The sequence below is a fragment of the Pristis pectinata genome, chromosome 17 (genome assembly GCF_009764475.1).
Source record: "Pristis pectinata isolate sPriPec2 chromosome 17, sPriPec2.1.pri, whole genome shotgun sequence".
NCBI classification, from domain to species: Eukaryota; Metazoa; Chordata; class Chondrichthyes; order Rhinopristiformes; family Pristidae; genus Pristis; species Pristis pectinata.
In genome coordinates this window covers 35,140,681-35,429,038 of record NC_067421.1, presented here as the reverse complement: position 1 = coordinate 35,429,038, position 288,358 = coordinate 35,140,681, and the positions used below count along the sequence as shown (strand labels likewise).

Genomic DNA, 288,358 nt, shown 5'->3' with positions numbered 1-288,358 from the left:
AAGAGGCTCACACCAAGTGTATGAAGCTTCCACTTGCAATTCTCTCTGATAGTAACTTGACAGAATCTATCAGCTCCCTTAACAAAGCATGGTTTTCTTCACCAGTACTGTTAAACAACATATACTGTTACAAACACCATACTGTTACAAAAAAACAAAACATAATAAAAGCAGGGATCTATTTTGGATATGCTTTGCAGGACCAAATCCAAACTCACAGCCATAAGTATCCATCTTAGAGCAGTGTTCAAAGCAATAAGGAATAAGGTCCACAAGATTATTGTATCCCACTACAATAACCAAGGAAGGAATATTCCTAAACATCTTTGAATATCTTTGGGATTCAGGATGACTACATTGCCTGCTGCCTTAGGAAAGCATCCAGCATAATCAAGGACCCCTCCCACCCTGGTCGTTCTCTCTTCACCCCTCTACCTTTGGGCAGAAGATACAAAAGCCTGAGAACACAAACCACCAGACTCAAGGACAGCATCTATCCCGCTGTTATCAGACTCTTAAATGGACCAAAGAGGGAGTATAGGTTGGAGACTGGGCTTACACACTGTGGTGTCAATTATCTGACACTAGGCTAACTGTTGGGGTGAATTCAGAAATCCCACACGCCTGAAACTTTTCTATTAACAATCTTGCAGTAATTTGCAAGACATCCTGACTGCAAATTCATGAGGCAGAGTTGTCTCTGTATTTGTGTGTCTGAGCAGATACAAATCCAATATTCAGATTAGTTAATTGCCATATGCATCAGGGTGTAATGAAATTCCTTGCTCGCATGAAGCTCACAGAGTAAACAGTGTACATGATAACAATAAATACACCAATAAATACAGTGATGAGCACAAAACAGCAGAATGGTGCGAAGATAGTAGTGCAGTCTGAGGTAGCCAACAAGAAATGCTGAAGTGACAATAATGGAATAACTGAGAGAGGTAAAATTAAGAGTCTGAAAACGTGGCAGCTCCACCGGGAAGGGGATGTAAAAGAGGTGATTGGTTCAGGAGTCTGACAGTAGTGGGGAAGAAGCTGTTCTTGATTCTGCATGTCCGGGCTTTCAAGCTGCTGTATCTTTCCCCCGAAAGTAGAAGAGAAAAAAAGGAATGGCCAGGGCGGCAGGCATCCTTGACGATTCTATTAGCCTTTGTGAAGCAATGGACCTCGAAGATGGATGTTTACAACAGGCCAATAATTACACCAGAAAGATGAGTCCAACTGGTCCCCTTGGATTTATGGAAACAAATTGATATCCATATTTACTTTCCTTACAAGTCCCAAAATTAAAGTGGTTTCACCTTGAAATGTGGTCCCTGCTCTATCAAATCCATTTACACAATGATGGATTGGAAGCAGCTGTCTCCAATCCCATTGTAAGGTCCATCCCTCATCCCCAGTACAACATCAAATACCAAAGGTAATCTTCATCAGAGACATTGAAAGGTCACAAAGTACCATGAGATCATTGCACCTACTTAAGTCAGTACATTCCTCCATTCAGTGGCAATCTTTGACTTGCTAAGCTCTGCTGACAACTGTAAGATTGAATATTTAGTTCTAGTAATGAACAGGTAAATTTTATGGAACTTACTCCTGCTCTTCAATATTGTTGTGAGTATCACTTCACTTGGTAGTGCTCTCCTGAGGCAGAAGATTGTTGCTTGGGTCTCCCCTCCAGAAGTTGGGGATGTAATCTACCTTGCTGATCCCGAGCAGCACTCCAGGTTTTCCACTGTTAGGGCACAGTGTAATCAGGCTGAGGTGTTAAAGCAGGCTGCTCTGTTCATGGGGGTGGGGAGAGGGGTGGTTGTGGTTTAACACCTCAGGGCAGGTGAGTGGACAACCATGTCAGGACAATGGCTGTGGTGCAGAGTTAACACAACAATTGACACTGGACTGCCGTATAAGTCACGGAAGCTCACACTTGCTATCTACACTCCAGATCCGCATACAATATGGAAACAGGCCCTTCGGCCCAACTTATCCATGCCGATTAAGATGCCCATCTAAGCTGGTCATATTTGCCCACGTTTGACCCATATCGCTCTAGTTCTTTCCTATCCATGCCCATATCCAAATATCTTTTAAACGTTATTGTACCTGCCTCAACTACTTTCTCTGGCATTTCATTCCATATACATACCACCCTCTGTGTGAAGAAGTTTCCCCTCAGGTTCCTATTAAATCTTTCCCATCTCACCTTTAACCTATAATTTATGTCTATAATCTATAATTTATGTATTAATTATGTTTAATTTATGTTTTTTTTCTTGTGAATGCTGCTAATATAATGTTATGTGCCTATGACACAAGAAATTCTGCAGATGCTGGAATCTGAAGCAACACACACCAAATGCTGGAGGAACTCAGCGGGTCGGGCAGCATCTATGGAGGGAAATGAACAGTCGATGTCTTGGGTCGAGACCCTTCATCAGGACTGGAAGGAAATTTTTGTATGTTTTTGTGTGTGTTGCTATGTGCCTTTTGCATTTTGTGTCTTACTGTGTGCCTGTGATGCTGTTGCAAGTAAGTTTTTCATTGCACCTGTGCATACATGTACTTGTGCACTTGACGGCACACTCAACCTTAAACGCGACTTTAAACTTTAAACCAATGTCTATTTGTTCTTTATTCCCCAACTTTGGGAAAAAGCCTGTGTGTATTCACCTTATCTATACCCCCCATGATTTTATACACCTCTGTAAGATCACCCCTAATTCTCCTACACTCCAATGAACAAGTCCTAGCCTGACCAACCTTTCCTTATTACCCAGTCCCTCGTGTCCTGGCAACATCCTTGTAAATATTTTCTGCACTCTTTCCAGCTTAATGGCATCTTTCCTATAGCAGAGTGACCAAAAGTGAACACAATACTCCAAGTGCGACCTCACCAACATCTTTACAACTGCAACGAGATATCCCAATTTAGCTGCCATAGCTCTAAACTCTGGCCTCCTAATCCTCTGCCTCTCCCTCTTTTACAATCCCTTTATAACCTCTCTCTCTGTGTCGTCCTTTGGTCCAATTGTCAGTTTTCATCTGATCACATTCCGGTGATTGAATAAAGCAAGCCACCCAAAGAGCACGTGACCAAAAATCTGGACCCAACTCCATACATTTTAAGGACCATAGAGCAAGGAAGAGAAATGGAAAGGTTTAGGGAGAGAACTCTGGAGACTACGCCATAGACTGAACAGATATCAGCTTATATTGGATTGATAACAATCGGGAATGATTGATAGACCAGCATTAGAGTGGATGAGGTTGTAGAGATAAGAGGTGTGAGATCATGGGGAGATTTGAAAATAAGGATGAAGATTTTAAAGTCCAGTGAGTACAAGTTATGCGGGGAAGGATACAGGTGTCAGAGCTTGGAATCATTGGAAGTGGACCTGAGAAATGACTTTGGTATCGCTAAACCTTGAGGCAGCAAGAATTGCTAGAACTCTTTGCTGAGTTAATAAAGATCAATGAAACATGGAAAAGTAACTTGGCCAGAAACTCTTGTTTGAGGCTTCTCTTCTTTCTAGCTCATGTTGATGTACAGACTAAATGTGTGGCTCACTCCTGAGGTCTGGCAACACTGTCCTAGATTGAATTCGACAACTGCCCACCCTATTATCATTACAAGGGGTACTTTGATGAAAAGTCACAACCAATTAGCATTAACCAGACAGTAAAAGGGAGAGATTTATTAACTCTGACCTTTGAACTCTGACATCAAGGTAAAAATCCAAATGGAATTTCTCTGTAGATTTTTGGGAGAAGTACAGTTGTTAGTTTATCAGCATCGCACAGCACAGAAGGAGACTGTTTGTGCCTTGAAATCGATCGATTTCGTTTTGAAATTAAATCAATTTCCATCATCCAAGGATATAGCAACATAGTGGTTCAGTTACTGAACTAAGATCAGAAGCCTCAACCAGTGATCCAGAGATGCAAGTTCAAATCCACCAAGGCAGCTGGGGAATTTAAATACAAGTAATTAAATAAATCAGGAGTTGGGGAAAAAAGCCAGAGTAAGTAGCAGTTACCATCAAACTACCAGGTGAAAATAAGGGTAAGAATGCTGCATTTCCAGGCATGGGGACAATGTAACTCAGCCGTTGCGGAGGCAATGAGTAAACAGGAGATGATGCTTGTGTAGTTTGTCTGCTGCAGAATACTTGCTGTGTGGATGTATTTTAACACCTGTCTGTAAATAAAGCAAATTTCAGCATGCGTCAGACCAAAATCAAAGTCTTGCCTAAAAATTCATCCCTGGTCGATTGCACTAAAGATACTTTATAGCCAAGGAGTGCATTGTACTGGGCCGCAAAAAATTCATTCTGTTCAATTCACTTCACCAAAGCCAAGGCAATGAATTTCAGAGGCAGCATATTCAATGTGCTGCTGTGTCTATACAGCATGTTTACAGCTCTGCAAGGGTAAATTTGTAAGCAAGTCTGCCCAAGGATTCACAGGAATTAGTAGTAGGAGTAGGGTCCTTGGCTCTTTGAGCCGTCTTTGCCCTTTACGCAGCAGATGAGCTGTGGCCAGGGCAGAGTCAATCTACCTAATTCTGTCTGGCTACTGGTGACTGCACTGAACAGCCTAACACCCATTGTATTGTATTCGTTCCATCAAACGTATGAATTAGGAGCAGGAGTAAGTCTCTCTGTATCTTTGCAACTTCATGGCTGGTCTGATTTCAACCTCAACTCTGCATTCCCATCTACCCAAAGAAACCTTTCACCCCCTTGCTTATTACTGATTCATAGAATCATAGAACAGTACAGCACCATACAGGCCCTTCGGCCCACAATGTTGTGCCGACCTCGCCTAAGACTATCTAAGCCCTTCCTCCCACATATCCCTCTATTTTAAATTCCTCCATATGCTTATCTAGCAATCTCTTGAATTTGACCAATGTACCTGCCTCCACCACCACCCCAGGCAGTGCATTCCATGCCCCAACCACTCTCTGGGTAAAAAGCCTCCCTCTGATATCTCCCTTGAACTTCCCACCCATTACTTTAAAGCCATGCCCTCTTGTATTAAGCATTGGTGCCCTCGGAAAGAGGTGCTGGCTGTCCACTCTATCTATTCCTCTTAATATTTTGTACACCTATTCATTTGTGTTAAATACCAGTCTGCCAGGAATTTTAGTTACAATACAAATGGACGTATTAAAATAACTTCCATGAAAATCTTCCAAAATTTCATTACCGAAGGAAATTAAACCCTCTACCCTCTAGTCTCTTACTGGGCATTGCAAAGGGCTAGAAATCTAATGGTAACAAAATCAATAAGTGTGTCACATTATGCAAATGTAATTAATTACATGATGAAACTATTCTATATTATCCAAATGAAGAATAAAGAAAGGTAAATGAGATCCAAGGGATTTTGTTCTGATCCAGACCCAACATTGATGTGAGAAAGAGGCCGCAATACATTTGGTTATCATACATTATTGCCTGACCATCTCTGGAGTGCTATTTCAACAGTACCATCTGGTAGAATTGCAAGCGCAAGACAACTACTTGGCTCCTTCAGCAATAAATATTTAAACAGTTGCTACTCCATTCCCTCTAGGGCAAAATAGAGAAATATCACACTGCTACAAAATGACTTTTTCCAGGCAGGTCTTGAACCAAAAAAATGTTGGGACAAGATACTGGAGGGTTCAACCTTCCAGGGACAAGTTAACCTTGGAGACTGATAGACTAGTAACTAATAACCAAGGCTTATTTGGCAAAATCATGTCAATCGTTTCTACCTTCAGTATCAATCGATTATGCTAATTGTAATATACACACATATTCTTAGTGTTAATTCTCATTGTTAACCTAGTTGTGGTCCGTTCAATGGACATTGTCAACAGAATAAATTCCTTCACAGTAAATGGTTCTTTAATGGCCAAGGATAAAATGCTGGTACAACATTGTGGGCCGAAGGGCATGTACTGTGCTGTAGTGTTCTATGATATTACGGAGGAACAGTGCAGCAGTTAGTGTATCTGTTGCCTCATAGCTCCAGAGTTCCGGGTTCCATCTGACTCCTTGTGGAGCTGGCATGTTCTCCCTTGGAACCACCCATCTTTCCTCTGAGTGCTCTGGTTTCCTCCCACATGCCAAAGGCATGCAGGTTGGTAGACTAATTGGCCTCTCTAAATTAACCCTCCAGTCCAGGTGAATGACCTGGAGGTGGTTGATGGAATTGCGGGGGGAATAGATTACAGGGCAAAAATAATGGAGGAATGGGATTTCCCTGTGACCTGGTGTAGACTCCATGGCCAATATGTCATAAGGAAACATGGAATATCAATATCATGACAAACTGGCCTTGTAACAGGGCTTGGAGTCGCCACAAGTTGAATCTGATAATAAAGAATCCCGTATTCTGGGTATGTGGTGACCTAGTTGGGAGCTGGCAAGAGATAAGTGAAGACATAGTGGGAAGTTATCATTAAAATAATTGGTAATTGGTTTATTATTGTTACCTGTACTGAGATACAGTGAAAAGCTTTTATTTGCATGTCATCCAGACAGAGCATTCCAAACATAAATACATCAAGGTAGTCGGAAAGGTAGTATGAAAAAAACAGAATATAGTGTTACAGTTGCAGAGAAAGTGCAGTGCAGGTAGAGAAATTAAGTTCAAGGGCCATGACGACGTAGATTGAGAGGTCAAGAATTTATCTTTATCATATAAGAGCTCCATTCAAGCATCTTATAAGATTTCTTTATTAGTCACATGTACATCGAAACACACAGTGAAATGCACCTTTTTGCATAGAGTGTTCTGGGGGCAGCCCCCAAGTGTCGCCACGCTTCCAGCGCCAACATAGCATGCCCACAACTTCCTAACATGTATGTCTTTGGAATGTGGGAGGAAACTGGAGCACAGCGGGATAGAAGATGTCCTTGACCCTGGTGGTGTGTGCTTTCAAGCTTTTGTATCTTCTGCCCGATGGGAGGGGGAGAAGAGAGAATGACTGGGGTGGGAGAGGTCTCTGCTTACGTTGGCTGCTTTCACAAGGCAGCAAAAAGTATCGATGGAGGGGAGACTGGTTTCTGTGACAGACTGGGCTGCGTCCATAACTCTCTGCAATTACTTGTGGTCTTGGGCAGAGCAGTTACCGAGCCAAGCTATGATGTATCCGGACAGGCTGATTCACCCCTTGCAGAGGCAGATGGGGTGGGGGGGGGGTGGAAATGAAGACAGGGGTTCTAAGCAAGAATCAGAGGAAGGCAAGAGGGTGAGAGCCTTGGAATTTTTCAAGGTAGACACTAACTGCTAACTCTTTGGCTTAATACCCTGATCAGTTCAAGAATAAAACAAACCAATCACAGCCAACTGTAGACATAGAACTGTCAAAGCCATGAGAGGCTGAGGGAATGAGAAAGAAAGAAAGAGTGAAAGAGACTGCCGCTTCTTTCACCTCTTCTTTAATGCTAGAAAGATAGAACATTTATTTTGAAAAAAGGGTGCAACTTTTACAAATGTTTTTCTGCCACTAAGGATAATCTCCTGGGTAAAACCAAACTACTGCAGAGTTTTTAGAAACAGTCATCTTTCCTTTTACATCGTCACAGAGATGCAGAGCACAGAAACAAGCCCTATAGCTCATCCAATCCATAATGATCATCATGCATTCATTTGCATTGATCCAACATTAATACATGGAATTAACCATACAAAACATGCAATCCAGCCATGCCAGAGTTTGTTCTCCACATCCCTTCATCTTACCCAATCAACACAATTCCTCCCTCCACTGATGTCATCACCAGACAAGCCTGATAGCAAAGGATCCCTTGGTCATTGATCTACACCAAGGGGTAACTTACAGCAGCCAAGTAACCTACCAGAACATCTTCAGCAGTCGGAGAATTTTGCACCGTGCTTTCAAAATTCAGATCCATTGACGTTACTGGTGCTAGATTTCAGACTGGAGTAGGACACACAGGTACTGGAGAGGCCAGATTTGTTTCCTCTGGAGAGGAGGAGATTAGGAGGGGACATGAGTGAGGTATATAAAACTATGAAGGGTATAGAAAGACTGCAGGAAACTTTTCCCCATATCAGACATGAATAAAACTAGAGTGCGTAGTCTTACGGTAAGGGGTAAGATTTAGAGGGGATCTGAGGGGGTCCATTTTCACTCTGAGGGTGGTGAGTACCTGGAACACACTGCCAGAGAGACTGGTGGATGCAGAGTCACTGACACCGTGTCTACAGGACCACTTAAATCATCTCGGCATCAAAGGCTATGGGCCAATTGCTGGAAGGTGGGATTAATACGGATGGGTGTCCACTGGTAGGTGTAGATGTGATCGGCCGAATGGCCTGTTTCTGTGCTGCATGACTCTAGACTGCAGCTGCCACTCCGTGTAGCAGACAGGAAATTCTTGTGCAGTCAAGCGGAAATGCTAATTTGGCCTTCCAGCAGTTTGTCAATCTGATGTGACAGACCATGCATTGCATAGCTCTGCATTCAAATGTGAGCTTCTTGGTACTGAGGCCTGAGTTCATGGAGGGTGAGGGGGGAGAAGAGAGTGCTGGCTGCAAGGTCCCTGTTGGGTATCATCTGAGTTGATTAGGGCATGTGATTATGGGAGGGATATCAGGTAAGTGGGAGGGATGGTGCTGAATGGCCGGTGCTGTGTTGGCTGGGACCAGGGTCAGACAAATCAGGTAATAATTGATAGACTTCCCTTAAAGGAAGTCCAGCAATGGTTTCTCACAGGAGTCAACATTGCTGCAGTGCTCCAAGAGGAGTGCTGCCCCAGGAAGGACAGTGAGGATAGGCAGCAATACCTCCGGCACAATTATTCTCAGCACTGGTGCCCCAAAAGGCTGCGTCCTCAGCCCTCTACTCTACTCCCTCTATAATCATGTCTACGTAGCCAGATTCTGATCTAACTCCATCTACAAGTTTGCAGATGATACCACCATAGTAGGCTGTATCTCAAATAACAATGAGTCTGGGTACAGGAAGGAGATAGAGAGCCTAGTGGCATGGTGTCATGACAACAACCTTTCCCTCAATGTCAGCAAAACAAAAGAGCTGGTCATTGACTTCAGGAAAGGGGGTGGTGTACATGCACCTGCCTACGTCAGCGGTGCTGAGGTCGAGAGGGTTGAGAGCTTCAACTTCCTCGGAGTGAACATCACCAATGGACTGTCCTGGTCCAACCACGTAGACGCCATGGCCAAGAAAGCTCACCAGTGCTTCTACTTCCTCAGGAGGCTAAAGAAATTGGATATGTCCCCTTTGACACTCACCGGCTTTTATCAATGCACCATAGAAAGCATCCTATCTGGATGCATCACAGCTTGGTATGGCAACTGCTCTGCCCAGGACCACAAGAAACTGCAAAGAGTTGTGGACACAGCCCAGTGTGTCATGGAAAGCAGCCTTTCCTCCATGGACTCTGTCTATACTTCTCGCTACCTTGGTGAAGTAGCCAGCACAATCAAAGACCACACCCACCCAGGTCATTCTCTCTTCACCCCTCTCCCATCAGGCAGAAGATACAGGTACCTGAGGGCACATACCACCAGGCTCAAGAACAGCTTCTATCCTACCGTGATAAGACTATTGAAAGGTTCCCTTATACGATGAGATGGACTCTTGACCTCACAATCTACCTTGTTTGACCTTGCACCTTATTGTCTACCTGCACTGCACTTCCTCTGTAGCTGTGACACTTTACTCTGTATTCTGTTATTGTTTTTATCCTGTACTACCTTAGTGCTCTCTGTAATGAATTGACCTGTACGATTGGTATGCAAAACAGGCTTTTCACTCTACCTCGGTACAAGTGACAATAATAAACCAATACATCATCCCATGCTGGAATCCTGTCAGGAGTGTGTGGTAGTGCCCAGTCAAATTTTGGGATTGTCTCAAGTCAACAGTAAAAAGTGATTATAACATGAAATCAAGTTCAGTTTCAGCCTCTCTCTCTCAATCCATCTGTAAAGCTCCCTCTCTCCCTGTGAGGAGACCTCCCTCCATTTATCCATCCTTCCTTCAGACTGACTTCTTTCTTCCATTCTTCCCACTCACAATTGTCCCTTCGTCCCCAACTCCCACAAGGTCACTTCCCAATTTCCCGACGGTCCCTAGCTCCTGTGACACTCCCTCTCTCCCTTCCTCCCACTTTGCTCCCTCCCGTCCTGCCATTTTAAAGAACTCCAGCCTAACCCTTTTGGCAAGGAAAAGGAGTTGAAGTTTATGCACGAAGGAAAGCCAAACAATAAATGTCAGCCAAGTGAGTGATGAGTTAAACACAACCTCACAAACAAACATTAATTTATGGGATAAACTCCCACTGATCAACAACTGTGGTGAAGGTCTACTAAAGAAAACAGATGGGACTGCCAGTTTCGATGGTGGAAGTGTTCAAGCTCAGTGGGAGGACAGGAGGAAAATAAAGCTAATGATTTGCGTGGGTCCTTAATGAAGATCTAAAGCAGCAAGCCAATCTGGCTCAGCTGAATGGTCTTTCCACAGTTCAAATTTATCTTCTTATTTACCCGATGAAACTGTCCAAAACTCTGATTATTTTGGCTTATTATCATGGTGCAGAGATGCACAGTTAACTGTAGGTTATTAGAGAGTGAACAATATTGAATTCAATGCCACTTTCTTGTTAGCAACTTGAGCCTCCAACAGTGGGGGCAAGGTGACAGAACACACTCTATGTTTGGTTTGATGAGTTGCCAAAATCCCATCGAGGATTAAGTTCTGTTGCTTTGTTAACTTCCGAGTTCTGAAATAAATGAAGTTACTCCACCAGTGTTCCTGGTAGTGTAACGTAAAAGACAAATAAATTCTCTTATTTGGTTTGCAGAGAGTGTAGGTGAAACACTAATACTGCAGTGGAAGTTCTCCATCAAAATGTGCACTCTACTCATGCAAAACAAATGTACACAGAAATAAACACAAATACTGAAATACTCCATCAGTTCAGCAGCTTTTGCAGAGAGAAACAAAACTGGTCAGGAAGTTCCATCAAAAATCTTTGAGAGTTTCCCCACAATCTCTGCCGATACTTCAGATTTCCAGAAACCACAGTATTTTCATTTATCATTATCTACCAATGATTACATATAACAACAAAGTGTTCTTAAAGGGCCAGAGAGTCAAAGAGAGATAAAGCAGCCCCTTTAAGAACACTTTTGAAGCACCCATCTTTATACTACTCCCACGCTAACCCATTTTATTCTCTCCACATTCCCATCAACTTCCAACACAAAGCTGCCCTCCCATTCTACCACTCACCCACACGTTAGGGGCAATTTACAGTGACCAATTAACTTCCCATTTTTGGAATATGGGAGGAAATCAGATCAGTCGGAGGAGACCCGTGTGGAGAACATGCAAACTCCACACTGACAGCAGCAGGTCAAGATTGAATTCAGGTCACTGGGACTGCAGGGTAGCAGCTCTACAAGTTGTGCCACTGTGGCCCCACCAATTATGTGCCATAGTTTATGTGTGACTCCATGAGGAACAATTAGGAAAATTAGAAGGAACCTTCATTCTTTAACATAAACCACGTCAATCCCTGATCACAGATGTGTAAACACAATATAACAATAAGCCACATAAGAAGATATTAGGACAGATGACCAAGCTCTCTATCAGAGAGATAGGTTTTGAGGAGAATTTTAAACATGGAGGAAAGAGGCAAAAGTAGTTTAAAGTGGGAATTCTGGAACCTAGCAACTGAAGGAATGGCCAATATTGGAATGGTTAAATGGACTAGTAGAATTTATAATCAGTGTTAATTTATTTGGTCAACTTTGGGAATATAGACTATGTAAATCCAAAGTCAGATTAAGAAATATATAGGAGAACTGTTCTGTTCCCAACCCAAAGCTCATGCTAAAATGGGACCAGTGCTACATATGTAGATATATGTACGCAGTGTACCACGTGGAGAATGAGTAGAGTTCCAGAGAGACTTGGGCAGGGGAGGTTGGCATCAAGGGTGGTGGACTGCCCAGGGGCGTATGTTCTCTGTTCTGGGCTGGTGGACAATGGGGTGGGGTGGCACAATTTATTCTGGAAGATAAGGTTATGCTGTTAGGGTTAAATGAAGTAGTGTTGCTGAAGGTTTTTTTGTGGGGGGGGGGTGTGGTGAGATGGCCTGGGAAAGGTGATGGTGGTGAAAGGGATTGGTAAGAAACCAGCTGACCATCATGACTTTCTTTTTGCTGTGTAATTCTACATCGTTCTTGAGCTCACATACAGGATTGGAAGAAAATGGAGTTCTGCATACTCCTGACTGGGAAGTTGAATCCATGACCAAGTCATCGGGCTTCTCAGAAGAATTTTAACACTCAGCTAGAATACAGATTACATTGGTCAATATCTGACCCTGCAAAAGATAGGAGGCAGCAGTTTGGGGAGGGCAGAGGAAATGGGGTTTAAGGAAAAAGACACCTAATGAGCTAATTAGTGCACTTCCTAATGACTGACCCCAAATACGAGGGTGCACCATTAAAATAATTGGAATGGCATAATGACAAATTGAAGGAATTAATTAAAGTAGTATTAATGTGCAAGCCCTCCTTACCTAATGGGACTTCACCACTTCATGGGTATTTAACTTTACATAGTGATGCGGTTGCTAAAGCTGTCATGGTTAATGAGATTGCAGGTTTGACTCAATTAAGACTTGCTGGCTATTCTCTTACTACAGAATGGAGTTATAAATCATTTATAAAGCATTTAGAACATTGACATTTGTAGGTTCTACTTGCATGGAATGGATCACACAGTCCTTAAACCATCTGCAATATTAAACACTCGTGGGCTGCCCCCAGAACACTCTGCGCAAAAGATGCATTTCACTGTGTGTTTCAACGTACATGTGACTAATAAAGATATTTATGTTATATTTTATCTTTGTATGGCTAATCGGAAAGGTTCCATCTTTTATAAATTGGTCCCCTTGTTCTTCACCGGCCAGCATCCCGAGATAGCAGCTGCATGTCACAACTCTCAGCAACCTTCTGCCAGGTGCTTCCAGTGAGGGATGACATTAATAGGCCCATTCCATGGGACAGATCTTACAATTCCACAAGGCCCACAGCATGATAAGATGATGCACAATTGTTTTAGCTTGCCCGAGAAAATTACCCCAATGGCAGACAGGCTTGTGTAGATAATTTGCATCAGGTAGCGATGTTTGGCAGTCACAGAGATGGCTAAGCAATCCAAAAGCCATCAAGAATTTCCACTTGAGTTAACATGATTACCCTCCTACTCTGTCATAATGACAAAACACCGTTTCTGTTGGTTACACTGTTTCTGTGTGGGAGATTAAAAGGATGCCTGTAAAATTTCTTTGCTAGCTTTTCTGTTACAAAGGGATGACTTCCATATTCCTATAACATCCATATACAGATAGTACCGGGTTGACTGTCTAATCCTACACTAATCTCATTTTATTCTCCATGTAAATAAAGATGCTGTCAGATTAGCCTGAAATCAAGCAGATTAGGCCATTGCTGCAGTCTATGTTGACAATAGACAGAGCACCTATCAGGGTGGTCCTGGAGATCAGAGGAATTCTTGCTGCCTATTGATGATCATTAGTCTTTGCTGTAAAGTCTCTCTCAATGACAAAGATGCAGCTTGTAAATAGACCCATTTATAGACTCAGGGTATTATGAAGTGCTTCCAAGTCACTGAAGTACTCCCAGAGCAAGGACGAGGTGTGCTGGGATGACCTCATGTTAAGAATAAACCTGGAAAGATATCTGAGAATTGGACTCTGACGCACTCTGAGATGCATAGCAAAGTTCAAAGTGGAGGTTGTTTTGTTACTTTTGAGAAACCAGGACAGGTGCTCCAGATAGTAAGAGGCTGGGGAGGGCCCATGAGGTGGATTGGATTTTGTCACTGTGTATAGAATTATTGCCTTGATACAGCACTGGGCAGGGGCAGCAACACTGCCCTGTGTTCCTTGCTGAGAGAGCTGGTTCCACTGTTTTTACCAATGTTTGGAAGTAAGGACTGTTGTCAGCATACTTTGATTTTCTTCAGACATTAAACACCTACTTGAACATGCAGATAGAACTTATTTTAAATCCTTGACAATGCCAACTTCCACTTACGAATAACCAGTATACACATCGAGTCATAGGGTCCTATAGCAATGGAAACAGACCCTTCAGCCCACTGAGTATCAAGCACCTACTTACACCAGCCCTACACTAATCCTCTTTTATTCTCCCCACATTCCCATCAATTCCCCCACATTCTACCACTTACTTACACACTTCAGGCAACTTAGAGCGGCCAGCTAACGTTTCCTCAGGATCTGGGAGGAAACCCACAGGGTCACCAAGGAGAGGGGTCTTAATGATGCTGAGGACAGTGTTGGTAAGGGTAATGTTCTAGAGTATGTAGATATCCAGAGAGAGGATATGTTGGAGCTGTTAGAAAATATTAGGACAGATAAATCCCCGAGGCCTGATGGAATATTCCTCAGACTGCTTCGGGAGGTGAGGGAGGAGATTGCTGAACCGTCGGCTAGGATCTTTAAGTCCTCGTTGTCCACGGGGATGGTACCGGAGGATTGGAGGGTGGCGAATGTTGTCCCCTTATTCAAAAAAGGTAGTAGGGATAGTCCAGGGAATTACAGACCAGTGAGCCTTACGTCTGTGGTGGGTAAGCTGTTAGAAAGGATTCTAAGAGATAGGATCTATGAGCATTTAGAGAATCATGGACTGATTAGGGACAGCCAGCATGGCTTTGTGAAGGGAAGGTCTTGCCTCACTAGCCTGATAGAGTTCTTTGAGGAGGTGACCAGGAAGATTGATGAGGGTAGTGTAGTAGATGTCATCTACATGGATTTTAGTAAGGCGTTTGACAAGGTTCTGCATGGTAAGCTTCTTCAGAAGGTCAGGGGCCAAGGGATCCAGGGAGGCTTGGCCGTGTGGATTCAGAATTGGCTTGCCTGTAGAAAGCAGAGGGTTGTGGTGGAGGGAGTGCATTCGGATTGGAGGGCTGTGACTAGTGGTGTCCGGCAGGGATCGGTTCTGGGACCTCTACTTTTTGTGATATTTATTAATGTCTTAGATGAGGGGGTGGAAGGGTGGGTTAGCAAGTTTGCAGATGACACAAAGATCAGTGGTGTTGTGGATAGTGTGGAGGGCTGTCGAAGTTTACAGAGGGATATTGATAGGATGCAGAGCTGGGCTGACAAGTGGCAGATGGAGTTCAATCCGGAGAAGTGTAAAGTGGTACTATTTGGAAGGACAAATTCCAAGGCGGAATACAAGGTAAATGGCAGGATTCTGGGCAGCGTAGAGGAGCAGAGGGATCTGGGGGTTCATATCCACAGATCACTGAAAGTTGCCACACAGGTGGATAGGGTAGTCAAGAAAGCTTATGGGATGTTAGCTTTCATAAATCGTGGGATCAAGTTTAAGAGCCGCAAAGTAATGATGCAGCTTTACAAAACTCTGGTTAGACCACACTTAGACTACTGTGTCCAGTTCTGGTCTCCTCATTATAGGAGGGATGTGGAGGTGTTGGAAAGGGTGCAGAGGAGATTTACCAGGATGCTGCCTGGATTAGAGAGTATGGATTATGAGGAGAGACTAAAGGAGCTAGGGCTTTACTCATTGGAGAGAAGGAGGATGAGGGGAGACATGATAGAGGTGTACAAAATATTAAGAGGAATAGACAGAGTGGACAGCCAGCGCCTCTCTTCCAGGGCACCAATGCTCAATACAAGAGGGCATGGCTTTAAGGTAATGGGTGGGAAGTTCAAGCGAGATGTCAGAGGGAGGTTTCTCACCCAGAGAGTGGTTGGGGCATGGAATGCGCTGCCTGGGGTGGTGGTGGAGGCTGATACATTGGTCAAGTTCAAGAGATTGTTAGATAAGCATATGGAGGAATTTAAGATAGAGGGATATATGGGAGGAAGGGGTTAGATAGTCTTAGGAGTGGTTTGAAGGTCAGCACAATACAGGCCCTTCGGCCCACCATGTTGTGCCGACCTTCAAACCACTCCTAAGACTGTCTAGCCCCTTCCTCCCACGTATCCCTCTATCTTAAATTCCTCCATAGACCATGCAAACTTCACATAGACAGTGCTGGAGGTCAGGGCTGATCCTGGGTCGCCGAAGTTGCAAAGCAGCAGCTCTATTAGCTGCATCACTATTTAAATGCAACAAAAACCTGCAATGGTGCTTCACAGAAGCATTAACAAATACATGAAAACACTGATGCTGACCCACATCAGGCGATATTAGAGCAGGCAAACAAAAGCTTGGTCACAAAGGCAGGTTACAAGGAGGAAAGAGAGGTAAAGATTCCGAGGGAGGGACTTCCAGAATTCGTGATCTTGGCTTCTGGGGGCATGAAGGAGCAATAAAGACCAGAATGTGCTGCCTGAGGAGGAGGTAGAGGGAGGAACTCTCAACATTTAAGAAGCATCCAGGCAAGCACTTGAATCGCCAAGGCATTGGAGGCTATGAACCAAATGTAGGTAGGTGGGACTAGTACAGATAAATACAATGCTCAATATGGGCATGGTGGCGAAGGGTCTGTTTCTGTGCTGTAAGACTCTATGATTCCATGACATGATTGCATTTAGAAGCCAGATCTGGAGGAGTACAGATAAGACAAGATAGGATTTCTTTATTAGTCACATGTACATTGAAACGCACAGTGAAATGCATCTTCTGCATAGAATGTGCAGGGGCAGCCCGCAAGTGTCATCACACTTTTCCGGCACCAACATATCATGCCCACAACTTCCTAACCCCGTACGTCTTTGGAATGTGGGAGGAAAGCGGAGCACCCGGAGGAAACCAGCGCAGTCACGGGGGATCCCCAGGAGATAAGTCTGCAGCTTGTCAGTGGTGCACCTATCAATGGTACACCCTCTCAGTGTCCCAGTGACATACCCAAGGACATCACAAGCGGCAAGAACATAGACTTCCTTTGTTGCTGAGGTGCACTGAGCAAGTATATTTCAAAGGCAATCAGATGAGAACAGGAAAGAGGAAGGAAAAGGAACATGATACTGAGAGCTTGGTGGAATATCTCAACTGCATGGTCTTCAACATCAACACAAAAAAATAGATTTGTTTTTCTGCAGGAGCAAACTGCCTTACTTATCTCTGCAGCTCAATGTAAAGTTTTCTTTGACTGAACAAAGAATAATTTCCCCTCCTGCTGTACATAAGAAACACAGCAAACATGACTGAAGGATGTCAGAGTGCCTATGAAGCATACACGGCTGCTCTGTGTATTGGCCTAGAGGAATCACTGTATCTCAAACACTCCTGCATGTTTCTTCAATATCCTCATTAGCAATCTAGCCAGAATTCTAAGTAGCTGAGAACAGAGGATACATTTCCACAGGAGAAGCAGGGAGTGACAGATGCGGAATCAAATCTGAAAGAATCAAGCACAGCCAAAACACAACTATTGATGAATTAATTATTTAGGAACAAGATACAAGCAGCACAGAACTCAATCTCCAACCATAAATGACTACATCATGTCATTTTTTTGTTGTGTATACGTAACGTTCCTTCCCTTGTAGGTTACAGCATTCGGAATTTGCAGTTTATGGGATTATTGTGTTGGTTTATGAGGAGCTGGTGTGATGGGCTGAATGGTCTCCTGTACTTCTAGAAGAAAGCAAAGAGCCTAATGCTCAGATGCATGGTATTTAAAGCATTCATTTACCCTGGGTTTGCATTTCCTGGCAGTCTAACACAGAGGTGGAGACTACATTTCTTTTGGTCTTTAAGAGCAGCTCATCCAATCCAAATCCGTAAGGAATTTGGAAGAAGCTTCTTCTTCAAGAGAATGCTAGAATGTGGTATTTTTTACCGCATGAATAACATAACAGCATTGCATTTTATAATGGGCAATTACCTTTGTCAGTCTAGGTCACCCATGGTCAGCAATCTGGTGTCACTCAAACCAGCTTAGTTCATTGGGTTGTGGGCGACTAAACCATTGTCCTCAGCTGACCAAGTGTGGGTGAGGAGGACACCAAAATAGCACCAAAGCGAGACCTATCAAAGGGAGGATCAGCTCCTGAGTTCTCCACAGATGCTGAGGAAATGGGCATCACATGCTCTCTATTCCCAATGAATCACCAATGATATGAATTAACTCAATTGACCATGCAGAGATAGACTGGGGGATTAGTTAAGCATGAGACCACTCGTCGAATATGTGAACAGGGATTAGATGAAGGAGGAGAGATAGAGGCTTGCATGGAGTATTGACCAGTTGGACTAAATGGTCTGCTTATGTTACAAATCCTAGATAATTTAATGGCAAAAGATATACTCAATCAATACACAGAGCATGAGTTAAGAAGGGAAGAGAGAATTGATGGGGGGCTGGCAGGAGAGATGAACAGAAATGGAGTAAGGGCTCCAGAGCAGTTTAAAAGAAGAATGTGCATTGTTCTATCCTTCAGTATGCATTGATCTTTGGCTTTAAGCAACGTTCCATCTACATTTATACTTTATAATCTGAAGGCAGAATTTCAAAGACTCATGTCTAGTATCAGCCTTGTAATGCAAAGAGGAACTAGCATTGAGGGAAGTTTTGAATTTTACAGAAAGAAAGATCAAAAGACAAGACAAAAAGAAACAAAGGAAAGAAGAAAGAAAGAAAGGAGAGAAAGTCCTGTATTTGTACAGAGGTTTGCACAACATCAAGTCATCTCAAAACACCATATGGCCTGAAGTCAGTTAAAAGGTGATTTGCACACAGCAAGCTCCCAGAAACCACATTGTGATAAAGGCCAGTAATTTGAGTCGGTGGTGTTGAGTGAAGGAGACGGCTCCTTAAAGAAGTGGTTGGTCTGTTTACATCACACTATTACTCTTTCTGGGATGTAGCTGTATAATGATAAAACAATAAGTTGCTGTGTAGTAGACACTACAGATCAAAGTATTTTATTGAATTGCTATGAAAATGATGATAAGATGAGAAATATAATTCCCTTGGTTGAATAGTGCTGTGGATTTCCTTTGATTAGATGAGTGGCACAGCCAGTCAAGCTACTGCCTCACTGTTCCAGCAACCTGGGTTTAATCCTGACCTCAGGTTCTATCTGTGTGGAGTTTTCACGTTCTCCCTGCAACTGTGTGTGTTTCCCCTCTGGGTGTTCCGGTTTCCTCTCACATCCCAAAGACGTGCAAGTTGGTAGGTTAATTGGCCACTGTAAGTTGCCCTTAGTGTGTAGATGAGTGGTAGAATCTGGGGGGGAGGGCGGTGGGGGAGGAGAGTTGATGAGAACATGGGAGAATGAAATGGGATTAGTGCAAGACCAGTGTTAAAGGGGTGCTGAGTGAACTCAGTAGGTCGGTTTCCATGTTGTATGGCTCTATAGTGCTTTACACAAGTAACTCCCAAGTCAATCAAGCTTGTTGACCACACCGCTGCAAATGACCAAGACTTGTGAATATAGTCTGTATGTAATTATTCTCTAATAAATCGCATTTTACTGCAGGAATGCCTTTACTTCTAATGGGAGAAGCTGCTGTAGTTTTTGTCTCTCTCTCTCTCATGCACACACACACACACACTATATATATATATAATATATATATATATTCTTGTTTTCTAAGTAAATTGACTTTGCTTGCAATATAAAGGACTGATTGCAACAATCAAACTGCTGGAAGAACTCACTGGGTTTACATTTCGACCTCAAACATCAACAATTCCTCTCCTCCCCCCACAGATGCTGCTCAACCCACTACGTTCCTCCAGCAGGTTGTTTGTTGCTCTAGCTTCCAGTGTCTGCAGCCTCTTGTTTCTCCCTAAAGAACTGTTTGTTGTGAGTCTTTTATGCCTCCCCACCTTCAACCCATTGTCTGACTGCGGTCAATAAATATTCTAAAAAGACAAGTGAGCTTTGAGAAACTAGAACCAGTTTGTAATAATTAACGTCTCTGTGCCTTTTTAGTATAACAGTGTTACTTATGCAATTCCAAATGTTTGGAGGATGTACTGGTGAAATAAACCAAGGAAGAGAAGAAATCCCTCAGCAATTGTTTTAGGTCAATGTCATCACTGCAACTGAAGCCCTTAAGAAAAAGGTGGAACTTTGAGTAATGAGGAACTGTTCTCATTTTATAATGCAAAGGTTAAATTCAGCTCTGCATCATAAAACAGCAATTAGTGCTACAATTCAAGTCTTGTGGGACTGAGCTTATTAGGATTGCGTAGAATGGAGGTCAAGCACAGACGGCTGTCACCCCTTGCTACAGTGGAGGGGCGAGATGGAACCAATCACTCCTCGGAGCTTCTCTCAAGCTGGGTGTCAGTGCTGCAAGCAGGAGTGTGGCTCCCACAAGCTGTCATTGTCACAGTTAATGATATTTTAGCCCACTGCAAACTCTGCATCAGGAAGCAGATAATTACCAGCAAAAACTGCCTGATGCAACTCATAGGCCACAAACTACCAAACCACTCACCAAAGACATTCTGACAGCCAATTAGGCAATGGATGCATGCTGAATAAAAGTTTCTGACTAGCTTGAGAAGGTGGCAAAGTTCCATATACAAAAGAAATTCAGTTGGTTATAGGCAATACAAGCAATTTGGAGCAAGTAAATTATTTATATACTGTCTAATTTTAAAATCCCAATTCCATTCCATTATTTATTTTCCAAATAAATATGTAAACCAGAAGTACATTCATCCTATTGGGCACAATCATAGTTGGAGAAATGACAACACAAGTTCAGACCAACCAGTTGTCCAGGTTCTGCCTTCTGCTTGTGCCAGCCAAGCATTCAGCCACATGTTTTGCTCATCCTGGTCTTCTGGATCTTGGCCGTGGGGTGTAGATATTGCAGGGGTTGGAGCAAAAGCAACATTTATTACCCATCTCTAATTGTGCCAGAGAAGTTGATTGTGAGCCACCTCAATGTATTGTTGCAATCCTTCTGGTCTAAGTGTTCCCACAATGATGTTGGGAGAGGACTTCCAGGGTTTGAATTCAACAGTAATGACATATCTCCAAGTCACAAAGGAGTGTGGCTTGGCGATTGGCAAGTGATGGTGTTCTCCTGTGTCTCCTGCCCTTGTCCTTCTCAGTGGTAATGATCACCCGTTTAGGAGATGCTGTTGGAGAATATCTGTGGTGCATTTTGTAGATGGCACACCCTACAGCCATGGTGGTAGAGGGAGCAAATGTTTAGGGTGACAAATGGGGATGACAATACAAGCAGGCTGCCTTGTCTTGGTTGGTGACCAGCTTTGAATGACTTTGGAGCTGTTGTCACATTCACATGGAGACGTCCATCAAGCCTGAGCAATGGTGGAAAGTCTCTGGGTGATAGGAGGTGAGTGGGCCACAAAATGATATCCATGCTCTTGTACTTATGTGCTTGGTTTAATCAAATTTCTGCTCTTTTGTGACTCTCCTAGGATATTAATGCTGTGGGATACCGCAACGTTGCAACATCCAAGGGAGGTGGTTGGAGCCTCTTGATGGGGAAGGTCATTACCAACCACTTATGTGACATAAATGTTACGTAACACTTACAGTCCTTACCATGTGCTTGCCCACGTCTTGCTGCACGCACGCATTTGCTGCTTCGTCATCTGAAGAGTTGCGAATGGAATTGAAAACTGCAATCGTCAACAAACAACCCCTGACAGAGGGAAGGTCAAATGAGGAAACGGAGGGTGGTTGGGCCTGGAACATTGCCTTGAAGAACACCTGGACAAGAACCTGGAGTCACTGAGGGGAGAGGCGGAGATTGTGAGGGACCCTAGCGGCAGCAACTAAAGAATTGTAACTTCCCAGGGGTGAAATTTAAATAAATGTTCAAATTGCAAAGCTTGCCTGCAATTTCTACTAAAGTTAAACACTTATTATTCTCAGCATTAAATTCCATCTGCCATTTGGCTTTGCGCATGCACAAATACTCTGTCCAATGGATTGCTCACACAGGATGCTCTGACTGATATTGTAGATGTGAATAACAGAGAAAAGAAATGATTAAATCTACTGAATAACGTGCAAGGGACAGAATACTTGAAGGGAGAATTAGGCATAAAAATTTATCTCAATTCAGTGGCAGTGATTGAATGGAATAACCTGTGGTTTCCTGCTGCAGCAAGGTAGGCTGCAATCTTGTGACACGCCTTCCCAAGCCCAGAATGAGATACTGACTCAGGCCAAGTCTCTGGGGAGGCATGTTCCATCAGATCAAGGAAGAAAATCAAGTTATATTCAGAGGAAAGCTCTGAATGTCATCCAGAAAAGAAAAGAAGAATTGAAAATCAGAACATTGCAGATGCTGTAAATCTGAAATAAGACCAGAAAATGCTGGAAACAGTCAGTAGGCCAAGCAGCATCTGTGGAAGGAGAAACACTTCAGGTCAAAGACACTTCATGTAGTGAAGGAACAGAACAAGCTTGGTCAGACTGGGTAGCACAGTTAGTTGAGCTGTCGTCTCAGTCGTCCTTCTTCTTTATTTATTGGTCGCATGTACATCGAAACACACAGTGAAATGCATCTTTTTGTGTCGAGTGTTCTGGCGCCACACTTCCGACACAAACCGCTACACTACCGTCCCCACCTCTGGTGCTATCTGTTCTCCCTGTGACTGTGTGGGAGTCTCCTGAGTGCTCCAGTTTTCTCCTACTTTTCAAAGGCATGCAGGTTGGGAGGTTAATTAGCCACTGTAAGTTACCCCTGGCATGTACTGTATGTGAGTGGAGAGTTGAGAAAATGTAGGCAATTATCGGTCACAAATAATTAGTGGGAAACAGGATTGCCCTCTGAATCAGCATGGACTTGATGGGCTGAAATGGCCTCCTTTCATGGCGTAAGGAAATAAGGCCTTGAGGACATCACACTTTCCCTTCTAAGGCAATATGTATCAAAGTACAGAGGAAAAGTATGATAGAAACTTCCACTTCAGGAGGCCATTCAACCCATCCTGACAATTCTGACTCTTCCAAGAGCCTATTTTTGGCTGCTATCCATTTATTTCAGTATCCATCCAACTCCCTTTTAAAAATATTTAACAACTTTATAGTTTGTACTATGTCCCAGCAACTCCAAACAGAAAGACAATTGTCTCCTCACCCCCCGCCTCAAAATCCTTTTCCAATGATCTTGAATCTTTAAGCTCCGGTTAATTACCCAATCACCAAAGATATTTTTTCTCTTTCACTGCTCTTATCAGAGCCTCTCTTCATTTTGAAAACTTGCAATAAATCATGTGTTAATCTTTTCTGTTCCCAGGAGGACGCTATCTTTTCCGAAATCTCTGTTCACTTTGCAAGTCCCTCTTCCCTGTACCTTTCTAAAGTCTTCACATCATTCCAAAAGTGTGGAGTGGGAGATTCCCATAATCTTCCCTGCGGTCCTGCCAATGATTACAAAGAAACAACAAGACCTCTTTGCTAGTACACTTTATTCCTGTTCATAAACCAAAATTGTTCTTTTTTCTCCCCCCCAGAAGCTAAAGAAGAAATATGTTTTGTATAAAGAAAAAGTAATGTTACTCCTTTGGAAGATGCCCACTTGGCCCAGATTAGCTCAATACAGTTGGCATGGACGAGTTGGGCCAAAGGGCCTGTTTCCATGCTATATGTCTCTATTAGCTGATTGAGAAGATGACTTTCTCCAGATGCTCTCCTTAGTTTCTCCTCCAAGGCATAGTCATTAAATTTCAATCCCTCTTTGAACACAATGGGCTTTGCTTTTATTTACTCAGTTTGGAGTACCAATGAAAGCTGGCACTTGGATTATTCTGCAATTAACGGATAGGATGTATCCTGCAGTCTTCAAGATTGCCAGGTACATACTTGGCCTGTAATGTCGTGCAGCTGGTATTGGAGCACAAGTCCTCAGTACTACAGCCAGGTTGTTGTTTGATCCCATAGCCTTTGTTACATCTGGCACCATCACCTTTTTCTGGAAATCAAGTTACCAAAGGCTGCATTTTAAGATGGTGGAGATGTGGGAAGAAGATGAGCAGAGCAACATATTTAATATTGGTTGTAAACAATCACTGGTGTTTTAAGGCTTTGCCACAAGAGGTGGCGGCACGGTAGTGTAGCAGTTAGTGTAACGCTATTACAGCGCCAGCGACCTGGGTTCAATTGCCGCCGCTGTCTGTAAGGAGTTTGTAAGTTCTCCCCGTGTCTGCGTGGGTTTCCTCCGGGTGCTCCGGTTTCCTCCCACATTCCAAAGACATACAGGTTAGGAAGTTGTGGGCATGCTATGCTGGCGCCGGAAGCGTGGCGACACTTGTGGGCTGCGCCTAGAAAATTCTATGCAAAGATGCATTTCACTGTGTGTTTCGATGTACATGTGACTAATAAAGAAATCTTATTTTATATTACTAACATCTCTTTGGTTTGTTGCAACGATGCTCTTGTGTGGAAAGATCCAGAGACGGTCTGCCCAGAGGTGAGCTTCTTGACACTTTAAGTTCTCCTTTATTTCAAAAAAAAGGTACACTTATTCACTGAATAACTCTTTGCGAGTAGCTTTGAAAAAGATACTGTAACAATATGAATCATCTACCAAGCACTTTCGGCTAAAGGTGGTTGAAAAAGATTGAAACTTTGTCTCAAGCACTCACAGACTTAAACACAAACAGAAAGTGCTGGGACTACTCAGCAGGTCAGGCAGCATCTGTGGAAGGAGAAATAGAATCAACATTTTAGGTCAAAGTCCCCTTGTCAGGGTAGCTCTATTGGAACAGCTTGGCTAAAGACAAAGTGTCCTCAATCCAAAACATTAACTGTTTCTCTCACCATAGATGCTGCCTGGTTGGCTGAGTATTTCCAACATTTCCCGTTTTTGTTTCAGATTTTCAGGTTTATCTGATTTGCACTCACGTGCCGTGCTTCACCGTAGCTGAAAATGGGAATATTCATGGAAGTGCCACCTCCTGTTAGTGTTTTATTACCCACCAGTGATGTTATGCAGTCCGCCCAGATTTATTCTTATTATGCTTTATTGCAGCATCATGGTACACGTGAGCAGCTTACTAGGTAAACCATTTCAGGGTGTTTAGAAATCAATCAAATTGCTGGATTCTGAAGAACTGGATGGTAGATCTCATTCCCCAATGATTAGTGAATCGGCAACACGATTAGGTTTTCACCACAATCCATTAGTTTCGTGACCATTCTCACTGTTAGTTGCTCTTTGTTTCACATATTTAGTTTAAATTCACTAGCTGTGATCGTGGGATTTGAACCTATGTCTATAGATTATTATTCCAAACCTCAGCAATATTGATTCAGCATCATAACTGCTATGTTGCCCTATCTGAAAGATAATCAATAAAATTTGTGGAAATGCATTTAATATAAAAAAAATTACAGACATATACTTCGCACAATTGTCTGATATGATTTGCAAGGTGACCTTGGAGAGAGCGCATCAGGGATAGGGAACATCACACCTAGGAAATTAGATTCACACATTTTTGCACTAGGGTACCTCATCAGATGAGCATTAATCCAGGCTCTGCTTTATACCGCTGATTTGAACAGCATGAATGTTCATCTGATCCAATGATTACTGCATTAACCACTTAGATACAAGAGCTGCAGCTGGCCCAACAAGGCATCAACCAACAGCTTTAGCTGTATTACTGCACGTCACACCCATGCATCAACTTTGGTCACAGCTCAAAGTCAAGAGAGTTCAAGCTCATCGTCGATGCACACGTTTCTGACTTCAAGTTTGATTTTATGATGCCCGCTACTAGCTTTTTTGAACAACTGTTCAAATTTCTTTCAATATTCTACTGAATGAAAGAACTTGTGTCTTGAAAACTAATTTCTACATGTAATCTTAATTTTAAATGAGAAAAGAAAATATCTAAATGTAATGCTGAGACTGAAGCTATTCACACTCATCACCCATAAAATAACAGAACCTTTCCATGGTCAGTTTTCTATTAAAATGGTTGGAACTAACTGAATGCGCACAGTCTTTTTCCCCAGGGTTGGGGAAATCAAGAACTCAAGGGCATAGGTTTAAGGTGAGAGGGCGGAGATTTAATAGGAAGCCGAGAGGCAACATTTTCCATCTAGAGGGTGGTCAGTATATGGAACGAGCTGCCAGAAGAAGTTGTTGAGGCAGGTATGTTAACAACAAGACACTTGGACGGATATGTGGATAGGAAAGGTTCAGAGGGATATGGGTCAAATGCAGGCAAATGGAACTAGCATAGATGGATGTCTTGGTTGACATGGACTACTTTGAGCAGAAGGGCCTGTTTGGTGCTGTATGACTGACTCTAATTGACCTTTTATAATGATCCTGGTCAGGTGACAGACCTCTCGGTGGCCGAGCGTTTCGGAGATAGTGAAGACAACTCCCTGACCTCTAGCATAGCTAGGGACAAGGATAGAAATAGACGATATGGGAAAGTTTTTAAATGGGGGGGGAAGGCTAATTACGACGGTATTAGTCAGGATCTTGGGAGCGTAAATTAAGAACTGATGTTCTTAGGGAAATGCATGGAAGAAATGTGGAGGCTGTTTAGGGAACGCTTGCACGGGGTTCTGGATAGGTTTGTCCCACTGACACAGGGAAAGGATGGTAGAGTAAAGGAAACATGGCTGACAAGAGAGATGAAACATTTAGTCAAGAGGAAGAAGGAAGCATACTTAAGGTTTAGGAAGCAAAAATCAGGCAGGGCTCTTGAGGATTATAAGATAGCCAGGAAGGAGCTTAAGAAGGGATTTGGGAGAGCTAGAAGGGGGACATGAGAAGGCCTTGGTGAGTAAGATTAAGGAAAACCACAAGCATTCTGCACATACATGAAGACCAGGAGGATGACTGGAGTGAGGGTAGGACCACTCATGGATAAAGGGGGAAACGTGCCTGGAGGCGGAAGAGGTAGGGGTGTTCTTAATGAATACTCTGCTTCAGTGTTCACAAGGGAGAGGGACTTTGACAAATGTGAGGTCAGCATAGAACAGGCTAATGTGCTGGAGCACGTTGAGGTTAAGAAGGAGGAAGTGTTGGAGCTTCTGAAAAACATTAGGATAGATAAGTCCCCGGAGCCAGATGCAATATACCCCAGGTTACTAAGGGAAATGAAGGAAGAGATTGCTGGGGCATTGACGATGATATTTGCGTCCTCCCTGGCCACAGGCGTGGTACCAAAGGATTGGAGGATGGCAAATGTTGTTCCTTTGTTCAAGGTAATAGGGATAATCCTGGGAATTATAGGCCAGCGAGTCTTACATCAGTGATGGGCAAGCTATTGGAGAGGATTCTTAGGGACAGGATTTATGAGCATTTGGAGAAACATGGTCTGATTAGGGATAGCCAACAGGGCTTTGTGAGGGGCAGGTTGTGCCTCACGAGCCTAATTGAGTTTTTCAAGGAGGTGACAAAACAAATTGATGAAGGTAGAGCAGTGGATGTGGTGTATATGGACTTCAAGGTATTTGACAAGGTTCCCCATGGTAGGCTCATCCAAAAAGTCATGAGGCATGGGATCCATGGAGACTTGGCTGTGTGGATTTGGAATTGGCTGCCCACAGAAGGCAGAGGGTGGTAGTAGATGGAGCGTATTCTGCCTGGAAGTTGGTGACTAGTGGTGTTCTGGAGGAATGTGTTCTGAAACCCCTGCTCTTTGTGATTTTTAGAAATGACTTGGATGAGGAAGTGGATGGATGGGTTGGTAAGTTTACATATGGCATGAATGTTGGAGATGTTGTGAATAGTGTAGAATGTTGTCATAGGTTACAACAGGATATAGACAGGCTGCTGCAGAGTTGGGTGGAGAAGTGGCAGATGGAGTTCAATCCAGAAAAGTGTGAAGTGATACACTTTGGAAGATCAAATCTGAGGGTGGAGTACAAGGTTAATGGCAGGATTCTTAGCAGTGTGGAGGAACAGAGGGATCTTGGGATCCAAGTCCATAGATCCCTCAAAGTTGCCGTACAAGTTGATAGGGTGGTTAAGAAGGTGTATGCTGGCCTTCATTAGTTGGGGGATTGAGTTCAAGGTAATACTACAGCTCTATAAAACTCTGGTTAGACTGGCTTAGAGTATTGTGTTCAGTTTTGGTTACCTCATTATAGGAAGGATGTGGAAGCTTTAGAGAGGGCGCAGAGGAGATTTACCAGGATGCTGCCTGGATTAGAGAACATGTCTTATGAGGAAAGGTTGAGTAAGCTAGGGCTTTTCTCTTTTGAGTGATGCAGGATGAGAGGCAACTTGATAGAGGTGTACAAGATTATGAGAGGCAGAAATAGGGTGGACAGCCAGCACCTTTTCCTCAGGGTGGCAATGGCCAATACCAGAGGACATCAGTTTCAGGTCAGAGGAGGAAAGTTTAGGGGAGCTGTCAGAGGTAGGAGTTTTACACAGTGTGGTGGGTGCCTGGAAATCACTGCTGGGGGGTGGTGGTAGAGGCTGATACAATAGGGACATTTAATAGACTCTTAGATAGGCACATGGATGTAAGAAAAATAGAGGGTTATGGGCTGTGTAGGAGGGAAGGGTGAGATTGATCATGGAGTAGGTTTATGTAGGTCATCACATCATGGGCTGAAGGGCCTGTACATTCTATAATAATTAGTCAACTGCACTCAATTGGTCAGAGGTTGAGATAGGGGGCAAGATTACATTGGATTAAGCCCACACTGCACACATGACCAACAGGCTTTGTGAAGGACACAGATCGCTGAACAGACAGAAGAGGCCCCAGTGAGAAGTGTGGGAACATGAATGAAGAATAAGTTTCCATGTTTAAGGTACTGGACCAGTAGCCCGAGCTCTTGACCATTGCTCCAAAGACATGAGTTTGAAACTGAATGTGGCAGCAATAAAATTTAAATTCAAGTAATTAAATCCATCTGGAACAATGTGCTAATGTTAGCAGTGGGTGCCCATGAAACTCAGTTTATTGCAAATACCCAATCTGGTTCACTAATGTCCTTCAAGAAATGAAATCTGTCATCCCTACATAATCCAGGCTAGAAGCAACTCCAGGCTCTCCAGTGTGGTTGGATTTTAGCCACCTTCACACTTCAGGGCAATTAGTAAAGGACAACAAGTACTGGCATTATAGCAACATCCACATCCTGTGGGTGGATGAACTTAAAAGCAAAGATATCAATGCCAAGGTTCTGAATAGTAGCTTTACTTTATTGTCTGCATGTACAGAAGGGGTGGAAGGATAGGTAGGAGTAGTCCACATAATCTAGAGCATGTATGTGCCAATGCCAGGCTTGGTTTACATGGTTACCCAATTGATCCTGTAACTTTGATGAGAGGCTGCAGCAATTGGTCAGAGCATGCAGTTCATGAAAGCCCAATGAGTTAGAATCATAATGACTACAGTATAGAAGGAGGCCATTCAATCCATTGAGCTCCTACTGGCTCCCTATCACATCAATATAGTTGGTCTCATTCCCCAACTCATTCTGCAGAGTCTTGGATTTTTTTTGGTTTGAGTTTCCACCAGTTCCCTTTTGAAAGAGTTTTGTTTACAAGGATATTTGATGCCATTCTCATAAACACTATGTTCTGGGCTGTAAATTTAATATTTTTATGGAGATTACATTGTAAATTAAAATCACCAATGAAACTTTGCTGTCTTATTTTGATGCTACATAGTAAATGGTATGTTTCAGTTTTCAATATTTGTTTTCTTATTTTATTGGATAATAGTTGTAAAGATGTGTTATTTTGTTGGGATTAGCTATTTTGCCTGCAATTACAGAATAAATTTAAAATAACATTTTGTATCACAAGAAATAGATGTGTTTTCCTTATTCAATTAGCTTAAATACCATTGAGGCGTATTCAAAAGTTTCATTTTAAGCCCACATTTCTGGACCCGTCTTGTTTGCTGGATGAGAAACAGACATTCTGATCAATGGTTCCATTTGACTTGGCATGAAACCATAGCAATTAAACAAATCTCGCTCTGTGCAAAGAAGGTCCCTTTATTTCAGTGGCCAGATTAAGATTTAGCAGAATTCCAAGTTTTCTTTTAAAGGAGACAAGTGTCTGCCTATTCACAGTCTGTTTCTACCTCCACCACTTCTCTGCAAAGGAGTGCAATAGAACACTAGTTGGAATGAGTGCAGCTACAACAGTACTCAAGAAGCCCCGCACCATCCAGGTCAGAGCAGCTCAGTTGTTAGCTGCTTGGTTACCGCAGACTTTGTACTCAGCTCTTAGAATTATTGTAAAGCTTCGAGCACATCACACTACATTTCTAAAGGTGAATAAGTTCAGACTTCAGTCACGAGGGTGGAGGGTTTTGAAATGAACTGCCTCAAGGCTGATAACATCAATAATTTCAAGAGAGAATTGCAGAAAAAAAACATTGAGAGAAAATTAAATGAAGGCACGACAATTGTAGCTCCTTCAAACACCTACACCATTGCTGAGTGCAATATCTACAGGGTACTCTGCAGCAGATCAAACCTCCTTCAACAGCACCTTCAAAATGACCAGATGAAGAGGACGAGGATAGCAGGTACATGGGATCACCACCTCTTTCAAGCTGTCCCTCCAAGCCATAAGCTCCCCTGACATTGATGAAGGAACGACACGAAGGTTGGGGGTGTTGTGGATCGTTTGGAGGGCTGTCAGAGGTTACAGAGGGACATAGATAGGATGCAGAGTTGGGCTGAGAAGTGGCAGATGCAGTTCAACCCAGATAAGTGCAAAGTGGTTCATTTTGGTAGGTCAAATAAGTTGGCAGATTATAGTATTTATGGTAGGACTCTTGGCAGTGTGGAGGATCAGGGGGATCTTGGGGTCCGAGTCCATAAGACACTCAAAGCAGCTGCGCAGGTTGACTCTGTGGTTAGGAAGGCGTATGGTGTATTGTCCTTCATCAATCTGGGAATTGAATTTAGGAGCCGAGGGATTTGTTGCAGCTATATAGGTCCCTGGTCAGACCCCACTTGGAGTATCGTGCTCAGTTCTGGTCGCCTCACTATAGGAAAGATGTGGAAGCCATAGAGAGGGTGCAGAGGAGATTTACAAGGATGCTGCCTGGAATGTGGAGCATGCCTTATGAAAGCAGGCCGAGGGAACTCGGCCTTTTCTCCTTGGAGAGACGGAGGATGAGGGGGGACCTGATAGAGGTGTACAAGATGATGAGAGGTATTGATCGGGTGGATAGTCAGAGGCTCTTCCCCAGGGCTGAAATGGTGGCCACAAGAGGACATAGGTTTAAGGTGCTGGGGAGTAGATATAGAGGAGATGTCAGGGGTAAGTTTTTTACTCAGAGAGTGGTGAGTGCATGGAATGGGCTGCCGGAAACGGTGGTGGAGGCGGATACGATAGGGTCTTTCAAGAGACTGTTAGATAGGTACATGGAGCTAAGTAAAATTGAGGGCTATGGGCAAGCTTAGTAATTTCTAGGGTAGGGACATGTTCGGCACAGCTTTGTGGGCCGAAGGGCCTGAATTGTGCTGTAGTTTTTCTATGTTTCTATGAATGGGATTCATCTCAGAGGGTCAAAACCTTGAAAGTCCAACATATGTAGGCCAAAAGAGTACCTTTAATCACACAGACTGCTGCAGTTCAATGCAACAGCTCACCATCACCTTCTCAGGGACAATAACAAGTGCTGGCACAGCTCAAAGCCCAAATATTAAATGTTGGGCTTGAAGGATATCTGCAGAAATCTACAGTTTATTTCCCAGCAGCAGTGTATACGTATTAACACATTACAAGCTCGCATCGGCCAGGAAGTGTGAACTCACGAAGTGCAATCTAAAATAGGAAAACAAAATCACCGTTTCTCATGACCTTGGTCTTAAAGTACAGATCAGTCCTCCAGCAATGCTGTGGACAGGTTTTCTATTTATGTTGCTTGCAATGAAGTTTGTTAATGCGGCTGCAAGAAGAAACTTGCAACTTTGATGCAGTTATGAATCAAGAGAGAAAAGCTTCTAAACAAAATAGGCTTATAATGAAACATAAGAAATCTGTGATGTTATCACTAAAAGACATTAATGGTTCAGGTAAAAATTTCTCCTTCATGATGTAGAATAAACACTCTATATTGCCATGTATCCATGTTGCCCTCTGCTTCCAAAATTCATTTCCATTGAAGGAATGAAGCTAATGTTTAGAAACTGAGTACAAATGTGTTTAATGCATGTGATTCAAGGACAAATTTCCCATTTACTATACCATAAATTTTCCCTCTGAAGTTTCATATTTCTAGGATGCATATTTAAATCTGGTAATTTGACAGTGTTTAATTAATCTGGCTCAAAACAGGTTTTTGTAATAAAAGCACTTTGAAATCCCCCTTGCAATCCACAATCGATGAATAACCCCATTGTAAACGATTAAAGGTGATGTAACTTACATTACTGCAGTTGGCTACTTAACAAGGTAATTCAAAACATTTCCAAAAACATACCTTTTACTGTCCTTGCATCCACACATGGCAGCCGGGTTTTCGAAACCCTCTTGCAAATCTGCAAACAAACACAAGTGGAAACTCCCAGTGACAAACAGTTCATCTCTAGAGCATGGCCTGTTTTGTGGGCAAGACCAAAGTTTTCAGTGCCAGTGCAAATGGTCTTGGAAGCTCAATTTGCACTGGCTGCAATCTCCGGTTAAAATGCCACAACAGTAAATGACAAACCAAAAGAACCGCAGACACGAGAAATCTGAAACAAAAACAGAAAATGCTGGAAAAACCCCAGTAGGTCAGGCAGCATCTGTGGAAAGAGAGACTGTCTCATGAAGGGTTGCAGACCCAAAACATTGAATATTTCTCTTTGCTCTGATGCTCCCCAATCTGGTGATTATTTTGATTTTGTTTAAAATTCTGCAACCTTCTGCACTAATGTTGATGGAATTGCACCACGAAGAAACACAATAAGATGGTAGACACAGGAGAATGCAGATACTGGAATCTGGAGCAACACACAAAATGCTGGAGGAACTCAGCGGGTCAGGCAGCATCTATGGAGGGATTCCTCCCAGCGGTTCCCCTCCTCACCTTTATTCCATGGTCCACTGTCCTCTCCTATCAGATTCCAACATCTTCAGCCCTTTGTCACTTCCACCTATCACCTCCCAGCTGCTTACATCATTCCCACCCTCCTGCCTATTAGCCCCCCCCCCCCCACCTGGATCCATCTATCCCCCTCCACCTCTCTTTTCATACTGGCCATCTCCCCTCTTTCTTTCCAGTCCTGATGAAAAGTCTCAACCCGAAACATCAACTGCCCATTTCCCTCCATAGACAGTAAGATGGCAATCAGCTTGGAGTCTTATTTAAAATAAAAGGGATACAATATTTATTGCAGGTATCTTACTGGGTATATTTCCACAATGGAGGGGAATTTCACAAATACACCTACCCACACTAATTTTATTAAACAAGACATTACATTCTTGCTTTGAAAACATTATTCCTCAAACAGCAATTACCTAGAATGAGAATTGTTTTGAAGCTTTGGATGTGAGAAAAGCCAATGGAATGCTAAAAGCTTCAAGGGTGTCATTCAGTTTGTTTTAATACTGTTTAATTTCACCTAATTGTTGCTAATAATCGCACATTTATTTGCTATTGCTGGCACTTCCTACGTGAAGGTATGTTTTCCCGATTACACTACACAAGCAAAGAGATTGTGACCTTTCAAATTAATTCAAATTATGTTTTTTTTCCAGCCAGGTGTTATGATTCACATGGAAGCTAGTCACTTGCCTAGAAATTGGATTTTGATCTTTTATTTTTGGTGTGCTGGGCAGGAGCAGCCAATTTGATACCCACAAATATAAGTGAAGTTGTTACAATGGGGCCCGATCCTGACAGGTGCAAGGTGAGGCATTTTATAAGTAAGATATCTTTATTAGTCACATGTCCATCAAAACACACAGTGAAATGCATCTTTTGCATAGTGTGTTCTGGGGGCAGCCCGAAAGTGTCACCACACTTCCGGCACCAACATAGCATGCCCACAACTTCCTAACCCATATGTCTTTGGAATGTGGGAGGAAACCAGAGCACCCAGAGGAAACCCATGCAGACACAGGGAGAACATACAAACTCCTTACAGACAGTGGCCGGAATTGAACCTAGGTCGCTGGTGCTGTAATAGCATTACACTAACCACTATACTACCGTGCCTTTGGGAAGGCAAACAAGGGGAGGAGATACACAATAAATGTCAGGGCCCCAAGGAGTATTCATCAACAATGGGACCTTGGGGTACAAAAGTCCACAAATGGTTTCATAGTCGTAGAGCAATACAGCACAGATACAGGCCCTTCAGCCCAAGCAGTCTATGCCGATAATGTTGTCCACCCAGCTAGTCCCAAATTCCTGCGTTCAGCCCATATCCTTCTAAGCCCCATCCCTCCATGTCCCAATCTAAGTGTTTCTTAACTGAAACTATTGTACCCGCCTCAACCACTTCCTCTGGCAGCTCGTTCCATATACTCAACACCCTCTGCTTGAAAAAAGTTGCCCCTCTGGTCCCTTTTAAATCTTTCCCCACTCACCCTAAACCTATGCCCCTTAGTTTTGGACTCCCCTACTCTGGGGAAAAGACTGTTACCATCCACCTCATCTATGCCTCTCATAATTTTAAACACTTCTATAAGGTCACCCCTCATTTTCCTACGTTCCAAGGAATAAAGACCTAGCCTGGCCGACCTCTCCCTATAACTCAGGCCCTCTAGTCCTGGCAACATTCTTGTAAACTTTTTCTGCACTCTTTCCAGTTTAACCACATCTTTCATATAAACAGAGTGACTAAAATTGTACACAGTACTCTAGGTGTGGTCTCACCAACAACTTTTGCAACTGCAATATCTAATGTCCCAACCCCTATTCTCAATGAAGGCCAGCGCGCTAAACGCCTTTCTCACCACCCTGTCTACCTGTGACGCCACTTTCAACAAACTATGCACTTGTACTCCTAGGTCCCTCTGTTTCATCACACTCCCTAGCGCCCTACCATTCATAGCACAAGTCCTACGAAAGTGGCAGCACAGGAGAGGGTGACGACGAAGGAATATGGAATGCTTGTCTTCATTGACCGTGCCACTCAATACAGGAGCTGGAACGTCATAGAGTACTACAGCACAGAAACCAGCCATTCGGCTCACCTAGTCCATGCTGACCTGATCTTCTGCCTAGTCCCATCTACCTGCACCCGGACCACAACCCTTCAAACCCCTCCCATCCGTATACCCATCCAAACTTCTCTTAAATTTTACAACTGAACCCGCATCCACTAGTTCCGCTGGCAGCTCGTTCCACACTTGCACCACCCTCTGAGTGAAGACGTTCCCCCTCAGATTCCCCATAACGTCATGTTATGACTTTATAAAACACTGGTTAGGCCATGCTTAGAGTATTGTGTGCAGTTCTGGTCACCACACCATTGGAAGGGTGTGATTATGCTGGAGAGGGTGCAGAGGAGCTTTGCCACAATATTGTCTGGATTGGAGAATTTCTCCTACAAGGAGAGACTGGATAGGCTGGATTTGTTTTCCCTGTTGCAGAGAAATGACCTGAATTTTGAGGGGGATTGATACAATAGATAGAAAGAATCTCTCCCACCCCCCCCACCCACCAAGTTGGGGGTGCCCAGTTCAAGAGAACATATTGAAGATGAGAGATAAGAGGTTTTAGAGGGGATCCGAGAGGTTGGAATCAGGAACGCGCTGCCTGTAGAGGTGGTGGAGGAAAATACTCTCACCAATATTTAAGCTTCTAGGCAAGCACATGAATCACCAAGACATAGAAGTCATTGAACCTAATGTGCGTAAGTGGGATTAGTAATAGAATGGTGCAATGGTTGGCATGGATGTGTTGGGCCAAAGGGTCTGTTCCTGTCCTCTACAACTCAATGAGTCTGAGCAGTTAAAAGCTTGCAGTCACTACGACACTTGTTGTGATGGTCAGCCAGAAAGGTGCCAGATCTTAGTACTCTCCCCACAGCAGTCACAGCTCAGCTGCATAAAGGAGGCTAGAGAAAGTGTAGGAGGAGGAGGAACAGACAAATCCCTTTACGTGCTCCACCCACACAAGCAACTGCCTGTGCTGCAAGTGGCCCCACACCACTGAGATGATCAAGAGGGAAGAGAGGGAAAAGGAAATATTGGAAAGACGAACGCAATGGAAGTGAGCCCCTCCTGTTAAATCAAAAGCCCTGATTTGCACAACGGCGTATAAGAACTTTGGCTGCTGCTGAACCTGTTTATACAATACAATGAGTTCTGTATTTTCTTCGTCCAACTCAGTTTTGCTCTAACTCTGCACTAAATTTATGCCGGTTTTTTTTTGCACCATTTGTACTGGCACAATTTTTTTTGTCTGTGTTTATTGTATGTCTTCTGTTTTATGTATGTCCTTTGTTGTGAGAGTTTGGGGGAAAACGACATTTCATTCCTCCATGTGTTTTTATAGCATATGGGTGAATGACAGTGAAGTAACTTGAGCTTGAAGGTTCAAGTAGCACTGAGACAATGGTCGAATGGGACTTGATACAAGCTACAGACCATGAAGTGCTGACTGACCCAAGATGTGGAGGGTGGAAGATGGGAGACCGGCCAGAGGAACATTAGTCAAGTCTGGCAGAAGTAGAAAGTTTGGGAGGAGGTGGGCTGAAGCAGAGATGACAGTTGATAGTACAGAAGTAGAAAGAGGTGGAAGGTGTCAGATGTGTGACTGGAAGCTCCAAGACTTTCAGATAAGGAGGAACATAGCCACAGATAAAAAGCACATCAAACCTATCAACTAGCATAAAAAGTCTTCCCTACCCCCAATGCAATATCCTAATAGCTTTAAAAATTAACATGCAGAGAGTAAATTCATGTAGAAGGAGCTTCACCAAGCAGAACATTTATCCTGTAGACTTTAGGGCATTGCATAAAGATATTCATTTTCTTGGAAAACCCATTCCAGGGGGAAGTGACACAAGTTTCAAAAGCTCATACATTATAGATGCACTTTAGGCATTTCCAACAAAATGCAGGCAGTAACCAGCAACACTGGGTCTTGTTGGGTTCAGTCCCAATTGTCAGACAGTTTAAAAACAGGCCAGACATTTGCCACTGCTGTGGTTTCCCAGGGTTAGCAGCAGACATAGGAGAAAAGGACCACAAAAACAATAAGAATAAATCAGAAGCTTATTTAATTATCAGTGCCTTGGTGATACTGGTGTTTTACTGGTAAAGGGATTTAAAATGTAAAAGATGCAGCAAGAGTCGAGTTGGCCCAATTTGGAAGTCCCCATTCAGCTTTACTGCAGGCAAGACAGAGGATAATTTCACTTTCCCTCAAGATAGAATAGGTCACATCAGTTTTCCCATAGAACAATCCCATTGCCCATTACTTTTTCTTGTATCACTATCAATAACTCACACCTCCGCACATGCTCTTCCCCCCCACCCCCAACAACACCCCCCAAATTTCTCCCACCCTAGGAACAAACTACAGTGACCAATTAAGCTATTGGCCTCCACGTCTTCGGATGTGGGAGGAAACCACAGTGCCTGGAGGAAACCCATGCAGTCACAGGGAGAACATGCAAACGCAGGCAAAAACCAGAGGTCAGGATTGACCTGTAAGACAGCAGCTCTACTGGTAAACTGGCTATTCCATCTCTCTCTCTTAAAAGGCAGGAACCATTGATACAGGAACCTCCCCAGGAGTCTTCCATTATCATTCAAATGGTCAAGCTGGATAATTACACAGGGAGAACCAGCCATTGGAACAAATGGACCTCAGTGAAACTGCACCTGGATTCCAATATAACAGAGACTAATATTTTCAGAACATATATGGCACAAAGTAGTAGAAACAAAGAACCGTGGTAACATCATTTTCTTTTGGAATATATTGCTTGGATGAATTGTTGGACAGGAAGATCATCCTTTAATGGAACCACACAAGATTCTATCATACTGAGAAATAGGCCATTCAATCCAACTAGTTTGTGCTAGTAACATTGCTCCTCACAAGTTGCCTCCTGTTCTTTCTTCCGGACCTCAACCCATCATCTAACCCTGTCAACGTGCCCTTTCTATCCCTTCCCCACGTACTTACTCAATTTGACCAAAGCCCCACTGGATAAAGAGAAAGGTTCTGCCCACAGGCACACATTGGTTACACATTGGTCTTTGAGCAAGATAGCTATACCCTTCACATCATCCAAATTCACATTGCACAAAACTCTTAATATATTCTGGCCATCAGCTCCAGTTGGATCCCAACTCAGCTTCTGGAAGTAAAGGACCAATATATGGCACCAGCCAAGCACAAAGTGAAGATAAAACAAAGCGAAGATAAAACAAAGCCACACTCACTCAGCAACTATCCAAATAAAGCAATTTGGAAAAACCACCTTCCACTTCATCTGTCCTAGCAGTCAGGAAAATTTACAGCAAAACTGATTCCTCAGTCAGGCACACTGTGGAAACCTAGATGCCAATGAGCAAGCAATCCAATCTAATTAACATAATTAATTAAACTGATAAAAATTTCTATCAACTACTTAAAGCAATTGAATTCCAATCAAAATTCTTAACATCCATCTCCTGGTACTCCCAACTATAACAGCATCGTATATTCTTCCGGGATAAAGAAGGAACCGATTTTCCATTCAGATCAGAATTTGTCTCAGCTTTTGATCAGCAGTCAATTAGTTAACAAGTGACAGTTGATTGGGTTCCCCCGCTCCCTCCCCCCCACCCCCACCCAATTCCAGAAGATGTAAAAACCTGGGATCTGCCAAGACACCAATGATGTACCGACTGTTACCTTGGTGGCAAATTGGTGTATCAAGTGCACTTATGACAGTGAGACTGTAACAAAGCTAAACCATCCCTACTTATCCTTCTTAATCTGCCCACAGCCTCGGACACAGCTGATTACGCTCTCTTCCTCCTTCCCTCAACATGGCTATTCCGATGTACACCTCCTTTGTTCCACTCTTTGTGAATTTCAGGATATCCAAAACTCTGCTGTCCATGTCCTAACATGCACTGTCCCATTCATCTCAACCCTGTGCCTGTTGATCTATATTACCTTCAGGTCAAGCAATGTCTCAGTTTTAAATTCCTCAAAGCCTCACCCATCCTATTACTGTAAACTCCTCCAACCCCTATAACCCTCCATACTCCTCTGGGCCGGACGTCCTATGTTTTCCAGATTTTATCACTCTTCTGGCAGGTATTCTTTTGAGGCTGAGATTGCCGGTGAGGTGAGAGCATCAAGGAAATACAGAGTTAAACTGGGTAAATATAGTTGAGTTGACCTAATTGGTAGAACAGAGTTGGCAGGCTGAATGGCCTACTCCTGCTCCTGTAAACAAGACCTATAAACTAATCAATTGACAATTGCTAAACAATAAATGTTTGATCAATAAGGAAGAAGAAAATTGATCCTTGTGCACAACAGACATTTATAGCAATTATTATTAGACAGGGATACAGATAGTGAGTTAAAAGTGGAGAATGAGATACAATAGATAGAGAGACATTTGGATAGGAGACTGACAGAAAGAGACAGAGAACAAGATTGATATAGATGAATAGAGAGGCATACTGACAGATAGATGAATAGTTAGGCAGAGAGACAGACAAATAGACACTAATGTAGACAGACACACAGTTAGTTAGTTAGATAGACAAATAAACAAACAAATGGATGGACATTTACAAAGACAGACAGTGAGGTATACAGACCCCAAGGTACCTGGTCAGACAAGTGTGCAGAGAAACAGACAGCTGACATAAAAAGTACATTTACAAAAGAATATCAATACCAAACAATCATTTTTGCTAAAAGGATAAGATAGGTACATTCCCTTTATTCATGCTATCTAAGACAATATCAATGTCCATTGGATACATGGATTTACCAGCGATCGACACAATTTGTGCGCATTTTAAGATTAGCCACAGCTATGGTCCCAGCATTTCCTCAACACTGTTTCCTTGGGAAAAGATCGAAACCACAGTTTCTGAAGCTCAGCCATATCAATGGCAAGGCAAGCTTCATCTCTGCATCTTTTACCTGCTGCTATATTGTGTGATAATAATTGGGTGTAATGACTAACATTGAATCACACAAGTAAAGCTGCCCTCTGGAAATGATGCGTGGAAAATATTCATAAGACAGTACAATCTCGTAACAACTAAACTGACCAACATTATTTAGGGAGGTCATTTTTGAGTGAAGCATGTGCAGAACAAAATACAATGCAACATAATTAATAAATTATGGTGTATACAATTTGGATAAATCATTCAGGAATTCTGTTTGCTCAGATCCTTCAGCAACCTCTTGGAAAGACACAAGTGGTGGATAACAGGGAGGGTGAGCGTGAGGTTCCAAGTGCCAAGGCACCAGGCAGGTCAACAGCCTACTGAATGTACTGACCTCACTGACCTCATTAACCCCTTTCAGCCAAGTCTGCCCGTCAGACAAACAGAAAAAATAACAGGTAGATCTGAGGGAACACTGGTGGCATGAAGAGGCACCATTCTGGAAGACCCCAGGTCTATGGAGGGGAGAACAAAGTTAAGGGGTTAGCAGTGCATGGGAACAGCTCATCAACAGAGGTATAGGCCAGGGTTTCAGCAGCAGATGTGTTGGGGCTGGGGCAGAAGTAAGAGATATAATCAACCGAGTTCTGTCCAGATACTGGTGACTGCGTTGAATAACCCTACACCCATGTATGTGTTCATCCTATTGATCATATGAACCAGCTATGGAAGGAGACCACTTGACCCTAATCTACCATATAATAAGCCATGGCTGATATGACCATAACCTCAACTTCACATTCCCATCTACCCGTGATAACTCTCTACCCCCTTGATTGTCAAATATCTATCAACTCTGCCTCAAAAATATTGATATTTGTAAATTGGTTTATTATAGTCACAGGTTCTGAGTACAGTGAAAACTTTGTTTTGCATGTCATCAATACGGATTATTTCATCATATCACTTACACTGAGGTAGTACAAGGGAAAGCAATAACAGAATGCAGATAAAATGTTATAGTTACAGGGAAAGTGCAGTGCAGGCAGACAATAACGGCAAGCCAATGATGAGGTAGATTGTGAGGTTAAGTGTACATCTTATTGTACAAGAGGTCCATTCAAGAGTCTTTTAACAGTGGGACAGAAGCTGTCCTTGAGCCTGGTGGTACGTGCTTTCAGGCTTTTGTATCTTCTGCCCAATGGGAGGGGGGGGAATATTCAGATTTGGCTTCCACCACTTCCCCCATTGAGGAAGAAAGTTCTAAAAACTCACAACCCTCTGAGAGAAATGAAATTTCATCTCATCTCTGTTTAAAATGGAGAATACCTTATTTTAATGACCACTGATTCTAGATATCCCCACAAGTGAAAGCATTGTCTTCATATCCACCCTGTCAAGACCCCTAAGGTACTATATCATTCTCTTGCCCTTGGATATTTGAATCTACTCTGGGTATTAGACCACCAGGACACAGGTAGTAAGGGTCTCCTGCATGTGTCAAATGATTTTACTTCAGAATTTAGAATCGATTTATTATCACTGACTTATATGATGTGAAATTTGCTGTTTTGTGGCAGCAGTACAGTGCAAAGACATAAAATTACTATAAATTACAAAAATAAATCAATAGAGCAAAATAAAAGGAACAATGAGGTAGTGCTCATGGACCATTAAAAAAATCTGATGGTGGAGGGGAAGAAGCTGTCTTTGAATCATTGAGTGTGGGTCTTCAGGCTCCTGTACCTCCTCCCCAAAGGTAGTAATGAGAAGAGGGCATGTCCTGGATGGTGAGGGGCATTAGTGATGGATGCCACCTTCTTGAGTCACCACCTCTTGAAGACGTCCTCGATGGTGGGAAAGGTTGTGCCCATGATGGAGGTGGCTGAGTCCACAACCCTCTGCAGCCTCTTGTGATCCTGCAGATTACAGCCTCCACACCAGGCTGTGATGCAACCAGTCAGAATGCTCTCCGCCATACATCTATAGGAATTTGTAAGAGTCTTTGGTGATATACCAAATCTCCTCTAACTCATAACGAAGTAGAGCTGCTGGCATGCCTTCATGTGAAGAAGTGAGGAGCTTAGAAGGGAGTACCTGCAGAACTTAAATTATCAGTAACTTGAATCTTCAGTCCAACATCATCAACCCTAGGTAGAAAAAAAATTAGCTGCAGTTTAGAGCAATGTTATTAACTGGTATCAAGGGAGTGCAGTATGTGCTGCACTGTTTTTTTTGTTGTTGTACAGGACAGTCAAAGGCTTGAGTGAGTTTGATTTTGTGAAGACAGAGCTGTCTGTCAGAGCTGAGCAGATTCTAACAGTTGATGACACATTTACCCGGCTCTGGAGGTGAAAAGGGCACACTGATGACAAGTCACAACATTTGAAGGGTGCCATATTGAGGCTGCCAGCTTCAGGCTGCCAAAGTGAAGTAACCTTTCACTGAGCAAGGAGATGTGATCAGAGAGGATGCAGCTTGGAAAAAAAAACAGGGGCTGTGGAAAACAACTCAGTTGAGAGGTCGTTCACAAACCCTGTAGCCTGTGGAGCCAATAACAAGTCACAAGCTCAGGGATCGATGGTGCCACAGCCACATTTCTGCTGTAACGATCCTTTCTTTAATCCAGCCTCTTCCTTTCAAATCAATTAAAAACTTTTGTTTTCCCAGTCTTGTCTGACATTGCAGTTTACACAGACTTCCTGTGGGAATGCTCTTCTACCACAAACTCCACATCAGTTTCTCCCATGGTCAGCACCTCTGTACCCAGTATTACTATTTCTGGTCCCTATCACAGCCCCTTGGTCTTTTTATGAAATACAGAACTGAAATTGTATATAGTGTTCTCATATAAGTAACTGCAGGGAAACTATCATCCACCTAGTACTTACTTCTCCATCAACATCACTAAATCAGAATATCTGATTATCACATTGTCATTTGTGGGAGCTTGCTGTGTGCAAATTGGCAGCCATTTGTCACAATGTTGAGCAAAGAGCAAGCTTACAGAGAACCCAAATGCAGCACGCTGGTACAAGACTGGAGTCAGGATGCTTTCTCAGAACCAACCACAGGCAGCAACTGGAAGGAATCTTGACTCAGGGATCTGAAGCAGAGTCCCAACACAAAAACTGGATATCCTAAGAGGAACAGTGAAACCAGAACTGCTCTAGAGCTGACAACTCTAAGCAGCCAGGAAACAAAGTATACCCAAAGATTAACCAATACTCTGGCAACTAGTGCTAGAGAAACCCAGGTATTTATGCTAGGCCCCTGATGGGGCTCAGGTGTGTGTCATTATGCAATTAGTCGTGCAGGGAATCCATGTGCTGCCCAACAAGGCATCATCAATGGAGCCAAATCGAGGCCAGTACTCGGAACCATGACACCGTTTTCAAACATTACAACAGTGGCCACACTTCAAAAATACTCCAGCTGTACCAAGTTGCCTTTTGTAGATGGTGAACACCATAACTAGTCGTGGGTGGTCAATGAGTGTCAACCAAGTGGGCTGCTTTGTTGTGGAAGAACTTGCGCTTCTTGAGTGTTGGCGCTGCTGTACAGGACTGTGTGCATGCTAAACAGCAGAAGCAGCAAACTACAGACAGAGCAAAGTGGTCCTACAATTATTGGGTCAGATTAAAACGCAAAAGTCCTGTCACATCCGATTGAGGATGGCAGTGGGCAATTGGGCAATTAGTAGGAGAAAGTGAGTCTTGGACCATTCCTGTCCATCCCATTGACAACATAAGAGATCAAATGTTTGCTGACACCTTTGGTCAGAGGTGCTGCATGAATTATTCATCTTAATGTCCTGCTGAGGTTCCAGTTATCATAACTGTCAGAGCTCAGCTCGTAAGGTCAGGTGCATTGATGAGTGTTCAGTTCCATTTTCAATTCCTGAGTAAATAATACAATCTGTCTGTGTGTGTGTCAAGACCTAGATGTGATGCAGGTTTGAGAATGGGGCTGACAGGATTGCTCTACTTGGAGCCAGCAGAGACATTATGGGCTCAATGGCCTCATTCTGTGCCATAACAACCCTGTGGTTTTTGATTGTACAGGTAATGTCAACATGGAGGTTAATTGATTCATTGGATTTCGGAGAGATTAAGTGTTAATGGCAGAATGGTTCCCTACCGATATTTGGGTTGGACAGCTCTTGTAATGAGTCAGCATCTCACAGTGGGCTGAATGTCCGCTTACTATGCTGAATCACTCTCTGCTTCTGTGATAAATTATAGTGATCCCATTTGCCAGGGATTGATGATGATTGTCAGAACCAGCAAATGGTTGGCTTGCCACTGGTTTAGTAGATTAAAAATTTGATCCCAAAACAGGCTCTTTTGCAAACCATGCTTGAACCTATGATCCTGTTATTCTGTGTCCAAGTGTCCACTGACCACAGTTATAACCTACCAGAAAGTCATCAGTTGGGAAATGTGCACTGGTTCACCAAACAATAAATTCACTGACTTGATCACTCATTGTATGCCATGAGGTCCAATATATCCCAGTGTCAAAATTCCCAATTCTACCTGGACTCAGCAGGTGGGAAAGCGGTGGGAACGGGTGCAATGCCCCTTTTATGTCTTGCCCAATTTTGCTTTCCGCTCTTAAACATGAACAAGGAGTCCTCTTTCTGTTTACCATCTACCACCCTCCCTTAACAGCTGAATCAGGGGTCCTCCATTTTGAACAACACTGTAGAACTCAAGGCATTACTGAAGCCCCCATTCTCCAAGTGGGGTACACCATGTCCATCAATTAGCTGTAGGTAAAATTGACTTATTTCAGTTTATTTCCCTTGCCACTCAGAGGAGTTTTAAGTGGAGAATCAGCAAGAACAGTGTATTAGTGTGGCTGGTAAGGGAACGGTAATGAAACATCATCCAGTGACAAAATTTGATCCCTACACTGCCACTTGTATTTATAGCAATTCTGCTTGGATGCCTCACTGGTTGCATGCATGGCACTAAGTTTTCTCTTCCAGCTACCACCTTGTAGTAATTCCATCTGCGATGTCATTAAGCCCAAACGATAGACAGATTAGGATGTGGTAATGGTGGAATGGGCAGGATCAATCTTTGATATCAACATAACGGGTAGGAAATGTCTTGAAACAAGTCTATGGAACGCGCGATATTATTTTTTAATGACGCTTGCAATGATGTCAAGGCTGTACATCATCGTAATCAGGCTGCTGACTTGAGTCCCAGCATTCTGCCTGACAAACTTCTCAAATGCTGTGCTGCAGCTGCTCGGGGCTGCTGTCAATCTGACTCCATGGAAAATCTTCTCCCATGCACGACTGCAATTACTTTCTCCATGTTCTGGATGCCCTGGGCTCATTTCTGTTGCAGCCTCAGTTAATGTATTTGCAAAGCTGATCCTGCATTGCGAACTTCATTGGTCTCCTCTGGCGTGACATCACCATATAACAACCGCACCCACCCATGGTACACTGACATGATGTCAACAAGAACCTATTTTCTGATCGAGAGAGCCTCACAGAACGAGCTTGTAACTGAATGAGACAGAAAGCAAGCTCAAATAAGGGCTTCTATTACTGCAATCTGATGAGAGTGCAGAATTCAACAAACAGGAAAAACTTGACTTCATCTGGCAGCTTCCAGGCAGTATGATATATAATGAAGCAGGTGCCCTGCATTAGTACTCTGAACTAATGGATGTTAACTGTACTGTGTCCTTGAACTTCAATTGGCCTTCATCTCTGTGTGACGAGGAAAGGCCTTTAGCAATACATCATCTCACTGTCATCATCACCACTGCAATTAGGCCCACTAATGTTTATTAACATATAATTATTGTAGTAAATGAGCAATAAAGCCTTGGTTGTATGGTTTTACTTTTCTATTCATTGAGTTTCAGTGCAATGATTTTGAAATGTTCTGCAGAAGGGAACATTGAAATAGAATGCATTACTCATCCTTCAATGTACTCAGTATCATGAGGTTCCCCATCTCCTCTGGCTTTCCTGGGATCTACAGATTTTGCAAACAGAAGCTGGAATTGCTAATCAACATGTTTGTTTTAATTTCGGCAATGTCCTCTGCTGTGGGACTTGCCACTTCATATAGGTCACTTGAGTTAAGAAAGCAACTCAACTTGGAAATTGTTACAATAGTCAGCTCCCAGTCGGGATGAAGGGTCTCAACTCAAAATATCGGCTGTCCATTTCCCTCCGCAGATGCTGCCTGTCCCGCTGAGTTCCTTTGGCATTTTGGTTTCTGCTCCAGATTCCGGCGTCTGCGGTCCCTTGTGTCTCCAAATTGTCTTATGTAGCTTAAACATAAGTGAAAGCCCAACTTCCTTATCGATTCAGACAGGTCCTTGAATGGACCTCTGATTGTTTAGCTAGCTGAGTTGTAATTTTCTTGTTGGAGTCTCCACTCACTAAATTTTCCCTTTACCTCCTGTGGCATGTTGTTCTGTTCTCTGGGACCGGCTTTGACCTTCCACCAGATCTTTCCTTTGGAGTATGGATAAGAGGAAACTGATTAGAGACTGACCCATGCATATCCTCTGCAATGTGTCAAAGCCACTATTCTGTGGCACTTTCTTTTGTTATTTCTGTGTTGTAAATGTCACTGGCAAGGCCAGCATTTATTGTTCATCCCCTTTTGCTGCTGAGGTGGTGAGCTGCCTTCTTGAACTGCTGTTCCTACAATATTGGGGATGGATTAACTTCATTATTAACTCTTCGTGGTGCACGGACGTGGCTGTTCTGTCTAAGTCCTGCTTCCCTGACCTACAACATCTGGCGGTCAAGTGTCGTCCATTCTACCTGCCGAGGGAGTTCTCCGCCTTCATGCTGATACTGGCGTACATTCCACCCCTGGCAAACATCAAGCTAGCACTGGAGAAGCTGAGCACCGTGATCAACAGTGACGAGGTAGCGCACCCTGAATCCTTCCAATTATTGCGGGGGACTTCTTGCACTGTACTGTTGCTGCTAAACAACAAATTTCATGACATATAAGTCAGTGATAATAAACCTGATATTGATAAAGTTCTGGTATATAAACCCAGCAAAGATTCTTGTTCTTCTTCTGTTTCTTCTCTTCTCCACTAGAGAAATACTCCTTCTCCCCTTTGAATAGTCATGGACCAAGTGTTCCCAAAAAATCAGTGGGGATGCTACATTTTTTCGAGGAACTTTTGAGCACATTCTTAAATCATTTCCTTTGACCACCAGGTAATCTCTTACTGTAACAGAGCTCGGAATAAAGTGTCTGCTTCAGGAGTCTGGAATCAGGCACGTGAATGATGTGGCTAACTAAATGTAATTAGGACCTCAGTGTTGGAGATACAAGTCTGGGAGTGGACACTGATGTTGGTTGGCTGATCCTTTCAATGGATTTATAGCATATTGTGGAGACATATTTGACGGTATTTTTCCAGTGCTTTGAAGTGCCTGCTGTAGATAGTCTATATTTCTGAAGGATATAAGGGGGCTAGGATGACTACTGCCTGGTCAACCTTTGTTGCAGATCTGAGATCTTGATATGTCACCCCTCAATTGACCCAAGGCTGGGCGGCACATTGAAGGCAGTGGTGAATTTCATCATCAACTTCTGCCTTCACTGAGAGGTAGCTCCTGAATTTGGGAATTGGTCCACCTTCTCCAGTGTTTCAACATGAACCTTCATTGTCAGAGTATAGTGTAGTACAGCAGGGGTAGGTTGGTAGAGAACTTCCATCCTCATCACATTGAGTCTAAGGCCCATCATCTCATATACTTCAGTGAATGAATCAACAGTGGCTTGGAGCTCAGCCTTTGAGTCTGTGCAACTCAAGCACTGTCTGCACACTGCAATTCAACTGCTTAGGTTGGAGTGATCTTGGTTTTGGAGTGTGGTCTTTGCTGACTGAAGAGTTTCCTGTTAGTTCTGAAGATTAGCTGAAGTTTTTGTGAAGTTAGTTGGAGGTGAGATGCAGCATCATAATGAGAAATGATTGAAAAATGTGTCAAGGCAATGATGCAGCCTTGCTTGACACCACTCTTCAGGGAGATTGGCTCTGTATCGTGACATGCATTGCATCATGAAGCTAACATAAAATGAAGATGAATTTTTGTAGGTAGTTGAATTTGAGGAGCATTCTCCACAGTCTCTTCTGGTTGATTGACTCAAAGGCTTTAATGAGATAGAAAAGGCCACGTATAGTGGCCGGTACCATTCCCTGCATTTTTCTTGGAGTTGTCACATGGTGAAGCTCACGTCCACTGTGCCGCTAGATAGATGGAGTGCAAAACTACGATTCAGGGAGCAGCTCTTCAATCCACTGGGAGAAGGCATTCAGGAGAACCTGTTGATATCCAGCACTGAGTATAGGAACAGAGAGGTCATACATGATATGTACAGGTCATTAGTTAGATCACAGTTAGAATACTGTCTGCAGAACACATTTCAGGAAGAAACTGAGAAGACTAGACATGATTGGTAATTGGTTTATTATTGTCACATGTACGGAGATATAGTGAAAAGCTTTCATTTGCTTGCCATCCAGACAGATCATTCCATACATAAGTACATTGAGGTAATAAAAAGGAAAAAAAAATGCAGAATATAGTGTTAGTTACAGAGAAAGTGCAGTGCAGGTAGACAAATAAGGTGTAAGGGCCCTGATGAGAGATCAAGAGTTCATCTTTAGCATAGAAGAGGCCCATTCACAGAAGCTGTCCTTGTGCCTGGTGGTACCTGTTCTCAAGCTTTTGTATCTTCTACTCAATGGGAGGAGGGAGAAGAGAGAATGACAGGGCTGGGAGAGGTCCTTGATTATGTTGGCTGCTTTCCTGAGGCAGAATCAGGATGCAGGGGAGATCAATGAGGGTTTTACCAGGGATGATACCAGGCCCCACTGTAGCACAGTTGGACTTGAATGTGGGAGCAACATCTCTGAGGTCCACTTCTCAGAGGTGGACTATGAGATTGCAGGTTTGTGACAGAAGGTCTTCATCACCGAGATTTAGAACATCAGCAAAGATAAGGCTGCTATTTTGTCTTTTAGTTGGGACGTGGTTGTTTTGATTTCTTGTCGGTCGAGAGTGGCAGTGGTGCTGGACCAAATGGTTAGACAGAGATATAGAGCATAGAACACTACAGCACAGTACAGGCCCTTCAGCCCACGATGTTGTGCTGACATCTTATCCTGCTCTAATATCTATCTAACCCTTCCCTCCCACATAGCCCCCCATTTCTCTATCATTCATGTGTGTATCTAAGAGTCTCTTAAATATACCGAATGTATCTGCCCCCACAACCTCTGCCAGCAGTGCGTTCCATGCACCCACCACTCTCTGTGTATAAAACTTACCCCTGACTTCCACCTTATACCTTCCTCCAATCACCTTAAAATTATGCCCCCTCATGTTAGCCATCATCGCCCTGGGAAAAAGTCTCTGACTGTCCACTCGATCTATGCCTCATCATCTTGTACACCTCTATCAAGTCACCTCTCATCCTTCTTCTCTCCAAAGAGAAAAGCCCTAGCTGGCTCAACCTATCCTCATAAGACATGCTCTCCAATCCAGGCAACATCCTGGTAAATCTCCTCTGCACCCTCTCTAAAGCTTCCACATCCTTCCTCTAGTGAGGCGACCAGAACTGAACACAATACTCCAAGTGTGGTCTAACCAGAGTTCTGTAGAGCTGTAACATTACCTTGTCGTTGTAGGATAGAATCAAGACCACTCATGATGGACCAAAGAGTCTTTTGTTTGTGCACTATGACACTATGTCAAGGGCAGAGTCACTATTAAGGAGGCCTTCAAAGTGTTCTTCCTAGTTGGCATTGTTTGACTCCTTGGCCTCTTCTTGGTGTGGGGTGAGGACCTGGATTTTTGGACCGTAGTTGACCTTAACAGCACTGAAGAATGCACGCAATACGTGGCACTCAGCAGGTTACTGAGCCTTGTGCCATCTCTCCACCCACCATCATGGATTTTGTGTTGTACCTCACCCTTCAGATGCCTGCTGAGTAGTTTCTTTTTCCTTGAGGAATGATAGAGCTTCCAATTAAGAAAGGCCTCAGGTCCGTAGTTAATTAACTTCTCGGTCTATTGGTCATTCTTCTCAGACCAGGCCTAGTTTTTCTTGGTAGAAAAGCCAAGAGTCTATATGGGACTTGAGGGTATCCCACATACTGTGCACGCACTGTTGTTCCTGTTAGGCTATGAGTCAACAGGATGCCGGTGTTAATTATCAACAGAAAATGACAGTACATCAAAGGGAAAGGGACATTAATCTCGGTCATTACAAACAACACTGACAGAATCAGTCGTTGCCTTCGAGAAAAGTACTGGGAAACAAAAGCTAATCCACCAACACTTAGTAGTTAAAATAATCGACCTTGAGCAGCAGAGATCCCCCCTCCACCCACACACTGAGATGTATGTTAACGTAGTTCTAGACACACTCTCCCTCATAGGTAGGATTTTATTGGATCAATCCATAATTATCTACCTGTTACCATACAAATTAAAACTGCATTACAGAAGGGAAAAAAAAGAGGCCATGTATTTTTTCTATCTGTCTCTTGAAAGGCCCAGAGAAATCAACTAATAACATGAAAGGTTTCAGAAGAATCTTAATATCACTGCATTTGGAACAAACATCATTATGTTTGCAATAAAAGTCTTAATAAGCAGCAATCATTGAGAGTAAAATAGACTGTTCAAAGAGAACTAATGCCAAGTTGTGCAGTTAACCAAACATTTACATCCTTACAGCTTTAATTCCATCAAAGTAAGGGAATGTTATCTGAAGGCAGCCGGAAGGGTCGATAAGTGAAGAGACATGGGTGATAATTTACTGGTTGATGCACAGAGGACCAGAGAGGTCACTCTGGATGTGTACACATCATTAGTTGGACCACAATTAGAATATTGTCTACAGAACACACTTCGGGAAGAAACAGTTCAGACCAGAGGTGACACAAAGGAGATCAGTGAGGGTGTTACCAGGGATGAAGGGCTTTGCTTATGAGGACAGGTAAGCTAGACAAGGGTTGTATTCTTTCAAACAGTGAAGGCCAAGGAGAAAACCGACCAAAGTGTATAAAATTAAGGGGGACACAGCCGGAGTGAAAAGAAAGAGACTATTTTTATTGGTCTATGGCTTAATGAAAGCAGGCGTATATAGAACATTACAGCACTGTACAGGCCCTTCGGCCCACAATGTTGTGCCGACATTTTATTCTGCTCTAAGATCTATCTAACCCTTCCCTCCCACATAGCCCTCCATTTTTCTATCATTCATTTGGCTATCTAAGAGTCTCTTAAATGTCCCTAATGCATCTGCCCCCACAACCTCAGCCGGCAGTGCGTTCCACACACCCTCCCCTCTCTGTGTAAAAATCTTACCCCTGACATCCCCATTATACCTTCCTCCAATTACCTTAAAATTATGTCCCCTCGTGTTAGCCATTTTCGCCCTGGGAAAAAGCCTCTGACTGTCCACTCGATCTATGCCTCTTATCACCTTGTACACCTCTATCAAGTCACCTCTCATCCTCCTTCTCTCCAAAGAGAAAATCCCTAACTCACACAACCTATCCTTTTAAGACATGCTCTCCAATCCAGGCAGCACCCTGGTAAATCTCCTCTGCACCCTCTCTAAAGCTTCCACATCCTTCCTATAATGAGGCAACCAGATCTGAACACAATAGGTGTGGTCTAACCAGAGTTTTATAAAACTGCAACATTACCTCACGTAGAATAAAGATAATTCGTAGAAGGATTATAGATACAGTAGAGCACAGGAGAACATTCAGGCCATCTGACAGATTAGAAGGGAATTAAGGGGGATAAATCAAAGGGAAGTGTTGAATTGGAAGTCACTGTCTACATAGGTGATGGAGACAGAAGCGTTCACCACTTATAAAAATACACCTGGGGAACACACATGTGCTGACATAGTGTACGGGACAGATCCTAATCTTTGAACCCCCTTGTTACTGGACCAAGATCTCGCTGCGTTGTCTGTGTGGTAGCTGGTGGGCAAAGGCCACCCAGATCAAAAGAAGTCATGCACAGTGTCTGAGCAGCATAAATGGGGTCAATGAGTTCATTGGAAACAGATATTGATAGATGGAGACACGAGAGACTACAGATGCTGGAATCTGGAGCAACACACAAGATGCTGGAGGAACTTAGCAGGTCAGGCAGCATCTGTGGTGGGAAATGGATAGTCAATATTTTGGGTTGAAACCCTTCATCTGGACTCGACCCAAAACATTGACTGTCCAGAGATTGATAGATTACTGGATAATAAAGGAATCCAGAAATGAGGGTGCAGGAAAAGTGTGTTGTGTAGAAGATCAACCACAATCTTGATGGATGGCTTACTCCTGCTCATAATTCTTCTGTTCTGACTCACTCCTTCCCTCTCTCCCTCCCCTCCCTCATTCCCTCCCCCTCCTGGATGTCAGGAGGAAGTTGAGATGGATCATTCTCTTAGTACTTCTGGCAGAACAAGGTATTGGTATTGGTGTTAGTAATGGTTTATTATTGTCACTTGTACTGAGGTACAGTGAAAGACTTGTCTTGCATACTAAACGTACAGGTCAATTCATTACACAGTGCAGTTACATTGAGTTAGTACAGAGTGCATTGATGTAGTACAGGTAAAAATAATAACAGTACAGAGTAAAGTGTCACAGCTACAGAGAAAGTGCAGTGCAGGTAGACAATAAGGCACAAGGTCACAAGGGTAGATCGTGAGGTCAGAGTCCATCTCATCATATAAGGGAACCATTCAATAGTCTTATCACAGTGGGATAGAAGCTGCCCTTAAGTCTGGTGGTACGTGCCCTCAGGCTCCTGTATCTTCTACCTGATGGAAGAGAAGAGAGAATGACCTGGGTGGGTGGGGTCTTTGATTATGCTGGCTGCTTCACCAAGGCAGCGAGAGGTAAAGACAGCATCCAAAGAGGGGAGGCTGGTTTCCGTGACGCGCTGGGCTGTGTCCACAACTTTCTGCAGTTTCTTGCGGTCCTGGGCAAAGCACTTGTTGTACCGAGCCGTGATGCATCCAGATAGGATGCTTTCTATGGTGCATCGATAAAAGTTGGTGAATGTCAAAGGGGACATGCCAAATTTCTTTAGCCTCCTGAGGAAGTAGAGGCGTTGGTGAGCTTTCTTGGCCATGGCATCTACGTGGTTGGACCAGGACGGGCTAGTAGTGATGTTCACTCCCAGCAACTTGAAGCTCTCAATCTTCTTGACCTCAGCACCGTTGATGTAGACAGGTGCATGTACACCGCCCCCTTCCTGAAGTCAATGACCAGCTCTTTTGTTTTGCATGTTTCAGCCTTGTCTCGGGCTGGGCTCTGCCAACCTTGTGGATGGGGATATTCTTGGAGCTTCCTCTACCCATTATGGTTAATCTTTCTTTCTTTTTCAATCTTTTTATTAATTTTCAAATTAGTACAACATAATATATATAACATTAGTAATTATACACATGGTGCAAAGAGGTCAGGATAGCAATCATAACAGTTAATATATATAATCACAAGAGGTAAAAAAAAGTAATCTAGACCTCCTGTTCTCTTATTAAGTGAACAAATACAAAAGGAAATATTGAAAAGAAATGAAACTTAATTATATGAAAGAAGAACCCCCAAATCAAACAAAATATAGACAATAAACCAAAAAAAACCAAGAACTTAAAAAAAACTGGACTGATATTTCTTCAATTAAAAAGAAAACAAAACGTTATTATGTCGTCAACTCCGCTCCTCTGTATTCAAGGGATCTGAAAAAGGGTCAATTGGATGGTTAATCGATCACCGCCATTCATGCTGAGTTGTGCTCGGACTGCGGGGCTCTGACCTAATCCATTGATTGTGGGATCACTTAGCTCTGTCTGCTGCAAGTTGTATTTGGCATTTAGCATGCACGATTTTATCAAGGACTATATTAAAGGGGCTGAACCAGGCTTGCACCTCATTTTTAAATATGCCTGGTTTTGCTCCTTTAAGATGCTCCTTAAAAGCCTTTCCCTTTAAGCAAACTTTTGGTTTTCTGCCCCAGCATCTCTATCTGACGCTGGGTGTCAATCTGTTTGATGACACTTATAGAGATGTATAAAATCATGAGGATTATAGATAGGGTGAAGACACACAGTTTTCTTTTCCTAGGGAAGGGGAGCTAGAAACTAGGGGGCATAGGTTTAAGATGAGAGGTGAAATATTTAAAAGGGACCCGAGGGGGAACTTTTTCATGCAGAGAGTGGTGGGTGTATGGAACGAGCTGCCAGAGGAAGTGGTTGAGGCAGGTATAATAACAAAATTTAAAAGACATTTGGGTAGGAACATGGATAGGAAAGATTTAGAGGGATATGGGCCAAACATGGGCAACTGGGACTAGCTTGTAAGCACCAAGATCGGCATGGATGAGTTGGGCCAAGGGGCCTGTTTCCATGCTGCAATACTCTTATGATTCTATGACTTCTTTGAGGTGCCTTAGGGTGCTTTTCTACGTTTAGGCAGAGGTGAAAATAAATTGATCCAGCTTGGTACAATGTCCCATTAAGATAATGGCCATAACACTTACTACAAATGGTGAGGTAGGATATATTTACCCCTGCAACTTTATCGGTGAGAAACTGAAGTTACTTTTACCACTGCTTAAAGGTGCTATATAAATGCAAATTGCTGCCAATGCAGCCTCAGCTGTTGTAGCCGGGATCCTGTCCCACACAGCCGATATCTTCCCTTTTCAAATATTTCCACTTAACATTCCTTCATTTTCACAGAGGACATTTTTCTATATTTATTTTGTTTGCATGTGTAACCCATGATAGGAATGGAGGAAATGAAAACTATTAAAATATGATAGCCCAAATTGCAAACACATGTAATCTGGTTTAATCTTTCCATTCAGTGTGTGCATAGATAATTTCTGTGTTTTATATTCATCTTTGAAACATAGCCACTGTGAGAAAACCAGAAAAGGAATGCTGTCTGTTTAATATTTAATCACTTTCTCCTGAGATTTGCAATCCATTTCTGTGATGAATTATATATTCAAGAGAGACTGTCTTCAGAAACATTTGATTTCGCTGTGATTTCTTCAAAATGAACAGCTATGTGGGTCCCCAGCTGTGGAGAGGTTTAGTGTACATTCAGAAGTACTCTAGTCTAAAACAATTTATTCACTACTAATCCCTTGTATGGCAACAACGTGAGCAATTCCTGTGCAGGATGCAGCTTAAATAAATTAATATGGATGTCAAAGTTTTGTTTGTGGTGTAATTAATGTGATTTTCCTTAATGTGAGATGCACCATTTGGTTATTTCTATGAAGACACTCTGGACAGTGAACACATTCAGGCAAAATGGGTGGTACCACACTGGATTATCTTGGAACACCGCTAGTTATGCTGCACTGAAACGGCTTTCCACAAGCTTCGCCGTAAATCCCTCTGGAAAATCTTCCACTTACATGGAATCCTCCCCCACAAAGCTCACAAGTGGGACTTTCTACAGCAGGTTTCCTGTGGAAAATCCTCTGAATTTTTCAGCCAAGAAGAATCTCCAATCAAGAGCTACAGTCAAAGGGAAGGGTTGGAGATGGTGTGGCCATGCCTGTGGAATGTGGGACATCTGACAGGAAGAGTAGATAAGGAAAAGGATGAGGGTGTGCTGTGTGCAAGGGTGAATAAGATCTATTCAGTCTCTTTAGAGTGGAGGGAATCTGTGGATATCTCCCGCTCCAGCCTTGAAAACATGGAAGCTGATAGCTTCCATGCCTCTCAAAATTCACCGGCAAAGAGATTCCATTCTCCTCAGCAGTGTATTTCTAGCTGAAGCATGTGGCAAATTTTAGTGAGAATTCAGAGGGCCTTATGTATTCTTCTTCACTGGGAATCGTTCCCGGCAAACTCGTACTGGATGTGGCCTCAGTCCTTGTCTTCCTCCCTCTCTGAGCAGGTAGTTCTGCTCTGCCTGCTCCTCCAGTGATGCCACACTCCGAGAGCTTCTGGGAATGGGAGAGACCAGCTCTCACTGAAGCTTTGAAGTCATTGTTGCTGAACTCTTGGGGCAATACACACTGAAGACTTTGCCTTCTCCAAACAAGTCTGGAGCTACCAACTAATGTACTGCCAGAACTAACTAATAAAGAAATCAATCAGCTTCTAATATGCACGACACCACGATCAGCGACAGAGGGACAGGAAGTGGTGGGACTGTTAATGGATGAGGGACGGGAGTTATTTATCACACTTGGGCAAGTTCTTCACCCAGATCCTGGTTGTATAGATTTAGTTAGTCTCCCCTTCTTCCTTCTCTGCTGATCTGTTTAAATACCAAGGGTAAAGAACCCTTTCTGCTGCTTAATGGTGGATCTTGTGGTGGGTTTTATTCATTTTTGGGATCTGGGCCTCTTGCAAGGCCAGTATTTATTGCCCATTCCTACTTGCCCTTGGGAAGTTGATGGCGAGCTACCTTCCTGGAACCCTGCAGTCCTTCTGGTGAGGGTACTCCCACAGCACTGTTGGGGAGGGAGTTCCAGGATTTAGACCCTGTGAAGCTGAAAGATTGGTGTTAAGTTTCCAAGAAGTAGAGAGGGTGATGTTCTCATGCATCTTCTACATTGTCTTTGTTGGTGGTAGAGATGGAGGGTTTGGGAGATGCTGTTGGAGTAGGCTGGGCAAGCAACTGTCGTGCATTTTGTAGGTTGTACCCACGGCAGGAATTGTGCACTGATGATGGAAGGAATGAATATTTAGTGTGGTTCATGGGTCCCAATCAAGTAAGCTGCTTTATCTTGGATTTTATCAAGTTGTTGGCGTTGCACTCTTTCAGGCAATCGGTGTTCCATCACACTCTTTTACTCATGCCTTATATTTGGTGGAAAGGCTTTGGGATGTCAGGAGGTGAGTCACTTATTGCTGGATACCCTACCTCTGAACTGCTCGCATAACTGTGGGCAGGCATGGTAGTGTAGCAGTTAGCGTAACATTTCACAGCACCAGTGACCTGGTTTCGATTCTGGCCACTGCCTGTAAGGAGTTTGTACCTTCTCCCTGTTTCTGCGTGGGTTTCCTCCCACATTCCAAAGACGTACGGGTTAGGAAGTTGTGGGCATGCTATGTCGGCGCCGGAAACGTGGCGACACTTGTGGGCAGCCCGCAGGACACTACGCAAAAAGATGCATTTCACTGTGTGTTTCGATGTACATGTGACTAATAAAAAAAGCTCATCTAATGTGGCTGGTGCAGTTAAGTTGTTTGTCACTGGTGACCACCAGGATATTGATGGAGGGGACTTGGCAATGGTAATGTATTGAATATAGGGTGGGTAGTTATATTCTTGTTGTGGACGGTCATTGCCTGGCACTTTATAGCACAAATGTTTCTTGCCACTTATCAGCCCATGCCTGAATGTTGTCTGGGTCTTCTAAGCGATGTAACCATGTGTTGTTTCATTTGCTGGGGAGTTGTGAATGGTACTGAACATTGCACGATTATCAGCAAACTACGACTGACTTATGAAAATTACGATGATGCTGGAGGAACTCAGCAGGCCAGGCAGCAACCGTGGAGAAAAGCAGGCAGTCAACATTTTGGGTCAGGACCCTTCTTCAGGACTGGGTGAAGATGAGGTTGTCCCGAGTCCTGAGGGAGGGTCCTAATCCAAAACATTGACTGCCTGCTTTTCTCCATGGATGCTGCCTGGCCTGCTGAGTTCCTCCAGCATCACAGTGTTTATCATCTAGATTCCAGCATCTGCAGTCCTTTGTTTCTCTAGCACTACTGACTTATGGTGGAAGGAAAGTCATCAATGAAGCACCTGAAGATGGTCAGGTGAGGACACGGTCCTGAGAAATTCCTGCAGTGGTGTTCAGGAACTGGGATGATTGATCTCCAACAACCATAACCACCTTCTTTTGTGCAAGGTGTAACTCCAGGTACTGGAGTGCTTTCCCTTTGATGACCATTGATTTCAGTTTTATCAGGACACTTTCACCCATCACTGAGGAAGTCTGGAGTAGAATAGCCCTGGCAAAATCCAAGGAGATGATTGCTGCATAATTACTACTTCATAGCACCGTTGGAAAACACCTTCTATCACTTTGCTGATAATTGAGAGTAGACTAGGTGGAAATTATCTGGACTAGATTGTCCCTTTTTTTTGTGAACCGGTCATACCTGGGCAATTTTCTGCATTGTCCGGTGGATGCCAGTGTTGTACCTGGACTGGAACTGCTTGGCTAGAGTCGCAACCAGTTCTGGAGCACAGGACTTCTGTACTACAGCTGGGATGTTGTCTGGTCCCATGGCCTTTGCTATGTTCAGTGCTTTCAGCTGTTTCTTGGCACTCTGTGGAGTGAATCATAAGCTGCATCTTTGGGCCTCAACATGACAACATTGGTGTCAACCTTGGACTGAGGGAGTGCATGAGAGTGATGAGGTTCCTTTTGTATGCAATGTGGCCAAAAAATTGAATTGGAATGTTTATTTTGTAGTACTTTTATTGTTGCATTATGACCAAGCAGACAGTATGATGATCAGCAATAGAGGGACAGGAAGGGGTGGGACTATTACTGAATGAGGAACTGGAGTTATAGTTACCACACTTGGGCAAGTCCTTCACATACAGCCTGGTTGTATAGATATGGGTAGTCTCCTCTTCTTCCTTCTCCTCTGATGCTTGCCATGAAGCTGCTGGTGAGGCCTGTTCTTTTGTGATGGCAAGGTTGGGCAGTCTGCAACAGAGCACCATGAATCTCAACACCAGCTCTGTCGAGCACTGCAGGGCTCGTCCAAGGTAAGTGATGTGGAGAGAGGTTTAATTCAGCAACTGGTGGTCAACGCCATCAGAATTCCTGTGGCAGCAATGGCTACCACTGGGTGCACATTGAGCATACATACGTGAGCCAGCCATATGGGTTTCCTGTGGCTGTTTAGGTTTGCCAGACTTGTTCAAACACAGCTGGTCCATTGCACTGCCACAGAATGAAGACATCATGGCTATAGCCAGGATACAACACAATAGTAAAATTAAAGCATCGTTATGCACAGGATGAGGCCATTCAGTCCACCAAGTCTGTGCCACCTCCTGGTAGAGCAACCCATCAGTTCCATTCCTGCAATTATATTCCCCAAATGCCTATCCAATACCCCTTCGAAAGCCCTGACTGATTCTGTTACCACCACCCTACACACCTCAGATCATTGCCCGTTTCTGGGGAAGAAAGCCTTTCCATGCCTCCATGGACCCTCTTGTCCTCACACAACCTGATAATGGAAATATTGCCCTCTACTAGTTAACCTGTCTAAACCAGTCATGATCCTGACCACCTCTATCAATTCTCCTCTCAACCTTCTTTTGCTTCAAGGAGAACCACCCCAGCATCTCCAGTCTAACCTTGGGCTTGACATCCCTCAGCCCGGCCATGAACCACATAATTTATTGCCCGCAACATACACCAGCAATATGTTAACGCAGTTAATATCACCCTAGAGGGTCAACATTCCTGGCAGAGTGCATAGTGCCTGTACTTGCTGTTCCCTGATAAAAGAAAATCAAGTGCAATTTGTTCTCTTTGAGTAAAAACCCTTAGTGATCTTATTAAAATAACAGCTGATCATAAGCAGCAGGAAGCTGCAAAGATTTCAAGCTCCAGCCTGTGACTGACCTTGGCATTGCAGTCCTTGCCCTGCTCTAAAGTTGCAACTTCATTTGCAACAGGAGGTGGCTTTCAGCGAGGTCAGATGTCTCACATGTCACTCACTGAAGTTTTGTAGAACTCCTATGGCCTCCTGCTGTGATTCTTCCTCCCCCCAACCATCCCCTTCCCCTTCCAAAATCTTCTCCTGCTCTGCATGCCACCTGTTCATTCTCCTGCCTTCTTCCAGAGACAATATCTTCTGACGCATCAAACTCTTGGAACGTGAAGCCTGGAAGCTAGCAAAACGTACTTTGGCACATACCAGTACCACTCCTCGTAAAATTCAGCAACCCAAAGCATCAAGCACTTGAAGAATCAGAGCAACAGCCAGAAGGAGTCCAACAGCAACTAACCCATAGATATTGGATATTTGCTTCAAATAGAACTGGTGGTAAGTCCTACCTGAGACTGAATGAGGGTTTAGCCATGCAAGGTTAAGGTGCTGGCTGCAGACCTTAAATGGGAGCACTACTGTCAAAGCAGCATCCTTGTTAATGGTAATTGACAGCTCAATCTGCCTACTTTGCACAATATTCATTGACCATGCTCTAATGATCTCATCAATATGACACCCATAGTAATTCATCATTATATTGTGTAGGTGTGAATGGATGCAATTTTGGAATCCTAAAATCTCATGTTGGGCTCAAAGAATGGCATCTAATACTTGCTGCCTATGTTGAAAGCCTCATGTTTCTCTCAAATCATCATGAATCTCAATCAACATTACTGCTGTTGTATAAACAGAATTATTCAAGTCTGGATGCCACCATGACAGGTTAAGGAATTCATCAATTCATTAGGGCCAGAGCAGCCAGCTCTTGCTCCACACCTTCCCTCCACCTCTTTATACCAGCTATCTCCCCTCTTTCTTTCCAGTCCTGATGAAGGGTCTCGACCCAAAATGTTGACGATCCATTTCCCTCCACAGATGTTGCCTGACCCGCTGAGTTCCTCCAGCATTTTGCGCGTTGCTCTGGGTGTACAAAGTTAAACAGTTTCCCACAAGGCAGAGGAGGGAGACGGGATTGGGGTAAAAGAGCTCCTTTAATACTTTTCCCTGGGCCAACTCAGAATAAATAGAGTCTATACAGAATCGATTGCAGACAAATGGAGAAACGCAAGCCCAGAAGTTCCTCCGTGACTGGAAGGCTGAGTTCAATGAGGTGTGTGGGGCAGGTGTGTTGATATGAGGTTGTCACATTGGAATTGAGGACAAGACCCAAGGCATCCTGCACTATGGATTGGGCCATGCACGATTAACATACTCAAAGTTCTTTCCCCTTCACTCTCCACAACTGCAGAACCAGTGGAGGAAAACTGGTAGGTCTTCCATCCGGTTTGCAAGTTACAGGAACAGTCGGGGTGATGGAAGTTGAGAGTGAGAGAGGCCTAATATCAAGGGTGAAAAGCTGAACCTCAGGTCTAAGATCAGGGGTATGGAGGGGGAGGCGGGTTACCACCTGGTGGATGTTCAGGAGTTGAGGAAAGGCCACCTCGAGGGGCAAGATTTTTTTCTATTTTAGGACACCTACCTGAAGCCAGTTCCCCGCTCACAACTCTATGAGCCTTCTCAGCCAGGTCCCACTTAAGCTTCTCCAAGGCAGGCATCCCATTCATAGCAGAGACCATCTCCTGTATCAGCAGCCTGCGGCGCCTCCAGGTCATGAGCGCAGGAGTGAAATTTGCAGTGGTGGTGTCCAAATGTGTACTGTATGCCAGTGGACATCACAGAACCAGGGGTAAGACTGTGAACTTTGTGCTTCAAGGGCTAAGCTCCCCCATCTTAATTCTCTCCATAAAGTCTATCACATGGTACACATCAGCACAACATTGGGTGATTAAATGTCAAGGCCATGACCTCAGTTTTAGCTTTTATACCCTCTTTAACAAAGAGGGGACAACATTGCCTTGGCCACTAATGTTAAATGGCTGTGCGTGCCTTGGGCACTGTTTGTATTCATCTCCCTGACATCAACTGTCAGTCATAGAGTCATAGAATAGAGAAACAGTCCCTTTGGCCCAACTGGTCCATGCCAACCAAGACTCCCATCTAAGCTAGTCCCATCTGTTCACGTTTCGCCCATATCCCTCTAAACCTTTCCTATCCATGTACCTATCCAAGTGCCTTTTAAACATTGTTAATGTACCTGCCTCAACCACTTCCTCTGGCAGCTCATTCCATATACTGACCACCCTCTGGGTGAAAAAGTTGCCCCTCAGGTTCCTATTAAATCTTTCCCCTCCCACCTCAAACCTGTGCCTTCTAGTTCGATTCCCCAACCCTGGAAAACAGATTGTGTGCATTCCCCCTACCTATGCCCCTCATGATTTTATACACCTCTATAAGACCACCCCTAATTCTCCTACACTCCAATGAATGAAGTCCCAGCCTGCCCAACCTCCCTCCATAGTTCAGTCCCTCGAGTCCCAGCAACATCCTCTTCTGCACTCTTTCTAGCTGAATGGCATCTTTCTTATAGCAGGGTGTCCAAAACAAGTCAATGGAACCAAATCCCAAAAAGTGACTGCTACCAATGGCCAATAGCATCACACCTGTTTAAGGCTAATTTCCCCCTAAAGGCTTCTCTGCAAACACTGACGCGTGTGAAAATGTTCCACAAACGGATATTCAGTTCTTGCAAGTCAGCCTGTATTTTGCTAATGCGTTCTGCAAAGCTGCAGTACCATCCTCCCACACAATGTTCAGAAAATTTACTTTTGAGTTCTTGGAATATTCTTTTGCTGAGGGTCAGTTAGGAGTTAGCCTTTCCGATTAATATCAACCGCATTTTAACTTGAAGAGGTTTTAATGAGGCTGTTTCAAAGTTATCTGTGAACATGGTGATGTAGTTTCACAATGAATCATCTTGGACCCACGTTGCATCTTGAAATTGTTTTTGCACAAAATATTTGTAGATCTGTCACCCTGCTTTGGTTGGTGCTGGTCTGTTTAAACCCAAACAGCTGAAGGGTAAATTAATGGGAATCCACATTGCCAATCTTTCCAGCAGTAATCAAAGCATTGACTTTAAATCAAAAGAATCGAAAAATCCTGGAGATCTGAAATAAAATGAGAGAATGTGGGAAGTAATCAGCAGGGCAGGCAGCATCCATGGAGAGAGAAGCAGAACCAACATTCTAGACATTAGAACTAGGCCACCTGAAACATTATGAAAGCTGAAACATTGACCCTGATTCTCTCACCACAGATGCTGCCTGACCTGCTGAGTGTTTCCAGCATTTTCTATGTTTATCATTGATGACATTTACAATCGGATTTAAGTACTTCCAATATAAAGGCCCTACCTGATTGTCTTTTATAAATAACTTTATAAATTCCCCAAATATATTCAAGCTTTCCAACAGATGGTAGAAGCAAACAGACTGACAAGAACTTTATGTTTTAATTCCATCTCAAGAACTGAGGACCATCATTTTCAATCAGTGCTGTATTCCTGTTTGTACACTCAGTTTTCTGTACATCCTTCTTGACTGAGCACTGAGGGCGTCTCTTTGGCAATGGATCAATTCCTACTCTGGCTGCACTTTTCTGTCCAAGTTTTCATTATACAAATGCTTCAGGCTGTTGTGGAACCAGGAGGCGGCAGTTTAGAGATTCTGGAAAGAACATTCAGAGTAGAAGTCAGTAAAATACTGCAGAGAGTTGTGAACACAGCCCAGTCCCTCACTCAAACCAGCCTCCCCTCCACTGACTCTGTCTACACTTCCCGCTGCCTTGGGAAAGCAGCCAAAATAATCAAAGATCCCTCCCGCCCTGCTCATTCTCTCTTCTCCCCTCTCCTGTTGGGCAGATGATACCAAAGCTTGATAACACGTGCCACCAGACTCAATAACACCTTCCATCCGGCTGTTAGCAGACTCTTAAACAGACCTAAAGATGAACTCTTGATCTCTCAATCTGCCTCATCATGGCCCTTGCACTTTATTTTGTTTACCTGCACTGCACTCTCTCTGTAGCTGCAACACTATATTCTGCATTCTGTCTTCTTTTTACTACCTCAATATACATATGGATGGCATGATCTGTATGAATGTCATGGAAACAAAGTTTTTCACTCTACGTGACAATAAACCAGTATCAATACCATTCTACCAACCAGATCTTTAGTGCTCTAGCCAAACCTTCAGTAGCCTTCATCTGGTAAAAGATTCAAGTGCTCAACTGTTCATGTCAAGGGAATGCAGAATGTAAAGCAGGAAATATTGGCAGTTAGGTTAACAGCAGTAGATGTCAGCATGGAAACAGGCCCTTCCGCCCACCGAGTCCACAGTGACCTCTTGAGTATGTCCAGTTAGCACTGTTCATAGTTTCGCTCAACACCCCAACTCACTGCAAACGGCACAGTTTCAGAAAACTCAAGAATTGTAAAGGCTGAGGACGAGGCTCTCTGGCCAATTGAGTCAATGGCAAATTTAACTTAGGACCTCAGCAGTCTTCAGAGAGAGAAGGTGCATGTATTCCTCATGTGTCTGCACCCACAGAAATGAAAGGGAGGCTCTCTAATCCATTTTACCAGCAAGTTACCCATCTGAAACACAAGGTCACTTTGAACAACAGGTCACATGACCCATAAATCCAGTTCTATCCAACATCATTAATCTATTAAGGCCCATTCTATTGTCTTGAGCAACTTTAAAATCAGGTCTGAGGGGTAAAAAACAACTACATTCTTTCTAACAATCTCTGCCTGTGACTGGATGACGGCTTACCTTATTCTTTGTCTGGCTTTTTCAGGTATTTCATCATAACCGAGTTAATATCAGACTTCTCTTCAACCCCTTTATTCCCCAGGGCATCTGAGCCTTCCTTTTCTATTGGTGTGGCAGATGACCTTTCAACTCTTGACCTCTGCACTCCAGGCCGGTTCTTGATGCTATCCACACTTTTGTATGATACAGTTGACCCAGAGGAAGAAGAGGAGTCAGACGAGTTGCCGAGAGACTCACTCTTTCCTTTGGATGCACACGGCCTGACCACCATAGTTTTTTTTAATGAGGCCAAACCTGGAGCACCTTTGGAAAGCAAGCTGGCAAAATCTATGGCAAGAGGTCCGGAGTTTGCCTGGGTGTCCTGTGTGGTTCTGGCGACGTTGGTTGTGCTCTGGGACCTTCGAATTGCAGGAAGAATATCGTTCTCACTGTTGTCCTTTTCCTGCCCATAGCTAAGGCTTGGTAGCTTCCAACTTGAATTCTCCCTTCCTGGATCCTCATGAGGAAGGCTAGTGAACCGCTTGCTTTTGAACACCATGGGTTTGCCACTGAGTAGCACATCGATATCTTCTTCAAGCGATAACTCAAGCCACTTTTGTTGAGGCTTTAGTCTGGGAGGAAGTGCCCCATCTGTTTCTCTCATGGAGACACTTGGCTTTTGACCTACGGCACTCGAAGCACTGTGAGATTCAGCCAACATTTCACATGAACCATATCTGTTTCTTTTGATTGCAGCAGTATGTTCAGGTAATTCACCCGTGGCTGGCAGAGACCAAAGGCTGGATGATCGGACTAAGCCAGCCCCTCCACGGTCCCTGAGAGACGAGAGGCTCTGGGTCTCCAATCTCAGCAATGAATCGTCATCATCATCTTTAATGGTTGGACGTTTTCTGAGTGAAGAAATGCCTGCGGTCTGGTAGATGGGCAGGGGAGAACTGTCTTCCATTTGGAAGCTGATCTGGTCTCTTTCACTGGCGCGTTTTCGCCTTAGCTCCTCAAGAAATTCAGACAAAGCAACCGAGGAACTTGGAGACTTCTCCTCTTCCGAAGGAGGTCTTCTTCCAGACAGAGCTGTGGGTCGGTTAACCTCAGGCTGGTCGGGACTCTTTGCAAATTCTCGACTTCTGAAGCTGGACATACTCATGGAAGAGCTTGGCCTGCTGTTACCTTGATCCATTTCACCTCTGGCTGACCTGGGGATGGCAAGAGTGGACAGATAATATTAATGGGAGGGTGTCCAACCAGTCCAATGCTCAGACACAAAAGCTGTCTGTTGTTTAAGGGAAAGTAAAGCCCAGGAAAACAATGTCAAATTAGCCATCACTTAACTTTAATGTAAATGCCCACAAAAGTTAACATTTTCATACCTGGAGTCTGATTCCTGATGTTTAAGTGGATTATTGGTGATACCATTAGTCAAATCCAAGTCCTAACCAGGTCAATCTTTCAGTGATGTTCTTGGTTTTCCTAACATAACTAAAAAGTGGCCTTGTCTGCAACATTGGCAGCACATCCCACAAGAAAGGGCAAAAACCCATTTTAATTCTTCCTGCTGGGCTGAACTGAAATATTTGCTTCCATGCAGGGAATTTGAAAATTTGGAGTTCATATTCCATCCTCAAAAAATGCCAGCAGTGAAAAGCCTGCAAATGCACTGAAAATAGCCAGCTCTCTATCAATCTTCATCAGCAAGAAAAGATTTGCATTGATAATAATGCCTCTCACAGTCTTCTCAGGACATTCAAAACATCTAACAGCCAATTAGTTGGTTTGACATTGAGGCACTGTTATAGTATAGCAGCTGGTTTGTGCACAGACAGCTCTCACAAACAGCAACGACAAGATAATCTGTTTGAGTGATGTTGGGGGAAGAAAAAGTAATAGCTGAGACACTGGGAATAACTTCCTTGGTCTTCATGAAAGAGAGTTATTGGGTCCTTTGCACCTAGCAAGGCAGGCAGAAGGAGCACGAGTTTAATGCCTCACTGTGATGTAGCGCCTCAGAGTGTGTCGGACTTCTACCAGGACTGCAGTGTGGTGTCAGCTTAGTTTTGCTCAAGTCTCTGAACTGGGATCTCAATCATTACAGCAGAAAGAAACAACAATGTGCAGCAACCTGCTGGATCCGTGGAGAACTGTTGAACGGTAGTGTAGCAGTTAGCGCAATGCTATTACAGCGCCAGCGACCCGGGTTCAATTCCGGACACTATCTGTGACACACTATCCCCGTGTCTGCATGGGTTTCCTCCGGGTGCTCCAGTTTCCTCCCACATTCCAAAGATGTACGGGTTAGGAAGCTGTGGACATGCTATGCTGGCGCCGGAAATGTGGCGACATCTGCGGGCTACCCCCCAGTACACGCTATGCAAAAGATGCATTTCACTGTGTGTTTTGATGTACATGTGACTGATAAAGATACCTTATCTTAAAGGGAGGAAGTACTTAGCCATAGAGTCATACAGCATGGAAAACAGGGTCACTGATTCTGCACTGGCCATCAAGCACTCATTTATATTAATCCCATTTTATTCTCCCTACATTCTCATTAACTCCCCACCAACTTTACACACCACAGGCAATTTGCAGTGGCCAATTGACCTACCAACCTGCACGTCTTTGGGAGGTGGGAGGGAACCAAAGTGAAATCCAAACAGTCATCGGGAGATCGTGCAAACTCCACACAAGCACCAATGGAAGACAAAACTGAAACTCCAGTTGCTGCAGCAGACAGGTAGCAGCTCTACTAGCTGTGCCGCTGTGTTCTCTTGAACTACTTGTGCTGCATTTGGAAGACCCACTCCCTTTCCAGGTACAAATTAATAGAAGAGTAGGGAAACTGGCTTTCAAAACCTTAACTATCAGTGTTATGAATCTGTATAACTCAGTCTGGGGAATGCAGTTATGTTACAGTCAGACCCAGATGGCTAACATGGTTGAGATGGGGTGGTCTATAAACTGTAAAATGAAATTCAATTTCACTGTCATAAAGGCTCCAGGATCTGGTTTATCCCACGATGTGTAGAGTGGTGAGTTTGAACTGTTATTAATGTTTTTATCTCCACCTGCAGATGGGATAAACCAATTTCAGTCTAGTGCCTTCTGAAAGTTCGCAAACTTGGCTTACGCAAACCATATGCTCCATCCGACTTAAGAAATCTTTTGAAACTTGCTGCTCAATCTCACGGCTGATTGACTGCACTACTCCTGTGCAGGTGTGGAGAAGTTTAGGGTTTCCAGCACTGCCTCTGGGGCCCAGCGCACAAATTCGTCTCCCACATCTTGCATTTTGGCCATTTTGGAATTGAATTTGAGCAAGATAAGTTGCTGCAAGATCAACCAAATAGGACAAATCCTCCTGGAATCGTTGAGCTCTGGAAGGTGCTGCTCCTACACAGTTCAGGGTGCACTCTTTCATTAATACTAGCAAGTTCAGGTGTTTAGGAAATGAACTTTTTGCTGTAGACCTCCAGTCAATTTACATCACTCCCCTGTTTCCCTCACACCCACAGCATCTCTGCTTTGGTTCCCCCGTCTTCTCTGGTATTTTTAAGAACTTGCTGGATTTGCACATTAATTAAATGACTCTGTTCCTCACAGAAGGTTAACTCATTACTTCCTTCGTAATCATGTGATCATTGTCAACATAACACAGAGAACAGGAATGGGCCCTTCAGCCCACGATGTCGGCACCTAACATGATGCCGAATTGAACTAGATCTCTTCTGCCTGTACATGGTCCATATCCCTCCAGTCCCTGCAATATTCATGTGTCTATCTAACAGCCTCTTAAATATCACTATCATATCTCCTTCTACCACTAGCTCCTGGCAGCCTGCTCCAGGCACCTACCACTCTCTCAGTAAAAATCTTGTTCCACACATCTCTTTTAAACTTTCCCCCTCTCACCTTAAATGTATGTCCTACGGTATTTGACATTTCTACCCTGGGAAAAAGATTCTGACTGTCTACCCTACCTATAATTTTATAAACCTCTAGCAGGTCTCCCCTCAGCCTCTGACGCTCCAGAGAAAACAACCCAAGTTTGTCCAACCTCTCCTTATAGCTCATACTCTGTAATCCAGACAGCAGCCCAGGAAACCTCCTCTGTACCCTTTCCAAATCCTCCACATCTTTCATGTAATGGGGCGACCAGAACTGCATGCAATACTCAACACAAAATACTCTCCTGCCCAGCAAGAAAACTATTTAAACTATTGAGTTTCATTCCAATGAAATTCCAATGTAAATTCTGCTTAAAATTTATAATGTTCTTTTTTTTTCTCTGTTCTTTCTTTCTCCCTTTATTTCTCTTTTTGACCTGATCTTCCTGAATTCAAGCCATTTTTTCAGTTCCTCCTTTCTAAATTTTAAAATTTTAAACATTAAAGCTCACTGGTTGAAGAGATACCCTCTTGGACTTGTTATTTAATAAGATCCCTGATGCTGTTGCCATAATGTCATCTGTTCACAGTTGCAACGTGTCACAATATAAGTTATATTCAAGTTAAAGGATGCTGGTGGAAGTCTAACCCTGTGGGCTGCAAGATCCTCATCTAATAAGATTCAATCCATTATGAAGACGTGTGTCGTGTGAATTAATGAAATGGTTAAAAGGAAGGTTAAGGGTTAGAGATGAGCTTGGAACATGAGCATTTCTTGGAAATTTTGCAGAGTACAAGAGGTTGAAAGAGAAGTGGTGAGAACTGTTCAGATAAATATTTGATCTTGAATAAATAAGTCTGAAGAATAGTATGATACTGAGTTAACAGAATTGCCTTGTTCAATGGTAGTGCTCTTGACTCTGAGTCGGGTTGTTGTGTTTATATGCCCACTTCGAGGTTGGAATATTGTCCAACGATTCAATGCAGGGCTGGGGCAATTCATCACATTCCCAATGAAATGATGAAATTAAATCCCAGATGACTGCTGAGGTTCCACTATTCCAAGAGGAGCAAGGGAAATCCCTCAACTGAGAACAGTTGAAAAGATTATCTGGCTGGTAAAGCTGCAGCCTCATACTCCAGTGACCCTGGGTTCAGTTCTGACCCACCGTGGTGTCTATGTGGAGCTTGCACATTCTCCCTGTGATTGCATGGGCTTCCTATGGTGCTCCAGTTTCCTCCCACATCCCAAAAGTATGTGTATTTGGTAGGTTAACAGACCACTGTAAATTGCCCCTCGTGTGAGGGCAAGAGATAGAACCTGGGGAGGAGCTGATGGTGTAAAACTGGCTGGTTGATGATCAGAACAGACTCAGTCAGCTGAAAGGCCTTCTTCCGTGCTGCATCTCTCTATAACTCTATATTGATGACTGTAGGGCCTTGCTAATGGCAAACTTTGGGCCATGCTGGAATCTCAGGTGAATGTAAAAGATCCCATGGTGCTTTTTGAAGAACAAGGGAGTTCTCCCTGGTATCTTGATGAATATTTATTCCTCACTCTACATTTCTAAAATAGATACCCCGATATCAGCACATTGCTGTTGGAGAGAACTTGCTTTGTGCACAATAGATGCCACATTAACCCAAATTATAACACAAGCCACATTTCAAAAATACCTCCCTAACTATAAAGGATATTGAATCCTGACGTCATGAAAAACGTTTTATACATGCTGGTCTTGCTTCCCCTGTGTTAGATTCCCAAGCAGTATTTCTTTATTCCCCACTGCCTCACATTATAAATAAACTTTATTAATAGTGAATGCATAACAGAAGCATTTTGTTGGCTCTGAAATATTTTGGCCATTAAAGGCGCTACCTAAATGTAAGGTTCTATTTTCTTTTATCCATTAAAAAAAAGGGATTAATGTAGGATTAGTGTAAAATGGTGGATGATGGACTCAATTGGCCAAGGATCTGTTTCTGTTCTATGTCTCTTTATCTCTCATTGACACTTTCCTTAGGTTCCTGAAGATCTGGAAAATTATTTACAGAGTATTGGCTGTGATCTAAGTCAATCCTTTCTGTTACAGGAGTCAGGCAAAGTCAATAAAGAGGAAGGAAATATAACAAAGAGATAGAGGGGACTTTGCCAAGTATCAGATGATGGTTATGTCTTGTTTTCTGCAGGTGGGAAGTAATGTGGTTGTAGACTGGAAATTGTAGTCACAGCGGTTCCTGAGCACTTTGGTTGGACTGTGACAGGACTAGAGATTGCCCTGTATTTTAGGAACAGGTTAGTTTTCTGAGCACTGAGCAGTCTCCGAAGTTTTACAGATTTTAGTTGTTTGGGCAGCGGAAATGTTAAAGAAAACAACTAATGGAGAAACAATCATGAACCATACAAATGCAGTTTGATGTCAGCCCATGCCTCGGAGTCTGAAGATCATGGGTTGAAGCTCCAGCACAGTACTGAAGGAGAGCTGGACATTCAGCAGTGTCATCCTTCACATTAAACTGAGGCATTAAATTGAGATCCCATCTTCTCGCTCTGGTGAATGATCACATGACGCTTTGTGAAGAAGAGAAGAGTACCTCTTCCGAATATCCTGGCCAATATTTATTCCTTAATTAAATTTTCTAAAACAGGTTACCTGGCTGTTAGGACATTGCTATTGATGGGAGCTGTCTGCAAATTAGGCTGCATATTCCCTTTAATTATGTGGCTACATTTTTACAGTATTTCACTCCAAGACATTGGACTTCAAGTATTGTGCTTTGCTCCACCCTTCCCCTGACCAAAAACCTAAAAACCAAATATCTGAGAAGAAAGCGACAAAATTAGAGCTAAAAGACTGAAGACAGCATCAAATGTTTTAAACACTGTCTGAATCGCAATGGTTTGACTTTGTCTGGGGCTCTTTGCAGAGTCAACCTGATGTGCAAGATTGCAAGACAGCAGCATCATAATTAAATGGGCCTCATCAAGCTCTGGGAGAACCAAGTCAGCATAATTCAAAATGCAAGTGAGAGCTGATGGAGTTGGAAGCTTCGTTGTCCAGGTTCATTATATTTTGAGTGTTACTGTCATTCGGTCTTGAAGGATCTTGTTACTGAGCCCTGCTGGGCCTGTCAGCTCCTTGCTGCTAGTAATTGCTTTGAATAAGGAAGGAGTTAGAAGACAGTAAACTCCTGACTATGCAGACCAACAATGGAGTTACTAATCATTTATCCCTCTATTCTCTTCTTCCAGCATCCACACGGAGAGAGAGAGCATGAAACAGGCCCCAAGGCCCAACAAGTCCATGCATCAAGCACCCAGTTTTACACTAATCTGACCCGATCCCAATATATTCTCCCACATTCCCATCAACTCCCTCCTCCAGATTCTACCACTCACTGACATGAGAGGCAATAATCAGCGGCTAATTATCCTCCCAACTTGCACATCTTTGAGCTGTGGGAAAAAACTAAAGCAGCTGGAGAAACCCACTGGGTCACAGGGAAAACGGGCAAACTCAACACAAACAACACCAGAGGTCAGGATTGAACCCAGGTTGCTGGAGCTGTGAGGTCACAGCTCGACTAGCTGCGCCACTGCGCTGCCCGATGTGTTTTACCCATTCACGCACTTTTACCAGTGTGCCCGCTGGCTCCTTATCCAAGTGGCCAGAGTGAGCCTGAACAGCACTGGCAACAGACAATGCACTTAACCCGATCTTTGCTCATTGTCAACACGTACATACCTCCGGTGAGGTGGTCCCGCATGGGGAAAACGGAATAGCAGTGGGAACCAAGGCCAATTGTTTCCCCCACCCCCTCCTTCCTGTGCTCCATTTCTCCAGGCTTTGTGTCGCATGCTGGCTGTCACTCTGGTCAAGGACAGCTGACTGAACGAAGACACAGCACTGAGCCTGGGACCTGCCTCATCTGCACTCTTGGCTCAAAGAAAGAATTCAAACCATCTTTGCATATAACTCTATACTTGATAGTTTTGCAGCTAATTTTTAAGAGCTTTAGCCTTCGCTCAGAGGTAGCAGTATCAGATTGATGGGGGATTAAGTCCTGCCCTATAGGTATACTTATAACAATGGAGGAGGAGGCCATTCCACCCACCGGATCCATGCAGTCCCATTGGTCCCATCACCCCTCTCCTTACTTCCCTGCTCCCCTGCAACTTATTCTCTCTCACACATCCCCTTTGATTTGTTAAGTAGCCAATCAACCTACCAGGATGTCACCAGGATGTGGGAGGAAACCAGAGCACCTGGAATAAAACTGCACAGTCATGGAGAGAACATACAAACTGCACACAGATAACACCTAAGGACAGGATTGAACCTGGGCCCACAGAGCTGTGAGACATCACCAGGCCACTCTTGTCAGTATATTCCAATCTAATGCCACGGTGGATTCATGAGGGAATGCTATATTGTTGGAGAGGCTTTCTTGCCTGTGCTCTGAGGTGCACATAAAAGATCCCACGGTGCTTTTTGTAGAACAGCAGCAGAGTCCTTCCTACTGTTCCAGACAATATTTATCCCTCGACTAACATTACTGAAACAAATTATCTGGGCTTTTCCCCCATTCAGTGGCTCGTGGGATCTTCCTGTGTGCAAATTGACCGTCACATTTCCTATACTGCAACGTCTAGTGTAGCGGTTAGCATAACGCTATTGCAGCGCCAGTGACCTGGATTCAATTCCGGCCACTGTCTGTAAGGAGTTTGTATGTTCTCCCCGTGTCTGCATGGGTCTCCTCCGGGTGCTCCGGTTTCCTCCCACATTCCAGAGACGTACGGGTTAGGAAGTTGTGGGCATGCTATGTTGGCGCCGGAAGCGTGGCGACACTTGCGGGCTGCCCCCAGAACACTCCATGCAAAAGATGCATTTCCCTGTGTGTTTCGATGTACATGTGACTAATAAAGAAATCTTATCGTATCTCTTCAAAAGTGACACTGCAATGGCCTTTGGGACACAAAGTCATAAAACGCCTGCCAAATACTAAGGAAAGCCAACCAACATTGACCGGCATAAGCAGAGGAATAGACACAAGTCCCAGAGGACTTTATTAGGTGGTGGGATGATTGAATCTAGGGTGCAGAGTCCAAACTTGTTTGGTCTACCACACCGAAGATAAACAGGCATAACGGATCCACTTCCGAACCAGATAACCTTCACCAGTACAAATCACTGGGTCAAATACCTCTTCACTCTTTGTGAGCTCTTGCCGTGCAAACATTGGTGCACCATTTCCTGTACTAGCACAGCAATTACACTTTGAAAGGTATTTCACTGGCTGTAAAGTGCTTTGAGACACCTTGAAAACATTATGTAAAACGTCATAGAAATGCTGGTCTATTTTCCATTAGGATCTTAAACTAGGAGAGTTTGAGGAATTCGGAAAGCAGAAGAAAGGTAACATTCAGTTCTACAACAGGGAATTAATTAGCTTTAACCTTGATAATATATTCAACGCTGACAAAAAATGTTATAGAATTAGGAAGCATTGGAGGAAGGAAATTGTCCCGACTGTTTAGATATAACTCCCTGAGAAAGTATACAGATAGAACAGGAAGATGCAAAGCAAGATCGGGTGGATGTCTGAGAGAATGGAGAATTGGGCAGTATCATAAACATTACTTTTTGGACAGATCAGTCAGAATCGAAAGGTTTTTCCAACTCCTGTTCTTTTCTAACTATCCAAAGAATTTTATATTCACTACAGTTGATACCAGACTCTGTCTCACAGATTGACTTATTCCACCCTGGATCTATTTAACTGAGATGAGGTGACACCAGTGTCACTCCTGTCAAGCACACATCCCTGAACGTCCAGCCATATATCACCCCAACAGGAGGACAAACCGAGCCAGGTCAGATCCCTGGCAAGGTATGATCCAAGAATGAATAACATCGTGGGCTCAGGTGGTTTCAGGAAGTTTTATTTGTGAGCCTCCTTAAAAAAATGGGCAGAATTAATGCAGGCAGCTCTTGTCAATCCTTCTAATTGGCCAGTCCTTGCCTAAAAATTGTTGCACCTTTTGCTAGTTCTAAAGAAAGGTTATCTCTATTTCCCTCTCTACGGGTGCTATGTGCTCTTAAAATATCCTGCATTTAATTAATAGTCATATAGCGCAAAAACAAGTCCTTCAGCCACTGAGTCTGCACTGACCACCAAACATCTATGTCCACTATTCTTGTACCAATGCTAGCCCCATGTTTTTTCTTCCCACAACACACTACAACAGGCACGGTAATGTAGCGGTTAGCCTAACGCTTTACAGCGCCAGCGACCCGGGTTCATTTCCGGCCGCTGTCTGTAAGGAGTTTGTATGTTCTCCCTGTGTCCGCATGGGTTTCCTCCGGGTGCTCCGGTTTCCTCCCGCATTCCAAAGACGTACGGGTTAGGAAGTTGTGGACATGCTATGTTGGCGCCGGAAGTGTAGCGACACTTGCGGGCTGTCCCCAGAACACTACGCAAAAGATGCATTTCACTGTGTGTTTCAATGTACATGTGACTAATAAAGAAATCTTATCTTATCTTATCAACCCCAGATTCTGCCACTCACCTACACACTTGGGGCATTATCAGTGGATAATTAAGCTACTGAGCTGCACACCTTTCAGATGTGGGAAGAAATCGGAGCACCCGGGGGGTGGGGAAACGCACGCAGTCACAGGAGGGATGTGCAAACTCCACAGAAACAGCACCGGATGTCAGGATTAAACCCGGATCACTGGAACTCTGAGGCAGCAGTTCCGTACAGGTAAAGCAGAGAAGGATATGGACCTAATGCAGGCAAATGGGATTAGTGTAGATGGGTAAGATGGTCAGCATGGCTGTGGTGGGATAAAGGGCCCGGTTCTGTGCTGTACACCTCTACGACTCTATAGGCTGCACCACTTGTACCAGCCAAGTGCACAGTATAATATGGTATCATCAGCGAAGTAGCTGCAGGAAATGTTAGGTCTTTATGTGGGCAGCAGTGCGGCAACGGGATATGTTTGGATGTACCTGTTTGTGAGGGCCTGTTTTTGGTGCTAAGCTGGCGATGAAATCACAGCGAGTACCAGACAGAGCTTTCGAAGGCTCAATAGACAAAAAGTGCTGGAGGAACTCACAGGTCAGGCAGCCTCCATGGAGGGAAATAAACAGTCGACGTTTCAGGTCGAGACCCTTCATCAGGACTGGAAAGGAAGAGGGCAGAAGCCAGAATAAGAAGGTGGGGGGAGGGGGAGGACCACACGCAGGCAGGTGATAGGTGAGTTTCAGGGGAGAGGTGAGTCCAGGTGAGGGGGGAAGGTAGGTGGGTGGGGGAGGGGGAGAAGATGTAATAAACTGAGAGGTGACAGGTAGAAGAGGCCAAGGGCTGAAGAAGAAGGAATCCGGCAGGAGAGGGCAGTAGACCATGGAATAAAGGATGGGGGAGGGGAGGAGGGGAGGAGGGGAGGAGAGGAGATGGGCAGGTCACCAAGGCAGGGGAAGGGAGCCATGGGAATAAGGGAAGATGAAGGAGTTTGGGGGGGTTGGAGAGAAAAAGAAGGGGTGGGGTTACCTGAAGTTAGAGAAATTGATGTTGAGGCCATCACGTTGGAGACTCCCAAGGCGGAATATGAGGTTTTGTTCCTCCAACCTGCGTCTGGCCTCAACGTGGCGGTAGAGGAAGCCATGGATAGATACGTCAGTATGGGAGTGGGATGTGGAATTGAAGTGGGTGGCCACCAGGAGGTCCTGGCTGTTGCGGCGGATGGAGAAAAGGTGCACAACGAAGCCAGTCTACGGATTGGACCTTGAATCTACTTCATCTGCACAGCCAACTCCCTTATTTGAGGAATTGAATTTCAAGCTGAGTGTCTCATCAGTAACAAGCCAGGGGTAGGTTTCAGTGGGGCATTCATGAGCAGCGTTGGGGATGTGGCTGGAATAAGTCAGGGCGAAGTAAAAGTGTTGACACTATTAAATTCCTTAACAAATAAAAGAATGGGACTGGGAGAAACCTCCAGGCTCTAGAGTTACAGGGAGAGGTTGGGCAGGCTAGGACTTCATACGTCGGAGCCAAGGAGACTGAGGGGTGACCTCATAGAGCTGTACAAAATCATGAGGGGCATAGATAGGGTGAATGCACACAGTCTTTTTCTCAGGCAAAGGGAATCAAAAACTAAAGGGCATAGGTTTAAGGTGAGAGGAGAAACATTTAAAAGGGACCTGAGGGGCGACTTCTTCACGTGGTGGTATAAAATGAAGTGCCAGAGGCAAATGGGACAGGCTCAGATGGGCATCTTGGCTGGCATGGATGAGTTGGACCAAAGGGCCTGTTTTTGTGCTGTGTAATACTCTATGACTCTGTCTTGCCTCTACCAAAAATGTTTGCAGTGCCATCCAATTCGCCACTCTTTCAAATATCTACAAGATTTTTGGATCTTCCCATGCAGTTGGTAATGCCCCTCCCAACTCCACAGTAATAGATAACATGGGAAAAATGCTTATCTTTTGGTTATGGCTCACTGTGTCCCAAGGAGGGCAGGGCAGGATCCCACTCTGTGCTTCTCGGTGAGGGGTCCAAGATAGCTTATCAGGTCTCCTGTTCCACATGAGAGGAACGTGAGGCAATTCAAATGTGCAGAAATGTAAAAAGCTGCAGAAAGTAGTGGACTCAGCCCAATACATCACGGGCACATCTCTCCCTACCATCAGTAGTATCTACAGGAAGTGCTGCCTCAAGAGGCAACATCCATCATCAAAGATCCCCACCATCCGGGCCATGCCATTTTTCGCAGCTACCATCAGGCAGGAGGTACAGAGGCCTGAACTCCCACACCACCAGGTTCAAGAACAGCTACTTCCCTTCAACCATTCGGTTCTTTAACCAACTAGCACAACCCTAATCACTACAGTTTAGCAACATTATGACCACTTTGATTATTTTGCACTAAAATGGACCTTGTTTTTATTTTGTTCTAATTGTGTCCTTTCTTGTAAAAATTGTGTGTAATTTATGTTTATGTTTTTCTTGTGCAGGCTGCTTAAATGATACTGCTGCAAGTAAGTTTTTCATTGCACCTGTGCATACATGTACAGATACATGTAGAAGATACAGGTGCCTGAGAGCATGTACCACCAGACTTAAGGACAGCTTCTACCCCACTGTGATAAGACTATTGAACAGTTCCCTTATACAATGAGACGGACTATGACCTCACAATCTGTCTTGTTGTGACCTTGCACCTTATTGCACTGCACTTTTCTCTGTAGCTGTGACACTTTACTCTGTACTGTTATTGTTTTTACCTGTACTACATCAATGCACTCTGTACTAACCTAATGTAACTGCACTGTGTAATGAATTGACCTGTACGATCGGTAGGCAAGACAAGTTTTTCACTGCACCTCAGTACAAGTGACAATAATGAACCAAAACCAAAAACCTGATAGGACAACCCTCTCCTCCCAGGGATTAGCTGAGTGAACCTCTTCTGGACTGCCTCCAATGCCAGTGTATCCTTCTATAAATAAAGGGATCAAAATTGTACACAGTTTCATTTTCTAAAGTCACAGTCAGAGGAGACTGAAGCAGGACCCACCTGTAGCGGTGGAGACTGACGCTGTCCGCTGCCGATCCTTGAGACAGACTCCCAGCCACGCTTGCCCCCGACGTGGGTGAGCGACCCGCAGATGACCCCAGCCACAATCTTGACCCAGCACTACGGTCATCAGTCAGAAGGGATCCCACAATGGACTGTTTGTCACTGGGAAGACAAGCAGAAATGCAGTCAATGTTATTATCTTTAAATCAGAGTCCATAAAAACATAAGAAATAGGGGTGGGAGGAGGCCAGCTGGCCCGTCGAGCCTGCTCCACCATTCAATAAGATCTTGGCTGATCCGGCTGTGGACTCAGATCCACCTACCTGCCTTTTCCCAAGAACCCTTAATTCCCCAACTATGCAAAAGTTCTGCTATTTCCAGTTCTACTATTTCCCATCAGGGGTGGCTGGAACTCAACAACGATCGAATGCCAACCAAAATCACACAGAGTATTTATTCAGCAGCGAAACCAATTATTTATTACTTCTGCAAGTTTGGCTGTGTGGGGTAAGAGCCAATGAAGTACCGGGTATGTTCTCCACAAAAATAAAGGCAACCTACAATTTGAATTCGAGATTAAGGAATGACATCTAATTCTGCCTCTGATAATATTCAGCACCAACTAAATATCTCTTTAATATGTGAAAATGGAACTGTATATATTTTCAGAGTACAGGAGGTATCTTTATTTAGGTGAAAAAAAAATTATCTGATACAAAAACCAATAAGTGTTGATTTTCCGTAATTAAACATCAGACCAGTGCTGACAGAAGGTCATTGACCCAAAACATTAGCTCTGTTTCTCTCTCCACAGATGCTGCCTGACCTGCTGAGCACTTCCAGCATTTTCTGTTTTATTCTCAGATTTCCAGCATCTGCATGTTTTTTGAGGGGTCAGATTGAACCCTGGAACTGGAATTGGCCAAAACTGGGAGTAAGCAACAAATGAGGGTCAAGCATGCAGGCAGGTTAACCACATCATTAAATTTCAGGCCACTCAGCCCCACTAGCCATGCTATAGCTCTCCAACTATCCATTTCCTGGTCTTCTTGTCATTACCTGTAAATGTGTATTTTTTACATAGTATGCCACTCACTTTTAACGAATATTCAGGATCTGTTCCTACCCCTGGTTTGGATAAGGCATTTGAATCCTAACAGTCCATCTGTACTAAAACATCTAATTAATACACATGGCGGTGCCATTAAATTTATGGGGTACAGTCAAGGAAAGATAAGTCAAAGAATCATTGATAATTTATGAGACTGGAGGCTATTTGGCCTTTTACATCCATTCTAGCTGAAAAAAAAAGCCTAAACCAGTTCCAGCACTAGGTCTGTAGATCTGCAGGTCACAGTGCTTGAAGTATACATCCAAGTACTTTATAAATGCGATGAGAGTTTCTCCCTCCATCAGTCTTCCCAATCTCTTCCACCCTCGGATGAAAGAATTTGTTCTCCTTCCTTCTCCAATAATTCCACCAATAACTTTAAACATATGCCCCCTGGCCTTGACCCATGTGCTAAAGAAATAAAAGGATGGAACAGGTTTGATTAAAATAAAAAGGGAAAGTTGAAGTTAATGATACAATAACTAAATGGTTCACCACTACCTTCATGGAAAATGCATGACACAGAAGGAGGCCATTTATTGAATCAAAAACCATTGAAAGGAGCTACAAATTACAGTTGTTTAATCTAAGCATATCCACTTTACATTTGTTCAAGGTGAGATATTATTAAGGAATTAAAAACGGAAAATGATGAAAATACTCATCAGGTCAGGCAGCATCTGTGGAGAGAGCAACAGAGTTAACATTTCAGGTTAATAACCTTCCATCGGAATGAAGATATTTTAGAAATCAAACATTAAGTTGTTGAGAACAAGGGGGTATCTCTGACAGGGTGGAAACCAGGAGGCAGAATGGTGCAAATGGTGCTGACTGAGGGGGTGGGGGGAATGGGCTGGTGAAGGGTTGTTAATCACAGCTGATTCATCTGGATGAGGTGTAGGTTACAGACAAATGAAAACGTTGGTGGGGGGGGTGAAACAGAAAAAACGAACTATGCTGGATCTGTGAGATACAAACTGGGGAAGAAAATACTGCAGATGCTGGAACTCTGAAATAAAATAGAACATGATGGAAATATTCAACAGGTCAGGCAGCATCTGTGAAGAGAGAAACAGAGTTAACATTTCAATTCAGGACCTTTCATTGGAATTGGCTTGTTCTCTACAAAGTGGAAAGGCTAGTTATCTGAGATTGCTGCATTCAATGAGTTCTGAGGGCTGTAATGTGTCTTGGATTTACATTGGACTCCATTGGAAAAGTGTATGAGACCAAAGATACAGAGGTCAGAGTGGGAGTGGGCTAAAGAGTTACAACGGTAGGAAGCTGAAAGCTCAAGGTCACTCTGTGTAGACCTCTCTTCATCATTTTAGAAACTCACAGCACAAAGGAGGACCTCCTGCTTATCTTCTCCAAGCTGGCTAATAAAAGATTTTGCCAGCCTAATCTTAGTCCCCAGCACTCGGTCTGCAGGTAATATCACATAGAATGCTCATCCAATGGTAATATTTGTATTAAAAATAAACACCTACTCCTGCACCTTAGAAAGCATCATCACATATATCTCTTAAGTCATGAATCTAAATTATTTTTGAGATTGGGTTGTTGAAACAGAACAGCTTCATCCTGTCAGTGGTTCTCAGCTGAACAAAGGGCAGAAGCAGATGGAAATCATTTTGTCAGAATTTTCATTACAACTCTGAAGAGTTTCATAAACACTTCAAACAACAGGATAGCCTCACCATGCCCTCCTTGTAGAAAAAAAGACTGCTTTGCCAAAGCACTGATGGTCGAGTTATTTGAAAGAGAATCAGAATGCAACACCATTATCTCTCAGGTAATGAAGTCTGTTGCCTGGAAGCTCAGGCTTGTGTGCTCAGCATCATTCACTTCATCGGTGTCTTTTTGTTATGCGATCACGTCGACTCTAAGGGCCTGCTTTTTTTTAATGAATGCGTTGTCTGGTCAGTCTGCAGATACACAGACATTGCTCTCCCCAGTGAAACTTTGCGAAGGGATGACAGGCTAGGGAGGTAGAGATAAAGGCTTCAGAGCCAGGTGTCATCTTGCCACAGGTCTACAGTATATGTACTAGCTACCAGATCAGAGACTTTCTATGAAGCTGAATAGCAAACCAAATGATGTGTCTCCTCACCAAGTCATTGCAAGGGTGTCTACAGTAACTTTGTTTGAAAAAAAGAATCAGAAAATTGGAATAAAACCAATAAGTGGAGTTAAGGATTTGTTCTGTCACAGATAATTAATGTCACCAATTGTTCTTCTGCCCCAAAGGCTGTGATATATAATTGATTGGTTGACTCATCAGATGCAGCAGCAGGCCTGCATTCACACCTCCCCCAAGGAGGTGATGGTGGGCTATCTTCCAATGGCTTGCTAGAGTCAACCACACACTGTGCGACTGGAGTCACATGGACGGCCAACATAGATGACAGGTTCGCTTCCCCGAAGGACATGTCAGCACAAAGGACAACATTATTGATGTAAGCCTCACAGAGCACATAACACAGGCTGACACAGTGATACAGCACTGAGGGAATACTTTACTGCCAGAGACTAGATTTAAACCTAAACCACACTGCTAATGATCAGGCCCACTCAGATGGATGGCAGGAGCTCTGCAGCAATATTGGATGTACAGAGGTTCTGCTGTCCTGGCTGATGTTCATCCCTCAACCTCCTTCAGTGAAACTGTTTAATTGATCAGGGCTTTAGAGAGGGAACAGAACAGATTTACTGGAATGGTTCCAGGGAGGAAGGACTACAGTTATGTGGATAGATTGGAGAAGGTGAAAATGTGCCCCTTCGAGCAGACACAGTTTGATAGATGTGCTTCACAACTTGAAGTGCTTAGACAAAGTAAACAAAGATAAACACATATAGGGTTGATACTCAGAGGACGCAGAGTTAAGAACAAGCAGCAATGTGAAGAGAAAGGCTTCCAAGACACAATAGGCTACGAACCAAGTGCAGATATATGGAATCAGTGTAGATAAGAACTTGATAGTTGGTATGGAGATGGTGGGCTGAAGGACTTATTTCGGTGTTGTATGACTTCATAACTCTATGACTTTTAAGATAAAAATGTCTTTATTAGTCACATGTACATTGGAACACACAGTGAAATGCATCTTTTGCGTAGAGTGTTCTGTGGGCAGCCCGCAAGTGTCGCCACGCTTCCGGCGCCAACATAGCATGCCCAAAAATTCCTAACCCGTACATCTTTTTTGGAATGTGGGAGGAAACCGGAGCACCAGGAGGAAACCCACGCAGACACGGGGAGAACGTACAAACCCCTTACATTGAGATTTAGAGGGAATTACTTGATTGGCTGAATCCATATCTTTTGGGGAAAACAATAACCAAGGGAGGCAAGGGCAGAGACTTAAAGTAGGCAGAACCAAACGTTCTTCGAAAGGTCTTCTGGAGATTGGATGGGTCAAAGGCCTTCTCTGCAGTGTATGGTTCTAAGGAGAAGCTTCACATCTGGCCAACAGCATCCCACTCCAGTGTGGGCTGCATGGTTGCATTAAGGTTATTTTAGGTACCACCACCACCACAAGAATGCAGAGAATGCTAACCCATACAACTAGCCTGGCAGAATTCAGAAAACAAAAGCAATTTCTAATCTACGAGCTCCCAACCCACACAATAATTTGGAAGGGGATCCCGACTGTTGTGATATTGGTATTGGTTTATTATTGTCACTTGTACTGAGGTGCAGTGAAAGCTTGTCTTACAAACTGATCTTACAGGTCAATTCATTACACAGTGCAGTTACATCAAGTTAGTACAGAGTGCATTGATGTAGTACAGGTAAAAAAAACAATAGCAGTACAGAGTAAAGTGTCACAGCTACAGAGAAAGTGCAGTGCAATAAGGTGCAAGGTCACAACAAGGTAGATCGTGAGGTCATAGTCCATCTCATTGTATAAGGGAACTGTTCAATAGTCTTATCACAGTGGGATAGAAGCTGTCCTTAAGTCTGGTGGTACGTGCCCCCAGGCTCCTGTATCTTCTACCCAATGGAAGAGGAGAGAAGAGAGAATGTCCTGGGTGGGTGGGGTCTTTGATTATGCTGGCTGGTTCACCAAGACAACGAGAGGTAAAGACAGAGTCCAAGGAGGGGAGGCTGGCGTCCGTGATGCGCTGGGCCGTGTCCACAACTCTCTGCAGCGTCTTGCGGCCTTGGGCAGAGCAGTTGCCGTACCAAGGTGTGATACATCCCGACAGGATGCTTTCTGTGGTGCATCGGTAAAAGTTGGTGAGAGTCAAAGGGGACAAACCAAATTTCTTCAGCCTCCTGAGGAAGTAGAGGCGCTGGTGAGCTTTCTTGGCCATGGCATCAACGTGGTTTGTCCAGGACAGGTTGTTGGTGATGTTCACTCACAGGAACTTGAAGTTGTCAACCCTCTCGACCTCAGCACCATTGATGTAGACAGGTGTATGTACACCGCCCCCTTTCCTGAAGTCAATGACCAGCTCTTTAGTTTTGTTGACATTGAGGGAAAGGTTGTTGTCATGACACCATTCCACTAAGCCCTCTATCTCCTTTCTGTACTCCGATTCATCACTGAGATACGGCCTACAACGTCTGCAAACTTGTAGATGGAGTTAGAGCAGAATCTGGCCACACAGTCATGAGTGTGTAGGGAGTAGAGTAGAGGGCTGAGGACGCAGCCTTGAGGTGCACCAGCCTTGAGAATAATCGTGCCGGAGGAATTGCTGCCTATCCTCACTGATTGCGGTCTGTTTGTTAGAAAATCAAAGGATTCCAGTTACAGAGGGAGGGTTTGAGTCCTAGGTAAATAGAGTCCTAGATAAATGTTTTGCCAGTCTGATGAGAAAAGGAGAAACTTTCATCCATTGCTGAAGTGAGTGAAATCTCAATCTGAAACACTCTCAAGAATAAATGAGGCATTCAGTACAAAAACATAACATCACTGTACAGCCTACACCTATTTACCACTGCCAAGTTATAATGAAACGATTCACAGGTTTGCTCTACAGCGACAGATTAAACATCACTTCAATTAGTTGGAGGTAAAACATTAGAGCAGACATCACACCACCTTCTAATGTTCTCTTGCACAATCAGTTCTAAGATGCATGTAAGATACTTGTTTGCAACAAGTTCATGTGATTGGCCTCAAGACATGAGTGATCAGCATGCTCTCTGCACACATGGTGGAAGACAGCAGGAGATGCTTTTACTAGGTTAATACTTGATTTCATTTCAATCATAACATCCATACAGAGTGCAATATTTATTAGGGGAACAATGAACAACAATGAACATAGATATCCATGGGATTATAATGTGGAATTCATAATTGCCTTTTTAAATGATTTGAAATGTAACTAACAGTGAATAAAGCCTCCATTTATTTCTGCTGCAACAACACTTGGCTTTTTTATTCATGCTGCAATGGTCATGGTTCTTGAATGATTTCTTCTCTCATCCTTTCTAAATTCCAAACACACCATCATACATCCGATCACCATAATGCATCTGTTCTAAATCTGTTCTAATTCTCTCTCGGAAAGCCTAAAATAACAATTTACCATTGTCAGTAAAGACTTTTCTTTATACATTCATACTCAAACCTCACATCCCATTCTAAAATCATTTTTTGTTTATTACTTTTCCCAGAACCTGGGCATCACAGGGCAGGCATGGTAGTGTATGGGGCAGGCACGGCAGTGTATGCACAAGCACGGTAGTGTAGCGGTTAGCGTAACGCTTTACAGCACCAGCGACCTGGTTCAATTCCGCCCACTGTCTGTGAGGAGTTTATACATTCTCCCCATGTCTGCGTGGGTTTCTTCCGGGTGCTCTGGTTTCCTCCCACATTCCAAAGATGTACAGGTTAGGAAGTTGTTGGGCAATGCTGTGTTGGTGCCGGAAGTGTGGCGACACTTGCAGGCTGCCCCCAGAACACTCGACATAAAAGATGTATTTCACTGTGTGTTTCGATGTACATGTGAGTAATAAAGATATTTTATCACAGTCAACAGAATATTTTTCTGTATACTAATGGGAAAGTGGGTGTTGCTAGCAAGCCCAGTAATTACTGCCCATCCCTAGTTGCCACCATTTTGAACCACTTCCGGTCCTTCTGATGAAGGTGCTTTCTACAGTGCTGTTGGGGAGGGGGTTCTAGGATTCAGACCCAGTAACAGTTGAATGAACAGTGATATATTTTCTCAGTGAGAATGGTGTAAAACTTGGAGGGGAATGTGCAGGGGTTGGTGTCTGCTGCCTTTGTCCTCTTGGTGATCAAGGTCACGCATTCAGGGGTGCTGATATTCTACCATAAGTGAGTAACTGCAGTGCATTGCAGATGCAGTGGACGTAGCCCAGTGCATCACGGACACCAGCCTCCCCTCCTTGGACTCTGTGTTTACCTCTCGTTGTCTTGGTGAAGCAGCCAGCATAATCAAAGACCCCACCCACCAGGACATTCTCTCTTCTCTCCTCTTCCATCGGGTAGAAGAGTACAGGAGCCTGAGGGCACGTACCACCAGACTTAAGGACAGCTTCTGTCCCACTGTGATAAGACTATTTGAACGGTTCCCTTATACAATTGAGATGGACTATGACTCACGATCTACCTTGTGTGACCTTGCACCTTATTGCACTGCACTTTCTCTGTAGCTGTGACACTTTATACTGTTATTGTTTTTTACCTGTACTACATCAATGCACTCTGTACTAACTCAATGAAACTGCACTGTGTAATGAATTGACCTGTATGATCAGTTTGTAAGACAAGTTTTTCACTGCACCTTGGTACAAGTGACAATAATAAACCAATACCAATACCATTTTGTAGATGGTGTACGCTGCAGCAAAGGTGCATCAGGGGTGCAGAGTACTGACATTTAGGGTGGTGCATTGCTTGTCAGTGATGCAGACTGCATCATCTTGGATGGTGACAAGCCTCTTGAATGCTATTGGCAAAGGAACCGTTCCCTGCAATGGAGGCTTAACTGGATCTGGATCGCAAGTTTTCAGCATCGCAGTCTGGTCCCACTGCACTACAGTGGTTTAAAGTACAGTACAACTTTCAAAATCATGAACTGCATGCTGCCACAGTCCATGTATAATTATCTGATTAAGATGAATATTCATGCTCTAATGATCATGGAATCTAAAATCATATTTCATTTCAATATTACTTGCACACTTGAGCTGAGCATAATTCCTCCTTCTGGTTAAGATGATAAACTTATGATTTAATGGCAATTATACTCTGCAGGCCACCTTCCCTCACCCTCCTTCCCCATTGGTAATAAACCAATACCAACAGTCTACAAGCTTTCAAACCCAACTTTAATGTTAATCAGTCACTGCATGTTCCTCTCTCTCTCCCACTTACTTTCCTAATATTTTTAACTTGTTCTGAGCAATGGCATTTGGACAGTGCCCAGGATTCTCAATAAAACAACACAAGAACTTTAAATTCAAGTTAAATTTGCTGAATACACACAATACAATGATCTAGCAACAACGTGCTAAACTGTACTGATGCTACAGCAGTAGGAGTTTGTAAGAATATTAGGAAAAAGGTTTAAAAATCTCTTTATCATGGCTCAATGGGCTGTACATTGGTACAGCAATGCAGCAAAGGGCTTCACAGTGATGCAACCATTAGTAACACAGCTCCAGCAACAGGGTTCAATCCTGACCTTGGGTGCTGTGTCTGTGGAGTTTGTACGTCCTCTCTGTGGCCGTGTGGGTTTTCCCTGGGTGCTACTCTCTCTGCCCATATCCCAAAGACTGTGTGTGGGTTAGTGGGTTAATTGAATACTGTAAATTGTCCCGCAGTGTAGGTGGGTGGCAGGAGAATTAGGGGAGGGGAGAAGTTGGGAGCAGTGTAAGAGAGAAAAGGTTACAGGGAGGTAAATTAGGGAACGGGATCAACTGAAAGCCAGCACAGACTCAGTGGGCTGAATGTCAAAAGGAAACATGGAAATGTTCTTAATACCACAGCCATGACAATATTATGATGGTTCTACAGTACAATAAACTTTAAAAATCATGAGCTGCATTCTCCCACAGTTTATGCATAATTATCTGATTAAGATTAATATTCATTTTGGAATCTAAAATCATACTCATTTCAACATTACTTGCACATCTGAGCTGAGAATAATTTTTGCACTGATTGCCTTCATACAGAGAGAGGTGACTGGGTAATCTAGTCCCAAGGTTCCGCCATGAACCACCTTAGGGCACAGAAGCAGGAGTGGGTATTTAATTGTTCTATATCATGGATGCCCCATGCCTGTCTCTTTTAGCCGTCTCAGTGACTGCCACTGATGTGGGCAAAAGAGGTCCAGTATTATAAATGGGCATTACAGTTTCGGATCCAAGTGGCGGACTGTCCTGGTTCACCAGAGGATGACTAAGGAGCACCATCGACCAACAGAATGATGGAGTTAAAGTCGCCTCTTGGCAGTTCGATGAGCAAAAGCACTTGATAACCTTACTCTTCAAAAATCTTCTAAATCTCAGATCTGAAACACTGTAGTGACCTCAGCAGGTTTTTGTAGGGACACAGTTCCAGACTGCAGGCTTCATCACAGCACTTAGTTTTTTACCAGTGCTTTCTCTCATTAAACTGACATTAAGGATGTTTGCCTAAGAGGCCAACTTCATACCCACCTTCCTGACAGAACATTATTCCACTTAATTATCCTCCAATGTATCCAGACAGTCCACACTGGGACCTGGAACTGCCGATTTGTACACTTAGAGTAATGAGATAAGATATCTTTATTAGTCACATGTACATCGAAACACCTTTTGTTTCGAGTGTGCTGGAGACAGCCCACAAGTGTCGCCACACTTCCGGCGCCCACATAGCATGCCCACAACTTCCTAACCCATACGTCTTTGGAATGTGGGAGGAAACCGGAGCACCTGGAGGAAACCCACGCAGACACGGGGAGAACGTACAAACTCCTTACAGACAGCGGCCGGAATTGAACCCGGGATTGCTGGCGCTGTAAAGCGTTACGCTAACCATGCCGACCAGTTGTACGTCTTTTACCCCATGTCAACAGCAGCCACTGAGATAACAGCGTGAGTCTGATCTTGGATGAAGGTTTCAGTTTCATGTTAGAACACTGGACTTGCTGTTGGAGTATCCTCCACTCGGTGATAAATTTTTAGTTTCTTTCATGCTTCAAGAAGAACACTCTGAACAGGCAGCAGGCAGCTTGTTCTTACAAATCTGCCTTCTTCACATCTGCTCCCAATGCCAACCTCCCACTGGAGGGAAGAGAGTTTTTTACAACATACCACTGCTTCACCCCTCCTCAGAAACGAACCTGCGCCTCTTAGATTGGTTCTGACTTTACTGTTATTTTCAGTCCCTATTCATGGAACCTCTCAAGGGCAAGATTCCAGGATTATTACCCTGATCTGGAGTGGTGGTGACTTTCTCTGAGGGGAGACTTGATATAGTCATATTATGAGAGGCATAGATAGAGTAGACAGCCGCTATCTTTCCCCCAGGGTCACAATGTCTAATACTAGAAGGTGAGAGGGAGTAACTTCAAAGGAGATGAGCGGGGCAAGTTTTTTTTTTACACAGAGATTGGTGGGTGCCTAGGGTAGTAAATATGACAGAGGCATTTAAGAGGCTCTTAGAAAGGCACATGAATCTGCAGAGATCAGAGGGGTATGGGCATTGTGTAGGCAGATGGGATTGGTTTAGTTAGGTATTTAATTACCAGCTTAATTAGTTCGGCACAACATTGTGGGTCGAAGGCCCTGTTCTTCTGCTGTACTGCTCTACGTTCTAATGACTTGGATTGGTGCCCTGGGTGGCAGCTCTGTCTACCGTTTGAGCTGCCGCATTAACCAATAATCACGGAGGACCAAAAATCATCACAACCTGTATTCATTATTAGATCCACAACTACATTTTAGTTGAGAATAACTTCACCTATTTTTTTTATGAATCAACATATTGCTTGTCATATCAAAAATGGTTAAACTTAAACTGGCTATTAATACTTTTTTAATGAAGCACGGGACTTAAATGCAACTGTAGTGTTAAAGATGGTCTGTCTAAAACAACCCATTAATACTTTGATTGTGATCAGGGTCAGGTTAAGATTTGTGAATAGCGGGTTTGCATGGACCAGTCTGGATTGTCAGGTTGCAGGATCTGGGGGCTTTTATTAAGTACTTCCCACCCTCATGTTCCCAAAAACTGGTTTCAACCAGCAGGGAACAGGAATCTGAATGTTTTATTTGGGTTCAGAAGTTAAAAAGCTTTTACTACTAATTAGCCTGCACTTCTACCCATATCTGCAGCTAAATCCACTGCAGCTGTTTTTATACCCACTTCAGACTGAGGAAATTACCTCTCAGTTTCATTGTCACTCTCGTCACTGGACTCCTCCTCCAAGGCTGCCTGCAGGTCTGCGATCCGTTTTATTGATGTTTCAAGATCTGCTTGCAATGTTTGTTTAATCGCCATCAGACTCTCCACCTGAGACCCCTGCCAAGTATAAAACAAAGCGACACATGTAACATGTTATTTTGACGTACCATTTAAGTAAATAGTGTATCCCAGGCGAGATGTCACTCATAGAGTCATAAAGCACAGAAAGAGGCCCTTCGGCCCAACTCGTCCATGCTGACCAAGGTGCCTACTGAGGACCACAAGATATAGGAGCAGAATTAGGCCATTTGGCCCATCGAGTCTGCTCCACCATTCAATCTTGGCTGACTTTTCTTTTCAACCCCACTCTCCTGCCTTCTCCCCGTAACCCTTAACCAATGAAGAACCTATCAATCCCTGCCTTAGTAGCGGTTAGCGTAACGCTTTACAGCGCCAGTGACCTGGGTTCAATTTTGCTGCTGTCTGTAAGGAGTTTGTACGTTCTCCCCGTGTCTGCGTGGGTTTCCTCCAGGTGCTCCGGTTTCCTCACATTCTAAAGACGTACGGGTTAAGAAGTTGTGGGCATGCTGTGTTGGCGCCGGAAGAGTGGCGACACTTGCGGGCTGCCTCCAGAACACTCTACGCAAAAAAGATGCATTTCACTGTGTGTTTTGATATACATGTAACTAATAAAGGATATCTTAATCTTAACTTGGCCTCCACAGTCCTCTGTGGCAGTGAGTTCCACAGATTCACTGCCCTCTCACTGAAGAAATTCCTCCTCAACTCAGTTTTAGAGGGACATCCCTTTATTCTGAGGCTGTGCCCTTGGATCCGAGACTCTCGCACTAATGGGAGCATTCTCTTCACGTCCACTCTATCCAGGCCTTTCAGTATTTGGTAGGTGTCAGTGAGATCCCCCCCATCCTTCTGAACTCCACTGAGTACAGGCCCAGAGTCTTCTCATATATTAAGTCTTTCATTCATGAGATCGTTCTTATGAACTCTGGGACTAAGCTTGTCTCATCTTAAGGAAAAATTCTCAATGACCATATCTATCCCCGACCACTCCATTTTTCTTGAGTTTCAGCCATGGTTTGGTAGTGACCCTCAATTCTGAGGCAGAGAGTTCGAGTTCTACTTCTGAGACTTGAGCACAAAAGACCAGGCTACCAGTCCAATGTAGTGCTGAGGGAGCGCTGAACATGTGCTTCGGTTGAAATATTAAACCGATACCGTATTTTCTTTCAGATGGTGCTGTGGTTAGTGCTGCTGCCTCACTGTTCCAGGTACCCGGTTCGATCCCAGCCTCAGGTGCATGCCCGGATGCAAGTTGCACAGGTGACTGTGTGAGTTTCCTCCGGGTGCTCTGGTTTCATCCCAAAGAAATGCTGGTAGGTTAACAGGCTAATTACACAAGTGCAGGTATGTGTCAAAAGAATCCAAGGGTTGATGGGGACACAAGAGAGACTGCAGATGCTGGAAATCTGGAGCAACGGACACAAAATGCTGGAGAAACTCAAAGGGTCAGGCAGCATCTGTGGATGGCCATTTTAATTCCACTTCCCATTCCCACACTGACATGTCTGTTCACGGCCTCCTCTACCACCAGGTTGAGGCTAGACGCAGATTAGGTAGGCACGGTAGTGTAGCGGTTAGCGCAACGCTTTACAGCGCCAGCAACCCGGGTTCAATTCTGGCCACTGTCTGTAAGGAGTTTGTACGTTCTCCCCGTGTGTCTGCGTGAGTTTCCTCCGGGTGCTCCGGTTTCCTCCAACATTCCAAAGACGTACGGGTTAGGAAGTTGTGGGCGTGCTATGTTGGCGCCGGAAGCGTGGCGACACTTGCAGGCTGCCCCCTGAACACTCTATACACAAAAAGGTGCATTTCACTGTGTGTTTCGATGTACACGTGACTAATAAAGAGATCTTATCTTATCTTATTAGAGGAACAACACCTCATATTCCGTCTTGGTAGTCTCCAACCTGATGGCCTCAACATCAATTTCTATGACTTCTGGTAACCCCTCCGCTCTGTTTCAACCCTCCCCCACCCCCTCACACTTTGTTTTCCATGATCCCTCTGGCTCCTTTACCCCTTCTCTTCCCCCCTCACCCTTACGACCTGCCCATCCCCCACACCTTCCTTGCTCTGGTTCCCCACCTCCTTCCTTTTATTCCAAGGTCCAACGTCCTCTCCTATCAGATTCCTTCTTCTTCAGCCCTTTGCCTCTTCCACCTATCACCTCCCAGCTTCTCACATCACTCCCACTTCCCCCCCTCCCCACCACCCCCCTCTCACCTGGATTCACCCATCACCCACCTCCGTGTGCTCCTCCCCCTCCCCCCACCCTTTTATCCTGGCTTCTGCCCTCTTCCTTTCCAGTCCTGATGGAGGGTCTCGGCCCGAAACGTCGACTGTTTATTTCCCTCCATAGATGCTGCCTGACCTGCTGAGTTCCTCCAGCGTTTCGTGTGTGTTGCTCAAGGGGTGATGCGCATGTGGGAGAGAGGAAAGTGTAGGGCTACAGGTAAATAAGTAGAAAGGGAATGGGATTGATGACATTGCTTTGCTAGAAGTTAGCATGGATCTAGTGGGCTGAATGGCCTCCTATGATGCAATATGACTTAAAACATCCCGTGGAAGTACTTCAAAGAAGAGCAGGGGAGTCGTATTCATCTTCAACCAACACATTTACACTTTGCTATTTGTGGGAGCTTGCTGTGCAAGGGTTGGCTGCCATGTCTCCTTCATTACAACAGTGACTACTCTTCAATGGCTATAAGGCATTCCGGGATGAAAGTGGTATAGAAATGTATTTTTTCCTTACTTAATGATGCAGCCATATAATCTCTTGCATTATAATTCACTGACTGAGCAGCATTGGATTTGATTCCCCACTACTGGATCTTAATTAAAATACAACAGCAATAATATATCTGTAATTTTTCCAACCCGTTGCAGATGACAACCTGACAACGTTGTGTTCCCTGATGTAAATCCACTCCTGCATTTACAAACAGTCTCAATAGTTGTACAGTTTTGTTTTGCTGAGGTGTCAGTGCCAAGTCACTGAAGAAATTGGAGCTGGCAGGTGGGGTCAAGGGGGTGAGTATTTGATACAATGAACTGTCACTATTGCCATTATCACTGTGGAGCCAACGATGTGGAAACTCTTGAAGCTTAAATTCACCTTTATATTTGGTTTTAGTTGCATTCGCCATGGCAATGAAGTAGTTTCCACTTTCTGCACTTACTGGGTGACTATTCTGGCTATCGCCGATGGCTGGATAAGTGGTCTGTAGACTATCCCACTTGATTTTCCTATGTGGTAACTTTTTTGGAAAGGAACAATGAGGAAGATGTATAACATCAGGCTTTCTACATTGAGACTCAACGTCAGAGGTATGGTCTGTGGTTAGCCCAGTAAAACGCACTTCAGCTCAACCTCAATAATGGTTCAACTGTCTCAGTGAGATTTGTCATTTGAAAATTAATTGAAGCTGGACTCACTGATTACAATAACAATGATATAATTTTACAGTGGATTATCCGTCTTGCAAGCATTTGGCTGACAGCTGATGTCAGGCAAATAAAGTGGCTGGGAGGGAGCAGGAGAAGGTTGCTGGAGTCACAAAGCAGGAGAGACTGGAGTCAAAGCTCTGGGTTTGGAGTCAGGGCCAGAAGTGACAGAGAGGTGCAATTGAGAAAGCAAGTGTACATCAGGGAGGGCAAGGGGTGGGGCAGAGAGGACTGGGGGAGGGGGGAGAGACGGAGAGAGCAAGGAATGGGATGAAGAGGGCAAAGGGTGGTACAGAGAGGGCAAGGGGTGAGATGGAGAGGGGAAGGGGTGGGATGGAGAGGACGGAGGGGTGGGAGATGGAAAGGGCCGGGGAAGGAGTGGGATGAAGAGGGGAAGGGGTGATACAGAGATGGTTTGGGGTGGGACGGAGAGGGCAAGGGGTGGGACGGGGAGGATTTGGGGTGGGACGGACAAGGCAAGCAATATTGGAACGACTGTAATCCTGGGGCACGGCAGGCAGGGGGTGTGTGTGATGGGTTGGATAGGGTTAGCTATTTGCTGGGAGTACAGAGAGAAGTGCTTACCCAGTGCTTCCCCTCCGGTTCTCTGCCGGGATTCTTGAGCAATGGGAAATTTCGCCTCCATGTGTTAAAAATTAAAACCCTGGAAACATGGATTCACTCAGCATCCTTAAATGTTTATTGTCTGATTTTTCTGAGAGTGGATTGGCTGCAAAGACTGCACACCACCCCAATACTCTCTCACATCGTGTGTGGGCGTGTGCGTGTTCATGCACTTAAGTGTGTGTGTCCACTTGTGTGCTCATGTGTGTACATGTTTGTGTTTGAGTGTGTGTGTTTGTGTGCTCATGTGTATGTCTGTTTATGTGTGTCTGTGTGTTCATGTATGTCCATGTGGTTGTGTGCTCATGTGTCTGTGTGTGTGTGTGTTCATGCACTCCTGTGCATGTGTGTGCACGTGCATTTGTGTGCTGTGCGTTCATGTGTGTTTGTGTGTGTGTGAATGTGTGCTCACGAGTGTGTGTTTATGTGTCTGTGTGTGTGTGTGCGTGCGGATGTCTGCGTGCGTGCACATGTATGTGTGTGTCTGTGTGTGTGTGCGTGCAGATGTCTGCGTGCATGCACATGTGTGTGTTTGTGTGTCTGTGTGTGTGCGTGCGTGCGGATGTCCGCGTGCGTGCACATGTGTGTGTGTTTGTGTGTGTGTGTGTGTGTGTGTGTGTGTGTGTGTGTGTGTGTGTGTGTGTGTGCACGCGGATGTCTGCGTGCGTGCACATGTGTGTGTGTTTTAAACTACCCACCCCTATCCACCTATCCTTCAAATGGAGTGGCTGGGGTGGTTAAAATTCCCCCTTCCCTCTCAGTTTCTTTGAGTTAAGGTGTAGAATTAGGTCAACCTGTAGGCATCAGGCAAGGACAATCAGGCGAGTCCTGTCTGAACCATCGAACACAGTTTCTGAAACCATGCCCACTCCCCCATGTAAACATTAATTAATGATTCATTGGTTTTACTTGACAAACTCTATCTCAAACAGTAATGAAAGAGACACAGTAGAAAGAACACTGCAGGGGCCTGCCAAAAGCAGCAACTTCAGAGCCCTTCACAATTCTGAGTAATGTATTAATAATATGGTAACATCTGAAAAATAAACACACACGCAACACATGCATGGAGAAGCTTTATCAATGGGAAGAGGTGGGACAGTGAGCTATGTTAGCTTTCTCCCAAGAAGAAAAGCCAGCACATACATTAAGATGATACCTGCAAGGGCTGTCCTATTTTTATCTGGAACAAAAACCAGGACATACTAACGTCTCGGCACACTGAATGATGGAGTACCGAGGTGAAGGGATATGGTTGCCATCTTTGTCAGCTACAGACAACAAGGCATCATATCTGGAGCAGATTTTACAATTACAGACCCCCCTCCAACACTGTCAGCCCCCAGCCAAGACCAGGGAAATCAAAACACTCGGCAGGGTTGGTGTTTGTTGCATGGGGATCTGGAGCAGATTTGGAAACAGCAGGAAGGTGTGAATGTCCGAGCTTCTGGCAGGTGCATCAGTGAAACAGTTGATCCCAAGCCCAGTCTCACCTCAGTGTCAGAGTGAAGCTCAGCGAAGGCCACGACTGACCAGGTTTGATTCCCCCTCCCCACTACAGAAATAACCCACAACCACAGATGTCTGGAGGGTCATTTTCAACCTGCGAACCAAAAGGAAGCCTCACCCAGACAAATATAAATACCTTACCCGTTATACTTATAATGGCACAGAAAGAGGCCATTCAGGCCGTCAGCTCCATGCCAATTTCTCAGGGAGCAATCCCAATAATCCCATTCCCTCTCTCCTTTTATATCCCCCATCTCCCTGCAATTTATTCTCCCTCACACGTCACGCACCACCAGACTCAAGGGCAGTTTCTATCCCGCTGTTATCAGACTCTGGAATGGACCTCTTATACAATAAAGATGGACTCTTGATCTCTCGGTCTACCTCATCATGGCCCTTGCACCTTATTGTCTACCTGCACTGCACTTTCTCTGTAACTGTAATACTATACTCTGCATTTTGTTACTGTTTTTCCTTTTGTATGACCTCGCTATACTTATGTTTGGAATGATCTGTATGGATGGCACGCAAAACAAAGTTTTTCACTGTATCTCAGTACTTGTGACAATAATAAACCAATTGCCCCTTGATTCCTTTTGCAATTAACCTACAATTTGGGGTAATGTAGTGCAGCCAGTTAACCTGCCAGCGCACCTTTGGGGTGTGGGAGGAAACTGGAGCACCCAGAGGAAACTCACTCGGTAAAAGGGAATGCATACAAACTTCACACAGACAGCACCCAAGGTCAGGATCGCAGCACTAACTGCTGCACCACTATGCTCCCCAGGGTGGTATATTTCCATAACTTACAAGTTAGAATTACTAATTTAGGCACCAATTTGCTTTCCCAGAAATTTACCAATATATTAAAATAAACAAGGTGCATATCAGCATTCCTGGAAAACCAAATGATCTGGAAATTCATTGTACAAAATCCAAAAAAGTGTTGAGTGAATGAAAATTGCATTAATGTGCATTGATCAACGTTTCTGAGTGAGTTAATGCTGGTTGCTTGTGAGCTGTACAACTTTCTCGATCGCCAATGCTGTGTTTTTACTTCCAGCATGTCCAAAGGACATCATCTGTTGTACACCAGCCAAGATCCGTCGGTGGTGAGATTTGCAACCATGTTGGTCTGACTGGAACTGGGCCTGTTCACCGACTGAGGAACCAGCCTTTGCTGCTGCTGAAGGATGAAAGTGAGCAGTAATTAAAGGGCCAGGCACATCCCTCGCAGGCTGAGCGCTGCCTGGCTCTCTGCCAAACAAACCTCGTGCAGATTGACCCAAACCAAAGTCCCCATCATGACATCCCTAGTGACTTCAGTCGGTTACCACTCAAAACTGGGCTCATACCAGAAGAACTATGAGAAGTAGTTCCATATTCATTAGCCAGAAGTTAGTAAAATATTGGAAGGAAACATCTGACAAAAGAAGTGGAACTCCTGGCAGGCAGTTACCAGGGTGGTGTCCACATTCACCTGTTCACTTAACCTATCCATATCCCTTTGGAGCCTCCTTATGTTACCTTCCTACCTACCTTGTATCATTAGCAGATTTAGCAAAGCCGACCTTTCGTTTCTGCATCCAAGCCATTTTTATAAGCAACAAAATGTTGAGGCCTCAGCAATGATCCCTCTGCCACACCACTTGTTACATCTTGCCAACTAGGAAAAGGCCCAATGTATGCCTATTCCCTGTTTCCCGTTAGCCAGCCAATCTTCTATCCATGCCAGTACGTTACATCCTACACCATAAGTTTTCACTTTTCAGCATTAACCTTTGACGTGGTGCCTTATCAAATGCCTTCCGGAAATCGAAGTACATCTGTTTGTCCCCCTTCATCCATGGCACATGTGACTTCTTCAGTGAACTCCAGTAAATTGGTAAACATGGCTTTCCCTTTCACAAAACATGATTATCCTGAATTTTTCTAAGTACCCTTTATTATCTCTCGCTGCCTTGGTGAAGCAGCCAGCATAAGCAAAGACCCCAGCCACCCGGGTCATTCTCTCTTCTCTCCTCTCCCATCAGACAGAAGATACAGGAGCCTGAGGGCACGTACCACCAGGCTCAAGGGCAGCTTCTATCCCACTGTGATAAGACTACTGAATGGTTCCCTTATACAATGAGATGGACTCTTGACCTCACAATCTACCTTGTTATGACCTTGTACCCTATTGTCTACCTGCAATGCACTTCCCTGTAGCTGTGACACTTTACTCTATATTCTGTTATTGTTTTTACCCTGTACTACCTCAATGCACTGTGTAATGAATTGATCTGTACGAACAGTATGCAAGACAAGTTTTTCACTGTACCTCGGTACAAGTGACAATAATAAACCAATCCCAATTATAACATCTTTAATAATATCTTCTGTTTGCAATGAACAATGTTAAGATATCTGGCCAGTAGTTTCCTGCTTTCTAACTCCCTCCATTTCTGAATAAAGAAGTTACATTGGCTATTTTCCCTGAGCAATATTACTGTTGCCACTTGAGTACACGAGTGTTTCTTTTGCTGCAAGAACAACCAATTCAGGACAGACCAGTGTTCAAACCTTCACTTCATTCATCACCCTCCAGTCTCATGAACCACCTAAACCAGAAAGCAAACAGTAAAAGCAAACCGCAAAATAGTAGAGACCACAGTGAATTTGGAGACCAGATGAAGGGTCTTGACCTGAAACGTCGACAGTCCATTTCCCTCCACAGATGCTGCCTGACCCGCTGAGTTCCTCCAGCAGTTTGATTTTTATCATGGTGAATTTGTTAGGTTTCAGTGACTAAATAGAATGACTTAGTCCTCTCAGTACTCTGTATTTTTAATTAATAAAAGATTATACGCTTTGTGCAATGATTCACCAGCTGGATGGAGAATGAGGAAATTGTTGACATGATTTGCTTGGTTCTATTTAAACTACTGATAACATTATGCTGTATTTTTCAGTGCAAAAGCTCTCAAAACAGTTATCAGTTATCTTGACACCATTATAAACATGATTAACAATTTGGTTTATAACTGTCCCTACTTTATTTAGTCCCAATTATTCAATTATAATATGTACTCGACATTTAGGATCATGGACATTGCCATGACAACCAGTAAGGGTTTTTGTCCTCAAACCAATGCGAAAAAGCACCCATTTCCTGAATACTGATGCGCTAAAACATATTTAACCCATGCCTGTGTAAAGGGATTGGACTATTATATCCTCAGTGATCAGCACCATAAATTATTCTGTTACTGTTCGTTCCATTGCTATCAGTACTAAGCCATCTAAGCTAGTCCCATTTGCCCGCGTTTGGCCCATATCCCTCAAAGCCGTTCCTATCCATGTACCTGTCCCAGTGTCTTTTAAATGCTGTTATTGTACCTGCCTCAACTGCTTCCCTTGGTAGCTTGTTCCATATATGCACCAGCCTCAGAAGCAGCCCCTCAGGTCCCTTTTAAATCTTTCCCCTCTCGCCTTAAACCTATGCCCTCTAGTTTGTGATTCCCCTTTGGAAAAAGACTGTGTGTTTTCACTCTAGCTGGCCCCTCATGATTTTATACAGCTCTATAATGTCACCCCTCAATCTCCTACGCCTCAAGGAATAAAGTCCTAGCCTACTCAATCTCCCCCTGTAACTTAGGCCCACGAATCCTGGCAATATTCTCATAAATCTAAATTTAGTTCTTATTCTTAGGAACTGGTGAATCCTCTTCAGTCTATGTTCTATACCAACCTGACTGCACTGATTCTAATGAAGAGTTAGTGTGAAAATATTAACATTTCACCCTTTGACTAGACTGGTCTAAATTTTTTGGTTTCAAGTGCCAAGCATTTCAAATGCGCAGGAATTTAAGAAGCTGCAGAGAGCAGTGGACTCTGCCCAATACACAGGCATCTGGGCCATGCCATCTTCTCACAGCTACCATCGGGCAGGAGGTACAGAAGCCTGAAGTCCCACACCACCAGGTTCAAGAACAGCTACTTTCCTTCAACCATTCGGTTCTTGAACCAACCGGCACAACCCTAATTAGTACCTCAGTATAGCAACACATTGACCACTTTGATCACTTTGCACTACAATGGACTTTCTGTTTTGTTCTAATTGTCTTCTTTCTTGTATAATTTTGTATAATCTATGTTTAATTTATGTTTTTCTTGTGAATTTTATGTCTCTAATGCTATGTGTCTGTGATGCTGCTGCAAGTAAGTTTATTGTTGCACCTCTGCACACATGTACTTGTGCAGATGACAATACACTCGACTCTAACTTTTTTTTCTGTCTTCCCCCTAACACTTGGGTTGAGAGCCCTCGCTCCTTACCAGTTCCATGCACCTACGAGAGGCCTCCTGTTCCCGCTGAACAAGCTCGTCCATCTCGGCCTTCATTTCCTCCATGCGCTGCTTGAAGTGACTGGAGATCTCCTTCTCGCGAGCCTCAGCCTCGGCTGCCTGCTCCAGCTCCTCGCCCATCTTCATCACGCTGTCCCGCAGACGCAGAACAAGGGTCTGCAAGAGCAGTAGCAGTAAAACCTCAGGTTAGAACACAGTACAAGAACAGAAGAAATAGGAGCAGGGGGAAGCCATTCAGCCCTTCTATTCTGCTCCACCATCCATCAAATTATGGCTTACCTTTTACCTCAATGCCATTCCCCATTCTATCGCCTTGAAGTCCAGAACGTCATAGAGTCACACAGGATGGAAACAGGCCCTTCGGCCCAACTTGTCCATGCCGACCAAAATGCCTATCTAAGCTAGGCCCACAATGTTGTGCCGACATTTTAACCTGCTCTAAGATCTATCTAACCCTTCCCTCCCACATAACCCTCCATTTCTCTAACATTCAGTTAAGAGTCTCTTAACTGTCACCAATGTATCTTCCCCACAACCTCTGCTGGCAGTGCGTTCCACGCACCCACCATGCTCTTAATAAAAAACTTACACCTGAAATCTCCCTTATATCTCCCTCCAATCACCTTAAAATTATGTCATCTCTTAGTAAGACTAAATGGGCCAAAGGAAGGGCCTGTTCCTGTGCTGTACTGTAAGATAGGGTGAATGCACACAGTCTTTATCCCAGGGTTGGGGAATCAAAAAACTAGAGGGTATAGGTTTAAGGTGAGAAGGGAAAAGTTTAAAAGGGACCTGAAGGACAACTTCTTCATGCAGAGGGTGGTACGCATATAGAACAAGATGCCAGAGGCAGTGGTTGAGGCAGGTACAAATGACAACATTCAAAAGACACTTGGACAGGGACATGAAAAGGTTTAGAGGGATATGGGCCAATGGGGTTAGCTTCAATGGGCATCTTGGTCAGCATGGGTGAGTTGGGCCGAAGGGCCTGTTGCCATGCTGTGTGACTCTAAGTTTAGAGGAACCCGAGGAGAAATTTGTTCACCCAGAGAATGGAGGGAATCTGGACCGCACTGCTTGAGTGGGCAGGGGTGGCAGAGACTCTCATAATGATTAAGAAGTATCTGGGCAGTGTAACACATAAACAGCTAAATGGGGGTTTTCTACTGGTTGAGCAATTAGTGCTGGCAAACACCGTAGGATTATTGACGTCTATCTGAGAGGCCGGGTGGGATCTTGGATTGGCATCCCAACCAAGTGATGGCACATCCAACCATGTCACATTCCCACAGCACCAATTGAAGGATCAGTCTGGATCAGGTGCTCCTGGCGTTGAATCCACTGAGTTTCCTGTAAGCTCAGGCTGGAACGAGAATACAACCTATGGATATAGCTGAGGGCAGCCGTCTCTATCTGCCGGCTCTGCAGTACACCAGCTGGGTAACAATGTTACAGCAATAAGCTAATTTTGTATTCTAGCGCAATGTCATCTCAAAGCACTGCAGATGTGCCAAATATCCAAACCATGTGTCCAGATCTCATTATCAAACGACATGAGAAAGGTATGGGAACGGTTATGTATGATAATGAAATTTCTTCCCGTAGACTCATAATTTAATGAGGAGATAATAGGAACATAATTAGTACGATGCTTTATCTACTAAGTATAATAGCGGAACAGCACCCTACCCAGCCTCCCAAATTCGACATACCAAAAAAATTTTTAAATCTTTAATCTATTCAAATTACCAGCCTATTTTGCTTTTGGGTTTGTGTGTGTGATAAGCTGCGACTGCGCTGAAGACTGACTGATAGTGTTCTGAATTTATTAATGTACAGACACTTCAACAATCATTTTCTTTCATTAAGACAAGTTGATTGGACGTGCACTGCACAGATTCTCCTGACAAAAACAGTTCATGTCATGCTGATGCAGACTTGATTTAAACCTTCAAGTCATTTTTCAATACTGTTTCCATGGTTCCCGTAAAATCTATAGAGGGCGCAGAACACAGAATTACTGTTCCTAAACCGAGTTAGCAAAAAGATGCACAGTTTGCAAAGATCTAAATTACTGTAAGGTATTAGAGATAGCTGCTTCATTTATTGAAAAGTTCAGGGTGGCTTCTGAGTGAGGGATTGAACAGGCATTTCATTGATCTGATAAACAGAATCATTCCTTTGACATGAAGGAATATGTTCCATTGTGTGAAGTTTCTGTATAATACTACTATGTATGAAAGTGGGATAGAAATTTTTCCTTTGTTGTGTGCACATTGAACTCAGTCCCTGAAGTTCATTCCATTAATTTAATAAAATCAGTTTCAGGAACAGATTCACTGCATCAAGCACATACGAGAACAAATTTCAGTAAATGTCTTAAATTCATCAGGAGTTGTGAACAATGAAATACTGCATTGTAAAGTGCAGTGTGTCTGAAAAAGCCTTACTGCAAAAGGAAGCTTAAAGGATTGTCAGGTCTGGCACACACAAGCCGTGGAATCATTATGGCAAAGAAGGAAGTCTTTTGGTTTCCCTGTAGAACAATCCAATCAATCCCAATCCCCAGCTCCATCCCTGTAGCCTCGTAAATTTATTTCCCTCAGGTAACTAGACAATTTTCTTTTGAAATCATTGACCATCTCCATTTCTACCAACCTCAGACAGTGAGTTCTCTCTGCATCCACCACCCCGCTTCCCACGTGTGTCGTGCTGAAACCTTAGATCCATTCTACCTCATACTTGTACCATCGGCTAACGGGAACAACTTATCTGTGTCTACTTTATTTAAACCTGTCAGGATCTTGTCCATCTCTCTCAGACTTCAAACCTCCCCTCAATCTCCCTTCCTCAGGGAGTACAAACCCAGCTTCACCAGTCTAACATTGTAACAAATATCCCTACCTCCAGTAATCTCTTGACATCCTACCTAACGTGTGGTGACAGGGGTGACACGCCCACAGCTCCACTAGGGTTCAATCCTGACCTCCAGAGCTGTCTGTGTGGAGATTGCACATTCTCCCTGTGACCGTGTGGGTCTCTTCCACATCCCAAAGATAATTGGCCAATGTAAAATGTCCCCAGGGAGTGATTAATTGATAAAATCTCGGGGTAATTGATAGGAATGTGGGGAGAATAAAATGGAATTGGGGTAGATTAAATGTAAGTCTGTACTTTCATGCAAGGGCAAGATTTATTCTGACTGGAGGAGCACAAGACCATAAGATATAGAAGCAGAATTAGGCCATTCAGCCCATCGGGTCTGCTCTGCCATCCAATCATGGCTGATTTTCTTTTCAACCCCATGCCCCTGCCTTCTCCCCGTAACGTTAACCCCCTTACCAATCAAGAACCTATCAATCTCTGCCTTAAATACACCCAATGACTTGGCCTCCACAGCCCTCTGTGACAACGGATTCCACAGATTCACCAACCTCTGGGTGAAGAAATTCCTCATCTCAGTTTTAAAGAGACCTCCCTTTATTCCAAGGCTGTGCCCTCGGATCCTTGACTCTCCTAACTAATGGAAACATCCTCTCCACATTCACTCTATCCAGGCCTTTCAGTATTTGGTAGGTTTCAATGAGGTCCCCCCTCATCCTTCTGAGCTCCATCGAGTACAGGCCCAGAGACATCAAACGCTCCTCATACGTTAAGCCTTTCATTCCTTGGATCATTCTTGTGAACCTCTTCTGGACCCTCTCCAGGGCCAGCACTTCCTTCCTTACATACGGAGCCCAAGATTACTCACAATATTCCAAATCCAAGTGGAAGAAGAAGCAGAAACATAATCCCAATTCTGAAAGGGTTAACCAGCACCACCATAGGAGTGATTTTAAACTCCAACACCTGAAGCAAGAGACACAACAGGAACTGTCCGTGCAAGGTTCAATTGCAAATCATCATCATGAAAGCAAGGTTCAGAAGGGGAAACCAGAAGAGGCTGTGGGGATAATCACATTCACAATGTAGTTGAACTGCAAGGCAGCATGATTGGAATAAATCACTGTTGTTAGTACTCCAAGTGTTAATCTTTTTCAAGAACATTGCAGCAGATAGTCAAGCTTTTCTGAAGACTGGAGGAATCTAGAGCGAGCTATTTGTTGAGAAACAGTTAGCAGGAGGTTGGAAAAAATATCTGCAAACTGTTAAGATTAGTCATGCAGTTGCAGTTGTTGTGCAGATAAATAACCTCTTACAGCATTAGCCCACCAGGTAAACCCTACTTCCCACGAACGGCTAAGGTGGATAAAAGGATTTGACAGATTTTGAGCTGCTTAGGGCTCAGATAACAACCTGAATGGAATCAGATTAACACACAGACATATTTGGGCAGTGGGGAAGGGATATGTTATACTCTTCGCAACAGTTCAAGAACAACTAGGGAGAGGATCAATTGCATCATGTGCTGCATGGAAACACCATTTTCACTGAATTTAAATTCCACTCAAGGAAACAGGAAGTAGTGGACACTCTTATTCCAATCACAATGGATGGGTTTCTTTGCTTCACAAAGGAGTTTATTGCTTCGCTGCAGTGTGACAATGAGACAAGACATTGAGAGGTCATAATTAGGACTGGAATTAAATTTTGATAAGGAAATAAGTGAAGCAAGGTAGAAGCTATTATGAAACGTGAAGCAGTGGTCAGCTGAGAACACCAGGCAGCGGAAAGCACACGAGGCAGGTGTTTACAGCAACAAGGCCCCACTCAAAACAGAACCTCAAATACAGTGCCACAGAACGGCAGTAGATGGGACAGATTTCTGGGCACTTTGGGACTATATTAGGTGCAGAGTTGTTGGCAAAAACAATACTTCTAGGTTGTGTGTTCATTGGAAACCGGAAGTGCGAATAAGGCGAGAAGGAGTGAAAAGTGAGAAAACCTACAGTCAATATCACTGATCACCTGAAGGGTTCCCCAGCAAGTTCCAAATGAATATGTTATGGTTACTTCTAATAATTCAGCTCTCTCTTTCTTGGTCAATTTATATATTACACAATACTGAAATGCAGCTAGATAACGATTGGGATTTTCTGGTTGAAATTACACAATGAAACTTGTTCACGCATACACAGTTAAAATGGAAACCCAGAAGCTGGGGTTAGTGATTTCCTGCACCTCTGCAAAGTGCATTGGTCTGCAGTCTTCTCCAACATAATCTCCAAAAATTAGCTGAACTAATCAGACTTTCAGCAACATTCAGGATGCTGGAGGAACTCAGCAGGTCAGGCAGCATCTCTGGAGAGAAATGGACAGCCAATATTTCGGGTCGAGACCCTTCATCTGGACTGAGATGAAGGGTGTTGACCAGAAATTTTGACTGTCCATTTCCCCCCACAGATGCTGCCTGGCCGTTGAGTTCTTCCAGCATCTTGTGTGTTGTTCCAGATTCCAACATCTGCAGTCTCTTGTGTCTCCATTGATCAGACTTTCAGTTGTTTATGAACTATTATCACTGTAAAATATGTTGAAAATGGCTTAACAATTTCTCTGTAGCTAAAACACTGATTATGTATGTGTGGATTGTAATTCCTTTTTAAATGCTTCAAAATGTAGAAGATTTTAACATGATAAAATAGACTTTTTTTTATAATAATTCAGCTTGTAACTTGATCCCCCTCCCATCGGGCAGAAGATACAAAAGCCTGAAAGCAGATACCACCAGGCTCAAGGACAGTTTCTACCCCACTGTTAAAAGTCTATTGAACAGTCCCCTAATATGATAAAATGGATTCTTGACCTCACAATCTACCTCGTTATGGCCTTGCACCTTATCACCTGCCTGCACTGCACTTTCTCTGTAACTGTAACACAATATTCTGCATTCTGTTACTGTTTTTCCCTTGTACTACCCTGATGTACTGATGTGATGAAATGATCCGTATAGGTGGCATGCAAAACAAAGTTTTTCACTGTACCTCAGTACATGTGACAATAAACCAATTTACCAATGTTATGATTGCCAGAATCAATATTTTACTCTCTGTAAATTGTTAGTTAAAGAAGTGCTTTTTACTTCTTGATTTGCCGTCTGTGAGCTCCCTTTAGTGGTTGGCTGTCCAGCTGGGATGGTAACATCACTATGGCTGGACATTGGGGAACCTTCCGAGCTGATTAAATCACATAAGATTCTAAGGGGTCTTGACAAGGTGGATGTGGAAAGTGTTATGTTTGTTCTTCATCAAGAGACAGACTTTGTGTGGGTTTAACATCTGAACATTTTTATTAACCAACACACCAGGCTGGCTCGCTTTCCCGCTCTTTTTACAGCCACTTCCTGTTTCCCCCATGTGACCCCCTTGCATTGCCTACTGGGAACTGTAGTTCTTTATTATAACTACATAAAAACACATAATAACGCAGAAAGGATCGATCCTCTTCTGAAAGAATCCTGAACTAGAAGGGTCACTGTTTAAAAATAAGAGGTCACCCATTTAAGGCAGAGACGAGGTGATTTTTTTTCGTTCTAAAAGAGTCATGAGTCTTTGGAGCTCCCTTCCTTAGTGGCTGGAGGAAGCAGAGTCTTTTCAAGGCAAAGAAAGTTTGATTCTTGATAAAGCAAGGGGGTGAAAGGCTACAGGGATAGGTGGGACGGTGGAGTTGAAGTTATAGTTAGATCAGCTGTGGACCTACTGAATGGTGGAGCAGGCTTACGGGGCCAATTGGCCTTCTACTGCTCCTAAGCTGTATGTTCATGTGATGCCTGAAAGCAAGCATTGACAGGAGTAGGGAAACCCACCCCACAGAGACTGTGAGATCATTGTGCCATCTCTTGACTACTGACTGCAGAATCCAAACCGTCATAGCGAGACAGCACTGCATTCCCCTGATCACTTCATCTTTGAATAAATGCTCCTGAACTAAGATCTAAGTCCAGATTCCCATGAGAAGTTGATAACATACTCAATCTTGTGATCTAACATCAAGAGTATTGCTAATTGGAGGAGCCCCTACCAAACAGACAGGATTCCCTGGAGATACCGAGGTAGATGTAATGGTTTCAAAATGTTGACAGGTACAAGAAAGCGATTCAAGAAAAAAGAACTCCAAAAAAATGATGTACTTCACCTCAAATCTCTTCAGCTGTGCCCTCTGGAACTCGATCTTGTTCTCAAGATCACAGATAGTAGCTTCTTGCCGGCTTACAATCCCACGTTCCACCATCGAGTGTTCCATGTATTCAATCCTGCTCTGTGCAACCTGCAACTGGATGTCGGGAAAGACCAATTACATAGAGTGAACCACAGCACAGGTAACAGAAAACAGGATCATGTGACTCTCTAACAGAAAGAAATAAAACTTAACAGACACAAAAAGTGCTGGAGGAACTCAGCAGGTCAGGCAGCATCCATGGAGGGAAATAAACAGGCGACGTTTCGGGCCGAGACCCTTCATCAGGACTGGAAAGGAAGAGGGCAGAAGCCGGAATAAGAAGGTGGGGGAGGGAGAGGAGCACACGCAGGCAGGGGAGAGGTGAGTCCAGGTGATAGGTGAGTCCAGGTGAGAGGGAGGGAGGGAGGGAAGATGTAATAAACTGAGAGGTGATAGGCAGAAGAGGCAAAGAGCTGAAGAAGGAGGAATCCGGTAGGAGAGGGCAGTGGACCATGGAATAAAGGATGGGGGAGGGGAGGAGAGGAGATGGGCAGGTCATCAAGGGGGGGGAAGGGAGCCACAGGAATAAGAGAAGACAAAGGAGTGGGGGGGGGGGGAAAGAAAATGAAGGGGTGGGGTTACCGGAAGTTTTTTTTAAATTTTTTAGAATTTTATTTACAGCGTGGTAACAGGCCCTTCCGGCCCAACGAGTCCGCGCCGCCCATTTTAAACCCAAATTAACCTACCCGTATGTCTTTGGAATGTGGGAGGAAACCGGAGCACCCGGAGGAAACCCACGCAGACACGGGGAGAACGTACCAACTCCTTACAGACAGCGACGGGAATCGAACCCCGATCGCTGGTGCTGTAATGGTGTCGCACTAACCGCTACGCTACCGTGCTGATGTTAAGGCCATCAGGTTGGAGACTCGCAAGGCGGAATATGAGGTGTTATAAACTTAACAGACATCTCTAATTGTCAACGTGGGTGGCACAGATGGTTGAGTTACTGCCTCACAGCGCCAGAGACCTGGGTTCAATCCTGTTGTCGGTTGCTGTCCACGTGGAGTTTGCGTGTTCTCTTTGTGATTCTGTGAGTTTCCTTGTGGGCGCTCTGGTTTCTCCCACTTCCCAAAGACATGCAGGTTGGTGGGTTAATTGGCCACTGTACATTGCCCCTTGTGCAGAGGTGAGTGGTAGAAACTGGAGCGAGTTAATGACAATGTGGGGAGAATAAAAGTAGGGATTAACGTCGGATTAGGTTGGTGGTCAGTGTGGACTCGATGGGCCGAAGGGTCTGTTTCCGAGCTCTCTCTCTCTCTCTCTATGATTCTGACTCTAACTTTCACTTTAGGTACAGATGCATCTTTTCTTGATGAAGTCACCGCATTATATTGTTGGGGAAGGAGAGGTATTTTGCCATGGCAACATATACTTCAAATGATAAGTGACTCTGTATACTATCTTCTTGCATAAGAACATAAGAAATAGGAGCAGGAGTCAGCCATCTGGCCCGTCGAGCCTGGTCCGCCATTCAATAAGATCATGGCTGATCTGACCGGGGACTCAGATCCACCTACCTGCCTTTTCCCCATAACCCTTAATTCTCCAACTATGCAAAAATCTTTCTAACTGCATCTTAAATATATTTAATGAGGTAGCCTCTACTGCTTCCCTGGGCAGAGAATTCGACAGATTCACAAGTCTCTGGTAAAAGCAGTTTCTCCTTACCTCCATCCTAAATCTATTCCCCCAAATCTTGAGGCTATGTCCCCTAGTTCTAGTCTCACCTACCAGTGGAAACAACCTTCCTGCCTCTATCTAATCTATCCCTTTCATAATTTTATATCCCCTCTCATTCTTCTGAATTCCAATTAGTATAGTCCCAGACGACTCAATCTCTCCTCATAGGCTAACCCCCTCATCTCCAGAATCAACCTGGTGAACCTCCTCTGCACCACCTCCAAAGCCAGTATATCTTTCCTCAAGTAAGGAGACCAGAACTGCACGCAGTACTCCAGGTGCGGCCTCGCCAGTACCCTGTACAGTTGCAGCATAACCTCCCTGCTCTTAAACTCAATCCCTCTAGCAATGAAGGCCAACATTCCATTTATCTTTTTAATAACCTGTTGCACCTGCAAATCAACCTTTTGCGATTCATGCACAAGCACCCCCAAGTCCCTCTGTACAACTGCATGCTGCAATCTTTCACCATTTAAATAATAATCTGATCTTCTATTTTTCCTTCCAAAGTGGATGACCTCACATTTACCAACATTGTACTCCATCTGCCAGAACCTTGCCCACTCACTTAATCTATATCTCTCTGCAGACTCTGCATATCCTCTGCACAATTTGCTTTTCCACTCAATTTAATGTCATCAGCAAACTTAGATACGCTTCACTCGGTCCCCTCTTCCAAACTGTTAATGTATATCGTGAACAGTTGCAGGCCCAGCACTGACCCCTGCGGCACCCCGCTCACCACTGATTGCCAACCAGAGAAACACCCATTTATCCCAACTCTCTGCCTTCTATTGGTTAACCAATCTTCTATCCATGCTAATACATTACCCCCAACTCCATGCAGCCTTATCTTACGGATAAGTCTTTTATGCAGCACCTTATTGAACGCCTTCTGGAAATCCAAGCATACAACATCCACCTGTTCCCCTCTATCCACTGTGCTCATTATATCCTCAAGGAACTCCAATAAGTTTGTCAAACAGGACCTACCCTTCCTGAATCCATGCTGCGTCTGCCTGATGGAACCATTTCTATCCAGATGTCTCGCTATTTCTTCCTTAATAGCTTCAAGCATTTTCCCGACTACAGACGATAAGCTAATTGGCCTATAGTTACTTGCCTTTTGTCTATATCCTTATTTAAACAGTGGCATGACATTCACTGTCTTCCAATCTGCTGGGACCTGCTCAGAGTCCAGAGAAATTTAGTAAATTATTTCAAGTGCGTCTACTATAATCTCTGCCATTTCTTTCAGTACCCTGGGATGCATCCCATCAAGACCAGGGGACTTGTCTACCTTTAGGCCCACTAGTTTGCTCATCACTACCTCTTTAGTGACAGCGATTGTATCAAGGTCCTTAGCTCCCATCGCATCCATAACATCTCTATTTGGCATGTTAGACATGTCCTCCACCGTGAAGACCGACACAAAATAGTCGTTCAAGGCTTCGGCCATTTCCACATTACCCAATATTAATTCTCCCTTCTCAACTTCCAAGGGTCCTATGTTCACTTTAGTTACCCTTTTCTGCTTTTATATAATTATAAAATCTTTTACTATCTGTTTTTATGTTTTGTGCATTTTGTGATTATTTACAAATCCAAAGAAAGAAACAAAATTTTAAACCTTTTTTATCACGGAGCTAATGGTGGATAGATAGTATTAGGTTTCAAGGCACTAGTGAACTATCATGTGGACCAGCAACAAATCAAGTTTAACGAGGAGGTGCGTGTTACAGTTACATTTTGGCAGAAAGAACAGGGAGAGATTACGTAGACCAAGTGCTCCATTTCTCAGTGGACTGTGGGATCAGAGACCTGAGTGTGTGTGTGTGGATGAAGCTCTAGAGGTGGCAGAGTAGCCTGCGAAAGTGTTAAGTAAATAAAATGGGATCCTGGGCTTCATAAATATAGAAGCACTGGAGTACAAATCTGCAAGGTTATGCTGAACCTTTGAGGAAATAACCAGAGTATTATGTCCAATTCTCATAGAATCAAATAGTCATACAGCACGGAAGCAAATCCTTCACCCCATCATGTTTATGCCAACCATCAAGTACCACCCACACTAATTCTGTTTACCAGTATTTAGTCTGTAGCCTTCTATACATTAGTGATTCAAGTGTTCATCCAGATACTTCTTCAATGTTGTGGGAGTCTCTGCCTCCACCACCCATTCAAACAGTCAAGATTCCAACCACCCGCTGGGAGAAGAAATTCTTCCCCAGATCTTACCCCTTATCCTAAACCAGTGCCCTCTAGATTTAGGTACCTCTATTGTGGGGAAATATTTCCTGCTACCTACCCTATCTATGCTGCTCATAGTTTTGATACTTCTGCCGCCCTCAGCCTCCTCCGCTCAAGGAAAATAAATTCAGCCTATCCAGTCTCTCCTCATAAGTGAAACATTCCATCCCAGGCAACATCCTGGTGAATCCCCTCTTCACAGTCTCCTGTGAGATACATCCTTCCTATCATGTGGCGGACAGCACTATACACTGTATCCCAGCTGTGGCCCAACCAATGTTTTATAACCTTGTACCATAAACTCCCTGCTTTTATATTCTGTGCTTCAACTAATGAGGGCAAGTATCCCGAATGGCTTCTTCACCACCTTATCTACCTGTGCTGCTACTTCAGGGATCTTTAGATTTGTGCACTAAGGTCCCTCTGTTCCCCAGTACTCCCTCGGGTCCTTCCATTCATTGTATATGTTCTGTCCTTATTGGTCCTCTCAAAGTGAATCATAGATTAAATTCAACCTGCCATTGCTCTAGCCATCCTTACCAATTGATCAATATCTTCCTGTAGTCTAGGAATATCTTGTCTTCGCTGTCTTGTATAATTTATTTTTTTTTAGAACAATACAGCACAGGAACAGGCCCTTAGGCCCACGATGTTGTGCCAAACTAATTAAATTAGTAATCAGATACCCTACTAAACTCAGCCCTTCTGTCTGCTCGATGTCCATGTCGCTCCATTTCCTGCACATTCTTGTGCCTATTTAAGAGCCTCTTGAACATCTGTCGTATTTGCCTCCACCACCTGTGTGTTGTCTGTAACTACGTGCCTGTGATGCTGCTGCAAGCAGGTTTTTCATTGTACCTGTACCTCACTGTACTTGCGCATATGACAATAGATGCGATTATCCTCCTCACTTTATCAACAATGCACCAATTTTCCTGTCATCTGAAAACTTACTAATCATACCTCCTACATTCCTATCCAGACTGTTAATGCATGCATTCTGGTTGCCACACTTTAGGAAGGAAGTGAATGTGTTAGAGAAGGAGAAATAAGGTATACTAAAGTGGTTCCAGGGATGATAAGATAAGATAAGATATCTTTATTAGTCACATGTACATCGAAACAGAGATTCCATTTGTGAAAATAGAAGAAAAGGGGTTGGAGTGGAGATATTGGGAAGGAGACTTGATAGATAAGATACCTTTATCAGTCACATGTACATAGAAACCCACAGTGAAATGCACCTTTTGAGTAGATTGTTCTGGGGGCAGCCCGCAAGTGTCGCCACGCTTCCGGCGCCAACATAGCATGCCCACAACTTCCTAACCTGTACGTCTTTGGAATGTGGGAGGAAACCGGAGCACCTGGAGGAAACCCACGCAGACACGGGGAGAACGTACAAGTTCCTTACAGACAGCGGCGGGAATTGAACCCGGGTCACTGGCGCTGTAATAGCATTACGCTAACTGCTACATTCAGAACGTAGGTGGTTCAGGTAGGGAATAGACTGGAGAGCTGTGGATCATTCGAGATCCAGTGACACAGATTAATGTGAGGGACAAATGACCCAGAAGTGGCACGAAGGTAAATGTTGTTTATACAGTGAGAAACAATGGCCTGGGAAGCAATGGCTACATATTCAACTGCAGCTTTCAAAAGGGAATTGGATAAATGATGTCGAAAACAATGTAGGTCTCTGGAGATAAGGTATGGGGATGGACTAAATGGATTGTTCAACAAGACCCAGTACAGACTCAAAGGGCTGAATGGCCCTTCCTGTGCTAAAGAAATTTGATCAGTTTAAGGTAACCCAACCAGTACAAACAAAAAAACACACATTAATTCAGTCCCAATTGATTGCAGCCGGGTAAAAGAACTACAGTCACAGATAGTAAAAGTAAACCATGCAGTGAATTGTTGTACATTAGTTGCTGAGTGAGGGAGTCTTAGATCGGTCCCGAGTCACTTATGAACTCCTGCAGGAAGTTGGGCCTATGTGCACTGGGGTTTAGAAGACTGAGAGATGATCTTGTTGAAACAGGTATGATTCTGATGGGTCTTTACAGGATAAATGCAGAGGGGTTGTTCCCTACATGGGGGAATCTAGAATTGGGGGTCATCTTTTCAGAAATGAGGTTGACCATTTGACAGTTGATGAGGAGGAATTTCTTCTCACAGAAGGCTGTGAATCTTTGGTGTTCTCTGCACCAGAAAGTTGTAGAAGAGAGTCATTGAATAGCTTTAAAGCTGAGGGACAGATTTTTGACCCATTGGGAAGTCAAAGGTTGTGGGATTCAGGCAGGAATGTGAAGGATAGGGCAACGATCAAAGCAGCCAAGATCTTATTGAATGGTGGAGCAGGCTTGAGAGACTGAATTCCCTCCTCCTGCTCCTATTTCTCATTTCTTTGCTGAGGTCCACAACCACGAGGATGTCGCTAGCAGCCCACCATCAGCTACTCCACAGAGCCACGATACAGGGTGATGGACAAGCCTGAACTTCCACTCCTTGCATGGGGGAGAAGGCAAGTGGACCTTCCTTTATTTTTGCGGCAAAGGCTGGGATAATGGCATTAGAAAGCAAGAGAAAGAAATAAAGGACTGTACCAAGGGAATCGTCACGGTGCCAAGGAGCCTCAGAAATAAATCAAAATATTAAAACTTGCATTTCCATAGCACCATTACATCCCTTGCAGGAAATCCCATGGTGCTTTTTATCCAGAAGTGTGGTCACTTTTTTTGAACACAGCAACCATTCTGTGGACAGAAAGTTCCCACAAACAACAACTGGATAATGATTAGTTAATTGTTTTTCAGTAATGTCTGAGGGACGCCAGGAAATCTGGGACGACAACCCTTCCTGCCCTCCTGTAAGTGGTGCCTTAGAAGCTCTGACATCCACACAGAAGGGCTTCATTTTATGTCTCAAGATGGCACCTCTGACACCATTGCCTCCGTAAAAGGGTGCGATGCAACCCAGCTTCTTGCATTCAAAACTCTGGAGTAGTATTGGACCTGAAACTCTCAGACAAGAGTGAGACATGGTCAACAAGAGGGGCACAGCTCTCAAGCGCTGACATTACTGAATACCACTAAAATACTAACTGGCAACGCTTTGCATCTACCCAGGCCGCAAACAGACACCACATTCCTTGATGGGTCCATTAGGCAGGACGTATAGCAAGGTTCAACAACAGTTTATTCCCCACTGCCACCAATTCTTAAACTGACCTGAAAATCCCTAACTCTACCTCCAACTATATTTCTTTTCTCTTTCCCTCAACTTGTACTAACGTCATTTTTGTTTTTGTCATTTAAGTTATGTATAATTTATGTTTACATGACATGTGTACCCTGGGTATCCTGTGTGCCCTGTATCTCTTTTACACAGAGTGGTGGGTGCGTGGAACGCACAGCCAGCAGAGGTTGTGGGGGCAGATACATTAGGGACATTTAATAGACTCTTAGATAGACACATTAATGATAGAGAAATGGAGGGCTATGTGGGAGGGCAGGGTTAGATAGATCTTAAAGCAGGATAAAATGTCAGCACAACATCGTGGGCTGAAGGGCCTGTGCTGCGCTGTAATGTTCTATGTTCGATGTATGTATACCCATGACAATAAGCTTGAACTTGAGCCAAGGTCAAGTTTCAGAAAAGAACCAAAACTAGCCCTGCAGGCTTATAGAATTAGAACCGGATGATCAAAAGAATTTTCTGTGATCCAGAGAACAAAACCTTCAACAAAGATCTTGAAATCAGGTGGTCTCAGAGACACGTCCTTGAAAGAAACATCAATGAATGAACAAGGCTAAGGCTTGCTTTTAATATGCTTTTTACAATAACCACTTCTGTCATTTTCAGTCAGATCAAAAGTTTCAGTGTCACATATCTCAGGTTTTACAGGGAGAAGCTGAATCTGTAAGGATATTTGAGATTCAGTGCAATACAAATAAAGCAGTTTATATGTCATCTTGGAACATTTTAGGTAATCACTTTACACTTTGAGGTTCTTCGCATGCACCTTTAAGCAGCTCATTACTAGGTTTGCGGAAGGGTTCTAATCTTTAGGCTAGAAAACTGAGGTTGTCAAGAGATGTGTTACTGGATTCTCTGTTGATACCACAGTAACATTTGACTTCAGAAGAAATTAACTTCCTGCCAGAATATCAAAGAAATGTGTAGGTCATCAATAGCCTCTACTCAACATTGTGGCATGAAGTTTACTTGTTAGGTCTTGAGTATTGATAAGTCGAGGAGAGAAATAAATCTTGGCATTGATGGACCATTACAATGGTATTGGTTTATTATTGTCACTTGTACCGAGGTACGGTGAAAAACCAGTCTTGCGTACCGTTCATACAGGTCAATTCATTACACAGTGCATTAAGGTAGTACAGAGAGCATTGAGGCAGTACAGGGTAAAAACAATAACAAAATACAGAGTAAAGTGTCACAGCTACAGGGAAGTGCATTGAAGGTAGACAATAAGGTGCAAGGTCATATCAAGGTAGATTGTGAGGTCAAGAGTCCATCTCATCGTATAAGGGAACTGTTCAATAGTCTTATCACAGTGGGATAGAAGCTGTCCTTGAGCCTGGTTGTATGTGCCCTCAGCATCTACCAGGTGGAGTTATGCTGGAAAACTCAAGTCAAAGAAGGGGGATCTTATCTCAAAACTTAACTCGTGGTCCAAAATCCCATGCCCAAAATCACAGTTAAAGTCTCCTACCTTTTCTTCAAGGTTCTGTTTCTCCTTCGTGGCTTCTTTTAGCTGACTCTGCAGCTCTTGTATCTGTGCAATGTCATTGGATGTCTACCCATGGTCAGGGGAAGGAGAAAAAAAAACTTGGTAAATTAAACAAAAATAATAAATACAAAGTAATGACACAATTTATTCACGTTTTGTTTTAATTTGTGCAGTCATGGGACGTGGCCATTCCTGGGAATGTCACCATTTATTGTCCATCTCTAACTGCCCTTTGAAAGGTGGTGGTGAGCCACTACAGTCCTTCAGGTGAAGGCGCTCCCAGAGAATTGTTGGAACGGGAGTTCTGGGATTTAGATTCAATCATGACTTCTATATATTTCATATATCATCGATTCCCCTCATGAAATAGGAGGCCATTCAGTCTATTGAGTTCATGCCAGCTCTCAGTGCAATCTTATCAATCCCATTCCCCTATCACCGTAATGTAGCAGTTAGCGTTACACTTTACAGCGCCAGCGACCTGGGTTCAAATCCGGTACTGGTCTGTAAGGAGTTTGTACATCCTCCCCGTGTCTGCGTGGGTTTCCTCCGGTTGCTCCGGTTTCCTCCCACATTCCAAAGACGTACAGGTTAGGAAGTTGTGGGCATGCTATGTTGGCGCAGGAAGCGTGGCGACACTTGTGGGCTGCCCCCCAGGTCACTCAGCACAAAAGATGTATTTCACTGTGTGTTTCGATGTACATGTAACTAATAAAGATATCTTATGTCATCTTATTTTCCTGTGATCTCTTCTCACACATGCTCGTTAACTCCCCCAAAGTCTTCTACCATCCACCTACACACTGGGAGCAATTACAGTGGTTAAGTAACCTACCAACCCACATTTCTTTGGAAAGTGGGAGGAAACTGCGGCATCTACAGGAAGCCAACACAGTCAATGGGAGGATGTGCAAACTCCACACAGACACCACCGCAGGTCAGAATCAAACCATGGTCACCAGAGCTGGGAGACAGCTGTACTACCTGCAGCACTACTGTGTTTCCTTAATGAGAGTGGCAAAAGGTGGATAAGTTGCTGAGTCCTTCATCTATTGACCCACAATTTAAAATGAAAAGGGAGTCATGTTGACGTGAATGTGCCAACTAAAGTGAGACACAAGAGCTACAATTCCTTCACTGAAAACCCTTCCACTGACTTTAAGCAATTGCACTTTCACTGATTTGGCAATTTCAACAAGGCTTCTCCAACAGCACCTCCCAAATCCACGACCCCTACCACCAAGATGGACAAGGGTGGCAGGTACTTTGGAACACCACCACCTCCAGTTTCCCCATCAAGTCACACTACATCTTGACTTGGAAGTGTATCACCGTTCCTTCATCATGACAGGCTCTAAATCACTGTCCAATAGCACTCTTGGACTATCTTCCAACATATGGCTCACCATGATTCAAGCAGACTACTCACAACTGCCTTGTCGGGAGCATTAGAAAAAGGGAATAAACAGTGACCTTGCTGGTGACACCCACATCCCAAGAATGACATTTGTAGGAAAAACAGCCAGGAGAGAGAATATGAAACCATTGATGGACTTTGAGGAACTTCTTCATGAATTCTGCAACTGTTACCTCTGTTAATCCTTTTTTTGTTTGGCTAGTCATGCTTGCTTGTTCAGGCCAGGAGGACTCACAACCCAGAGCCCCGGACATGACACCCACCTGACTGTAAAGAACTGGTGAGCTATAAATATTTCAATATTTGCAATGTGTTTGTTTGTGAGAAGTAGCTTTAAGTTTTTTCATAAATAATGCAGGTAAACCCACAATAAACTAGACAGAAATAAAAGAGAGATGATGGTTTGTTGAATGAAGGCATAATTCTAAAACACTGTCAATGTTTGAATGTTGCCTTTTCATTTTTTTTTATTTATTCATTTTCTTTTGGGATTTGTGCATTGCTGACAAGACCAGCGTTTATCACCTCTCCCTGAAAGCCCTGAACGGAGTGACCTGCTGGGTCAGTTCAGAGGACGGTTTAAGAGCCAAACACTTTGACGGGTCTGGAGTCTCAGAGCAACCAGACTAGGAAAGGGACAGAAGATTTCCTTGAATATTAAAGAACCAGACATTAATTTATAGGCCAGAATTGACAAGATTACAGATTATTAACTCAATTCTAACTTTCATAGTTGCCATGGTGGCTTTTTTTGTAAATATTGTTAGCTAAGGCCTCTACATGACTAATCTGATAATTCAGCCACTGCATCACCTCTGTACTCTATTGATCTAAAGAGATATTAAAAGAAATCACATTATTGAGGAACATCAAGCCTGAAGCTACATTGTATCTTCATTGTGCCTTTTTATAGATTTAAAGGAGAAAATATTTGTTGTGCTTGGACTGTCCCAACAGAAATAAAAGTGTGCAAATCATTGATTTCTTAGACGTTGAGCATTACATTCAGGTTTAAAGAGAAAGTCTTTTGGACAGGACAATGCCTTGGATCTTACACAGCCAACACAAGCCAAAGCTCCGTGGGATCTTACTCTGTTCACCTCAGTGAGACCTGTGTTGCCACACCTGCTCTAAGAATTGTTCTATCCCTTTACGCGGCCGCCAAACATTCAGCCTACAGTGAAAATGAAGAAACTCAAGTGATGTGGAGATAATGAGGGAAGGGGCGATTAAGTAGAGGATCAGAAAATCCCTACCCAAGCTAAGGATAAAAATTGATGAAACTGTGGCTGTGTTGTGGTTAAAACAGACAAGATTGTGGAAATGTGTTACTTTTATCAACTGTGGTAATTAGCAGGTTAGTAGACATATTCATTTTTGAGAGGAGAAAACAACTTAAACTGCATCAACCCCTTTTATACTTATTTAAAAATATTTAAGAAGTAATGCCTTTAAATCAGGTCTGTGGAGCGTTTTATGGTAGTTATTATTTTTTCCCCTTCAATCCACATTCCTAGTGCATTGCAGTTCATGGCTCCGATCCAGGGAGGTGACTGGAGGAAAAACAAGACGCTGGAGGAACTCAGCGGGTCGGGCAGCATCTGTGGAGGGAAATGGACAGTCGACGTTTCGTGTTGACACCCTTCATCTGGATTGAAAGATAGAGGGGAGATAGCCGGTATAGAGAAGTGAGGGAAAGGGGTGGAGCAAGAGTTGGTGACTGATAGGTGGATCGAGGTGAGGTGGACCGATAGGTAGATGAGGAGGGAAGTGTGGAGGTAGAGACAGAGGCCAGGAGGTGAGAGGTGGAGGTGACAGAGGGCTGCAGGTGATGTAATCTGATAGGAGAGGAAGGGGGAGCACGGAATCAAATAAGGGAGGTGGAGAGGGCAGATGGGAACAGAGGGGGAGGGGGCCCAGTGGGAGGAGGGTGTGGGTGATGGACAGATGGGGTGGGTGGAGGGAGGGGAAAGAAATAGGGTGACAGGGGGCTGGGGCGGGTGTAGGAGGAACTCGTAGATCAAGAGGAGAGGGAAATGGGACAGAGAGGGAGCAGAATATCTGAAGTTGGAATTATTTCAGTATCTGCAGTCTCCAGGGAGGTGATTGGAATAGTTCGTGGGGTGTCCTGCAGAGATTGGTGAGTTTGGGATCTGGGATTGCATGGAGATGAAGTGGAAGCCAGAGATGTGGTAAGTGGGAGCTGGTCAGTAACTCCAGCCCATTGTGGCAGTGCCTTATCCTGAAGCATCTGCAGTGTCACAGTTAAGGTAGGGCTCTAGTGACCAGTCACAACTGAATGACTGACAGCGTGAGCCCAAGAGGCCAAATGGCCAAAGCAAATGGACAATGTAGGCCAGGTACCTGAGCAATGAGGTCCTTGTGTTTCTTCATGATGTCATTCAGGTCCTCTTGGTCTTCTTCGAGACGTCTCAGCAGGTCAGACTTCTCACGCTCCAACTGATACAGCTGTTCATCAACCTACCGTCAAGCAGATGGAAATTTCAGAGAACAACATACAGTCCACCAATAAAATTCTTACTTTACCCTTATCTTTAAATACTCATTGTAGCCTGGCCAAGATTTCTCTTTCAACCTGTCATGATCATGTGATTCAACCTTCATCACTTTAGCCCCAAACTGTCGAATGGATCAGCAGATGATACTGCTGCCTCACAGCTCCAGAAACCCCAGGTTCGATCCTGACCCCGGGTCGTGTCCATGTGGAGTTTGCATGTTCTCCCTGCAACTGTGTGGACCCTCCAAGTGCTCTGGTTTCCTCCTACCATCCAAAAACATGCCGGGCTGGTAGGCAGGGCAGTGTAGTGGTTAGCGTAACGCTATTACAGCGCCGACAATCGGGGTTCAATTCCCGCCACTGTCTGTAAGGAACTTGTACGTTCTCCCCCATGTCTGCGTGGGTTTCCTCCGGGTGCTCCAGTTTCCTCCCACATTCCAAAGACGTACAGGTTAGGAAGTTGTGGGCATGCTATGTTGGCGCCGGAAGTGTGGCGACACTTGCGGGCTGCCCCCAGAACACTCTATGCAAAAGGTGCATTTCACTGTGTGTTTCGATGTACATGTGACTAATAAAGATATCATCTTATCTTAATTGGCTGCTGTAAGTTACCCCAAAGGTAGAAAAATCAGGGTGGCAGGAGAGAGAATGGGTTGTAGGGAAAAGGTCAGGAATAGGACGCAGAGACAGCAGTGACTCAATGAGCCAAGTGGCCTCCTACACATCGTGACCAATACGAAAGTGTGACTGAGGATTAGAACATCTGGAAAAACAGCAACTACTGTTCTCAAATTACAATAACAGATAAATTTCTGAAGTTTCGACCGACCATTCTGAGTTCCAAACTGTGTCTCCCTTGTCCCTCCCAAACACAGGCAGCAAACATCTTGCTGGCAGGCAAAGATTCTCACAGTAACTGAAAGGAGAACAAAGCTCCAAGTCTGAAACCAAGTTTGCCCAAGCTGGGCCAACAGTGTCTGATTAACAAAAAACTCTTGCTGCTCACAGCCTGAGAGATGGTTTACCATTTCTTGTACTGTCAGTGGAACAGAATGGTGGGGATATTCAGCAACTCAGGCAGCAACTGTGGGGCGAAAAACAGAGCTAATATTTTCAGAACTTCATAAGAGTCCTGCTGATGTATCTCCTGGTGTAAAGAGTCCACATCATTGTTTGATGACTGTGGCTACTCCAGAACCAACTGTCCATGTCTCAGAAGTTGGGGTCAATCATTAGGGACTCAGATGGAGAAGTTCATTGATTCAAAAAGTTGTGAAACTTTGGGAATGTTCTACCCTAATCACTAGAGTTTAGCAACACTATGACCACTTTGATCACTTTGCACTAAAATAGACATTTTTTTTGTTCTAATTATGTTCTTCCTAATAAAAATTCTGTATAATTTATGTTTAATTTATGTTTTTCTTGTGAATGCTGCTTATAAGAAGGGTTATGTGCCTTTGATGCTGCTGCAAGTAAGTTTCCATTGCACCTGTGAATACATGTACTTGTGCAGATGACAATAAACTCGACTTTGACTTTGCCTTTGACCCTGGAGAGTTGTAGGTGCTCAGTCATTGAGAATTTCTAAGAGTTCTTGGATTCTAAGGGGTTGATACGGAAGGTCAGTTGGAACTTGCTGAATGACCAAGCAGGCTCAAGGGCTGATTAGTCCGCTCTACTTTTCAAGGGGATATGACTAGATAGTTGTGGAGTTGTTTCCACTAGTGGGAGTCTCAAACAACAGGAAATAGTTACAAGAACAATGGGAAATAGTTACAAGATAAGGGAGCAGCATTTAAAACTGAGGCACGTACCACCAGACTCAAGGACAGCTTCTATCCCGCTGTTATAAAACTATTGAGCAGTCCCCTACTATGATAAGATGGACTCTTGACCTCACAACCTACCCCGTTATGGCCCTTGCACTTTATTGTCTACCTGAACTGCCCTTTCTCTGTAACTATAACACTTTATTCTGCATTCTGTTGTTGGGTTTCCTTGTACTACCGCAAGGCACTGTTGTAATGAAATGATCTGTATGGATGGCATACAAAACAAAGTTTATCACTGTACCTTGGTACGTGTGACAATAATAAAGCTATTTACCAATTTGCATGGGAATTTCTATTCACGGTGAGTGATTAATCTCTGGAATTCCACACCTCGGAGGGTTATGGAGGTTGGATCATTGGAGAGGTTAAAAGAGAAGGTGGATATATTTTTGAATGATCGGGGAATTAAGAGCTATGGAGAACTGGCACAGAACAGTTGAGGCCTGAGGCAGATCATCCATGATCGCATTGAATGGCAGGGCAGACTTGAGGGGCTGAATGGCCTTCTCCTGCTCCTGTTGTGTTCTTATGCTCCATTTCCTACATTGGTAGGTTTCAGTGACATGTGCCACTTGTAAAACACCACTACAAAGTTATGATGATGCTTTAGAAATGAGCAAACTGAGTGTTCCCCTTGTCCAGTGAGGACACAATTTAGTCACATACTGGAGTCTGACTAGGTTTTCGCAATTCAAACACCCAGGCTTGTTAACTCAGAAACTAAAGATTGGATTGATGTAGGTCTTCATTCCCATTGAAAACTATGCTAATGATTAAACCAGGGACAGATCAAGTTATGGCCATAACCACTTTTGTTAATCTTTCATACTGGGTTGTGCCTGTGTTGATATAGAGCAATGGCTGGTGTCACATGATCTGAATCCTATCACACTGAAACAAGGATACAGATACGTTGCAGCCAATTGCTTGTACATTATATTGCAGCCACTTGGCTTGTCGATTAGAAATGGGAAGTGCTCCCTTCGAGTGATGCCGAATGTTACACATCAAGAAAGGGACAATGAGAAACAGCTTTGATGTGGAAATAGATTGTGACTTTAGAGTTTAACAAAGAGTCATTCTTTAAAATTGACATCTTGGCCCTTCCCTGGATTGACTATCTGATTATTCAACACTCTGTGACAACATGCACTTGGTTCACTTGTAACTAGCTTGGATGTTAAAGCAGACAAGCAGCCCCCTAAATTGCACATTGCACTCTGAATCACATCTGGCCAGAAGGGTTACTCAGGGTGAATCACATCTGGCCAGAAAGGTTACTCAGCTCCCATTCTTGATCTCTACATGTTTAATAACTGATGGTTCTCGTGAAAAACCAGCTGCAGTTCTTCATATTGCACCAGAGGCCTTTTGCAGTACAGCTTCCTCCTTCGTACATCAGATACAGATGTTATCCCCAAGGTACTTACAAAAGATAATCTAGGTCAGTAAAAAAAAAATCACATTTTGATGCAAATAACATCCAACATGTATGCTGCATTTTCAACACCACCAACAACCAATACTTTGTCTCCGAGCTTTAACTTTATGACCTTACAAGATGCTGGAGAAACTCAGCAGGTCAGGCAACATCTGTGGAGGGAACTGGACAGTCGATGTTTCAGGTCATCTTCAACTTTCATCTGACTATCTATTCCCCTCCACAGATGCTGCCTGACGCACATCTAGCATCTTGTTTGTTGTTCCAGATTCCAGCATCTGCAGACTCTTGTGTCTCCAACTTTCTCACCTTAATGAGGTAACATGAAGACTGTGGATAAATCTCTTTGGAAATAGCAGTTTTGCCGCAATTTGCGAAGTGAAAGCACAAACTTATTCCCATAATTCAGAGACACAAGAAACTGCAGATGCTGGAATGTAGATAACTCCCATAATTTACCTCAATATCAGACAGAGAATATTGGGGGAGAGGATTGTGGACTCCATGATTAGAAGAGGGTTGGTCAACCACCCAGGGACTGACTGGTAATGTTGGCAGTGGCCGACAGTAGTTTATCTGCGCTCAGACACAAAGCTGACCTCAGGGAGCTTCAAGGTGAAGTAGAAAACTTCAGAAGGGGAAGGGCAGGAAAGAACTGTAACCATTTCATTCTGAAGACTGATGTGCAGATTGTTGCTTCCCATTCAGCAATGGAGTCAATCATCCCACAAACATCCCAACAAGACAACACAGGACTGTTAGCGACAAACAACATCTAAGATGAACACTGCAATTGCAACTGCGTCAACCCCACCACCCTCCCACTCAATACTTCATCTCTGAGGTTTAACATTCTGACCTTAACATAGCGACACATTAGAGAAAAGAAACTGCTAATGCAGCTCATTGTAAGCTATGGAAGTCATTTTGTGATATCATTGTTGACATGTAGCTTTGTTCCTAGTATTGTTCATCTGTTTTCCCACCACTCACAAGGGGCTCCCAATTAAATATTCAAACTCAAGGACCACGGGTTGTTTGGTGATATATCCAGGTGTGATCACCTTGCTTCTGTGTCAGAAGGTCATGAGCTTAAGTCCCACTCCGAGGATGTAAGCACAAAAATCTAGGCTGACACTGCTTTGGATTGCAGTGCTGAGGGAATAGCACATCGCTGGAGGTGCCGTATTTAAGATGAGACGTTAAATCAAGGACCCATCTGCTTTCTCAGATGTTTGTAAAATAATCCCACGTCACTAGTTAGAAGATGTTGGCATTATTCTGGTCAATCAGGATTCCTCAAGCTACAGCAGTAAAACAGATTATTATACTATACAGGAGCTTGCCATGCATCCCACTTTTCATTTCAGAAGTACTTCACTAGCATGCCAGACGTCCCACTAGACAACATGAAAAACCAAGTCTCTTCGACTTTTTCCTGCTGCTGCAGTGGGAATGTAAAACAGATACTCAGCAGGCCAGGCAGCTCTTGTGGAGAGAGAATCAGGGCACTCAACTCTTGTCCCAACTTGTGATCCCTGCAATTGCACCAGCCTTTCACAACCATGCAGGTCTACCTAGGCTGGAAGCCTTATTTCTGCAGCCCTCCCGCAAAGTGGACCTGTGCATCTTTGGTAACTAGGCCTCAGGTGTTGGATGCTGAGACCCTGCCCCCAATCTGCCCTGATGATATTTTGACAGCTTAAAAATAAGTAAATAAATTTAATGTAAAGAAAAAAACTCATCAATCCCGAGTGGTGAACCCATTCAAATGAATGGGGCTGTGGTAAAGCTGAATGATTAGACACAAAGAGCATCTGGGTATCTGGAGACACAAGAGACTGCAGATGCTGGAATCTGGAGCAACGAACAATCTGATGGAGGAACTCAGCATCCATGAGAGGAAATGAATTGTCAACTCTTCAGTTCGAAACCTTACATCACAAAATGCACGTGTTTAGTGATTAGGTTTTTTTTAATATAAAATTCTATTATGTAGCACATTAAAAAATGCACCACATTATAGATTTCCAGGCCTAGTTATGTTAATTTAATATTGCAATGGCCTGTGTCTTGCTGGCAGACAGAAAAAGTTAATATGATCACAAGAGACCCAAGAGACTGCAATCTGCTGGAGGAACTGAGTGAGTTGAACAGCATCTGTGGGGTGAAGAAGTTGCTAACGTTTTAGTCCTGATACAGGGTTTCAACCCGAAATGTTGACAATTCTTTTCCTCCCACAGATGCTGCTCGACCTGCTGAGTTCCTCCAGCAGATCGTTTGCTGCATCTGGCTATCCGCTCAATATGACTGAGCTCTGCCCTGGGCATTCACAGAACCAGGGGTCAGAAGTCCCAACATCTAATCTCCAGTGTTTTCCAACAAAATCAAGGAGGAGCTCGTCGCTAGTTGTATACCAATCCCCTGGCAACTGGTGTGTACACTTCAGCCCACTGTTTGAGTTGACCAACCTGAAACGTTAACAACTTTGTTCCACGCTGTTGCTGCCTGACCTGCTGAGCTCTTCCAGTATCCACAGCTTTTATTAGCAGGGAGTCTCAATTTGAAACATGACCTTTATTCACTTGCCCAGCTTTATACAACTGCACACACATTCAGTGCCATCACTGCCACGGAGAAATAATTCTGCTACTTTCCTCACTTTACATGTATGCCACCTTGGCCTGGCTCAGAACACGTAGGATAAAGCAAATTAAGACTTTAAACAGCAATAAATAATTATATTTTGCTGAAATTGTTAAACATATATATTAATGAAAAAAACATTAATTTTAAATGGTTTCCTTCAACTTTAAGATATCTTTATTAGTCACATGTACATCGAAACACAAAGTGACAGGCATCTTTTGCATAGAGTGTTCTGGGGGCAGCCCGCAAGTGTCGCCACGCTTCCGGCGCTGACATAGCATGCCCACAACTTCCTAACCTGCATGCCTTTGGAATGTGGGAGGAAACTGGAGCACCCGGAGGAAACCCATGCGGACATGGGGAGAACGTACAAACTCCTTGCAGAGAGCGGCCGGAATTGAACCGGGGTCACTTGTGCTGTAATAGCGTTATGCTAACCGCTATACTACCCTGCCTGCCCACCTACCATGCCTGCCCACTTCGAGCTCAATACACCTTTTATCATTGCCAATTTTGTGTCAGACAGATGTGCAGCTGAGGAGGAATTAATTTCAAACATCTGGAAAGAAAACCAGCCCAGTTCAGGCCCTGTTGCAAGCACAATGTACACCATCTCCAAGCAAAGGGTATTTTATTTTCATTCACAGAGCTAGGAAGGCCAGCATTTACTGTTCATCACTAATTGTCCCCAAACTGAGTGACTTCCATAGCCACCTCAGGCATCAAGAATTACCCCATTGGTACCACTGCTGTCTTGCATTGGTCAAACCCAACAAGGATGGCAGATTTTCTTCACTGAAGCACTTTAGTTAACTAGGGAGGTTTTCATATCAGCATCCGTGGAGAAAAGCGGTCAAAGTTTCGGGTCAGGACCCTTCTTCAGGACTGAAGATAGGAAAAGGTGAAGCCCAATATACAGGAGGGAAAAGCAGAGCAGTGATAGGTGGACAAAAGAGGGGAGGTGGGGTGGGCACAAGGTGGTGATAGGTAGATGCAGGTAAGAGATAGTGATAGGCAGGTGTATCAGCTCTATCAGAACTAGTTGGAATTGGAATATTATTGTCACATGTACCAAGGTACAGTGAAAAAATTGTCTTGCCTACATTCATACAGATCAATTCATTACACAGTGCATCGAGGTAGTACAAGGTAAAACAATAAACAAATGCAGAATAACGTGTTACAGTTACAGAGAAAGTGCAATGCAGGCAGACAATAAAGTCCAAGGTCATACCAAGGTGGATTGTGAGGTCAAGAGTCCATCTTAATGTACAAGGGAACCATTCAATAGTCTTATAACAGCGGGATAGAAGCTGTCCTTGAGCCTGGTGGTACGTGTTTTCAGGCGTTTGTATCTTTTGCCCAATGGGAGAGGGGAGAAGAGGGACGGTCGGAGAGGGTGGGGTCTTTGATTATGCTGGCTGCTTTACCAAGGCAGCGAGAAGCATAGACAGAATCCATGGAGGGGAGGCTGGTTTCCATAATGAGCTGTGCCCACAACTCTCTGCAGTTTCTTGCAGTCCCGGGCAGAGCAGAGGTTCTACCCCTTCCATGGCCCGTTCTCCGTAGCCTTGTAAACTTTACCTTACCATGTATGTAAGGCCACAATGGAACCTGCCCCCACCACATCTGCAGGTAGTGCATTCCAGATTCCAACCACAGGCTGCGTAAAAAAGCTTTTCCTTTGGTTACTACTCATTCTCCTTCCTTTCAGTTTACAGCTATAGACTCTAATCCTTGACCCCCAAAAGTAACAGCCTGTTCTATTACTTTTCTGTCCAGATCCCTCATTATATTACAAACATCTATCATATCTCCCCTCAACAGTCCCAGCATCTCCAATTATTCCCTGTAACTGTAGCCCCTCATCCCTGGAAACATTCTCACAAACCTCCTCTGGACCGTCTCCAGTGCCCCTCACATCCTTCCTACAATGAGGCAACCAGAACTGAACACAATACTTCAGCTGTGACCAGACCAGTGTTTTATGAAAGTTCAGCATGATACTCTCTCTGCTCCTGCAACCTTTTTAGAACTGTATCCTTTATTCTCTATTGCCTTTCCTAATTCTTCCAACATAAATGCATCGTTGCACAGTATCTGCAATAAATTTCATCGGCCACACACCTGGCCATTCTACCAGCCTGCTACAAGTTATCACCATCCTCTTCACAGTTCACAACACAACCAAGCTTTGTGTCATCTGTAAACTTAGAAATTGTGGTTTGTATCTGCAAGTCTAGGTCGTTAATACAGATTAGGAAAAGCAATGAGCCAAACACCGATCTCTGGGATATGCCACAATTCGCCTTACTTCTGTCTAAAAATTAACCATTCATCATTACCCTCTTTTGCCTATTACTTAGCCAACTCTGTACCCATGCTATGCATGTCCCTTTTATGCCATGTGCTTCAACTTTGTTGATCATCCCATTATGCAGCTCTTAATCAAAAGCCTGTGGAACCACTACGTAGATAGATAAGGTAGGTAGATAGATATCTTTATTAGTCACACATACATCGAAACACATAGTGAAATGCATCTTTTGCAATAGAATGTTCTGGGGGCAGCCCACAAGTGTCGCCACGCTTCCGGCACCAACATAGCATGCCCACAACTTCCTAACCCGTACGTCTTTGGAATGCGGGAGGAAATCGGAGCACGGGGAGGAAACCCACGCAGACACGGGGAGAACGTAAAAACTCCTTACAGACAGCAGAGGGAATTGAACCCAGGTCACTGGCGCTGTAATAGAGTTATGCTAACCGTTACACTACCGTGCCTGCCCACGGTACGTCCATAAGGAAGAAGCCATGCATGTATTGCAAGATCTCTGCAGGATCACTTACCAGTCATTCTCCCCAACTAACCCACACCCCCACCCGCTCCCCCTCCCCCCATCCCCCTTTGCCAAAATCTGCCTAAAACTACAGGAGCTACCGGAAAGTAAAAGGCCTCTTCTGCATTGCATCTCCATTGCTTGCGAGTATTCCCCAGATCAGAAGCAGGCATTTCACCATAGAGCGATAGCTTTGAAGTGAATCATACAGTGGCCTCAAGTAAATGCAAGATTTATTCACTGTTTAATTAAATAGTGAAATAAAAAGTTTCTTTTCTAGCTGCGTAATGAGGCACAGAGGTACTTCCTTGCAACATTTACACCAGCTGCCTGTGCCTTGGTGATCCAAACTTCATCTCACACCAGCTCAAGGCTAGACTGATCACAACTTTGGCTTTTTCAGTGCTGGTAAAAAAAATCCTCAGCCCAACTTGTTGAGGAAGAGCAAATAAGTCTGGGCCATTTTTGTGTGAGGTCAATGACCTCATTGCCAGAGGCACAACTGAAGCAATGGAGCAGATAGTTTAAGAGCGAGGTGCTATATGTTGCAAAGCATGGGAAGTTACACATTTAGCACCATCAATACCCAATCCTATGGTACCTCATTATAGCTGGGCCACAAAAATGTGGAAAGAGAGATCTCGGTCATTCCCAATGACAGGGGAGAAGAAAACATGTGAAATGAAAGAGAAGAAAAATCTTCCTTCCTGGTATCACAACTGCTAATCAAATTCATGCAATAAAAAGTCCGGGGGCATTGTCAGATTGGGTGACAAGAGATCCCATGTTTTGCAATTAATGCCTCACTAATGGCCCACTAGAGTCTGTCATTTTTTGATGTTTGAATTCTACCCATTATGAAACCTTTTACAGTACTTGAAGCATGGAGCTTTTCAACCCTTGGTACAGAACCACTAAAACCAAGGGAAGTTATGCAACTGTAGGACCGTAATAACTCCCCATGCAAGGGTACAAACATTTCTAATCAAAGGGGTAAGTGTCAGACCTGAATCGGGGAACCAAAACAAGTAGCATACAGGGAGAAACTCTTGGCTCCATTGAACAGAGGTGTATAAAATCATGAGGGGCATAGATAGTGTGAATGCGCACAGTCTTTCTCTCAGGGTTGGGGAATCAAGAACTAGAGGGCATAGGTTTAAAGTAAGAGGGGAAAGATTTAATAGGAACAACTTGAGGGGCAATTTTTTTTACACAGAAGTTGGTATATATGTGGAATGAGCTGTGGAGGAAATGGCTGAGGCAGGTACCACAACAACTTTTAAAAGGCGGTTGGACAGGTACGTGGATTGGAAAGGTTTAGAGGGATATGAGCTAAACGCCGGCAAATGGGACTAGCTTGGATGGGCACTTTGGTCGGGCATCTTGGTCGGCATGGACCAGTTGGGTCAAAGGGCCTGTTTCCATGTGGTATAACTCTATGAACACTGGTGTATTAACGTATAGAATCATAGAGTTATACAGCACAGGAACAGGCCGTTCAGCCCAACTGGTCCATGCTGACCAAGTTGCCCACCTGAACGAGTCCCATTTTTCTGCATTTGGCCCATATCCCTCTAAACCTTTCCTATCTATATATCTGTCCAAGTGTCTTTTAGATGGCAGGGGAGGAACTCTCCAAACAACCCTGCAATCTAAGATCTTTTGAAAAGGGGATGGGAGGGAAGACACTCTGGCACAGGTAGCACAGTGCCGAGCTACAATGTTTAACAAACCATGGGGAAAATAACACTGAAGAAAGAGAGAAGGATTAAAGGTTCAATTGACAGCCCTCAGATCCTGAAACCAGAGCTATGTAAAGGGAGTTTACAGACCCAGTGGTCTGAATGCTCCCACTGCCCTGTTTGATACAATGATTAACCATTGTCACCAAGCGGAGAGGACAACTAAACCAACAAATAGAAAACAGTGCTTGCAAGTCCATTTAAGCAACAAAGTACAATTCTTTTTGAGATCATCATGAGAAGCCTGGAGGGAAAGACAAAGGTGCATTGGTTTAGTATGCCAGCTTTAATTCTGTATAGTACATGGACAACCAGAGACTACATAATGACACGCATGTAAAAAAAGAAGCAAAAAAAATACCCAGCAAAACAAGACTGAGTGCTTTAGTTCAGATATTCTTTTCTCCCCAGCTATAAAAATCCTTTGACTTTCTTAAATATAAGAAGGGATAAAGATCAAAAAGGCAGGAAGAGATTGCCAAGTATTACTGCAGGGGCTGACAATTCACTGCAGCCAGAGTTAATGAGGTTGGTTTAACTTGCACAGGGAATTCAACCCAGCCTTTGATTCTTTCTCATCTTCCACAGCATGGCAATGTCTACTTTAAGATGAGCTCTAGTCATTTAAACACCAAGTCTATAATCCTACGGTACTGTATGTTCTACCTAGTTAATAACTGTACACATGCCAATCAAGTTATGGAAGTTTTGGTTACAACAGTTTCAATTCACTTGTTATAATTACGATGTGAGAAACACCATGACGTAGTTTGTTTAATGCTCAAGAAACCTAAGTAAGGGGAAGCTAAGTAGAATGACACAGCCAGATAGAAGACACAATATCTGCTGAAGGATCTGCAAAACCAGGAACTGACCTGACAGCAGAATCAGAGTTATACAGCAGGGAAACAGGCCATTTAGCCCATTACCTCAGGGATTGCCATCAAACATCCATCAACACTAACCCTACGCCAATCCCATTTTTGCCTCTTGCATCCCGAAGAGGGCTGTAGATGCTCTCACCGTTTTCTTGTCCCTCTGAATATTTTCCAGCTGAACATGGAGATTTCCCAACTCCTGCAATGTGGATTTGTGAGCCTTCTCAGTCTCCACACAACGAGCCGTGCTTTCCTGTAACTGGTGAGAGGAAAAGAGAAATGGTTACTGAGCAATTATTTGATGAGCATACACACTTAGGTTTTGATGACAAGAACCTCGGACTTTTCAAGGACATTTTAATGCTGCAAAGTCCCAGAATAAGTGGACACCGACTCCAATGAGCGGACTTGCCTGATTTGCTGAACCACCAGAACAAAACATTAGGAAGAGATATAAGTAAAATATGTCATGAAAACTGCCCATTTCTAATATATCCCACCTCACATAGTGAAGGGCATTTGCAATGGGAAACATGCAGAAGCATGGACATGATCCAAAAAGCACTAGCAACGTCAATGATGTGCATGCAACACTCCACCACTAAGCACAGTTTATTTTGAAGGTGCTGCAACAAAATACAGTAAAACTCTGATAATCCGGCACTCTCGAGTCTATGATGGTGTTAGTCCAGCAGATTTTCCAGAGCATTGCATATTTGTTGTATTACCCCATGTACTTTCATTTCACTTTTCTTTTGCAAGTTACTTAGCAGTATAACAAATTTTCCAGTGAGTAAAGGGAGTGGGAAACGGAGGCTTGGTGAGTCAAAAGGGAGAGAGGGAAACAGAACCCAAAGAGTTTCAGCTTATACGTTTCAGCCTTCAATCTGGACCCCAAATCCAGCCCCAAACCTCCCCCCATCCCTGACCCCTGGTGTCCCTATCACTGATCCCAGGTCCTGCCGCACACCAGGTTTACACTCCAGCAATACACGGCCAACCTTCTGAGTACACGGATCCGTGGATAGTAGGTCTATGGATAACAAGGGTTTAGTGAACTAATGAGTGAGCCAGATGCTGAACCACTGGCAATTCCAAACAATTAGATACCAGATTATCAGAGTTTAACAAGTTAAAAGTTTCTGTGATGACTGAATGTTAACAGTCAGCACTGAGTTCCTCATGCTCCAACTCTGGGAGCACGGTTAGCATCTTTTCTTTAAAAAGAACATTAACTTTTCAAAAGGCAACTACACTATAAGGAGTCCGGCTAAACCAACCCTCTCATCAATGGGATGCAGCCTGTGATGTTGCTCTCAAAGGAAAGCGGTTTGGGGTAAAACTAATGTGAAGTGGTTTTACATTGTCACTCTCATTCTGAAGAAATTTAACTTGTCCAATGGAATAATTTGGGCCTTTACTCTCTGGTTAACAGAAAGCTGGTAAACAGGACTTTCATGTGGGGATTTGGAACCTCACTCTCCTCATTCAGAATACTTTTAAGGCTTTACTCCTGCATCAATGAAAAGTTAGTTGGCTCTTTACTCTCTAGTTAATAGGAAACTGATCAATGTCACTCTCTTTTTTTACAAGAGGCAGTTTGGAACATTCTTGTATTCATTCACCGAATGTGGGCATCACTGACAAGGCTGGCGTTTACTACCAATATTGAATATTCCTGGAGAACTTGGTGCTGAACTGTATCCTTGAATGTCTGCAGTCCCCATGGCTAAGATGGGGACTTATCCATGCTGTGTTTGCATAGAAGAATGCCACCAGAATCCAGCACTCTGGAGGTGATTAGTGGTGTGAACTAAGATAATAAGTGGTGAATCCCTGAAACTGTCTAGCCCAGAGGGTTTTGAGGCCATATCACTGGAGGTAGATACATTTTTGAAAGATTGAGAAATTGAGGGCTATGGGGATTTTCCATGGACAGGGGGTTGAGGTGTGGGGTAGGTCCATCATGATCATATTAGATATTTATTTATTTAGATATTTATTTATGAGTCACATGCACATCGAAACACACAGTGAAATGTGTCTTCTTGCATGGCCGAGAATGTGCTGGGGGCAGCCCGCAAGTGTCGCCACTCTTCCAGTGCCAACATAGCATGCCCACAACCTCCTAACCCGTACGTCTTTGGAATGTGGGAGGAAACTGGAGCACCCGGAGGAAACCCACGCAGACACGGGGAGAACATACAAACTCCTTACAGACAGCAGCCCGAATTGAACCCGGGTCACTGGTGCTGTAATAGCATTACACTAACCGCTACACTACCGTGCCGCCAAATTGAACGGCGGTGCAGGCTTGAGGGGTCGAGTGGCCTACTCCTCTCCTATTTTCCTGTGTTTCTTGTGAAAATGTTGACCAGGGGACAGGAAGGAAGTGGCACATGAACCGGGAGTCACATTAACAGCGTGCATCTTAACGACTGCAGGATAACATGACTGGTTTTGGGAATAATGGGTGCAGCTATAAATTAGGAAGAACAGAAGTTTTTTTCTAACAGACTAGAATATTATCAAAATCCTGTGATTAGATCATTGCTTTTTAATCACTACCAGGCATTGACATATAATCTGTCTGAGACCCCAGTTCCAATCACACTGCGCCTAATAACTTGGGCACAAGTTGTCATTTTCACCCCTTTCAGATATTGTACTCCAGCTCATATGAATTGTTTCAGCTGGCTGCTGGTCACCATGGTTACAAGAAGCGGGAGATAATATCTCAGTGTACGACTTCTCAGCATTACCTATATTGTTATCTAGTCAGCATTCCAGATTAATTGGAAAAGTCTTTGTGCTTACTAAAATAGAAACTAGGAAGGATTTGAAGCTAGAGAGACATCAATACTGAAGGGCTGAGGTCAGTTAGATCAGTACTAACTTGGAAGTAAGGTGACTGTAGACTGAATATCTCCTAGAATAATTCCCCAAGTCTTTCTCCTGCACACCTCTTTGTGCCAGAACGGGTGAAGAACATTAGATGCGGCACAACACTGCCTCACAGCCCCAGCAACACTGGTTTGTTCCTGACCTCCAGTGCTATGTGGAACCTGCACGCTCTCCCTGTGACCAGGTGATCCAGCTTCCTCCCACATCCCAAAGATGTGCAGTTTGGTCAGCTAATTGGCCGCTGTAAATTGCACCAAGCGTGTAGATGAGTGGTAGAATCTGGGGGGAGTTGTTGAGAATGTGGGAGAAAAATATGGGTTAGGATAGTATTAGTGTTAAAATGGGCATTTTATTCTTGGCACAGACTCAATGGGCCGAAGGGCCTGTTACCATGCTGTATCTCTCTTTGACTCTTAGTACTTTGTTTTGATATTCATAAAGGACAAAATTGACCTCAATACTTGATGAAGATTTGTTTGGCCTTAGGCCTCGCACACTGTAAATCATCTCACTTCAAATTAAGGAAAGGTTATAAGTTCAGGAGCTATTAAAGAGATAAAGGCCAATTCCTGTTAACGGAGGGTGAGAACTAGTGTACATCAGAGTTTTGGAACAGAGAACAGAAGAAGCTTTTGTGTTACACAGAGGTGGAGAACCAGGGTTGGTGTTGGTGGAGGTGAACATCAGGTGGGATGGTGCTGAATGAGGCCAATGGATCTGGATCAGTGTCTGCTTTGTCACAGGGAGTGAGTGGGTGTTGCTTTGTATGATTTGACAAACCATTAAAGTAGGATGTCATGAAAGTGCAGGGAAATGGGATTAGTTCTCTATCAAAATGTTGACACAGTTAAGATGGTCCAATCTGTAAAGTTTCATGAGCTTCAACGTAAGATTCTTGAAATTGAGCAGGTCAACAGTAAATTCAATGTCACACAGGTCCAGAAACTGTTTCCCACCTGCTCCTGTGAGGGAGAAGGTGGGGAGGTTGGGGTTAGGGTACATTCCGGGAATCTGGTATGGAGAAATTTGACCCATAGCTACTCCCACATAGTCTCTTCCTTGGAAGTGTTCTGTTTTGGCACTTGTCTCCAAGTGTCCCATTGGTCAATGACCACGTGACCAAGAAGAATGGCATTGTGCTGTCGAAAAATTGGGTTGTTCCCATTTTGTGCATATTTTTGGGTGTCTCACCCCCACCCCCCACCCCCATTGGAAAATTTGCCTCCTCAATATCCGGTAGGATTTTCATTCTCTCTCACACTTGTTTTCCAGTGTAAGTGCCCCCAACTGATATCATCAGTCATGCAACAAACAACACTTATCTACAGTGAGACTTTTAACCTCAGTGGTCTGAAAAACAACTGCTCTTATTTATTCACATAGCAGCTGACTTCCATCAACTGCATTCCTCCTGCAACCATTCTAAAGGGTCAACACTCAAAGTGCATTCTCTGTCCTCACCGAGATCTACGACCTGAAACACAGTCTCACACATGCCTTAAATGTTGTAACCTTGGAGGTCAGGATCATGGTAACTCTCAGCTTCCTGGGCACAGGACCATTCCAAAGTGCTGCTGTTGATGTCTGTCACATCTCCCAGTTTGCTGCTCATTGCTGCATTAGGGAGGTCAACCAAACTCCATACTCAAGGAGAGGAGACTTCGTCTACCTTCTTCCTCAGCCCAGAGGAGCAGGAAGGACAGGCACAGGAACTTGCCTTCAGTGCAGACTTCCCCAAGATGCAGGCATTTATAGACCACACTCATGTCCTGATAGAGACCACCCTGGCAACCTCTTGCCAGGTGACCCTAGCTGATGCATCTCCTTGTACAACGAACATGCTTCCCATGGGTACTGTCCTTCACCAGCATATCCAGGTCCCTGTGACCATGGGATCGCTCTCCAACCTACCTCCCATCATTGCAGCAACTACTCAGTTGGAAGGAACATTTTCCTGGAGCTGGTAGAATGTTGCTTGTATAATTGTATGTCACTAGAAGAGTTGACTGCAGTGCTTGCATCTGCTAGGCAACATGATAAGAATTGCAAGAAGTTTACCAGGATGCTGTCTGGATCAGAGGGCATGTGCTATGAGGATAGGTTGGATAAACTTGGGTTGTTCTCTCTGGAGCAGCAGAGGCTGAAGAGACCTGACAGAAGCTTATACACTTAGCAGTGCAGAGGAACAGAGGGATCTTGGGGTCCACGTCCATAGATTCCTCAAGGTTGCCACGAAGGTTAATAGGGTTGTTAAGAAAGCGTATGGCATGTTGGTCTTCATTAGTCAGGGTACTAAGTTCAAGAGCCGTGAGGTAATGTTGCAGCTCTATAGAACTCTGGTCAGACCACACTTGGAGTATTGTGTTCAGTTCTGGTCGCCTCATTATAGAAAGGATGTGGAAGCTTCAGAGAGGAGATTTACCAGAATGTTGCCTGGACTGGGGAGCATGTCTTATGAAGATTATGAGGGGCATAGATTGAGTAGACAGCCAGTATCTTTTCCCCAGGGTCAAAATGTCTAATAATAGAGAGCATGCATTTAAACTGAGAGGGGATAACTTCAAAGGAGATGTGCAGGGCAAGTTTTTTTTTTACACAGAGAGTAGTGGGTGCCCGCAACGTGCTACCTGGGGTGGTGGTGGAAACAAATACGATAGACGTGTTTAAGAGGCTCTTAGATAGGTACGTGAATATGCAGAGAATAGAGCAATCTAGACATTGTGTAGGCAGAAGGGACTAGTTTAGTAGGCTTTTAATGACTAATTTAATTAGTTCGGCACAGCATTGTGGGCCAAAGGGCCTGTTCCTGTGCTGCAGTGTTGCATGTTCCGTGTTCTATGTCAAGAGTGTGCAAAGCAGCAATGGGGAATGCATGCTGAACTCAGCCATGTCAGTGTCAGCATGGTATTACGCAGGGAGACCTATACAGACTGCACTCTACCTTCTGGTCATTATCACAAACAGCTTAGGGTGATCCACTATGATGCTTCAACAGAAAAAAATAGCAGGAAGCAATTTCAAGAACCCTACGGTTAAAGAACACAGGTTAAGAAAAAATAAAAGCACACAGAGGAATCAAAACTATCTGAAAATCGCTGCCAGAGGTTTTTGTACCTTGTACAACAGAAGAGGAAGGACAACAGTGGCCCAGACTGTGTAGCATTAGTGCCTACAACTCTTCCCATCTCTAGACCAAGAGCAGGTCAGTCGTGCTGGTGTGCAGAAATGGTGACAAATTGCTCAATTATATCGGTAAATGTACCACAGAGATAAATTTCAAACAGCTCCATTAGCCTCAGATTTTGCAAGCAGAAAATTCAACAGGACAACTAAATGGGCCACAAAGATGTCTTAAACATGCTTGCAAAAAGAAGAAAAAAAAATCAATGCAGATAATTCCACCCTCTCCTTCAGCTGTGTTGTAAATAATCACAGTTAAATAGTACAAAATTTAAGCTCTGGTTTCAAATGTTTATATCGTCACCTCCAAGCTTGATGTATTACTGCCTCCCATGTTTTATCCTCTACATTATTTATATGTAATATATTTATAGGATATTAAATAGATTCTGGATGAGGCAGCATTTCATTTTCTGTAACTTGAACTTCCCTGATTTTATGCGCATCAGACACATCTGATCAATAGACAGCAATAGCTCCATTGCTGATCTGGTTGATGGATTGACAGATAGAGGAGAGAGGTAGCTAGCAAAGCAGTTACATCTGGGCCTCAAAGTGACAGGGCTGACCACAATTAAACTGACGTCTCAGATGCTCATGTCTGAGCTTGTGTCCAATCGCTCCAGGTGGAAGATGCTCCGCGTGAGGTAAGGACTGAAAGTAGCATCACAGGTAGACAGGGTGGTGAAGAAGGCATTTGGCACGCTGGCCTTCATCAGTCAGGGCAATGAGTACAGGAGTTGGGACGTTACGTTGCAATTGTACAAGACATTGGTGAAGCAGCACCTGGACTATTGCTTACAGTTTTGGTTTCCCTGTTGTAGGATGTTATTAAGTTGGAAAGAGTGCAGAGAAGATTTACGAGAATGTTGCCAGGACTCGAGGGCCTGAGTTATAGGGAGAGCCTGGGCACACTAGAACTTAATTCCTTGGATCGTAGGAGATTGAGGGGTGACCTTATAGAGGTGTGTAAAATCACGAGGGGCATAGATAAGGTGAATGCAGACAGTCTTTTTCTAGGGACAGTCAGAGACTTTTTCCCAGGGCAACAATGGCTAACACGAGAGGACATAATTTTAAGGTGATTGGAGGAAGGTATAAGGGGGATGTCAGGGGTAAGTTTTTTTACACAGAGAGTGGTGGGTGTGTGGAATGCACTGCCGGCAGAGGTTGTGGAGGCAGATACATTAGGGACATTTAAGAGACTCTTAGATAGACACATGAATGATAGAAAAATGGGGGGCTATGTGGGAGGGAAGGGTTAGCCAGATCTTAGAGCAGGATAAAATGTCAGCACAACATTGTGGGCCGAAGGGCCTGGACTGTGCTGTAGTGTTCTATGTAAGGTGAGATGGGAAGGACTTAAAAGAGACCTGAGGGGCAACTTCTTCACCCAGAGGGTGTTGCGTATATGGAACGAGCTGTCAGAGGAAGTGGCTGAGGCAGGTACAATTACAACATTTAAAAGACACTTGGATAGGAAAGGTTTAGAGGGATATGGGCCAAACACAGGCAAATGGGACTAACTTAGATGGGCATCTTGGTTAGTATGGATGGGTTGGGCCGAAGGGCCTGTTTCCCTGCTGAACTGCTCTATGACTCAGCTGGGATGCCCCTCCCTTGAAGGATGGCCATGAGAATGGGCACTGCCACCTTTGGAATGGAAGTGCTAGAAGTAGGCCTTCAGGATGAAGGGCAGGATGTGGGTATGAGTGACCGTGAGGAGATAATCTCAACTGAAAGCCGTTGGTGTAAAATTCCACAACATGAACCTGAAGAAGAGCTGGCTGTGTATTACAAACAAAAATGAATCTGCGCTCTGGCAGAGGAGAAGCCAACCGCTTTAGCCACAAGGCCACTCACCTGTCTCTCCTTTGTTTTTATTTATTTATGGGATATGAACATCACTGATGGGGCAATATTTATTGTGCTGTGTATTCGGCCACTTCAGGGGACAGTTGGGAGGCAATCATATTGGTGGGTCTGGAGTCACATAAAAAACAATTTTTTATAAAAGAATCTGACAGGTTGGATGCAGGGAGAATGTTTTTCCTGACTGAAGAGTCTAGGACCAGGGGCCACAGTGTGAGAATAATGGCAGGCTATTCCTGACTGAGATAAGGAAACATTTCTTAATTCGGAAGATGCGAAAAATTTGGAATCCTCTCCCCTAGACAGCTGTGGAGACTCATTCATTGTGTTGATTGATAGAGTCCTGGACATTAAAGGAATCAAGGGATATGGGGATAGTACTGGAAAATGCTTCAAGATAAAAGATCAGCGATAATCTTGACTGGAGGACCAGACTCAAAGGGCTGGATGGCCAACTCCCACTCTTAATTCTTATGTTCTTACCTTCTTATATCTCAGATGGCTTAAAGATGGCAGATTTCTTTCTACAGAAGAACATCAGTTTTTTATGACAACCCACTATGGTTACTCTCACTGAGAGAGGCTCTCTAACTCCAGATTTATTTAATTACGTGAATCTAAATCCAACACCAGGTATGGTGAAATTTGAACTCAACCTTCTAGTTCTCGGTATCTTAACCACCTGGTTACTGCTCCCTCCGTTCCTAATAGCAGCACTGAGATTGGTGGAATAGGGTGGGCTGTGGTTGAGACTGACCTGCAACTGTAGCTTCTCCACCTCCAGCTTGCTGGTGGTTTGACCAGGGTCTTGCATGGTACCCAACAGCAACTGTGCATCTACCAGAAGTGCATTCTTGCGTCGTAAATCCCTGCGTAGGCGCTTCTCCACATCAAAGTCTCGATGGCCGATCTGAATTAGAAGAGATCCATTTTTAGTAACAATTAATTTTATTTTGCAAACAGTTTGGATGGCTTTATCTGCTTTCAAGGCCATGAGAAGGTAGCAGCAAAGATAGGCATCCTCGGTCTTTCTGCTTGTTGAAACAGAGTTTCAGGCTTGCTGTGTTATTATGCAAAGTCATCATATTTGATTCCTTTCCTAATTCTATGTTGCTTCTCAATACGATTCGTGTCCAATCACATGACAGAATCAGAATAGAATCTAACCAGAGAGTCCCACTGCGGTAACTCAGGACCCAATTAGGTGGTCACATATTGCCTGATGTTAATGGGTGACCCTATTACAACAAGACAGCCCACAGCATAATTTCTGTATAAAATTAATTACTACAAATATCTAATGCTCTTTTGTTCATTTGGATATCTTTGATTAAGCAGGGAGGGCTGTTTAATGTTAATACCAATTAAAGGAAGATCTCTCTTATATTCGTCTTTACTTAGCTTCATTGCTTGTCACTGATAAAAAGCAACTGAAGATTAAAATATAATTTAGCTGTCAAACACTCTTGGTTTTCAGTAGCACTAGGAGTTGTTTGACAGTTTTCTGCTCGGACGTCAAAAGTTAAGATGACATGACAGGTTGCATAGGAACACAACTGAATGCGCAAGAACGTAAGAAGCTGCAGAGAGTAGTGGACTCAGCCCAATACATCACGGGCACATCCCTCCTCACCATTGAGAGTATCTACACGAGGCAGTCTATCATCAAAGCAGTACAGAAGCCTGAAGTCTCACACTACCAGATTCAAGAACAGCAACCATTCAGTTCTTGAGCCAACCAGCACACCCTAATCACTACCTCAGTATAGCAACATTATGACCACTTTGCATTACAGTGGACTTTTTTTTATTCCGTTTGTTTCTTTCTTGTATAATTTGTGTATAATTTATGTCTTTCTTGTGAACGTCGCAACTCTAATGTTATGTGCCTGTGATGCTGCTGCACCTGTGCACACGTATGACAATAAACTTGACTTGACTTGACTTGGATGTTGCCAATTTGAATTGACCCAAATGTTTCATTATGTGACTCCTCATCTGCAACTGTTTCACCTGGTTAAGCAGTCTTTTCTGATACTGAACCTCACTCCCCACCTTCAGTATTGATAAGTAATTAGCAAAGATATCCCAGCATTTTTCTTCTAGGTTGCTTTCAGCTGCGTCCTGGATTTTAAGAGCAATGCTGGAAAGTTGTCAACACCAGTCATGTTATAAAATGGCATCTGACACAAAATGGAGGAAGATAATCTCATGGGTGCCAAAACCTCAGCTTCTCTACGGCCCAAACTCATAAAGTCAAGAAGATTTTTCCAGTCTCTCCAAGGTATGTTGATGTGGTGTTCTGCAAGGGGGTCCTCTTGCCCTTGCGCAAGGACCCCCATTCCATTGCACGTGAGGCCCAATAGTCAATGATACTGAAGGCCTTTCCCTTTCTATTTCCACTGTTGGAGACTTTGGCTGTAAGTGTACGAAACCAGTGAGATAACATAGTCTTTTGCACACAGAGCAGCGATCTTTAAATAGCTTTCCCCAACAAATATCATCCACCTCTGTCTGGAAGCATTCTGCTGAGAGACCCCGAATGTCGTCACAGATGGCTTTCATTGTGGAACTTACCTTAATGAACTACTTCTCCTTCTGTCAGAGATAATATGGAAAACCGGCAGAGCAGAAATCTGGAACGAGGAGGGATCTCAGCCACAAGTTGTGCCATGGTTTAGCGATGGGGCGATGGATTAATGCAGGCCATCTGCTGACTGGTGAATTTTATTGAAGCCCCTGTCACTGCATCATCTTCCCTTTTACTGGCCTGATCACTGCTGGTTCATCTGCCAAAGTTGTGCATCAGAGTGAAATGTGCACCAAGTCTTCTGAGAATTTAATGTTGTAACTTGTTGAACCAAATCTCAGTTTTTCAAAGTCAAAGTGTTTTGTCACCGCCTGGCATGGAGGCTCCATTGTGCAGGATTGAAAAAGGCTGCAGAGGGTTGTAGACTCAGCCAGCTCCATCACGGACACAATGCTCCGCACCATCTTCAAGAGGCGGTGCCTCAAGAAGGCGGCATCCATCATTAAGGACCTTCACTACCTGGTTCATGCCCTTCTTACATTACTACCATCAGGGAGGAGGCACAGGAGCCTGAAGACCCACACTCAATGGTTCAAGAACAGCTTCTTCCCCTCCACCATCAGATTTCTGAACGGTCCATGAACCCGTGAACACTATCTCATTATTCCTTTTGCATTATTCATTTATTTTTGTAACTTATAGTAATTTTTATGTCTTTATGTATTGCACTGTAATGCCACAAAACAACAAATTTCACGACATCAGTGCTAATAAATCTGATTCTGATTCAAAGTTGAGTTTATTGCCATCTGTGTAAGTACGTGTAAGCACAGGTGCAATGAAAAATGGATTTGCAGCAGCATCACGGGCACATAGCATTAAATACACAACATTCACAAGAAAAATATAAATTCAACATAAATTATACACAATTTTTACAAGAAAGCACACAATTCGAACAAAATTAAACAAAGCAATTGTAGTGCAAAGTGGTCATAGTGTTGCTCTACTGAGGTAGTGATTAGGGTTGTGCAGGTTGGTTCAAGAACTGCATGGTTGAAGGGAAGTAGCTGTTCTTGAACCTGGTGGTGTGGGACTTCAGGCTTCTGTACCTCCTGCCCGATGGTAGCTCTGAGAAGTTGGCATGGCCTGGGTGGTGGGGATCTTTGATGACAGATGTTGCCTTCTTGAGGCAGCGCCTCATGTAGATACTACAGATGGTGGGGAGGGATGTACCCCTGATATATTGGGCTAAGTCCACTGCTCTCTGCAGCTTCTTATATTCCTGTGCATTCAAATTGCTGTACCAGACCATGATGTAACCAGACAATTTCAATCTGAACTTTCAATTATCATCTGAAGGCTTTGTTTTTTTTGATCCCACTCAGAAGCCAAGCAACCATTCTTCATCTGTGGGTCCGACCACAGGTCAGCAGGCCATTTCATTCCAGTACACTTTGCACTTGCCTAATGTCCACATACACTTAAATTCTGCACCACCCACCAACCAGTCCACACAGACTAACACCGATGGTTGCTGCTTCACGCAGTAAAAGCAGAGAAGTGACTTTGTTGCGTATGGACAACATCAATTGTTTTCCCCTTTAGGTTGTGAATGGACAAAACCTTTCAACATGCTCAAGAGATATCCTGATATACAAGTAAATATTTCCTTAACTGGCCATATTTTTCCAAATAAAATTTATGGGGTTGCAACTACGTCTCAGGTACTGGAACAGAACGAGCAACATCAGATCACATAACAGCATTCGACATTTAATTCTATTCATGTCAATTGAATTAAACATCAGTTGCCCTGTAGAACAGAGAGCCAATCTGATATTGGCCACTTTGCACAGCTCTCTGGATGAATTTCAAGCCCATAATTTTAGCTCAAGGATGAAATTATTCTACTAATCTGACCCTGAGTTTTATCCAGCTCAGTATTTTGTTTTGGAATGAAATATGGTTACCATGGCTTCTCTGGGAGGCTGAGACAACTGGTGTGGGTACAGGCTCTGGACTGGTAGGGTTGACTGTGTTAGCCATATCGTTCCATCTGTTTTGTATGGAGGGTAGCTTCATGTGACATACAGTGCAAGGTTAATTCTCTGTTTTATCAGGATAGCAAACTCAGCCAGAGGAAAAGCTTCAGCAATAGCTATCAGTCTCATCTCACTCAGGGTTGGTGAGTGGAAGTAAATTCAGACAGACTCGTGCTGCTGAGAGCAAAGTGCCCATGGACATAGATGAGAGCAAAGCGCGTTTGAGCCAAATAGCCTGGTGACCCTCACGGTCAGATCCATGCATGGAGGACTGCTTGGTGTCTGAGTGCGACTTGATAGCGAAGCCTTCAAATACAAATCAAAACTCTGAATCCGAATCCTCAGAAGTTATCGAGTCATGGAGAGATTCATCACAGAAACATGCCCTGTGGCATGTTTGGTAAAGGGGGTTAAGGGTTACAGGGAGAATGTGGGAGAATGGGGTTGAGGAAAAAAAAATCAGCAATGATTGAATGGGGGAACAGACTCGATGGGCCGAATGGCCTAATTCTGCTTCTATATCTTACAGTCTTACAGCGCACGGAGTACACACCAACCACCTCTTTGTCCTTGTGCACAGTTCTGACAGGTGATCAGGCACACACTGACCATTTACATTCCCTTACAATTAACTATCACAATTAAAACATTACACTCATTTGATTCAAAGCATCCATGCAATTTCATGTAAGCTCCAGTGATTATCGCTGCATCCTGCTAAATGCCAAATCAATACTCCATTTAGCTTTCTGAATGTTCCTAGTATTGCTGATTCAGCAGCCCATGTTTTCAGGTGGCCACTGCAGTAGCCACACTGCTTCAGCCGGTGAGGTGAGCGTTCCACCGCAACCATTACATAACCTCCACGAGCACTGACCTGTTCGCAAAGCGTTCCAACCAGACACTCCAGGTCCTGCTTCTCATGAAGGACCATCTGGCGTTCCTCAAACCCTTGTTCCAGCTGCATCTCCAACTGACGGAGCTGTGACGAAGGAAAAGATTCCCCAAGGTCAGACAGCTTAGAGTGCCAGCCACATCAGACTTCCCCAGGGGCTCTGTAAATACCCACAAAGCAGCCAAGAGGGACCCCTCAGACATTCCAATCATCTGGCTAAGCATTAATTTGCACCACATTTAACTTTCCTCTCACTTTGCTTTGCAACACCACAGTTGGTCTTGAAAAACACTTGCATTTTTGTGATGGTGCACAACCCAACTTTGTCCGATTTTCCTATTTTTTTAAATGCAAAGATAAGATATTTATTTATTAGTCACATGTACATCAAAACACACAGTGAAATACATCTTTTTGCGTAGAGTGTTCTGGGGGCAGCCCGCAAGTGTCGCCACGCTTCTGGCGCCAACATAGCACGCCCACAACTTCCTAACCCGTAAGTCTTTGGAATGTGGGAGGAAACCGGAGCACCTGGAAGAAACCCACGCAGACACAGGAAGAACGTACAAACTCCTTACAGGCAGCAGCGGGAATTGAACCCAGGCACTGTAATATCATTACCCTAACCACTGCTTCCTGACAGCACATTTTGTCAGATGAGTTTGTCTTTCGACTTGTTAAATCTACACTTAGAGACTTTTATTTATTTATAAAATAAAAATGCTTTTTTTAAAAAAAAATTAGATTCCTAATGTGGTTTATCTGCAACATATACTTTTGACGTGTAGTCATTGTGATAATGTGGGCAACAAGCTTCTATAAACAGTAATGACCAGAGAATGTGTGTTTTTTTGGTTGATGAATGAGGGGATAATATTGGCCAGGGCTGTTCTTCAGCACTGTGTATCATGTGACTTTTTACATTCACCTGAGAAAAAGAAGTCTCTGCACTTGCACATCCCTGGGACACAAACTGTACACAAAGGAAAGCAGAGGTGCTGGGAAACGAAAAGCAAAACTCTGCTTTCCTCGGCAGCACTAGACACGTGATCGAACCCGTGGTGTCATCCATCTCCACACATTCAGTCCTTTTGTCATCACTGGAACTGAACCTGTGGGTATAATGTACTGCAATACCGTTCTCTATGCTCGGAACTAAAGACAAATTACTCGCTCACGGTAGTGTAGCAGCTAGCGTGACGCTTTACAGCGCCAGCGACCCGGGTTCAATTCCGGCCACTGTCTGTAAGGAGTTTGTACATTCTCCCCGTGTCTGCGTGGGTTTCCTCCGGGACCGCCGGTTTCCTCCCACATTCCAAAACAAGACGTACAGGTTAGGAAGTTGTGGGCATGTTATGTTTGCGCCAGAAACGTGGCAACACTTGTGGGCTGACCCCAGAACACTCTACGCAAAAGGATGCATTTCACTGTGTGTTTCGATGTACATGTGACTAATAAAGATATCTTATATTTGCATGAGAATTGGGCAGATGAATATTGGTTTCTCCAGCACTGATCCTGACCTCGTTAACCAGTCCGGATGTAGGATCTCGACCTGAAACGTTGACAGTTCCTTTCCTCCCACAGATGCTGCTCAACCCACCCAGTTCCTCCAGTAAATTGTTTGTTGCTCCTGAATCAACTATCGATACATTTTGCTCAGTTTGTAGTCTATCCAAGCAAAGATGACACAGAGGCACATGTGGACAGTACCGTGCCTGAGCAAAGGGTCAAGCTTGAAACCAAGGTGTCTCAACCAAGGTGTATGACAGATTTGGACATGCGTTGTATCACATTTATCAGCTGTAGTTTGGGCACAAGAATGCAAGCTGAGGTTCCAGTGCAATAATGAGGAAGCGTGGCCTGTCTCTGATGACATAATCAGACAAGAATTTAAATTGAGGTCAGATGGAAATCGAAGATCCCATGATATTATTTTGCAGGAAATCTGGGGAGATAATCTTATTTCCCTCCAATAGTTATATCGCAACCAATGTCAGTAAAAACAGGTTCTCTGGTTATTTAACGCATTACTGGCTGTGGGAGCTCACTGTGCAGCGGCCACCACGTAGCCTACTTTATAACAGTGACTACACATCAAAAGCTGTTCACTGGCAGTGAAGCACTTTGGGTCATCCTGGGAGGGATGTAAAAGGCACTATATAAATGCAAGTCTTTTTGCTTTACTTTCACAACGCAGTGAGGAGCATACCCTTCGCTGGCAGGATTTACGGACATCTTCCAGCTCTTCCTCCTTGTCTTCCAGTTCCTTTAAGTGAATCTGCTTCATCCGCTCCAGCTCCATTTCTAAACGGAGGAGGGTCTGAACACAGGGGGAGGAAGAAGAGGAGAGAGTGAGAGAGAGGGCAGGGGGGGAGGTCAGAAGGCAGGAAGAGGCAGATAAAGGGGTAGAGAGAATGAGGGGGTGCCAAATAGAGAGGGCAGCAGATGAGGGAACAATGCAGCAGGACATGGAGCAAAAGGCAACAGACCTTCTGCTCCACGTCCTAGAAATAGAGGCAGAGTGTAGCAATGAACAGGGATTGAGAATGAAAGATAAACATCAACAAACGGAGAGAATAAAAGAAAGAGAACTGGTCTGACTAGGTAAGAAGGCAAGTAAAACAGAAGAGGAATATGCCAGAGAGTTAAGAGCACGTCAGAAACAGAAGCAATCAATAAATACCATTTAATATCTTTCACATCTTCTGAATGTCTTATTGTTGAAGATGCTTTAAAAGATCTGTTCAAGCTGACTTTCAGCTCCTTCCCTGACAGCGTTGCCTCTATGCTGAGTGAGCAGAGAAACTGGTCACCTTCAAACGGGCTAATTCTCAGCTGTATACGGTAACAGACTGCCCACATTGACTACAAGCAATCATCCTGGATTGGTTGACAGGGCGGGGGGAGTATGGGGTGAGGTTGTGGTGGTTAGGAGGGGTCTCTTTGTAAGTAAGGTGCATCCAAAATGATACCCCTGACATAGGAAATTTAGAATCTATTTTACATAGTTTTAGCATTTCAACCCAAAAACATTAAACAGATTATGCAGACATCATCATTCACTGTTTGTGGAAGGTCGCCCTGCCCAAATTATATTTCCTACAACAGCGACTGCACTACAATGGCAATTAGACAACTTGAGCATGTGAAAGGTGCTACACAAATGCAGTTTACTCTTTCCTTTCACACACACTGGGCACACAGCAACTGGACTCCTTAAAGAAATTTGAACTGATCTCCATGCATCCAAAAAGGATAGGCTCACAGCTAATGAACCTAATTTAATTTTTTGAGTAGCAGATAGAGGAACATCAATGTATTTCAAGCAGAACCCATTCAATAAACTTCCACATTAACAGCCATTAGTTAAGATTAAACCCCCAGGAACTGAAGACAAATTACTGATGTGGTTAGGAGATTGGTTAGGCAATAAAAGGCAGAGGGTGGGAATAATAGACATCTATCAAATCAGAAGGAAGCTATTTATGATATCCCACCTGGATCTATGGTAGAACCTCAATTATTCACAACATGTATTAATGATTCAGATAACACAATGGAGACCACAATTCCAGGTTTGCAATGACAAAATGATTGATGGTGGATGGTGAAGTGTGGTTGGGAGCATCTAATTACAAAAAGGCATTGACAGATTAAATGAAATAGCAATGCTGTGGTGGATAGAATCTATTACAGGTAAATGTGAAGTCATTCATTAGGACCATAAGGAAGAGAGATCCAGATATCAATTAAATGGTGAGCATTTAGAAATCATTTAAATGAGGTACGTCGACCTCTCGAGTGTAGTCATCAGGTATAAAATCTACAGACTTTTCCCAGGGACCTATACTAAGACAAACTGTAGATCTTAAGACCATCAACTTGGTGAAAGACATGCTTTGGTCTGCCCAAAACCTGTTGGTCTTCCAGAGTAAGGAGATGTCTGCAGGTGAATGCTGGTGTTTTGGCACATTCCAGGGTGCAGGAGTTTGTGCTGAGGGGCACACTGAGGCTCGGTGCAGCCAATGCAAAGGCTCTGTAGCAAAGGACCGCAGTTTAGGGTCCTGTCACCATTGGACACTGAGGACTTGAGTCCTGCTAACAACCTCTCAAGCACTTCATGGGAGTATTGTTTAAGGAGGAAACCTGAGTCATAAGTAAGGCGAATAGCCACAGTCTTTTCCCCAGGGTAGGGGAGTCTAAAACTAGAGGGCATAGGTTTAAAGTGAGAGGGGAAAGATTTAAAAGGGCTTGACAGCAATGTTTTCACACAGAGGGTGGTGGGAAAGTGGAACCAGATGACAGCACAAGTGGTAGAGATGGATACTATCACAATGCTTAGGAGACACTTGGGCAAGTACATGGATAGAAAAGGTTTAGAGGGATATGGGCCAAATGCAGGCAAATGGAACTAGCTCTGTTAGGCAGGCAACTTGGTCAGCGTGGAGGAGTTGGGCCGAAGGGCCTGTATTCCGTGCTGTGTACATGTGCTCCATCCTGCAGTGACACATTTTACTTCGATCATTCAATGAATACAGAGAAAAATGTGTACTGATTGTATTCCCTGTATGTATTATTATGAATAAAGTTAACTTTTAAATTAACAAAAGTAATCAAAAAGAATTATGGGATGCTACACTTTATAACTGGAAGGGTAGGACATAAAAAGAAAAGTTGTACAAAGCCCTGGTTTGACCCCATCTGGGCTACTTTGTACACATCTTCCAAAGGAGCTATCAGTGATAGGGGTGCAAAACAAATTCACCAGAGTTTACTGGAGCTCCTTGGGTTAGGTTATGTGGACTGGGTTTGCATACTCTTAAGGGGCAACTTAATTGAGCGTTTTAGGATTTTGAAAGGAATTGGCAGGGGAATAGAAAAGATTTTTCCATTGTGGGAGAAGAAACCTAAAGGCTTTGGAGAGGATTGCAGAAGAATGAGACTGGGATAATTCTAGGGATGAGATACTTTAGTTCTGTGGGTAGACTGAAGAAGCTGGGAAGTTCTCCCTGGAAAAGAGGAGGTCAAGAGGGTATTTGAAATGATGGTGTAGACAGAGAGGATCTGTTCCCATTGGTGGAAAGGTGCATTGGACATACTCTTATCTAACTCATTAATAAACGTTGCAAATGCTAAAAGATCATGCTAACAACCCCCAGCAGGTTATGTGACCATTTCCAGTTAGTACACTGGCCATTGACAGTCCATTCAACCACCAGAAGAACAAGAGCGAACACCATCCTCCTCCATACATTTCCCAGTGCTGCCTAAATGTTGTAGTTGGCCAAAGAACCAAAAATGACAAAAAGAAAATCTTTTTTATACACTGATTGGTGAGCCTCTGAATGCACCAGGAGAGTAATGGAACAGATTCAAATGGATAAGTACTTAAAAAATGAAAATATAATGTGGGCCTATAGGGAGAGATTGGAGGATCGGGGCTAGTGGGATTTTTCTTGCACAGAGCCAGCAGGACTCAATGGGCTGATTGGCCTCCTTCCACCTTGTTACCTTTCTGCGGTTCTGCAATTCCAGGACACAGTGACATAACCTTAAAATCAGACCCAGGCCTCTCAGGAAACAAGTTAGGAGATTCTTCTTCAGTATGGAACTATCGCCCAGAGAAATCAGTGTCAGCTAACACATTTTTTAACATCTAAAATTGATCTTGTTGAACAGTGGAACAGATAAAAAGGGCTGAATGGCCTTCTCCTGTGTTTTTTTTTTACCCATTTCAAGAAATAGAAAGTTATATTTAACCTCCGAGAAGCTGCGTTGGAATAATAATACAAGTTTTAATATCTCAGAGCATGAGATAAGGCAGAAAACCAGCCAATCCAGTTCAGCAGACTTCAAGACACATCGTTGGGATACAAGCCAGTGCAGGATAAAATAGGAGGCTTAAGATATTAGTGGACAAATCAGCAGGCACTGTTTTTATATTTGCCGTAAGATAACCAGATGTGTTATTTGTGGACCAGGATAATCTTCTGCAACATAGACTGCTAGCATTAAAAGCAATGTGTGAACCATACAGACTGCATTATTCAGCAGCTCTGAAAATTAAGTTGTTTTCTATATTATCTGGCCTCCCTGAAAGTGTATTTCTTTAATGCTATGATGCTGGAAGTTCAAAGAGTTTTGGCCAAGTGTAGAGATCATTTAATTGCTCTCTTTATGTCTTCTTAACAAGGATCTCTCCCAGAACACACCAGCAATGCAGGCCTTGACAGCTTTCTCTCTAGAGATCCCTTATCTGTCTCAACATGCACCCCAGACAATGAAGGTTAGGTTGGGAGAATATTGATAAGCAGTGGTCCAATTTTGGGATATTGATGAGACCATTCATTGAAAACAAATGTGTTGTTGTAGGACCACAATGCAGGCGCCTAAAATACATCCAGTAAAGGCTTTTTTTTCATCTGCTTGTCTCTGCTCACTTTAGGGATGGGTTTAAGATCATGGTAACAACCCTCAGTAGGTTACGTAGGTGACTACGTCCAGTCAATGCGATGGCTACGAATGGTCCATCCAAACACCAAAGGAACACAAGCAAACCTCAGTCATACATTTCCCTGCACTGCCTGTACAAAACCAGACCCAGGACCCAACAGGAGGTGGAGCAAAGTGGTGCGTGGTGTCTCAACCCTGTACTCCTATTGGAGTGCTTACAATGACAAAAGGATTTGAGGAAATAGATAGGGAGGAACCATTTGCTCTGCTGGGGAGTCCGGAACAAAGGGTACTTCCTCCTTAATTTATAGCCAGGACGTTCATCAGTGGTATCGGGGAGTAGTTCATATCATGTCAATGGAAATGCAATGCTCTTTCGCTCAAAACATGACCAATTGAAAAGGTCATAATTGAAACCAGCAGGTACTTGTTAGCCAAGGGTACTAATGATTAGGGAAGCAGAACTGAGATACAGATCAGCCATAATAAATTTGAATGGTGGAACAGGCTGGAGGAGATGGATGGCTTCCTCTTGCCTCCATATCCTTCTGACATTTTTGACCATCTTGTAAGGTCAGAGCTGTCGTAGGACATGGGAGCAAGAGTAGGCCATTCAGTCAGTCAAGCTGTTCCACCATTCAAGTTTACAATGGCCGATCTGTATCTCACTTCTGCTTCTCTGATCATTGCTGAAGGTCCTCTACAACTGGCCATCAACACGAGGTCAATTGTTGACAGATGGTGGGACGAGGGTAGGAGGGTGCGTGGTATTAGTTCACAGATCAATCACAATCTCATTGAATGGCAGAATGGTTGAAAGGGGCTCAGAAAAAAATTCACTCCTATTACTGTGGACTGTGAGGCAAATGGTCCATCCTGGCCTGCTGTGGCATAACACATGAAGACAAGAGCAGGGAGGTTATGCGCCAACTTTATAAAACCTTGGTCAGACCTCAGCTGGAGTGTTGCATGCAGTTCTGGTCACCACACTAGAGGAAAGACGTCATAGTGCCAGAGAGAGTGCAGAGGAGAATCTTCTGCATGAGGTTTAAGGTCTTTGGGATTAATTGTCAGATTTAACTAATTTACATTTTTGAATTATTATAGCTAACTAATTGTTTTAGGTGTTTTGGATTTAAAATTTTATTTTCTCAATTATGCTCAAAATGTTTTAATCAATTGAATATTAATTTAATAGTTTTGGAATGATTCTGTAAGTTTTTGAAGGCCTTGACAGAGCTAAGCTGTGGTCATGGGTTTGCCACTACTTGTCTGTCTTATGGACAGCCAACACCAGCTTCCTCTCCCTGGTGTTGTGCAAGGTCCTGTCACTGAGGACCAGAGTCAATTGAGAGCACGGATTGATGAATATGACATAAGTGCAGATATTCCTTGTATAGACGGGCAGCTCTCCAGTTGACCAAGAATTCCAGGACAACGTGTAGACACTGTGCATAGAGACAGGGTGGAACCTATTGTGATGATCTCCAGGGTCAGAGATCTGTTGCCACTCCCTTTAGGTTGGGGAAAGAAAGCCAATAGCTAAAGGCATGGCTTGGGCAGCCCTGGTTGCTGCTCAGCCTGATTTTGACTGACCTGCTCCAGCTGTTCGATGGTTCCCACTTGTTCACTGATTTCTTTACTCTGCTCCTTTGTTGTAGCCTCAAGATGGCGAAGCTGTTTCTTTATCTGCGCCACGGTCTCCTTGTTCTGGGGCTCACGGGACGTAAGGTCACTCAGTTCAATTTTGAGCTCTGCTATTTGCTGCTTTAACACCGTGGCTTCAGATTCTTTTGCCTGTTAAACAAGGTGGAGAGAAAAACACCATCAGTCATCTAGTGACTTCAATATCAGTGCCAGGAATCTATAGTGCCACCATCTGGGCCATGCCATCTTCTCGCAGCTACCATCGGGCAGGAGGTACAGAAGCCTGAAGTCCCACACCACCAGGTTCAAAAACAGCTACTTCCCTTCAACCATTCCGTTCTTGAACCAACGGGTACAACCCTAATCACTAAACTCACTAGTTTAGCAACACTATGACCACTTTGATCACTTTGCACTAAAATGGACTTTGTGCTTTTTGGACTAATTGTGTACTTTCTTATCAAAATTATGTTTAATTTATGTTTTTCTTGTGAATGCTGCTCATATAATGCTATGTGCCTGTGATGCTGCTGCAAGTAAGCTTTTCATTGTACCCGTGCATACATGTACTTGTGCCTATGAGAGTAAACTTGACTTTGACCTTGAACAGCTAAGTCAAAGCTACCCCCAAACCATGCAAGCATTCTGTGACTGAAAGTATAGACAACGGACCTGCTAAACCAAGGCATCTCAAGTGAACTCACTCTCTTTGTCTCAGTCTGTAACAGGAGGAATTACCGAATTGGGTTCTCCTTCTGATTCTCACTTCCTCTCTGACAGGTATGTTTCACACCACACTATATCCCAGCTATAGATGTTGATATATTGTATATTAATGTACACAGTGGGTGAGTTGGTAAAAATGCAATTTACCTGCTATATATGGTAGACAACTCCCCTTTTCATCGCAATAAAAAATGCCAGCGCCTCTACTGGAGTTGCATGCAGTTTAAATCAAGAAACTTTAAAAGTACAACAGTTTATTCAGTTATCTCCATACATACTTTTTATAATCAAGGAATTTCAGGATATTTGTTCCCACTTATAATAAAAGCCAGCATTAGATCTTCTAATCCCCAATATCATTGTTTCTATTGCACAACCTCTTTGAACAATTGGCTATGGAAGTTGTGCAGTACCTGAAGAATTGCATGGATAGAGGAATGCTCCGAAACATGATGTAGCTTGATAAATGGAGGAGACTAACAAAATACAAGGGAAATGGTCAGCAAATTTACGAGGTTTTAAGAGGCACTTCTTCAATCATGATGTACGATACAGGCAACTGATGAGTGCTGTCATTCAATATCAGCAGATGCTTGTGGTTAAATGGGGGCCATGCAAGTGGAGAGGGTGTACTTCATGTCAGTCATGTCATTCACTTGTGTAAGCTGCTGCAGTGGTAGAAAGTGCACAGGCCGATGGCCTTTGGACTATGTCATTGTCTCCACCTCTTTTACACCCACTTCAACCATGCCCAGGTCAGACCAAGGAGCTCTATAGAGAGCGACTCTTGGCATCGTCTCTTGAGCCCATTTCTCAAGCCCTTTCCTATTGGCCTCTTTCTTAACAGCAGCGGACTGAGGGTCCTGCCCGACTTCTTGATTAGTAATTGCATCTGAAGACCCGAGGAAGAGAGAAGAATGCCTAAATGAATAAAGGCTAGAGGTCGTAACACCTCAACAAATGGTGTTCAATTATGAGCTGCGTACTCAGGGCAGGTGGATAATGAATTTATAATCTAAGCTCATGGGGGCATCACTGTAAATACCTCAAAGTTCAGCGTACTAGAACATTGTAAACTGAGATTCACCTGCATGTCCTGTTGTGTCCGATAAAGTTCTGTCCTCAATGCATGACTTTCCTGTGACACCTTCTCACGAAGGGTTTTCTCAAAGGCTGCCTTCCCAAGAGCTTGAGCCAGCTCCATATCAAACCTGATGAAACAGAATGGAATAAATATAGCAACAAATTCTGAGTAAACTTTACATCGAATGAGATAATGAATAGAACAGCATCAGTCATCAAGTTCAACCTCAAACCAGAAGACGCAGCATCTTCCTCAGAATGTCACCATTTTCAATCCTATATTAATCGGCCCCATTCCTGGAGTTACCATTGACCAGAAACCAGACTAGAGCAGCACATAAGTACCATGACTACTAACGCAGGTTATAGGCTGGGTATCCTGTGAGCTGTGACTCACCTCCTGCCTCCCATGCACAAGTCACAAAGCCTTTCCAACATCTACAAGGCACAAGTCAGGAGTGTGATAGAATCTCCTCAGTAAAAGGGCAGCACCAACAACACTCAAGGATCTTATCACCATGCAGAACAAAGTAACCATCTTGACTGGCATCCCATCCACCACCTTGAATATTCACTCCCTACACCACTACTGCACCTTTCCTGCAGTGCGTACCATTTACAAAATGCCCGCAGTTACTTACTCGGTTACTCTGACAGCACCTGCCAAAACTCAGATCTATATCACCAAATTATGAGGGGTATAGATAGGGTGTGAATGCATGCAGACTTTTTCCCCTCAGGTTGGGTGAGACTAGAACTAGAGGTCATAGGTTTAGGGTGAAAGGTGAAATATTTAAGGGGAATCCGAGGGGAAACTACTTCACTCAGAGGGTGGTGCGAGTGTGGAACGAGCTGCCAGCGGAAGTGGTGGGTGCGGGTTCAATTGTAACATTTAAGAGAGGTTTGGATAAGTACATGAATGGGAGGGGTTTGGAGAGATATGGTCAGGGTGCAGGTAGATGGGACTAGGCAGAAAACCAGGCCAGCATGGACTAGATGGGCTGAAGAGCCTGTTTCTCTGCTGTAGTGCTGTATGATGCTATGACCAAGGGCAGCAGGTACAGGGGAAAACCACTACTTGCACTTTTCCCTCCATGTCACACAGTATCCTAACTTGGAAATATATTGTTTCTTCATCTTCACTGAGTCCAAATCTTGGAATTTCCCCACCTAATAGCATTGTGAAAATACCTTCCTCGGAAGGACTACAGCGTTCAACAAGACAGCTCACCACCACTTTCTGAAGGCCAATGAGGGATGGGCAAGAAATGCTGGCCTTGCCAGCAACACCACCTCACAAATTATCGATGTGAGAAAAGTGTCCTGTTGACTGCATCACAGATATATACATCAGTATATATTATTTTCCTCCTCACCCTCTCAGAACCCAGAGCAGGAAGAGTCCTTCCCCAAAGGATAGTGTGAGCCAGAGGAGATTTTAAAATAACCTACTGGTTACACAGTCACCTTTATAGATACCAGCTTTTTATTCTAATTCATTAAATGAATTAACTGAATTTAAATTGCTGAGCTCCAACAGTGAGGTTTGGACTCATACTTACAGATCATTTGTCTGAGCCTCTGGATTACCAAACCAGTAACGTAACCACTATGACAACAGCGGTGGTTGTCAATCATTATGGACTTACAAAGGCAGAACAAGAGCAAGAGATGTGGTAAAATTTTAGAGCTGAACACCTCCTGATCGGGGTGCGGAGATGGCTGAGTGAAGAGAGCTTCTCATTATATATCCACAAAAAAGATAAGGCAGCTTCACACTGACACCAGTATCTTCTCCAAGCCTTCAGGCATTGTCAGCTCCTTTATGAATGACTGTTCTCCAAACTCCTTACAACAAATGTTCAGCCATTAGCTACTGGGAGATTCAGAAGGCCAGCATCAGCTGCTGCCCAGAGAAGTTGGCCAAGCATGGAGTGTCGGGAAGGACAAGGCTGGGACTGAGATGGATCTCAATCAGAATATTACTCATCAAAACACAGAAGGAAGCCATTTGGCCCATCAGGTCTATGTTGGCTCCTGGGGAGCAATCCCATCAATCTTATTCCCTCTCTCCTTATTTTCCTGTGGTCCTGCCATCAACTTCCCTTCTTTGGTCACCTACCTTCACTAAGGGATAATTTACAATAGCTAATTAACCTACCAGCACATCTTTGGGATTTGGGAGAAAACTGAAGCACCTGGAGGAAACCACAAAGGTCATGGGGAGAATGTGCAAACTCAACACAGACCTCACTGGAGATCAGGATCAAACCCAAGTCCCTGGAGGCATTAGGCAGCAACACTAACTGCTGTAGCACCGCGTCACCCATAGTTGTGAAAATGTTATAAGAGCCTGCTCTTTGGAGCCCAAACAAACCTTCTCTGTTTCTTCTCCAGCTCATGATTGCGACTTTGCTGACCTTCCATCAACACCTTGGTGTCCTCCAAATCCGTGGACAACCGTTTTCCCTTCCTCCTGAGCTGCTGAACATCCCGCTTGGCGCTCTCATAACTTCCCTGGAGATCTGAAAGCTGAGAGAAACAAAAAGCCATAAGAAACAGGAGAAGTCATCCACTTAGCCCCTTGAGTCTGCTCTTAGATAGGCACATGAATGGGATCATGGTCGACCTGATCTTGTCCTCATCTCCACTTCCTTACCTGATGTCTACAACTTTTGACTCCCCTCCAGCCAAAATGCTACTTATCTCAGGTATGAACACTACAGTACTGTGCTATACCGTTCTATGTTCTAAGAACATAGAACATAGTACACTACAACACAGGAACAGGACCTTCAGCCCACTAGGTTGAGCTGAACAAATTAAACTAGTAATTAAACGTCTAACTAAACTAATCCCTTCTGCCTACACAATGTCCATATCCCTCCATTCTCTGCACATTCCTGTGCCTATCTAAGAGCCTCTTAAACACCTTTGCCGTATTTGTCTCCACTACCACCCCTGACAGGACATTCCAGGCACCCACCACACTCTGTGTAAAAAAACTTGCCCCACACATCACATTTGAACTTATCCCCTCTCGCCTTAAATGCATGTCCTCTAGCATTAGACATTATGACCCTGGGAAAAAGATACCAGAATTCCAAAAATCCACAGCCTCTGAAAGAAGAAATTCCGGCCCATTATATTCTCAAGTATCTCACCACTTATCTCAAGACTATGGCACGTGGAGGTATACTTCAGCATTCCAAAAATGGGTGGAATCCAATTGCTACACAGTTGACCATTATACACATCAGTGTCCTTTGTAGAATGTTGGTGGGCACATAATTTTATCACCTGCTGGAGAAGGTCCTCATCCTGGCAGAGACTGAAGGCTCCACTGTAACTTCAACCCACCACTGGACTTTTCCTGCTGATCTTCCTTCCTGGAAATGTCCTGGGACTTCTTTAAGTTCCTGGGTGTCAACATCGCGGAGGACCTATCCTGGGCCCAGCACGTAGATGCAACCACGAATAAGACGTGCTGGTGTCTCTACTTTCTTAGAAGTTTAAGGAGATTCGGCACGTCTTCAGGAAAGGGGGCGGTGTACATGCACCTGTCTACATCATCGGTGCTGAGGTCAAGAAGGTTGAGAGCTTCAAGTTCCTGGGAGTGAACATCACCAATAGCCTGCCCTGGTCAAATCATGAAGATGCCACGGGCAAGAAAGCTCACCGGCACCTCTACTTCCTCAGGAGGCTAAAGAAATTCGGTATGTCCCCTTTGACACTCACCAACTTTTATCGATGCACCATAGAAAGCATCCTATCTGGATGTATCACGGCTTGGTACGGCAACTGCTCTGCCGAGGACTGCAAGAAACTGCAGAGAGTTGTGCACGCAGCCCAGCGCGTCACAGAAACCAGCTTCCCCTCCTTGGACTCTGTCTTTACCTCTCGCTGCCTTGGCAAAGCAGCCAGCATAATCAAAGACCCCATCCACCCGGGTCAATCTCTCTTCTCTCCTCTTCCATCAGGTAGAAGATACAGGAGCCTGAGGGCACATACCACCAGGCTTAAGGACAGCTTCTACCCCACTGTGATAAGACTATTGAACAGTTCGCTTATACAATGAGATGGACTATGACCTCACGATCTACCTTGTTGTGACCTTGCACCTTATTGCACCGCACTTTCTCTGTAGCTGTGACACTTTACTCTGTGCTGCTATTGTTTTTACCTGTACTACATCAATGCACTCTGTACTAACTCAATGTAACTGCACTGTGTAATGAATTGACCTGTATGATCGGTATGCAAGACAAGGTTTTCACTGTGCCTCAGTACAAGTGACAATAATAAACCAACATCAATGTCATTGAAGATTCTGACAGACTTCTGCAGATGTGCAGTGGAAAGCATCATGGTCTGGTACAGAAACTCCAATGCACAGGAACAAGAGGCTACAGACAGTGGTAGACTCAGCCAATTCCATCATGGGTACAGCTCTCTCCACCATCAAAGACATCAAGAGGCAATGTCTCAGGAAGGTGACATCCACCATCAGGAACCCCCACCATCCGGGACATGCCCTCTTCTCGATGCTGCCTTCAGGCAGGAGGTACAGGAGCCTGAAGACCCACACCTCAAGGTTGAACAACTGCTTCTTCCCCACTGCCATCAGGTTCTTGAACCAACCTGAAAAACTCGAACACTACCTTGCACTATATTTTTTCTCTCTCTCAATCTTGCACTGGTATTGTTGTTTATTTTACACACTTGTTACTGTATGTATAATTTATGTTAATTTAACTTTATATAAACTTATGATTGTCCTCATCTTGCAATGTACTGTGCTGCTGCTGCAAAAAGCTCATTTTCATGCCATTTATACCCTGTGTATGTATGCCTCTGGCAACAATAAACTTGAACTTAAAATGTTCCCAAATAATACGATAAACTGGATATCTATGTGCTACTGACAATGAATTTCACATCATGAATCCTTTGACAAAACCCCAAAAAGAAAGATCAGGACAAGTGAAGATGATAGGAGATCAGGAAAACCTTGGAGAACTTCCAATACAATAATCTTTCCCCTCAAAATCCAGCTCCTTTACCTTGTGTTCCAGTTCCTTTCTGATCTGTAGCTCTGACTCCATCCTTTCCTCAAACATACGGATCCGCTTCCGGAGAAACTCCATTTCCATCAACGTGCAATCGTACTGCATTTTCCATTCTTCCTCTAACACAATGCAAGACATATAACGTTAGAAGGCAAATAATGTGGAGTATGTTAATACAAGAGGAGCTATCTATTATGTCTAACATTATCAGGGCTGCTGAACTAACAATTGGGCAAGTCATAAAGTTGAACCTGAGATATATTGGCAATTTAGAGTCCAACAACAGAGGTTGGCCACAAAAGATTGGCTGGATTATTGTGGAAACCCAACAGGTTCTCTCATGTCCTACAGTGAAGGGAATATGTCACTCCTGACTGGTCCAGTCCACACATGACTCCAGGTCCATCTCTTGTGTTAACCCTTCAATCAGTCACAAAACTTGAAAATGAGCCAAATACACAGCCTGCCCAGTGTGACCAGTGAATCTGAATTAAGAAAAAAAAATTATATTTTGGTTTGGACCACTATTGCTCCATCCATTGCAAGTTTGTACACATGAGAGGTTTGTTGATAGGTCCAATGCATGGGTTGTTTGTACTGCATTACTGTAACAAGCAATACTGCAATGTTGGGTAATGGAATCGCAATACAGGGCAGCTCTGCAATATAGCTCACCTGTGGGTATAAAATGGAGACAGCTCAGTGCCCAAGGATCTGAGCCTGTATCATCTTAATGCTACTACCTCAAAAGCACAAGTGAAGTGTTGGATAAAATAACAGAGGAACAGATAGTAAACTGGAATCAAAAGCAAAGGTTTTCATTGCACACTCCAGAAACCAGAGCATCCAATGGTCTGCACACTCTTAGCTTGTTGGTGACAGCTAACCCTCATAACTAATTACCCACTGCTCAACCTGCTGAATATTTCCAGCTTTTTGTTTCAGATTCACTGCTTCTGCAGTTTTCTTTTTGTTTTTCAACCAGCTACCACAGACCTCAGGGGCCAGATCACTCATTGGCAGCAGCCTCTCTGGGTTTGGAAATGTTGTAGCACCTTGAAGAGCCACCTATCTGCATCTACGGGGTCTGCTGCCAAACTGGTCCTGCAGAGAACGTCCCAATGTTTTGTTACTAAAGTGGGATTGGCAACTCATGCAGGGGAATCAGAATCAGTTTGGTTCTTGGTTCCATATATTAACATTTATTGTGTGCAATTCTGGTCGCCCCATTACAGGATGGATGTGGAGGCTTTGGACAGGTGCAGAAAAGATTTATCAGGATACTGCCTGGATTAGAGGGTATGAGCTATAAGGAGAGGTTGGACAAACTTGGGTTGTTTTCCCTGGAGCATCAGAGGCTGAGGGCAGACCTGATAGAAGTTTATAAAATTATAGATAGGGTAGACAGAATCTTTGATGTGATGAGCAGGTGTCACATGAACACACGGCCAACCTCTCCCATGACATTGATTTACCCGTCACTGCAGCTCCCAGCTCCCTGGACTGCAGCTGCAGCAGAGTTTCCTCCAGCTGCTTCTCAACAGAAGTTAAATCCTTCACCACCTTCTCATATTTAGTCTAGGAAGAAAGAAAACACATATACAAGAGTAAAATTAGATTCAACATTTAAACCAGCACAGATTTCAGCTTCTGTCTTCGGTCTCCCAGGAAGAACCAGCAGTTGAATATGAAGCAACAAACAATCTGATTGGAATGGTGAGAGGAAATTGGAAGAGGAAATGTTGCCCTGTTTGGGCCGGCCCAGGACTCTGATGCAGGGTTTTGACCTGAAACAACGACAATTCATTTCCTCCCACAGATGCTGTTCAACTCGCTCCAGCATCTTGTTTGTTGCTCCAGATTCCAGCATCTGCAGTCTCTTGTGTTTCAGTTGATATGAAGCATTGGAGCAAAACAAATCCTCTCAGTCATATGGGCAAAAGAAAGTATCCTGATGGGTTGCATCTCAGCCAGGTGTGGCAAGCTGCTGTGGTCTGGACTGTCAGAAGCTCGCAGAGAGTGGTAAACAGTCCATCACAGGCACGTCACTTCCTTCCATCCAGTCCACCTTCACGGTGTGTTGCCTCAGGAAGGCTAACAGTATCATCAAGGATGCCTGCCGCCCTGGCCATGGCACGTCACTTCCTTCCATCCAGTCCATCTTCACGGTGTGTTGCCTCAGGAAGGCTAACAGTATCATCAAGGACGCCTGCCGCCCTGGCCATTCCCCTTTCTCTCTTCTATCTTCTGAAAGCCCAGACATCCAGACTCAAGAACAGCTTCTTCCCCACTGCTGTCAGACTCCTGAACCAGTCACCTCTCTCACATCCCCTTCCCGGTGGTGCTGCCACCTTCTCAGACTCTTAACTCTCCCTCTCTCAGTTACTCCGTTATTGTCACTTTAGCATCTCTTTCTGCACTACTTCAGATTGCACTGCAATCTTTGCTCCATTCTGCTGTCTTGCACTTTCTTGTTGTATTTATCGTTGTATTTATAATTACCATGTACATGGTTTACTCTGTGAGCTTCACACAAGCAAGGAATTTGATTGCATCCTGATATATATGACAATCAACTAATCTGAATCTAATCAGAGAGGACGGAAGAAATCACAAAAGAAGCAAGTCCGGGGGTGAACCTGAACACAAGGTAGTAAATATTCTACTTAGGCACATGAGAAATAGAAGCAGGCATTGTTGTCCAGCCCTGGCCTGCTCTTCCATTCAATAATGTCGTCAGGGACAGTGGGAATCTTATTCAACCATTCATGCACATCACTAAATAGGTGACGAAATATTTGGCTATCATTAAACATTGGCTTGGGAGTACTTTTCAAGATTTAGCATAGACAAGTCATCGGTCTGGGCCGGGTCAGGAACACAGACATTGCATCCAATAGCTTTGATTCGGATCCAATTCCCACACTGGTTTCCAGGGAATTGTTCTGGGGTGAAGGTTATGGAGAAGAGATAAACAGAGAGAGAACTGTAAACAGGCCAAGCATTTCCTTTTCCAATTTCCTTTCACCAAGACAATTATTCCTTGAAGGAAGCAGTGACATAGTGGTCTTGGTGGCTTGGCCATTATTCAGATGTAAGGTAAGGTGCCGAGGTGTTGGAATTATGTATGAAACATTATCTAGGCTACTGTTGAAGGAGAATGTACAGTTCTGGTCACCAAACTGCAGGAAGGTTGTGGTAGCACCAGAAGGAGTGCAGAGGAGATTTATAGGGCTGGAGAATTATAAGGAGGAGGACAGTAAATGCTAGAAATGCTCAGTAGTTCAGGCAGCATCTGCAGAGACAGGTAGGGTTAACATCAAAACTGAGCAGCACAGTGACACATCTGGTCATGTTGTTTCCTCGCAGTGCCAGAGACCTGGGTTCAATCCTGACCTCCAGTGGAGTTTGCACGTTCTCCCTGTGACTGCGCGGGTTTCCTCCGGGTGCTCCGCTTTCCTCCCACATCCTAAGGTGTGTGATTTGGTAGGTTAATCGGCCACTGCAAGTTTCCCCTAGGTGGCATCTTGATGAGATTATTGGGAGAATAAGAAATTAATGCAGGATTAGTGTAAATGGGAGATTGGTGGTCGGCACGGATTTGGTGGACTGAAGGGCTGTGCTGTTTCTTTCCTTGACTCTGTGACTCCAACATTTCACATCAATGACCTTTCATCAGAACTGAGAAAAGTTAGAAATCAAATAGATTTTAGTTGCAGAGAAGAGGGGGGAAGGAAGAAGGGAAATTTCTGAGATAGTGTGGAGACTGACACGTTCTCTCAACTCGTGCCCCTTCTCTGCAACTTCAAATTTGTTTCTCTTCTAACTTTTCCAGTTCTGATTAAGGTCATCAACCTGAAACATTAATTCTGCTTCTCTCTCCGCAGATGCTGCCTGACCCAGCATTTTAGGTTTATTTGAGATTTCCAGTATCTGCAGTATTTTATTTTTCAGGAGAGACTACCGAAGTTGGAACAATGTGAATGAGAGAAGATTTAATAGAGGTGTATAAAATTATAACCAAGACAGGATGAACAAAAAGGACCTATTTCCCTATTGTGAGAGATCGGTGACTAGAGGGTATGCATTTAAATTAATTAGTAGAAGGATTATAGGAGAATTAAGAAAAAATATTTCACTCTCTGACAGAGGAACCATCAGCACATCTTAAAAATATCTGATGAGCACTTAAAGAGCTATGATCTGCAAGGCTATGGACTGAGAGTTGCGATGTCCATTTTCAGCTAGCAGAGAGAGGATGGGCCAAATGGCCTGTGCTATAAATCTGTACGATTCTAAGAGACCAAGCAGGAATATTTTACCACGCAGAAGTCTGTCTTTATGCACATTTCCAAATTACTGAGCAAGGGGCAGGAAATCTGACCACTTTGCCTCTCTGCTAACTGAAGCTGACTGCAGCAAACTCACCCCTACAATGGCTGAGCTTAAATAATTCAGCACAGGCCAGAAGATAAACCTGGGATAATCTACCCTCTAAACTAACCAGTATGAGCATTCAGGGACTTCATGCACTGAATAATATATCAAAGGCTGTGATGTGCCAATGGATATTAGAAGGAAGCATTTTTTATATATTAGTTCAGGTTTTACAAATTGCTCTCACCTCAGAATCACGGACAGTGGAAGTGTCCTGGGAATTTAGGGCTACATGTCAGTACAACCAGCTGAACGCACTATGCATTCATATTAATGGACAGAACACTGGGTTGACACTATGAACTCCAATTCCAGACTTGTAACTCCATTGATCGTAACTCTGCCCTGGAACTACTAATTCTTAAAACCCACCATCTCTATCTCAATTAGTGAAGGAATCATAGCTGCTGTCATGGTTTATTAGGGAATGTTTCAGTGAATGGATAACTATGATATAATTTAATATCTGGAACTGTTTGGAGACCACAATTGAAAGGCAGGGAAAGCACACAGCTGTCAATCTGTTCACTGCTCATATCAAGATTCAGTTATTCATTGGCCTGGAATTTGTGGGAACAGTGAGAGAGTAACTAAGAGGATTCATCATTACTCAGCAAAACCGACAGCCACTCTGGGACTTCCTCACATGCATGGCTTGAGGTAGAAATGCCAAATTCACCTACGGCAATTCAATGGGATTGCAGCTGTGTTATTGACGCCTCCAACGTTAAAATTAATGTGGAGATCATCGAGACAGCATGAATGTGGGCTAACATCTTCTATGCAAGGAAATATTTTGAGGAGGAGCAAGGATAATTTTTGCATAGCAGTACAGGATTTCAGTGAAGGGGATCAATTGCAAAACACCCGGGCAGCAGATACTGGAAACACGCTGCTCGAATCGCTGAGTTCCTCCAGCAGATTGTTTGTCGCAGCATACTGGAGAGCTCCTTTATTTAAAAAGTTCATTTAAAATCTTTGCCATAGTTTGTTAACCAAAAAAGACTTTTAAATATCCTCACAAGATCATGAGATACCAGAAGTCCTGCCGGCTTTGATGTCTAGAGAAAGCAGAGCAAGGAAAGTATACACTGAAATAAAAATACTGGAGACTTGCCAATTGGCAGCACATCTGTGCACATGGATGAAGTTTTCGGAGAAGATTATTTCAGAGGATGCCCAAAATCTTCCAAGTGGTTTATCTTCCCGAGTTTGTTATATTATCAAAGAAGTTTTCGTATATTAAAAAGGGATTCCAAGTTTTATATTTTTTGATGAATTATCACAATTTTACTGGGAAGTATTTTCGTGGCCCACTTATACACTGATGATAACTTGATAATGTGATTTGATGTCATTCCATTTCTTACCTGCATCACCTTCAGTTCCTGAGTGAGGCGCAGTCTCTCAGCACGCTCACTCTCCAAGACCCGATAGGTCACATCACCCTTAAAACGTTCATCTGAAAGCTCTGTTGTGAGGTCTGAAATCTGCAGCAAAATTAGAACATAACAGGACAATAATCAACCCAAGATCATTTCTGCCAGAGTGGGAATCAGATGAACAGAGAAATGGTCCCAACATGGAACTGTTAACTAGAGTCACAAAAACACAAAACTCATTTAAGACAGAGATGAGGTAACTTGTTTTTTCACACTCTGAGGATTTTGTGTCTTTTGAACTCTCTTCCTCAAGGAGATGTCGAACCAGAGTTGTTGAATACTTTTAAGGCAGAGGCAGACAGACTCTTGATAAGCAAAGGGATGACAGGTCACCACAGAAAGGGTAGAATTCCGAGTTGAGGTTTCCTTCAGGTCAGTCATAACCTTATTAAATGGAAGGGTGGGTTGGAGGGTTCAAGTGGCTTACTCTTGCTCCTAATTTTTATGCTAGTAGCTTGTTACCAGGAGTGCGTGAGGCAAATGACATGGATGTCTTCAAAGAGATGCTGGGTAAACGTGAGGGTTACAAGGTTCTGCTGATGGGATGAGAGGCAGCTAGGTGGGAAAAGGCTTTTTGTGAAGCATTGGGCCAATTAATTTGTTTCCATGCTGTGATTTCTATGCAATTCTTTTACTGACTCCTCCTTTGGCTCCTGCTGGGCCATAGAAGTGCCTCCAACACCAAGCTTCGATGATTATAACAGTAGAAATGTGGAAACATTTTGCAGGTCAGGTTGCATCTGTGAAAAGAGAAGCAGTTAAAAGTTTCAGGTCCGGATCCCTTCAGCAGAACTGGGAAAGAGAGAAAGAAGTTAGTCTGGGTTGCAGAGAAGGTTTGGGGGGGGGGGATGGAGTTGGGAGGAATAAGGGAATTTCTCTGACAGGGTGAAGCTGGATGACATAATGTGACAGTCAAGAAGCAGGAGTTCCTTGGGACAGTAAGATATCATTATCAATCATATGTACATCGAAACACACAGGGAAATGCATCTTTTGCATCGTGTTCTGGGGGCAGCCCGCAAGTGTCGCCACACTTCCGGCACCAATATAGCATGCCCACAACTTCCTAACTCGTACGTCTTTGAATGTGGGAGGAAACCGGAACACCCAGAGGAAACCCACACAGACACGGGGAGAACGTACAACCTCCTTACAGAAAGCAGCAGGAATTAAACCTGGGTCGCTGGCGCTGTAATAGCGTTACGCTAACTGCTACAATAACGTGACCCAATCTTCTTCAGCTGTTTCATCAACAATTTTCCTGGCTCATAACCTTCTAAACCTTTCCAAGTGTCTTCGGGCTGTCATCTGGACTACTCCGAATGTACCTTCCAAACCTGCAACCTCCACCACCATATGGGAACACCACCACCGACAGCTTCTCCTCCAAGACACACACCATCCTAACCTGGAAATAGTTCAGTGCTCCTTCAGCACCTCTGGCCTTCTTTCCTGGAACTCCCTCCCAAAAGCACCATGAATGGACCTTCACCAGAGGGACTGCAGTGGTTCAGGGAGATGGCTCAGCACCATCTAAAGGGCAATTAGGGATGGGTTGTAAATGCTGGCCTTGCCAACAATACCCCCTTCCTGTAAGTATATAAAACTATAAGCCTGCACCATGTCAAAGCAACAGGACATTGTAAATCAATGAAGTTGATGCACATTGAAATACAAGGGCAAGACTGGGCCATTCAGCCCTTCTAGCCTGACCTGCGAAAGGCAACACTGTCATGGAGTCAGTAAATGAGCAACTGTTCCATAATCTCCGAACATTTCTGGCTCAGCAGTTCACCCTGACGTGGCCTAAATATTCTTACAGGACAGCACTTCCAGAACACACCTGTCAATCTGTTATTTACAAAAGATGAGTGAAGGAATCCAGGGAATTATAGATCAGATGGCCCAACATCTGTTGTCAGCAACCTACTAGAGTCCATAATTAAGGATAAATTGGCTAAACACCTTGAAAAGTTTTAATTTATCGGAGAGAGCCAACACGGATTAGTGAAGGCTAGTTTGTGCCTAATGAACCCAGTTCTTCAACAAGGATCAAAGAAACAGACAAAGCTGTGTCTAAGGATATTACTTATACAGACTTCCAGAGACCATTAGCTAACATTGAACCTCATGGATGTGAAGACAAGTTATTGACCTGGTCAGAAAATTAGCTGAGGGGCAGAACACAGAACAGGAATAATTGGTGGGTAATCAGAATTCAGCCTTGTGCCTACTGTTGCACATGGGCTGAATGAAAACTTCCTGTGTTGTAAATATTCCATAACTCTATGAAAATACTAAATAAATGTGACTTGTTGTTGCTGTGAATCTATGGCTCCAAAGCACAGAGGCAACAAAAAATGGCACAAAACATAACTGAGCTTAAGATGAATTTCCAGCGATCTAAACAGGTTATATATATATTTGCAAAGCTCCAGTACCTGAAAAGAAACAGCAAATTGTCCTTTGTGTATAATTTATTGAAACGGCGCATTCTTACTGCAAGGGAAATGTCATCAGAATTCACAGCCACACTCAGCTAAGTCCCCAGTCCCAGCCACATCACGAGGCAACCAATTCCATCTGTGAGTAATTAACAGCTCAAAGCATCCGCTGTCATTCAGCACAGATTTTGGGCTTGCTGTATTCTCCACCCTTCCCCCTCTCCCCACCCCCTTGGGGTTCCAAGCTTCACAGAGATTCTCCAGGCAGGCAGACCGGCACTGATCTAACTGGGGAGAAGGGGCAGAGCCATCTCTGTACCTGACCGTCTGGCACAGATTGCTGTGCTCTCTTGGGCATTGGCTGCAGTGCAAATTTGCTTTAATCTTGTGCCTTTAAAAATTCAATTGGGAATTTTCAGAAAGTACATGAAATCTGTGAACAGAGAGTGGGGAAAGGGACGATGATGGTAACTGGGTGAGAGAGTGCTGAAGTAATCACTCCTCTCTGTTGCTATTGGGATTTATGTGTTGGATATGGTCTCCAGTAGACACATTAAAGTAAGAATTTTAATTGTTTATCTTGTCTGTGAAGAAGTTTACAGGTTAGAAGTAACAGAGCCCTTCAGTGAGTCATCACCTGCAGGGTCCAAACCAATTATAAAATATCAACAGCACATTGCTCCAATATTGTCTGCAATGCAAAGACAGGCACTTGGTGCATTAGTTATTAAGCAGTGCAATGCATTTAAATATTTTTCTTTTACCTCCAGGACCTGTGTTTGGCTGCAGTCCAGACAGGTAACGGGGGATTATCTCCCTCCTATTCTCCTATTGCACCTTATTGTCTGTCTGCACTGCACTTTCTCTGTAGCTGTGTCTATTTATTCTGCATTCTGTATTGTTTTACTTTGTACTACCTCAATGCACTGTGTAATGAATTGATCTGTATGAACGAGACGAGTTTTTCACTGTACCTCAGTACAAGTGACAATTATAAACCAATTCCAATTCTCCGTAATCAGATGGAGGCAGTCCCCAATGTCTTGATTCAGGGCCTCGACCTGAAACATGGATTGTCCCTTTGCCTCCACAGATGCTGCTTGAGCCACTGAGTTCCTCCAGCAGCTTGTTTTTTGCTCCAATCTATTACTTTGGTTCCATTGTAGAAGTGTTCCATTTAGAGGGGTACAAGACGATATAAAGGTGTACAAGATGATGAGGCATAGATCAAGTGGACAGTCAGAGACTTTTTCCCAGGGCGACAATGGCTAACACGAGGGGACATAACGTTAAGGTGATTGGAGGAAGGTATAAGCGGGATGCCAGGGGTAAGTTTTTTCACACAGAGAGTGGTGGGTGTGTGAAACGCACTGCCGGCAGAGGTTGTGGGGGCAGATACATTAGGGACATTTAAGAGACTCTTAGATAGACACATGAATGATAGAAAAATAGGGGGCTATGTGGGAGGGAAGGGCCAGATAGATCTTAGAGCAGGATAAAATGTCAGCACAACATTGTGGGCCGAAGGGCCTGTATTGTGCTGCAGTGTTCTATGTACTATGTTCCACTAGGAAGGAGCTTTTCAGGCCAACTGCAACCCTCACCCCACCTCCTGTACCCCATCCCCACATTCTGGTATCGACAATTGCTCACCAGGCGCAGCAAACCGTAAGCTCCACCAAGCCACAAACCTTGTCCACACATGGACACAGGAAATTTGAGCTGTCACTCACAGGTGACAGTTGATTCTAGGTCAGTTGTTATTTTTAAATCTAAAACTTGAATCAACATTGACCAAAGGTTGAACCTCTTAAATCTGAGATTTATAGACATCTATTAATCAAGGGTATTAAAGGATTTGGGGAAAAACATGTGTGTGAAGAGTTAATTCACAGCTCAGCCATGCTCTAACTGAAGACAGGATGAATTTGAGGACCTAAATGTACCTTTCCTTCTCCTAGGCCCTGACTGCAACAGATACAACACATCAGCCCAATGGATTCATTGTCCCATGGATGAGAAGTATCAACAGAAAATCTAAGCATGTGATGAAAGGCTTAATTGACTTCTTCTGATTCACCAGCTGGCTACCTATTTTCAGACTGATAAATCCAGTTAAACACCAAAAAGCACAGGGTGCAGGATACCACTTGTGAAGGAAGTCAACCAAATGTTCAAAAAAATCTGGTTCACTAACATCCTACAGGACAGGTAGTCTGTCATTGTTACCCAGCCTGACCTGTACGTGACTCCAGACTCACCAAAGTGGTTGACTTTTACCTGCCTCCTCAATTCACTGGGATTCTTAAAAAGCTTCTTGTTTTAATCTCTGTCAGGTCACTTTTCAGGTGAATAACCCTTTAACTCAGCTGCAGCGTGCAGAGTTTAAAAGTTGGTTGACTGAAACCTTTCAAATCAATCCAAGCTACCTACTATGCCACGTTTGCTGTTTGAATGCATTCATGTCGCCAAAGATCCATGTTGGTGAAATCTATTTGATTAATAGCTTGATTGCTCAGTTTTTGAAAAGATTCAGATCCAGAAGTTCCAACAATCAATCCCTGGCCAATGCTGAGTGTTGAGGCTCTCAGAAAGGCTTCAGAAGTTGAATACAGATGGAACAGGTTTCTCCGCAATCACACTTCTCTCCCTGAATCTCAGTGAAATGGGAGGTGATGCAGAGTGAGTGAGTACTCTGAAGGGGAGAATTCTGGTCCTCTTTCAGATACAGAATAGAGTCATAGAAGCGTACAGCAGAGAAACAGGCCCTTCGGTCCACCGAGTCCATGCCAGCCATCAAACACCCATTTACACCAATCCCATTTTATTCTCCCCACATTCCCATTGACTCCCTAAGATTCTACCCTTCACTTACACATCGAGGGACAACTTGCAGTGGCCAATTAACCTCCCAACTTTTGGGATCTTTGGGATGTCGGAGGAAACCAGAACACCCGGGGAAACCCACACAGTCGCAGGGAGAACGTGCAAACTTCATGGAATGGGAAACAGAATAGGAAAAAGATGAGAATAACAAGCACAAGGAGAGAGAAAACTTTGGCTTAGAATCATTCAGAAATGATAAGGAGAGAACATACTAGACAGCAATTTTTAAAGACCAAAGGGTAATTAAAAAGAAATAAAGTTCCTGTTTTGAAGAGGAAATCTTCAACTTGAAATCACAAGCAAAGAAGCCTATCACATTATGGGAGCTTTAATTAAATGCACTTGACTACCAGCAAGGTTAAGTAAAGGTTTACTTAGTTTTACACACTCAGCAGTTGTTAGGAACAGCACAATTGATCAATTCACTCACTAGGCATTACATACTCAAACTGGCAAATTAAAACAAGTACAGAAGCAAGTTCAACATTTTAAGTAACAATGTTTTGACAACATAAGCTCTCTTCAGATTTGGTTCCTCCAGTGCTTTCAACCAGCCGACATTTAAGCCAGAAACTGTTTTATCTCCTAAATGTCAAGCTGTCTGCTGAATTAATACCCAAATCCAATGAGCAGGGAGAAGTTATGTTAATGGAGCTTTTATTGATGGCTTGTCTGTACATCTTTTGAAAAGCTGCAACAGTTCTCAAATAGCCCGAACTCCAGCACATCACATCTTTGGGGCTGTAACATAGCAATCATGACATTGCACTAGCAATTCAGAGTCCTGGACTAATAATCCAAATTTCAAAGCCTATCACAAAAGTAGATTTAAATTCAGCTAATTACATAAAATTGGAAATAAAAGCTTTGCACCTGTAATGAAAAGGGCAGGCACAGGAATTTAAATTTGACTGCTTTTTACAACGTAAGCCATTACACAATGCCCTCATGTTTGCAGTTGATGATCTTGGATGGGTAGGGTTGTGTTGGGGCATGGGTCCTTCGGCCCAACTCGTCCATGCCGACCCAGGTGCCTATCTGGCAGGGTCACATTTGCCTGCATTTGGCCCATAGCCCTCTAAACCTCTCCTATCCATGTACCTGTCCCAATGTCTTTTAAGCATTGTAATTGTACCCCTTCTGTGAAGAAGTTCAATCTGAAGCCTTGGTTTTCAATCTAAACAAAGAAAACCAAAGTATGAGGGACAGGTTGGCTTAAATTGATTGGGATTTTACGTTATAGAATATGATGGTAGACAGACAATGGAATTTAAATTGGTAAATTGGTTTATTATTGTCACAGGTACTGAGGTACAGTGAAAAACTTTGTTTTGCATGCCATCCATACAGATCATTTCATTACAACAGTGCATTGAGGTTGTACAAGGGAAAACAATAACAGGATGCAGAATGTGTTACAGTTGCAGAGAAAGTGCAGTGCAGGTAGACAATAAGGTGCAAGGCCATAACGAGGTAGATTGTGAGGGCACTGAAGTGTGCAACAGAGGGACCAGGGAATACACATCTATAATTCCTTGAAAGTGGCATCTCAGGTAGATAGGGTCATAAAGAGAGCTTTTGGCACATTGGCCTTAATAAATCAAGGCTTTGAGTACAGGAGTTGGGATGTTACGTTGAAGTTGTATAAGAGGTATACACAGTGCATACGAAGGATAGGTGGGTAGGCAGAGGGGGTGGTGTGGCCATGATGGTTAGTAATGATATAAAATCAATAGAAAGGAAGGACATTGGGTCAGAAGAGGTGGAATCCTTATGGGTGGAGCTAAGAAATAGCAAGGGTAAAAGGACAATAGTAGCAGTTATATATAGGCCCCCTAATAGCAGTCAGGAAGTGGACTATAAATTGCAGTTAGAAATAGAAAAAGCGTGCCAGAGTGACAACGTTAAGATAATTATGGGGGATTTTAACATGAAGGTGGACTGGGAAACCCAGCAAGGCAGTAGATCTCAGGAGAGTGAGTTTGTGGAATATCTACGGGATGGCTTTTTGGAGCAACTTGTTGATGATCCCTCCAGGGGATCGGCTGTTTTAGATTGGGTGCTGTGTAACGAACCGGAGGTGATTAGGGAACTAAAGGTAAAGGAACCATTAGGAATTAGTGATCACAATATGATTGAGTTCAGTTTCAAATTTGAGAAGGAGAAGCTGATAACTGGTGTATCGATATTTCAGTGGAACAAAGGAAATTACAGTGGTATGAGAGAGGAGCTGGCCCAAATTGATTGGAAGAGTAAACTAGCTGGAGGGATGGCAGAGCAGAAATGGATTGAATTTCTACAAGAAATAAGGAAAATGCAGGCTAGATATATTCCAAGAAAAAAGGTTTTGAACAGAAAAAAGGCACAAATGTGGATAGCGAGAGAGGTGAAGGCTAAAATAAAGGCAAAAGGGAGGGCATACAAGGAAGTAAAAATTAGTGGGAAAACAGAAGACTGGGAAACATTTAAAAACCTGCAGAAAGAAACTAAGAAGGTCATTAGGAAAGAAAAGATGAATTATGAAAGGAAGTTGGCATATAACATTAGAAAGGATACTAAGAGTTTTTTTAAATATATAAGAAGTAAAAGAGAGACACGGGTTGATATAGGACCAATCGATAACAGTGCGGGATACATTATAATGGATAATAAAGAGATGGCAGAGGAACTAAATGAGTATTTTGCATCATTCTTCACTGTGGAGGACATCAGCAATATACCAGTTAGTCAGGGGTCTAAAGGGATGGAACTGAGTTCAGTTAAGATTACTAGAGAGAAGGTGCTAGGAAAACTAAATGGACTAAAGAGTGACAAGTCTCCCGGACCAGATGAGGTGCATCCCCGGGTTCTGAAGGAGGTGGCTTTTGAGACAGCGGAGGCATTGGTGATAATTTTCCAGGAATCAATAGACTCCGGCATGGTTCCGGAGGACTGGAGGGTCACAAATGTAGTTCCGCTGTATAAGAAAGGTGGGAGGCAGCATAAAGGAAATTACAGACCTATTAGTCTGACGTCGGTGGCGGGAAAGTTATTAGAATCGATCCTCAAGAATGAGGCTATGGAATACCTAGTGGTGCAAGGCAAGATAGGTCCAAGCCAACATGGTTTCGTGAAGGAAAGATCCTGCCTGACCAACCTATTGGAGTTTTTTGAGGAAATCTCAGGTAGGGTGGATAAGGGAGAGGCTGTGGATGTTGTGTATTTAGACTTTCAAAAGGCCTTCGACAAGGTGTCGCACAAGAGGCTGATTAATAAGATGAGAGGTCATGGAATTACAGGTAGGATATTGGAATGGGTGGAGCATTGGCTGGTTGGCAGAAAGCAAAGGGTGGGAATAAAGGGATCCTGTTCTGGTTGGCTACCGGTTACTAGTGGTGCTCCGCAGGGTTGGTGTTGGGGCCGCTTCTTTTTACCTTGTACATTAGCGATTTGGATGATGGAGTAAATGGTTTTGTGGCTAAGTTTGCGGATGACACCAAGACAGGCGGAGGAGTAGGGAGTATTGAGGAGACAGGTAGGTTGCAGAGAGACCTAGATAGTTTAGGAGAATGGGCAAGGAAATGACAGATGAGATTTAATGTTGAGAAATGTGCAGTTGTACACTTTGGAAACAGAAATAAATGGGCAGATTATTATCTAGAAGGGGAGAAAATTCAAAGTACAGAAGTACAAAGGGACCTGGGGGTACTCGTGCAGGATACCCTAAAGGTTAACCACCAGGTCGGATCGGTGGTAAAGAAAGCGAATGCTATGTTGGCATTCATTTCAAGAGGTATAGTGTATAAAAGTAAGGAAGTGTTGATGAGGCTCTACAGGGCACTAGTGAGGCCTCATTTGGAATACTGTGCGCAGTTTTGGGCCCCATATCTTAGGAAGGGTGTGCTGATGTTGGACAGGGTTCAGAGGAGATTTACGAGGATGGTTCCAGGAATGAAAGGGCTTACATATGATGAGCGTTTGTCAGCTCTTGGACTGTACTCACTGGAGTACAGAAGGTTGAGAGGGGACTTCATAGAAACATTTAAAATGTTGAAAGGACTGGACAGAGTAGATGAGGCTAAGCTGTTTCCCTTGGTGGGTGAGTCTAGGACCAGAGGGCACAATCTTAGAATTAGAGGGTACAGGTTTAAAACAGAGATGAGGAGAAATTTCTTTAGCCAGAGGGTAGTGAGTTTATGGAATTCCTTGCCACGTACAGCAGTGGAGGCTAGATCACTGGAGGCATTTAAGGAGGAGATAGATAGATATCTAATTAGTCAAGGTATCAAGGGATATGGGGATAAGGCCGGAAATTAGGGTCAGAATAGTTGTTTTTTCATTGCCCCCCCCCATTTCTCATCCTTTTTCTTTTTTTTCCCCCTTTTCTTTGGAGCAGACTCGATGGGCCAAATGGCCTACTTCTGCTCCCTTGTCTTGTGATCTTGTGATGTTGGTGAGCCCAAATTTAGAGTATTGTGTGCAGTTCTGGTCACCTACCTGCAGGAAAGATATCAATAAGCTTGAAAGAGTGCAGAGAAAATTTGCTAAGATGTTGCTGGGACTTGAGGACCTGAGTTATAGGGATAGGTTGAACAGGTTAGGACTTTATTCCCTGGAGTGCAGGAGAATGGGAGGGTATCTTACAGAAGTATACAAAATTATGATGGGTATAGACAGTGTGAATGCATGCAGGCTTTTTCCCCTCAGATTGGGTGAGACGAGAACTAGAGGTCATAGGTTTAGGGTGAAAGGCGAAATATTTAAGGGGAATCTGAGGGGGAATTACTTCACTCAGAGGGTGGTGCGAGTGTGGAACAAGCTGCCAGCGGAAGTGGTGGATGCGGGTTCAATTGTAACATTTAAGAGAAGTTTGGATAGGTATGAGAGAGGCATGGAGGGCTATGGTCCGGGTGCAGGTAGATAGGACTAGGCAGAAAACCAGGCCGGCATGGACTAGATGGGCCAAAGGGCCTGTTTCTGTGCTGTAGTGCTGTATGACTCTATCTTATTGTACTAGGGGACCATTCAATAGTAATAATGAAATAATGATGGTTTTAATAATATGCAACAAATATAGATTCCTGTAAAGACACAATAGGACATTTGTTTCAACGTGGATTACAAGAAAAATTAAAGATGCTAATTAATCTAATGAAAAGGCTCACAGAGTTACCAGAAAAAAGCCGTAAACCCAATGATTGGGATTTCTTCAAAATTCAACATGACAAAGGAATTAAAAAAAGATGCTGGAAACACTCAGCAGGTCAGGCCACACCAGCTGCAAGAGAAACAGGGTTAACATTCCAGGTCAAAGACCCTTCGTCAGAATCAGGAAGAGACAAAGGACGCTCGTTAAGCTGCGGGGAAGTTGGAGGAGGAGGGATGTCCCCGAGAGGGTAAAACCAGGGTGACTATGGGAGTAAGCTATCAACAAGGCCTTTGGCCTGAAATGCTAGCTGTTTCCCTTCCCACAGATGCAGCCTGACCAGCTGAGTATTTGCAGCATTTCCTGCTTTTATTGCAGATTCCCAGCATCTGAAGATTTTTTTGATTATCAAGGGATGATCAAGAAATTGGTAAAGGGAAATGGAATATGAGAATGAACCAGCAAGAAATATAAAAACAGAGTGCAAGATAAATATGTAAAAGAGCAAAGATACGTAAGCTATAACAAAGGTGGGTCCTTCGCAGACAGACACAGTAGAATTTATAATTGGGACTGAGGAAATGGCAGAGGAATTAAACAATTACTTTGTATCTGTCTTCACAGAAGCAGACCTAAAATACTTCCCTGTAACACTGGACAACCAAGGTCCATTGCAAACGAGGAAGTAAAAGGAATTTGTAAAGAAATAGTACCATAATGGGTAATGAGCCTGAAAGCTGATTAATCCCAAGAAGGTGATGATCTACATCCTGGAGCTTTGAAAGAGGTGTCTTAGCAAATAGTGGACAATCTGATCATCAGCTTCCAAAATTCTATAGATTCTGGAATGGTCCCTGCAGTTTGGAAGGTAACAAGTATGACACCACTGTCTTAGAAAAGGAGAGAGAGAACAAGGAACTACCGATCTGTTAGTCTGTTAGTGGTTGAGGAAGTGCTGATTGAAAATAAAAGATGTGATGTCAGAACATTTATAAAATAAGAATGTGATTGAGCAGAATTAACATAGATTTATGGAAGGGAAATTATGCCTTACTAACCTATGGCAGTTCTTTAAGGGTGTATCTAGTAAAGTGAATGGTTAAGAACCAGCAGATATGGTGCGTTTGGATCTTTGGATGGATTTCAATGAGGAAGTTGCTGAATAAGGCTCCAGCACATGGAATTGGGAGTACTTACTAGCAATGGGCTGAGAGTTGGATAACAAACATATGGATCAAAGAGAAAGAACCAATAGCTGCTTCTTTGGTTGGCAATGTGCAACTGGTGATGTACCTTCAGCAGCTGGGCTTGGGTGCAACTAGTCACAATTTATATAAAACAACTTGACTGAAGGGAAACATTTCCAAGTATGACAATGACGCAAAACAAAGTGGCAATGTAAGTAGTGAGGAGGATACACAGAGGCTTCAAGGGGATTTAGACAAGCTGAGTGAGTGGACAGCAACATGGTAGGTGTTCTCTACCATGACTGTGTGGCCAGATTCTGCTCTAACTCCATCTACAAGTTTGCAGATGATACCACCATTGTAGACTGTATCTCAAACAGCGATGAACCGGAGTACAGGAAGGAGATAGAGAGCTTAGTGGAATGGTGTCATGACAACAACCTTTCCCTCAATGTCAACAAAACAAAAGAGCTGGTCATTGACTTCAGGAAAGGGGGTGGTGTACATGCACCTGTCTACATCAATGGTGCTGAGGTCAAGAGGGTTGAGAGCTTCAAGTTCCTGGGAGTGAACATCACCAACAGCCTGTCCTGGTCAAATCACGTAGAAGCCACGGCCAAGAAAGCTCACCAGCACCTCTACTTCCACAGGAGGCTAAAGAAATTTGGTTTGTCCCCTTTGACTCTCACCTACTTTTACCGATGCACCATAGAAAGCATCCTATCTGGATGCATCACGGCTTGGTACGGCAACTGCTCTGCCCAGAACCGCAAGAAACTGCAGAGAGTTGTGGACACAGCCCAGTGCATTACAGACACCAGCTTCCCCTCCTTGGACTCTGTCTTTACCTCTCACTGTCTCGGTGTAGCAGCCAGCATAATCAAAGACCCCACCCACCCGGGACATTCTCTCTTCTCTCCTCTTCCATTGGGTAGAAGATACAGGAGCCTGAAGGCACGTACCACCAGACTTAAGGACAGCTTCTACCCCACTGTGATAAGACTATTGAACAGTTCCCTTAAACAATGAGATGGACTATGACCTCACGATCTACCTTGTTGTGACCTTGCATCTTTTTGCACTGCACTTTCTCTGTAGCTGTGACACTTTACTCTGTACTGTTATTGTTTTTACCTGTACTACATCAAGGCACTCTGTACTGACTCAATGTAACTGCACTGTGTAATGAATTGACCTGTACGATCAGTTTGTAAGACAAGCTTTTCACTGTACCTCAGTACAAGTGACAATAATAAACCAATACCAATACCAAAGATGATGGATGCTGTAGAAAAATATGAGGTTACCAACTCTGGTACAAAAAAGTAGAAATACTGAGAACTTTTTAAATGGTGAGAGACTGGGAAATGTTGATGTTCAAGGGGACCAGGGCATTGAATAAGTCACTGAAAACTAACATGCAATTGCAGCAGAGAGTTAGGAAGGCAAGCAGTATGTTGCAAGTGGATTTGAAAACAAGTGTAAAGATATCTTACTACAATTATATAGGGCCTTGGTGAGACCACATCTGGAGGAGTGTGATCAACTTTGGTCTTCTTAATTAAGAAAAGGATAATAGTTTCCATTGAGGGGACTGCAGCAAAGGTTCACCAGACTGGTTCCTGGGATGGCTGGTGTGTCATGCGAGAAGAGATTAAGTAGGTTAGGACTTTGTTCATTAAGTCTTAGAAGAATGAGCAGTGACCTCATCAAAGAGTGCAGCATTCTTGGAGGGTTCAATGGGGTAGGTATGGGGTGTGAATATTCCTCCTGGCTGAGGGGGTTTAAAACTATGGACCATGGCCTCAGGATGAAGAGTAGGTCATGTAGAAAAGAGCTGAAAAGAGGGTGATGTAAATTTGGAACTAGCTACTTCAGAGGGCTTTGGAAACTCAGTCACTGAGTTCCTTTAAAACAGAGATCAAGGGATTCTGGATATTAAAATAATCAAGGAGATGGGGTTAGGGAAGGGAAATGGCACTGAGGTAGATCAGCCCTGGTCTTGTTGAATGATGGAACAGGCTTGAAGCCCGAATAGACTACTCCTTCTCCTACCTTGTACAGTATGCTTGTATGTTCTTATACGATTCATGCAAAAGCCACTTCAGTAACTTTCCTCGTTGCCAATTCCACACAGGTCCTGTTTGTGGCTTCCACAGACTGGGACGGTTAAAGTCTCATGGGAGGAAATTCAGGAAGGCCAGGTTCACCTTTCTAATCAACATAGGAACCTTGTTCGTGCTGCAGGGAGCGAGCTTTGTTCATTAAATTGTGTTTCTCAAATGAAATGCTGATTATTTGCGAGACTGGAAGATGGTTCAATTATCATTCTGCTCAAGGAGACAGTGAGGAGGCTTACTGCTGGGAATCAGACGGCGAGCTTCCACAAACAGCAACAGAAGCAGTTTCATCTGCATCACTCTGCTTCAGATTTAGACTGGAAGGAATTAGAACTAGAAATTTAGATGTCAATCGTGATCCAATTAATTTGCTCCAGTTTCTTCCTGCTGTTTATCATAACTATTTAATTGTTGCCCTAATCTGCTGAGCAAACGCACACATCAGGCACTCCAATATCCTACAAAGAAATGTTTACATTAATAGGGCACCTTTCCCAACCTCCGGACATATCATAACGTTCAACGGATAGTTCCAAACGTATTGATTTGTGTTCCTCTCTGTAATGGTCGTGCCTTAGCAACCAACTTGTGCACAGCAAGCTCCCACAAACGGCAACATGATAATGACCAGATAGTCTTCTTTAAAGTTTTTGATAGAAGAGTAAATATTTGCCAGGATACCTGCATCCATTCCCTTTCAATTTAATCCCATGAGATCTTTTAATGTCTGCCAAAAAGGATCAGGAGGGCCTTGGTTTAACATTTGACTTGAAAGATGGCACCTTCAACAGTGCAGCACTCCCTTAGAACTCCACTTGTATGTAAACCAAGATCTGAGTGCTCAAGTCTCTGCAAAAAGTCTTCAACCTATAACCTAGTAGATCTGTAGTCAGTTCCATTCCTAAGAAAGTGGGCCTACAATCTTAGGGTTCAGTTGAAGATTTCTATTCCAACAGGTTAAGTATGAGGAGATAGCCATGTTTGATTACAATTCATATTGCTACATCTTCCTTGAGACCAGCTCCTCATAAGGATATAAAATGTCAAGAAGTGAACCACCTTCAAATAGGAATAAAAACAGTGGAAAAGAATTTTGAAGAAGCCCATATTTGGTAGTTCGATTCCTCCAGGTGCCTGACAAGACTGCAGTTGTTAAAATGGAAGTTAAAAAACATCCTAATGAAGTTTCAATACGCGGTAGAACTAAATTGCATTGTTACTGGGTTTAGTAAGGGTAAGAAGCATAATGGGTAATGGTTCTGCCATTAAAACATCAATTTAGCAGGATAAAGGAAAAACGCTGAATTTTCCCATTGTCAAATAGGAGCAAACTCCACCCACTTACAGGCAGAATCTTGGTCTTCCTCAAGAGCAAAGTCTGCTGTAGATGTTGTCTTGGGTTCTATGCTGTCAATCACACCAGAAGTGGTCCGAGCATCTAACTATCATGAGAGTTGTCTTAATTGGCCCACATCTCCTTGCACCTCAGAACCCACAAACCCCAGAGGGGAAGCAAGTCTTCCTTGATCCCGAGGGACCACTTTTGTCATCTCCAAGTCTGCTAATGATACAAACCTGGGTGGCAGTGTGTGTTGTGAAGAGGATGCAGGGAGGCTTCAGGGAATACAGACAAACTAAGTGAATGGGCAAGGACACAACAGATGGAATATAATGTTGAAAAATATGAGGTCCATCATTTTGGTAGAGGAAAGCAGACTATTTTTTAAACAGTGAGTGATTGGAAGGCGTTGTAGTTCAGAGGGAGCCAGGAGTCCTTATACAAAAATCATTGATATACAGTATACAGGCAAGCAATTGGGAATGTAAATGGTATGTTGGCCTTTGTTGAAAGAGGATTTAAGTACAAGAGTAAAGCCATCTTACTGAAATTATATAGGGCACTGGTAAGATGGCAGCTGGAATATTGTGTACAGGCTTGTTCTCCCTAGCTAGGGAAGGATTTACTTCAGATAGAGTCCAACAAAGATTCACCAGATTGATTCCTGGGATGGAAGATTGTCATATAAGCAGACTGGCTCTGTTCTGGATCATACAGGGCTCGATGGAGTCGATGCAGGGACATTGCTTCCTCTTGCTCTGGTACCTAGAACCAATGACTCAAAATAAGGGGTTGGCCACTCTGAGATGAGAAGAAATCTTTTCGTTAGATGTTACTGAATATTCTGAATCCTCTACCCAAGGGAGCTGTGGAAATTCAATCATTGATATTTAAGACAGAGAGAGATAGATTTTGTGAAATTAAGGAAATCAAGAGTTGTCACAGAAAAGTAGCACCAAGGTATTAGATCAGCTGTGATCTTATCGAATGATGTAGCAGATGTGAGGGGCAGGTGAACAACCTATGCCTGTTTCTGTTTTTTTATATTCTTATAAAACCCATTAACCCCAGAAAGATTTGAGTAAAGCTTTTCTGTACCATCTCTAGAATCTTTACATCTTTTCTAAAGTGTAGTGGTCAGAATTGGAGACGGAGCCACAATTTCCAACTTGCAACTCTCACCACTGTAATATAGATGCCGAAGAAATTTCCGGAGTCATCTGTTAACCCCTCAAGGTAAAGCGTTCTTCTTCTTCTGCCGTCCCTCGGGATCGAGGCCGACTTAATTCCCTTCCCTTCTCCTCCCTTAGAACCATAAAGCAATACAGCACGGATACAGGCCCTTCGGCCCAACCAGTCCATGCTGACCATGGTGCCCACCCAGCTAGTCCCAGTTTCCTGCGTTCGGCCCATATCCCTCGAAACCTCATCCCTCCATGTACCTATCCAAGTGCTTCTTAAATGTTACTATTGTACCTGTCTCAAACACTTCCTCTGGCAGCTCGTTCCATATACTCACCACCCTCTGCGTGAAAAAGTTGCCCCTCAGGTCCCTTTTAAATCTTTCCCCTCTCACCCTAAACCTATACCCCCTAGATTTGAACTACCCTACCCTGGGGAAAAGACTGTTACCATCCACCTTATCTATGCCTCTCATACTTTAAAACTTTTCCAGAAGGTTGCCCCTCATTCTCCGACATTCCAAGGAATAAAGACCTAGCCCAGCCAACCTCTCCCTATAACTCAGGCCGTCTAGTCCTGGCAATATCCCCGTGAATCTTTTCTGCACCCTTTCCAGCTTAACCATGTCTTTCCTACAACAGGGTGACCAATTTTTCGGGTTCTGAGCTGGCTGACGAGGCCAAGGCAGGAACTGCAGATGTTTTCACAGGTAACATATAACAGGAAGGTCGAGCAAATGAAAAGAAAACAGAAATAATACCCAGTAATAAAAGAGCAGATGATAACAAACTTGCCTTGCCCTCGAGTAGGTCAGTTTGCTCTCGCATCTCATTACGTTCCCGATCAGATTTCTCCAACTTTTTCCGTAAAACACTGACTTCTTCCTAATTACAGAACAAAAACACATCAGGACATTTGGTAGTAAATCCTCAATTCGGGGTGGTTAGAGAGAAAAGTAAATGAAATCATGGTGAAAGATCATCGGCCTGAAAAGGTTATCTGGGTTTTTCTCTCTCTGCAGATGCTGCCCGTCCTGCTGAGTATTTCCAGCATTTTCCATTTTTTATGTAAACTGTAGCTTTTAATCCTTGTTCTTGTATTCTGCACATTTTATATTTTAAGCCCCTTTTTATGGCCCAACCTAACAGGTAATCATAGAGCCATAGAGTCACATAGTATGGGAACCACCAAGTCTGTGCTGACCATCAAGCCCCCATCTACACCAATCCCATTTTATTCCCCCCACATTCCCATCAACTCCCCCCAGATTCCACCCCTCACCTACATTCTGCGGGAAATTTACAATTAACCTGTCAACGCGCACAACACTAAATGCTGGAGGAACTCAGCAGGTCAGGCAGCATCTGTGGAGGGAAATAAACAGTCAATGTTTTGGGCTGAGACCCTTCATCAGGACTCATGAAAGGTCCTGATGAAGGGTCTCGTCCCGAAACGTCGACTGCTCATTTCCCTCCACAGATGCTGCCTGACCTGCTGAGTTCCTCCGGCGCTTTGTGTTTGGTTCTCCAGATTTCCGGCACCTGCAGTCTCTCTTGTGTAAGCTATCAACCCGCATGTCTTTGGGATGTGGAGCAAAACCGGAGCACCCGGGGGAAACCCACGCGGTCACAGGGAGAACGTGCAAACTCCCCCATGGATATCAGGTTTGAACCGGGGTCACTGGAGCTGTGAGGCAGTGGATTTAATAGCTGTGTCACTGTGCTACCCATCAATTTCAACGTGATTAAGGGCACAGCAAGAAGTTTAGTGCCTCTAAACTTGCCCCCAGATGCACAGATGAAGACTCCAAGAGATAGAACCCAACCAGGTCAGAGCTCCATCCCGAGTTCCAACTTTACAAGATGTGATGCCAGGATGGGAGTGGTGAGCATAGATTGGATAAATTATGGTCACTCTCCTTGGAGTGAGTTAACTGTTGATAAGAGACCCAAAAGCATTAAATCACGAAGAGCAGCCTTCCCTCTATGGACTCTGTCTATACTTCTCGCTGCCTTGGTAAGGCATAATCAAAGACCGCACCCACCCTAGACATTCTCTCTTCTCCCCTCTTCCATCAGGCAGAAGATACAAAAGCCTGAAAGCACATTCCACCAGGCTCAAGGACAGCTTCTATCCCGTTGTTATGAGACAATTGAACGGTTCCCTAGTACAATAAGATGGGCTCTTGACCCCACAATCCACCTCGTTATGACCTTGCACTTTATTGCCGGCCTGCACTGCACTTTCTCTGTATCTGTGACACTTTACTCTGCATTCTGTATTGTTTTACCCTGTACTACCTCGATGCACTGTGTAATGAATCGTTCGGTATGAACAGTATGCAAGACAAGTTTTTCACTGTACCTCGGTACAAGTGACAATAATAAACCAATTCCAATTCCAAATAGTTGGGACATATTTCCTACAGTTAGAATGTCAAAGGGCAAGGGGCATGAAGTTGGTAGGAGTGGAGGGGAGGTGAGAAAATATTTTTCACCCAGGGTGTTGTTCACACTGCCTGAAAGAACAGTAGACACAGAAACCCTCACCACATCTAACATGTTCTTGATTGAGTACTCGAAGACCTGTGGATCAACTGCAAGAAGCTGGAGTTTGGCTGGGTAGCTCTTTTGCAACAGGCACGGTAGTGTAGCGGTTAGCGTAATGCTATTACAGCGCCAGCGACCCAGGTTCAATTCCAGCCACTGTCTGTAGGGAGTTTGTATGTTCTCCCCGTGACTGTGTGAGTTTCCTCCGGGTGTTCCGGTTTCCTCCCACATTCCTAAGACGTACGGGTTAGGAAGTTGTGGGCATGCTGTGTTGGCGCCGGAAGCATGGCAACACTTGCGGGCTGCCCCCAGAACACTCTACGCAAAGACGCATCTCACTGTGTGTTTCGATGTACATGTGACTAATAAAGATATCTTAAATGGACCATAAAAATAAGACAGCAATAAATTCAGTGGAGACTCTATCCAGAGAGCAGTGGGAATGTTACATGCTCTACAAGTTGTTGAATGCTTTCCCTGGTTGGCTTCTCCTGAGGTACATTCAACGTTCCTGTCACCTAGCAAGGAATCTAAAGCACACTCTTTCAAAAGAAATGAGAAACTTTGGGGTGCAGACTGGTGGTTTCTTCACACCCCGGTCATGGGTTGCAGACATACCTCTTTGACTTGAAGGTTTTCATTGGCCAAGTTAATGGTGAGCGAGGGTCGGACATATGACATCAGCTGCCACCATTGCCATTGGCGAACCATCCAGTACTTCCTGATGTTCTTCTGAATACAGCGAAGAGCTAAACGCTGGGTCTGTACAAGAGATAAAAACACATACAATAGTCAGCTCATTCAACACTAGAGAGGGCAGCCCATTCTTAAAGGGAAAGATCCTGGACCATGGAAGCAGACCCTTATGTTGCCTCTGAAATGCCTTCAACTTTAATTGAAAAGTGAGTTGTGGGCCCTGAAGCTGGAGACCTTACCTTCATTTTCTTGAACTGCTGTCGGCCAAGGAATCCCTGGCACAGTGCCTGCAGTGGGATCAGGTTCTGGGAGATCTGCCTCTGCCGCTGTTTCTCCAGCCGAGGAATGACTCCAGCCTTGAAGAAGATCTGGAGGGAAACCAACCCATTAGTCAAACTTACAGTGACTGCTTCGCACCAGTCCAATCACTTGCTGAGTTCCGTACACCTTCCACGAATTTCATAAGTGCTGTTCTTTTTGGCGCTCAATGTGGGTGGAAGAATTTAATGGGGTTGGTGGAGAGAACTGGGAGAAACAGTGTGGAGCACAGCTGGAGTTTGGAAGAGAGAGAGAGGTCTTGACTGAAGCATCTAAAATGCTGAAGGGTTTGAGAGCTGGATAAGAAAATGATGGTTCTTCTTGTGGGAGAATTGAGAATGCTGGGGAAGGGGAGGGTAGGGTCATTGTAGCCCATTTTGTACCGAAATAAGGCTTTTTTTTCTCTCAGAGCATATTCTGTCTTTGGATCTCTCTTCTTGAAGAGTGGTGGAAGCAGAATCTTTGAATATTTTTAAGGCAGAGGTAGATAGACATTTGAGCAAGATTGCCAGGATTTCAGAGTTGAGTTACAATCAATCAGCCATGACCTTTTTGAATGGTGAAGCAGGCTCAAGGGACTGAGTTAGCTACTCCTGCTCCTGATTCAGATGTCCATGTGTGCATAAATAAGTCTGATGTTTAATGACACAGGAGAGCAACTCTGAAGTATCACCACAGCTGAACATTGGATGGACACCAAACAGTAACCCCCAGTGAACTAAACTTCCCAACATTTGGTTCCTTATTCATTGAAAAAGATTCTCTTTCTGACCGTCCTACCAAAATCTCAGCATTAATCCATCTGCAGAGAGCCTGTGCTGTGATCTTGTGTTAAATGCGACTCCCCAGGAAGATTACCTCTGTTGCTGTACGCATTTTGGGGCTTACCCGACTCTGTCCCAGAGTAAAGCTGTGCTTCTCCAAATCCAACAAGGCAAGAAGTTCTTCTGTGGCCTGAAAAGATAAACCAGGCAGTCAATGATTCTTACATTAACGGACAGTTATTCCAAAGACAGGAACTTGCCACTGCTTCACCTAATGACCAAATAAACACAGCTTCACTCCATGCAGCCACTAATGTCTGGGTTAAGTTGTCGGCTGAAGTCTCACTCCATTGTAGTAGGAGCACAAAATCTATGTGGGCAATTCAATGCACTACTGGGGAAATGTGGCCTAGTTAGGAGAGGGAGGCTTTCAGAAGAGATGATAAACGGAGGCCTCTTCTGTCCTCTCATCTGGAGGTAATAGATCTCCTGGGGGCATTATACAAGAAGATCGGGAGGGTTAACCTGCAGTCCCAGCCAATATTCATCCTCACTGAAATAAAAAACTCACTGAGCCCAGTGCTCTTCCTGGATGTGCAGTGATTACCACCTTTACTTGCTGAGTATGTCATTGTATTTCAAGCAGCCATTCTTTGGCTCTGAGATACTTTGAGGTGCCCTGTGGATATGTATAAACACACATCCTGTTAATATGTGTTATTTCTCAGACCTTCAGTAAGCTCAGAACATTTCTATCACTCAAAGATACTTAGCTGTGGAATTAGGGTACACTAATAGTTACTAATAAATCCAAAGGAGTTCAGGAGAAACTTCCTTGCATATCATCTTCTTGTCCTTAGACAGTTCTTCGTAATCGAGGGTGAGTTGCCTCCACTCTGGTTTTGTGGCTTCTAAAGTGCCTACCAAGTTTAGCCTGTGACCCGCAGATGTTTCCACAGATGAGGCAAGAGGTGGCAGATGATAGTTTGTAATGTGCTGTGCTCCTTCCACCACTTGCGCAGGGCTTCTGTGTGCTCTGAGATATGTTCTCGAAGGTTTCAATACCCTCTCAAATCCTCACGGAGCACTTAGAGCAGTCACAGGCCAGCTTTTCTCAGGAATCAGTGGAGCTGTTGCTTTCCTTGAAGGACACTCTGGGCATATCCTCAAATCTTTTTCTATATCTGGCGAGTGCTCTCCTCCCACATCAGAGCTCTGAACAGACAATCTGTATCGGGAGTCTGGTGTTGGCCATGCAGACAATGTGTCCTGCTCTATGTAGCCAACTGAGTGAACTAGGTCTTCAATGCCGAGATGTTGGCCTGAAGGATTTTGCACACACGGCACTGATGTTTGTTTTCCATGCATTTGAGATGCCCACAGCAGGTAGTCCAGGTCTCAGGAACATATCATAGTAACATAGGTACTGACCCACAAAACTCAGACAAGCAATGGTGGCCAGGTCTAGAGCCCCAGCTCATCTAGCCTCTCCCATTGTGTATTACAATATACACAACCCATCGCAAAGCCATGCGATTTTCTGGGAGAAACAAAAAAGCCAGCGAAAATTCCAATACAATCTCCTCTGAGGGAAATGAAACTAACTCTCCGTAATATCGATGTCATGTTATTACTTTCAATACATACTTTTGATGCAGAGTAACCTTCTCCTCAGCAAGAAACAACACTCAATCCCCAAATCAAAATCTCCCAGAGAGCCCTAAATAACGTGGCCAGGACCACTGGTGTAAGGGAACTGGGATGGTTAAATTCCAATTAATGGACAATGCACAAGGAGAGTTCAAAACCCAAGGACAGGAGCATTCACTTATTTACAGCACCAGCTCTGGCTCAGAGGGTAGTGCTGTTGTCCTGTATCAGGAGATTGTGGGTTCTAGTCCACTCCAGGTTTTAGCAGAGATTAACTGACACTCTGGTGCCCAAGCGAGAGAGTGCTATACCGCCAGGAGCACTGTATTTCAGGGGAGACGTTAAACCAAGGCTCTGTCCGATGGATGCAAACAATCCCTAATGGCACTCCTTCAAAGAGCAGGAAGCTCGGGTACCCAACAATGAAGCAATTCATCGGGCAGCCATTTTAATTCCAATTCCCATTCCCACACCGACATGTCTGTCCATGGTCTCATCCACGGCCAAGTTGAGGCTAGACACAGATTAGAGGAACAGCACCTCATATTCCTCCGGTTCTCTTCCTCACCTCCTTCCCTTTATTCTGTAATCTTCTCCTACGAGATTCCATCTTCTTCAGCCCTTTGTCACTTCCACCTATCACCTCCCAGCTTCTTACATCATTCCCACTCTCCCCCCCCCTCCCTCACCTGCCTCTCACTGGATCCACTATCACCCGCCAGCTCTTGCTCCACCCCTTCCCCCTCCCTTTTTATACCGGCTACCTCCCCACTTTCTTTCCAGTCCTGATGAAGGGTCTCGACCCAAAACGTCGACTGTCCATTTCCCTCCGTAGATGCTGCCCGACCCGCTGAGTTCCTTCAGCATTTTGTGTGTTGCTCCAGATTTCCAGCATCTGCAGTCTCTCTTGTGTTTCAATGAAGCAATTCTGAAGCGTTGCACTGTAGGAAACATACCAACTGATTTCTGCACAGCAAGCTCCCACTCACTGCAACATGGTATCTGGAATAATCTGTCACTTCAGCTCCTTGACTTGCAATCAGCAGGAATATTCAACGTTTATTTTGAGGCTGGGTTGGTCAATATAGAATTCTGCAACTTGGCTCAAGAGGGATTCATTCACTTTTGGTCCTTTTTTACACATCCCACCCCCAATCCTCCCTACCATTTTCCCCTCTGGACACTGTGCCACCCCATCAACTACAAGTCTGGCCTCACTGTTCCATGAATTAGAGCTATCTGCAAGCAGCATCTAAGCCTCAGGTGGCGGACCCTGAAGCCCCACCCCCCTACGGCTCTGAAAGGTCTTTGACACTTGTGCTGCCTTTAAAGAAAACTTCAGATAATAACAGTTCTATGAGATGTATTTGGCCCATCCTTGTGCTTTCTCCTCGCAGTGATCCAGCACATACCTTCTTCTCATCCGTGACCATAAACATGGTTCCATACTTCTTCAGGATATCTGGGGCAAGCGCCTGGAAACGGCGTCGGAAGTCACCAAACACCATGTGATCCGGAAATCCTGCCGAGCAAGCAAACAGGAGAGACAAATGTCAACCTAGTGCTTTCCTCAACACAAATTAAATCAGGCATGGAATGGAGACAACTCGCAGTCAGAGTCAGTGGGTCAACGGTTGATGTGCACGGTGTGGGAACAGCAGCTGTGGCCACTGTACCCTAGCTCTTACATGTCATTGTTACTTTAAGGTTGGTGGGGCAGCTAACACTTTAGAAGCTGTGTAATATGGCTAATCTAGCAATCTAGGATGGGTTGTACAGTTAGTAAAGTTTAAAGCATCAACTGCTGCTATAAAGACAAGTTCCCTTGATGATCCATGTGAGTTTAATGTTACACCCTACAGTACTGCCACAAGAACTTGTACACATGGACAAGTTCTCTCCCTAAAGCAATCTCCACCACCAATGCCACACACAAAACACTGGAGGAACTCAGCAGATCGGGCAGCATCTATGGAGAGAAATGGACAGTCAATATTTTGGGCCAAGACCCTTCACATGGACTAGAAAAGTCGACTGTCCATTTCCCTCCACGGATACTGCCTGACCTGCTGAGTTCTTCCAGCAATTTTGTCTTGCTCCAGATTCCAGCCTCTGCAGTCTCGTCTCCACCACCAATGCTTTCCCTCTAAAGGAAGGACTTTAATTCACATTGCACCTGTCATGGCCACAGCCAATTACGACTTCCCCTTTGACCAGGTTTCTGGTTACCTGTCCTAATGCCTCCTTCTTTGAATGGGGGTCATAGAGCCATACAGCACAGAAACAGGCCCTTCTGCCCAACTCATCCATGCTGACCATGTGGCCTATCTGAGCTAGTCCCACCAGTCTGCGTTTTGCCTTTATCCCTCGTGGGCGGCACGGTAGCGTAGCAGTTAGCGCAACGCTATTACAGCGCCAGCAATCAGGGTTCGATTCCCGTCACTGTTTGTAAGGAGTCTGTACGTTCTCCCGTGTCTGCATGGGTTTCCTCCGGGTGCTCCGGTTTCCTCCCACATTGCACAGACGTATGGGTAGGTTAATTTGGGTTTAAAATGGGCGGCGTGGACTCACTGGGCCGGAAGGGCCTGTTACCATGCTGTAAATAAAACCTAAAAAATTTTTTAAAAATTTAAAAACCTTTCCTATCCACGTTGCTGGAAATGGTGGTGGAGGCTGATATGATAGGGTTTTTCAAGAGACTGTTAGATCGATATATGGAGCTGAGTAAAATAGAGGGCTATGGGTAAGCCTAGTAATTTCTAGGGTAGGGACATGTTCGGCACAGCTTTGTGGACCGAAGGGCTTGAATTGTGCTGTAATTGTTCTATGTTCTATGTTCTAGGTACACGTCCAGGTGTATTTTAAGATATTCAGTTTCTGACGATGCAGGAGATTATAGAAACTCCTGTTGACCCCACAATCACTAGCAAGGTACACTAGCCATGTGATTAGAGCTTCGGAACAGCAGTCCTGAGCTTGCGGTGTCATATCCCACCATGATAAAAAGTGAAACTCGATTTAGTGAAGAGACAATTGTTGGGACTAACATCTGTGGAAACTACCACATTGCTGTAAAACTGTGGCTCACTAACACCCAACCATAAAAAGGAGTCTCCCAGCTCCACCTGGACCAGCTGACTTGCAAATCCAGTCCCACAAGGCTGGGCTGATCTCCAAATGGTTCCCACGTCACCCTCTACTTCTGCGATGAAATATGACCACTTCTACTTCAACCAAAGTCAAAGTCAAATTTATTGTCATATGCACAAATGCAATGAAAAACTTACTTGTGCCTGTGATTCTGCTGCAAGTAAGTTTTTCATTGCACCTCTGCATACATGTACTTGTGCATATGACAATAAACTCGACTTTACCACAGCAGGGGAGAGATAAATGAAAAATTACAGATTGGGAATCCTCCAAAGATCCCCTTGCTCTCGAGGTAGGCCCAGATTCTAAATCACTGCTTGGATAGACCCACACTTGGTGTAGCATTACAGCAGAAGGTAAGGACATTGGCACCAATCTCCAGGCCCCTCACACAGCCACATGTGTGGGCATGAAGGTCAGGAACTTGGTTTGCCAAGGGGCATTGCCATGAGGGGCTGCAGGAAGTGGGCTTTGGATACCGTTATGAAGAGGACCACTTTAATCAGTGAAACCATCATCCTCAGCATGAATATAACAATGCAGTGACCTCGGTGATACTCAACTGAATAGGCCCTTCTCCGATGGGGCCGATTATAACTTACAGTTTTCAGCATTAATTATCCCTTGGCTGGGAAGAGGAGTGCCTGTCAGTGATTCTCTTTTAATTCAGGCGCATTTAAAAATAAATGGAAATGCTCTGCTTCAGTTCTACACCAGATTCCCACAGAAAATAAAAAGAGTGTAAGTCTTTCATCGATCAGAGCTGATCCAGGCCTGGGAGCACTCAGTGATGACCAAATTGGAAAACATTCCACCACTAGTTCACCTAGATGAGGACAAAGCTCATGAATAAGAATCAAACCCTGCAGGCCTTGGCTGTAACCTACTTTTGACTGTCTCTCAGTTGCAGAAGTTATTTATCATTGGAGACAGTGACACATCCTGTCAATTAGAGGAAGGTACAGCACTTGTGTAATAGCAGGATATTCCCACTAAGTTGAGACTTTAGCAAGAACTTTTTGAGAGCGCAGCATCTTTTCTGGCTCAGTTACATAACCAGCCGGGCCGTCAAACAAATGCAATGTGAATAAAATTAAACTTAATTGGACCTCAAAAAAAGGCACAGAGAGGGGATTCACCATGTATCTTGGAACTAAGACACGGGGACCAGAGGGATTCTATCTCCCTTTGATGTTGCTTGTGGTTGAATTGAGCACCCAAACAATGCTACCAGTTGCTTCTCAAGACCCAAGGAAATTAGGTGAGGCAATGAATTGATTCTGGGTGTGATACCTCCCACTGGCTCATTGGAGCTTGGACAACACCTCAGCACTTCCAGGAGGTGGGTAGGTTAGAGGTGGGGGAGGAAGAATTAGAACATTATTTGCACGGAGCTTGCAAGGTTGAGCTTATTATGTGAGCTCCTGTGGCAGGATAGGAGACTGTAATGTAGTGGCTGTGTCACTGGACTAGCAGAGAGAGTCCTGGACCACTGATCAGAAACATGAGTTCAAGTCCCACCACGGCAGCTGAGGAATTTAAATTCCAGTAATGAAATATGTCAGGAATTAAAAATTAGTTTTAGTTGTGATAACCATGAAACAACCAGATCATTATAAAAACAATCAAATTGATAATGCCCCCAGGGAAATAACTCTTCCATCCTTATCCATTCTAGCCTATGTATGACTCCAGACCCACCTGATTTTAACTGCCTCCTCAGTTCTGGGGTAATTAGGGCTGAACAATAGATGCTGTCGATGTATAAGTAACTAAATAAAGCACCTACTGTTCTCTTGCCAACTACTCTCGACAGCCAGACAAGATGATGAAATGGCAGTGTGGGTAGACGGTGGGGAATGGGGCATGTGAAGCAGGGCACTGTATTGGGGAAGAGGACCGTGTCTGGTCAGCAGTGCAACAAGTCTTTGGTGATGGGATTGTCAACAGAAGCTTACACAATAAAAAACCTTCCACATGCAACAAAACAGCCTTGCAATTTGATTGAACAGTGGGTGTAAGAGAAAAGGCTCTCATTAGCAGTGGTGTGGGGTCCACCCACCCCAAGGTTCCTGCCTCCAATCAATACTCAACCCTCGAGGGAAGCCTTTCCAGTGCTAATGAATTCCACTGCAGAGGTCACCTGAGGAATCCCACTGACTACTGCAGTGAAGGCGTTGCAATGAATAAAGGATTTGGAATTCTCTATCTAGAGAACTGTGGTGGCTGAGTCAGAGTGAGTCAAGGTCAAGATGGACAGATGTTTGGACTACTGGGTATTGAAGATTGGCAAGGAATGGCATTGATCAGATCAGCCATGATCTTATTGAAGGGGAGGGCAGATTCCATAATCCTGCTCCTATTTCTGATGTCCATACCATGTACCCAACTTTACAAGGAAAGAGACACTTCATAAAGAAGGGATGATAAACAAATTCCAGTCATGAGCATATTCATAACGTAGCCCTGCAATAGATAACGTACCCAGCCTGTAGAGGCGAAGTGCATCCAATAGCTGTGACCCCTGGAGTTGAGTCCTTAGTGTGGGGATATCAAACGTGGCCAGTGATTGGCCTCTGGAGTCCTGTACTTCTGCTCCATCGGCAGCCCTTTGAGGAGGAAGGATTTTTCCTTCTGTATCGCTCCCCTCTGGTCTTGCTACAAAGCAGTGGACAAAGTGTACCTCAGAACGCTTGATAAGATTTATGAGAGCATCCTAGGATTTAATGAGAGAGAAATTGAGATTCATTTTATCATAACTGTGAAGAAAACATGGTTATCTCATTATCTGAATATTATAACACGAGGTACAACTTAAGGGGAAAAAACAGATCCAACATTTACATTAATAATAACCAAACATATCTTCAGTTCCTTGACATCCATTCTGGATTTGCCCAGATAGCTCCATCCAGAATCAACATCTGGTGATGCCCTTCAATAAGGTCCCACATTTCCAACAACGTGGTCCAACAAGGAATGAGATAAAAACACCAGAGCACCTTCCTGGGCTCTATGGTTAAGCAGGGATGCCATGCCACTGAAGACACGTTAGTGAAGGCACCTCACTAAGGGTCTTCGACCTGGAATTTTAACTCTGTTTCTCTTCCCATGGATTTGGTCTGATCTGCTGAGTTTAAGATAAGGTAAGATAAGTTAAGAGAAGATAAGGTAAGATATCTTTATTAGTCACATGTACATTGAAACACACAGTGAAATGCATCTTTTGTGTAGAGTGTTCTGGGGGCAGCCCACAAGTGTCGCCACACTTCCGGCGCCAACATAGCATGCCCACAACTTCCTAACCCGTATGCCTTTGGAATGCAGGAGGAAACCGGAGCACCCGGAGGTCAGCATTTTCTGCTTTTGCTCTCCATCTGCACAGTGAACCTGGTTTCACTCCATAAGTCACATTGGGCTTACAGACACACCAACTCCATGTGATGTTGCAGAGGGAAAAGGAACAGGCTTCCACTAACTCAAATTCCCACCTCCCGTCTCTCTTCCAATGGGATTCTATGTCTTTAAAGGAATGGGTCCTCAGAACAAGACCGGTATTCATAACTGAAAGAAGCAATTTACAGTTAAGGGTATCATCAAATGTTGCAACCCTACCTGAAATGGGATTGTACTGAGATATAAAGGACAGAATTTTAAAATTATCATCACTTTCTGGTTCAAAGGGCGTGGATGAAAGCTGAGTGACCAATCCACGACCAGGTGTCTGGCTGTCCAATTAAATCTTCCTGGGAGACTGCATGCTTCTATTTAAGAGCCATTTTCTGAAGGTCCCAGAAGTTTCAGCAGGTGTTGGGAGGGAGGAAGGGCCGGAATAATGTGATATATGTACTTACAGCAGCAGAGTGGGTCAGGGGACCGGCAGTGTTTCCCCAGCTCAGTAAGCTATCCCTCCAACTTCACGATCAGACCCCGCCATATCCCCTGCGATTCTAACCATCTGCTCCTCCCCTGACCCCAACACCCTCCCACATCTGTCTCCTCCCCAAACCCCAACACCCTCTCCCACCACATCTGTCTCCTCCCCCGACCCCAACACCCTCCCACGTCTCCTCCCCAAACCCCAACACCCTCTCCCACCACATCTGTCTCCTCCCCCGACCCCAACACCCTCCCACGTCTCCTCCCCAAACCCCAACACCCTCTCCCACCACATCTGTCTCTCCTTCCCTGACCCCAACACTCTCTCACCACATCTCTCTCCACTCCTCCCCCCAACACCCTCTCCCACCACATCTGTCCCTTCCCTCATCTCTCCCCAACCTCAACACCCCCTCCCACACTTTTGCCGCCCCATTCCTCTCCTCGTAACCCCTAACACCCTCTTCCATGACCGACTCCCCACTCCTGACCCCATGACTCCAACACCCCTTCCCATGATACCGGACTCCCCATTCTTCGCCCCGACCTCCAGTTCCCCCCGCATGTCCTCCCACTACCTCTGACTCCCCAGCTACTAAATCCTGCCCAATTCATCCTTCATCTGAGATCAGTTCAGTTAGCTAGCAGGTCACTCCATTACTTTCTTGAGGTCTGACAGCCTCCCATGCTCCAGTAATCAACTTCAATTCTTCCATACCCCCTCTGGGTTTTGTCACTTCAGGGAATTTCATCAGTTAAGACATAACTTTCCAGCTCATCTTCCTTAATTTCTCCGTCCGTCCTTTCCAACAACAACAACTTGCTGTATATTTATAGCATGCCGAGAAAGCAAATGGCATTGTGAGCTATCCACATCACTCCATCTGTTTTATTCTTCCACAAGGCCGAGCCAACAATATGAAATCCAGAAGTCTGCTTTTTTTCAAACTTTCGTTATCAAAGGAACTTTAAGAATCGATTTAAAACTTCCAAGAAAAAAAACTAAATATTTACAATGCACCTCTATTCATCAGGCCCTTGAACATCAATGTATATACAAAGCTACTATTCTGTACCCAACCTTAGGTGTATAGTGAGGTGGTTTATTTGTAGCTTTTCCAATTGCAGGAACTATCTGGTCTAGAAGGTTCTGACTGGCTCAGCTAACATTAGATTATTAAACCGTGTATTGAATAACTTCAAAAATGGTCAGCTGGGATTTGCAGCTGGGAATAATCCATTGTATTTAATTCTGATTTATACCCAATAGTGGCTGCAGTCAGAAGTAGAACTGAGAAAACCATGCTCAGTCTCGGCTTGACTCCTCTACGAGCCTAGCCTGTCACTGCAACCGATACACTGTGTTAACCCTTATTAGGGAATCTTCTGTACATAATGGCCTGGGATCTTCTCCTGCTGTTGCCCTTGGCTTTGAACCATTCACCTTGGAATACTTGTAGAAAATCAGCTCCTGGCACACTGTTCTCCAGCAAGGGGCCATTGCTGCTGGATAACTAATGGGCTAAACAACAAGGATGAAGGAAACAAGGGGTGAGAGGAACACAGAACACTACAGCACAGTACAGTTCCTTCGGCCCACAACGTTGTGCCGACATTTTATTCTGCTCTAAGATCTATCTAACCCTTCCCTCCCACATAACCCTCCATCTCTCTGTCATTCATGTGTCTATCTAAGAGTCTCTTAAATGTCCCTAATATATCTGCTCCCACAATCCCTGCCGGCAGTGCGTTCCACGCACCCACCACTCTCTGTGTAAAAAACGTACCCCTGACATCCCCCTTATACCTTCCTCCAATCACCTGAAAATTATGTCCCCTCCTGTTAGCCATTGTCGCCCTGGAAAAAAGTCTCTGACTGTCCACTCGATCTATGCCTCTTATCACCTTGTACACCTCTATCAAGTCACCTCTCATCCTCCTTCTCTCCAAAGAAAAAAAGCCCTAGCTCGCTCAACCTATCCTCATAAGACATGCTCCCCAATCCAGGCAGCATCCTGGTAAATCTCCTCTGCACCCTCTCTAAAGCTTCCACATCCTTCCTGTAATGAGGTGACCAGAACTGAACACAATACTCCATAGGAAGTCTTAAATGGGGCAGGAGAGAGCCAAAGATTTTCAAGTGCTGGAAGGTACTTCAACAATGACACACATTCTACCAGGTGCAGACCACTGAGACTTGGCAAAGGACTCTGCTTAAGATTTTAAATGGGGCTGTATGAAACCTGACCTAGGAGCCTGAACTAAGCCCAGGGAAGCCTTATCACAGCAGCATTACAGTAAGTCTTTGCCTTTCTTTTTTTGGGAATGCTATCAACCCATTATCAATGCCAAGGAAGGCTCAAAAATTCAACCCAATGCTTCTAATTACGATATCTTCAGCAAAGTCATTAGGGAGCAAGTGTCATAAATGACCAGTCGTTCATTGTTTCTGACCAACATCCATCATCAAAGACCCCCACCATCCAGGCCATGCTATCTTCTCGCAGCTACCATTGGACAGGAGGTACAGAAGCCTGGTCCCGCACCACCAGGTTCAAGAACAGCTACTCCCCTTCAACCATTCGGTTCTTGAACCAACCTGCACAACCCTAATCACTACAGTTTAACAACACAATGACCACTTTGAACTCTTTGCACTAAAATGGACTTTGTTCTTTTTTGCTGTAATTGTCTTTCTTGTAAAAATTGTGTATAAATTATGAATAATTTATGTTTTTCTTGTGAATGCTGCTTATCTGATGCCATGTGCCTGTGATGCTGCTGCAAGTAAGTTTTTCATTGCACCCATGCATACATGGACTTGTGCAGATGACGATAAACTTGACTTTGAAACTTGAAAGAAAAGAAAAAGACTGCATCTAAACATACTACGACCACGAGGTGGGGATCATTATCAATTGAAAGGATGATCAACATATAAGGTCGCCTGTTTTATGTCACACACTTATAGTTCCATTGAGGTCACAGACTTAAAATCACAATCTTCCCCCTTGCCTTCACTGCCCCTCCCACCAAACCCCAAAGGTGGATCAGTGCCCAGCTCTAGGAATGAACTTGACAGTCCTCCAACAGAACTGTGCCAAAGCGACCTCAGATAAAAGCCAGTACCCCCACCCTTATTGCAAATGCAGTGTCTAGACCACAGTCCGGCCTGCTCACACTCACCATCTGCAGTTTGATGAGCGCACACTTGGATTTTCTCTTCACCGCTGCGAAGCTGGTGCTGAATGTCTTCCGCACACAGCTGATCCTGTGTAAAGACTGCTGGGAAGTGCCTTCCAGCCCAGACACTGACCGACATATTGCAGGGATTTTTGACCGTGAAGAGAAGAGCTTCTTGAGGAACTCACTAGTGGGAGGAAGTGATCAAAAGTTAGCTTCTTTTTGTTCTTACCAGGATGCTGCCTGGTTTAGAGAGTATGCATTATGAGGAGAGACTAAGGGAACTGGGGCTTTACTCTTTGGAGAGAAGGAGAATGAGAGGAGACATGATAGAGGTGTACAAGATATTGAGAGGAATAGAGTGGACAGCCAGCACCTCTTTCCCAGGGCACCAATGCTCAATACAAGAGGGCATGTCTTTAAAGTAATGGGTGGAAAGTTCAAGGGAGATATCAGAGGAAGGTTTTTTACCCAGAGAGTGGTTGGGGCATGGAATGCACTGCCTGGGGTGGTGATGGAGGCAGGTACATTGGTCAACTTCAAAAGATTACTAGATAAGCATATGGAGGAATTTAAAATAGAGGGATATGTGGGAGGATGGGGTTAGATAGTCTTAGGCAAGGCTTAAAGGTCGGCACAACATTATGGGCCGAAGGGCCTGTATTGTGCTGTACTGTTCTATGATTCTATGTTAGTGCTGTGTTCACAAGTTCAGCGATTGTGACACATGACACACAGAATTCGTGGTTTGAATCCCAGCTGTTTGATAGTTGCATATGCTGTGCCCACAAGTTGTCACTTACCAGTCTCAGTGAGCTATCCGAGTAGAACATAAACCAGAGGACGCCAAGCCAGCTCAGCTCAAACTGGCCCAGCTCAAACCGGCCCAGCTCAAACCAGCTCAGATCAGCTTAAACAGCACAGTCCAGCTGAGTGCAGAACATCTCAGCTCAAATGAGCTCAAACCAGATGAACTCAAATTAGCTCAGATCAGCTCTGTTTATCTCAAACCAGCTCAGTTCAGCTCAGCCCAAGCCAGATGAAGATATTCAGCTGTAAGGAGAATAAGTTACCCCTAAGATTACATTTTAACAATCTTAAAGTTAAGTCGCATTCATGAAATCCAGGAATATATAATATATGAATTCTGTGTCATCTCTTTCAACTGAACTCTACTGAATCAATCCTCAAAAGATTTGAAAGGTTGAAAGTGCATTTTTATTATAATGTAAGATTACATTTAGGTACCAAATATACTATGTGGGATGACTTCTGATGCAATGCTGTACCAGAATTGCTGTTAGTTGAGAGTTACTGCTTTTAGTAAAGGATACTCTGTCAATAGCTTTAGGTATTATTTACTTATGCAAACAGCAACACAAAAGATTCTACATGAACTGTACATTTCCAAAATAATCTTATTTGAATCAGCCTTTAAAATGCCGGAAGTGGCGATCTATCTACCACGGTTGGAATTTGAATCCCCAAGGCCAGATGCATCAGATGAAGGGGATTGCTCAGATATGATTGGCAGGTGAAGAAGAGCACACCGTTCTCAGGCTTAAATCCCACTTACACAATGTGAGGTGATCCTGACAACCTCCCCACTGAGGCTGCTCTAACCCCTATGAAAGGAATAACATGCATCCAACCAGATTCTTCCCCGAGTGCAAAGAAAGATTTAGAGGGGACCGGAGCAGCAACTTTTTCCACACAGAGGGTGGTGGGTTTGTGGAACGAGCTGCCAGAGAAACAACCTGGTGGAGGCAGGTACAATTACAACACTTAAAAGACATTTAGACAGGTACATGGATAGGAAAGGTTTCGAAGGATGTGGGCCAAATGTAAGCAAATGGACTAGCTCAGGTAGGCTCTTTGGTCAGCATTGATACGTCAGGCTAAAGGACACTTTCCGTGCTATATTACTTATGACTCTGTAGTTCTAAGATTGTGTAGAATTAAAGAAGAAAACCAACAAAAAAGAAGACAGATTGTAGACTGCAGACCAAGGCTGACCACATCATGGACAGAGAGATGGTAAGTGCTTTTATGCCTCTTTCATTCTGGAAGTGTGTCAAATTTCTTTCTCGTTGTTGGATTTTCACTGTGTTGACTTGGAGTGATGACCCCACCTCATCCCCCAGTTCACCAGCTCTTTCGGAGTTACCATCTCCCATCCAGTAGGGGTGGATTATGTGGTTGTTGCGTATTGGCCAACATCCGATATCCCCCACGGGTTCACTTGTGCAGTGCTCCAGGCCTGGGGTTGGGTCTGGGACAGAAGAGCAGCAGTTGGGGCCTTGGGTTGGGGTAGCTTGGTGGTCAGCCAGATGACTCGGTCAGCTTGATGTTTAGGATCGGGGTGGATTGAACATAGAACATAACGGCACAGCACAGGCCCTTCAGCCCACAATGTTGTGCCGACATTTTATCCTGCTCTAATATCTATCTAACCCTTCCCTCCCACATAGCCCTCCATTTCTCTATCATTCACGTGTCTATCTAAGAGCCCCTTAAGTGCCCCTAATGTATCTGCCCCCACAACGTCTGCCAGCAGTGCGTTCCATGCACCCACCACTCTCTGTGTAAAATACTTAGCTCTGACATTCCCCTTAAACCTTCCTCCAATCACCTGAAAATTATGTCCCCTTGTGTTAGCTATTTTCTCCCTGGGAAAAAGTCTCTGACTGTCCACTCGATCTATGCCTCTTATCATCTTGTACACCTCTATCCAGTCACCTCTCATCCTCCTTCTCACCAAAGAGAAAAGCCCCAGCTCACTCAACCTATCCTCATAAGACATGCTCTCCAATCCAGGCAATATCCTGGTAAATCTCCTCTGCATCCCCTCTAAACCTTCAACATCCTTTCTATAATGAGGCGACCAGAACTGAACACAACACTCCAAGTGTGGTCTAACCAGAGTTCTATAGAGCTGCAACATTACCTTGCGGCTCTTGAACTCAATACCCTGACTAATGAAGACCAACACACCATATGCCTTCTCAACAACCCTACCAACCTGCATGGCAGCCGTGAGGAATCTTGAGGGATCTATGGACATGGATTGAGTAATCCAATAAGCAGCTGGCTGGGTCGGGTGGAGGTTGAGGTTGTATGGAGTTTGCCTCAAGGTTTAGGGGCCTGGGCCAATCGAGGTGTCAGGGCATTGGATCTTGGGCAGCAGAGGGTGGGGGCGTGAAGGATAAAAGGTAAATACATGAGTTTAGTGCAGCGTTGTGCAAATAATGACCTCGTTACCCTGGGAGTACCTAATGACAGCTGCAGAAACAGCAATAAAAGATACTGTGCAGGGAATGCCATCACTTGATATGCACCTGACACTGCACTGGATTTCCAGAGAGACGAGGAGTGACTCAGAAATGGGCATCGTCAGGTGTCAAGCATACTTTCCATTGCATTGCACCAAAATATATAGCATTGGCAATCAAGAGAAACATTGCCTGCCTTCCCTCAGTCTTTCCTCCTGCCTGCGTCATTTGGAGAACCAAGATCCTAGCCTGACATCATTTCATGACCTCTCTTTGCCTGCTCTTTTTGACTGCTGAGGATTCCTCCGCTACGCACCTTCACCAAATCCTTCTGGATTTCAGAGCCCCAGTCCGCTGCACACATAGGAGCATTGTTTGGACTAGCTGAAAACCTGACTGAGTCTCTCCTCTGAATTCTGCACAAAGATTAATAAAAACAAACTTGCCCTGATCTTTGCAAATTTCTTCAGGTTGATTCGAGTGATTCAAGTGTGGCTTTTAAAGCTGAAGAGAACCTCAGATTAATCCTAAGAACAGTTTGATGCAAAGACCCACAAGGGAGCTCGCCATTAATAAAATGTTATATGTCGATTAACCTCTTAATGGGTGTTATAATTACTAATAATGCATATAGCTTAAAGGCAGAGTCATTCCGCAAAAATAAGTGGAACATTCCTCAACACAGTAGGCCAGAGAGGAAATGGCATTTATGACCTTAATGAGAAAACTGGTTACTGTTAACGTCAAATTTATCCTCTTTGTACAAAAACCTAATAGAACAATAAAAATTAAAATCTCAATTGCTTTCCTTGCAGTTATGACTTATTTATTACCCCTTCCAGATGGAAAGGTCACAAGAATGGCTGAAACACAATGGATTTTGTATCAGTATTTCTCTTGGTGTTGGGTCAGGTTACAGAGGCCTATAACTAGCCTGAAACTCTCATACGCTAAAAGATGAACTCTTGGTCTCCCAATCTACCTCGTCATGGGCATTGCACTTTATTTGTTTACCTGCACTTTCTCTAACTGTAACACAATATTCTGCATTCTGGCTTCCTTTTTACTACCTCAGTGTACTTACGTGTGGAATGATCTGTCCAGATGGCCCACAAACAAAAGCTTTTCACCGTACCTTGGTACATGTGACAATAATAAACCAATGTCAATACCAATACATATCCAAAGATTGAGACTATAGCAAAGTTCACTTTCAGGTGTGCAAGAATTGCTGGCACAGTTTCACCCCATTCCTGAACCACCTCCGATCAGGAATATTCCATATGGAGCAAGCACCAAATGGAATCTCGCTCGATTGGCTATTATTCTAACGTGAACCTCGTGTGTTCAGAAGATGCTCAACAACAGGTAAGGGAAGCTGATCCCATTACCTTACAGCTAGGGTCAGCTGTGGAATCGGCTTTGAAAAACCTGGCCAAGTTTTACCGCACTTCACCGAGTGGTACTGAGCCAAGTTGCAACCGCCATTCAAGCTAAGGTCTGCCTGCTCAACTCACACCAGGAGCCTGGTCAGCCTCACGTCTGTGCAACTTGCTGAGGCAACAGGCGACATCACTTACTTTCTGGATTCCTGCAGCAACTGGCTGGCGTTCTCCAGCGACTGGTTGGGTTTGGCCTTGTTGATCCACCCCGTCAGGTCGTACCTCACAGGGCACGTGCCAAGTTGGTGGGAGATCACAAACTGCTGCTCCTGCTCACACCTCCGCAGTGGCTGTTTCTCTGTGAACACAAAATCACCCAGCAGTCTCAGACAAGGGCTCTAATCTGTCAAGTCTTGAGAACTAAAGAGGATCTGAAGATTTGCTTGTGTAGTTGATGGAAATAACCAATTATTACTGACCAGGGCAAAAAGGGGAGGAGAGTTACAGAGTTAGTTATTTATGTTCTAGATGTTCTCCTAATCATTCCCTTCAGAAATTACAGCACGATAAATATCCAAGAGTCAGAAAATATGGCTCTGATTATAGAAAGAATTGTACTTTCATAGGGACATTGACGTCTCTTTCAGAATATCCCAAGCACTGAACAGCCACTGAAGTACTTTTGACGTCCAGTTGCTTTTATAGTCACAAGATCACAAGACAAGGGAGCAGAAGCAGGCCATTCTGGGAAACGTGACAACAAAGTTCTGCACAGCAAGATCCCACAAACAGCAAGGTAACACCAATCAGATAATCTGATTTAGAGATATTGATCAAGGGATGAATGTTGGCCAGGACACTAAAGTCCACCTGAAAGAGCAGATGGGCTCACAGTTTGACTTCTCTGACGCACTGTGGAATATTCCCTCAGAACCAGACCACACTGTCAGCCTAGGTTTTCATGCTCAAGTCCCTGGGTTGGGACTGGACCCCATAAGCTTCTAGCTCAGACACAAGAGTGCAGCCCGTGGCTGACACCCTGGCCTTGCAAACCCCCCCCTGCCAATGTGAACAGACGACTCAAAAGCGGAATGTCGTTAGTGAGAGATCATCCCCCCATATCGGCCAATGCTTTCCCTTAAGGCGAAGGGCACGGCTACCACCTCCCCCATAACTCATGTCACCAGATTAGCTCAAAACAGATGGAGAATTCACACTGTTTGACAGATCCTCCCCAGGAGTGGTGGTAGGCAGAAACTTGCCATTCTGTCACTTAGACAGATGGGGTGGGAGCAGTTTTATCAATGGGGCCCCCTTTAGATAAACTGACTTCTCAACCAGCATAAAAGATCATGAAAACTCACACATGAATACCTATGAATGTTAAGCACCTATTCTGCAATCCTAACAGACTTCAGTCAATTCAACCCAGTTTATGTTCATATCCAGGCAGGAACCACATAGAAACCTGTTTTTTTTTCCCCCAGAGAGACATTGTTAAAGTAATATAAATCCAAAGGACAATAGGACATGAGAATGGAAGAAACGGGAGCATGTTTGGGTTGTTCATTTCCTAGAACATGTTCCGCCATTCAACAAGATCATAGTTAGTCTAACCTGAGACTCAACTTCACCTTCCTGCCCATCTCCCCTTAAGCCTGGTCATAATCCTGGAATTCCCCAATCTTATAGAGTCTTACAGCATGGAAACAGGTCCTTCAGCCCAACTCATCCATGCCGACTGTGTTGCCCAGCAAGCTGGTGCGATCTGCCCACGTTTAAAAGCCATCTAGGTAAGTACATGTTGCTAATGTGCCCGCCTCAACCACTATTTCTGGCAGCTTATTCCAAATACGCACCATCCTTCGCATGGAGAAGCTGTCCCTAATGTCCCTTTTAAATCTCTTGCCTCTGATCTAAAGTTTTTGCCCTCTTGTTTTTAGCACTCCCTCCCTGGGAAAAAGATGATCTGCCTTCACCTTATCTATGGCCCTCATGATCTTATACATCTCTATCAGGTCATCCCTCAATCTCCTACATTGTAGGAAATAGAGTCCTAGTCTACAGAACCTCTCCTATAACTCAGGCCCCCAAGTCTAGGCAACATCCTGGTAAATCTATTCTGCAGTCCTTCTAGTTTAATAACATCTTTCCTGTAACAGTGTGACCAACAACGTACATAATACTCCAAGTGTGGCCTCACCAACATCTTACCTAACTGCAACAAATCTTCCCAATTCCCATTCCCAATGCCCCGACCAACGAAGGCCAGCGTGCCAAACGCCTTCTTCACCACACTATCTACCTTAGACACCACCCGCAAGTTTGTTCTTGAGCTACATAATAACAGTGACCATGTTTTAAAAGTTGCACAATCCGCTTTGGTACTTCCTGAGGAAATGAGAGGTGCTATATAAATGCAAGTCCTCTCTTTCTATTGGAAAGAGGAAACAACGAGGAGAATGATTCAAGTTTTTTGCTCCCCCCATCACCCAATCCCAGAGGAGCATCAGTATAGACATCTGACCTCTGACTTTCGCTCTTTCACTGCCCATTGTAGCTCTGTGATTGGGGGAATCCCCCTGATACATAATTTCCACTGACACATAAACTTCACTGCTGAAACACAAAAGACTGGGAAAAGAATCTTAACAGGACAGTTTATTCAAAAAATTGCATCTTTGGATTATTGTAGAAATCTACATGTTGAATTCCCCGCTGGAAAAGCTGGTGTTCAAAAGATCTAATGGCTACTTTGCTGAACCAAGGTAATCCAAGTAACTATCAGTACTCTTCATCATCAGCCACAAGCAATGATATTAACATTGCCCTATCAATGAGCTAGCGGCTATCATCTACAAACAGCACATTGAAGACAAGCAATATTCCTTTTATGGAGTCTGTACTCTATAAGCCATCTCGAACTGCAGCTGAGTTTTTTGAATGTGTAAATTAAAGGAACTAATTAAAGCTGCAGTCCCTGATACTTATCACATTTCCTAGGGTATGCATTAACAACCAAACCGGTTGTTATTTTTGTTGCTGTTATTACCTTCTATTTCCAGTCCTTTCCTCTCAAAATAGGAACAGAGGCGATCAAGGACGTTGGCGTCTTTGGAGCCTTGAACCAAGACCTCTTCATCAAGGATCCACAGCAGACCCTTGCACTCCTCCTCCTGTGCAGGTGGCTGAACCTTGAACTGACAGATTAAAAGACTAAGATTCTGGGTCAGGTACAAACTAACTGCAAACAAATTAGTCTGTTCTATCATAACATCAGAGTCAGCAAAGTACTAAAAAGCAAATAGAGTTAAAAAAATGCAGATGCTGGAAATGTGAAGCAAAACCAGAAATTGCCAGGAACACACAGCAGGTCAGGCAGCATCTATGGAGAGAGAAGGAGACAGGTAATGAAAGTCAGAAAACCGCAAATGCTGGAAATCTGAAGCAAAAGCAGAAAAATCTGGAAACATTTGGCAGGTCAGGCAGCATCTATGGAGAGAAAAATAGGGTCAATGTTTGTTGCTTGTTTTCTGTCTCACTGCCCTCTTTATTCCTTAAATTAAGCAACCCTGTAAAATCCAGGTAATCCTGGCTTCATCCTATCAACACCACCTTCCTCCAACCCCCACCTCCACCCCAAATCTCTCTGCAGCTTAAAACTAACTTGTATCCTCACTTACTCAGTTCTGATTAAAGTTCTTCAATCTGAAATCAATGCTGCCAAAATGTAAAAGGGTGGATTTAAACACAAACTTTGCCATCTCAGCTAGATACTCAGGGTAAAGTGGTGTCCTTTGACATTCCATGAATTATAATGTTAAAGCTGATTGAAATAACAATAATCTTCAGGATCTGGGTCCAAACTCAACCCACAATGAAGTCCTCTCTTTTATGAGGAAGTGGGGAGATCATCCATCCCTGTTTGTAATGGACGGGAATCCCCACTGGCAAAACTCCCAATGGAAAGTACTGGGGAAAAGCAGTGACGTGTAACTGGTCTTACATGCACTTCTGTTGGGAAGGTAAAGTTAAAGGACAGTGGCAGGACAACACAGAGGGAATTTTGCTCTGGGACCATCAGGTATTTTACCCAACATGAATACTAAAAAATATCAGAATTCCATTCCTACATAGAGCCTTGCCACGCCATAATGGTCGAAAGTGTCCTCCCTCCTGTATACTTGTTCAAGATGCCAACAGCAAGTGTGGAGTGAGAATCTGCACACATCACATTGCTACCCAATCCATTCATATCTATCAGAATCCAGTTTGAATCCTGAAAGTCCATTGGTTGGAAGTTAACCCCAAGAGTCAGCACATAACTTTAATAATTCATGTGCATTTTGCTTTGGGCTGAAGCATGGATATTACGGCTCTTCTTCTCCTTAAAATTAGTGGGTTCAGCCTGGTTAGTTCACCACGGAAGGAATACATTTCACACCTTCAAGATGTATTCTCACCATCCATCAATGCCCTATTCCTTACAGTGCAGGACTCTGCAAGAGGCAGCCTCCTAACGTGAAGTGGACTTAACGCTGGAAGTTGCCAGGAAGCTGTCAGTCAGGGCAAGAGTGGCCTGTGTGAATATCTGCAATTTTGAGAGCTCTGCACTGCAGACAAATGCCCCACCAAGCATAAATTCAGAAGCTGCACTAATCAAATGTGGAAGCTTCTCCCTGTTGAGCTTTTCTGGATTCCTGCAAATACAACGGCAAGGAATGAAGTGCCGTAACCCAGCAAGGTTTCTCACTCATGCCGAGAGAGCAGGCACTTTGTGTCTGTTTGCTATTTCAGGTCTGTCTTGCAAACAAAGGAGCCTGCACTGCTTCCAAAGTCAAGTCCAGGTCACCCTCACCTTGACTCAGACCCCTCGTCTCAACAGACTGCTGAGATACATCACAAATGACTTTCTGCTGCATGGCAGAACTTAGCCAAAACTCCGCTGGCAAAGTAGGGAACTCTCTGTATTTGATAATGTGACTTCTGCATTTAAACCTGGAAGGGACATTTGACTGCATTTCGAGGCTCCCAAAACACAGACATCCACAGAGGGCACTCGAGCCACCTCCTCTGGTAACTGCCTGCCATGAGTGCCACCTCTTTTGTCAGATGTTTCCTTCTAACTGGCAAATATCAAATCACTTCTCACATTTTCTACTGACATTTCTGGCCCCAGTTTTGAGGGGAACCTGCTGAGGGGTGTGACGATGGGGACACACTTTGGGCCAGTCTACATTATTTATTTATTGATGGTAGATTTGGAAAATCGGGAAATTCTGCTAAACTGTTGTCAAAACTTAGCTGGACCACACTTGGGTCTTGTGTGCTATCCAGGTGGCCGTAATATAAGGAAATACAAGCACTGGGGAAAATTAACAAGGATGATACCGGAGATACAAAGCTGTACACATCAGGAAAGGATGACTAGACTAGGTTTCCTTTCCTTTAAGAAAGGAAGGCTGAGGAGTAACCAAATGGAGACACAAGAGATTCTGCAGATGCTGGAATCTGGAGCAATACACAAAAAGTGCTGGAGGAACTCAGCAGGTCAGGCAGCATCTATGGAGGGAAATAAACAGTCGACATTTCTGGCCAAGACCCTTCATCAGGACTGGAAAGGAAGAGAGCAGAAGCCAGAATAAGAAGGTGGGCATAGGGGGAGAGGAAGGAGCACACACAGGCAGGTGATAGGTGAGTTCAGGTGATAGGTGAGAGTCCAGGTGAGAGGGGGAAGGTAAGTGGGTGGGGGAGGGGGGAGGGAAGATGTAAGAAGCTGAGAGGTGATAGGTAGAAGAGGCAAAGGGCTGAAGAAGGAGGAATCCCGTAGGAGAGGGCAGTGGACCAGGGAATAAAGGATGGGGGAGGGGAGGAGATGGGCAGGTCATCAAGGTGGGGGAAGGGAGCCACAGGAATAAGGGAAGACAAAGGACTTGGGTGGGAGAGGAGGGGAAGAAAAAGAAGGGGAGGGGTTACCAGAAGTTAGAGAAATCACTGTCGAGGCCATCAGGTTGGAGACTCCCAAGGCGGAATATGAGGTGTTGTTCCTACAACCTGCATCGAAGGAACAACCTGAGTAACCAAATGGAGTCTTCAAAATTGTGAAGAGTATGAATGTAGTGAGAACGTTTTCACTGTTCATATGAATATGCAGGGAATGGAGGGATATGGATCGGATACAAGCAAAAGAGATTTGGTTTAGTTCAGCATCATGTTCGGGGCAGACACTGTGGTCTGAAGGGCCTGTTCCTGGGCTGTGCTGGTCTACGTTCTATGGTGTGGAAAGACGTAATCAGAAGTCACCAAGGAATCTGATGAGGAATTCAGAAGAAACTTCTTTATCCAAAGAGTGATGTGAATGTGGAACTCGTTACCACAGGGAGTGATTGAGGCAAATAGTATGGGTGCCTTTAAGGAGAGGCTGGACAAGTAAATGAGGGAGAAAGAAACAGAAGGTTACACTGATGAGGGAAGATGGGAGAAAGCAAAAGTGGAGCATAAACACCAGCATAAGCTGGTTGGGATGATTGGCCTTTCTGTGATATTCGTTCTGTGTAAAATCTAAAATAACATCTGCTACAAAAGTGGGTGACTGGAGCTATAACCAGTTATCTTAATTGGTTTGCTCAAACGACCTGCTACGAAGATACAGTCAGCAGATCGGTATGTTTGGTGCAGCATCAGCAAAGCAACAACAGCCTGTGATAATGCACCCTTTGTAGACGCAAACCTTTGAAGACAACAATAGTTAAGTGTTTAGATATCAGTGCCTGTAGCTAATGAAGAAATCAACAGTAATCACTTCTTCAGGTACAAAACCCCTTTAGATCCTTTGAACGTCTGCTTTTCATAGTGTTGTGTTACTCAGGAAATGCCACTGACAATTAGTACAGCAGGGAGCACAATCTAATCTGGTGACATCGCATTTTTCACAAGCGTAATATAAATTGCTCTAATAATCCAGCAATGCAGAGGGAATTATTCAGACCTGTGGTGATGGAGGCTATTAATAACACTGCTTGATCAGGCTTGGGACTATAGAGCGGAGAAAACTGCTCATTTTTCACGCTGTTTCTGACGGGTGGTATATTTCTTCTCCACTCTGCTGCTTTGTAGAAACCAAGAGTTAGAAACCGATGTTATTTTTTGAAATTTTGAAATGCATACATCTTTTCTGAATTGATTAAAGGCATTGGGGTGAAATTCCTCTCTGCACGTTTTAGCAGCCTTATCCTCCTGGTAACTGTTCAATTGTCCACCACCATTCATGACCAGATGTAGTCAGACTGTAGAGTTTTAATCTGATCTGTTGGTTGTGAGATCTCTTTAGCTTCACAAGGATTACACCTCATTCATCTTTAGATACTCTAGTTTGCCCATCTCCACTCCCCATTAATCCCCTGGCTTGGTAGCAATGGGCACGTGAGCCCTTTAAAGTGGAGGGCCCTCTGACAACAGTCGATACAGATTAATCTTGCACTATTTTTTTCCCTAAACCATCAGTGATCCCCTCTACCACCAACCTCTCGAAACTATCAGTGATCCCCTCTGGCATTGATCAGTGATTCACTTGAGCACTGGCATCTCTAAAGCATCAGTGGTTTCCTTTTGCACTGTCCTCGCTAAAGTATCAATGATTCATTCTGGCACCGACCTCAACTTCCACCGATGCATTTGTACCATACAGTATACAACATTGTTATTAAAGGAATCTGGAGACACAAGAGACTGCAGATGCTGGAATCTGAAGCAACAAGCGATCTGCTGGAGGAACTCAGTGGGCCGAGCAGCATCTGTGGGAGGGGAAGGAGCTGTTGGTGTTTCGGGTCAAAACCCTGCATCGAAACCCTGTGGAGATGGGAGATGGCGGGTATGGTCGGGGGGGGGGGGGGGTGGTGTGGTGTGACAGGAGTGTGAGGTAATTGGTGGACAGAGGAGGGGCGAGTGATGGCAGGTCGAGCTGGGCAGGGGAGGGAAGGGGTAGAGTTAGGAGACAGAGGCAGGTGGATGATGGATGGAGGCAGAGAGAAGGAGAGGCAGATGGAGTGAGGTGTGGGGAGGGGAAGGTGAAGACGGAGACAGCTACTGGAGGGTGATAAGCAAGACTACAAAGGCTACCAGTAATTAAAAGAATCTGGATTAGTCTTGTCCATAAATAAATTGCCATAATCTGGCATCCATGGGTGCACAGCAGGATGTCAGTAACGGCACCATGATAATGACCAGATAGGGACATGTTCGGCACGGCTTTGTGGGCCGAAGGGCCTGAATTGTGCTGTAATTGTTCCATGTTCTATGTTCTATAATTTCTATTTCATTTTTATGTGACGTTAGTTAAGGATTAAGTTCTGCCCAGGGCACTGGGAAGATTTCCCGTGCTTTTCTTTGAACCTTTAGGAGGCAGAAGAGACTTCGGTTTCACCTCCAGTTGCACAGTATGCCCTTGGTACCGCACTGATTTAAATTCACCATCTCAGAGGCAAGCGAATAGGGGTCTGCATATGGAGTGACTGTTAACCCCACTTCAATATCAACAGAGGCATTCAGGGTGCACATAATATGCGGGTACAATAAACCAGTCCCAAAGATGTTAATTTAAATTGCTGTGCATGCCATGACCAAGGTGCATTGCTAACAGCAACATAATAACTGCTTTTATTGGAAATGAGATGACATTGGGAGACTGGCTTTAGCCAACACCAACAAGCTGAAGAGTTCCAATTATCTTTCAAGTTAGAAATTAAGGGGAAGGGGAAGAAAAAGTGATATGTCACAGAGCAGACTTCCTGAGCTGGGATGATATCAGGAACTGATTGAATGGATCGAGGAGACAGGCGGAAAGGTCAGAAACCAGGATTTTATTTCCATTAGTTAACCTTTGGGGTTGCACTCAGAGTAATTCAGAGTGGTACAGTGCTGTTGCAGTTAGTACAGCTGTCTCATAGCTCCAGTAGACTCTGATGCTGTCTGTGTGGAGTTTGCATGTTCTCCCAGTAACCACATGGGTTTCCCTGGGGCTTCGCTTTCCAACCAAAATATGCAGGTCGGTAGGTCAATGGGCCACTGTAAATGAACCCTGGTGTAAGTGGCTGGTGGGATAGTCAGGAAGGAGTAAATAGGCATGCAAGAGGGAACAGGTTACAGTGAAATGTGGGAGAATGGGATCGATGGGATTACTCAGATCCAGCAATGACTCAACGAGCCAAATTGTCAACTTCCATGTCATAAGGAAATAATGAAGAACCAAAAATTACACAGACTCAGATATAGGGGAACTTATCCTTTATGAGGTAAACATTTGATAAATTATGTCCAACAGCCATGCAATGGGACAGACTAACCAGACACCATGTGACTGGGTGTGTCCAGAAGTCACATGATCAAACCTCTGAGAAGACAACCAATGAGATGCAGCTGCTCCAACATGGCGTGCTCAGTGCTGATACTGGAGCTAGATGTGAATACTGTCCCTCACCTGTGGAACAGTAAAGCACAGATTTGTTCCAGAGATTTTAATCTATCCAGCCAACTTCAACGTCAAAAAGCACAGTGAAGTACAGATTTTCCATGGATGAATACCCACTTGTTCAAAGAAAATGCAAAGCCTCCTGAATGATAGGTGAACCAAGCACCAAGATAGAACTGTGCATCAAGTAAGAAAGAGTTAAACCATGCTTGTAAAATGCCATACTCTGTTCACATCAGGTGAGGAAAAGTAAGAGCATGTTGGTCCAGTCTGAAGCCACAACTCAGCATTGTATAAGCAGAGAAGAGATTATAGAAGCTCAGAATCTCTCAAGTGTGCTCAAATAGTTCCTACAGAGATCAATTTCCAGCTAGTTTATTGCACACAGTTATTCAGGAAGGTAAACACACACAGGTGGTGATCCATATTCATTGTATTATCCCACATGTATCAGCACCTTGCGCTAAATTATACAACTAAATCTGCATCTCCATAAAATAAAACTTCTTGCAAAGCTAAGGTTTACTCTGACGATGGCAAGGAGGTACTTTCTCTGGGGACATAACTGGATTAGCCATGGACAAGTCACACATTTGAGCAATCACAGGGAATGTTGGCAAATATTGCGGCCACCCACTCATCAATTTTTTACCTCTTTGCAAGCACTGGTGGATCTTGCTGGAACACAAACACAGCCCAATCTTCCTGTCTAGGTTGCGATTATAGATGGGTAATAGGGTGCAAGTCCACAGCTCCCTGAAAGTGGCGAACACAAGTTGATAGGGTAGTGAAGAAGGCATACGACATGCTTGCCTTCATTGGTCAGGGCATTGATTATAAAAGTTGGGAAGTCATGCTGTAGCTGTATAAAACTTTGGTTAGGTCACATTTGGAGAATTGTGTGCAGTTCTGGACACCCCACTATAGGAAGGATGCAGAGGCTTTGGAGAGGGTGCAGAAGAGGTTCACCGGGATGTTGCCTGGATTTGAGTGTATTAGCTAGAAGGAGAGGTTGTACAAATTTGGATTGTTTTCTCTATGGGACTACCTAATAGAAGTATATCAAATTATAAGGGACATGGATAGGATAGATAGTGAAAGTGTTTTTCCCAGGGTGGTAATGTCAAAGACTAGACAGCAAAGGTTTAAGATGAGAGGGGGGAAAGTTAAAGGAAATGTGCAGGGCAAGTTTTTTTTTTACACAGAAGGTGGTGGGTGCCTGGAATGCACTGCCCGAGGTGGCAGTAGAAGCAGATACAACAGCAACCTTTAAGAGGCATTGAGACAACATGAAGAGGCAGGGAATGGAGAGATGTGGACCATGCATAGGCAGAGGGATTAGTTTAGATTGGCATCATGGTTGGTGCACACAAGGTGGGCTGAAGGGCCCGTTTTGTGTGCTGTACTGTTCTACCATTCTATATAATTCACCCAAGATCTATGGAATAATGCTTAGGTGTTTCAATCATTCTTAAAATGGCACTGAACATCTTGAGAGTTCCTCTGGTGATTCGGGCAACCAGTGGATGGAAGTGAAAAATTCTATGTTCCAATAGGTTGTGATCATTCCAACACTGCCAACACTACACATGCTTCTACAGCCAGCATGCACACACTGAACTCTGGCTGATTTCCCCTTGGCCTCGCCAGCCCCTCAGGTCGCTCCCCTGTCTTCAACCAGATTCACTAATTGAATATGGATGAAGGATTGTAAAGCCCAGCATCACACTGGGTGGTCCATATGTGTATTAAGCCAAAGGAACATGATTAATAATAAGATTCAGTGATTAGCACATTTTCTTTTCCCTCTGGAACTTTGGAGTGTATCAAACTGACTTGATAAATTTTCTTTTTTTCCATCCGAATATAAAACCTCATCCTTGGCTCCTGTAAGGAAAGGAGCTAATTCTTTTCTTATTCAATTAACAGATTGCCAACTAAATAAATAAAGTGCCAGAGAGTAGGTAAAATTGATTCCTTTGCCTATGTTTTGAGCAAATTTTCTGCATCTACCACAAGGTGCTGAGTATACTGGGATAGTCTGCCACAGCTTATACATGCTCCAAGGCAGAACATACAAAATTACACAATTATTCTATCCTTTTCTTCATTTTAAGAGGTTTTCAAGGAATAAACTGTTAACAAACATCTGCAGTGCTGCTGCCCCAAGCAATTTGAATTGATTTACCAAATGCACTGTGGAGTGAATTGGGAACGTTGTCCTGCACTGCAATGAACCTTCAAAGCTTTCTGTATTTGTGATTAATAGAAATTGTCGGCTTCTGATCTCCCTGGCTCTGTACAAAGCCGATGGTGGATCTGATCCACAAGGTCCTAATGCAGCTTGACTTCTGAACCAAGTCTGAACCTCGAGCCATCCAATCTCAACCAAGCTCTACTCCACAGTTTGATCAGCTTGGAACTTCAGAAACGGAAAGAGAGGGCTTGAATTTAGATAGAACCTTTCCCAACCTCAAACAGATTTATCAGTCAGTGAAGTGTTTTTGGACCTGTTGCATTAAAACATAGAACAGTACAGCACAGGAACAGAACACCTCTATCGTATCTGCCTCCAGCACCACCCCTGGCAGCACGTTCCAGGCACCCACCACTCTCTGTGTAAAAAATTGCCCTGCACATCCCCTTTGAATTCCACCCCTCTCACCTTAAATGCATGTCCTCTAGTATTAGACATTTTGACCCTGGGAAAAAGATACCGGCTGTCTACTCTGTCTATGCCTCTCATAATGTTATAAACTCCTATCAGGTCTCCCCTCAGCCTCCGCCGCTCCAGAGAAAACAACCCAAATTTGTCCAGCTACTCCTTATAGCACAGCCCCCTAATCCAGGCGGCATCCTGGTAAACCTTTTCTGCACCCTCTCCAAAGCTTCTACACCCTTCCCGTAATGGGGCAACCAGAATTGAATGCATCGGTTTTGTACAGAGCCAGGGAAATCAGAAGCTGACAATTTCTATTTATCACAGATACAGAAAGCTTTGAAGGTTCATTGCAGTGCAGGACAACATTCCTAAATCACTCCATAGTGCATTTGATAAATCAATTCAAATTGCTTGGGGCATTGAAGCCAATTTGTGCACAGCAAGCTTCCACAATGTGAGAACAACTGGATTATCCGACTCCGCGATGTTTATCGAGGGAAACACGTCAACCAGCATTCTGGGGATAACACTACTGCGCCTGTCTGAAATCGTGTGATGTGCTTTAACATCCTCCTGAAAGGGCAGTCAGGCCTCGCCTTAGTCACCCAACTAAAAGGGGGCTTATCTGAAAAAGCAGTACATGCTTGAAAGAAACTGCATGTCAAGCAGCATCTGTGGTTAAAGAAATAGAGTTAACATGAGTTCTGGTGAGAGGTAATCGACATGAAATATTAATTGCTTCTTTCTCCGCAGACACTGCCTGACCTGCTGAAACGTTGCAGTACTTTGTTTTTATTTTAGATGTTCAGCATTATTTAGATGACTATAGTACCATTAGTACGATCTTATTACTGTGCTATGGTATTGCACTTTCCTTTGAAAAACATTCTGTGTACTTCCCCTTTAAGGAGACTGTTACTGTGAACATGCCTGGGGAGTAGTAATAAAAAAAACAGCCTTTGTTTGCATCATGTTCTGCAGCTTATCTATTGCATATACATAGGACAAATTGGTGCAGCTTACATTGGCATAGCTGGTAGTGCCACACCCTCTCAGCGCCAGAGACCCAAGTTCAATCCTGACCTCAGGGGCTGTCTGTGTGTTCACACGTTCTCCGTGTGGATTTCCTCTGGGTGCTCCACTTTCATCCCAGGCCCCAAAAGCATGCACGTTGGAGGGTTAATTGGCCACTGTAAGTTACCCCTAATGTGTAGGTGAGTGGTAGAATCTGGGGGGAGCTGAGGAAAATAAAAAATAGGTGGTCAGGGCGGAGTCTGTGGGCCGAAGGGCCTGTTTCCGTGCTGCATCTCTCTATGACTGTATGACAACTGCAACTCTAGAGCATCAGCCGAGATTATGTTCCCATGACCAACTGACTCTGGGTAAGCTTGGCTGTGAGCCACCACCTTTGTTGCTGAGTGGCTGGGCTGGATTTGCCCTGACAGTTTTCCAGCAGTTCTGCAGAGAACCAACCGCTCACTGTAGCAGGATATCTAGCATCTTTCCAGTTCCCAGTGCATGTTCACTGCAGCACAGAAGGATGGGATGTGCCAGAGGTCAGATGCAGGTGCATCTGGCCTTTGTTGCAGCCCGTTCTCCGTCCCACCCTTGGACTCCGTGCCAAGTCTGGGATGGTTCCATAATGTACTGAGCTGAGGTGCTGAATACACTTGGAATATGGCTCATCGGAACCAGTCCTTCAGTGTAAAGGCAGCTACAGCTAGTGCATCTGGTCTCGTCCCATTCATCTGAACGAGGCTTGCTGAGCTTTACTAGAACAGAAAGTTAAGGTAAATTATGTTTCACTTTAAACTATAATTAATATTAACACTTTTAATTTTTTAAATTATTTACATGTTTTTAAATTGGTAAATTGCTTTATTATTGTCACACGTACCGAGGTACAGTGAAAAACTTTGTTTTGCATGCCATCCATATAGATCATTTCATCACATCAGTGCATTGAGGTAGTAGAAGGGAAAGCAATAACAGAATGCAGAATGAAGTGTTACAGTTACAGAGAAAGTGCAGTGCAGGTGGACAATAAGGTGTGAGGCCATGACGAGGTAGATTGTGAGGTCAATCTCTCTGATATTAGAGTCCTATGGAAATGTTGGGGAATGCCTGTAACGGCACAAGCTGTCTGGGGCCATGAGGGCACTCCGTGGGTGGGTCTTGAGCCTCCGCTGCCTGCGTCCTAGTCGTGAACCATGGGACAGTGGCAGCAATGAGCTCGGCAGGACACTGGGAGCTGCTTGGCCGCAAAAGGCGAGTGTGCTTGCAGGCTTCCCATAACAGGTGAAGGCAAGTGTAGGTCAGGCTGCCTGCGATCCTGCCCAGTGTCTGTGTTAGTCCAGTCCAGTCAGTCCAGCCCAGTCACTGTTGGACTCAGAGCCAGTTCTTCTACATCACTTTCTGTTTGCTTGTTTTGCTAGTTATTAACTATCCATTAATAAATATGTTTGGTATTTACCATCTAATTCCCAATCTTCTGACAAGTGTCACTGAAACTTTAAACTGTGTTCCTCCACAGATACTGTCTGACCTACCAAGTGTTTCTAACGGGTCTCCGTTTTATTTCAGGTTTCCAGCATCTGCCTATTTTGCTTTCAGTCCACAAAGAACAACTGTTCAACAGGGAGAATCCGGTGTGTGCCACACAGTTATAAGCTGAGCTTTTGACATGTCTTCACGTTCAAGACTGGATTTTACACAGACGTGGAATACATTCAAATGAAAGTGTTGCAATCAGAGCATTAAAAGTAGCACAGGTAGCAGAAAGTGCACTCAAAGGCATATTGAGAATTTAGTTGACAAATGCACTTTCCTTTTCGAAAGAATTTCCCTATAAAGCAAATGTTATGATGTCAGGAACTAATTAACTGTCAAGACATCACAAGGAAGAAGAGTGCCAAATTTTCCCACCAAAGTGTCTGAAATCACTGCAGTCACTAAACCCATTGGCTGGGCTCCTTCACTATTCACATGCCTCTGATCAAAAGCTACACAATTGCTTGAAGGTTAAACAAGTGATAGGTTGATAGGCAAGTTACCCTTAGCATGGGTTAACAGCAAAAAGAATCAGGTTGATAGGCAAGTTACCCTTAGCATGGGTTAACAGCAAAAAGAATCAAAAGAGAGTTGGTGGGCATATGTGAGAGAGAATAAGTTGCAGGGTTACAGGGAAAGGAGAGGGGGGATGGTACCGATGGCATTGTTCCCCTGGGAGCCAGAATAGACTTGATTGGCTGAGTGGCTTCTTTCTGAGTTGTTACAAGTGTGGTGTAACAGCAAAGTGAGGTCAACTAGATGCTCTTCAAAAGAGTGAGCACAACTGGTCTTCATGAGTCCTGAGCTACTCTCTGACGAAGGCATACTAAAAAGAAGTCATTCATAATTTCTTCCATTTTTCCCCCAAGTGCTATTCTTTCCTAAATAAACCCAGAGCTGAATGATCTATCTCAGATTCTTCCTGAGCAGTAATTGCCTTTCAGACTGCCGGTGTCAGAAACTAACCTTTCAGTCACCTGTCCTCTGGGAATTCCCTCCCCAGTCCTCAAGGTCTACACACCTCCTTCCCTGCTTCTCTTTAAGGATATCCTACAATTCCTTTGACACCAGTCCATCCATCTTCTCTTTTCTTGAAAGCAAGTGCATGTGTAGGTTGTAAGTGTGCCACAGTCATACAGACTCCAATCAAGTCAAAGCTAAACTACACTGCAGACAGAATGGGAAGGTGTTAAGTCATCTATAATGTCTTAGCACCTCACTGCTACCGCATTGATTCCAATCACAGGGTCCAACCCTCTCGAGGTCACTAATTACTTCAGTACCAGATCCCACGGGAAACTTTCTACATTTCTTACCAGATTGGAAGTTTGATCGATGACTGACACTGTAGATGCTGGAGAGGTTTCATCCATGTCAAAGGTCAACTGAATGTCCTCCTGTTGAGCAAAATGACAACCATTAATTTAAGATCTATTCTTCAAGTAAATGGTCTTAAAGGATATATCAAGAAGATTATTTTTAATAACTACACCTATTAGTGTATATAAATAAAAGTTTTGTTCAAATGTTAAAAATGATGATGGCACAGAAAAAACTGGGATACATTTCAACCACTCAGTCGTGTCTACAGAGAGGGGAAAGCTACCAACAGCCATGGTTCAGCTTTTGTTACTCTACAATTGATCCTATCAACAATATTTATAAGGTATAAAATATGCATAGCACAATAAAACTACAAAATTTCTAAAGTGCCACAAGGTAAAAATACCACAAGACCATAAGGTATAGGAGCAGAATTAGGCTATTTGGCCCATCAAGTCTGCTCCGCCATTCAATCATGGCTGATTTTTTTCTCAACCCCATTCTCTTGCCTTCTCCCTGTAACCCTTAACCCCCTTACCTATCAAGAACCTATCAATCTCTGCCTTAAATACACACAATGACTTGGCCTCCACAGCCCTCTTTTGTGGCAACGAATTCCACAGATTCCCCGGCCTCTGGCTGAAGAAATTTCTCGTCATCTCAGTTTTAAAGGGACGTCCCTTTATTCTGAGGCTGTGCCCTCAGATCCTGAACTCTCCTACTAATGGAAACATCCTCTCCACGTCCACTCTATCCAGGCCTTTCGGTATTTGGTAGGTTTCAATGAGATCCCCCCTCATCCCTCTGGACAGAGAGTCAATAGACCTGAATTTCAGAAGCAGAGTTTGACACTTTCATGTCAGTACATTGCCCATTCAGTGGATACAACACAGGATAAACTTGTGAACCATTGCAATGTGGATTTTACATCTCACCAGAGTCAGCCTTTCTTTCTACCCTTCCATAAACTGGTATTTCCATCTCCAATTCCAAGATCACATTCCTCTCTTCAACTTTCACTACTTTTGTAATTTTGTGCACTTTTAAAAAATTTTCTCCCATGTGATTTCCACCCCCCTACCCCTCAGCCTAAATTACCTGAAGTATATGTGAACCACGTCAAAGGTAAGACTGACTCTGTCTGCTGCACCAGCCCAACTGCAAGCTCACAGGACAACCCTCAGCCATTGTCTACCAGAGTTCGGAGTCACCCACTGGAGCATCAAACTGTTAGTAAAATCCCTGAGTTTTTGCTTCGATCACTATGTCCAAGTCCAATCCAAATGCTGGTCACTGTGCATTGTCCTGGCACCAGTCCTAAATTTCATCAGCTTGAAGGGGTTAAAAAAATCCCTTGGATTTATGTAAGACCTGTATTGTGGCATTAAAGATCCAAAGTTCAGGATGGAGAGAAATTAAATAAAAATCTCATACCCCCCTGCACTTTCCCCAGATTTTATCTGGAGACAATCCTCTCAATTTATATTTGCAACATTGCTCAGACTTCAGGTTCCCTCATGGAGACAACACTCCCGTTTCCCACCACCTCTGGGATTGCAACTCATCAGGACGTCCTGCTCTCTACCCTACCTTCCTTCTGAAGACCCCAACGTTTGACCTGCATTATTTGAACCACGATTTTCGCAAAAGACTAATGGCAGGCCATGGACATCTTATCAGTCCATAAAGTCCGATGTGTCCAGTGAACCTTCCAAGCTTCCCCATGACAAATACAAATAACAATGTGCAATCGCAGTGAAGTCACCTCCTTGTATCTTTCCAGCTGAGACACAAAGATTTTCTCATGGAAAAGCATGTGTAGCCGCTCTTGCACGTAGTTGTGACACAACGTCTCAAATGATGCCCCTTGGTCCTTCCTGCGGCCTGGATTCTGAAAGCCCGGGGTGTCCAACACCATGATCGACGTCAGTGACAACTGTTGGGAAGAAAGTGACCTGTGGAATACAAAGACAAGAGTCACTTCATGAACAGAAACTGTTCCTCGTTGTGCTTTCAAGTGCCCAATGAACAGCCGGATGTTCAGTTAGACTCTACAGTCAGAATGAAGGCTGTGCAGGCTTGACACCGGAAGAGGAGAAGGAAAATCAGCCCATTCAACCCTTCAGGGATATCATGGCTTGATACAACTTCTTTCTTGGACCTTGACAGAATTAGCTAACAAAGTATTTTAGATTTAGGATTGACCATTGAGTTAGAATCTTTTACATTTAAGGGAGGAGAATTCGACACCTCCATCACCTGTTGTGTGAGGAAGGGATGCTTTTCCCTCCTGCTAAGCAGCCTGATTCAATGTTAAGGAAACATTCCCCTTGTCCTAGATTCTTCCGTCAGCAGAAAAAAAATTCTATCTATCCAATCAATACCTTTCAAAATCCTCTACCAAAGTAAGGTTCCATGTTCTTAGCAAGTTGTCAAAGACCTGATTCTAATTTTTAAACCAAACCTCTTTAAATTCTAATCTCCACATCAAGTGAAATAATTGCTTGTTTTTTTTATCCTACCAATCCCTTTAACATCTTGCAAACTTCAATCAAATCACCTTTGAAATTCCACTCAGAAGTGCCCTAGTTTGTGTGATTTCTCCAGTTAATTTGCACTGACGTACTCCCTCCCAGACCAATATATCCATCCTCATATCTGATGCCCAGAACTACTCAATTACCCAAGTGTAATCTAACCAGAGATTTGATTGACAGCAACATGACTCCTATTGCCTTGTATTTCATTTAGATAATACGCTCCTCTATTTTCATACCAAAACGAACGATATTACCTTTCCCTCATTCTACTCCATTTGCTAGATCTTCCCCCAAACGCCACATTTATCCAATTTATTTCCCTTTGCAGCCTCCTTGTGTTCTCTTCACAACTTACTTTCCTACCTATGTGTCATCAGAAAATGTAGCAACTATACTTTTGGTACCCTGATCCAAGTCCTTTCTCATTAACTGTACAAAGCCGAAGCCCCTGCAGCACACCACTTGTTACATATTGCCCATCAGAAAAAGACCCATCTGTGCTTCCTATTGTACACTAATCTTCTATCCATGCCAATACATACTTCCTACACCATAAGCTTTTACTTTCCAACCCGACCTGATCAAATGCCTTCTGGAAATCTAAGTCCATCCACCAGTTCCACTTGATACACAGAACATGTGCCTTCAAGTCAGAGTCAGAGTTGTGCAGCACAGAGACAGGCCCTTTGGCCCAGCATGTCTATGCCGACCTACACCAATACCACTTGTCCACATCAGGACCATAGCCTTCTATGTCTTACCTGTTTAAGTGTCTGTCTAAGTGCCACTTAAATGTAGTGACTGCATCCTATTCCATCACTTCCCCTGGCAGCCCATTTGAGATATCGAACACTCTCTGTGTAAAATACATATCCCTCAGATCCCCTTTAAAACTCCTTCCTCTCAGTTTAAACCCATGCCCTCTTGTATTTTGACCACCTACCTCACAGAATTTTATACACCTCTATCGGGTCACCCGTCAGTCTCCTCTGCTCCAGGGAAAGCAAACCCAACTTATCCAATCTCTCCTCATAACTAAAGCTATCGGACTTCTGAACCAGTCACCTCTTTCACATCCCCTTCCTGGTGGTGCTGCCTCGTTCTCAGACTCCTAATCCTTTCTCTCTCAGTTGTTCTTTGCACCATTCTGTTGTTTTGTGCTTGTCACTGTACTTATTGTTGGATTTATTATCACCATGTACACTGTTTACTCTGTGAGCTACACGTGAGCAAAGAATTCCAATGCACCCAAGTGTATATGGCAAACAACTAATCCAAATGTGAAGTCCTCTAATCCAGGACATAGGACAGTACAGCACAGGAGCAGGCCCTTCAACCCATGATGTTGTGCCGAACTCATTAAGCTGATGAAACCTAATCTCTTCTGCTTGAACATGGTCCATATCCCTCCACTCTCTGCATATTCATTTGCCTATCCCAAAGCCACTTAAAACACCTGTTATATCTGCCTCCACCACCAGCCCTGTCAGGCCAACTCCCACAAACGCCTCCCAGCCTGCACATGTAGGAATCTCCCAGTCTCCACCCAGCTAATAGGATTCACCTGCCGCTCGTTCCATACTCATCACCTGCAGCCTATTTAACCCCACTTCTCATTCACAGTCCTTGTTCACTCATTGAACCAGCTGGTTGCTCTTAGTTTTACTCTCCCTGCCTGCAGTGTTTAGTTTCTGTTCTCTCCTGTTTTGGGGCCCCTTGTGGCTTGTTATTTTGCGGTCTATTATCAAAGTCATCACTCACTGCTAAACTGTCTCCACTGCTCTGCTTTTGGGTCAAGCCTCCTCTACAGCTAAGACACTGGCAGTACATTCCAGGCACCCACCACTCTCTGTATAAAAACCTTGCCCTGAAAGTTTTCCCCTCTCACCTTAAATGCACGCTCTCCAGTATTAGACATTTCAACCCTGGGGAAAAAGTACTGGTTATCTATCTATGTTTCTCATCATTTTATAAACTTCTATCAGGCCTCCCACTGCTCCACAGAAAACAGCCTGAGCTTGTTCAGCCTCTCCTTATAGCATCTGCCCTCTATTAGACTTCAAAGAATCTGGGTAAATTGGTCAAATGTGGTTTCCTTTTCACAAAACCATGTTGGCTTTGCCTGATTGCCTTAACTTGATAGGTATCCTGCTGTGGCATTTTCCCTGTGACAGACATTAGGCTAACTGGCCTGCAGCTTTCAGTATTCCTCTCTTTTTGAAGGTAGGAGTTGTATTTGCTATGTTCCAATCGACTAGAACCTTCCCCAAATCTGTTTTTACCTGTTGATGAGCATGACTGTAATGGCAAACAGTTCCTCGTATAATCCAGCAGCCATTCCTTCCACACACTCCACACCTGTCAACCGAAGACCTAGGAGCAGCAGAGGGAGATGGGTTTAATACATTACACTCGCATGGTATAGGAAGCAATTTTCCCCACTGCCACTGTATTCCAGGTCTAAATCCCACGCACGGACAAAAGGGTCAACAGCATTTGTTGCCCTTCCCAACCTTCAGAGGTCACAGGGTGGTCCTTCTTGTGACTCCAGACCATGACTTGAAGCTTGCAGGGCAAGAACAGAGCTGAAAACAATCTGCTGGAGGAACTGCTTTTCAGCAAACGTGGCTTCTCTTCTGCTGTGGTTGATGGAGCCCTCTCTCGCACTTCCTTTCAAGCCTCCCGTCCCAGGACATGGATTAGTGAATTTCTTCTGGACTGCCTCGTACATCCCTTCTTAAATAAGGGGATCAAATCTTGCACAGTGTGCCAGGAATGGCCTCACAAGTACCACGTACCATTGCAGCAATATTTTTAATCTCCAACCCACCTTCAATGAGGCTAATACGGTCAGTGAGACACCCAAGTAGCTCGCAGTGGGATGGTAAAAATAACTGACAGCAAAGTAGATGGGAGGGCTGTTCTCACTGCAATGTTTGCTCTGAACATTGCCCCTGCTTTCCAGTAATAATTCTCTGCTAAAAGTCAGTCATTCTCCACTGTGGAGTTGTATAAATGCAAGCATTTCACTTGATTCCTCTCCTCCACTGCCCCTGGATTGAAAATCAATGTTAGTAGTTGTGGTGTGATAGAAAGGCGCTTCTCCTGGGAGAATAAAGAGAGAAAGGATTCATTTCCAATTCCTTGATCTATGGAGAGTGCATGTCATCAGAGTGCTCATTAATTGTAGCCCAACGTTCTCATTTGCATACAACTCACATCAGGCACTGCTCATTTAGAAGCACAGCTAGTCAGGCATAGCAACCTTGTGGAGGCATCCTGAGCATGTTAAGACACAGACAGCAAAAAAGATCCATTTTACGGAGACTCATTAAAGTGAGGGATCACCGCAATGGACGTGTAGCTCTTGATGCTTTGTCAGACCTCCCTTACTTTATCCCATTTACCAAGTATTGAGAACACTTGGCAACTTCCCAGCTGCAGCCCCGGATTACTGGTGCACACATCTCTCAGCAGTGCCAAGGAGCAATTTATTCCCATGCTCTACCTCTGTAATTGAATATTAAAGCAATGCAGATGATCAACAACGACGATACTCACTTAACCACTTAAGCACCATCAGTCCAGAAGCATAAACATGGCAGTTTGTTCCAACATTGGTCTTTCAATGGACCCCGAGGCCAGAGTACGGCACTGGCATTTTGCGCACAGTTTTGGTCTCCTTATTTAAAAAGGGATTTACTTGCAATTGACAGAGAGCAACAAAGATTCCCCACATGTGTTTCTGGGCTGGCGGGCTTGCTGTATGAGTAGACTGGACCTGTATTCTTGAGAATTCAGCAAAGTGAGAGGTGATCGCATTGAAACTCACAAAATCCTTACAGGGCTCAACAGGCAGGATACAAGGAGGATATTTCCCTTGGCTGATGGAGTGGTGAATCTTTGGCATTCCATACCCTGGAGGACTGTGAAGAATCGGTCACTGAGTTCATTCAAAGCAGCAATCAATAGATTTCCAGATATTAAAGGGATCAAGGGACATGGGGACAGTGCAGGAAAGTGGAGGACGAAGATCAGTTGTGAACTCTAGGGCAGAGCAGGCTCGAGGGGCCAAATGGTCTTCTATTCCTGAAGACACACAAGACTGCAGACGCTGGAATAACAGCTGGAGAAACTAAACAGTTCGAGCAGCATCTGTGGAGGCAGAGGGATGGTCAACGTTTTAGGTCGAGACCCTGCATCAGGACTGAGAGTGTGGAGGGAGGATAGCCAGTAGAATGTGAGAGAGAGGGGTGTGAGGCAGCGACTGGTAGGCAGGCAATGGGTGGAACCAGGTGACGTGGAGGATGATGGGCAGATGGAGCCAGATGGGGGAGGGAAAGGGGGGAGTTCCTAATTCTAATGCCCTTACTATGTTCTAAGTTACTTCTAATTATTATTCTGCTTTAATTTAATTTCAAATATCTCTAAGTGCTTCCAGGTGATTTTAGTTAATGCTTTTTATATTTCTTTTAATATTTGTAACTTATTTACTTCAGTCTTACTAGACTTTCAGCTTCTCTGAAATGTGAGAGATGTTTTAAAGCAACTGAAAGTTCCTTACAGGTGGGACAATACATAAAATGTGCTGGAGGAACTCAGCAGGTCAGGCAGCATCTATGGAGGGAAATAAACAGTCGACGTTTCGGGCCGAGACACGTCATCGGGACCGGAAAGGAAGAGGGCAGAAGCCAGAATAAGAAGGTGGGGGGAGGGGGAGGAGCACACGCAGGCCGGTGATAGGAGAGTCCAGGTGAGAGGGGGAAGGTAGTGGGTGGGGAGAGGGAGAAGAAGTAAGAAGCTGAGGGGTGACAGGTAGAAGAGGCAAAGGGCTGAAGAAGAAGGAATCCGGTAGGAGAGGGCAGTGGACCATGGATTAAAGGATGGCGGAGGGGAGGAGAGGTCATCAAGGAGGGAGAAGGGAGCCACAGGAATAAGGGAAGACAAAGGAGTGGGGGGAGGGGAAAGAAAAAGAAGGGGTGGGGGTTACCGGAAGTTGGAGAAATCAATGTTGAGGCCATCAGGTTGGAGACTCCCAAGGCAGAATATGAGGTGTTGTTCCTACAACCTGCGCCTGGCCTCAACGTGGCAGTAGAGGAGGCCGTGGATAGACATGGAATTGAAGTGGGTGGCCACCGGGAGGTCCTGGCTGTTGCAGGGGACGGAGCGAAGGTGCTTGACAAAGCGGTCACCCAACCTGCGTCGGGTCTCACCGATGTGCAGGAGGCCGCACTGGATGCAATAACTGACCCCCTCGGGCTCACGGGTGAAGTGCTACAGATGGGAGTAAGCTTCACTAGTTGTCAAAGCTTCAAGTTGGATGCTGGTGCAATGGGATCAGAAGGGTTGGGCCAGTTGGGAAGGGAGGAGGTGGGGTGGTTGTTGGTGGACCTGGATTGGTAGGAAGAGGACACAAAGGCAGGATCAATAGGTAGAGGCTGAGCAGTTGGTAGGGAAGGAGAATGAGCAGTGAGCACCAACAGCCAACATTAATTGTGGAGAAGGGGTGAATGGATGGAGGTTTGAAAGTCATGAGGAAAGGGCAGAGTTGGAATCCAGGGTGGGAAGAAAAATTGGGTGGGCAGATCGCAGCACGTTGTCAGCTAAGGTTTGTAACCTTGGGGACCGGAATTCCTGTGGGAAAGTAAGGTTAAATAATTTATTGAAAGGGGACCTACCTAAGATGGCTTCCCAGCACTGACCACCACAAGCTGAGACCTCCTGATCTCCTTCAGTAACTTTGAATCTGGTCTCAATTTACTTCTCATTGGAACTGAATGGCATAGCAGATGGAAACATGGCAATGAAGCGATCCAAACACTGAGCAAAGTGACGTAAGAGCAGAGAGGGGATCTGTACCCTTCTAGTGCTCCTGTTTCATCCATGCTTCTGGAGAACACTGACACCTTAGTGCATTGCACAGTCCAGTGCATTCCTGAGTTCCACACCTGTGCAGTGAATCATTTCCCTATTTCCTTACAACATAGAAGGAGAGCATTTTGGCCTGTCTATTTTGGTTCAATGAGCAATCTCATTTCAGATAAGATAGATATCTTTATTCGTCACTTGTACATCAAAACACACAGTGAAATGCATCTTTTGCGTAGCGGTCTGGGGGGCAGCCCGCAAGTGTCGTCACGCTTCCGGTGCCAACATAGCACGCCCACAACTTCCTAACCCGTACGTCTTTGGAATGTGGGAGGAAACCAGAGCACCCGGAGGAAACCCACGCAGACACAGGGAGAACGTACAAACTCCTTACAGACAGCGGCGGGAATTGAACCCGGTTACGCTAACCGCTGCACTACCCTGCCCACTAATTTTCCATGGAACCTATTCTATCCTCATTCCCGTCAACTCTCCTGCACATTCTGCCACTCACCTACACGCTAGAGGCCAATTAACCTACCAATCTATACACATCTGGGATGTGGGATGGAACCAGAGCACCAGGAGGAAACAGAAAGAGGGAGCAGAACTCCACACAGACAGCACCCCAAGTCAGGGCTGAACCCAGATCGCTGGAGCAGTGAGAACGCGGCTCTGCCAGCTGTGCCACTGTGCCACATGTTGCTGCACGAAAACACCTAACACATCTGTCCTCCTGCTCTGCCACTGGACTCTGCACTGCAGAGATGGAGCACAAACATCCCTCAGCTTTACACCAGACACTGCTGTTATATCCAAGATGACTCCATTCACTCGAATGGGGTTGTCAACCTGGATGGAAAAAGTTTTTGTCTATTTTATATTCATTTACATTAAAAGCCTTTCTAAATACATGTATTTTATTTTAATATTAAAAATAAATTTTTAAATAATTTATATTTATACAGGATGCTTCCATTTATCAACCAATGCAAAGAAAAAGGACAGGGAGTTTATGCTAAAAATGTGTACAACATGAGTTAGGACACAGCTTGAGTACCGTATACAGTTCTGGCCAGCTAAATGCAAGAAAGATATGACTGCACTGGAGAGGGTGCAGCAGAGGTCTACGAGGATTTGCCGGGATTGGAAAACTGTAGCTGAGAGTGGAGAAGCCAAGGCTGCTTTCTTTGGAACAGTGGAGGCTGAGGGGGTAACTTAACTGAGGTGTGTAAGATTATGAAGTGCCTAAAGAGAGTAAATAGAACATAGAACAGGCCCTTCGGCCCACAATGTTGTGCCGACATAGCTAATCCCTCCTACCTACAGAATGCCCATATCCCTCTATTTTCCTCTCATTCATGTGCCCATCCAAGCCCCTCTTAAAAGCCCTCAATGAATTTGCCTCCACCACCCTATCAGGGAACACATTCCAGGCATCCACTACTCTTTCAGTAAAAAATGTACCCCTCACGTCTGTTCTGAACCTACCCCCTCTCACCTTAAATGCATGCCCTCTGGTATTGGATCGCTCAATAATGGGAAAACGATATTGCTTGTCCACCCTATCTATGCCCCTCATAATTTTATACACTTCTAACAGATCACCCCTCACCCTCTGCCACTCCAGAGAAAAGAGCCCATCTTTGTCCAGCCTCTCCTGATAGCACATGTCCTCTAATCCAGGCAGCATCCTAGTAAACCTCCTCTGCACCCTCTCTAAATAGAAAGAATATTCCCCTTAGCAGAAGGCACTGAACAGGTACAGCTGCTGCCTCACAGCACCAGAGACCTGAGTTCAATACTGACCTCAGGTGCTGTCTGTGTGGAGTTTGCACGTTCACCCTGTGACCACATGAATCCGGGTATACCAATTTCCTCCCACATCCCAAAGCCATGCAGGTTGATGGGTTAAATCATCACTGTAAATTGCCCCCAGAGTGTAGGTGAGTGGTAGAACCTGGGGGGAGTTGATGAGAATGTGGGAAAAAATAAAATAGGATTAATGTAGGATTAGTGTAAATGGATGGTTGATGGTCAATGTAGACTCAGTGGGCTGAGGGGCCTGTTTCCGTGCTGTATCTCTCTATGATAAAGGGGTGAATTTAAAGTAATCAATCGAGGGATTAAAGGGGAGAGAAGGAACAAAAGTCAGCCAGAGGTTGACTAAGATCGGGAACCCACTGCGTAGGATAGAAAGGCAGAAACCCTCTCCACGTTTAAACAGCACTTGGATGCATGATTCACGATTGTGTCCTGCAGGTCTATAGATCAAGTGCTGGAAGGTGGCATTAGATTAGGTAGCTCTTTTTTGACCAGAACGATCTCCTTCTGCGTTGTAAATTTTCTCTGATTCTACAAAAAGAATGGGCATTAAGTATAAAACTGGTCTGAACTAGCTTCTGAATGAGATGTACCTGCTGTGCTCTCTGAAGTGTCGTCTGAATTAAGCTTGCCAGTTGCCTGTTGGATGACTTGCTTGAGGTGATGTTTGAAGACGGCAGCTGTGAGTTCCTCCAGTTCACATCCAAGCACGCTGGCTGCATTCTGGGCCCATTCAAACTTCATGAATTGCTTCCTGCCCACTGAAAGAATGTGGAAAATATAAACAAGAGAATATTTCAGAATTAGCTCATAACAGCATTAATCAGTGCAATACAGATGGGTGCAGTAACACACTTGATTTGTATCCAGAGGGCTTCACTTCTGTTCCAGAGCTTTGCATTCCAATCCCACCAGTGCAACTGGGAAATTATAACTCAACTAATTATGTAAATCTGCATAAAAACTGTGTGTCAGTAATGATGACCGTGAAATTATTGGGTTATCAAAATGTGGCTTATCAAAAAACCTGGCTTGAGTTTGATAATGGCAGAATTTCTACCTCTTTTATAAAAATTGCAATTCTATTGCACTAGCTAGCTTCTTATACATCTGCCCATTGCAAGAAAGTGGTGAAGGGGCTCCATTGTTGATGGATAGGAAGTTGCAGGATTTAGAAATATGTAAGATGGAAGGAGATAAATATATGAAAAAATCGAGGAATTGAGGATTATGGGGAACTGGTACAGAAGAGTTGAGGGTGGCATAGATCGGCCATGACCATATTAAATGACAGGACAGCTCATATTTTCTTGTGTTCCCATGTCCTTGTGTTCTAGACCCAGCGATGATGGAGGAACGGCCATATATTTCCAAGTCAGTATGTTGTGTTACTTGCAAGGGGACCTGAGGTGATAGTGTTCCCTTGTGTCCACCACTGTTGTCCTTCTTGGTGGCAGAGGTCACAGGTTTGATACATGTTGGCAGAGTGAGGTAGGTCATCAGCTCGGTGAAAGACGCCCTTTGGTCTGCCCGAAACTTGTTGGTCTCCCAGCACTGCGAGATGTCCGTAGGGGAATGCTGCCGACTAGCACATTCCAGGCTGCAGGAGTACGTGCTGAGGGACTCACTGAAGCTGGGTGCAGCCAACGCAAGGGCTCGGTGGGAAAGGACTAGACTTTAGGGTTCTTCTGCCACTGGAGAGGGAGGGGCGGGGTCAGGTGAGAAAGCCCCTTAAATATTGTAAATTTGGGATTGGGGTAGCCCCCAGGGAGCCACACGAGTGGCATCGGTGCTGTGTTTTTTTATATAAGAAGGTAACACTAATGATTGATCTGAACACGAATGTAAAGGTTTGCACTGTTTTATTGTTGTATATAGTTTGTTTTTATGACAAATAAAGTTTATTTTGGAATTTAAAAAAAAAGATACGGGTTGGCAGAGTGTCCCAGGTGAGGGACTGCACTGCAATTGGTAGATAGTATACACTGGTGGCAGAGAAATTGTATGTTTCAGGGGGGTGGATGGACTGCTTTGACCTGGATGATGTTGAGTTTCTTGAGAGTTGTTGGTACTGCACTCATTCAGGCAAGTGAATCTTATTCCCTGAGGTCTCCTGACCTGTGCCTTGTAAATGGTGAGAAAACTTTGGGGTGTCTGGAAATGAGACACACACCAGAGAATACCCCCAGCCCCTGAGCTGCTCTTGTAGTCACTCTATAAATGCGTAACATAAAAGTCCCCTCTACAATCTCTTACTATGAAGCCCACTTCCACCTGAAGGTCACATTCTAGCTTTATTTCTCTCTAACATTGGTCATCGCACATGACAGACTCTAAACTCTCTTTGAGAATGGACTGAAGTGCATGAAGTAATTTGTTGAAGCTCTTCGCTCTCATGTCTGAGATCATTTTTGTTGCTCTCCTCATTTACCATTTTTAATAAATTTAGTTCAGGAACCAACCAGAGGTTCTTGTTCTCCCATTCACGCCTCTCATCCTTGTTCGAGTCCATCTGACCCAGCCCCTCCTCACCAACCTCCACAAATTGACCACAGACCTAAATTCAATGATCTCACGGTTGACAAGCAAAGTAAGAGACTGTGTCCAGAGGGCATCTTTTGCCTCCTCAGACCACCAAAGACCAGACCAGCCCACTTCTGTGGAGTGGTCATTGCTGGAATGTTGGCAAATGCCAACAGCCAGTTGGTTGAGGTCAAGACCCAGTGGAGATCTCCCAGAAACAAGCAATCCACTGCTATAAGGAACTCTAAAATACAAAGAGAGCAACTTATCACTAATGGCAAGAAGATGGTAACTTTCATTAGATTCCTTTCTCAATAAAACATGTCCAAGTTTGTTAGACATTCCAAAATACCGGAAAATACTCCGAAGAGGAGAGTCTCTCATGACCTCTCTGTGTTCCTAGATGACACTGACAAAGTATTTTTGAAGTAAGGCGTATAGGAGACGCAGCAGCCGTTTTGTGCAGAGCAAGATCCCAGAAACAGCGATGCGATAACAAATGAAAAATTTGTTTTGGGTGTTGGACAAGAGATAAATGTGAGCCAGGACACCAGCCACGACATTCCTAATCTCCTCACCTTCATCAGTATTGTGCAAGGGATCAGTTCACCCACCCGAAGGCAGCGGACTGGGCTCAACTACATCTGAAAGGTTGGATCACTGACTTCACTTTGCAGGAAGTACTGGTCGAGACACTCTACTGATGTCTTACAGCACACTTAAAATCAAAGATAAAATTACTACATGGAGCACAGGGATTGGACTTGTTCTTCCTCTACAAACAAGGTTTGCTTTACCACTAATTGGTAGAATTGGTTGCAGTTTTCTTAAATTTTAGCTACTGAGATTAGACGCAGATAATCAACATCACACCTGTATTACAATGGTTGCTGTGTCTTTGTCTCCCTCTACAGATGCTGACAGACATTTTGGGGATTTTGATTCCAATTTAAAATAAGATATTTATTTATTAGACACATGTACATCAAAACACACAGTGAAATACATCTTTTGTGTAGAGTGTTCTGGGGGCAGCCCGCAAGTCTCGCCACACTTCCAGCAGCAACATAGCATGCCCACAACTCCTAATCTGTACATCTTTGGAATGTGGGAGGAAACCCACGCTGACGCACAGGGAGAACGTACAAACTCCTTACAGACAGTGGCCAGAATTGAATCCGGGTCGCTGGCGCTGTTATAGCGTTACGCTAACCGCTACACTACCCTGCACTGCTTCTCAGCTTTCCTAGTGGAAAGGACCTCAGCTGGTGGAAACTCCCACTCCTGCAGCAGAACTTCACCGGGAATGTGGTGGAAAATCCTTTTCCCAGAATCCCATACTACACACAGTTTGGTCCTCTTGTTTAAGGAGGAATATGATAGCATTATGCAGTCCAAAAGAGATACAGTGGGCTAACTCCTGGGATGAGAGGATTGTCCCATCATGAGCAGCTAATAAAGTTGAATCTGTATTCTTTAGAGTTTAGATGAATCAGGGGTGATCTTACTGAAATAGTTAAGATCTAAAGAGGACATAAAATAGATAATCGAGATCTTTTCACTAATGGGAGAGCTCCAATGAGGGGATGTAGTCACAAGATAAGGGTGTTATAATTTAAAACAGAGGTGCATGGAAATTTCTTCATGCAGAGGCTGGTGAATCTCTGGAATTCCCTGCATCGGAGAGTTACGGAGGCCAAATCATTAAAAGTAATTGAAGAGGAAGTAGATCAATTTTTGAAAGATCAAGGAATTGAGGGCCATGTAGCATAGAGAAGGAGTTGTGGTCCAGGGTAGGTCCGCCGTAATTGTATTGAATAGCAAGGCAGGCATGAGGGGCCAGGTATTGGTTTATTATTGACACGTATACTGAGATACAGCGAAAAGATTTTGTTTGAGTGCCATCCAGACAGATCGCTCCATACAAAAGTACATTGAAGGAGTAAGAAGGAAAATAGAATGCAGAATATAGTGTTACAGTTACAGAGAAAGTGCAGTGCAAGTGAACAAATAAAGTGCAAGGGCTACAATGAGGTAAATTGAAAGATCAAGAGTTCATCTTTTAGCGTACAAGAGGTACATTCAAGAGAAACAAAGGACTGCAGATGCTGGAATCTAGATGATGCTGGAGGAACTCAGCAGGCCAGGCAGCATCTGTGGAGAAAAGCAGGCGGTCAACGTTTCGGGTCAAGACCCTTCTTCAGGACTGAAGATAGGAAAAGGGGAAGCCCAATATATAGGACGGAAAAGCAGAGCAGTGATAGGTGGACAAAAGAGGGGAGACAGGGTGGGCACAGGGTGGTGATAGGTAGATACAGGTAAGAGATAGTGTGCTAGGCAGGTGCGGGAGGGAGGAGGGGAGAGCAGATCCACCGGGGGATGGGTCAAAGGTAAGGAGAGAGAGGAAAGAAAAAGGGGGCTAGGAAAGGGATGAAGAGAAGAAATATGTTGGGGGGGGTTGTTGTGGGGAAGGGTTGTGGGGATTACCTAAAGTGGGAGAATTCAATGTTCATGCCATTAGGCTGCAAGGTTCCAAGACGGAAAATGGGGTGCTGTTCCTCAAGTTTGCACTTGGAATTTTCCTGGCAGTGGAGGAGGGGGAGTTGAAGTGACCGGCAACGGGGAGTTGCAGGTTGCAAGTCTGATAACAGTGGGGCTGAAGCTATCCTTGTCTCTGGTGGTTTGTCCTTTAAAGCTATTGTGTCTTCTGCCCCAATGGGAGAAGGGAGAAGAGAAAATGACCGAGGTGGGAAGGGTCCTTGGTTATGTTGGCTGCTTTCCCGAGGCAGCGAGGACGGAGTCAATGGAGGGGAGGCTGGTTTGCATGACAGACAGGGCTGCGTTCACAGCTCTCTGCAATATCTCGGGCAGAGCAGTTGTTCATATCTTGCTCTTATTTTCTTGCCTTGTGTTCCTGGCCGACTTTACCCTTCTGATTTTGCCCTCTGTTTCTCGCCACTGCTGACTGCCTGACCGTGCAGCTGAAGTGACAGATAGCACAGCAACACCCCAAGACCACGTTGCGGTCCCTCAGCCCACCTCCTCCACTGTACTGCAGAAATGCCAGCTCTTTCATTACAACGTTTAAGATGGTAAAGGCATCACAGCAGCACAACTCCTCTCTGTTGGTACAAATTGTGTCGGTGCTTGGTTTATTAAGTTCAAAGCACAGCTGTGGCTGGATCATAATATGAGGCACCAAGACAGTAGGCACTCAAGTGGAATGGTGCTGCACTGACAGGACAAAGCAAAGACACAGGGCAATGGAGAACAACACCAATAATATCAATGCAATTGCCATGATCACACATGCAATTTACTCCACATTTTCCCTCTGACACAGGTCACCCAATGGATTTTAAACCATATTTCACAGAGGCTCTCAAGCACTGGATTGCTTACTAATGTAAAGTTGCTCTGGGAGATTGCACGCGCCAACTTAGCAGACTGACTGCTTCACTTTGCACAAGTACAGTGACTCAGTGGATAAGTGCTCTGCCCAGGGGAGTACAGGTCAGGAGGAGGAAGGTTCCAATCTTTATCTGGTATAATTTTGCTGATCTAATTAATTGAGCCAGTAATGTAGTGGCACAGCTGGTAGAGCAGCTGCTTCACAGCTCCAGCGACCCAGGTTCAATCCTGACCTCCGGTGCTGTCTGCATGGAGTTTGTACTTCCTCGCTGTGAATGCATGGGTTTCCTCTGGCATCCCAAAAATGTGTGAGTCGGTACACTAAATGGCCACTGAAAACTGCCCACAGTGTGTAGGTGAGTGGTAGAATCTGAGGGGAGTTGATGGGAATGTGAGGAGAATGGGTTACAGGGAAAAGTAGTGGGGGAATGGGATTGCTGTGAGCTGGCATTGACTCAGTGGGCTGAATGGCCTATGGCATAAGAAGATGTGGAACTAAGATTCCACAACAGAACTGAGCTAGGGTTTTAATCGCAATTATGAAGGTAGTTTGTTCACATCTTGAGCTAAATGATAGAAAGTTCGAACGATTTAAGCACAAAATTTCAGGCGACCACACTTCTGCATTGCTGAGGGAGTGCAGGATTGTCAGAGGAGCCGTTTTTCACAGGAGACTTTAACCAGAGACACCGTCTATTCTCTCACATGAGTATAAGAGGTCCCAAGGTACAATTCTGAAGATCATGAGGGTAATACCAATTATGCTGGCTAACATTTATCCCTCAACAACATCCCAAAGTTAAGTTGTAGATCATTACACAAGGACCAGAGATCTGTGTCTGGTTGGTTGGCTCACTCCCTATCCCTCCAGTACTTTTGCTGACTCCTAGATGTCAAGATGTTCTCCGATCGTGACAGCTCTGACAGTCTCCCACAAACAACACTCAACAGTGGAACAGCACGAGCTAATAACTCTTCAATGTTTGACAATACTACAAACTACATTCAGAAAACAGCAAAGTTTACAGGAAGAAATGAAGTTGCAGTGATGAAAAATAACTATCTATTAAACTGCCTCCAGCAATGCAGCAACAAAATGGGGGGAACTGAGGAAGTAAGTAAAATTGAGAGAATACATAATATATACCACGGACAATGAAACATGCATAGCATCACAGAATGGTAGAGGGAAGCAGTACAGAAGGTGGATATTCAGCGCATTGTGTCAGTGCTAGTGCTATGTCAGAGCGGGTTAGGAGCTGTGGGCCTGCTATGTCAGCACCGGAAGAGTGGCAACACTTGTGAGCTGCCCCCAGCACATTCTCAGTAACAAAAAAAGATGCATTTCACTGTGTGTTTCGATGTACATGTGACTAATAAATAAATATCTTATATGTTGACCCATATCTCTCTCAGCCTTTCCTATCTATATACCTACCTAAATGTCTTTTAAATGTTGTTAATGTACCTGCCTCAACCACTTCCTCTGGCAGCTCATTCCATATACTGACCACTCTCTGGGTGAAAAAGTTGCCCCTCCGGGTCCTATTAAATCTCTCCCCTCTCACCTTAAACCTATGCCCTCTAGTTCTTGATTCCCCAACCCTGGGAAAAAGACCGTGTGCATTCACCCTACCTGTGCCCCTCATGATTTTATACACCTCCATAAGATCACCCCTCATTCTCCAACGCTCCAATGAAAATAGTCCTAACCTGCTCAACCTCTCTCCATAACCTGTATAAAATCACCCTTCAGTCTCCTACACTCCAAGGAATAAAGTCCTCACCTGCCCAATCTCTCCCTATTACCCAGGTCGCTCGAGTCCTCGAAACATCCTCATAAATTTTTGCTGCACTCTTTCCAGCTTAATAGCATCTTTCCTATTATCAAAAATGTTTCCTTGTGCCACCTTTGCCAATTATCTTAAATCTATTTCCACCCTTCCACCAACGTCTTGCCAAAGGGAACAGTTAATCTCCATGAACTCTCTCAACTCTGAACACTTGCCCCAACTTCTACACTTCTGAGCAAATCAGCTCAGTATTGTCTAGTCTCTTGAATGTTGCAAGGTATGACATACTCAGGAGTTATGGGGATGCAGGAAGGGCTGGTGGGTAGACATACTGGAGGGTTTTAACATTATGAAGTGATTAAATAAGGTGGATGTTGAGTATGTGTTTCCAGGACATGCGTTTAAGGTGAGAGGGAGTAAATTCAAAGGATATGTGCGTGGCATGTCCTTTTTACACAGAGAGTGGTGGGTGCCTGGAATGTGCTGCCTGGGGTGGTGGTGGAGGCAAATATGATAGAGGGTCTTAGATAGGCACATGAATATGCAGAGAAATGGAGGGATATGGCTGTGTCGGCAGAAGGAAGTAGTTAGTTAGGCTTTTAGTTACTAGTTTAATTAGTTCAGCACAATGTTGTGGGCCGAAGAGCCTGTTCCTGTGCTGTACTGTTCTGTGTTCTATGTTCTATGTGTGGGTGTGTCTGGCACAATTAGGCACCAATGTATAAACATACATGCAGACATATGAGTTAGGAGCAGGAATAGACTACTCGGCCCCTTGTTCCACCCTGGCAGATCTGATTGAAACCTCAGCTTTCCCCGATAAACTTTCACAGCCAACACGGACCACTTGAAGAATGTAGGAGTCCTCTTTTTTCTGTGCAAAGTGCGGGTGAGGTTGCTCTGCAATCAAAGTGAACCCAGAGTCAGGAATGGATGAAGGAACACAGGGGTGTGAGCACGAGATGGACAAAGGGCATTAGATTTAGGGAATAGAGGCACCGGTGAAGACCAATGAGAAGAGGTGCCCTGTTTCTGTACTGCTACTTGCCCATCACCAATCCAATCTCCATCTGCCTCTGTAGGTCTTGTCACAGAAAAGGCAACAAAGGCAGACCTCACTCATTTAAGACTGAAAATATCACAGAATTGCATCCATAAATATAGTTGCTCAAGTTACAACGTTCATACTTTGAGTGAAGTTATCTCTACTGTCAACAGATTAGAACATAACTCAGAGAGACAGCAGGCAGTCAATTGGAACCATATTACATGATGTGGCAAAATGAGGGCATGACTTGCCTGGATGAGGGCAGCATCCAGGAACATTCAAGAAGCTCAACACAATCCAGGGTAAAGCAGCCAGGTTGATCGTGACATCTGCACGCACCTTAAAAATTCACTCACCACACCTCCCCTGCACCCGCGCCCACCCCCCACCCCAGCAATGGCACAGCGTGGGTCCAGTGTGTACAGGGAATAGCACAGCCAGTAGTGCTGCTGCTCAGCTCTAACGATCCAGGTTTGATCCTGACCTCTAATGACCCAGGTTCCTCCCACATCCCCAGGGCACGCAGGCTGGTGGGTTGATTGGCCACAGTAAATTGCTCCTGAGAGTAGGTGTGTATTGTGGAGGGTCGTGGCTATCACGTGACAGCACTGCCCATTACCTGGTCGAAAGACACACCACTGCCAATCAGGGTTTGGCTCCACCCCACCCACCAGTGCACACCTGACCATTGGTCACTTTAAGCACCTTTGTACTTGGCCTTGGGCCATTGGCCTTTGTAAATTACCTGGGCTGGACCCCCCAGCCCTCCAGCACTATAAAGGGAGCCACATGCGCTTGGCTCACTCCCTTTGTCTGCTCTGAAGGATTCACCCTACTTTGCTCCAGGCTGAGCACTGTGAAACGGCGCTGGAGAAATCGTTGGTGAGGGGTGCACTGTTAAAAGGGTTGGGAGCATTTTAGTTAGTATCCCTAGTAGCAGAGAGCTGTGCCTGCACTGAGTCAAGGGGTGGCGGGTATCGTATTGTTTTTCCTTGATTGTATGTACCTAGCTCGTTGTGTGTGTGTGTGTGTGTGTGTGTGTGTGTGTGTGTGTGTGTACTTTACCTCTGTTGTGATTTTTTCCCACGCTCACTATAAACTGTGTGCGCGTGTGTGTGTGTGTTATCCCCGTTACCTTTTTCCCACATTTGTCTTTTGTAAATAAATCATTCATCTCCAGGCTGTGCTCAGAGTCCTTGCCTTCTGAAACCCCGAATCTGTTTCACAACAAGGTGAGTGGTAGGACACTTGGGGGAGTTGATGGATAGGTGTGAGAGAACAGGTTACAGGGAGATAGTGTGGGAATGGTGACACCAGAGGAACTCAGCAGGCCAGGCAGCATCTGTGGAGAAAACCAGGCGGTCAACGTTTCAGGTCAGGACCCTTCTTCAGGACTGAAGGTAGGAAAAGGGGAAGCCCAATATATAGGCGGGAAAAGCAGAGCAGTGATAGGTGGACAAAAGAGGGGAGGCGGGATGGGCACAACGTGGTGATTGGTAGATGCATGTAGGAGATAATCATAGGAGATAATCATAAGAGATAGCTTGGCCTGCTGAGTTCCTCCAGCATCATCGTGTTTTTCATCTAGATTCCAGCATCTGCAGTCCTTTATTTCTCTAGTGAGGGAATGGGATTGCTCTAGGAGAGTCAGCATAGATCCGATGAGCTGAATGGCCTATTTCTATGTTGAGAGGAAATATGAGCCATGAGAAGTCTACATATTGCGCTGCAGAGCCTTATCAAGTCTACAATCGAAGAACGAAGGCAGGAGATGCATGGAGTGCACCACCACACCAAGCCCTCCCCCAAGTCACACACAATCCCACCTTGGCAATATATCATCGTTCCATCAACAACATTGGTTCTAAACCCTGGAACAACACTGATGGACTTGGGAGGTTAAAGGAAGCGGTTCACCTCCACCTTCTCAAGGGCCATCAGGGATGGGCAATAAGTGTCAGCCTGGTCAGTGACACCCATACCCTTGTGACGAATGTAATTCCTTACAGGGAAGTGGTAAACTAAAACAAGTGACAGCAGAAACACCCATCTCAGACATGGGGAAAGAGCACATATAGGGAGAAGCAAGGCCATAATGGCATTTAAACATCTGGGGAATCAATGGAGACAAAGTTGGCCAGCAAAGATCGAAATTGTGGGACCACAGGAATAGATATATAGCATCTGAGCACCAGAGGTTAGGATAAGCAGGATTTTACAGGACACTAGAAGAATTGAGCCTAAGGATGAAAAAGGTGTGGAAGGTGGTTCCAACAACAGTGGGTGGCACAGTGGCACAGCTGGTAGAGGTCCAGTGACCCAGGTTCAATTCTGACCTCAGGTGCTGTCTACGTGGAGTTTGCATGTTCTCCTTGTGACCTTCCTCCAGGTGCTCTGCTTTCCTCCCACGTCCCAAAATGGTAGGTTAATCAGTCACTGTAAGTTGCCCCGAGTGTGTAGATGAGTGTGTAGGGAGGGAGGAGTTGATGGGAATGTGAGGAGAATAGGGTAGGTTAGGATGAGTGTAAAATGGGCACTTGATAGTTGACACGAACTCAATGGGCCGAAGGGCCTGTTCCTGTGCTGTACCTCTCTATGACTCTACAGAATGGGCTGAGGCTACATGATAGGTTTGGAAACTTGGCTGGGATGATGGGGTTCAAATAGTCTGTCAAAAACTCTCTGTATGTTTGTCCACGTTTAACCTCGTATATAACAAGAAATGTTAGCAACATGCTGTATCATTTGTTATTTTTGTAATATGGTCTGGCTGACCCAGTTACTGTCTGGATAAACCCACTGAGCATAAGGGTGCCCATAACTTTGATGAATGTTGTACTAGTATTGAATCCGATGAACCAATTAACTGTTTTGAAATGGACAAAAAGATGAGGGAAATGCAGTTCAGAAATCCCCGTTCACTTGTTAAGCAGCCTTAAAGGGAATGAGGGTTCAAACACTGTGCATTATCACATCGTGCAAACTTCAACACCCACGTTAATCTGTCATTGCAATCCCTATAGCCTATCCCAGCTGGGAAAATCCTCCAGCCAATTTATGCCTTCATGATCGAAAAATTTCCAGAACAATTGAGGATTGGGACTGGGAATTGATCCGTAAAAAAAAAAATCCAAATTATAAAGCAGGATGTTGCTTCCATTCAGAGACCACCTCAGGCAGTGCAGTTAAAGTTTAATTCCAGTTATGCCAAGTCCACTATTCTGTCCGATTCTGGCGGAATGGGTGGCAAAGTAACAATCTTATTACTTCACTGTCCTGGAACAGCAGCAGGTAACAGTGCACCTGCCCCAGGGGGTGAGGTAATAATCTTCGGGAAAAGCATGTTTTAAACCATAGATGTTAAAATCATAACACCCACACAGAATTTAATTCCGCCACGAACCCCTGTCATGTCATGGTAAAAAAAAACAATGGAAGGAAATTAAGAGATGCTTTAGATTTCCAGAAGTATAACCTGGTTCCTACTGGGTACTTCTGCCACCGAAACTGCTGCATTCGAAGGATCATTCGTTCTGACACCTCCAGTGTGATCCCATCTCTTCCCCTCTCAACACTACAAGGGTCTGTGCTCCCCAACATGAACTGTTCCCCACCCACCCCGGTCCTCCAATCCCCACCACCCTTGTCCTCTGTTCCCCACACTATAGATAGCTATTCCCCACCACCCTGGCCCCCTATTCCCCACACCCTGGCCCCCTATTCTCCACACCCTGGCCCCCTATTCCCCTTTTAAATCTTTCCCCTCTCACCTTAAACTTAAGCCCTCTACTTTTTAGTTCCCCTTCCCTGGGAAAAAGACTGTGTACATTCACCCTATCTATACCCCTCATGATTTTATACACCTCTATACGGTCACCCTTGAATCTCCTACATTCCAAGGAGTAAAGTCCGAACCTGCGCAACCTCTCCCTATAACTCAGGCCCTTGAGTCCTGGCAGCATCCTCATAAATCTTCTCTGCACTCCTTCCAGCTTAATGACATCTTTCCTATAATGGGGCGACAAACCTGTACACAATACTCCAAGGTGCTGGAATCAGATACAATTTCTACAGTTAAGAGGCATTCAGATAGACATTCAAAGCTGCAAGGCATAGAAGGACACAGAACAGATACAGGCAAATGGGATCGGTGTGGATGGGCAAAAAGATCAGCATGGACATGGTGAGCTCGTTCCTGTGCTCTGTGGCCTTCCACACTATCACAGGCTTTCCCCTTTCCCTGCATCTGCACTTGTCTACAACCTGTACCAGCTGAGTGTCATCGACTCGAAACATTAACTTTGCTTCCTGCAACACAGATGCTGCCTGACCTGCTGGGAATTTCCACCATTCCTTGGTTTTATTTCAGATTTTCAGTATCCATATAATTTTGACTTCAATTATTCAAGTACTTTGGGAGGGTGAAGCAATCTATTGGTAGGAAACTATTCTGAGCTGGAGGCTTTCCAGTGTGGGCCTTGCATTTAATATGAAAGTCTAGAAGGAAGCCATAAAAGGAGGGGTCAACTTGTCTACTTGAGAGGGACCCCAGCTGTAGGTGCATATCTACTGATGGGATGGAGTCCCATGCAACTCACAGCAGTTCCAGTGACAAAACAAATAGACCACAACTAGGATAAGTAAAGAGACAGTATCTCCTCTGGCAGAACTAAACAAGCCAAGTGATGAGTCTCCGCTGTGAGCAACACACACAGCACTGGAGGAACTCAGCGGGTCAGGCAGCATCTATAGAGTGAAATGGACAGTCGATGACTGGGGTCGAGACCCTTCATCAGGACTGGAAGGAAGTGGAGGGATGGCCAGTATAAAGAGGTGGAGGGAAGGGGTGGAGCAAGAGCTGGCAGGTGGATCCAGAAGTTGCAATAAAAACATTGTGTTATTTTTAATGAGGTTGTATTTTTGAAGTTTTACCCAACCAGGGAGCACTTCAAAGCAAGACTTCCTCCTCTGCCAACACAGGACTACATCATATTCCCAGCCAGTACACCTGGGCACCGTAAGATAAGACAAGATAAGATAAACAAGAGAAGATGTCTTTATTAGTCACACGTACAACGAAACACACAGTGAAATGCATCTTTTCGATAGCGTTCTGGGGGCAGCCCATGGGTGTCGCCACGCTTCCGGCGCCAACATAGCATGCCCACAACTTCCTAACCCGTACGTCTTTGGAATGTGGGAGGAAACTGGAGCATCTGGAGGAAACCCACGCAGACATGGGGAGAACGTACAGACTCCTTACAGACAGCGGCCGGAATTGAACCCAGGTCACTGGCGCTGTAATAGCGTTACACTAACCGCTACACTACCACGATTCAGGCACAGCAACATTTTGTACCCAATTACTGATTACAACACTCGAAGCAATCCATGCTTTGTTCTGGCTACACATCGCACATACAATTAAAAATAAATATCTCTTTGGATTAACTGTTAGATTGTCTCAAGTTTTATGAAATAGAAACAGAAAATGCTGGGAATTTAAGTTTTGAAGAAAGGTAACTGATCTTAAACATTAACACTGTTTCTCCCTCCACGGATGCTGCCTGACCTGCCGAGTGTTTTCAACTCTTCCTGTTTTTATTTCAAAGTTTTGGTATCTGTTATTTTGCACCTCAAGTTTTATGATGTGATCTCCCTACCTCCTGGAAGTGTGAAGGCGGTACAATATAGCCATTCGAAGGCACAAACCATATCACATATGGTATAAACCACATCAGGTACCTGCGGTATCTCCATACCTTACAACTACCTTGAAAGAAAACTATTTGAAATGTCTCTTCCACTGACCTAACCAAACGGTGTTGTATATTTTGAAAAGGGCTGAATTCACTAATCAAGAGCACATAGAAAGTGTTTCTCTGGTTCTGTCAGAGATGGTACAATCTTCCTATTTTAACCTAGTTGTGATCCATTTGTCCATCATCAGAACTGCTGTAAGGTGCATGGGGCATATAAAAAACAGGCGGCGCACTGACACAACTGGAAACTCGGGTTCAATCCTGACCTCTAGTGATGTCTGTGTGAAGTTTGCACGTTCTACCTGTCCCAAGGACACGCGGGTTGGTAGATTAATTAGTTGCCCCAAGTGTTGGTTGTCCCAAGTGTGTGGATAAGTGGCAGAAGTTGAGGGGCGTTGGAGGGAACGTGGGAAGACTAAAATTGGATAGTATAACATTGATCTAAATGGGTGCTTGATGGTCAGCATGGACTCGATGGGCTGAAGGGCCTACTTCCATGCTGTAACACTCTATGACTCTAAAGTACATAAGAGGAAGGACAAGTCACAGTGACAGGTCTACAACACTGTTCTCTATTCTCCAGGCTCTAGACTTCCTCCAGGACAGTCTCCTGTTAGGAGCATGTGATCAGCTTGCAAAGTCTTTTCTCTGCTTATTTCAGATATATTTTCTTCCCTCCAATTCCCAAAACCACTGGAATTCCTGCTGGAATTCCATTTGCACTTGTGTTATAGGGAATATTGTATTGTGCATCTCCATCATTCCTTAAACACATCTGCATGTCATCGTATAACTGCCGACTGACATCCAATTTATCACTGATGCCTGAATGTCCTGGGATTGTTGCATCCTAATCGGTACATGGGGAAGCAGAATCATCTGCTTGCGTGCAAAACCAGGGGAGAAAAATGTAATCAATTGAACAGATGGTTAAAATGGCACCAATCTCTGATAATGAGCAGCCTCTTTTCCTAATGTATCTCTGTAAATGATTAACTTCACCACACATTATCTAAAAATCCTGCAATTTAATTGAAACGAAACATCTTGGTTGCCAAGGTTTAAGACTGAAGAGACAGATGTCATTTATTAAAATGGGCTTCACAAAGTTATTCTGCCATCACATTTGATCCGGATTCTAGCATGGAATGGGAGAATTGTCTATAAACAAGACCAGGGTTAAGTCATGGCTCTCTAATACAGAGGCTCACGTGATGCTGAAAGTTTATTGAAAGACCCTGTTCCTTGGTAACCCATCACCTACAATGGGGACAATGTTGTCTCAGATGTCACCTGAGGCCACACCTTGGGGTCTTTTATGTTTATACTTTTATACTTCTATAAAACACCTTTTATACACCTCGACTGCTTTTTATGGTAGAGAGGATCTCAGGAGGAAGCCAAGATGGATCAGTTAATTGAGAGCTTCAAGTTCCTAGGAGTGAACATCACCAATAGCCTGTCCTGGTCCAACCACGTAGACGCCACGGCCAAGGAAGCTCACTAGTGCCTCTACTTCTTCAGGAGGCTAAAGAAATTTGGCATGACCCCTTTGACACTCACCAACTTTTATCGATGCACCAGAGGAAGCATCCTATCTGGATATATCACGGCTTAGTATGGCAACTGCTCTGCCCAGGACCACAAGAAACTGCAGAGAGTTGTGGACACAGCCCAGCACATCACAGAAACCAGCCTGCCCTCCATGGACTCTGTCTATACCTCTCGCTGCCTTGGTGAAGCAGCCAGCATAATCAAAGACCCCACCCACCTGGGTCATTCTCTCTTCTCTCCTCTCCCATCAGGCAGAAGAAACAGGAGCCTGAGGGCACATACCACCAGGCTCAAGGGCAGCTTCTATCCCACGGTGATAATTCTATTGAACGGTTCCCTTTTTGATGAGATGGACTCTTGACCTCACAATCTACCTTGTTTGACCTTGCACCTTATTGTCTATCTGCAATGCACTTCCCTGTAGCTGCAACACTTTACTCTGTATTCTGTTATTGTTTTTACCCTGTACTATCTCAATGCACTCTGTACTACCTCAATGCACTGTGTAATGAATTGATCTGTACGAAAGTTATGCAAGACAAGTTTTTCACTGTACCTCGGTACAAGTAACAATAATAAACCAATACCAACAGCAATACCAATACCAATTGGCACTTCATGGTTGTGAAAACTTCAGCCTTTTCCCTAGCAGTGGCATACTGTGCCCTGCCCTTGCTGAGGAATGGTGCTGGGCCATTGGCTGTTTAAGAGCCCAGGACCATTACAAACTAGATATGGTAGGACTGCAGGACTTCAATCTATCCACTGGTTGTGAGGTAGCATGGCTTAATCTATTGCATGCTGTTTAACATGTCTGTAGCCCTGTGTTGAAGCTTCATCACTTTTAGGTATGCACCTCTGCACTCCTCACTGAACTAGGATTGAGAGGTGATGGTAGAGGGACGGATATGCCAGCCCAGGTGGTTACAGATTGCAATAGTGTACTGTTAACCTGCCTTCTGTAGAGGGTGCATGACGTAGATTGCAAGGTACAGATGTTAGAGTTATAGATTTCATATTTCCTTATGGCATTGGAGGAATCCATTTTGCCCATTGTCTATGCTCACTCCCAGAGAAATTCCATCAATTCTATTCCCTGACTTACTTCCCTGTAAGCTATTTCTCTCATACCGCCCCCCCCCCCCCCCCACCGGTTCTCACACCAGCCACCTAATCCCAGGAATAATTTACAGCAGCCAATTGACCGACTAACCTGCACGTCTTTGGTGTGTGGAAGGAAACCAGAGCGCTCGGAGGAAACCCACACGGTCACAGGGAGAAGGTGCAAACTCCACACAGACAGTGCCCGAGGTCAGGATTGAACAGGGGCCACTGGAGATGTGAGACAGTTGCAATACCCGCAGTGCCAAGGTGCCAGCCCAGAGCTTACTGAAGAAATGGATGAGGCCAGACCCTCAGCTGACTCCTGGACAATCTCCTGAAGCAGGGCAATGGAATTTCTAGCTTGAAAGCCAGTCGTTTGCAGTTTTTGAAAGATTCACGGAGCTTTGTTCAATATAAGGTGGCCCAGAGTAAAGTCCGTCAGACAGCACAGCTGCTTAAGGTGCTGCAGACATGGTGAGCAGATAAATATTTCCACAGATTACCCTGCTGTTCCTCACCCCAGATCCTCCAGCAGCACTTTGCAAACTGACACCCCTACTGCCAACAAGGATAAGGGAACATCACTGGGTGTGGGAACACCGCCCGGAGCACTGCTGGGTACAGGGAAGCATTGCTGCAGACAAGGGCACACCATCAGGGACAGGAGAACACCACTGGGTGTGGGGAACATCACCAGGGGACAGAGGAACATCACTGGAGACAGGAGAACACTACCAGGGGACAAGGGGGATGCCACTGGGTGTAGGGTAAACCATAAGTTTCTGTCGGTTCTCCAAATTGCACAACATCTTAACTTGGAAATATATCCCAGTTCTTTCACAGTCACTGGGTGCAAATCCCGGAAATCACTCCTCAACAGCACCGTGGGAGCACATTCACCAGAACTACAGCATTTCAAGACCACCTTCTCAAGGACAATAAGGACCAGCTATGAAGGCTGGTCTTGTCAGACGCACCCAAACTCTGAAAAATGAATAAATAAACATAAAAATATTGTACCATTAACTCATTCATTCTACTCCTGTGATCCTACAATACTCTGCTTTCCTTTTACCCTTGTGGTAATAAGTGGTGTCCATGGATATTCAGAGATAGAGTCATAGACTGAGTCAGCATGGTACAGCAGGGAAACAGACGCCTTGACCCACAAGTCTATGACAACCATCGACCACCCATTTACACTAACCCCACACTAATCCCATTTTATTCTTCCCACATTTTCATCAATCCCCCCAGATTCTACTGCTCATCTACATACAAAGGTGCAATTTATAATGGCCAATTAACCTACTGACCCAGACGACTTTGGATACATCAGGAGAATGAAAGAGTTGTTTGACAGCTGCATCACAGGCGAGGTAATGAGAGTCTTATAAATTGCAAAGTGTATTCCTTCACACTGCCAGTAAATGCAAATTCCAATGTCTAATATAGTATGTGCCTCAGACTCACTATGTAAGATTAACATTGGACTCCTGAATAGGAAGGTCTATATACTTTGCCCCTTGAGACTGTCTAACAATCCAAAGAGAGTTTCAAACGCTCAGCACCTTCTGCTAGCGCTCGATCTCAACCTTCCTGTCATTGTCACATTTAAGCTGTTTGTCTGCCATCTTCTCCCATCTGTGACCTCCTCACAACCTCACTCGCTAACCCCCCTCCTGATGACCTCAGGTCATGATTCCAACCCTTCTGCCTCTGAAAGCCCTTCCTCTTCCCGCAAAATGCTAAGGAAATTTGGCATGTCCCCTTTGACCCTCACCAATTTTCTACAGGTGCACCATAGAAAGCATCCTATCTGGATGCATCACAGCTTGGTAGGGCAACTGCTCTGTCTGAGACCGCAAGAAACTGCAGAGAGTTGTGGACACAGCTCAGCACATCATGGAAACCAGCCTCCCCTCCATGGACTCTGTCTGCACTTCCCGCTGCCTCGGGAAAGCAGCCAACATAATCAAAGACCCCTTCCCACCCCGGACATTTTCTCTTCTCCCCTCTCCCACTGGGCAGAAGATACAAAAGCCAGAAAGCACGTACCACCAGGCTCAAGGACAGCTTCTACCCAGTTGTTATATGATAAAGACGAACTCTTGATCTCTCAGTTTACCTCGTCACGGTCCTTGCATTTTGTTTGTCTACCTGCACTGCACTTTCCCTGTTACTGTAACACAATATTCTGCATTCTTTTTTTTTGTCTTTTGTACTACCTTGATGTACTTATGTATGGAATGGTCTGTATGGATGGTATGCAGACAAAAGCTTTGCACTGTATCTCAGTACATGTGACAATAATAAACCAATTACCAATTACCATTTACCCAACTATCCACAACTCACTTGCCAGTCTTCCCAGGGATTAACCGGCACTGTATGCCTGCACCAGAAACCGTCAAGGCCATTTCAACCACAAATCCCTCTTTTCCCGTTGATACAGCCATGAAGCTGTGCCCAGCACAGCTTCCATTCATGGTATCCAAGAAACCCCAAGAATCAACAGGAACAAACGGCAAATGAACCACCCAGTGGCTCCAGGTTGTCAGCAGGCATAGACCAGTGAGCAACGTTATAGAGCATGGAAACAGGCCATTTGGCCCACCAAATCCATGTCGACCAGTGGGCACCCATTCTGTATTAATCCCATCTTTCAGCACTTGGCCCATTCCCTTCTATACTCAGGCGATTCAAGTGCTCATCTAGACACTTCTTAAATGATGTCAATGACTCTGCTTCCACCACTCTCTCCGGCAGTGTATTCCAGGTACTCACCACTCTCTGGGTGAAAAAGGCTCCCCCTGGAGACGATCTGGGCTGGAGGTTGGTGTGCAATCTGAATAACAACGTCGCTTGCTGGAGGTGATGATTTGCCTTGCACCAGTTTTGCTCATGGCCTCTGCCAACTTTAGGCAGTTGAGTTGCCAGCTGCGGGGCAACAGGGGTCGTAGGTCTAGGTAGTGAGTGGTGGAGACTTGGCTGGAGATTGGCATCTTGTGGGAGGGAAAGGGAGGGGAAGAGGTCAGGGTAATTGGAGGAGGAAGGGTTTGAGATCAGTGGCGGAATTGTGTGGTATTGGCTGAGAAGCCTGAAAGAGAAGAGTTAAGTATTGGGAATGCCAGGCCTGCGGAGCCCTCTGAAAACACGGTTGTCGTGGGAATGCCCAAGGATGGGCGATCCCAAGGGATGGGTTAATTCTTCCCACAATGCTGTGGGGACAATGTTATTTGACGTGGAAATCAGGAGAGGTGTACAAGCGTGACCATCGACCAGAGGTGCCCACTGAAATCTCCAAAATGGTGTTATTTAACTTAAAGTGGTCACACCAGAAAAATAAAAAAAATTCAGACTCTGAGCACAGAAGTAAAACCAGGCCCCTGATCCACCCAGAAGAGGGAACATCGCATTTCATTTGCAGACAGGAGACAGCAAAAGTTAAAAATCTGCCCACGTAATTTAACTATTGTAGAAATCAACACAATATTCATTCTGTTCATGATATTTTCAGACCACAGTCCTTTAAAGTGATTAAAATCAATGCAGAATATTTCATATTCAAAGAGGTGAAATGTTGCCCTCTAGGCAATGGTTAACTAGAACACTTAATTACTGCAGGAGGCATGTAGGTGGCAGACTTTAAGAACCTTTGATTGAATAATATAAGGAAGAATCGGATTGTTTACCTCTGAACCTTTTATATAAATCCAGACAGTGTGACTTTAAAATGGAGACCGACTTTTCACTTACATTCCCTGAAGGTAGATCTTCGGAGACCCTCGGTTACTTTCAATCAGAAATGAGCTAAAATAGATGCGATTTAACCTAGATGTGAATGGGACTGTTTGCAGTAAGAGTTAATATTAGGGATTTGGTGCCAGTTTTCAATCTGACTGTTGTTTTTCATTTATTCTGTGTGAGGCCATCTTCATGTGACTGTGATTTGAGGTCAATGTGTCTGCAAAATTTATCAATGTTTCCATATTTCCTCATGACATAGAAAGATGATTCTGCCCACTGGGTCTTTGCTGGTTCATTGGGCAATCCCATTCTCCCACTAAGTTTCCCTGTAACCTGTTCTCCCCACAATCCCATCAATTCCCACCTACACACCTGCATGTTTTTGGGATGTGGGAGGAAACTAAAGCACCCGGAGAAACCCAGCAGTCGTAAGGAGAAGGTGCAAACTCCACACCAGAGTTCAGGATTGAACCTGGGTTGCTGGAACTGTGAGACAGCAGCTCAACTGGCTAAGACATTATGCAATAACACCTTCTTCAAAGAAGAAAAGCATGTGAATCATTCCAATGGTTGTCAATTGTAGCCAGGATATATTGAATCCACGGGCTAATGTGTTCCTGGTGAAACATCTCACCCAGAAGGACCCACATTGACCATCAGCAGTGTTTGACACATGGCAAACTGACTTGTATCCACGTATAGAAGCCAGTTACTGCAGGAGATTGTGCACGGTGTCACAGTCCGCAACTACTTGAACTCTAAATAATTGGTGGGCAGGCACAGTAGTGTAGCGGTTAGTGTAACGATTTACAGTGCCAGCGATCCGGGTTCAATTCCGGCCGCTGTCTGTAAGGAGTTTGTACATTCTCCCTGTGTCTGCGTGGGTTTCCTCCGGGTGCTCCGATTTCCTCCCACATTCCAAAAGACGTATGGGTTAGGAAGTTGTGGGCATGCTACGTTGGTACCGGAAGCATAGCGACACTTGCGGGCTGCGCCAGAACACTACGCAACAAGATGTATTTCACAGTGTGTTTCGATGTACACGTGACTAATAAAGATATCTTATCTTATAAAAGCCGATCCTCTGCTTAGTTTGTATGAGGAGTGCTAACAGTACATTGGATGTCCACTTACTGAAGAATATTTTGGGTTAGATTCAGTTAGGACTACTGAAGAATATTTCCAGATCCTACTTCAATCCCAAAGATATTCTCCTAAATCGACACTAAGGAGTTTGCCCAAATTTCCACAGCACTGCTGGTGTAGGCCAAGCAGATATACAGGAGCCATCATCTCCAGTTTCAGCAGGAGATCAGGACTAACCCCCTCACACAGACCGTAACTGGTACCTTCTCCAGCATATCATCTTGCTACTTTTAGAGGTACTTATCATGCCAGTGAGACAGTCACTGGGGAGGCAGCTCAGACTACAAGCCTGATACATTCGCCATTGACACGGAGGAGTAGAGCATGCAATCCCAGCGTATCCAGTCCTTGTCCAAAGTGCCAGGATGATACCGTCACTCTTGTGCAAGCCAAATCGAACACTTAAAGGTGCAGATTCATCTCTACCTAAGTACTTTTCCCAATATATTTTGTCAAATACGTTTGCTTTAAGAACAAGGTTAAAATCCAAAGCTTCAGGATCTACACTCTACGCCGAGGAGCCATTGGTTACGTACAGGCAATTCTGCATGAGCAATGGGACGACAAATCAAAAGCACAGCTTCATCTATGAGACTAAGAGTCATAGAGTCATGCTGACCATGATTTCTATCTGAGTGAGTCCCATTTACCTGCATTTGGCCTCATTCCCTTTTCTATCTGTCCAAATGTATCTTAAACATTGTAGTTGTATCCTTACAGCTTGTTCTAGCAGCTCATTCTATATACACACCACCCGCTGTGTGTGTATATCCCCACCCCAACACTCTCTATGATAGCCTTGGCCAAAGACAACTATTGTCTTCTTTATATCACCCTGGAGCTGGTCAGTGGAATTACCTTTACACACTCCAGCAGCACCGAGATGATAGATGCCTGCCAGCACATGCCAAATGGCTTTCTGTTCATCTGCCGTGAATCCCAGCGTCTCCATGGCTGCCAGGAGTTTGCTGAATGCCAAGGAAGCTCTCTGCTTCTCCTCCACCTGGAGAAAAAGGGTAGACAAGCAATATCACACACCAAAGCAAAAGATTGGAGTATTTGGTGATATAGAGACTGCCCCAGTCCCCAACCAAAGCTCACATCAACCTGCAGTGAGGGAAACATAAGTTCTTAGTGTTGAAGGAGCTTTCAGCCTCCCCAGCTTGGTGTGACCTCTGTCTCTTCTCTACATTTGCTGAGTTAACATTGAGATAGGAAAAGATTTATCTTCCAATGCAAAGCTGGTGTAAAAGACAAACGAGGAGTCAAACACATCACAGTAAAAGGCTCTGGAGTGCACAGGAAGGCGTTGGCTTCTGCAATGGGTCTAATTGGACCTAACCGAAGGATTAGAGTGGAGGTCAGCTCGAAATTCAGGAAGAGGAGAGTGAAGTAAAACAGCTGGGAGGTGAAAAGAGGGAGGTCAAAGAGACAGCATGTTTTGGTAGATACCAGAAGGACCTGTTGTGGACTGGGTCAGTAAGAGGAGGCAGGTGACTCTCACCACCAGGCCCCCAAGAAATTCCATCAGCTGGGAGGATTGACTATAAGGGAACGGGCTCTTACTGCATCCAACGTACACTGGCCCAAGTGTTTTAGAATGAAGGAAACCTATGCTTTGGTAGGAGACCATTCAGCCCATTGTCTCTATGCTAGCTGATAAAGAGCATTCCAATCTCATCTCACTCCCAGGTCTTCATTTGTTACCCTGTTGGTCACAGCACCTCGTGCTTAGTCAAGAGCATTTGCAACAAAATGAGGGTTTCTGCCTCCACCAACCCTTCAGGCAGTGAGTTCCACATTCCTACCACCCTCTGGGTGAGAACATTTTTTCTTCTCTTCCCTCTAATCTCAACCTCAGTGCCCCTTAACATTGATCTTTATGTTGAGGGAGAAAGATGCTTCCTCTCCACTCCCTACAGTGAACATCACCAATAGCCTGTCCTGGTCCAACCACACAGATGCCATGGACAAGAAAGCTCACCAGCACCTCTACTTCCTCAGGAGGCTAATGAAATTTGGCATGTCCCCTTTGATACTCACTAACTTTTATCGATGCACCATAGAAAGCATCCTATCTGGATGCATCATGGCTTGGTATGGCAACTACTCTGCCCGGGACCACAATAAACTGCAGAGAGTTGTGGACACAGCCCAGCACATTACCGAAACCAGCCTCCCCTCCATGGACTCTGTCTATACCTCACACTGCCTTGGTGAAGCAGCCAGCATAATCAAAGACCCCACCCACCCGGGTCATTCTCTCTTCTCTCCCCTCCCATCAGGCAGAAGATACAGGAGCCTGAGGGCACATACCACCAGGCTCAAGGACAGCTTCTACCCCACTGTGATAAGACTATTGAACGGTTCCCTTTTTGATGAGATGGACTCTTGACCTCACAATCTACCTTGTTTGACCTTGCACCTTATTGTCTACCTGCAATGCACTTCCCTGCAGCTGTGACACTTTACTCTGTATTCTGTTATTGTTTTTACCCTGTACTGCCTCAATGCACTGTGTAATGAATTGATCTGTACGAACTGTATGCAAGACAAGTTTTTCACTGTACCTTGGTACAAATGACAATAATAAACCAATTTCAATACAACATTGCACACTTCAGTTAAACTGCCCTCAACATCCTCCAAAGAAAACAACCTCAATCTTCTTACATAACCGGAAATAACAGTGCAGGACCTGCCCTCTGCAGCCTACCTGGTGATATCACATCCTTCCTGTAGAGTGGTGACCACCATCAGATTTCTGAATGATCCATGAACCCATGAACACTAGCTCACTATTCCATTTTTGTTTGCACTATTTATTTATTTTTGTAATTTATAGATTTTTATGTCCTGTACTGCTGCCGCAAAACAGCAACTTTCACGTCATAAGTCAGTGATACTAAATCTGATTCTAATTCCTGCACTTGCTCCAGTGTTATAAAGAATTTGTTCCTCTCATGTTTAAAAATGTAAGGTTGGAGAAAGATCAGTTCACCCACTGATACCCCGACTGCTCTCAGCCTTTTATGGTGAGAAGGCGGGGGAGTGGGGCTAAATGGGAGAATGAATCAGCTCAAGATAGAATGGTGGAGCAGACTCAATGGGCTGAATGGCCGACTTCTGCTCCTTTGTCTTATGGTCTTATGGACATCCAGGTGCACAGTGTTGGCACAATGTGATTATGTGTTCATGTGAGGGCAACCCCTTCATTGACAATGTTATAGGATGAAAGAACCTGTTCTCTCTCTTCCCTTCTAGAAGTTGTCCGGGCACTTTATTTCCACGAGGGTCCCTTCCTTCAATCAACTTTATAGAGTTATAGAGTCATACAGCACAGAAACAGGCCCTTCGGCCCAATTCATCCATGCTGACCAGGATGTCTATCCGAGCTAGTCCCACTTGCCCACATATGGCTCTAAGCCCTTCCTGCCCAAAGGTGTTCTTCCCACCTTTCAGAAAACCTATTGAGGTTTGTGTGAATAAAGCACTATTTTAAAAATAAAAGTTAGTAACACAACAGACATAAAATGCGATGGGTTTGCATCCATCTTTTGATCAATTCCAGCATGAAATCCTGGCCCAAATGCCAGTGGCAATCCTTGGTTGGATCACTGGTATCCTGGCACTAGTGCTATCTTGCCTCTACAGTCCACACTGCTGACAGTGGAATGGCCCTGCCTTGGGCACCTACTGACCTATTACTGATGTGGCCTCAGCCTCACTTACGTTTGTCAATGCCGCAATCCCGAAGAGCTGGCTCTCCGCCATGTGGTGCAAGTGCAGCTCGGTCCTGTCAACAAGCAGAGAATCAGTCTGAGTTACCGAATTCGGAGCACAGGGGAGGGGTGGGGGTGAAGTCCCAGAAGACCTTCAAATTCCAGCCTACAGGATAAATTGCGACTCTAGTCCGCATGTGTCTGCACAACCCCCCAGTATTTACTGGCATCCTGGTAGATAGAGAGAGGAGGACACCGCGGTATGTGATGGTTAACATGGACAAGATGGGCCAAAGGGCCTGTTCTCTGCTTTATGAGCTTACAAAACTTTGGTTAGGCCTCATTTGGAGTATTGTGTCAAGTTCTAGTCACTGCATTACAGGGAGGATGTGGAGGCTTTGAAGAGGGTGCGGAAGAGGTCTGCCAGGATGTTGCCTGGATTAGATAGTATTGGTTATAAGGAAAGCTTGGGAAAACTTGGGTTGTTTTCTCTGGAGCATATAGTGTGTGTATGTATGTATGTATATACTGTATGTGTGTGGATGTATGGATGTGTATGTGTGTATATATATGTGTATGTATAGATGTGTGTGTGTGTGTGTGTGTGTGTGTGTGTGTGTGTGTGGATGTATATATATATGTGTGCACATTTGAAATGTGTCCTATTTGTACTGAATGCTACCTGTCTCTTAAGTGTGTCTGTAGCGACTCACCGCACCAGCATCGAACCGGCTCCCGACATCGCGAACGTTGTCGGAGGCCCCAATCCAAGATGGCGCGGGGCCCTCCTTCTTCCCCATCATCGGGCTAGGAAAGTCTGCGCGCGGGAAGGTCAGGTGACCCGCACGTGACATCAGCGCGGGAACTGTATCGCGGGAAGTTTTGGGATATTAAAGGCGCACCGGGCCCCTGTCGTTCATTTGACTTCTGATTTCAAACCAGCGACTCTGTGTCTTCATTTTGTAGTGTGTAGCTAGCCGCTACATGTGCATGAGTTATATACCTTTGTCCTTTACTGTGTGCAGTGTGTACATATCATTTCACATACATGTTGCCCATACATATCATGCGCTGATGTGTCATGTGTATTGTGAATGTGTGATGTGATGTGTGTAATGTGAACATATGTCATGTGTGGAAATGCTGTGTGATGGGTGTGCAATGTCTTGTATGCGTTCGTATGTTCTGCAAATGTGTCTTGTGCATGCGTGCTGTGTCACTTGTTAGCCTGCATTGAGTGCAAATAAGCTGAAGAAAGGACACGTGTACAGGACAGCTTTGTGTGTGAAGCACATGAAGGTGCAAAACAACAACTGAGGAATGACACTGCATGTTCCCCACTGCAGTCAGAATGAGAGAACTCAGCTTCTGATTCAGAAAGTGCTGCCTTCTACTGCCGCCTAGTGGGCAGTCACCACATAATCAATTCGCCATTTTAATTCCATTTCAGAACATTAATCGCCTGCTTGGTTGTATCACAATTTCATGCTCAAAATACAGGCAAAAAGGATGGATTGATAGAATGGAAACCATACCAGGAGAAAACATGGCAAAACTTCTGTGGGAGCATCAGAGTACAACTCCCAAGGCATGTTGTTGCAAGATCTGGTTTATTTGATGGTTAGAAATATTTTCTCTTTTGACTAATTTACACTGGATTTCTATTTAATAACTACCAATGAAATCCCTGCAACTCACTCAAAATTATAATTAGCAGGGCATGCAGGAGGGAGGGCCAGTACTCATTATCCCGTCCGACCCTGCCATTATTGAATAGACATATACATTTGATATTCAGCCAAGATCAGTGTTCTTGTAAACAGGAGCGAGAAACTGCACTGAACATTCTCCTCTTTGACCTGAAATCAACTCCTCAGTAACAGCCTAACACAGACTGGCACAGGTTACAAGCAGGACCTTGGATCTTCCCACTCACTCTGAGACAAGGATGTATTCTCCATAGCCATTACACACTTTCATTTCAGGATTGGAGGAGATTGTCTTTGTCAATATCTTTACCTTGTGACTTCCTACTGGGGACACACACACACACACACACACACACACACATCAAACAAAGCACAAGAATACTCCAGAACATTCCTCCAAGATAAGATATCCAATATTCCTCAGGTGAAATAATTGTAAAAAGATGTTCTTATGGTAGCCACAACAACAGGCAAGGCATTGCGAGACTAGAGGGCAGAGCTTTTCTGGCAAGCTATTTTAAAAGGAGCTATCGGCACAGTCAGATCTACTGGTGTCTGAGGTCTCACCACAAAGAAGATCCAAACCATCTAAAACTGTGGGGAGGAAAGGTTACAGGGTGGGTTCGAGGGAAATGGGATTGCTCTGTGAGCCAGCAGAGAGTCGATGAGCCAAATGGGCTCCTTCTTTGTTGAAAGGAAATGTGGAATAAGAAGAAAATAATGTTCTTCCATGACCTACAGCATGGAAACAGGCCCTTCGGCCCAACTGGTCCATGCCGACCAAGATGCCCATCTAAGCTAGTCCCATTCACCTGCATTTGGCCCATATCCCTCTAAACCTTTCCTATCCATGTACCTGTCCAAGTGCCTTTAAAACGTTGTTAATGTATCTGCCTCAACCACTTCCTCTGGCAGCTCATTCAATGTACAGACCACCCTCTGGGTGAAAAAGTTGCCCCTCAGGTTCCTATTAATTCTCTCCCCCCTCACCCTTAATCTACGTCCTCTAATTCTTGATTCCCCAAAGTCTGTGTGCACTCACCCTGTCTATACCCCTCATTATTTTATACACCTCTATAAGATCACCCCCCATTTTCCTATACTCTAATGAATAAAGTTCCAGCCTGCTCAACCTCTCCCCATAACTCAGTCCCTCGAGTCCCGGCAACATCCCCTGCTGCGTTGGTGGGAGGGGTGTTGCAGAATGTAGGATAGGATGGAGCCAGCTCTTTACAAGTGGAGAGACAAGTTTTCTCGGTACCTGAATGACAGGTCCAAGCCGGCCAACATCTGGTAAAAGACGTTAAACGTTCCTTCAAGGGCTTGCTGCTGAGTTACGTGGATTCGCTCCAGCAACATAGTCTGAAACACAAATAAGAAATATCACCAAGACAGAAAAGTAATAAGCTTGTGAATTTGTAGGTGTCAGGCCACAAGGTCACAGGTGGTTTTGTGCCTGGAAAGTAAGAACCTTGGAGTTTCACCAGCATCACCAATGTGGGGAGGGGATGAAGCAAACAGGAGCAGACCCTTCCCCACATGAGCCTCACTGGCACTTAAGGAAGCAGTCAAAAGTCAGGGAGCTGGAGGAGAGGGTATTTAAGATATAAGATATCTTTATTAGTCACATGTACATCGAAACACACAGTGAAATGCATCTTTTGCGTAGAGTGTTCTGGGGGCAGCCCGCAAGTGTCGCCACGCTTCCGGTGCCGACATAGCATGCCCATAACCTCCTAACCCGTACACCTTTGGAATGTGGGAGGAAACCGGAGCACCTGGAGGAAACCCACGCAGACACACGGGGAGAACGTACAAACTCCTTACAGACAGCGGCCAGAATTGAACCTGGGTCGCTGGTGCTGTTATAGCGTTATGCTAACTGCTACACTACCGTGCCTGCCCAGTGGAGACGGTGAATGCTGTAAAACAAGAGGCACGTTATAAAGGAGACTGCAAATATAATGTTCAACCCCAAGACTTGATGATGCCAAAATATCCAAACCATGAGTGAAATTATGGATTAGAATTAGCTGGAGAATAATCAGGACTCTGGACTAACACCCTTCCTTTGATCTCATCCTCCCACAGTACCAGGTCATCTATTTCCCTCTATGGTGCTTTGAGATCCTGTTGAACAAGGAAGAAAATCCCTGGTTTAATGTCCCACCCAAGAGATCTCTATCACTGCAGCACCCTCTCGGCACTGCAATAAAGCTCTGGCCCAGAATGGTGCTCCAGGGACGATGACTGCAAACAGGATCAACCCAAAACAGGAAGATAAATCACACCAAATCACTTAATGTGAAGCTGAACAAATGAGGGATTGTAACAATCTATTTATTGATCCGAAATCAGAGGCCTGTATGCCAGGGAGGGATTGATACTCCCAACTGAAACAGGAGTCCCACAGATTGTGGCATGAAGGTCAAAGTTACTCAGTAGATTTTTAAAATGAAAATTCCACTGCCATCCAAAATCAGCTAAGGACCTACAAGAACCGGAGAGATTCACACTCCATCTGATAGTTCTGTCCATGCTCCAAACTACAGCTGCCTTCCCTGAAAGTGGAGTCACAGGTAGACAGGGTGGGGAAGAAGGTGTTTGCATGCTGACCTTCATTAGTCAGGGCACTGACTATAGAAGTTGGGATGTTATGTTGCAGTTGTATACTGTAGATGTTGGTGAGGCTGTGCTTGGAATATTGTGTTCTGTTTTGGTCACCCTGCAATAGGAAAGATCCCATTAAGCCGGAAAGAGTGCAGAGGAGATTTACAAGGATGTTGCCAGGACTCGAGGGACTGAGTTATGGAGAGAGGTTGACCAGTTTGGGACTTTATTCATTGGATCATAGGAGAATGAGGGGTGATCTTATAAAGGCATATAAAATCATGAGGGGCACAGATAGGGTGAATGCCCACTGTCTTTTTCCCAGGGTTGGGGAATCAAGAACTAGAGGGCATGGGTTTAGGGTGAGAGGGGAGAGATTTAATAAGAACCTGATGGGCAACTTTTTCACCCAGAGAGTGGTCAGTACATTGAATGAGCTGCCAGAGGAAGTGGTTGAAGCAGGTACATTAACAAAGTTTAAAAGGCACTTGGACAGGTACATGGATAGGAAAGGTTCAGAGCCAAACACGGGCAAAAGAGACAAAGTTAGATGGGAATCTTGGTCGGCGTGGACCAGTTGGGCCGAAGGGCCTGTTTCTGTGCTATATGAACCTATGACTCTATCATCACTGAATGCCGACCCCCCCCACAACTGATGGGTTATTGGGAATGCCCTGGATTAAACTCTGGCAAATGTTAGTGTGGATTCAGCAACTTCCAGCTGATACTCAGGTCTTGGTTCCCTCGGTTCAAAGACACCCCTGAGTTAGTGGAGGCTGTTTGGCAGCACATCAGTCACCAAGGAGCCCAGACACACACACAAAGGGGAACTCCATCTGCTGCCCTGCCACCTTTAGCAAGCGTGGAAAATGTGTTCATTAAGTGTTTATGTTTAATATTTTATGTGTCTTCCTTACAACTCTATTTCTATACAGTTATATTTAAGGCTTCATATCACAGCAACACTATTCCCAGCTTAAGTGAAAATGACTGGATAACTCCACTGTCAATCAACTACAAAATGGTGGAGGAACTCAGCGGGTCAGGCAGCAACTATGGCAGGAAATAGACAGTCGACATTTTGGGTCGAGACCCTTCATCTGGATCTGATCAGTCCAGATGAAGGATCTCGATGTGAAACATCGACTGTCCACTTCCCCCCACAGATGTTGCCCGACCCGCTGAGTTCCTCCAGCATCTTGTGTGTTGCTCCAGATTGCAGCATCTGCAGTCTCCTGTGTCCCCACTGCCAATCAAACCCAGTGACCACACTGCTGTAAGTGACTGAAAATGATTTAACGCAGATCATTCTTTTCCCTGGTGAAATTACCTGCTTCCTCTGGGAGAAGTTGCTATAGTTTTGTTCATAATTTCCATTTCCTATGCACCTTAAGTAGACCATTTTCTAATCAGGTTGCCTTTGCTAGCTGTACAATCGACTATAGATCCATGAATATAACCTGCCTGCCTCCAAGTAACAGAGTAGTCAACAGACACTTTGAAAATGGAAACTATAATTACACTTAACATATAATAATATGGACTTACCTCAAAGCTTGAGACTTATATTTTTGATTATACTTAAAATGGAAAACGTATCAACGTCAATGTTGCGGAGATGAGTACATACCTCAAGCAATATTCTAACACTGAATGTTACCACATCTCACGACCGTAAAGTTTCCAATGCAAAGCAGGATTTATGACAGGGATAAGCAGCTTGTATAGGGATGAGTGTAATCACAGCTTACAGTGTGTGAAGAAACAGTTTTCCCGTGTCTGTCAGATCCACTCATAGAGTTGTACAGCACTGAAAAAGGCCCTTCAGCCCATACTTGTCCATGCCAACCAAGATGTATATTCAAGCTAATCCCATTTCCCAGTGCTTGGCCCATATCACCCTAAACTCTTGTCATCCATATACCTGTCCACATACGTCTTAAATGTATCTAATGTACCTGCCTCGACCACTTCCATATATCTACCACCTGTTGTGTAAAAAAAAGTTGCCCCTCGGGTTCTTACTAATCTTTTCACCTCTGACCTCAAGACTATGTCCTCTAGTTTTTGATTCCCCAAACCTTGGAAAAAAAACCGCTCACCCTATCTATGCCCCTCATGATTTTATATACCTCTATGAGATCACCCTGCAGTATATGTAAAGGCGCAGCCTGTCTAACCTCTTCCTAACCAAGACACAGCTCAAACGCCATCTATAAATTCACCAATGACACCACTGTTGTTGGCAGAATCTCAGATGGCAATGAGGAGGCGTACAGGAGTGAGATAGATCGGCTGGTTGAGTGGTGTCACAACAACAACCTCGCACTCAACGTCAGCAAGACCAAGGAACTGATTGTGGACTTCAGGAAGGGGAAGTCGGGAGAACACACACCAGTCCTCATTGAGGGGTCAGCGGTGGAAAGGGTGAGCAGCTTCAAGTTCCTGGGCGTCAACATCTCAGAGGATCTATCTTGGGCCCAACACATTGATGCAATCACGAAGAAGACCTCTGACCTCAAAACTATGTCCTCTAGTTTTTGATTCTCCAACCCTTGAAAAAAGACCGCTCACCCTATCTATGCCCCTCATGATTTTATATACCTCTATGAGATCACCCTGCAGTTTCCTATGTAAAGGCCCAGCCCCTCCCTATAACTCAGTCCCTTGAGGTCACGAGGTGTTCTTCCCAATTAAGCATACCTCTGTACTTCCTGGATTTGCCCTTGTGTTTAAAAGTGCCCCATAAATGGAAGTTGTTATAGTGATGGTGGGGCTGTTGGAACAGAGAGGGCCAACACATACCCAACTTAATCCATCAGCCCATGGTCTAAATAAATAAAGCCTGGTGAGTGTACCACAAGATTAGCCGTGAAGTACAGGAAAGGACAACGGTTTCCAGTTATTTGCAATGTGTTGTGGCTTGTACCAGACGGAGAGTAACAAAATCTCTCAGCAAAGGACAAGAATGAGGATGAAGGAAGGAACACCACGTTTATGGATGGACATTTTATGATAACCACATCCCATGAGACAATAAATCTAGGAGAAGACCACTGTGTCTCAGTGGGCCAAATGGCCTGTTTCCATGCTGAGTGACTGTATGTAGGGTTTAAGGAGCTTCTTAAAGGGGGAAAGTGAGCTGGAGAAACAGAGAGATTTAGAGAAGGAATTCTGGAGCGAAAGGTCTTGGAATGATTATTTTCGGGGATGCTCAGGATTTCACCAGAGGTTTTAAGAGTTGTAGGGCTGGAGGAGATCACAGAATTTTGGAGGGGTAAGAATATGGAGAGACTTGAAAATAAAGATGTGATTATTAAAACTGAGGCATTGTTCAGGTAGGAGCCAATGAAGGTCAGCAACATGGGGACCAGCAGTTGATCAGAGGGCTACATTTCCAACCCTCGGGTAACACTGCCATCTTACCCGGAGGTTGGCTAACTCAAGAAGGAAACATCCGTCATCCCCACCATCCAGGCCATCCCATCTTCTCAGAGCTACCATCAGGCAGGAGGTAAAGGAGCCTGAAGTCCCACACCACCAGGTTCAAGAACAGCTACTTGCCTTCAACCATTTGGTTCTTGAACCAACCAGCACAACCCTAATCACTACAACATGATGACCACTTTGATCACTTTGCACTAAAATGGACCTTGTGATTTTCTTTTGTACTAATTGTGTTTCTTCTTGTAAAAATTGGGTATAATTTATGTTTAATTTGTTTTCTCGTGAATGCTGCTTATATGATGCCGTGTGCCTATGATGCTGTTGCAAGTAAGTTTTTAATTGCACCTGTGCACACATGTACTTGTGCACGTGACAATAAACTCGACTTTGACTTTGGGTATACCTGGAGATGGGCTGCCGACACACGCCCCAACTGATCAAAGTCCAGCGACACCACCATTGAGAATCGAGTTGTGTGGTTATTCTGTGGCGTGGAAATGGTGCCGAAAGCTCGGAGAATGGTGAACATCGCCTGAATTTTCTCCACTGCATAAAAAATGGAAAAGTTCCAGATTCAATCCTTTATCATTCAGATTTTCTTTGAGTCTATCGCTATTTTCTTCAGAGAAGGCCTTGAGCTTTGAAGCGTGGGTGGCATTCTTTTCACCATTAACCTACGCTAAGTGGCGATTTACAGGAGCTTGGGATGTGGGAGGAAACTGGGGCACTCAAGGATCGCCATGGAGTCACAGAGAGAACTCCACATGGACAGTGCTGAGGTCAGGACTGAACCCAAGTCCCTGGAGCTGTGAGGCCGGGGCTCTATTCACCGGGCTACAGTGCCTCATGGAAGTGACTATCCTTGAATGCCCTCCGGATGTTCCTCCGTTGCATCTCACCCACCCAGGAATTTCCCACTGTGACCCTGACCTGTTCTCCTGAATTAGGGTGATCGACAGGGCTCAGACCTCAGGTCAGTCTCCTGGTATGCCATTTTGAGAGGTTTGTGTAGTCTTGAATCGAGAAGATGGTATTGATTGGAGAGAGAGCAAGAATAAAACATAAAAGACAGCCCAAAAAAAGGAAGAAAACTATCTCAATTTGACCATTTTGCCTTTCTTGATGACTTCCAGCTTTTCTGTGGGATTTATTTTGGTCTATGACCCCCATTAAAGGTCATCCCACCCTATACAGAAGGGAGCAAGGGGTGCTGGAGAAACAGGCGATCACCCTAATTCAGGAAAACGGGTCAGGGTCACAGTACGACATTCCTGCAAAATACCACTGGTGATTGAGATTCAATGGAGGAATATCCGGGGTGGGGGGGTGGGATTCAAGGATAGTCACTTCCATGAGGCACCGGAAGGAATCAAGTCCCTGGCAAGGAGCTTGCCAGGTAGATTTTTGACCAACTTTTACAACAGGCACGGGAAAACTCCGATCATCCGATACCCTTGGTGGTGCCGGGTTAGCAGATTTTCCAGACTAGTGGATGTTACACTTTAATATCCCAACACATTTTCACTTGGCTTTTTTTTTAGATGTTACACAATAGTATAATAAATTTTCCAAGGAACCAGCAAGTTCAAGGAGAACAAGGGAAATGGCTCTCCAGTGAGTTTAATGTGTGCACAGGTAAAAGAATCCAGTGAGCTTTGAAGGGAACACCGGAAATGGAGCCCCAATGAGTTTAAACGAAGCACGGAAAACAGATCCCAGTGTGGTTATAGGGAGTTCATAAAACAGATCCCAATGAGCTTAAAGGGACTGCTCTAAACAAGTTCCAGTGAGTTTAAAGGGAATGTGGAGAACAGATCCCAGTGAGTTTAAGGCGAGTTCGGAAAACCAGATCTCAGTAAGCCAGATGCCAAACCATCAGAATTTTCAAACAACCAGATATCGGATTATCGGAGTTTTACTGCTTTATGATCGGTAACCATAGCAACCAATGGCAGATTCAAAACTAGGCAGAATAATCCACAACACCATCTTTACCCCCGGTGTAAAATCAACCCCGGTACCTTCAAGAGGTAAAGGTCAACAGGCAACAAAAATCATCACTGGAGGTTACTCGAGGCCAGCAAAGTGATGGGAGGGTGTGGAGCTGGGATAGCATGCTGAAAGGGAAGGGAGTCTGTTGTCACCTGTCACAGCTGTGCTTCCACTGCCAGCCGCTCCAACAATGTACTCCAGAACACTCTGGCAACTTGTTGTCTTCCCTGCACCACTCCACCCCAGGGGGATGATGCTCTGGTCTTTCCGATGCTCCAACATGTTCCAGTAGGCTCTCTGTGCCACCCCAAATATATGTGGTGGCAGTCCCTCTGTCTGCTTGCACCTAAACAGCTGGACACACAAAGAAAGGGAAAGCTTCATAGCTGACTCTAACAAGCTTGCAGCTCGCAGGGAGTCCTGGACACATCTGGTAAAACTGCGGTAAACTCAGGCAATTCAGTAACAAACAATCTGCTGCAGGAACTCAGCGGGTCGAGCAGCATCTGTAGGAGGGAAGGAATTGTCGACATTTCGGGACAAAACCCTGCATCGGGACGTCAGGAATACTGCGTCAGCCAGGTCCTGATGCAGGGTTTTGTCCCAAAATGTTGACAATTCCTTCCCTTCCACAGAAGCTGCTCGACCCACTGAGTTCCTCCAGCACATTGTTTGTTGCTCCAGATTGCAGCCTCTGCTGACTCGTGTCCCAGGTGATTTAGTGCGTCAGGACCAACTCATGGGGTAGAAATCTGTCTTCATTCCCTGTAGTGCACTGCAGAGAGTGTGCATTGCACTCTTGCTCCAAAAACTGGCTCTATTGACTTCAACAGAATGAATTTCTGAAACAATGTTCAGCCACCACTCTGTAATACATTATGTATAAACCACACAGGCCAAGTTTTGACCCCACAACGTATTTTCCTTTCTTGTCATTTGGAAGCATTCTTGCCCCTGAATCAAAAGGTCATGGGCTCAGTCCCACTCCCGGATCTTCAGCACACAATCCTTACCTTTGGAATGCTTCTTGGGGTTCTGTGGAATTTTCTACCACAGAGGGCTTTGGTTGCCTGGTCATTGACCATATTCAAGGCTGAGATAAATTTCTACAGACTTTGGCAATCGGGGGAGGCGGGGGGTGGGGGGGGGGTGGTGCGTGGGCAGGAGAGTGGGTGGAGCACAGGATCAGCCATGATCTCACTGAATGGGGGAGCAGGCTCAAAGGGCCGAATGGCCTCTTGCTTCCATTGTATACATTCCTTAGCCTGATGCCACGAAGTACCATGGTGGTACTGTGGTGTCTTGATCTCCCTCAAAGAAAGCTGAGGATTCTCCATTGTCCTGCCCAATAATCACTCCTTAACCAACACATTACCTGGTCATTGTCCTAAGGTTTACAATCAGCTGCACTGTCCCCTATATTCCAGCAATAAAGACAACCACTGAGGCAAAGTACAAAATTCCACTGTTAGATCTGTTACCTGTTTTCCGTCAGGTCAGTATTATACAGCACTCACAAGACCTCACCATCTGTTTACGGCCAATCTTTAATGCTCCAAATTATTTTGTATCAACTATTTGTGTCACTGTCCAGCCAAAGATCACGGTTGGGAATGCACAATTTCCAGTGGCGTTTCCCAAGCATTTCCCCCCAGTTGAGGATGGAGGTACCTTTCCCGAGTAGTTGGTAACGGTGCCCGAGGGTTTGATGACAAGGAGGGCTGGCCCTGCCTTGGTGTGGATCAGATGAGACCCAAAGCGATGGTGCAGCACATGGAGAACACTGGACTCATTCAGGTGGGTCACTTGGGCAAGGTCCTCCGTGTAATTGAGCCTGGATGGGTTCACCTGCGGAAGGGACAACAAAAACATTACGAAACAAACGTGGAAAACACTGGGAACGTTCAGTAACTCAGGCAGCACCTGTAGAGACAGAAACAGTGTTAACACTTCTGGGCAGCGCCCTCTCACTGAAACTGGAATGGCCGGGTTATAAGATGCAGAGGGATGCTGGTGTTTAAGAAAGAACAAAAGGATCTGTGATGGGGTGGCAGGAGAGATTAAATCACACATGAGGTGGCAGAGAAAGTTAACAGGTCTAGAGCAAGCATAAGTGCAGACTAACTTATGGGGCAGGCATGGTAGTGTAGCAGTTAGCATAACGCTATTACAGCGCCAGCAACCCGGGTTCAATTCCAGCCATTGTCTGTAAGGAGTCTGTATGTTCTCCCCGTGTCTGCGTGGGTTTCCTCCGGGTGCTCCGGTTTCCTCCCACATTCCAAAGACGTATGGGTTAGGAAGTTGTGGGCATGCTATGTTGGCAACACTTGCGGGCTGCCCCCAGAATACTCTACGCAAAAGATGCACTTCACTGTGTGTTTCGATGTACATGTGAATAATAAAGATATCTGATCGTATCTAACTATGGGATGTTCTTTCCTTCCACCCACCCTCTTTCACTTTCTCTAATACACATCTCCCTTTTTGTTGCCCCCATCCTTTCATCAGAACTATTCCCAGTTCATTAGTCGGGGTATTGAATTCAAGAGCTGCAAGGTGATGTTGCAGCTCTACAGAACTCTGGTTAGACCACACTTGGAGTATTGTGTTCAGTTCTGGTCGCCTCATTATAGGAAGGATGTGGAAGCTTTAGAGAGGGTGCAGAGGAGATTTACCAGGATGTTGCCTGGATTGGAGAGCATGTCTTATGAGGATAGGATGAGCGAGCTAGGGCTTTTCTCTTTGGAGAGAAGAAGCATGAGAGGTAACTTGATAGAGGTGTACAAGATGATAAGAGGCATAGATTAAGTGGACTGTCAGAGACTTTTCCCCAGTGCGACAATGGCTAACACAAGGAGACATAATTTCAAGGTGATTGGAGGAAGGTATAAGGGGGATGTCAGGGGTAAGTTTTTTACACAGAGAGTGGTGGGTGCGTGGAACACACTGCCAGCAGATGTGGTGGGGGCAGATATATTAGGGACATTTAAGAGACTCTTAGATAGCCCTCCATTTCTCTACCATTCATGTGTCTATGTGGGAGGGAAGGGTTAGATAGATCTTAGAGCAGGGTAAAACGTCGGCACAACATTGTGGGCCGAAGGGCCTGTACTGTGCTGTAATTTTTATGTTCTATGTTCTAATGAAAGGTCATCAGCATGAAACAATAATTCCATTCCTCTGTACGCAGACACTGCCAGAATTCCTGGGTCTTGAAACTACTTTTATTTCAGATTTCTAGCACCTGCAGTATTTTTCCTGAGAAGAATAAGTCACGGACTCAGCTTCCTTCAGGAAGCCACTCTTACCAGCAGTGTTGGTCATTCTAAGGTAAGGTCGACCACAGTCAGCAATCACGAGTCTTTTTTATACAGAGAGCGGAAAGGCCCTGGAACACACTGCCAGAGGAAGTGGTGGAAACAGATATGACAGCAACGTTTAAGAGGCATTTGGACAGGCACATGAACAGGCAGGGAATGGAGGGGTATAGGCCACGTGTAGGCAGATGGGATGAGTTTAATTTGGCATTGTGGTCAACACAGATATCGTGGGCTGAAGGGCCTGTTCCTGTGCTGTACTGTTCTAAGTTCTACTGGGTCTGATGTTGGGACTCCGACCTCACGATCTACCTTGTTGCGACCTTGCACCTTATTGCACTGCACTTTCTCTGTAGCTGTGACACTTTACTCTGTACTGTTATTGTTTTTACCTGCACTACCTCAATGCACCCTGTACTACCTCAATGCACCCTGTACTACCTCAATGCACTCTGTACTACCTCAATGCACCCTGTACTACCTCAATGCACTCTGTACTACCTCAGTGCACTCTGTACTACTTCAGTGCACCCTGTACTACCTCAATGCACTCTGTACTACTTCAGTGCACCCTGTACTACCTCAATGCACTCTGTACTACCTCAATGCACTCTGTACTAACCCAATGTAACTGCACTGCGTAACAAATTGACCTGTACGATCGGTACGCAAGACAAGTTTTTCACTGTACCTCGGTACAAGTGACAATAATAAACCAATTCCAATAGCTTTATATATTATCTTCCATTTCTGAAGTACTTGATCTCAGACTTCATGAGATTCAACATTTCCCCATGGTCCTGAACAATCAGCCTTGGTTGGTCCCCACACTCCTCGCTCTCCTGCTCCACTGAAGTTGTAACGGCTAACTAGAAGTGCCTGCCCGGGATTCGAGTAATAAGAGGTCAGAAGAAAGCAACAAAGTGCTGGAGGAACTCAGCGGGTCAGGCAGCATCTATGGAGGGAAACGGGCAGTCGACATTTCAGGTTGAGACCCTCCATTTGGACTGAAAGAGGGGAGATAGCCAATATAAAAAGGTGGAGGGAAGGGGTAGAGCAAGAGCTGGCAGGTGGGTAAGTGGATCCAGGTGAGGTGAAGGATGAAATGGTATCCTGGTGCAGTGCTGTTCAATCTCCACGAGATGGAGCTCGGGCCTGCAGACTGTCACTGCACAAGGCAGTGATTATCAGCTCAAGGTCAAATTGTGGCAAATATTGAGAGTATTAACCACAGATTGAAAATCCATCAACTGAAGAGCCTACTTTAAACATTGAAACACATATTCCTGTGCTCTATCCACATTAACCAGCAGCTTGGACAGGTAATAACTGAGAGAAGACTGTGTGAATTAGGATAGCCTGAACCAATAATCTTTACAATTTACCCATGAATTAAACTATGCATTGGTAAATATATTACTTTCTCATGCATGTCCTAAATTGCTTTCTGGGATATCATACTCAAGATATACATACATATACATTATGTAAAGATACATAGTGCATACATGTATGTATAAACACACATATACATTGAGGCAGCATTTGGCACAGCAAGTAGAGCTGGTGATTCCCAACTCCAGTGATCCAGCTTCCATCCTGATCTCCAGGGCTGTCTGTGAGGAGTTTACATGTTCTCCCCGTGTCTGCGTGGGTTTCCCCCGGGTGCTCCGGTTTCCTCCCACATTCCAAAGGCGTGCGGGTCGGTAGGTTAATTTGTTGCTGTAAATTGCCCCCAAGGTGTAGGTGAGTGGTAGAATCTGGGGGGAGTTGATGGGAATGTGGAAAGAATAAACATTTTTAAAGAATATTGGGATTAGTATAAATGGTCAGCATGGAATCAATGGGCCGAAGGGCCTATTGCCAGACTGTGTGACATTCTAAACATATAACATATAATAACCACATTTAAATAAATCCATCATGTTATATGCACTCAATTAATATTCTGCATCATAATTCATTTTTTTTTCTTGTTTGCACTAAGCTGCGATTTAAGGCCATCCAAAGGTACACAAGAGCATACCCAAGATATTATATGGCTAGTTCATTCTGGCCAATTAAGCAGCTATTTAAAGATTTACCATCTGTGTGAAATTTGTTGAAGTGAAATGCTTTGGCATAAAATGGTGTCACATCCCAGATAAAGTTTGCTAAAAATACTCGGGAATTCTCCCATAATCTCCTCCCCCTCCCTGCAGATTCCAGTGTGCAACTAAATGTGGGTGGGTTCCAGTTCTGGTTCCTGGTCTAGGGGAAGTCAATGTCCCTTGATGGTGGTAGTGGGGGAGGGGGGGGAGAGTGTCATCATTGGTCTCAGCTTCCCCACTTAAGAAGAGGCTGAGAGAAAACCAGTCAATGAACCCCGCTAACCGACGGTGTACAGGTGACACAGGAGAGACTGCGGATGCTGGAAATCTGGAGCAACGCACACAAAATGCTGGAGAAACTCAGCAGGTCAGGCAGCATCTATGGAAGGATATGAACAGTCGACATTCCCTTCACTCCTTCTCTTTCAACTCCCTCACCCTCACGACCTGACCCCCCTTCCCTTTATTCCACAGTCTCCTGTCCTCTCCTATCAGATTCCTTCTTCAGCCCTTTGCCTCTTCTACTGACCAACTTCTCACATCACTCCCTTTCACTCTCCCCTCCCCCACCTACCTACCTCCCCCCCTCACCTGAACTCACCTATCACTTAAGATAAGATCTCTTTATTAGTCACATGTACATTGAAACACACAGTGAAACGCATCTTTTGCGTAGAGTGTTCTGGGGGCAGCCCGCAAGTGTCGCCACGCTTCCGCCGCCAACATAGCATGCCCACAACTTCCTAACCCGTACATCTTTGGAATGTGGGAGGAAACCGGAGCACCCGGAGGAAACCCATGCAGTCACAGGGAGAACGTACAAACTCCTTCCAGACAGCAGCCGGAATTGCACCCTGGTCGCTGGCACTGTAATAGCATTACACTAACCGCTAAACTACCATGCCTGCCCTTTTCACCCCGTTTCTCTGTCCACGGATGCTGCCTGACCTGCTGAGTATTTCCAACATTGTTTGTTCTTATTTCTGTTCAGTTACCTTTGTTTTTCCTCCTCTCTCTTCCTTCTCATAGAGCCGTAGAGAGATGCAGCAGGGAAACAGGCCCTTCAGCCCATTGAGTCTGCCCTGACCATCAACCTCCCATTTACACTAATCCTATTTTATGTCATCCCCACATCCTCACCAGTGCATGCTCCTCCCCCTCCCCCTTTATTCCTGGCTTCTGCCCTCTTCCTTTCCAGTCCTGATGAAGGGTCTCGACCTGTAACATCGACAGTTCATTTCCCTCCATAGATGCTGCCCGACCTGCTGAGTTCCTCCAGCATTTAGTGTATGGGTGACTAGTGAGTGTCACTGAGTCATGGTTGTCCTCACTAGTCACTCATACACTAAATGGGTATGGGTGACTCATGAGGACAAATCTAACATGTAACGAAAGGCCAACATCGCAGCAGAGCCAAGCTTTGGAGCAGCACCTCATTGACAATCAGTTGCCTTCAACAGAAGGGCAGCACAGTGGCACAGCAGGTAGACCTGCCACTTCACAGCTCCAGAGACCCAGGTTCAATCCTGACCTCCGGTGCTGTCTGCATGGAGCTTGCATGTTCTCCCTGTGACTGTGTGGGTTTCCCCCAGACGCTCCAATTTCCTCCCACATTCCAAAGAGACGCAAGTTGGTGGGTTCATTGGCCACTGTAGATTAACCTTAAGGTGTAGGTGAGTGGCAGATTCAAAATCAAGTCAAGTACATTGTCATATGCACAGGTACAATGAAAAACCTACTTACAGCAGCATCACAGGCACAAAGCATCAGATACACAACATTCACAAGAAAAACGTAAATTAAACTCCCTGGTCTGGAGGGAGCTAACGAGGATGTGAGGATGACATAAAATAGGATTAGTGTGAATGGGAGGTTGATGGTCAGGGCAGACTCAATGGGCTGAAGGGCCTGTTTCCCTGCTGCATCTCTCTACGGCTCTATGAGAAGGAAGGGAGAGGAGGAAAAACAAAGGTAACTGAACAGAAATAAGAACAAACAATGTTGGAAATACTCAGCAGGTCAGGCAGCATCCGTGGACAGAGAAACACGGTCAACATTTCTGGTCAGAGGCCTTTTGTCAGAACTGGGAAAGAGATAAAAAGAATAGTATTAATTTGCCGAGAGGGGTGGAGGGAGGGATGGATGGGACAAAGGGAATATCTGCGTTAGGGCGGCGCCAGTCAACAGGGTTACTGAGGGCAGTTAGAGAGTGATTGCACTTCTTTGTCTGTGTTGTGTATTGGGCTGTGGGACATGTCCAGCAGGTTACGCTGTGCTAATGGAGAGAGTAAACCTGAACCAATACCACACATTACAGCAGGAGTGGCCAGTTCTGATACAGACTGAGAAAGCAAGTTAGTTCAAGTTGACAAATTTGATATTGAGTCCAGAGGGCTGCAAGGCGCCCAGATGTAAGATGAGGTACTGTTCCCCAAGCTTGTTTTTACAGTGCGGAAGGTCACTGAGAGATAGGTCAGAGGAGGAGTGAGATGGGGAATTAAAGTGGCAGGCACCATGAAGCTCGGGGTCACTCCTCCAGACTGAACACAGGTGCTCTACTAAGCAGTTAACCAATCCATTGTAGAGGAGACCACAGTAACTCAAGGGATATTACAGAATGCTTACTTTATGAATGAGTTCTTCATCTGTGTCCAGGATCCGGTTGTCACTTTCAATACGGATTCGGACCCGTCCCTCTGGAAGCTCAGGAGTTCCAACATCTGGTTTGAGCACAGTAGCTAGGAACAGAACAAAGTAATTCCAGGGGAAAATAAATATCAGTCAGAAGATTTTTAGCATTGAGTGAGACCAACTGTACTGACAGGCACAACGGAGGGCAAGGAGCTGGAGTCATTGAACTTGCAGAGGGTGGATCATTGGAGGTTGCTGAAGGCAAGTGTGTTAAACCAGTGGAACTTCGTACAGGAGATGATGAATGGAGAGGGATACTTCAGGAAGGGGAAGAATGGGGGGGGGGGGGAGAAGATACTCAGGAGATGCACTGGCTGTATTGGGAGAGTTGGAATGGAACCATGCAAGGGCAGAGATGGAGTTTGGAGAAAAGGCAGTGGAGGAGGGTGGGATTAACCACACCAAGGTCCTCAACAAAGGAGCAGCGAACAATGAGTGATAATATGCCCGATCTTATCAGTGACTGGAAGCTGGAATGTTTCAGGGGAAGGAACTCAGACTGGAGCAAGACTTAATAAGGCAGCAGCAGCAGTGGTGAGATATGACGGCACATCAAAGGAGCTTAGAGAGGTAAAGGAAATGAGAAATAGCGGAGGAGGAGAGAGTTAGAAAGGAGGAGCTTTTTAAAGAAGAGCTTCAAAGGCTGATGAATTCAAAGTCTCATCTAAAGAAAGTAAGGTGGAAAGGTCAACAGAGGAACTTGACCTTCGATCCGGGTCAATCTGTTGTAATTTCCCTGCCACGACCAGGTAATTTTTTAATAGTTTCTCAGTATTTGATCCATGACAAAGAAACAAGAAATTCGGAACAGAATCAGGCCAGTGAGCCTTTTGAGTCTGTTCCACCATTCAATATGATCATGCCCTGTTCCAGCTTTCTCCCCTATCTCTTCATCTCTTTGATCATTAGAACTACTGTATATCTAATTCCTTCTTGAATATATTTAATGATTTGGCTTCATCTGCCTTCTGTAGCAGAGAATTCCATGGGTTCACCACTCAGTGGGTGAAGACGTTTCTCCTTATCTCTGTATTAAATGGCCTACCCCATCTCCTGAGGCTCTGACCCCTGGATCTGAATTTTCTCATCATCGGGAATATCCTTCCTTAATTAGTCTATCCAGTCCCATTAGGATTTTATAGTTTCATATATATTTCTTATAGATGATCCAGTTTCGGTGAGATACCCTTTCATTCTTCTAAACTCTGGCAAATACAAGTCCACTTGTCCCAATCTCTCTTCATATGTCAGCCTTCCAACACAGGGATCCATCTGACGAAGCTTCGCTGAATTCCCTCCATAGCAAGAACATGCTTCCTCAGATAAGGAGACCAGAACTGCACACAGTACTCAAGGTGCATTCTCACCAAGGCCCTGTACAATTGCAGTTAGCCATCTTGTACTCAATCTCTCTCACCATGAAGGCCAATATAATATTTGCCTTCTCAACCACCTGCTTAACTTGTATGCTTACATTCATCAACTGGTGCACAACCTCGCTCCCCCTTTCCTAATCTCTCACCGTTCAGATAATAAACTCAATAATCTAACCCACCTGCTAGACGCAAAACCAGCTACTTATGACTTTGAAAACTTGCTGTGGATTCTGTCAGTACATCTGTGAATTAATAAGGTAATTAAGAATGCATAGTAATTACCTAAAGTAAACCCTTCCTTTTCAACAAACCAGACTTTGTCAGTCTCATACCAAACATCATCTGGTACCTGAAAGAAAATAACAGATTTTAATTGATGCACATCTACTCCATCGACCAGAGACAGATTCTTCAAAAGTTGAAGATGTGTGACCCAATTTTGATTATTTTACTGCTTAGTCAACATTGAGAAAGTGAAATTGGAAGTTTTCCATTTAAAAGTTTGCACTGTGGACCGGAAGCAGTTTAAACTGCTTCTTAATGAAGCAAAAAGAACTCCCTGTGAACAATAAAATGCATCCAAAGTACAGGGCTGGTTTCACCATGGAGAGAATGGTGAAATCCAAGGGGACATTCGTCAGGATATTTTGTGTTAGTTTTTGGGAAAACCAAAATCAGATCATTTTCTCTTCCACTGACAAGCTTAAAAACACAGTGCACTCTGGCTGTAAGATCCCACATGACCATTACTAAGAATCAAACCCTAAACAACATGTTTCGAAAAATGATTGATCCCAAGGCATTTAGGTGAGCAGTGACAAAATTAACACGCTGTATTGTGCTATATGCAGACAGAAGTTACCTTCTCCAAATCCATTTGTTCCTTTTGGCTTTCCTCAATCTCCTGATTTGTTTCTTGATTGATGGGACCTTCTTGCCCGTGTCCCGCCACCTTCTCCCCCCCTGGATGCTCAGCTTCTTGAGATGTCCCATCCTCTTTTGGAAGCTCTTCCTGTCTGCTGGGCTGCTGACCACTGGCATTGGTTTCCACGGCAACGGGGTCTGGAATGGTTTGGAATGAATCCGTTTTTGGCCGGCAACTATCCATGTCTGTCGACTCCAGAGCGGTGCTTCCTGCTGACGCCGCTGTCACTCGGACAGGTTTTGGTTTCCTGAACACCTTCATTCGTCTGCATTCGGACTTTGCTGTTTCTGCTGGTGGAGGTGGACGTGTAGACTGGACCTCGGGTCCGTCACCATGGTGCCCATTTACCAGTACCTGAGTCCTGCTCTCCATTGCTTCGCCTACTGGCTGGCTGTCATTCTGAGTTAAACGTAAAAAATGTTGAACCACACTATCATCCAATTTACCTGGGCGCTGGAATAGGAGAAGGGTTAAGGTTAATAGTGGTGGAGAGGCTAGGAGGGAAAGGAACTTAATGTATGGCATGCACAGGGGGTCATACAAGACAAGGAACTCAAAACACATTAAGCTTGCAACTAAACAGAAACTGCTGGCAATACTCAGCAGGTCAGGCAGTGCCTGCGGAGAGAGAAACAGCTAAAGTTTCAGATCAATGATCTTTCCTCAGAACTGGTCAGAACTTTCATCAGTTCTGGTGAAAGGTCGTGGATCTGAAATATTTGCTCTGTTTCTCTCTCCACAGATGCTGCCTGACCTGCTGAGTATTCCCAGCAGTTTCTGTGTGATTTCACATTTCCAGAATCTGCAGCATTTTACTTTTGGATTTAACCTTGCAACAACCCAATCGAATATTGATCAATGTTAAAAGAAGTTATTACCCTCAGTTTGCATTTTGTCCCATTTTATCACAATCATTTATTTATGGTGATGGCAACCTGGAGCTGCCTGGGTGGGTTCGGTGTGGGATTGGGCAGAGTCAGTGCTAGTTGTAACATTGAACCAATGCCACCGTCCCCTCCTACATGAACAGCCACCCACAATTACACAGCACCTTTATACAGCTAAAACCATCCGGCAGCACTTCACAGGAGAGTGAAACAAAACGTAGGACCTCAGCTCAGAAGACCAAAAGCTTGCTCAGAGTGGGATGGTCTAAGAGACACTCAAGGTTAAAGTGAGGTAGAGGGGCAGACAGTTTAGGGACAGAATTCTAAAACCTAGGAAGGTCCTTGGCGGCTGGAGGCATGGTTGTAAAAGGTGCAGCAACTGAAATTGGGAATTGGAGGAAGGATCCCAAAGGTCTGTAGGGCAGCTTCTATCCGCCTGTTATCAGACTCTTGAACGGATCTCTTATATGCTGAAGATGAACTCTTGATCTCTTAATCTACTCGTTGTGGCCCTTGCACTGTATTTGTCCACCTGCACTGCACTTTCTCTGTATTAACACTATATTAAGATAAGATTTCTTTATGAGTCACATGTACATCGAAACACACAGTGAAATGCATCTTTTTGCGTAGAGTGTTCTGGGGGCAGCCCGCAAGTGTCGCCACGCTTCCGGTGCCAACATAGCGTGCCCACAACTTCCTAACCGTACGTCTTTGCAATGTGGGAGGAAACCAGAGCACCTGGAGGAAACCCACGCAGAAATGGGGAGAACGTACAAACTCCCTACAGACAGCAGCCAGAATTGAACCTGGGTCACTGGCGCTAACCGCTACACTGCAGTCTGTTTTCTTTTCCTTTTGTACTACCTCAATGTACTGATGTACGGAATGATCTGTCTGGATGGCACGCAAACGAAGTTTTTCACTGTATCTCGGTACATGTGACACCAATTATGAATATTAAAAATTACCGACTACCAATTAGGGAGATTGCAATTGGAGATTGCAGAACAGGCTGTGAGGTGCAGCGATGGTGTCTTCACACCTAATGGAATAACAAGAACATTCCCTAAGCTTCTTTAAACCAGCGTCTGATTCCAAAGGCTCACCTGCTGCTCAGTTCTCCGCTCCTTCCCCTGATGACGACCCTCTTTTGCTTCCTTCTCCGTTTGCCGGACAACCTGCTTAATGAATCCTGCAGTGGCTACAGGGGAGGTTGGTGACACGGGGGGAGAAGGATGCTCCTCCTGCTTGATCTATTGTTACACACAAATTGACCGAGATCCACTTTAGAAGGACCATCTCCTTTCTCCTGGCATTGCTTGTTATGTACTGCCATGCACTGGGCTTTGACTGATAAACACAACTCAGCCCCATTAGCTGCATTTTGTACTCATGCCCTCCCACTTTTCCAAAGGCATTACCTCCCTTACTTTTCCAACTGGTATTTACCTAATGATGCTTCATTAAGTGGCCATGAATCTTGTGGGAACACCTATCAGGAAAGTTATTTGATCACTGGATGACTAGATCCCCAAGATACCTTGTGTCCTTCTCAACCCCTGGGAGTTTGTTCATCCTTGGAATTTAGGCTGAAGGACAATTGGATCATCTTACAAGATGATAAGAGGCATTGATCAAGTGGACAGTCAGAGACTTTTTCCCAGTGCGACAATGGCTAACACAAGGGGACATAATTTTAAGGTGATTGGAGGAAGGTATAAGGGGGATGTCAGGGGTAAGTTTTTTACACAGAGAGTGGTGGGTGCGTGGAACGCACTGCCGGCAGAGGTTGTGGGTGCAGATACATTAGGGGCATTTAAGAGACTCTTAGATAGACACATGAATGATAGAAAAATAGGGGGTTATGTGGGAGGGAATGGTTAGATAGATCTTAAAGCAGAATAAAATGTCGGCACAACATTGTGGGCCGAAGGGCCTGTACTGTGCTGCAGTGTTCTATTTTCTATGTTCTTTGGGATATCGAGGGGAACATACCAGGAATTGACAATAGAGCCAAATTTCAGAAACAAATTAGAATGTACTACCACTATAACATAGCACACTTAGCACTCTCATATAGCCATGGATTTTGAGGCAACAGAGTCTAAAAATTCAAGCCAGGAATTTCAGGAGTGAAGTTGGGGAACACTTCTACATCCCAGGGATGGGAGGAGGTTTTGCTTCAAATGGCAATTGGCTGTAGGTCATTTGTTCAGCTTAAGTATGACTTTGGTTGGCTTTTGTTAACCAACGATCTTGAGGGATACAAGGAAAAGGTAGTTTATGGAGTTAGGTCACACATCAGCCATGATTTCATTGAGTGGCACAAACAGACTTGAAGGGCTGAATGGTCTCCTCCCTGTTCTTATGTTCCTTTCATTGAGCAGAACCTAACCCTGCCAAGAAGGTAATGACTTGGATGAGGAGGAGGGTTGGGGAAAAGCAAGATATTGTCCCCCTGTGCCCTGGGGACTTTTGTCAAATTACAACAATGGATAACGTCCAAAATTCAGGCTTCCACAGAGTCAAGGGAGTGGGGTCTAAGGCAAGTGAAGTAGTTTACAATAATAACTGCTTCCCAAAGCCAGTCAGAGCTACCTACTGTCCATATCTACTGAAGGGACAGGAGGACATTGAGGTAAAGATGCACAGGTTGTGGAGCATCTTCTGGTACATTGCCCAAGCCCTCACTTCCTGTGCCAGGGAACCTTAGACAGTGTGCGTCAGCTGACTACTCAGTCACAAGGTGTGTCACAAGTTTTGTTCATTGGCCCCCGCCCACACACTCTTCCAATTGAGAAAATTACCCCTCCACCCCTCAGTACCAGGCAAATTACAGACCACACTGTAACAGGTCAACAGGATTTTTGACCCCACACCGCGAAAACGTAAGTGTGCTTTAAGCTGAAAGCCTTTCTTTTAGTTTGCATGTAATCACTGGTGCAGCCAGAACACAGCAATACTGATTGACAAAAGCATCTTAAAAGCACCTCTTAGCATCACTTTGACACAGAACACTGGCATTCCCGCTAGAGTATCCTACAATAACCACCTTGGACCTACTTTGGGAATTCACAGATAACAGAGCATAGGGTGGAAAACAGAAAGTGAAAATGGTGTGCTGTGTAGGGGGTGTGCATATCGATGCTAGATGTCATAACTTCAAGGGAATTGACTATACCACAGTGGGTACTCAAGGCTCCATTCGCTGGTCAATTTATATTTCAATGCCCTAGTCATGGTGGAGCACATTTGGTCTCTGACTATACAGGATACTGGTGAGACCACGCCTATGTAATTCCAGTCCTGGTAATATCCTCGTAAATCTTTTTTGCACCCTCTTCAGTGTAATGACATCCTTCCTACAGCAGGGTGACCAGAAATGTGTGTGATACTCCTAATGTGGTCTTACCAACATCTTGCACAGCTGTTACATGACGTCCCAACTCCTATATTCTATATTCTAACTGATCAAGGCCAGTGTGCCAAATGCCTTCTTCACCACCGTCTACCTGTGCTGCCGCTTTCAAGGAACTATGTACCTGTACCCCTAGAACAGAGGGAGGTACCACAGGATGAAAGAACAGTAAATCTCTTTCTCTCTCCAAAGTTGGAATCTCCTTATTTAATGAAGGGGCTTCTTGCATTGGAGGTGGGTTGGAGAAGGTTCACATGGTTGCTTCTGGGATCAATTGAGTACGTACACTCATCACTGGTAAATGCATGTATGATCTGAGTCATGTTTTTGGCCATGGTTCTTCCAATCGGTCTCCAGGACAGGTTGATAGAAGTGACAGCATAAAGAAAATGCACATTTGGCTCCAGGCCAGAACCCAAAGATGTCTGAGTTGGGAGGTTAATTGGCCACTGTACCCTCCTCTGGTGTGTAGGTGAGTAGCAGAATCTAGGTAGACTTATCAGGAGTGTGGGGAGAGCTGGAGTACTGCATGCATTTCCAGCCACCACACCATAGGAAGGATGTGATAGCACTAGAGAGGATGCAGAGGAGATTCATCAGGATGCTGCCTGGGTCTGTTTTCGCTGGAGCAGAGGAGGTTAAGAGGGGATGTGATTGAGGTATGTAAAGTTATTGGGGATATAGATAGAGTGGATTGCAGGAAACTTTTCCCCATATCAGAGGAAGATAAAACTAGAGGATTTAGAGAGGACCTGAGAGTTGGTGAGTATCTGGAAGGCATTGCAAGTTGCTGACATTTAAGATGTGTCCTAGACAAGCACTTGAATCGTCTGCATGTAGAAGGCTATGGGACAAGTGCTGGAAGATGGACTTAATGCAGATGGGTGCCCACTGGTCGACATGGATTTAATGGGCTGAACAGCTTGTTTCCATGCTGTATGACTCAATGACACTCTGACTCTAATATAATGGGATTAGCGTGGGATTATTGTAAATGGGGTGGATTCAGTGGGTTGAAGGGGCTGTTTGCATGCTGTGACTCTATTACAAGGTAGGTCATTGACATCCATTGCTACTGGGCGGTGCTTCTCAATAATCCTTACATTGGATACTTCTCCTCCTCCCTTCATCTCCATAAAGTCGGGGCATTAGATCATCTCCTACCCTAACTCAATTGTTCCCAACAACTCAAGCCTCTGACACAGACTCGATTACCTTTCCCGGCCTTCAAACTCAGGTCTGAAATTATATCTTGATTTACTTCACCAGTGTCAGTCCCGTACAACTCAACTGCCCCTCGCCCCCTCTCCCCCTGATCCAACTGCCTCACACTGAAACACTAGCCAATGCTTTACAGTCTTTCCCAAGATCAAACCAATGCCATCAGTTTAGAAGTTATGCAGGATTCCATTTCCCTCACACAGCCTTGCACGTGATTACTGCCATAGATTGGGCAAGCCCAGCCAACATAGCCTCATTTTCCAAGCCAGCAAGACTCTGTGATGGAATCAGAGTCTCATCAAATGCCCCAACATCAGTCATGCCGAGAGAACAGGAGTCCTGGTTAATTGCATTTAGGATGAGCAACATCACGCTGTATAAAGATGCTTAATGAATCTTCTCATTTTCCAATCAAACATGTACAAGACACAGCACTAAAAAACATGTCATTAATCCACAAAACATTGGCTTCACTACTGGTGTTAGCAAAACAGAGAAGGTGTCCTACCTACACTTTAATTTTAATAGCACTCAGTCGGTCTTATAGACTGGGTTTACCTTTAAAGTGGCCAAACCTACCACACCTACAAAAGAGACAGCCAATACTTAAATCACCAATGCTTTTCTCCATAGAAAGAAAACTGATACAAAGCATAATGGGGTTGAAAATTGTCTTCGTTTGCAGGTGGGTGCTGGACTGTTGACTGTCCAATGTACTCCATTCTTGGCACTTCAATCCATTGTAACCCTTGCAACCATACACAGCGAGTCCAAATGCTAGCCAGTACCCTATCTCAGCACCAGTGACCTACGTCATACTTCTATCCTGGTAAACCTACAGGTGACCTTCAACGTCAAGTATCCCAGATCAGGTTAAGATGCACTTCATTGCTGCATATACTCAGCCACAGAACTGTACCCCTTTGTTAACCAGGTGGGGAGCTCAACCTGAAGATCATAGCTTCAGTCTGTGGTCCTGTCATGTTCGAGCTCTTTACATAAATCCAAAACCACACTTGAAATAATCCAACCACCTAATGTTTGCTTCCAGTGATACCAATGTTTGGGAAGGAACATGAGACTATCCAAACACCCAAAGGTTGTGAAGATTCTGTTTAACACTAAGTATAAAATTTAGGAAGACAGAGCCTCTATTGGATATGGATGGGTGGGAAAGGTGAAGGCAGATGTGGGTTAATATCAAGTCATGCATATTGGCAGGAAGAAAGCAAAAAACAGGTTTTTTTTATATTATGAGAAGCTAATAGTGTTAAGTACACAGGGGAGTTTGGGATGTTCTGGTTCATGAGATTCAGAAAATAAACAAGCAGATACAGCAAATAGTCAGGAAGGTAAATAGTATGTTGGCCTTTATTGTCATGGAATGGAAGCACAAAATGAGAGATTGTTGCTGGATTTGGTGAGACTTCCTTTGGAGTACCACATGCAGTTCACATCTCATATCTAATGGAAGAAATATTCCCCTTGGACACATTAATTCATTAAATTTATTCCTATGTTGGGGGGATTATCCCACAAGAAGACATTGAGTGACACTAGACTAGACCCACCAGAGTGCTGCAGAACGAGAGACGATCTCATTCAGAAAGGGATTAACAGGATGGATCCCTATAGATTGAAGCTACGTCTGAGAGTAGGGGATTGGTTTGCCACTGAGATCAGGAAACATCTTTACTTGGAGGATTTGTGAATTTTTGGAGTTTGTTACCTCAGAAGGCTGAGGAAGATCAGTCACCACAAGGTGAGATCGATGGATTTTTGGGGGACATGGGATCAGGCGGGAAAATGGTCCTGAGACACAGGGTTTACCATGATCTCACTGAATGGCAGAGCAGGCTTGAGAGTTCACATGGGCCTTTTCTGGATTCTATTGCTTTTTTTGAAGTTAATTTTCAACAAAGTAGTTTTTGTCCCAAAAAAATCCATCCTGGTGTTTATCCTCCACCCATGCCTCCTGCCGTATTTTTCCATCTCCATCATCCATGGATCAGTTAACCCACACCCCTCAAGAATTGACCAACAATGACTGTAAAAAAACACTTGCCCTGTCAGTTCTCCCTGATTTGTAGACACAAGAGACTTCAGATGTTGGAATCTGGAGCAACAATATGCAGGAGGAACTCAGTGGGTCGAGCAGTGTCTGTGGGGGGAAGGAACAGTCGCCATTTCAGGTCCTGATGCAGGGTCTCAACCTGAAACGTCAACAATTCCTTTCCCCCACAGATGCTGCTCGACCCACTGAGTTCCTCCAGCAGATTGTTTGTTGCTCCAAATTCCAGCATCTGAAGTCTCTTGTGACTCCTGATTGTATTTGTTGTACACATTATGAATAAAGCATATTTTTGGAAAAACCAGCTTCCCAGTCTAGGGTCCTGTTGCCCTGAGGGGCTGGGCCCTGTGTGACAGCCTTGTATTGTTTAATAAGGAAACATGATGCATCCTAACAGAATGTATTGAATTGTTGATACAATGACCATAGAGAAAGACATTTTCCATTTGTATTTACTGTATATTATGAATAAATTATATTTTTGAGGAAATTTGTTGCCACAGAATAAAGAAAGGTACTACAAGATGAAGGATCATTGACTTAAAACATTAACTCTCTCTCTCTCTCTCACCACAGATGCTACCTGACCTGCTGAGTATTTTTAGCATTTTCTGTTTTTTTATTTCCGATTTCCAGCATCTGCGACTCAACTACAGGATCGCAGTTGTTTCATAACTAAAATGAAAGGAATGTGAATGAAGAACAACATAAAATGGCAATCTGGAAGAACATAGCTAAAAAAAGAGATGAAGGGCAGGGTATGGTGACTTTTTTTAATGGAGCCCCTTCATTACAATACTCCTGATAACGTTAGGCTGACGTCTCGCATCTACAAGGCATGCATTTTCAATTCTAGCGTGGGACTTTTGCGATTATCATCACCATTTCCAGAGCTCTTCTCCTTCTACCCATCTCTTTGCATTGAAATTCATATTGCTATATCTATTTATATTTATAATTGAGTATTTTTAAAATGGTGAGAGATTGGGAAATTTTAATGTTCAGTGGGACCTGAGTGTCCTTGTACACTAAAATCTAAGATGCAGATGCAGCAGACAATTATGATGGGGACATGGTACATTGGCCTTTACTGAGAGAGGTCCTGAGTATAAGAGTAAAGATACCCTACCACAATCGCATAGGGCTATGGTGAGACCACACCTTGTGTATTGCACCCAATTTTGGTCTCCTCACTTGTAAAAGGATATTCTTCCCATAGAGGGAGTGCAATGAAGATTCACTAGACTGGGTTGCAGGATGATGGGCTTGTTATGTGAAGTCAGGTTGAATAGGGTAGACGTGTATTCTCCAGGGGACAGAAGAACGTACAACATTATTTGGGGTCTGAACAGGATAGATGGGGTGAGGATGTTTACCTTGGCCGAAGAGTCTACAACTAGGTGTCACAAAGTAAAGGGTGTGCCAGTTAGGACTAAAGCAAGGAGAAATTTCTTCACTCAGAGGGTGGTGAATCCTTGGAACTCTCCACCTCAGAGGGCCTCAGAGACTCAGTCATTGGTTACATTCAAAACATTCTGGGTATCGAAAGAATCAAGGGATAAGGGGATAGCTCATGGAAATGGTGGGTGAGACAGATCAGCTATGACCCATGGATGGTGGATGGTCTACCTCTGCTTCAATTTTTCATGTTCTCATTTATTTATTTGAAAGGAAATATCATGGGGCAAAAGTGTTAGTAGAGGAACAAATGTCATCAGGAATTGGGAATATAAAATTAAACAATTATTTACTTGACCTTTTATTTAAAGAACTCCTGAAATTCTACTGAATTTTAAACAATTCCAGCAAGGTTTGACATTGCTTATTCGATTGTCTGAGCAGGCTTAAAGAAACTAAGCATTCATGACCAAAGCTGCCACAATCTGGTCGCTGACAAAATATTTGTTCAAAGTCATTGGGAGGATGCATTCAACTCTGAGACAGGCCAAGCAAGCAGTGCCAGGCAATCCACTTGAAATCACAGGATATCACACATCCAGACTCGCAGTCATGCCTTGGGTTGGGTACACTGATGAGGTTAGACACGCCGGTTTTGCAATTGTATGCTATGTCGAAATGTTTGACAGGAAAAGTAACTGCACCAAGTACATCCAGAGGGAGTTTCTCACTGTCAGGAAGGTGATGTTGAAACTAGGCCACACCAGTAGCACTGCAGCTAACTTTGGTCACAGCACAGTGGGAAGGATGTGAAGATCCTTGACAGGGTGCAGAAGAAATGGTTCCAGGGATCAGGGGCTGGAAAAGTTGGAGCAGTTTTCCTAGAAGCAAGGAAATCTGAGGGAAAATTTCTTAGAGGCAGGCAAGATTGTGATGGGTTCAGGTATAGGAAATAGAAAGAGGTTGCACCCATTAGTAGTTGGTTCAAAGACCAAGAGAGCATGGATTCAAAGTGATAGGCAAAAGATACAGAGAGAATGTTTTCACAGGAAGTAGTTATGATCTGGAACTAAGCATCTGAAAGGGCGGTGAAACAGAATGATTTAAAACTTCCAATGAGGACTTGGAGAGGTACTTGAGAAAGAATGATTTTCAGGGCTACAAGGGGAAATGGGATAACTCTGCAGAAACCCCATCTGCTTCGCCGGCTCCTTCAGTGTCTTAACTGGGACTCTGGACTTTCTGCCATTGACTTGGCATTGTGAATCACAATTTGTGTCACTGCTTTCACAGAGTCAGGAAGATGAAGTCCAACAGCTCAGTCCCAAAGCTCAACTCTGCTGAGAGCTTTGGAATCGCCAATAATTGGCTCCCATCTCTGCTGGTCTTTGGAGAAGGTTGTACATTTACTCCTCTACCAACACCTCCCTGAGCAATGTTACTCACCCTTCCAAAAGCAAAGCTCACGTCAAGGCATGTGTAATGGCTGGGAAGAATGTGAAGACGTAATATGGAAGATGGAAGTAAATGAACAAATGCAGACATAAAACTGGAATTGGTGTCCTAGGCTTCAGAGATCAAATAAATTAAAATTACGATTCACCAGCAGTTTGTCACAATACCAGAGTAATACTTCCCATCATCTTGAATATTCATGAGCATTAGGGATTACTTCTTTCTACATGAGTGCTATCTGATGCATATTAATTTGTTCAGTATATTCTAACAGACCTGCTGAAGAATTACAGCCGTATCTAACTGGGCAACTGATACTTCTCCCATGTGCTCATTATTTATTGAGATGCCTCCTTTCCAGAGCTCCTTGCAGGAAACAACAAAGCCAGGTCTCAGATTGACTAACTACTTGGGTACATCAAGTTATTGTGGAGAAGCCAGGTAACATGTCACCATGTGTGAAAAACTAACTGTCCTGCTCTGTGTGAATGGTTGCTAAATATCTGTAAAACTGAAAGTTGAATATTAGGGGATAATCTGGAGGGCACAGATGGGAAGAGATAACGGGGCAAGCAGAGGGGGTTCAATCATCAGGACCTGCCGATGTGAAGATCAGTGACAAGTAGGACAACCAACAAGATCAACACATTGATTGGATTGGGTAGAGGGACAGGATAACCTCAGACAGTTGGGCTGGTGACAGAGAGGTGGGGATGCTAATGGTTCAAGGCAATGCTGAACACTGAGAATCTCCTGAGACAGGAGCTTCTTCTAGATGTATACTCTCATATGAAAGGAAGCAGCTTAATGTCACGCTGCTAACTTCACTGATTTAGTGGTTGCCATGGTGCTGTAACCTATGAAACTGCAGGGAAACATTTAGGTGTTCTGAGAAGGGTGGGGGCTGGGGGGAGAGAGAGGGAGGGAGAGAGGGAGGGGAGAGGGAGAGAGAGGGGAGGGAGAGAGGGAGAGAGGAAGGGGAGAGGGGGAGAGGGGGAAGGGGAGAGGGAGAGAGGGGGAGGGAGAGAGGGGGGAGGGGAGAGGCGGGAGGGGGAGAGGGGGAAGGGGGAAGGGAGAGGGGGAAGGGAGAGAGGGAGGGGGAGGGGAGGGGGAGGGGAGAGAGGGAGGGGGAGGGGAGGGGGAGGGGAGAGAGGGAGAGGGAGAGCAATATAGAGGCAGGCAGAGAGAGATAGAGAGAGATAGAGAGAAAAATAGAGACAGTGAGAAAAAGAGACAAAGAAAGAGAGAGAGAGAGAGAGAGATCATAATTTCCAGAATACATCTCAGTAGCAGGAAGAATAAACTGCCAAGTCAAACAATTTCTGCTGGAACCTTTTAAGTTTTGATACCAAATTCACTTTAAGTAACAGTTTTCCAGCTTCACTAAGTGCGACAACCATTGTCATCACAGATGCTTAGGTAATGGAATTTAATAGAATTCCCAGTATTGGTAGAAAGTGGGATTTTTCTGAAGGTGACTGAATTTACTAAATCCAGGTGTCTAACCCAAACCACCCTGCAGCAGCATCTGTTGACTTGTTAGGAGAAGCTTTTGCAAATTTCTAAAAGCCAATACAATGCATCCTCTCTGCCACATGCAGGAATTAAACCTGTTGACCCAGGCAGGGTAACTTTCCTTTTGTTCCCATAACGCTAGGCGAGTGGAAACAGCCATGCTCCTATAGTCTAATCGAAGTGCGTTACAGGATTGGACTCCACGTTTGGACGACTTGAAGAATATGAAGACATCAAACTACATGGCGGGCGAAGAGATGACACAGAATTTTCCCAAAGAGACACAAACAATGAAAGAGAAGAGAGAAAAGGTGGGGAGGAAACAATGATTAGACCGAGAGTACAAAGAGGAAAAATGTCACACATAAAACAGTGCCATATTCTCTCATGAAGATATTGATTGGATGAGACAAGATGAAGGGAGTGTGCAGCTCCGACACTTACTGACTTTCAATGTTAACTAAACTCATTTATTATTGATAATGGGTTGAAAGGCCAAGTGTCATTTTAATTCAACAGAGCTGAGAGCGAGACACTGCACAGGAATTTTATTTCATCCCTAGGATGTTTGCAATATATGTCAAAAATTGCACCTTTTGTATTTTATTTTATTTCAGCCTATCACAGAAATAATGACTTCAACGATTTACTTCAGCGTAACCAAGTTGCATTATCTGGCCAATCAAGGCTACTTCATTTGGCAGGAGCCAGTTCATGCAAGAATTACACAGTACGCTTCCACCTCCTGAAAGGACACAGAGAAAGGTTACTCTGCCGAAAACCACAAATTTATAGTTTGCAGTTCCTCTCAATGTCACATTTAGTCACACTATTCTAATGCATTGATATCTCTGTGGTTATTGCTTTTCTAAGTTACCTCCCTCCTAGGAACCAATTATTCTCCATCACACATAGGAATCGTCAACATGTATGGCACAAGAGGAGGCCATTCAGCCTATTGTGTCTACACCGGGCAAAAATAGAGTACGTTAATCCCACTTCCCAATCTTGTATGTAGCCCTGCGGGTGTTGCTTCTTCGAATGCCCATCCAGGTCCAGTTTATATTTGGTGGGTGTCTCTGCCTTCACCACCCCTTCCGTGGTAGCTTCCTGACCCCCAATTCTCATCGAATAAAATAATTCATTCTTAGCTCGAATCTTCCCACCAATTAATATAAATCTATCCACCCAGGATACTGACCTCCCTGCCAAGGGAAATAGTTCCTTTCGGGTCTAGGCCTCTCATAATTGTAGTCATTTGTCATCTGCTCCCTATTGGTCGAAATCAGACCCATCACCACCGCCCCCCCCCCAAACTTTTGTCTATGTCTCCCATTCTCTTTTATCTTCTCCCTCATACCCCCTTTCTCATCCCTGCACACCCTGCCATTCTCTGAGCCCCCACACACCCCACCCTCCTCTCAGCCCCCCACTATTCCCCCACCCCTCCACCCTTCTCACCTGCACACCCCCTGCCATTCTCTCAGCCCCCACACACTCCACCTTCGTCTCTCACCCCACACACCCCAACTTCATCTCAGCCCCCCACCATTCCCCCACCCCCGACCATTCTCACCCCCACACCCCCCGCTGTTCTCTCAGTCCCCCCACACACCCCACCATTCTGTCTCACCCCCCCCACACCCCATTCTCACACACCCCCACCCCCCCAGCCTCCTCTCACACACACCACCATTCTTTCACCACAACCCCCACCCCCCCCGCACCTGCCCCCCCAAGCCCTGCACCAATCTCCTTGACTGTGATTGGAAACTCCCCGGTTTCCTTTGTGCCATCCACAACCTTTGAAATCCCAACCTCACCACCAGCGGGGGCCTCTGATTTGGTTTGTGTTCTCTCCGAGTTCTTTGGACCTTGTCTCCTCAGGGGTGTTGGTCAAATTTAATGCAGGAAACTCCCAACATGACCAAAACTGGAATAACAATTAAAGATCACCTCAATTTGCGCAGTCACAACATGAAGATGCTATGGCTTTAATGGAGAAAATTATCTCAAAATGTTTTACTGGAGAGGGAAGTGGATTGAGATGAAGTGAAAGAGCTTTTGAAAGAAACGTTATGTAGGATGAAATATTGCCAAGCAATAGGACTTGGAGAGAAATCTAGGTGCAGGGTATAGCCAATGCGGGAAGTGGAGGATGTGAGTATGCAGAAAGGGGGACCTTAGGGAGTGAGATAGGATCT

At 44.3% G+C, this 288,358-nt stretch overlaps 1 protein-coding gene across 1 annotated transcript; it reads right to left on the bottom strand.

Annotated features, from left to right (window-relative positions):
* Window positions 1–63,078: 63,078 nt before the first annotated feature.
* Window positions 63,079–274,558, bottom strand: LOC127579203 (unconventional myosin-XVIIIb-like). The gene is made up of 40 exons (XM_052031811.1): window positions 274,124–274,558; window positions 273,544–273,610; window positions 271,820–271,932; window positions 265,459–265,635; window positions 263,940–264,141; window positions 262,199–262,341; window positions 257,000–257,100; window positions 254,040–254,103; window positions 251,166–251,310; window positions 228,810–228,977; window positions 222,807–222,897; window positions 219,750–219,939; window positions 217,978–218,058; window positions 205,036–205,183; window positions 202,182–202,341; window positions 197,333–197,516; window positions 192,752–192,983; window positions 188,530–188,639; window positions 185,592–185,657; window positions 184,625–184,753; window positions 184,308–184,451; window positions 181,935–182,024; window positions 164,795–164,905; window positions 160,461–160,556; window positions 158,973–159,095; window positions 156,287–156,441; window positions 153,914–154,037; window positions 152,050–152,250; window positions 146,210–146,320; window positions 143,980–144,084; window positions 139,285–139,437; window positions 130,717–130,830; window positions 119,033–119,149; window positions 115,234–115,317; window positions 106,485–106,622; window positions 99,384–99,569; window positions 89,392–89,528; window positions 77,919–78,083; window positions 64,454–65,646; window positions 63,079–63,340 (listed from the first exon to the last, which is right to left on the bottom strand). The coding sequence occupies exons 1-39, from the start codon at window positions 274,556–274,558 to the stop codon at window positions 64,455–64,457; spliced, it is 6,552 nt and encodes a 2,183-aa protein (XP_051887771.1). The 3' UTR covers window positions 63,079–63,340; window position 64,454.
* Window positions 274,559–288,358: the final 13,800 nt, after the last annotated feature.

Bases quoted from the DNA above. Each gene is read 5' to 3' on its own strand.
- LOC127579203 (XM_052031811.1), bottom strand. From the start codon at position 274,558: ATGGAGAGCAGGACTCAGGTACTGGTAAATGGGCACCATGGTGACGGA. The intron at 182,025-184,307 runs GTATGTCTGCAA...TTCTGTAATTAG, and splicing joins AAAACCTTCAAGTCAAAGAG to GAAGAAGTCAGTGTTTTACG. The intron at 65,647-77,918 runs GTGGGTCCTGCT...TGCCATCCCCAG, and splicing joins GTCAGTCTCCACCGCTACAG to GTCAGCCAGAGGTGAAATGG.